We start from the raw sequence: 243793 nt of genomic DNA on the forward strand, positions 1-243793 counted from the left end.
CTGCAGGTCTAGCTGCTGGATTAAACATCAGCAGGATGCAGGAATGAATCACGACAAAATGCCTTATTAAAAGCTGATAATATGCAGGTTCTACTCCTCCAATAACTTGCTACAAGTGGAAGATTGTGGTTCTTCATCCGTCAAACTGGCAACTCTTGAGTTTCCAATTAAGTAAATGCTTAATTGAAACCAATTTTTTCTCAAGCTACTTAAACACCTTCATGTGTTTTTATAATCAGATCCCCCTGGAGCCTTTGAGCAACACACACTTATCGTTTACGCTTGAAAAGAATGAATCTAATGAGGTAAAAGATGTTAGTGCCTCCTTACTGTGTTAATGGTCAGTAAGGTCACATAGTTTCCTTCAATTGTTAAACTGAGGGAATTCAATAATTTAAAAACACAGCAGCCTTCAGGAGGAATACTCAACTTTCATTGTTTGTTTGGTTGTCCCTTGATAAGTTGGGCTCCTCTTCAAAATTCCTGAAAATCAAGTCGGCAACGTTTTGGTGAAAAGTCATTTTATCTTCTTGACTCAGCTCTTTAAGTCATTATGACAGTCTACTCACCCTCATGGGTGGGATTATTTTCAGAGTAATCTGTTCTTTTTAGAGTTACAGTGGTCCCTTGTTTACTGCGGGGGATACGTTTAAAAAAAACCCTCCAGAAATAGACGAAAACCGCAAAGTAATCCCCTTTATTTTTTTTACAATTATTATACATGTTTTAAGGCCGTAAAACCACTAACCACACACTTGTATCCACTTTTCTTAGACGGGCATTAATGTTTTCCTCACAATTCTCTTTTATTTAAAAACTCTCAAAGTTCAAACTTTCGCAGATTTAAAAAAACCAACAATATTAGTAAATAAACCAAAGATGAAAACCTGTTTTCAGGTTCTGTCCTTCATCACGTTACCTTGACCAGCCTTTCTGGCATCTCAACCTTACTTGGACCCGCTGGTTTTAAAAAAATGAACTATGAACAATCACAACAAACGTACGTGCACACGCCCCTGACTATGCAACGTCCACAACTCACAATACCACCTTATTCGGAACACTGGCTAGTAACACTAAGCCAATCAGGACGCCGAACTAAAGGCGCGTTAAAACTGAACATTGTAAAAAAAAATCATGCAAAATAACACCAAAAAAAATATAGATATAGCGAGTGATCACTGTATTGACAAAAATGTATGATCATTTGAGCGTATCCAGAGTGCATACAGTCTACTGTCTACAATGGAAGCGCTAGCGATATTTGGAATATTATTAATTTGAATTTTGGCTGAACTATCACTTTAGGTCTGAAGATGTTTGAACCAATCCGGTGATGTTTCACCACATTAGGCAGAAACTCAATGACTTCCTGGAGTAGGCTTGTTTTATTAACTATTATCTTTAAATCGGATGAGCTGTTAGTTAAAGTTAATTCCAAAAACAAAAATCTGATTTTATTGTTTTTCAAAGCAGCACATGATAAGATCTTCAATTGAAAATGTTTTCCATCATTTTTGAGATGGCTCATTTTGACTCTGTAGCGCCCCCTAGCTTTACTTTAGATGGTTTCGATGATGCCGTGGCAAGTTTCCACCCGACCACCTTGGTAATGAGTTGGAGAATTCAATTTATTTCCATCATGAAAGCACCAACACTACACATTCTCCTAGATCTGTCGCTGATCACCAGATCCTGCTGAGGAGACTGTGGGATGAAGTGGGAGTGTCAGGGTCTGTGTTTCTCGTCATACCTTTCTGTCGGCAGTTTCAATGTTTCTGCCAATCAAATAAGCTCATTTTCTTCAACTGAGGAAAATCTCTAAATTTAGGAAAATTGTGTCACAATACGATCTGGAGCATGTAATCCATGTGTTTGTGTTTTCTTGCTTGGACTATTGTAACAGTTTATTTTCCTGTCTAAACAAGAAGGATCGTCTGCAGTTAATACAAAACTCTGCAGGGAGAATTCTGACCTGCTCTAGTAGAAGAACTCACATTTCCCTGATCCTCAAAACTCTTCACTGGCTTCCAGTTTCTTTCAGGATCAAGTTTAAAATTCTGTTTCTTACTTTCAGATCTATTCATGGTCAGACTCCTCCTTACATCAGTGATCTGATCCAGCCTTACACCCCAGCTCGGGCTCTGAGGTCTGTGGATCAGAATCTACTGATGGTTCCTGAACATGCTTCAGGACCAGACGAGAGAAATCCTTCCAGACTGTTGCTCCTAAGCTTTGGAATGATCTTCCTCTCCCTTTGTGTTTGATGGATCTACTGACTCCTTCAAGAAACATCTTAAGACATTTTTATTTTTATTTTTCTTAATTATTTTGGGGATGTTGTGTTTGTCTCTATATTGCCTTTAAATCATGTATTTTTAAATGTGTATTGTTTTTAATCGTTAAAGCGCTTTGTGACCCTGGTCTGAGAAAGGCGCTTTAAGAATAATAATTACTTACCTACTTACATTACATTAAACAGACACTCTACAAAGAGACTGTGGGTTCGGGGCTGGAGACCCTTCAGTTTTCATTACCTGTGCGAGCAATGGTGGGCAGAGCGTGAGCGAATGTTTTTGATGATTCTGATGATTTTAATTCCCATTTAGTTTACGACTGAGACAATCAGGTGAGTGCGGCACAATTTTGGCAGTCACGTATATATCTATAGATATTTCATGAATAATCCGAAGATCGAAGCCAATTACTGTAATTGAATGTATGAATAATAGAGATAATAACAGTAAAACCGTATATGTAACACAATTCATTGCGTGAAATATGTGCTTCTTTTTTTGCATTTTAGAACGCAACTCAAGCATATTTATTTTCTCCTCCCGACCATTTGGTAATTGAATGCTACATCAACCGTCTGTTTTTTAACGTAAGATGGCTGTATTTCTACGTCTCTCCGACACTTACCTTGTATATTTACTATAAAGATCTCAACTGCAGTGTTCGCTGTGGAACTGAATGTGCACATTAATTGGGCTCATCAGTCTTCTGTGGTTTGCATCTGCTATGTATAATTCATCAAGTAACTCTCTGTTGATATCTGCATATAAATGAACTTGCTCATTGTGCAGCTCATGAATCTCTAACTTTATGTACACAGTGGTATCCCAGATCTTGCATCTACTTCCCCACAGAAAAAGAAACATTTTCTGGTGTGTTTTGAAAATGTGGATCATGGTGGCCAAGATTTCCTAATGAGTCCTAAAAACTTCATGGATATGAGAATTCATAAGGGCGGTAATCTGCAGGATCGGAAAATGATTAAATGTGTGGAAAACAATGGATTTTTTTGAATTGCAGAGAAGTTGAATAATAGTTTATAGTTGCCATATTTTTGCTAAAATACTCTTTAAAACTTAAATCGCCCTTAGACTAAAAGATTGAATATAACAGATCATCATGTATAGTAAATATATTTATTTATTGACTTTGTTGTCGGGCTCTTATGTTTTCAGTGCAATGTTTTATAACAACTTTAATGAAGATGAATACCCAAGCGCAAAGTCATTTTTTATTAATCGTTTCAGTGTTGAGGCTCTTTGTTGCGAATGTATGAGACTTACAACAGTGAGAAAACCAAAAAAAAAGCTCAGAATTAATGATGAATTTATGAAGAAGATGGTTGTGAGACTTGTTTACATTTTGAACCAGCATGATTCATCCAAGAAGAAATGTTTACGTGAGGTTACGTTTAAAATTCTATTTTAATAATGATAAGAGAAAAAAACCCATTTAGTTTATTTTATTGGTTTGCAAAATCAATTTGGAAAGAAACTAGCAAGACAATCATAAGAAACTATTAAATGTTTATCATTTGAAGAGTTATTTGCTGTGCCATCTGTCCTTTCACTTTAATTTTGTTTCTCAATTTTCCTGAGAAAAGGTTTGTTTAGAATCCTAAAGGAATGCTCTCATTATCCATTTCAACATGGCAAGACTCAAGACAAGATGCCCCTCACTGTTGTTTCGGACCAATTAAACTCGCAGGCTGCCCATTCAGGATTTGTGCCAGGGATTTAGAAAGACTTAGACTATTGAAGAGAAAGACACATGAAAGGATGGGAGAGAAAGCCCAAATCTATTACATCCAAATGCCCTTCTGTGTGATTTTAATTTCTTCTCTTGTTAGAATAAAACGAAGAGGGAGAAGAAGCATATTTCCTTTAGTAATCCCTTCATTTCCCATTCCCATGTCCTCCATAGACTGTTAGATACTGGGCTTATTTTTTAGTGCCACTGCAATTCCTTTTAGTTTCTAAATCATATTGGAAAGAAAAATATTTCGGATTTTTACAGCAACAGAAATTCTTGCAAATACTTTTCCAAACTCCTGTTAAAGTTTTATGTATCATTGATTCGACAACTAGCGTAACGTGAATCATACCCTGAGGTGTCAGATTTCTTTTATCTTCTTGTTGCCTGAAGCAGAAACTATTTTTAGCCATTTCAAGTCATTACATCACCTTTCCAAGTACGTACTTTTAAACGGTTAACCCCCGTCCTACACATTTAGCAGCGCGAGCGACGACACTTTCTTTAAAGTGACTTCAAATGTGTGACGACGAAGCGATGTTTCTTTCAGCAAAAAAAACCTAATGTGATGGTTCTGTCCTCTTGAGATCTGCCTCTAGAGGGAAAATAATCCAGCTCAAGATCAAAGCAGTATTATGTTCTGAAAACAATTGAAAACATTCCTCTTACTGAAAAATAGGTATTGTTTTGTAAACTTATGACCCCTTTCCCATGAAAAATCATAAAGCAGTTGCACGTGCACGTGCACACCGCCAACAAACACTATGCCCAGAAATGTTGATGTCAATGAATAATGTATGAACGAGTGCTTGTTGTATTTTACCGCTACCTCAGGCTCTTTATTTCAATACCTACTCTGGTTTTTCAAACAAAGCAGCATGGTTATTTTTATATTCCCCCTCGTCGGGTGAAGCTGGGATAGCCACGTCTAATAAAAAGATCCATGATGACGGCAGGAGTTCACCAGAGCTTCCACCGGGGGAGACCTGCCACCCTCCGCCTCTCGCCCAGCGGTGGACATTCTTTTGCAGCGAAGACAACCTCACGCTGAGTCTCGCTCAATCCCTCAAAAAACACCTTTTCTACTGGGGGAGGGTTTTCGTTCAAGGCGCTTCTTAATGTGGTTTGTTTTGTAGAAGTAAAGGTCAGCGGGTGAATTTCTTTTTCAAAAGTTCAGGTGGTGAGAAACCAGGGTAACAAATCATGAGTCACACTGGCTTCTAAGGCAGGGTTCTCATGATGGGCCCGGTGAAGGATTGGTATAATGGGCAGCGGCGGGGATTATGTGAGGTGAATATCAAAGAAGAGCAAAAAGATTCTGATTCCGTTTGATCAATGATACAGTAAAGGGACTGCCGCTGCTTGAAAACACAACCTATGGATGACCTCAATTATATGTTAGAAACGAAGAGATGCGTAGGAACGCGAAAGACATATCTCATTATCTCAGGCCTAGTCGGGGAGGAACAAATCTGTCATTAGAATGGAATCATCATGACCTCCGGGAGGGAAAATATGATTTTGTAATTTAATAGAAGCGGCCGTACCTCCAGGGGAGCGATGATGGTGACCTCGGACTGCTTACATCTTCAAAGCATTTTTGTCTTCAGAGTGAAGGACTGTGATGTGTCATTGCGAAATAATGATTCAGGTAAGTTTGAGTCATTATCATTAAGGAGAACAATGACTAGACGGAAAATGAATTCAGGTCAACCTTACAGTACTTGACTCGAGATGAGTTCGATGAAGACGCTCCAGGCAAGGATGAGCAAGACTTTAGTCACAATGTAGATGTAAACGAACCCTGCTAGGGTGGTCACAAGAATCGATACTTTGGTACCAGCAGGCAAAAGACATTTTTATTTGATAACGAAAGTATCAAATGCATGTATTCTTGGCTGAACCAACGGGGGGCAGTATACACATGTGCGCACTGTGAGTGCAGAAGAAGAACCTTTGCCGTCTTCAATACAATAAGAAAACAAGACGACTCGTATTATAGATTTTATTTGAAATAGTACTTTTCTTAATAGTATCAGATCATTAGCAATAGAAACTGCAGCATAGAATGATATTAATAATATGCCTTTTTTTCATTAAGGAAAAGTAAATGCATATTTTTTTTTTAAATCGAAGGCTGATCATCACCACTTTTTGGCAGTGATGGTCTGATGAAGCTTCATGAAGCAGTGTCATTATTTTCAGAGCCCACTAGATGGCGGTCTCTGCACTATTTCCCTTTGTTTTTAACTACTATCCATTTTCAAATATATGGCGACACCTACTGACCTCTAAACAACATGACACTGTTTCATTAAGCTTCATCAGCCCATCACTACTGTTTGGATTAATATTGGTTTCATTATTTATTTAGACACTTAAAAGACAAAAAATATCTTTTTGACTTCTGCCTGTTTGAATGTGAAAGTTGTTGATTTTCTCACTTATTTCATTATATCATTTTGTAGACAAATGTTTCGGTTTGTTATTATAGTTGAAGGCTGCTCAACACCGTTTGAATGTAATATATTTTAAGGTATTGTAAATTATTGCACATTTATAAGACAAACGTTTGAAGAAGGTTTTTTCTTTCTCAACTATATAATAGTTGTAGGTAAAGTTTTGCATCCATAAGGAAAACAAAGTAAAAGTTGTGTACTTCAAAGTTAGTCTTCTCACCCATTGTGTTGAGAAGTATTGAAGTATCGATAATATTTACTGGTAAAAGTATAAACTACTGAAATTTTTGGTATCGTGACAACCCTAATCTTTATATTGCAATCAAAAGATTGACCCAAATTGTTTCTTGTAACTCGATGTCTGTCTTTGTTTGATTTCCAAATCGTCCGCTATATCTTCTCCACTGTCTCCATCTGAATACCTACACTGTCGGGGGGGCTCCTCCAAGCCAAGAGGTTAACGACTAGCCGAGGTCCCATATGTCTCCTGCAGCACCAGCCAATACTAATCACTTCCCTGAGGGACGGAGATAGAGAACGAAAAAAAAGCAAATCCTGAATGTTTTTTAACGAGGATGGAATGGTGGGGATTGTGGTTGACGCAGCGCATCCCAAAGTCACATTGTAAGGAAGAGTCTTTGATTATGTGTGTGCTCGGAGAGTGCTCGGGGTTTATTGTGTCTTGGTTTTTTTTTTTCTCCAAAAACTCTTGTTTCTTGGATTTGTTTCGAAAAGCGTCAAGAATAGAGTGAAAGTGACCCGTTATTTTACTTGCACGGGATCTTGTTGTGTGTCTTTCCCAGTCGCACTCTCTCTGCATTCATACATCCAGGCAGCCTGACCATCTGCCTCAAGGCTGTTTGGCCTGTGAAAAAGGGGCACAGCTCTCAATTGTTTTGCTCTGTGATTCAGTTATTACACACGGATTAGCCGAGTGGAACGCGTCTGTGACACCCAAGGGCGTTGGACCCAAAAAAGATTCACCGTTAAACGGCTTTATTGCTCGCTTTCATCCTCGCTTCTGAGCTTTATTTTCCTCACTTATTCACTTCTAATTTGCTGTGACAGACATGGCCGTTTTGAGCCGTTCTCGTGAATTAGTTTGTGTCAGATTTTTAAACACACGTTCAAGAAGATCAACCAGACATTTAATGTTAATTAACATTCACACCAGATGTTCATATGCTCAGAATATAGTGTTATAGAGTGATTAAGATTATCTTGTTAGACTTTATTTGACGCCCTTGATCTTCATCCATCAGGTATTAAAAGTATGTTCCTGTCTGAAAATGAGCTCATAGCGATGTATGTAACTATTCGACTACTCGTAAATGATCATAATGCTTTATAACAATAATCCAAAAACACTATAAAGCATTTATAACGGCAAGGTAAAGTATTATAATTCCTGATGATTGCTCGTCATTTAATTGACACCTATCTCTAACTAATTATATTTAAAAAGAGTTGTAATGATAAAGGTTTAGATTATTTAATGACTATAGTTATAAATGAGCATGATGCTTTATGACAGGCGTGGGAAAAGTGTGTCCAGAGGGACACATGCAGCCCTTGACCTCTTAAAGAATTTGTTCTGATAGCTTACAAAAAAATAGTATTTCTAATGTATTTATAAACGTATAACAACACCAACATTTGTTGTTTGTTTTTTGGCCTCTTTCCTCATTTTCCCTTCTTTTTTTTCAACATTATCGTGGGTATTCGTTTTATCTCCTAAAAAATGTTGACATCATTTAAAGAAATGTTTTGAAAACATTAATTTCATATTTTATTATCTTATTCAGCTTTGATACTAAACATATGGTTATAATGAGATCTGCTTGAATCTATTATGGTCACGGTATGTGTGAACACTATAACACATTTTATTATAACACGCGTCAGACTCACACTTTTCAGCGACCTGTGATGGTTTTTTCTCGACTAGACTGGTGCTACGTAACAAGGCTGATCTATATTTATTTGTGTGAGTTTCCTTGTCATTGTTAACACATTTTAACAAGTGATCATTAAATGCCTGATCATGGTCATTGACAAACATTAACCAGTGGTTGCTCGTCCGTATACTTACAATGTACAAACTCACACAAGCGCAGAGCTATAAGAAAGAACATATTAAACATATATATTTATGTAACATTAAACTATAATGTGCTGCAACTCAACACATAAGTAGAATTATTTCATTATTATTATTTTCACGATAGTTTTTATCAAAAGTCCTAAAGAACCTCAGTCATCTCACTGAATCTGTGAAGATAAAAATTCACTTTCTGAACCAGAGTTTCTTTAACATTTTTTGGTTTGCCCTGTGACCGACCCCACCACCCCCCTTAGCTTCACTGAACTGGAAAACCTTCAAAGAAAAGTGACTTTTTATCTGTCAGGAACAAGCGGCTTTACTCCAAGTCCCTGGAGGTTAACTTTGCTTCATATATGTTTCCATCAATCTGATCCAAAAAGAAACATGCTGATATAGAAAATATTAGTATTCAATGTCTTTAAGTCACCATGGGTGTGTAGATTTGTTTTGATTGATACAAAACCCTGACACGCATCAATCTAAGCAACAGAGTGACTTTTGAAGGGCATCTTTCTCTTCAGCTGATGATGGAATTAATGGGGGACTGGACGAGGAGGACCCGGAAGAGTATGATTACGATGATGACGATGATGATGATGGCTTATAGGGGGTGAACGGCAGGAGGTAGCACAGGTGGAGACGAAGATTCTTGGATGGAGCGGCGTCCTGGAAGCTTTCAACGAAGACCAGGTTGACGATTTTAACGGCTGCGAGAGGCACTGTTGTCGGGGCCGCTGGTCATGTGAGAGAAGTTTTCTTGTCAACAATTTGACGAAACCAAACCAAGACTTGACTCGGTTCAAGATATCACAAGAGTGGTCACGGTCTGATGCGGCCAACCGGGCCATGTCATCCGCATAAAGAAGTGACCCAATCCCAAAGCCACCACACCGGACCCACTCAAAGCTCCGGCTACACCTAGAAAGTCTGTCCATTAAAGTAATGAACAGACAAAGAACAGTGACTAAGGCTCCCTGAGTCCAACCCTCACTGGAAATAAGTCTGACTTAACACCGGCTCTGCGGACCAAGCTCTGACTCTGTTCTTACAGAGAGCCCTGAACAGGATATTCGATACCACATATTCCCGGAGCACCCCCTACAGGTGTTCATTAATTCACGTGTTGAGCTTTGTGTGGAGCACTGTTAAAAACAAGAACACCGTGTAAACAAATCAGAACATTGAGTAACGTCTTTGATTTGCATTACACTACAAACATTTTCCACCAGAGCGGGAACGTTCTCCGCACAGATGATAATGAGTGAGAACAATTGATGGAAGACGAAGGCCTGATAACAAAAACACAAATGAGCTGAGACAGGAAAGAAAGAGATTAAAAGGAATTTGTGAAGGAGAGACAAGTGACTTGAGTCAACGCATAGACGACATTATGCAAGTAGAAAAAAAAAAGAAAGGTGACAGAGGCAGCAGGGTCCCAGTGGGATCGATCCCACTTTGACAGATGTGTGGCTCCTCAGCACGATCAAACGAAACCAGCAGGAACACTTTGCGCTTCGAGCAGCTGCTGGAGCCTCATAATAACTTCCAGGTCTGTGTGTGGTATGCTGTATCTTGCGCTCTGTGTGTATGTGGATTCACATGTTGTGTTACCTTCATTTTAATGCCCACTATGCGCCTAGTTAACAAACCTTAACAAGCTGAGTTCAACACGGAATCAATCACAACGCAAGTCCTGGTCAGCATGTTGACTTCTCCTGCGTAATCCATGATGATGAATGCACCGCGTGGCTTAACGCCGTCTTGCTGACTTTCATGGAAGTGCACCCATTTGCATCCATGTTACTCCCCAGTGCTCGCGAAAGACGAGCCATGTCACGGACTAAGTCATCTGTATGCAGAAAAGGTCATTTTGATCAAAGATCTTCAATGTTTCAAAACATGTTTTCTCTCCTTAAAGTAGCCTTTATGTGATGTTGTCAACAAAATGCTGACATTTTCATAGTCAACAACGAGTTAATCACAGCGTGACAATCGTGAGGAAAAACCTTTAGAAGGCAGAATCCTCGAGCAGAACCAGAATTGGTGTTTATGGCCTCCTGCTTAGACTGGCTGGGTGGGTGGCGGTGAATGTGTAGACGGATAGATGGAGAAAAGCATGAGGGAGGATACAGTGAGAGAAAAGAGGAGAGTAAAGAGTAGGAAATCTGAGTCCAGGGAAGTTGGCGTGAGAAAGACGTTTGATTTTATTCTAATTAGATGAACCTTTACTTATTGTTACCTCTGTTCTACTTATTCTTTCCATCTTTGTTGCATTGAAATTCATTCATTATTTCATCATCACTAAATGTTTTTATTATTTATATGTCATTTTTTACCTAAGATGTAAACAATATTAAATACAAGTCTGCTAGCAAACAGTCTTTGTAACATTGTCTGTTTATGTTTTACTCGATGGCTGACATGACATTTACATTATACATCTGAGGAGAGCACGTTTTAATGTGTGTTTATATCACTGAAAATGTTTATCCACTATTTTATTCTACTCACCTCCACATCACCGCCAAGACTCTAACTCTCATCTGTCAATAAAGCAAGCTTCAACCCTGAAAGTTGCTGTTGATGCAGCTTAAAACTGGAATCATTACCAAAACTGCAGGCGAGCCTTTTTATGATAACAATGTTTGTATCCCTGCCTCTCATTTCTATCGTTTCTTCTTTGCCAAGTGTCTGTCCTGCACTTACTTTTATATATTTGTTCTGTCCTCCTCCGTTCAGCTCATTTGGAAGAGTGACCTGTCAGTTTTCATCTCCCTCTCTCCAAGTAGCTGGCCTACTTATCGAAAAGTGGTGGGAGGGGGGGCTGGTGTCAATGTTATGTGGATTTGGTGAGGGGGGCTGGGGGGGGGGGTCTTTGCAATGAAAATGGAACAGAAACAGAGGAGAGTATACCGTTTTCAATTTCTTTAACTAAAAACGACAAAAAACAAAACTTCAGTTATAAGTACTTAAATATTAACCACTTAAATTGTCCCTCAAGTATTGGTAGGGTAACCTCATGGAAGATTATACATCAAACATGTAAAATAAATATATTTGGCAAGTTAATGTCAGGACAACGCAAAAGACAATTCAACGTGGTATGAGCTTAACAGCAGACACGTTTCAGCACCAGGGTCAGCTCCCTGATCCCACGGTTCTCATAACAATAGCAGAGTTTTACTGTGTACTTTTTTCATACACGTGTTTATTTTTATCTTGAAGAACAAGCAACCATCATTTCTTAAATCACTAAAAACAAGCACAGTGCTAATATTTGTATTTTCTCAAGATGGTTCCGACTTGAAGAAAAAAGTTCAGAAGGAACCATTTTGAGAAAAAATTCCATCAGATCAGAAATACAATTTAGCCTCCAAATTATTCTGCCCTTATTATAACAGCATTGGTATTGTAGAATTGCACCAAAATAATGCGTACAATAAGCAGACGAAAGTGTATTACCACATAATTGTATTCAAGTGTTTGGACACATTTAGCGTTTGTTTTTTACTGCTCTGTTTAAGCAACGTTTTCAGAAGTACATGTTTGGCAGCGATATCTGATTTTTCTTACTATTGTTTTTGTGAATTTGCCAAAATTGGAATTTGCAAATTGGCTGAAAAAATAGATGTTGAAGCTGAATCAGTGCAGATTATAAAAAACAACCTATAATACAAGCAACGATGATGCAAAAGTAGAGTTAGCTCTTTTTTTAACCTGCAGATGAAAGCTTTACTTTAAAAACAAACAAACAAGGAATGTGTGATTTATTTTGAACATTAAATAATCACATTTCGATAAATAACAAAATGTATTTATTTGAGTCCTGACATTTTAAGAAAAAAAAAAGAAGCTAGTAGCTAATAATGACAGCTCTTCTCTCTCTGCATAATTTGTACAAGTTTCTTTTTCCCCCCAAGGTGTTTCCATTTGCCTGACTTGTGCTCAAATAATTGGAATTATACTGCATAAGTCCATTGGTGGCGCCGAAGCTTGAGAGAAAGTTAGAATAGTTTTGACTTCTCTGACTGTTGGATAAAGAAAAATATTTCTGACTTTATATGCCAGTGGTTTCTTGTGGCCTGTCTTCAGAACCTCTGCCCAATCTAGGTCAACCATCTTTCTCTGCTTCTCTGCCGCCTGACTGTGTCTGCGCTTCAGGCAACAACACCATGAAATATATCTGTTTGTTAGTTTTTTTTTCTACGACGACAAATCAATTTGGTATTAACTTTTGCTGTGTTTTGCATCTCATAATTGGTGTACGTTGAGTAAATGTGATTGAGTGTATCGTAAAAAAATTTGCTACAGCATCCCGTGGAAGTATTGATTGAAGCAGTCGATGAAGGGCGTCTCTGCCGACTGGTTCCACCGGGGCGCTGTGAAGCGAGCTGAACAAGCCGCAGGCAACAGATCATAGTTGTCTGTGACCAGCCTCTTAAATCAGCAAGATCCATGGAAGCATAAGCCGGCGCTCCTCTAGCCTGCCTCATGGTCTGTGTGTGCATCGTGTGAGGCGGTCCTGGTTTGTTGTGTCCTCCTGAGGACACAGAACTTTGACAGGCATGACGTTTTAAGAAGTATAAGTAGGAATAAATATAGTTGGGGAAGAAAGGTGGACGTCAGTCATGCTTGGTTTTCCACTGTCTGTGTGATTTACGTATTTATTGCTCTGCATGTGTGTTCAGTCGGAGCGCGTCGGTTTTGCGACTCAAAGACTTTCCCTGCTGAATGGAAAATATACCCTTACTGTGAATAATAGACTTGAAGTTTGAATATTTCATTGTTTTACTACAGACAACGATGTGTCTTTAAGTAGTATTTCTTTAATGCTTTTACATTCAAACCTTATAAATGACTACATTTATGGTTCAGGGTTTTCTTTATGTTTTTTTTTTTATCATTCTGAATCCCGATGACATTTTTGTTAAAGTGATAGTTCACCCAAAATTCTAACTTCACTGATTTTCTACTCACCCTCATGTCGACTAAAGGTTGGGATTATTTTCAGAGTAGTCTGTACATTTTTAGAGTTACAGACAAAATGTACTTTCATTTTAATGTAGCGACTGGAGCTCAGTTGTCTTCACCTTCACCTTCGTCCAAAAAGACACTTAAAAACATCCAAATACTTCTACGCTGCTCGTCTGTAACGTCCAACTTATGTTGAAGCCTTGATATTGATCAAGAAAAAATTAAACAAGTCTATATTTTACTCTCGTTCATGGCAGACGTTGAAACACTAACAGCACTATAAACCAGAAGTACTCCGGGTAAATAAAGATATGTAACCAAAGTACTTCATGTCTTTATGGCTTGTTATTATTGAAACATCTGCCACAAAGGAGCTCAAAATAACGACTTGTTTGATTTTTTCCGGATCAATGTTGAGGCTTCAACACAAGATGGACGTTCACATGAGCAGTAAGGAGGTATTTGGATGTTTGTAAGTGTCTTTTTGGGGGAAGTTTGTCCACCTGCCTCCAGTCGCTACGTTAAAATGAACAAACATTTTTGTCTATAACTCTAAAAAGGAACAGATTACTCTGAAAATAATCCCAACCCTAATCTACTCACCCTAATCGACATTAGGGTGAGTAGAAAATAGGTGAATTTTTGGCGGAACCATCACTTGAAGAATAAAAAAATAAAATATTCATTGATAAAAATAAAATAAAAAATAAAAATGAAATGCAATACTCCCTTTAAGTTTCTGTTTTCATCGCATGTTTCGTCTTGGAGGGTTTTATGTGAGTTTGATGAGGATGTATTGTTAGTTCACTGATTTATTCACACTTTACTTTTCTGGAAGAACTTGAATATTAAATAATGAAATTTACATACACCTCAAACAACATCCATTCAGGAACTATACAAATTCTGATTCCTTTTAAAAAACATTTTTAGTGAAGCTGGTTAGTAGCTCTTCATCAACTTTACTGAGAGTATTGGCCACAAAAGAAGCATGAAACTTCTCTTGTTTTTAGCTATTCATAAATTTTTAATCATAGTTTTGTTTCCCGGTAGATGTGTCAAATATTCCAGTGCTCTTTCACACCCTTACACTGAGAAATTGGGGCAAGAAAAGCAATTTCAAAACTGAATCTGCAACTTTTCGTCGCATTTTTTTGATGAAGTCATCACAGTGTATGTGTGAATCAAACTTTAACCGTTCTTACGCGGCGTTTATTATTGCAATCTTATCGATGTGTGTTGAGAGACCCATGAGAAAATTGTTTATTTAAAGCCGCATCTTTTATCATCTTAATGTGTTTGTCTACATGATCGCCCTGAATCCCTCTCTGCACACTCTACGCCCTCTCTCAGCTGTTGCCAAGTGAATTCCACATTATTCACAGATGAATACCCGACTTTACCGGGGAGTCAATTGAAGCCATCAATCATCTGTGGCATAGATGTCTGTTAGACTTTGGAAATAATTGCTGAACGGTGGTTAAATCTGCACGGGGGGTCAGTGGCTGATGATTACAATGGTCGTTCCTTAGTTCCGTTGTTATTTTGGCTATCATGGATGTAGGTCCTCCTGAATTAAAGAAAGAAAAATATTCCCAAATGAGACACATTAGGGTGAGCTGTTGTAAAACGGGGGACATGGATTGTCAAGATGAGTTTTCTGTGGCGTGAGGGAGGAGTTTAAGGGCCTAAATAGATGCTAGTGATGACTCACGATTCGATTTTGATCACAAGTAGATTTATGGATTTCCTATTAACTAATTGATGCCAAATGATGGGAATCTTTTAAAGGACACAATACTTTTAAAAATTAACTTAAATTATTATTATTTTTAAGTCATTCTAATATATTTAATGATAAAAACGTGTTTTAATGTACTACACTTTGTCAGTGTTGTGTTGAGCTGGAACTATGTGTGCACGAGACAGCATGCACGAGGGATTAAACCTGGCCAGTCCAGTTTTGGGGAGCAATCCTGTGACTCGATGACTATATTTTTGGATAGATGCCACTTGCTTTAGACGGAACAGTTGACGCCAGATGAAGTATCTTCAAGTTGCCATCACGCTTTGATTGGCAGAAACCAATTCCACTAAACTTTACTGAAAAATGTACCTACAATCGAGGAGTCAAGTGTTTACCAGCTGGATAAACCATCTGCTATTGTTGTTATTTTTACTATACACTGTGCAGAAGCCAATCAATAACACCATGGGAATTTGTAAAAAGTGTGTTAAAAACTTAAAGATTTTAGAAGTTAATAAATCCACAACATTCGATGACAACAGTTCTGATTTATATATATTTTTGTCCACCCCTAGTAGGCGCTGTGTTCAGTTCTTGTGATGTTCAGACAGATTAGATTATGGAGACAAGATAGTTAAACATGCAGAGAAGAGAGTCGTATGAAAGTAAATACAGCAGATAACACAGAAAAAAAAGGAGACAATTGTGGTTTCGTGACTTTGGAATACCATTTTCTTGGCCATAACGAAAAATAAATAAATAAAGATAGTTTTTTTCACTATTATGGAAACTAGTTTAAGCACCAGATGAACAAAACCTTGTTCACAGATGCTGTGCACAACGATCTGAGAGAGATGTTCAGTGTATTAAACCTTACCTTCAGAACTGTTTTTGTTGTTGTCGTTTGTCATCCAACATCATTCTTTTTTAATTAATTTGTCAAACCTTTTATTTTGCCTCCCGCTCATCTCATATTGTCCCTTTGCCCTTTTCCTCTGTTCATCCGTGAGGCTGCGTCACTGAATTCATTTGTTGTTGTATAAATAATTGAATGACATCTCTTCATTTAAAGGGAGGAAGCACATTGTTAATTGTGCTCCTGCGCTCCGGCTATAGAGGGATTTTTAAAAGACCTCTGGCATTAAATCAGTACAACGAACACAAAAACAAGAGGCAGAGTTTAAAGTGGTGTTATTGGAAAGTATGGGGAAAGCAACATTTCTCAATTTTTCTGCTGCTCAAGCACCTGCATCGATTTATATTCTGAACCGAAAGGCAGATCAACTACCGGATATAGTAGCTGTATCTGTCTTCTGATATTTAAATGTCTATGGTGATATAAAGCACATGTAAAGCCAGCAAACCCTTTTAGGGCAACTAAAACCCAACTTTCCTGACTCACTCACATGTTTGAAATGTTGAAGTCTTCCTCTCTAGTAAGTCTCTCATCATAACCATGTTTTTAACTTATTACTTTATAAAGTTCTCTTCCGTCTTAAATCTCAGCGAACGAGAGGTTACGAGAGCGGAGTCTATTATGAGGTAAATATGGCTTCACTCCTCCTCCAGCCAGTTGAAATCACGCCCCACTTTGTTTATACAATGACTTCCTTGGAGGTGGAGACCTCCTGGATTGATGACGCTCCATGACAAGCCTTGATGTTTGACCAATCACAGCAGAGTGGGTGTGGTTAAAGGAAACAGTATTTTGGCTTGAACAAAGTGTTTTTAGTGGGCGCAGCTTAAGATCATTTTCTAATGTCAATATTTTAATGAAAAGAGAGTTTTGTACAAACAGACACATACTGATGAGAACAATAGAGTCCAACATCTATTTAAGAAACACTTTAGTTGCACTTTAATGTAAAAAATCCTCAATTCAATCCTCACAACAGACTGGCGTTATTTCAGCTTCCGTTGTTTGCCCCTGAACCAGTCAGAAGAATGACTTTGTAATTTTCTTACCTGGTGATGACGAATGGTGTGTGTCGGGTCATGATCAATGTTTGCAATCATAGGCATTATAATAGGAGAAAAAGGCAATTTTGTCCGCATGGAATCTTTCCCGTTGATCAAAAGCTCGATAATAATCACAAATGTGTGTCATTTGGAAAATAGATTGTGGTTTTTTTTTTTTTTCTCCCTCCTCTTATTAAATATTGCAACACGAGTCTGCAGGGTAATGGTGCTTATCTGATGAGTCAGTGCAAATATTCACTCAGTCAATGCACAACTGTCACGCTTAAGCAAATAAACAATTTTTATAAAATCCCCCAACAGCTTCTCATTGCAAATAATTTCTAAATGCGTTCACTGTGTAACTAATAAACGCTGCGTGATTCACGTGTGCCAGAGTTTCCCTTTTGCGCAAACTAGCACAGAGGCAAGGATTACTCGTCGAAAGGGACCCGAGCCACCTGTAATGAGATTAGCTACCTGTGATCCTGCTCGATATTCGGTGTTTTTAAGTAATATAAACTGCCTTAAGCTGCGATCTGAACAATAGTGAAACATTTTTTGTTCATGTATATATAAATGTATGTTTATTTTAATAAAGCAACTGATGCTCAGGTTCATCTTCGTCCAAAAAGACAAACTTAAAAACATCTGCATCAGCATGTCCCGTATTAAAGCCTCGACAAGTGGATTGTTCCGGAAAAAAAGTCTATATTTTATGCTTGTTTGTGGCAGAAGATTCATAGATGGAGATTTCAAGGGATGACAAAATGCAAAAATCCGAGCGCCTTCAGTCTACTGTACGCTCGCCATATGTCCCACTTAATGTTTGTGTAGCATGTAAGTGTTGATGTAACTGAATGAGTTTTTTCGGGTGAACTATCCCTTTAACAGAAATCACATTATTTCTTGAACCTCAGCTTCACTGGGAAGTGACATTGGTGACATTTCCCAAAATAAGTTAAGAAGCTCTTACGTGCTACAATCTTTTTTGGAGAACGCTCTGAAAGAAGGATGTGTTTTCAAGAGTCATTTTAGAGCTTTCTCTTTGAAAGAAACGAAGGATAACCAACTCTTAACTGCCTTCTTGGTGTCAACTTCCACAAAGAAAAAACCCCCTGAAATTTTATGGAATTACTCGTTTAGGTTTTCCACATATATCTGCATATTTGAGTTTAAAGTACTACTTTGACTGAACCAGTAAACATAAAATAATCATCGTAAGTCTAATTTATCCGTGAAATATCAATAAACTCATGCTTTCACATTACAATACTGCAATAAACCCACATAAATGAATATAAAAGCGGAAGAAACATGCAACCTTTGCAGCATTGATTGACATATAAGAATTATGTATTCACGGGCGTAGAACGAAACGAGATAACACTAATGGTAAATGGTTTTCAATCCAATAAACCAATTAAACCATTAAATACATGGGCTTTTTAGTAAACACACATTAAAAAAACATGCAAAACCGTGTGGATTTTTAGTGATTTTAATGAAATAATGTGGTTGAAAACAGATGGGTTTCAACTTATGAAGGCCTTTCCAAAGCTCACTAAGTGCTTCTTACGAAACCTCTTCACAGTGTAGAAGGAAAAGTGTTTTTCAGAGAATATACAGCAATAAAAGAATCAACGATCATAAGCGTAGTGCTGTTCTAGGAAACATGTCATGCTTAAGAAATGTGTCGAACATTGTTGTAAGAAGGAAAACCATCAGAACAGTGGACAGCAATGAAGAATGACTTGGATTTGGTGTGAAGATTGTTTGTAAGCTGAACATTAACCAAAGTGTTCATGCTAATGGCCTGAAATTTTACTTTGAGTTATTTAAATTGTTGCTTCAACTTGGATATGTTTTTTATCTTAAGTTGAAAAAAAATAGTTATTTTAGGCTTTTCAAATATCTCCTGGATATTTATCCATATTTTTTTTCAGTTTGTTGTCTCGTAATTTCTTCGTCAGTTCCTCAGGATGCGATGGTGCGTTTAGGGTCACTGGGAAATCGACTTTACCAATGCATTTGCTGATGCAAAGAGGTTAGAGCCGACGCATTGTGAATTCACCAGCAAAGAAAATCCGATGCACCTTGAATCTACCGATGCAGCACATGCTTGTATCGATGCAACGACACGAATCTGTCAATCTCCACATCCCTATGTATGTTTTATATACTTGAATTGCTAAATAAATAATTTATAGAAATATACAGCATTTATTATAAACTTTGCTGGCTTTGCAGTAAGACAGGTGGTGAGGCACCGCCTCATCATGATCTGCTGACTCATCCTCGTGAGTCATCCGTTATATTTTCTATTGATCAGCTGCATACATGTACGCCTGAAAACGGCTCGGCCTGTGTTGTCATCTCATCTTGAAGTGCCTTTGTCTCTGTCACCGTCTCAGTGATGGATCTGGGTACATCGTGTCCTGAGGCCTGTGAAGAGACATAATCCCCGTGCTGGACCTCAATGTGCCCTACAGACTCTTCCCTGGGTGATGTCTTGACAGGATGACAAAGGTCCTCACCTCATATTTTATGAGACATCATCCGTCTCAGGAATTTATTTTATACCCGATACCTTTGGACCTTTTATATTATGGCTATAACTTCAGAAAAAACCTACCAGTATTGGCTTTTTCTAGTGCAGTGTTGGATATTATGTGGCACTTTGACATGTTTGTTTGTGTAAACTGTATATATATACTGTAATTTTCAAGTGTATTTATTTTAAAACAAACTACAGATTTCATTATTCTTAATCTTAAATACAGGTTCTATCAACCTCTTCTTTCATCTTTTAAATCTATACATCTTTCATGAATGTAAAATATATTTTTTTTAACTCTGCAGGCACATATTAGTCTTAAGTACAATTAATTAGTTATACCTTAAGAAACATGGTTTAGAGTTCAAGATATAGGCTAAAATTTTATTATAAGTCATCCTTATTGCTCTCATGAATAGTCAAACTCACACATGTTTGCCAAATCAATAATCTGAATGTTGAGTTAATCTATTAGAAGCAAAACAAATGTTTTAAGGAAAATATTAAGGTTCAAATTCATTTCTTTAAGATGTAGATGTCTAGAGCTGAATCTAGACTAGCTAAGGGAGGAGCTGTTCTACCTGTTCTTTTTCTGCCTCAAATTCTGATTTGTTATTTTATTTTCAATGTTTTGGTGTGATGTCACTTGAAAATTTGGCAATTTTCAATCAATTGTGTTTTTTTTCTTTGGGGGGTGGGGGGGGGGATCTGTTCCATCAAACTATTGATCGAAAATACTGACAATGATCGCTTCACCTCCATCCACGTTCCCTAAACAGTACATTTTTTTTAAACCAACACGTGGAATATATCTTAATTCATTTTCCCGCCCTCAATTTTCATTCTAAACTTTGTGAAAGAATAAGTAACAGTTTATTTTCGCGTTTTAACAAGAAGGAGCTGTCTCGCCTGCAGTTAATACAAAACTCTGCAGCGAGAATTCTGACCCGCTCTAGTAGAAGAACTCACATTTCCCAGATCCTAAAAAATTCTGGTTCTTACTTTCAGATCTATTTATGGTCAGGCTCCTCCTTACATCAGTGATCTGATCCAGCCTTACACCCCAGCTCGGGCTCTGAGGTCAGTGGATCAGAATCTACTGATGGTTCCTGATCACGAATCCGGACCAGAGGAGAGAAATCCTTCCTGTTGCTCCTAAGCTTTGGAACGATCTTCCTCTCCCTCTGTGTTTGATGATCTACTGACTCCTTCAAGAAACATCTTAAGACATTCTTATTTGTTCAGGCTTTTCCTTGATTTTCTGGGACTTCTGTGTTTGTCTTATGTGTCTTCTTTTTTAATATATATTTTAACAGTGAATTGTTTTTGATTGTTAATTGTGTTTAATTGTGACCCTGGTCTAGAAAGGCGCTTTAGTTCAGTTCAGTTCAGTTTACAAATAATCATTACTTACTTACTTACTAACAATAATTTCCATTGCAAAAAAACAAGTTTACAAGTGACAAACTCATCTTATATTCAATGCCTTTACTTCAGCGACTAGTTTTTCTTCAGAAAAACCCACACACAAGTAGATTCATAGAAGGTTGCAGTAAAGTGTTGTGAATGACATGATTGAAACTGATTCTATGAAAGGGTTTGACCTTCAAGAAGGTCATAGTGCAAATTAATTAAAGATTTAGTAAATAAATGTTTTTTTGTTTTAAGAAGAAGGTAGACAAGGTCATTTTGTCGAAGTGCGTCATCTATTGGTGAAACTGACGGCCTTAAAAATCCTATTTTTTCGAGCAACATTTGACGAGTCTTCTTAAATGTTCTTGCCTCGGCGCGTGTTGGGAGTTCTTCTCTTATAAATAAAATCCAGGACGTTCTGGATACCTATGTTTTCCTGTTTATTTTACCCTTCGACGAGTGTGGTCCTCGCAGGGGTTCTTGTTGCTCAGGCAGGAAGCGCTGGTGACTCATCTTCACTCAGGAGGGGACACAGAAGTGGTGTTTGAAAATAACCATCTGCCCGCCGTCTTGCTCACATCTTTTATTTACAGTCGCCAACCTGCCTCCCCTGCTGTCCGCCGCACCTCCTGATGGACCAATTGAATGTTTCACTCGCTGGATATCTGGTTGATCCTAAATGACTTCTTCAGCTGCTGGCCTTCTGACTGCTAACAGCCAGCTAAGTCTCTTACAGTGACACGTTTGTCAATCGATGTTTCACCCTGAAGAAACTTGCCGCCTTCGTCTGAAAGTAATTAGATCTTCACTACACTAAGTGTGAAGCGGACCAAGGATTTCCATCCCTGCACGCTCGGAGGAAAGAGCTGAGACAAGCAGGAAATTGGAGAGACTTTGTGATCAAATCAGCTCAGTCGCTTCATTATTTTTTGTATTTTACTGGCATCGTGCTGCTTTATTGACAAAATCCAGTCTCTGCGGTCCCGTTTCTCTAAAACTCACTTTGCTATTTCCGGATTTGAGGCTTCATGCTACTGTTGGGTTGAGGGTGTAGATTTGTGAATAATCATTCTGCTTCTTCTTGAATAGAGCACACATGGGGTTTATGTAGAAGGAATTTGGATTTGAAAGTCGATTTAAAAGCTTTGTTAGAGGTCAGTTCATCTTGGATCAATAACATGGTTTCCTCCCTGAACGCAGGATTATTGAATAAAGATTAAAACTAATGTGTGTCTGGCAACACACCAATCTCTTTAAAAGGAAACATCCTACTGGTCATTATCAATACGTAACTTTTAATTTTTTAATGTCTAAAGAGAAAAGTTTTTTTTTGCCTTTTTAAAAAAATCTTTTGTTTTGTTGCTTTTTAAATTCTTTTTACTTTTCCCTTTTGCTTTGCTTTGAAACTTATGCGCACCGTCTACAGTAGGAATGTATACGACCATTTTGTATTTTTGCACTGATGGAAATCTCTGAATCCTCCCATCCCTGCTCTAAATAGTAATAACACATTGCATTTTTTAATTTATGTTGAAGAAAAAATAATAATTATTAAACCAACTAAGTAACTAAGTAAGTTGTCTTAACAAGAAGGATCTGTCTCGCCTGAAGTTAATACAAAACTGCAGCAAAATGTTGCTGTTCTAGTAGAAGAACTCGCATTTCTTCTTAAAATTCTCCTTACATCACTGATCTGATCCAGCCTTACACCCCAGCTCAGGCTCTGAGGTCTGTGGATCAGAATCCACTGATGGTTCCTGCACACGGTTCCGGACCAGAGGAGAGAAATCTTTTTATGTTGTTGCTCCTAAGCTTTGGAACGATCTTCCTCTCCCTCTGTGTTTGATGATCTTCTGACTCCTTCAAGAAACATCTTAAGACATTTTTATTTGTGCAGGCTTTTCCCTAATTTTCGGGGACTGCTGTGTTTGTCTTATGTGTCTTGACCTTTTAAAGTATATATTTTAAATGTGTATTGTTTTTGATTGTTCAAGCGCTTTGTGACCCTGGTCTAGAAACATACTTTACAAATAACCTTTACTTACAAACTTACTTACTTACTTACCATAGTTACTAAGAAGTTTTAACTTTCATAGTGGGTGGGAGTGTGTGTGCACCTTTGAGAAACTACAAGGATTGAAAATAGTTTTCCAACATTTTCCCTCTAAAAAAACAACTTGAGCCTCTATTTTATTGTCCAGTAATTCACCTTTACACAGGATGGAAAAATGATAGAGGCTGTGTTGGGTAGGGAAGACATAGACTTTTGTTTTTTTTACAATAATAAATATGTATAGCATTTAGAAAAAAATATAAAAATATATCCAAATAAAGTCCATAACCGTGTAAATTGCTTCAATTTGAATTGACTGCTTTCCAGATCTCCCATTTTGGCTGCTGTTTTGGGTTCAGAAAATGATCTCACATGATTCTGGTCTCGTTATTGACACAACGTTTTCTCACAGTAGTGTTTCTCTGTGTGTGTTTAACAGCCATGCCTGTGCCGGATCAGCCTGCAGAGCAGGAAAAGGGGGCCATGGTGCCACCCGGGATGGCGTCCTCCAATGGAGAACGATCTGAATCAGAGACCACCTCGTCCATCCTGGCCTCGGTCAAGGAACAGGTAGGAACTGTCATCGATGAAAATAACCCGGGTTCTGAGAAGCTTGTGTGTGCGAATCATCGGTTGTCATGGTGTCATTGGTCAGGGGTGTAATTATGGGATATAGTAAAGTGAACCTTGTTAAACGCGGCCCATGAATAATTGAGCCATTTTCTGTTGTTTCAAACCCGTAAATAGAGATTTATTTGTTTCTCTTTCTCGGTTTGAGATTTTTTAAAATACTTTGTTTCATTCCTTGTCTCCCGTTTGGTCTGGTTATTACCAGACGTGTTGTATGGGTTTCACCCAATACTGGCGTCAAAACCAGTACTTTAGAAAACATTTTTTCAAAACAAATTACAATAAATCACTGTCATATATTACATTTTATCTGTTGAATGTTTCTAAAGAAATCACCTAAAATAAGGCAAGTATTAAAATATAACAGAATAAAAAAAGGACTAAAGAACCCTAAAATATACTAACTTAGTAAAATTTTAAAGACAACATCACATGAAGCCTTTTGAAAATATGTTTTTTAACCCTTTTGTTAGGTCAGGGTCAAGGTGACTCGAAGGCCAGAGAGCAAATGTGTTTGTGGTATCCCTTGAGTTATCTCAGAGTCTAGGTCACCCAAAGGCCTGAAAACAAATGAGTTTGTAGTATCCCTTGTGTTATCTCAGGGTCAAATGGACGTATCCCACATTTGTAAATGTTTTTCATGGGTCATGGTTTAATGTTCTTAAAAGCTATTCAAGCAATTGACACAGTTTTCTTGAAAAATTTCCAGAGCGTCAGCTGTGCTTCCCTCCAGTTACATGTTTCATAATAATGTGACGCACCACTAACCATGCAGAGATTCAAGCATCTTTTTTGGGGGGGCTTTTTCCAAGCGTTGCATCAATTTGTAACCACTCTCAAGAGAACTCCAGAGGCTCTTTTCGGCATCAGTGTTGAACTTAAAATCTTTCTTTTCCTTTTACCTAAGAACTGGTAAATGCTGGACTCAAACCGACTTCTGCGTCAGTTTATTTATCATTTAATTTTTTCATATTCAACATAAATAGAGTGAGAGTAATCTGAGTTTTATAACAGTTTAATTCTGAGGATTCAGGCTGAAGGCAGGATCTCTTACTGACACTAACCCACTGTTTTCTCTCGTACCTTTTTTCTAACCTTTGAGTTAGAACTTTGACAGGATATTTTAAGGCTGGACGCGGCAGTTCCAAGCGTTTTGTGCTTTTCACAACGTCCGCCAGCTTTTCTTGTGAGGGAAGTCTGGGCAGAAAATTGGGTTTTCTGCCGTGATTGACTGGCTGTGTCTCCTTTGTGTCCTTCAACATTTGTGTCTTTCACTGTGCCAGTGTGTGAACTGATCATTTAGCTTCTGGGCACACATGCCGCGCTCTGTTTTCTTTCCATCAAGCTCTTTGTGTACGTTGTCTGAACAAACTGTTCAGTTGTTACAGTGTATGTGCATCTGTGCTTCCTGTTTCCTGCACATGTTGCCGCGTAACCTCTGCGACTGCTCTGCTATTTCACCAGCTCAGCACTGTGCCAGTTTTATAAGCGGTTTAGTGTAACAGATATTCCCTCTGATGTTCACTTTCACGGCAGAAATTCATCTTAAACAAAGTCTAAAGTCATATGAAGGGATGAAGGAAGAGAGTTCAAGCAGGTTCACAGTTGAAATGTAAATGATGGAATTAAAAAGATTGTCAAACATGTTAAAGAGGGCAACTTGATGAACTAGAAAAATAGAATAAACTGGTTAAATTAAAGAGAATTTTAATGAAAGTAAAATAATGTAACATTTATTATTTTCAAAAATAACAATAAAAAGAAGGAAACATCAATATTAAATTAAAAAGAGTCTAATGGTGTTAAATTTCTAATATTGTGAATATGAGCTAAATGTGTTTTTAATTAATATAAATTAATAATTCATGTACCGTCTAAAATTAAATCTATTTTCGAATTATGTTGTTTTTGGTTAAAATGTATTTACAGTTTCATAATCAACATTTGATCCAGATAATACATTTTCATGGACATAAGGGACAATCTGAATTAATAATTATTTCATAATTAAAGATAGATTTTCTATTCAAATTTTTAATTTCAGCTCAAGTTTCAAATTATCTTTGGGTATAAACTTGACATTTTTAAACAACAAAATCATAAGTTAAATTTCAAACCCATTGTCATTTTGTACAGATTTTCTATTATTATTATTATTATTATTATTATTATTATTATTATATCAATATTATTAACTATTAAAATGATGGCTGTTTTTTTCCAGCCTTTAATAAAGGAAAAATTGCTTTGGGAAAAAAATTGATCTCTGTTAAAAAATAGATTTTCCATTAAAACTTTTAGCTTTAACAATATTCTTTTTAATATACGTTTGACATTTTTACACAACTTGACATGGAGAGCATTGAAAATCAAATTGAAAATAATTATAACATTGTTAAAAAATAAATGTGTATTATAATATTACTTGAAATTTTAGCAGCAGGTTTCTTTAAATATAAATTAGACATTATTACACAACAAAATATTGTTGAATTCTGACTGCATCGGGAGCAAATGTCAGACTTGTTACAAAGACACATGATGAACTTGGTTGTGCTGAACGCACACAACAGCTCTCAGTGTGGTCTGAAGTGAGCTGGACATGTCAATTAGGTGTGACACGAGTTCGGCCTTCTCAGTGTGCGACACTCGCAGGGTTGAGACGTAACTAGAGACTCGGACTGACAGTTCTGTTTCTGTATAATTTGTGGTTTTTGTCTGCCAGTGGTGCCGGAATGTTCCACTTCACAATCAATGTGAGTCGGCCAGCGCTCCCACAGAACTGTCAACGGCGTCATACGAGACATGTTTCTCTGCAGCTGTCGCGCTTTAGGCTGAAACCAGAGAGACGGGAACGTAGAGAATCACACGTCGGGAATCAAGGAAAATCGTGCGGTACGTGAAAGAAGATGAAGGACATTTGTCGGCTCATGAAGATGTCACAGCTTCTGATGAGCAGCTGATTGGTTCATTTGGCGGTCACATGACGGAATGAAAGTCTTGAAGGGAGCGAGACAAGAGAGAGAAAGCTCCAGTGGCAGCGATCCAACTCCCAAACCTCGGGGCTGCACCACACCGTCTCTGCCAGCCACTGTTTGAAGGTCAATGAGGAAACTACAATCACAGCAACACTGTTTGTACACACACAGATCCATGATCCTTCTAGAACTTCACTGCGGGGTTAAACACAAAAGCACAAAAAACAGTTTGTTAAACATGTCCTTTACTTAATTTAGTGCTGGGATGAGGAAGAACAGGCTTTTGTCACGACGTTCCATTGTCAAAGTCTTGACCTCTGAGAGAAAATCAATATATATTCTCAGTATTGACCGTGTTTACTGTGCTGACCAGTAGTTTGAATTAACAGTCACAGCACAAAACATTATAGAGGTAGTTCAAGTACCTGGATGATAGTTGTACTTGGACGATAGTTCATGGGATGACAGTTCAATTCTAAAACGATGATAGTTCATGGGACGGTAGTTCATGGGATGATAGTTCAATTCTAAAACGATGATAGTTCATGGGACGGTAGTTCATGGGATGATAGTTCATGGGACAATAGTTCATGGGACGGTAGTTCATGGGATGATAGTTCATTGGATTCGACGATAGTTCATGGGATGATATTTCATGGGATGATTTGTATTGGATTCAATGATAGTTCATGGGATGATAGTTCATTGGATTCGACGATAGTTCATTGGATGATATTTCATGGGATGATTTGTATTGGATTCAATGATAGTTCATGGGATGATAGTTCATGGGATGATAGTTCATTGGATTCAACGATAGTTCATTGGATTCGACGATAGTTCATGGGATGATAGTTCATGGGATGATAGTTTATTGGACGATAGTTTTATTGGACGATAGTTTTATTGGACGATAGTTTTATTGGACAGTAGTTTTATTGGACGATAGTTTTATTGGACGATAGTTTTATTGGACGATAGTTTTATTGGACAGTAGTTTTAGTGGACGATAGTTTTAATGGACCGTAGTTTTATTGGACGGTAGTTCATGGGACTATAGTTCATGGGACAATAGTTCATGTGACGTTAGTTCATTGGACGATACTTCATTGGGCGGTAGTTCATTGAGAGTTTATATGTTCATTATATGAAATGTTGATAGTTGATAAAATCAAATGCTAAATTTCAGTGGTACTACAAAAATGGCCATAATCTGTGATGTCTTTGTAAATTTTGGTTCACTCAAGTCAAATGGTAGTATATTAAAGCAATAACGATAACAATAACAAACAAACAATAGCAAACAATATGTCAAATTTTAACATTTCCATCAGGAAAATCAGGAACGTTTGACATTGCAGTTACAATTTCCAGGCACTAGGGGAAGCAGAAACGCTGTTTTATAACACTACGGATAGGGCCTTTATTTATATTCCATCAAAATACAATAATATGCATTTTAATACAAATTAAATGTAAATATGATTATATTCCTCCATTTCTTGAAGGTCTGTAGATTTAAAAAAAAAAAGGTATATTGTTGAAAATTAGGTTGAATAATCGTTTTAGAATTGAAAAATGAATAATTCATGAACATTATTAGTATTATTATTAAAAGAGAATCGTGCCAACATCACGGCTGTAGGTCTGACTCCATGTAACAAAGTGTTCTCAATTCACAGCGTGAGAGTTCTTCTTGTACTGACAGTTTTCAAGGATCATCTCGCAGCAGTTCTACGAAGCAGCATCTTGAGAAACTTGAGAAACAAGTGGAAAGTAGGTCAAATACCCAGAGTCTGTCGAGGTGTTTTCCCATGATGCTCAGTTCCTGCCGAGACTAAATATTAATACGGTCGTTCGTCATGTGTCTGCCATCCTTCGCCTTGAGTGATACTTCTTGGAACGGCGCAGAAACCTCTAGAACTCGCAGGAACAACCGCATTGTCAGACGCAAAGTGTAATGAGGCGTGAAATCAATATGTACAATCCTACCTCACCCGGGGCATGCTGGGTAATGGAGTGTCAGGAGTGCTTTGAAGCTGTTTTAATCACTGGGATCTTGGGATATCTACTGGTAAACAGGCTGGATAATGCCAGCGCAACATCTCTATCGTCATCTTCTTACCACTCGGTTGAACATCCATGTGCCTGTCGGAAGGAATATCACAAGGTCGCTTATCAAATCCTGTCGGCATCGTCGACGGAGGGTTAAACAATGTTACTATTAAATTATGTTCTTGTCGTATTATGGGAAAACAACGGCTCTTCTTTATAGAAGATATGATGTCTATGTGATGAAGGCAATCCATGAAGAATATTGAACCTCTTAATACTACAGTTTTTATCTGCGTTTCTACAATTCGAGAGAGATTCTGAATATCATAAATATATAACTTAGACTTTTTGGTTTGTACGAAAATGTCTTTATTGTATTTAAATAAAAAGAAAAGCGTATACTTGCGTTTCGAAAAATGCCTTTTGTTTACAATAATTATACTTGTTTAAATAGCCAACTTTATTTGACTTGCATAGACTGTCTTTGTTTTTTTTTTTTTGTTTGTTTTTTAGATATTATGATTTAATTATGCTATAACTTATCATTTAGAAGTGGCTGTAGAAGTCTTTTGCTGACATTTCTACAATGGGGTTTTCACTGAATTTCTTGTAAAGTTGTGGAATCATGACAATACTGTACTGGTATTTCCCATTAATATTAGTAATAGATAAAGGTTTTATGGTATTAAAAGGCAAATATGCATGTGGTCTCAGGAGGTTAAATCAGCAGGATTTTAAAGACATTTCTCTGTGGTATGATTATTTTGTGTCTACCTCAAATATATAGTCATGATATTTTCTGCAAAAGTAGTTTCATAATCAGTTTAAACATTGCCGTAATTCTCATTCTTAAATCCCTAATCTATTGGATTTTAAATAGTGTTTTTGGCGCCCTCTAGTGTTCAATTTTGCTGCTTTAACAACATTGTTATGTATGCATGTTATGTATGTTATTTAAAATCCTCAAGTGGTCAGTTATTTCACTCTTGATTGTCATATATGAAAATGAACTGCGTGAAATAAGTGACCCCGGTTAGCTTGGCCAGGTCATGACCCTGATGCTGATCATCATCCAACAATCACTCAACGATTCTGGTCACTGGTTGCGGATTTAACCGCAATCTTCTTCACTGTACTTTTATTCCCACTGATGTATTCAGTCTCCGTGGGATTTTACCAAATATGAACTTTTTTTCTCAACTTTCTCACCCACTTCCTCTTCAAATACAGGCTCTGCGCTAATGATTCGGTTTTATTTATATTCCTAAAACAAGCATCGTTCTTTTTTTAGACGCTCAGTCTTTTCAACTTTTGTCTGTGTAGTAGATTTCATAGATTGACTCGTTCTTTATACCAGCTGCCATTTAATCTGGTCCCGTAGACCGACTGACACGATTAGAAAACATGAGACAGCCCCGTGTGGTTAAGCTTTATCCCTATTTGAGAGGAAATGGGCCTTTCATTCTCCCTGAGTCCCGATCGATCTGAAAATGAGAAAATAGAAAGATTACTCCGTGATGGAAGGAGCGATTAAAGGGCTGGGGAGGCGAAGACAGCTGGAAATTCCAAAAGAGTGGAGGTTTTTTTCCCCACCTTTTTTTTCATCTGGTGGAGTATTAGAGTGTTTTGTCAACAGCGGGGTTATTACACAGTTGTTGGTAAGCTAGTGGCTGAAGAATGATATAGTTATATTACAGGTGAAATGTCTTTTATCTTCACTGCTTCAACCGTTTCTTTAGCTCGTGATGGGATTGAAAAGTCAGATTGATGAATGAGCCTCATTTTAAAGAATGATAGTTTTGATAATTTCGATTTAAATGCTGAAGCGTTTTTCCGTTCAAAGAAAAAAAGGGGTAACTTATTCACACCTAATTTGCCTGCATTTCTTAAAATGATGTATGAAATCTAACTTTCAAAAATAGTGTATATAGAAGAAAAAGTTTGGAGAAGGAGGTCAGACGTGGAGAGAAAGTCCAACGTTGAAGGAATATATCAAGTTTTCTGGGTATAAGAAAGAAGAGGAAGATAAATCAAGGAGGGTAATGGATGGAGGATAAAGAGAAAAAGAAAGAGGTCGGGTGTGTCTAAGGAAAGACGCACGAATTATTGTGTGGAAGCCGAGTTGCTATGACAACCCCTGATGATAAATGTTGAATGAAGAAAATAGAAGAAGAATCAGTTTTCATCTAATCTTGATCTGGTTGACGGTGGTTGGTAACACGAGCACACAGACATTTTACCTTCACATTTCAATAAAGATGAGATCTCTACTTTCTTTCTCTGGTTCATTAAAGGGGAATGTAGGATTTAAAAATAATATTTTCAGTATCAGAAGGGTGTGTCTTAAATGTCATGGATTCTCTGATGACAAATCTTTTGTCAACAATTTTCTATTTTGTACGAAACAAGTTGTGGATGTGTCACTTTCTTTCATTGTATGAAGGTGAATTTAAGTGGAATTAATTCTGTTTGTTTCAGAAAATATGATGGACAAACCACACTGATATTTTCAGAAGCGTCAAAGGGTGTTAAAGAGAAAATCACATGTGATTAATAATTATTTGGGGAACTTACATCTTGTATATTGTGACTAATGAAATTACTAACTTACTTACCTTTAATAGCCTAATAGTAATGAGACTTAATTACTAACTATTTACAGTAAATAAAGAAGTAATTAAATATTAACTTTAGTAAAAACTAACTTTACCCATTATTAGGAGTTGGTACCATGCGAGAAATAATTCAGTGTTTATAAATCTTTTAAAGCATAAAACGGAAAAATATACTTGTCTCAAAATAGGTATTTGTGATTGAACCTCTGTTGCTTCTCTCACCAAGCAGGGTTTCTGTTTAGAAATGTATCTCTTTCACATTTTTTCCTGATGACTTTTTTTTATTTTTTATTCTCGACAACACAGCAGGCTTCTCTCAATATAACTCGTAACAACCAACTCCTTCTACAGCTCATGTCTCCTTCACTCCTCAGTATTCTATAGTACAATCCCTGCAAATGTGTCCACCACAAATTACACGACAAACAAACATCTAGGCTTTAAAATCACAGTCAAATAAAGACTTTCCAGAACTAATTACATCCCTGCATTTCAGAAACTGCCTTTTGTACCTGTGATGTGAAGGACCTCTTGCCTTCGACTAATGCGATTAAAAAGGTCTAAATGTAATATTAGAGTGTTTTAATCGGCCATGGTTGATATAAATAATTAGTTATGTCCAGAGGGCTTGTTTTCACATCTTTCTCTTCCCTTTACTGCCATGGAAATCGATAAAAGTCGCAAATCAAATTCGTCAGTGAAGAGAAGGCAGAACTAAAGCGGCATCAGAATCATCCTCGGATGCTCTGTTGGACGACCTACAGAGAAATTGTTCTGAGAATTTCTGTCTGATTTGGAGGCCGGGACAAACATTTTCAAATGACGCATGAATATGGATTTATGAAATACTTAAAAAAAAAAATCAATGGATTGTCCCTCGTCTTTATATAAGAGCTCAGGGTAGAATGAACAAATTCTAATGAAAATATTTATGTTTTAAGTTTCTTTGGGGGGGCATTCATTCAAATAATTTTTTTTCAATATTGTCAGTTTAGACTTTTAGTAATATAAGTAAGTAAGTAATTTATATTTATAGAGTGCTTTAATGAGTCATAAATTTACTACTTATTTCACTACAATACTTTTCTAAGTAAAACCTTCTGCACATTTTCTATGGGTTTTTTATCTACGATATACTGTGACTGTTGTGAAATTAAAAGAATAATTCTCAATATCAGGATATATTTATATATAAATAATATTATTTATTTATTATTTATTATCCACAAGTACATTTTACATACATTATTGGTTAGGAATGTAGGTAGGGGTAGGGAGGTAGGTTGGTAGGTTAAGGGAGGAAGGTATTTAGGTAGATGGTAGGTAGGTAGGTAGGTAGGAATTTAGTTAGATAGTTAGGTAGGAAGGTTTTTAGGTAGATAGGTAGGTAGGGGGGAGGTAGGTAGGTAGGTAAGGATAGGGAGGTAGGTAGGTAGGTAGGAATTTAGTTAGATAGTTAGGTAGGAAGGTTTTTAGGTAGATAGGTAGGTAGGGGGGAGGTAGGTAGGTAGGTAAGGATAGGGAGGTAGGTAGGTAGGTATTTGGGTAGGTTCATGGAGGTAGGTACATAGGTAGGTCAGTCGGTCGGTCGTTAGATAAATAGACTTAATTAATCCCCCTGGAGATCTCCTTCGGGAAATTGCATTTCTTGTTCACAGGAGACGATAGTTTCATAGAAACAAGAACAAAGCGCAAATAAAAAGAACAAAGAGCAGGTGATGAAAAAGGGCGAATATAATTTATTTAATTTACTACAGCTATTTTTCTTAATTCAAGATTAATATGAAGGTGTATCAAACATTTTCCTACAAGGGTCCTTGACTTTAAAACAAAGGTAGACAACACAATTACTAGTACAAATATTATTAAAAATAAATGTATGATGAAAAAACAGACTTTTACACGATATATCGAGTCGGGAATTTATTTTCCCAAAAAAAAGGCATTAATTTCCAAAACTAAAACAATTTATTCAACACATAAAATGGGAAAGAGGAGGCAAAAGTAAGGAGCATAAAAAAGTATGATATGAAATGTCGTTTATTGCCATTGTGTTTAGCTGTCAGAAACATTTCCAGATGATCAGTTTTTTAGTTCCTCTCTCACTTCTCAAGGGCCACTTAAATACAGGCAAGGGGCCACAGTTTCCCAAGGTCAGCATTATGAGACTAAATACGTATTCTTGTATTTAAAAAATATTTATAATTCATGAAACAATCCGGTTTAATATTACATTTCTCATGTACTTTACTCAATACGTGCACAACGAACAGTTGTTTGTTCAATCTTTCATGTACAAAATTGTGAGTTTTTTTGTAAAGATGTGTAAAAACAACCCAATTAGTCTTCTTAGAAATTAAGTTTAAGTTTAAATTGATTTAACAAACTGGTTTTGAAAATGTAATGGCATCATTTTAATGAAGAACATGTGGAAGAAAACACACCTGCCTTTTGTTGGAACATTCTGTTTCATATGTGCCGCTCAAAGTGTGTTGCTCTTCCTCTCCAGTCAAATTAGCTGTGATATGTCATCGTAATGTGCGACGCAGCGCAGCAGGGAAGCTCAGCTGAGCGCCGTAGCCTTTTCCCCTCTTCTTTGGAAACGGATAAATTACGATCGCGCGTCTCTGCGGTTGTCTGGCCGCCAGGGTTGACATATACCCCATAGAGAGGCCGGGTGATGAAGAATGATTCTGTCATTGGGGTTGTCGTCAAAATAAGGCAGATCGCTCCGTCTTCTCCGCAAACTCTCTTTTTGCTTCCTCGGTCTTTCTTCTTCCTAATTTTCTTATTGCTCTATTGCCTCACATCAGTCTTTTCTTCACAGCTTTCTGTCAGGATGAAATAGATGAGTCTTGTGTTGGTGCAACATATGCAGCCTTCAACTCTCATACTGCCCAGAGTACTTTGCAGTATTCTTTGCTCTACTATTAACTATCCTAAATTAACTTTCTTGCTCTTTATGTTGTGTTGCTCGCAGGAATATGTGCAGCTGTTTATAAAAAAGATCAAAAGGAAAAACTGCCAGTCATACGTATGCAACGAGTTCTAAACTTTGTCTTGTATCAAACCGAACCGAGATGGAGATGTTTCATCGAACACTCAGAAGAGAGTCAGCTTGAAAGGGTCATATTTCAAGCTTTTGTTGTCGTTTTAGATCATTTTTAATGAAAAATATCACAGTTTTTTTTTCTGGGTTTCCGACGGAAGTCTTGGCTTGAATCTGATATGTTACGACTTGATATCTTGATACCTTTTCACTTTCTGTCCTAGTTTCCTCTCATTAAATCCCAGCCTTTTTCACACATCTTGACCTGAAGTGTTGGAAGAATTCCCCTTCGCACCCGCATTTTTGGACTCTGCTGTGAATATTTTAGTGGCTGTAGGGAGGGTAAAGGCTCATTTACTATTTTACTCCCATCACTTTGGGTTGGAAATGTCATTGTCAGTGGGATATGTCTGTGCAAGCAGTGGCTCAACCCAGGCTGGCCTAAATGTAAATGTCAGTGGAGATGTTCTAAAAATGTGCCTTCACGTCTCTCCGGTTTCATTTTTCCACCGCTCGTTTCCCTGCCCTCGTCTCGGCCGTCACTTTATCTTGAACTTTCTTTTCAAATCATTTTTTTACCCACTTCTCTTCTTCAACATCCCATCCTTCACTCATGCCATTTGCTCGTCTTCTTTGCCCTCGTTCTGAATCCCCCTGAACGCAAAACATTTCTTACTTGACCCTGTTATCTTCGCTTTTTTTTTTTCTTCATGTGGCATTTTTAGGTTTTGACATGAATTTCATCTCCCTATAGTTTGAGTGTGGAAATATTTTTAGATCGCGGTTCCAAGCTAGTATATAGAAGCCTAACCTCTAACCTAAGTAAGCAGCACAAATCTCTGCCGGTCAGTAAGAGATTTCTCCAAACACATGACCTTGAAACTCACCTCAGTTGACCTGCTGAAGAACTTGAAATCATACCTTACAGCCATTGTTTTCAACCTGTAGCATCGTTTTGCTCAACACTGAATTTGAACTCTCAACTTTTACGGTTGACGTGTTACTAAACTATTATTACATGTTGAGAACACTGATCAGATGAACAAGAAGTATGCTGTGATGGCAAACAATCATTCAAAATCTCCCCGGGGGAGTCGTCTTTTCTCCTGCACAGGATTTCTCTGATAACAAGCTTAAGCTTTTTATCTGCAGTCACTGTTGCAACTGTTCTAATAATGAAGAGCAGCCATACACTAGAGCTTCAGAATCACATTAATTTCAAATCAAACTCTCTGTATTTCTTCTATATCTCACATGTTCAATTAATGCATATTTTTTTTATTTATTGCACTCGTCTAATCTCAGATTTCACTTTTTCTAGTTACCTTTTTGTAAAATGTGTTTTTTTTTTGTGTTGGTCTTCTTGTGCTAGAGTCAGGAGCAAACAATGAAGTAGACATTGATCGTTCTGGTGAATTGTATATATATCTTTTGCACCTGATGTTCCACTTCTATTTCCTGATTCTTCAGACAACCCACATTTTTTGGACCGCAGACAGGTATAATCTATTATATTCAAGGTCAAACGTCCAGATAAAACATTGAAGAGAAAACGTATAATTTGTTTATAATGAATGTGTACTAGTTTGCAGGTTTGTATTCAGAGTCAACATGACTACAACTAGAATCTTGTTGTGTCAAGAATCATACGCCAATGTTACTTAATCCTCGTGTTATGTCAGGGTCAAGGTGACCCGGAGGCCCAAACACTAATTTGTTTGTCTCTGGATCATCGACCTCTACCACTGCACATGTATGTAATGTCTGGAAGTCGGGGAGGTTTTTCACCTTGACCCAGAGACAACACAAGAAAATACTTTTTTCAAAACAAACCACCATTTAGATTTTTTGTTTCCTGGCCTTTGGGTCACCTTGACCCTGAAATTACTCAAGGTCAAAGACTAGTCTCAAATAAAGCAGAATATAAATGACTATAAATGCACCAGTTCAAGTCTGTGGAAAACGATAACTAACTTTTTAAGGATACTTCTTTTTTTTGTATATTATTGTTCTGATTTGCCGAAAATTAAATTAAAAGCCTTTTGCTGATGTGGTCTTCTTGTTAGCCACTTGTCTCTTCAGTTCGCAACCAGGTGTAAAGCAGTGGTTTTTAAAATCAGCACCTTCAAATCCAGTCCTAAGTGGAGAATTTGAGAATTAAACAATTTCCCGAAGGAGACCTCCTGAGGGATCAATAGAGTTTTACCTTACCTTACCTTACCTTAGAAGTTAAAGTATCTCAGGTTATTGTTCACGAGTGAGGGAAGAATAGAGCATGAGATAATCAGGCGCATTGGTAAAAAAAAGTGAGCTAAGCCAAAAGGCAAAGTATCCCGGTTGATCAACGTCTCTACCTTTTTACTTTTGGTAATAAACGGTGGAAAGTGACCGATAAAATAAGATTGTGGTTACAAGAGGCTGAAATACGTTTTATTCAAGATTCAAAGTGTTTATTGTTTTGGGTACATGTACATGTGAGATCAAGTTCTCCGTATCATGAAACTCTTACTTTATTGCCCAAATAGAATGCATAGTATGAATATATATACATTTAAAATTGGAAAAGTAAAAACACAGCAACAAAACAGCTAAAAACAAAGTAATAGTACAATTTATGCAGAGTTAGTGCAAGTTTTCATTGGCATGAGGTAGATGGTGGATAAGCTGTTGAGAAGTCTGATGGCGGTTGGTAGAAAATAGTTTTTCAGTCTTGTTGTTTTGCACTTCGCACTCCTGTATCTTCGGCCTGAGGGCAGGAGTGTGAACATCCAGTGCTGGGGGTGGGTGGGATCCTTGAGAATGGAGGCAGCTCTACTGTGGACTCAGCGGTGGTATATACTCTGCAGAGAGGGCAGAGAAGTTCTGGTGATATTCTCAGCTGTCTTCATCACTCTCTGTTTGCGGTCCGCCACAGTAGTGCTGCCGTACCACATGGTGATGCAACTGGTCAAGATGCTTTCAACGATGTATCTGTAGGAGTTCCATAGGATCTTAGTTGACATGCCAAACTTTATTAGCCTCCTCAGGAAATACATTCGCTTTTGCGCCTTCTTGACCAGCTGTGTGGTATTAAGTGTCCAGGTAAGATCCTCAATGATGTGGACGCCCAGGTATTTAAAGCTGCTCACCTACTCCTTCCTCATGTCCACTATAATCTCCTTTGACTTGTCGGTGTTGAGGGTGAGGTTGTTGTCCTCACACCACGCCACCAGACTGACCACCTCCCTCCTGTTGACCGCCTCCTCCACGCCAGTGATACATCCTATCACTGCAGTGTCATCTGCAAATTTAAGGATGATGTAGTTGTAGTCGTAGTAGTAGTATTTGTTCATTCGGGCATGTCAGTTTAAATCGTCAGCATCACACTTCACCTTAGTTCAAATAATACAATACATATGTCCGAAGGGCAAGCGGGAGAAGCAAAAAGCTTATCTAGTCCCGCCTCCATTACCCTCAGAATTAAATCTTCCTAATTTTCTTTTAATTTTCAACAGCTAAATATTGTCCATAAATATCTTTGTACTGTCCATGAATAGCTTTATATTGACAATGAATAGATGAATATTGACAGTGAATAGATTTATATTGACAGTGAATAGATTTATATTGACAGTGAATAGATTTATATTGACAGTGAATAGATTTATATTGACAGTGAATAGATTTATATTGACAGTGAATAGATTTATATTGTCAATAAATAAGGCCACTTCTCCTCCACCTTTATTTCTCCACGTACAAGGTTATATCCATCCAGGAAAAAAAGCTGTGCCTTTTTCTCATTTAATCCATGTTCCTGACACCGCAATGATATTGAAGTGTCTTTTGAAGTGATGAAGGTATTCCTTGATATGGCTGAAGTTGTATAGACTCCTGCTTTAAAGTGAATTAGAGATAGTTTCCCATCCATCTCAATACTGGCGTTGAAAAGATCTTCCCTGCTTAAGCAGTGCAGTGCTTGTATTTTCTCTGGTTGAATCTCGGCACAACAGCTCGGGTACCTGACTCTCTCTTTCTGGGTAAGAGGAAACATACTTCAACATTGTGGAAATCCAGATCGATGCATCTGCCATTTAGGAACTCGGACACCTGCTTCGCCACAGATTTTATATCAGAGTTGTTGGGTCTCTGTGGCTGCAGCATAACTTGGAGGCCCGGATTTTTATTCCAGTCACAATTTCTTTGTTGATTTTTCTCTTGCTGGTCTAACTCCTCGACTCTGTTCCCCAAGTTTTTACAAGCAGATCTTTCTTTGCGTTGTCCTCCCGGAGCCGTTTGATTTCAGCCATTGCCTTTTGAAGAGGTTCTTTCAGTTCTCTCAGTTCGCTTTTCATTGCCTTCATCTCTTCTTTCATCGCCATCAGGGTTTGGTTCAATAAATCCCATTGTAACTTACTGTCGGAGCTCTCTTCTTGTCTTTGGTTGGTTTTGGATTGAACCATTTTTTCTCACCCGGTGCAATCACTCTAGTCTCAGATTAGCTGCAGCAAACAACTGAAGTTGTTGCCCCCGCGACCCGATTTCTAATAAAAATAAATAGAAAAATAAAGCATAAGAAGATGACAAAGCTTACTTCTTCAACTCTCATTATTCTATTTTACTGTAGTTTTTAAAGAACCTCAAACGGTCGGTTTTATAATCTCAAACTAAGTTGCGATATTAGGGTTACAAAGGCTAACACAACCTTCCCGACGTGGAGGATTTATTCACTCAACCTTTTGAAGCTCTCGATCAAGGTCCATTACAATCTGTAATCGGCATCTAAAAGGTGACCCCCACCTTCTCCGGTCACAGCTGCTCTTGGGCCTCCCAGATAGATGATGTGGCTTCGTCGTGGCTGCATTAAACATTCACAACTTGGACTGCAGATATCTCCAGGCAGAGCAACTGAGCTCACTATGTTCTTTGCAAAGTGACAAAAGGGCAGAATTTAAGACATGGAATGAACATGACTGCCTCAGCCAAGATGGGATGAAGAGAGAACAGCCTTTTTTATGTAGTGGTGCACCATGCACTACATAAAATCTGCCATAAGAAGCCAGAAATCAAATTAAATTGTCTGAAATTCACAAACAAGAAGTGCAAGGTTTAAATACAATTATTTCATATTAGGATAATTATAATATATGAAGAATGGTTTGCAATTATTAGTTCATTTTGTGTTTGTTATTTTAACAAGTTGTGGAACTGATCCAAAGAGACTCAGTCTTATCTAGGGTTTGTTTCGAATACCTCTTTATACTTTTAAATGTCTGGTTTTTTACTTGAGTGACAGGAAGATAAATCACCATAATTTAAGATCAATTATTGTTGCATCTATTCTACATGGATGAGCATAAATGACTGTTGACATTTGGTGACTGTCAATCACAGAGTCAAATTTCCAATTTCAAGAAAAAGCCAAACATAACTTGAATGTATTTATTCCGATAGACTTCACTCATTTTCTACTCACCCTCATGTCGACTAAGAGTTGGGATTATTTTCAGAGTAATCTGTTCATTTTGAGAGTTATAGACAAAAATGTTTGTTCCTTTTAATGTAGCAACCGGAGCTCAGGGGACGGAATTTCTCTAAAAACATCCGAATACCTCCATACTGCTCATTTGTTACATCCATCTTGTATTGAAGATTCTAACGAGAGGAACGGAAAAAAAAGTCTATATTTAACACTCGTCTGTGGCAGACGTTAAAAGACTTACAGCGTTATAAACCCAAAGTACTCAGAGTAAATATCGCGAGCGCTTCCAAAGCACATAGTCTACTGTGTACTCTGGAAGTGCTCGCTTACCCAGAGTTATTCCTTTCAGCATCGCTGATATTATTTAAATATATGCCCCAAACGAGCATTAAAATATAGACTTGTTTAATTATTTTTCTGGAACATTGTTTCTTGATGGACAGATGGGCAGTATTGAGGTATTTGGATGTTTTTACATGTATTTTTGGACCAAGATTAAGACGAAAACAACTGAGCTACATGCTACATTAAAATGAATAAAACATTTAGTCTATAACTCTAAAAAGGAACAAATTACTCTGAAAATAATCCCAACCCGTCGACATGAGGGTGAGTAGAAAATGAGTTTTAATTTTGGGTGAACTATCGCTTTAAAATCTCGAGACAAGCCGAGGATTGTCAGCGAGGGCTTGAGAACAGCACGGTAACACCTTGGCACAGTTTCGGCTTTTCTACTCCTCTCTTCCAGTCAACTCTCATCTTCTTTCTCACCTTTTCTCAGCTCGATGTCTTTCACAGTATTTGTCAACTCTTCTGTTGAGAGCTGTTGCATCCCCACGGAACAATTTTGCATCATTCGTCCCAAAAAACCATTTGGTAATGGAACTATAAATCCACTCGTTCATCCTACAGACATGACAGTGGAAAGATTTATTCACACATATATATATAAATATATATATATATATCGAATGCTATAAATTGTTCATGTTGTTGACAGCACCCCTAAAATCACGCTGTAGGTCTGCCGTGCAAAAAGAGATGGATGGTAGACCAAAAAAGCAAACCAATGGCAGCGTTACTCAGGAAGTAAGACAGATTGTCCGGACAGAGGTACATGCTGAATGTTTGCCCCGCGGGCCCGACTGGCCAAAGGTAAGTCAGCTGACAGCGCAGAGTGTCACTCCACATTCTGTCAACAAGCTAGCAGGCTATTTCTGGCAGAAGCTTCAGTCTTAGTAGCTCTGGATCGCATGTGTTTGTCGCTGGACTTTGTGCTCTGCATCCCCCCGTGATGCACTCGTCTCCCATAAGACCCCTCTGACATTTCTGCCTTCATATTCTGCACTGTGGGTTTGAAGATTCTTCTACGCGAGTTTGTGTTTCCGCCCACAGGAAATGATCTTGATGACAACTGGATGTGAGGGAGAAAATCTGTTGCATGTCAAACTCTCTTTTCACACCCCGATGAACACCCGCACACAATTATGAGAAATGCCTTTTCGGAACTCCATCTCTCTTCCCCTTCCTCTTGCTTCTTAATGGTTTTCACGAAACAATATGTTTTCCTGACATCAAGACGAAGACGAGATGTAATGATAAAGCTTTGTCATATTTTTATTTCAATTCACGGCAAGGCCAGTTGCTCTCATTTTGCATAATATGATTTGAAATAGCTTGTGAATTCTTTTTTTTAATTTTTTTTTATTCAATTTCCTCGCAAAATCATCACTCAATTATTTGGCAATTTGCATTAGACTGGTGGTTAAAAAAGTGTTCAAGTAAAGGCTGGGGAGCAAAAAGCTGTTTATTTAGTAAGAGAAAAAAAAAGTTTTCATTTCCCTTTTAATATTTTCCCATTAGTTTTACTCCATTTGCATAATAAGGGACTTGCTTGACTTGACTGGCAAGTGAGTGATTATGAGGCACAAGACTAAATGGCTCGTTCTCCACCTAAAGTCTGGCTCAACTGGGAAACTGCATTTCCAAGATGGCTACAACCCACAAGAACCTGTTCCATTAGCTCAAGGCGAACTTCACAGATTCATTTTTTAACCAGTACTTGTCATGAATGTAATTGAACTGAAGCAAAATAACATTTGTATGCAACAGTACACGCTAGCATATAGTGCAGGTCTAAAGTTCTGAATGTCTCTGGCCCCCCACTATACTTTAGGCCTGACATCAGGATGGAAAATGGCTTCTCGTCCAGAACAATAAACTCTCGTTACGTTTTTTTAGTCGCCTTTTTACTTGATTTTCTGGAACTCCTGTTGTGTTATCAGTTTTATCTTGCCCTTTAAAGTATATACTTTATTGAATATTGTTTTGATTGTTTAAGCGCTTTGTGACCCTGGTTTGGAAAAGCGCTATATAAATAAAATGTACTTACTTACTTACAAGCCTTCTAGGCGTCAGAACTTATAGAAGGCAAGAGTTTATATTTTTATCATGAAAGTCCTAATTTTAAAATGTAATTTTTATGCCTTATAGTGTCTTAACCCTTGTTTTGTCCATGGGTCAAGGTGACCCCGTGGCCCGAACCACCCTGGCTTCCATAAATACATATGTAGCGGTGGAGGTCATTCATCTTGACCCAGAGACGACACAAGGGATACCTCATACAAATTTGTTTTTAGGTCACCGGGTCACTTTGACCCAGAGACAACATAAGGGATACCATAAAACACATTTGTTTTTGGGCCACCGGGTCACGTTGACCCAGAGACAACACAAGTGATACCACAAACCCGTTTTCTTTCTGAGCGTCTGCAAGAGGAAAGTACTTTTTGAAAGTGTGTAGTTTTATATAACTACATGCAACAAGTCCCTGACTGTACAGCAATACTGCAGCCACCACAGCGTTTACTTTCTTTTGTCCGTTCACTCTCCCAGTATCTTTGCCTACAATTTACCAACACTTTTCTCCGCCATTGCTTGCACTCCAACCCTGTTGGTACTCCTGCTGAAAGCTAAAGTGTTTTCAATCACATCCTCCATTAGATTACAGGTTTCTGAAGGCTGCTGCTCTTTGCAATGAACGCCGGCGCGTAACATGAAATCAGTTAGTTAGAGTGAGACGAGTGGGGAAAGGTCAGAGGTAATCACATTTACTAATTCCTACTTACTCGTCTGGTCTTCACATTATCGTTCGGTTTATGGAAACCTATTTGAAGGATTATGATTAGGAAGATGGGAAACAGATGGCGACATCAGGCAGAATGCTAATGGTAGTCTTGGAAAAGGACGTGCGGATGAATTGCTTCTCAACAATCTTCTTTCATATGAAGGTCGTGCACTCGCTACTGCAGATGTCGACAATGATCTTAAAATGTAATTTCACTACTTGACTAAACGTGTCTGGAATCTACCGATGATCATCCACTGACACCTGCTGATGTTTCTTTCTGAATTCTCTTATAAATTTCTCTTTCCTTGTGTTATCTCAGGGTCAAGTTGACCCGAAAGCTTTCATCACTGCGTATGTATTTATGGAAGCCAAGGAGATCGTTCACCTTGACCCAGAGACAACACAAAGGGATACCTTAAACACATTTGTTTACGGGTCACTGTGAACCTGAAATAACACAAGGGATACATGTTCTACCTTTATGTACATTATAAGATTTATAAATTAATGTGATTGCACAGCACCAAAGAAAATCTAATAACATACTATCATTGTCAATTTTTCAACAGAATAAAAAAGATTTCTTCGCTGTTGAAGCATATTGCGTGAATCGTAACGCCTACATTTTTTAAAAAAGCCTACAGTTATTGTGTGCATGAGTTTTTTCCTAAACTGTTCATATTGGAAAATGTTTCAAAAGCTCAGTGGAAACACACTCACTCAACCCGGATGAAGAGCGACAGGATGATGTTACAACTGTTTATAGTGAAATATATTGTTTTTTTCCCAGTTTATATCTGAGATTTGTAGTTTTTCCTGCTGAATTTATTCGACTTTAACTCCTTCAGAGTAAACTTCAGGTACAAAACATAACTTTCGTCAGATCACATCTGACAAAACTGTGATTTCGAATTGAAGCTCTGTCATCGCAGCAGCTTGTTGAGGTGAGAGTACGTCTGGCTCACAGTGACATTTTAATAAAACCATCAGCGACTTGACTCGGGGAGCGTCTCCGTCACCTCCATATATCAGCTGGTTTCCCCTTTTGCAAAAGCAATAACCCGGCAAAGAGCACCAGAGTCAACCTTCCACGCCGAGTAAAACTGGTTTATCGTCGTGCATTTCTCATTGATATTGTTTCTGGAAGTGTGACAGAAGGTCAGTGACTCCCAGATCATGTTTGCTTGCTTTCATGCAGCGCTGTCACCTCAGAAAAGACGAAAGAAAAGGAGCTTGATTGAATCACGTCGGGCACCGACAAGTAAATCTTACCTGGTCAGATGCGTAAATATGTCATGTCGAGGCTCGCCCGGAGAAAAGCTTGTTTGAGTAGGAATAGTTTTCAAGAATCTTTGAATGTAGAGACGGACAAACTCAAGGCTGTAATATGTTGAAGGTTGGAGATAAAACCTCTTTTTAAGGTGAGGTCGGGAACCTGCGGCATTGTCAGATCTTCGTGAAGATTTCACCATAAAATAACAAGTACTTATTTAGTACAAGATCTTAAACAATGTTTCTGACACGATTATTGACTAACAGGGATTTATTTCGATGCCTAAACTCAAGGACGATCTAATTAATTTCTGTTTTTTTTGGTTGTTAAGGAGAAGCACACAAACTGCTCAACGCTTCAAGCTGGAATTAAACCTGCGACCTGCCTGTTAACCAAAAACAATTCAAATATTTAATCATCAAATATATTCCAGCCACTTAAAATACAAGAACATTTTGTTAACCCTCTCAAACAGCACATTTTTTTTAATTCATTAATTTGATTTTCAAAAGCCTATTGAAGTAACAGGAGATTTGCTAAATTAAATCAATCCATCTTTGCTCGTGAGCTGCTCTCACTGCCACACCGTGTATTCTGTGTAAACAACACACTTGAACCGTGTGCTTTAAATCTGCTTTTACAATGTTTATTGCCTCGTTTTAGTCAAGCTATTACATCTGCATGAATGAGGCATCCCAAATAAAAGCAAAGTGTTTAAGCCCTAAAAAAAATAATTAGAAGTAAACGGATATTTCTTATTGCCAGCGGCTGAAATTCAGGATTGTGTTGTTTGTGTCACATCTAAGTGAGACTGAGGTGAGCTTTAGCTTCACATGACAAACATTGAAGAATGAAAAAACATTCCCAGGTACATTTTTTTCAAGGTTTAAACCTTTTATTGTACTCATGAAGAATGTTTTCTAGTCGCACAAAATGATTATTTCAGGCAGTTTTGTGTCCAAGAACAGTTCAATTGTCGCTGAATTTATAATGGTTTTGTTCTGCCAGTAGTATTTTGGGGTGAATTTGTGTGTGTGTAAGAAGTGATCTTGATATATTTTAACTAGAAAAACTTTACTTTACTTGTTGACAATGTTTTTTTTTTTTTTTTTTCTAAAAGTGAAAGCCGACAAACTGTCTTAAATAGATGTTGGACTCTATTGAATCATCAGTTTGTGTCTGTTTGTACAAAACTCTCTTTTCATTTAAATATTTACATTAGAAAATAATCTTAAACCACGCCCACTGAAAACACTTTTATTTTCTGGAGATTTAATCTTGTTTACCACACCCACTCTGCTGTGATTGGCCATTCATCTATGTTTGTCACTGCGCATCATCAATCCCGGAAGTCTCCACCTCCAAGGGACTCGTTGTGTAAACAAAGCAGTCTTGATTACAGCTGGCTGGAGGAGGAGTGAAGCCATTTTTATGTCATTATGCTCTCGTAACCTCTCGTTTGCCCAGATTTCAGATGTAAAATAACTTCATTAAGTAATAAGTTAAAAACATGGTCATGATGAGGGACCTACTGCATTTTGGAGAGGAAGACTTCAACATTTGAAACATGTATGTGAGTCAGGAGAATTGGGTTTTTACATTAGTTGCCCTTTGAAAATTCTAAAATGGGAAAACAAGGAGTGATAAAAAGTAACGATGAGTAAGGAAAACTTTCATACTTTTTTCTGATTTTACAAAAACAGAAGTGTCTGCTGTTAGTTGGTGCTCTATATCTCTGGGGGAATCGCTCCACGGTTCCTACTTGCTCAAAGTGCTGACTGTGAAGGATGGTGTCAGATGACAAATCTAATGGACAAACAGCCTCTAAAGCAGTCATCCTTTATCATCTGTCCTTCACCCTCTCTTCACTCTCCGACAATCCATCCCTCCGTTCTCATCTTCTCTCTTCGTCGCCGGTCGTCTGAGGAGCCAAACATTTTCATAGTTTTGGCTCTTTTGAATGTTTTTGCTTCGCCTCGCGTCTTGGAAAACAAACTGACAATAGGCATCAAAAAAACGATGACAGTGACTCATCAACCCCCTAAGATTAGTGACGGAGCACTGCATCGTGGGTAACCTGCTCGCCGAACGACCTCCTCACTGGGTGACAGCAGCACAGACTCTGTTGTTATGTTTACATTCAGACCTGGAGCTGTGTCGTGATCAAGCATCTTCTCTCCATCATCCACAACAAGATGAATAAATCAAGACTGTGCTTTAGCTGAATGGTCTAATACTCAGGATCCAGTCAGTGTCTAGAAAACGCATTGTTTGGATTTAAACCAGTTATAAAAACTTGTTTTTAGAAAATAATCGCAAAGAAATGCTTCTGTTACTCTGTGACTTTGGAAGAAGAATGACGACTATTTACCTTCTAATGCAACCTTTGTCAGGACTGTCGCTTCATGCTCTCATCAAACAGACCTTCTTCATTATCGCATCATCACTTACAAAAATGTCATAATTGTTCAGCAGCAGCAGCTTTGCACGTCAACTGGTGACTTCAAAGTGACTTTTATCTTTCCTTGTAACCTGGCGTCTCCTCACCACACCCGCGAATATGTCAGCAACATAAAACACTGACACCAAAGGCTGTTCCTGCAATGAATTAAATGAGATGTATTTTCTCCGTTTGATGGGGGTGAGAGTGATACTCTTAACGTAATTGGTCTTCTTGAGGTAGTTTTAATGCTTTTATATTATCTAAAGATGTATATTTTACAATGAGCTTGATGTCAGTGAAAGTAACAGTCATGCACTTTCACATTTAGCCTCATATAAATGGTCCAATATTGAGGTAAATCAATTGGAATGACATGTGATTAATACTAATAATTGTGGGATATGTGATGGCATTTTTATTCAATATCCTGCAGACAATCTTTATCACAAGTAACATGGTTTATGTGGGTTTTTCTGTACTTTTCTTACCCTTTGGAATACACAAGGGTAAATGTAGAAAAGTAAAGCACTGAAACCAAGAAAACATCTGCCAAGGACCTGTTATAACTTGACTTTCTAACACAATATATATAAGTTTGTTTGCTCAAGGCCAAGAGCTACTAATCTAACTAGCAACCAAATCCAGGTGTAGAGAACAAACAATAATATCATTTTTTTCATTCATTTTTCTTTTGTGATGAGAATAGGGAACTTGAGCAGCAGTTAGAGGCCATACAAGAGACAAATGAACACTTAAGAACTTCAGAACTCTGCCAAATCACATGTTTCTTGCACAATTATCAACATTTTTTTTAAGTTCAAACGATGAGGATTTGCTAACGGTCAGAAAAAGGGATAAACGGCAACTTTAACCTCCTTGGCAAATGTAACAATGCAGATTCTCTAAGCATTAAACTGTTGTCGTCTAGACATCACATTGACTTAAAGCCACAGCAAATGCCCTAAAGACTTTTTTAATGGGAAGGCGAGGAATCTTCTTAACCATAAACACGTAGCAGAAGGACTTGTTTAATACACTCGTGCATAAGGGAAGATATTGACTTCCAGTAACGGTGTCGAATTGATCAGTCGAGATATCCGACTGTACAGATTTGCATTTAAATGAAAGCTGCAGCAAGATTTATACTTAATAAATGAAGTTTAATTGGTCTTGGTCGGAGACGTCGAGGTAGTTTTGGGAAACCAGCTGTTGCTCCGAGTTTAGATTCTCATTTCATTTGGTCAGACTTATTACATTCAATCAGGAACTGAATTGTGTGTTAGTCAGTCATGATTTACACTCTTCAGACAACAAAATTTTTTTTTTTTTTTATAAAATAAATTTTTATAAAAACATGACATTTTCCTTAGATATCATTTTGTTTCGTTCACGGACAAGGATACATTTGCATGGTCACGAAAAAAAAAACATAGAAGTGTTAAAATATACAAGTGCAAAAGTAAATGATCATATTTATTAGAATTTCTTAATATAAATGTTACAGTAATTATCTTTTTATACAGTGTAATTTGTGTTTATATAGCATATTTAAACTTTGAATGTATAACTTATATATTGGCTCTCTGAGTCTTCTTGTTTTTTGTATAACATTTCATTTTTGACTATAAATGTATTTATTATAATATTTTTTAATTTTAATTTTAATTTTTAATTTTTATTTATTTTTATGAATAATTGCTGTATTTCTGTGGCTAATTGGGAGAAAAAAAATTCCCCAAGGGGACCACCTGAGGGATTAATAAAGTTCTACCTAACCTAACCTAACCTAACCTAAATTCATTTTCAGGAGAAGAAAAAAAAAATAGATGAACAAAAACTTTAACTTTTTTGATTTATTGACTGCTCTGTATCATCAATTATTTAATTTTATTTTAAGTGAAGTGGACAAATACAATTGTTGCTTAACTGTAAATAAACACACTATATTGGAGAACTAAAGCATATTCAATCTAGTTTATTGGATTAACATGAAGTATATCTAATAGTTAACATACTTTAAATACATTCTAATGTATAAATATATTTAACGTTGGTTAAACTAATGTGAATCAATCACGATCATAGCAGTGAATCCTCTTCACTCCTTCACTCCTGTCTTCTTTTTTCAACCGTGGATGACTAACCTTCTACTCTGGCTGTCTTCTGCACATTTTCTTCCCATAAACCCTTGCTCTTGTTTTTTACCATTATTCGCTCCCTGTCAGCCTGCTTCCCCGCTCCTGCCTCAGCCATCAAACCTTCATCTTCTGACGTTGGGGTCTGGGTTCCATGTTCCTACCCTAATGACGCATTGCTGAGAGCAGGAGATTTTTCAGTCCTAACAACCCGCCTCTCCTTTCTCTCTTGGCATATACAGTATAAACAAACACAGACTTTGTGGAGTCAAACACAATATGGCTCTGCAGCAAAGTTTCTCAAACTTTTCTCGACACGTCATTCCTTCATCTGCTCAGTGTTTCCGGTTTTCTTTGCCTTTGGCACCACATTTTATTTTGTGTTTATTATTGTATAAACTATATGCTTTATATATAAAACTATATAAAACTTTCTTAATTTTTGATCCAGATTTTTCACTTTTTTTTGCACTTCAAATTAAATGCAGAAAATATTGACATCATATTAAGAATTTTTTTTGTTTCTTTTACACAAAAGGTTTATAAATAGTTTTTTGCCGTAGTAAGGGTTATTTTATATTAATATTTCTTTCTTAACTATTCCTACTTGCTTTGTTTTTTAAAGTTTTTCCATTATAATTTAGTTTTTAGATTGACGGCCCCTCACAACACTCACAGTATCTAATGTGGCCCCGGAGGAAAGTTAATGGCCCAACCTTGACTTAAACAGTAAGATGTATGTTTTAAGTACATTTTAAGAGTTTTTGTTAGAGTGTGTTGTATCAATTTCTCAATATAATGACAGTAAATCGTAGGCCATGTGTTTATTTCCCTTTCATCGGATGCCATTATTATTTATGCTGATTCTCTGAGCTTTAATTCTGGTTTATCTCCCGTGCTGCTTCTCCTCCGGTCCTCACCCTCGTCGCTCTCCTTCTAATGAGACGACAAGGCTTCGGTGTTTGTCTTCCACCCAGAGACAGTCTCTCTGTTGCCAATTAGCAAAGGAGTCGCCGGCTTTCTGTTTGCCTTTGGAGATTATATTATACGAGCCACAAATGAGACAATCCACTCGAAGGCCGGAGATCAAGTCAACAAATGCGCGAGGAGGAAATGTGTTTTTTTTTCCGTGTGTTAGCAAGTAGACGTATGGAGCAGATAACCGGCTTAGCCCCATATTTGTATGCCAGGATGCAATTTGAATCGTCTTTATTTCATCAAAACAATTATTTAGACTATTTATCAAAGGTGCGGCAGAACAGAAGAGGTTTTTTTTCTGCTGATATCTGGCTCTAAGAGTACCATCTCATCCACACCGATCACTGTGTTTTCAGCGAAAGAGTAGAGGTGGACCAAAAATGACTGTCCTTAGAGCAGAAATTACCGAAGACACTTTGGCTTCCACAGCAGCCAAATTATTGACTACCATGACGATGTGACTTGTTTAGGCAACTCAGCACTCGCTCACACTCCAGTAACACTTCCTGACGCTTTCTAAACCAGCCGTGTCAGAGTTTGTCTTTGGAATGAAGTTGCTCCAAATAATCTCTCTGTTCGATCTGCCGTTGCGCATGAGAATTGGTCAACTATCAAGTTTCAATTGATAGTAGTGTAATGTAGTGATGCGCTATATTGCCATATGTTGGGACAGCATGACTCTTCACGAAGTTATTCTGAAAACCCAAATATGTTTAAAAGCTGCGGGAATCAACTGTATCCTCTCATTCTCAGTCACTTGTGAGTTTGTCCTCAATTCGTGGATGATGTAAAGACTGCTGCCATCTAGCAGCTGGAACACAAAAACTAACAAATGCAGAGAAACAATGGCAAATAACAAAATAATATTCACACTCTTTTTCAATATAAACCACAAAATTAAATCTGATATGAAAACGAGAAATCAAATATGGAAAAAGTTGATAGAGTGCTCCTTGAAAAAAAAAAAACCTGCGATATATAAGTGTAGTGGTATTTTCTTACACCCTACACTTTAAACTAGTCAAAAAACATCCTTGTTTTTATTCATAGTTTTTCTATTTTGCTGTCCAACAATTCTGATATTACACTGAGCTCCAAACGCGGCTAAAGAGGATTCTTCCAAGGGCTCAGAAACCCTGGAGGCATTTGAGGCACTCGTGTGATTCAGTTTGAAATCCTCAATCCAGGACATTTTAAATAAGTTGTAGGAGATTCACCTTACAGTACTCTTGGAGAAAAATGTTGGATTATGTTATATTTTGGTTGCAAAGCTGTTTGACCATCATAACTTAAGCATAACTTTAGCTTCGGTGTTTTTTCTGTGAACATCATTCAAACTTGTTTACTCTGTGTTTAAAAAACGTTTTGCATTCTTGTTTTTTAATCGTCATAATATGAATAACTAACTTCATAGATTACAGCATTTCTACTGAGTCAGTAAAATCTCTCATAGTTTGCTTCCAATCTGTACTAGTAGGATTCCAGATCCTGATGGATTCCAATATGTACTTTGACATATATATATTTATATATACCAACACATAAAGTAATAAAGATGCATAGAAATATAGATTCGACATCTTAATTCTGTATTTATTTTTGTCAGCTTTGAAAAAAAAGACTTTTGTTCTTGTTGATGAAGACAAATCTGAGTTTGGAACATATATAAATCCATGTAATGGAATAAATGCGTCCCAGTGCTCCTCTTTGAAGCGTGAACCTCCGCCGATAATTGTTCTCGGTGTGCGTCTCGCCATCCATCGTGACGAGTCTTCCAGAGTTCATTATCAAAAGTTTCCGTCAGAACTTTTCCCCCCTCGCTCTGAGGCTCGTCTGAATTTGTTTAGCAACGGTTATAAATCTCCTTTTATATTTAATTTGTTTGATTTAGAGATGCATGGGGGAAGAACAGCCGGATTTATGAGTTCCTGCTCACGTGGTGTTGAATAGCAATCTGCTCGCCGCTGTTTCCCTGCAGTGAAATAATGTCCCTGATAGCAATAAATCATGAAGCCCCTCCTAATAGAGAGACTCAGTTCATCAAGTTTCACTCGTCTATTGCTGCATTTGGAGCGTTTGAGGCTGAAGATGCTTGAATTGATCTTCACTGAATAGGTTTCAATAATGTTGATACTAACTGTCGAGGTGTGTATTGGCAAGAATCTAGTGATACGATACATATACACAATACTTATACTTCATTTATTCATTCATTTGTTCATTTTCTGAGCCACTAAATCCCATATGGGGCCACTCCGCTTTCCTCCCACAGTCCAAAAACATACAGAGGTTGATTGGGAACTTGGGAAAATTGTAAGTAAGTGAGTAAGTAAGACTTCTTATTTGGGAAGCGCCTTTCGTAGACCAGGATCAGGTCGTAGGTATAAGTGTTTTTTCTGTCTTTGTCTTTATTTTGAAATCAAAAGATGTCCCAACACCAGCTTTAAAGGCTTCTGGAGGCGACGGTATCCTCTCGTCCTCAGTCAGCGCTGTGAACTTGCAGGATTTTAATTGTTCGGCCAGATGTTTAACTGCAACACGTAAAAAAACAACAAACATTGGTAATACTTTAAAACATGAACCATAGAAGAACGATGATAGAAAAACTAGGATGTCAAGCCAAAACAAACTTAAAACTGCTGTTGACTATCGATACTGGTGAGTTTGTCCTAAATTCGTGGATGATGTAAAGACTGCTGCCATCTAGCAGCTGGAAGATTAATTGCTACACAAAAACTAACAAATGCAGAGAAACAATGACAAATAAAAAAAAAAAAATTCAATATAAACCACAAAATTAAATCAGTATTTAAAAAAAAAAGCTGCAATATTTCAGTTTATTCATATTTTCTTCCACTCATATTGTAGACTACTGACCTCTTGCTGTCAGTCATCGGAGCATAAGTATGGAATTATTTCAGTCCCATAATTTATGGTTTGAATAATTGAATTCAATCATTTGAATATTGAAAGTTTGAATTTCCTTTAATAATAATTGGATTCAATAAAACGAGTATTTTAAAAATGAATTACATAATTTTTTATACAATCAATCTACATTTATTCGTCACATGATTGGCTCAAAGTACGATCAAGTAGATCGGTACTCGTTTGGTTTTGTTTGGTGGCACTGACCCTCATTTATGTTTGCAATTTTTTTTAGATTGAATTTAAAGGGTTATATTTTTTTTAATTTTAATTTAAAAGGCTTAAAGAAATGTAAGTATTGAATTTAAAGGGCTTTGAATTTGTTAATATTGAATTTAAAAAGGCTTCAACATTTTTTCAATAATGAATTTAAAAGGCTATGAATTTTAATAATTTTGAATCTATATATATTTTTTTAATAATTGAAATCAAAATATCAAACTGAATGTGTGAAAGTATGTAATTAAATTAAAGAAAGAATTTAAAATACATTACAATATTTAAAATGTTAAATTCAACCATTCTGATGGCACTGATATTCTTCCATACATGAGACTCCTCTCTAAAAAAAGTAGAATTTTGATGCAATTCAAACACTATGTATTACATCATATAATTTTTACAGAATTTCCGCTCAATTAGTTAAATATAAAGGGGGCGCAGAACACCGCCAAGAAGTCAAAAATGTCCAATTTCAATGAAATTTAAAACAGACTTGATACATATTTAGCATGATTTCCAAAATTTCAGATACTGTCTGCAACTTAAAGCCCATCCTGTCTCTCTTTATCATTATTGGGTATTTTTGGTTATGAAATGTACAGTATCAAGTATTTTTAAGGTTGTTTATATGTTTGTCATTTTAAAGTTGTTCCTTTTTAAACCTGGGCAATAATTATAATTATGTATAGAGATTCCTAATATCTTGCCATGTAGCCTCATGTATTCTCTTTATGATCTAACGTTTCTAAACCATTAAAGGAAAGAGAAAGAGCGAGAAGGAGGAGACGAGTGCGACTGGTTTGAAGTTTCCTATCGATGCTATAAATCGCAGTATCGGCACTATTAAGTAGAGTAACCTTTGTGTTGCCATCACACAGGAAGTGAAGATGACTCGTGTGGTGAAGGCTCAGGAGGATTAGAGCCTGATCTACGGTGACCTTTTTGTAGACACGGTTTTGACCGTTCCTCAAATAGCAGCGTTCTGAATGAAAATGCGTCTTTGACATTTTGCGGATGAACAACCAGAAACCGTAACCACCAAATGACTCTCCCGCGTCGAAGGAAGGCTCGCTCAGGATGATTAGAAAATCATCGTTTCCCAGCAGCGAGGGCCTCGTCCTCGAGCCGAATGTCTCCGTTTGTGTCGCACGCTCCCACTTGTGTGAGAATCTAACGAGCTTTATTCCAGCGGTGTGAATGAACTCTTAAGGAAAAAAAAAAAGAGCTGGCAGAAAAGCTTGTTAAGCCTTTTTAGGCGTCATAGAAATCGACGCTGCGGGGCCTGTCTGCGATTTTATCATTGTCATGCTTGTCGCTCCGGTTTAGACTGGGGAGACGAGCGTACTGTATCCGTCATGCACTCGCAGTCACGGTGGCTCAGAGCTCAGAGGTACGAGAAGACATATGCTCAGACTGGAGGTGCGTTCACAGGTCGCCTTACGCTCTTGTTCATCCGACTTACTCCGTCTTTGTTATTATTTATCACTCCATCCCGAGCAAATGTAATATGATTACACTTATTACACTTTTGTGATATATTCGCGCATTCATTTTTCTTTTAGAATATCACACCTTTAATAAATATTAAATAAAAAATATATATATAGTTAATATATGAACACTAATATAAATATAGAAGGTCTTCACCTCTTGAATATTGTTTGACTCTTACTATTTATTCATGTATTTCTTATACATTTTGTTAGAGTGACAAAGAGAAGAGATCTATGTGTACTGTATGTATATGTACACGTTGGTTTTTTTATCATTTGGATGCACCGTGACCATTCTTATGCTATTGAAAAGGAAGGACGATAAATTACAGTATAAATAAACGTATAATTGTGTAAATACACAATTCAATGTATAAATAAATGTCTGAATAAATATCAAAATGACAAAATAAATAAAGTACTTTGGATTTTATTTTTGTTGAAGATCAATGCTTTTCTGTATATATATATATATATATATATATATATATATATATATAAATACTTTTATTTATTTCGTAATTTCCTTGGCTGTATGCAAATTAAATGGGCGGGCCTAACGTCTTTCTGAAGCAGTGATTGGTTAGACAGGCAAACCAAATTTAGAAAAGTCAAAATGTATAAATAAATAAACGTATATATGTACAAAAAAAGCAACCAAAATAAAATAATTTCAGTCATTTATGTGTTTATTTTGACATTTTGATATTAATTTAAACATTTATGTATTTATTTATACATTCATTTTTGTATTTATACATTTATTTACAGTATTTATTTATACTTATGTCATTAATCCTCCTTCATAATTGAACGCACCACATTGTGTTTATACAATGTTAATGTCAATTTTATCAGTTATATATATATATATATATATATATATATATATATATGTTTTTTAAATACTACTTTTCAATCAATGCAGCTGCTGTTGGTGCATCAAGTGACAGAAAGAGAACAACGTATAAGAAAAATTAACCTTTCATTTCGATTATCCTGTTCATTATTATGGAATTTCGATTAACGGCTCAGTCCTACAAATTAAAATGTTGTTCTTCTTAAATTGAATTTAATTGTCATAATATCTCCATGATTAAAATACTATATGAATGAATCATACTTGATGTGGTTTGCAATATTTATTCAATATTTATTCTTCATATTGATTGTTTTTCCTTGTTTTAACTCGTGTCGAACGGCTCGTCCGAGACGTGCGAAAAGCTTAGCGTATCCTCGGGACGTCGGTGTACACGGGCGAGGATCTGCGTGAGCGTGGAACGGATAATCTATCAAAACAAGTGTTTGCGATTGCAAGTCGATGGATGACCTTTGGGCGGGTGTGGGGGGCGGGAGGGGAGGGGGGGGGGGCTCCCTGGAGTCCACTGTCACATGGTGTGTTGGGAGAGGTGGAGGAGAAAGAGCTGACGAGGAAGAGGGGGAAGACACTCGCCGGATGAAGAAGCGTGTGTGTGTGTGTGTGTTTTTAATCTGCGAAAAGGTGCAGTAGTTCTGCTGAGCGTGCATTTTTTACAGCCATGTGTCATATTTATGCACAGCCTCACCTGGCAGGAACCCAACACATCCAGACTTCCAATTCTCCACTGTGGCCAAGAAAATGCCCTGCTCAAGGGCACCCAGCCAGCACACATCCAGAGGAGCTGTTTGTGTAGCTGCTCCGTTGTTTTTTTTTTTTTTATTCCTAGACAATTTCTGTATCAGTCCGTCAGCTGTTGTGCAACAAAAACCTCAGGATTGGTCCCTCTCGTTTGCTTTACTTTTACGCTCTTTGCCAAAAAATTGTTGAGAGCTGGAATCCAAGATGTGAGCGGAAGCCAGATGTCGCTTCTCCCCGACCAAACAAGTGGAGATTCATCAGTGGAATTGGGGAAAGTCTGCGCCGTCGGTACATCAGCGGCAGACAAGGTGAGGCTGCCAACTCTGCAGATAGCTTGTCGACACACCGGGATGGGATGTTGGAGCTTCTACGCTCACACACACACACACACACAGAGCTGGACCCATACAGCTGCAGTGGCATTTAGGTAGTGACATTTTCGGGGTGACATTTTGTCTCCAGCAAACCCCCCCCGCCCGCCCGCCCGCCCTTCTACAGTCTTTCCATATGTAACACGCACATGTCGAGGCTGAAGTTACGATTTCTTAATTGGACTCAATCATTTTTATTGGTCGGTTATTAATAACTTTTCACTTAAAAATTAAAGCATCCTTTAATTGAGCTGTGAGGCTGGAAGAGAGGGAGTTGAACGCCATAACAAAGACTTTGACTCAATAAAGCCAAACTAATTGGGTGTGTTAAGGATGCCGGAGCAAACATTGTTAAATTAAATGACTCTGACCTCGCAGCCCGAAATATCAAAAGTAGAAGACTCCAATTATTCGACATGTCCTCTGAACTATCCAATTAAGTGCTTAGACCAACGGCTGTAATTGGCTCAAATATAACACTGTAATGACTCTGGGATTCAACCAGGAATTACTCAATTTAACACAAAGACGTTCCACTCAAATGTTCTTTTTTTTTTTTGAAAAAAAAACAATCTTTCGCTTATTATTTGTGTAAACAAACAACGGAAATTATAAACACAAGAAATGATCATGTAACCCTTGGAATCTAACAAAGTGGAAAAGAAGGAACATCCTAAGCTTTGGAACGATCTTCCTCTCTCTTTGCGCTTGATGGATCTACTGACTCCTTTAAGAAACATCTTAAGACGTTTCTATTTGTTCAGGCTTTTCCTTGATTTTCTGGAACTCCTGTGTTGTTCTCAGTATTATCTTGATCTTTAAAGTATGTACTTTTTTGAGTATTGTTTTGATTGTTTAAGCGCTTTGTGACCCTGGTCTGGAAAAGCGCTATATAAATAAATATACTTACTTACTTACTTACTTACATGTATTTCGTAGGTTGCAGAAACTTCTAACCCTTTAAAAAGTTTACACCCCATTGCCATGACAACCATACTTTTAGATATGCTGTTGTTAATGAATGATGGAAAATCAGTTGTAGAGCGGATACTGTTTTTCTTTTGTCAGTAAATGTCTTATTTTAAATATGAATTATGCAATTGCCAACCACGGTACAGACACACTTATGTATTTATAAAACCACTCACACATGTGGGACTGTGGAAGAGGATGGGCATTAAAAAAGAAAGATGATCATGATAGGTTCAGATTTGAAAAAGTTAATTGGCTTGTTTATGATCTCTAGTGCTAAAATACAAACAACAATATCATAGTTATCCAGTTTTATCACATTTTCAAATCAACACTTTAGAAAATAAAAAATAAAAACACCTTAATTTAGTTAAAACAATGATGACGGACCAAAAGTTTGGACACTTCTGGGCTCATTTCAACTTTTCGGACCGACTGATCTTAATTTATTACATTCTTTCGGGAAGAAAAAACTATTTCAGGTGATTTTATTTTCAAGGTCATCAAAATAATGCAAAAAAGTCTGCATAGCAGTCTTCGGAAAAAAGGTGGCTACTTTATAATAATTTTAATAAAAATAATGGGTTCATTTATAGTTTTGGAACATTCACTGAGAATCTTTTTGTAAACAAAGAAATAAAACATTGAGTGAGAAGCTGTGTCCAAACCTTTAGCTTGCAGTGTAATTTTTAAGATACTTTGTTTTATAAAAAAAATGTTTTCTCACAATAAACCTATATATGTATGTAAATATTTGAAATACTGTATATAAGCGTTGTCAACTGCTTGTTAAAATAACACATAATATAATTAAAGGACATTGGAAGGAGTGTCTGAAGGAAGGGAGTTGTTTTTTTTAGTTCAAAATATGGCTTGCTCAAACCTTTTTTCAAGATCACCTAACCCTCCTTGGAATTGTGCTTTATAGGACAGGAGATGGGGGACACCCTGGACACATCCCCAGTTAATTACCGGCTCATTCAGTAAGACAAACAGTCTGTCCTGCATATACTGAGAGACGATTCAAAGTCATGAATCTTTGGACTGTGGGAGGAAACCAGAGTGCCCAGAGGACACGCACACTGAGAAGGAGCCATGTTGCTCTACACCCAGTTGCCTCAGGATGGATTTAATCTTGCAACCTCTTGACATGAGCTCGGATTGTTTTCGTAAACTCTGTGAACTTTGACAAAGTTTTGACTGAACAAAACTTTTGATGACTCCGCAATTAGCGCGCTCCTATAAGGAAGTCCGTTCACGACGCCGCCACATGCTCCTCGCCTCGCACGCACTCAGCTCGGTAGTTAATTCAACATCACCCACATCGAGTCGACGTATACCAACATAATTCCACAGCCTCTTAATAAAACTCTCTATATGCACTTGGCATACGCAAACACACGGAGAGAATAAACACAGCACGGCAATGAAAGAAAGCAGTAAACATAATTTGGTCTCCACAGAGTTGAATTACAGTCTCTGTTTACAGATACGTTGGTAATTGATGGTGTGCTCATAAAAGTGGTTTGAACCGGGCCCCAGACCAACTTTTGTTCCGACGTTCACTTTGTCGGAAACATGTCAAGCAAGTAAATATTAAAGCGGTATACTATAGATTAAACAAATATTGAAAGCCCCTTTTCATTCACGCACAATAGTTCTTTTTAATATGGAAATACACAGTGAATCAGCGAGCCCAGAAAATTATTTTAATTAAATGCCTCATCCAGTCAGTCCTTTTTTTAATAGACGTTAAATCACAAATATGTCCAATATAAATCTTTTTTGTGTGATGACATGCTACTTTGTGTTTGTTTGTTTTCATTTCAGCGATAGGTTTCTCCTATATTCCATTACGGATTCAATAATAATAATCATAATAATGCATCAGCCCCCTTGAAGTAACAATACAATAAACAATAATGAATAATTTGTCTACATAGTAGGATCACTGTTCATCAGTCCGAGAGCAGTGGGGGAGAAGCTGTTCCTAATTCTGCTGGTCTTGATGCTCCTAAACCTGTTAGGGCCAAACCGTGCATGATAAAGGATCTAACAAGAAGATAACTGTCACATAATTGTATTAATATATTAAAGCAGCAATCAATTGTTTTGAATAGATTGTTTCTGGCTCCCCCTAGTGTCTAAAAGGGTTCTTGCAATGCCATAAACTCTTGGTTGTGCCATTGCCAAATACAGCATGTATTTCAAGATGAAGATGAAAGCTATTGTGTCAGTTTTTTAGTTTTATCTGGTAACCTCTTTTCTAGTGATGTGTTGATGAAGCTTCATGAAACGGGGTCAGTAGGTGGCGCCATCAGTTTAAAAATGATGTGATGTTTCTTTAGAACGTTGTTCAAAACAAAAGAACATAGTGCAGAGACCGCCATCTAGTGTAGAAAATAATGACACTGCTTCACGAAGCTTCATCATGAACCATCACCAGTCTTTTCAGTGCTTAAGTATTCAATCGCTGTCTCTGACCCGCCGATGATCCGTTCGATGATCCTGATAAAGTTCTGTAGTGAAGAACGTTGTTTAAATAATAGCCTGACTTCTATGGAGTCATGACTCTTAAACAATCAAAACAATAGCTAAGAGAGTATGGACCAAATTAATGTCAAAATGTAGCATATTGCTGCTATAATCTATGTAATTATATATAATTAAGTACTGCAATTATCCTTCAATTATCTCACTGCAGATCCTCAGGAGAGGAAACTCTTCCTTAAATGACTTCATATACACAATAATCCCTTTCTTTAATAATGTAAGTAATTGCACAGTCTCTATGTTTATTGTGGTATAGTTGACAGTTAGCATCTTCCTTTTGTTGCATGACTTTAATCGGTAGGAGACACAGAATTTAAGTAAGTAAGTAAGTAAGAAACACTACTTTATCGTGTTATTCTGTATACATATTTACAACAGCAAACAAATCATGCATTTCAATGCTTAAAATCTAAATTATACATGTATTTTACCAGATTATATGCAATTCTCTTAGAACGAGAGGAAGTAAAGAAAACAGCAGTTATCACTGAAGACTGGTTGTTGTGAGTGGATTCAGAAAATAAATGTTGGTTCCGTGTGTTCAGAACATTTTGACTGATAAAAGTGTGGAAAGACGGATAGTTTCATATATTCTTTTCAAAAGTAGAGAGAAAAAAAAGTTTCTCGGTACAAAGTTGTTCTATCCATAAGCTCTGACTAATGCTCATTGCTGATGCAGCTCTTGCACTTAAAATTCAGGTTTGCACCAACAATCTTTGTCTTCGTGACACCCATTTGCACCCATTCCAGACATCCCTAACTGTGAAAAGTACAGGATTAAGAAGATGATTCATTTAGAATCGCCGGGAATACTTCCTTTTTTTTGCAGAAATTCTGCAGTGCTTTGCATATTTAAAATTGCTCTCTTATCCTCCGACTATAGAAAGCGAGTCCTTGCTGTAACCGTAGCCGTTTAATGTGACGGTTAACACGTCATAACGGTCTTAAATCCAAACCTTTGAATTATTAGGACTCTTAAAATTAAAATATACAGACCATCGGGATTACCACGAGAGCTCCAGACATGGAGGAACCTTCAGAGAAAACTAATTTTAAAGGAATATAATAATATTATATGTATTGATAGATGCGGGCGGACGGTGGCGCATCGCCTCACAGCAAGAAGGTTGCTGGTTCGCTTCCAGGTCAGGAGGAAGTTTTCCCTGTGTGGGTTTACTCCGGTGACTCGGGTTTCCTCCCACGGTTTAGAAATTTGGGGAAATTGTCCGTAGGAATGAGTGTGTGTGTGAAGGATTTTTATTTATATATTTGTTTTGGTTATGGTTCCAGACTAGATATTCTAATCGAGCTGAAAGTGTTGCCACAACCAAGAAGAAATTGCTATGTTTGAAAATAGTCATTAAATTCTCTCCTGCTGTCTGACTGTGTTCAAAGTGTCAGTTTTTAGCAGCAAAATTATCTCCAGAATTTAACCCACGTCATCAAGTGAATCATCCATGATAGAATGGCTTTTTACTCACAGTTACTAAGTTTCTTTCTGAGTTTTAGAATGGAGAAACTCTGAGGAGAAAAACCCTTCTTTCATTTGTCCTGTGTGGGTTTAACATGAGGATCAGGTGTCGTCCTCTGGCTGGCTATCAGTCGGCGTGACTTCCATCAGAGGAGACACTTTCCACTTCCTGTCCTGCAGCACTCGCCTCCCGCCCGGCTGCTCCCCGCCTGACTCCTGCTTGACTTTTCTTTCTCATTAAAGTGACCGATAAAAAGAGGAGCAGGAGTGAACCTGCAGCTACACCAGCCGTGCTTGTAAGCTGAGAGAAAAAAGGAACACGGTGACGGTGTGAGTTCAATATGCGTGACAGGAGAGAGGACGGTGACCTTTATCACCGGCTCCTATTCACACTCGCCTCTTTCGCCGCTTCCTCTTCTCTCTGCCGAGTGCGGGGAGAAGAATGAGAGAGAAATAAAGACTTTGAACCTAAAAAGAAGGTCGTAGCAGGGTTTGATAGCCTTTTGTCTTCCATCCAAAAAACAGGCCCGTTAATAGCTGCCCGCGGGCCACTTTATAATGATTGAGCCTTATCTGGAGACGCTCGCAGACAGTCACGCACAGGCGGCACACACTGTCTTCATGCTGGCAAAGCGGCACAATTTAGCTAAATGGAGAAAGAAATACGGCCTGGAGTTCATTCTTAGGCCGTGATCCGACAAAAAATGTTTTTTTTTAGCCTCAGAGTAAGTTGAATTGTGGTTCAAATCCATGAATTCAAACATTATGTGTTAACAGAGGACGAGTAGAAAGAACTGTGTTGATCTATTTGGAAAATTCCTTTTTGGAAAATGTTTGTTCTATATGAGCCATGAGCAAAGTGTCGCCCAGGGGCCACATACGGCCCCGTAACTGTATTCTTGCGGCCCTAATGATGGTCAGAGTAGAACATGTAACAATTTATTTTATTAGATTGGATAGACTTTATTAAACTCTCTGGAGATCTCCTCAGGAAATGAGATTTCCAGTACGTAGCAGACGATAGAAGGTACAGCAAGTTTCATCAAAGCAAGACGAAGAACAAATGCAAGTAAAAAAACAACGTTTAAAGAGATAACAAAGTGCAAATATGAAGCATAAATCAAAGGAAAAAACATAAATATCTTAAAAATGATCATGATTTATATCACTTTCTACTGTACAAAAGGTTTATAAATATTGTAAATGTCATTATCCCTTGTGTTATCTTAGAGTCAAGGTCACCCGAAGGCCTTAAAACAAATGTGTTTGTGGTGTCCCTTATTTTGTCTCTGGGTCAAGGTGAACGACCTCCCGGGTTTCTATAAACACATATGCTGTTGTTGAGGTTGTTACCATGCTTTGTGTCACTTCATCAAGAGCCTTTTTCATATTAAGGTTTGTTTTATATTGATCTTTTTTTTTCCAATTTTTCAATAATGTTTTTTTATTACTTACAGGCCCCTCACAACAGTCCTAGTATAAAACGTGGCCCCTGGATAACTTATATTGCTCACCCCTGATCTATAGCCAGTTTTAAAACACACAACACTTGTTATTGGCTTTTATGTGAGTCTGTAATATCTTACACCATTATTGAAATATTAGTGTGATTTTAAGAAGCTAATTGAGGGTTACATTAATGAAGACATTCTAAGTCATTTGCTGCGATAATAGTTCAATGTGTTTTTTTACTCTTCTCAGACATTTAGTAATTGTCAACGGCCATATTATTATAGATATATAGACTTTATTTATCCCTCTGGAGATTAAAACGATTTAAATGCTTCTTAAGACTCTGTGGTCTAGTGGTGGAACATGCGCACCCAAAAAGTCATTAAATTGAATACATTTCTTTAGTTTTTTGTATATTTAAACAAAAATTAATAATCATTAAAGACACTGTAGGAAACTGCAGTCCACCATATTTCCAATGGAAATTTTCCAAAGGGATTAATAAAGTTATATCTAATATCTAATATAATCTAAATGTGTCATGACCCACATGACTTGTTGAGGGGTTAGCTTTGAGGTTAACGTAAGAATATAAATATATTTTTGGTTATGAAATCCTCATAATTAATTAATTTCTTCCACTATAACTGTGTTTGCTTTGTTGATGTGTTGGCTCCTCACTAAAGGCTCGCTCTTTGGGAAAAAGAATTTGCCTCGTGGCCATACATGACTCACATGCACACTTATGGATGAGGTTAAAACTGTTGATCCATCATGAAGTAAAAAAACAATCTTCTCGACCAGAGTTTAATTACATTTTGAGCCGTTTCCTAATGAATGCTCCATTATAATGTGTCTAATTTCAACAAGGTCATATTTCTAATCTTGCCATGAGAGAGTTTCATCTATTTACAGCTATTTATAAGTGAATTATTGGATATTCGAGCTTTGATTGTTCACAAAAGACAGGAAATCGGGCTTCCTTTTGAAAAAGTTTTAAAGACCCAGAATCTGAAGTTTTTAGCCTTTTGTTTATTTTTGAACAAAGAAAGCTTCTCTAAGAGAAGTTTTCTGTTGTCTCTCGCATTCCTCAACTGGGAATCACAATTCCCAGTCGCACCGAACGGATGGTGGGATGAGAGACTATTAGCCCAGATGAAAGGCGGAGAAGAAGATTCTGACGAAACTATGTATGCATATTTATGTTGTGTGATTTTGTAAATCACAACTTTGAGGGGGGAAATGCTGAGAAAGGAAACGAGTGGAGCTTCAAGTGTTAATGTCAGACATATTCATCAAGTCAGTAGTGCTGATCTATCGCACACTTGTTTTATGATATCATTCCTCTTGGTGTCATTCCCACTGCAGCTGCGCGTTGATATCAATTCAAAAAAGCATCTGTTGACTGTTGATGTTGGTTGTGCAGATGCTGTTTCACATTAATTGTCCAATAAAATGTTGGCGATCATAAAATAAGGAGAAATAACCATCAAGAAAGAGATGGAGTGATGTGTACACAACACTTGAGCAAGACTGTTTTTCCATATTCTCGTGTTTTATTTCATTTTGATTTGATCTGCCCCAACGATGTTTTAACTTGAAATTGTTTCTTTGTGGATGTAAAGCAACATATTTGATTGGTAGACACTTTGATAAGTGATTTGGTAGTTACAGTGCATTATGGGACTTTTAGTATCAGTTTTTATGGTGGCTCATAAAAAAAACAACAGAAACTTTGGTTAATTGGGTTTTGTAGAACTTGAATGCAACAGAACAAAATGCAAAACTAGGAAAACTTTGATTGTACTTGTAGGTATCATGAGCGAACATGTAACCGACAGGTATATCTCCACCGTTGATTCGATAGGTATCTCGATTTGGAGCAATATGATGCGATACACTAAAATCCTCTGACGATACCTTTGTGATACACCGAAGATATGTTGGGATACACTAAAATCACCTGATGATACATTGAGATACACTAAAATCCCCTGAAAAAACATTGCGATACACTGAAAACCCCTGATTATATGTTGTGAAACACTGAAAACCCCTGATGATATGTTGTGATACACTGAAAACCCCTAATGATATGTCGTGATACACTGAAAACCCCTAATGATATGTTGTGATACACTGAAAACTCCTGATGATACGTTTCGATTCGCTGAAAACCCCCGATGATACGTTGTGATACACTGAAAACCCCTGATGATACTTTGCAATTCACTAAAATCCCCAAAGATAAGTGAGAATACACTAAAGCCCTGGCAATACATTGAGATACTCGGAAATCCTATGATTATACATTGAGATACACTCAAAACCCCTGGGGATACTTTGTGATACCCTGACAATGAGTCGTGATTCGTGGGTGTCCCCTGACGATACGTCGCAATACACTTAAATCCCCTGATGATACATTACGATAAGCTGAAATCCCCTGACAATAAGTCTTGATACACTGAAACCCCTGACGATACGTCGCTATACACTGAAACCCCTGACGATACGTCGCGATACACTGAAATCTCCTGACAATATGTCGGTATACACTGAAATCTCCGTAGCAATACACTGTAATCGCCTGACGATACGTCGCGATACACTGAAATCTCCTAAAGATATGTCGGGATACACTGAAACCCCTGACGATATGTCGCGATACACTGAAATCTCCTAAAGATATGTCGCGATACACTGAAATCTCCTAAAGATATGTCCGGATGCACTGAAACCCCTGACGATATGTCGCGATACACTGAAATCTCCTAAAGATATGTCGGGATACACTGAAACCCCTGACGATACGTCGCGATACACTGAAATCTCCTAAAGATATGTCGGGATGCACTGAAACCCCTGACGATATGTCGCGATACACTGAAATCTCCTAAAGATATGTCGGGATACACTGAAACCCCTGACGATATGTCGCGATACACTGAAATCTCCTAAAGATATGTCGGGATACACTGAAATCTCCTAAAGATATGTCGGGATACACTGAAATCTCCTGACGATACGTCGCGATACACTGAAATCTCCTGACGATATGTCGTGATACACTGAAATCTCCTAAAGATATGTCGGGATACACTGAAATCCCTGTAGCGATACACAGTAATCCCCTGACGATACGTTACGATTCATTGCGATGATACAATTTGCTCATGATATGACTTAATTATTTATTAAGAGAATTAGTTTGAGATGTGATCATTTGCTCAACCAGTTAGGGGTTCAAGAAAGTCTTGCTTCTTGCCCCAAAAGCCCGATTCTCATTAACTCTCTGTAAGAATTTGAGGGATGTATTCACTTTTCCCTCAACAGCTGTTTTCAATTGAGCAAAACAAATAAAAATATATCTCCACATCCCGAGTACTAGTTGAGTGCTCGCAGTTGTAAATCATGATGAGGGTTGTTTTGTTTTTTCATCGGCGAAAGGAATGTGATTTCGGATCAGTAGCTTTCCAAAAGATTACATTTGCATGACATGTCAACCCCTTTGGTCTTCCTCAGAGAATATTCAGCAGACGTTGACATGACTAAAGGTTATGCATAATTTCAGCCTGAATCTAAAACAGCTTCCTCATCTGCATCATTCCGGCCTCACCGTGTCACCTTAGAAAGCACTAGGGTCTCATTGACTTTTGAACCATTATTCATCATGAATTCGCGTGAATCCACTTTGTGAATGTGTACCTTGCAGATCGTAAACAGTTGCCGTTGTGGCAAAAGAGTGAACAAAGAGACGGTCTGCAGGGAGTGTGAGTGTCTAGCATGCCGGCTCCGTGTGAAACAAAGGTGTAATTTAAAATTACAGGTCCAAGGGATTTGATAGACTTTGTTCACCTTACCCGCCTCACCCCACTTTGCAAATCACTGGGGTGGCTGAACCTGGTACTATTGTTTGTTACCCGGGAGATTCATCTTGTTGCCGCTGGTTGAGAGATAATCCAGCGGGAGCCGTTTGTGTCGGGCACATGACGCATTCTTATATACCGTCGCGCTTTTTGGTGATTTGTCAAAGATATAACATCATTTCCCACAGTGAGATCAATGAACACTGCTGCTGTGAGAGTGTGTTGACGTGGAAGAAGAAAAAAAAAAAAGGGAGTTTGAGGGAAAGAAAGAGAGTGAGAATATTCAGTGAGTGTGCATGAAAAAAGGGTTGCCGAGTAAAAGAGATGAATCACATTGTGCTCTTCGGAGCTCTGTGGAAGAGAGGGGATTTGGTGGGCTGGAGATAGCTGTCGGGGATCAACTCATTCAGAGCTTCAAATGGCTTTGAGAAAACCAATCAAAACCAGCAGACACTCCTTCTACACGCCGCACACGGGTCTCCCACTCGTGCATGTGTGGTAATATCTCGCCCGCTGCTCTATTGATCTGCTACCAAGGATATTTGTACTCCCTCAGACACAGAAACATGCACATGTGTGAGCAAACCCTCCGCCTTTCTGGAGTCTCACGATCCTGGCGAGAGAAGAGATTACTGATAAAGTTCAGTAAAGCACTAAAGCATGCAGGATCCATGATGCCGTCAGCTGCTCCTGCTCACCCGGGCTAAATATGCAGCTCTGAGATATTAAAGTTTGTGTGGAATGAGCTCAAACATGAATCATATCATGCAGTGGCTGCTCCTTAAGCACAGTATAGGTTGTGATGTAGAAAAGTTCTTTACTCTAGTGAACTGAAGGAAAAACACGGGTTCCTGAGCCAGAGTTTGTGGTAGAAGTTTAAAGAATAAAGAGTGATACAGACAGGAAGTTCTCCAAAATGGAAATTGAAATGTCGCGAGCGCTTCCAGTGTGGACAGTAGACTGTATTACAGACGAGCAGTATGGAGGTATTTGGATGTTTTTAAGTGTCTTTTTGGACGAAGATGAAGACGAAGACAGCTGAGCTCCAGTAGCTACATTGAAATGAACAAACATTTTTTTCTATAACTCTAAAAAAGGAACAGTTTACTCTGAAAATACAACACTTAGTCAACATGAGGGTGAGTAGAAAATGTGTGAAGTCTGAATTTAGGGTGAACTATTACTTTAATCACAGATAATTACTTATAGCATCTTTCTTATTGTGTTCCATAGGTTATTTTGAACTCAATAACAGATGTTTTAGCATAATATATTAATTCATTGTAAACAAAAAAATGCGCTTAAATGAAATAAGATAACATGTTTACGATGAACTGACTTGTCTTATTACTTTTAAAGATCTAAATGAATGATCATATTGGACAAATATTCATTCATCTGTTCTATGAATAGGAGATAATTCTCTGTAGACTTTGTGGACCACGTTATTTGTAAATGATTACAAAGTTTACACACAATTATTGATTTTTACTTTTGTCTACATTTTGACTCAGTTAAATGAAAACACCATCATAATATAAACAAGAAAAAAAAACAGCTCATGAGTTTATAACCAAGTGTTTACACTAGAGCAGATCTTTGAGATGATTGTCTCGCTTCATCAATGGAATTGATTCTGACTCTCAACCTATGGAAGCATTTGATTATCTTATCTTACTAGGTCTAGACAAGGTTCTTGGAGAGCAGACAAAGAGTCTCCCCCTGCCTGCCCAGGATCCTCCTCCAGCTCTCCCAGGAGAACTCAGAGGTGTTTCCAGGGCAACTGAGATCATTAATGTCTCCAGTGAGTCTGGAATAGCACCAAATCACACATTTGAATATTATGACTTTGTAGCTTCTGTGTGTTTACTTTACAAAGGCTCCGCGCGACAATGGTTTAATCTCATTTAAAAGTAACCAGTGTACTAAAAAATAGGTTAAAAATAATCATTCATATCATTATTTTTGCATTTTAGATGGATTTATTTTGCTCCAACTGCTGTTTCACTGTGTGTTTTCAGGAGCTTCAGTTTGAGCGTCTAACCAGGGAACTGGAAGCAGAGCGTCAGATCGTCGCCACACAGTTGGAGAGATGCAAACTGGGATCTGAGGCGGGAAGCATGAGCAGCATCAGGTAACACGCCAGCCCCCCCATGTGTCTGCATGGATCTTTGTGTGTGTGTTTCTGCAGTCTGGTGCATCCTTTAAAAAAATTCATCAATATCATGGTGCATGAGATCTTTTTTTTTTTTTTTTTTGAGCTGTGTTTGGGTGTGTGGTTCAATTCTCGCACATGCTCTCTTTCCCTTCTCTTGGGGGAGGATGGATAGTATTGTGTGTCCTTCGTGACACTGTTGCTGACTGCACCAAGATGAACCTCCCCCACTGCACATGCGACTAGAACCCCCTCCTTATCCTGCTCCTCATGATCCGATACTTAATGTTGGAAATAAACATCTGTCTGTTTTTTCTCTGGATATCACGTGCTTAGATCAGGAAGTCTGTTAGATCACATGACACACCAGCAAATAAATCGATGCTGTTAGGGACAAAAGTACATAATCTATATGAGTTTGTGTCTTCTCGTTTGGACTATTCTAACAGTTTATTTTTTCGTGTCTAAACAAGAAGGAGCTGTCTCCTTCAATTATAAGGTTCTGACCCGCTCTAGTAGAAGAACTCACATTTTCCAAATCCTTAAAACACTTCACTGTCTGCCAGTTTCTTTCAGGATCATTTTTAAAATGATGGTTCTTACTCTCAGAACTATTCATGGTCAGGCTCCACCTTACATAAATCATCTGATCCAGCCTTACACCCCAGCTCGGGCTCTGAGGTCTGTGGATCAGAATCTACTGATGGTTCCTGAACACACTTCCGGACCAGAGGAGAGAAATCCTTGGCTTTGGAACAATCTTCCTCTCCCTCTGTGTTTGATGGATCTACTGACTCCTTCAAGAAACATCTTAAGACATTCTTATATGTGCAGGATTTTCCCTGATTTTCCAGGACTTCTGTGTTTGTCTTATGTGTCTTGATCTTTTAAAGTATATATTTTAACTGTATATTGTTTTTGTTAAAGCACTTTGTGACCCTGGTCTAGAAAGGCGCTTTACTAATGACTATTACTTACTTACTTACTTACATGTTAACACACATAAACTGCACTTTGTAATGTCCAGGAATACAGTTGACTCATTCATTAAACACATAAGCAGTTGCCAGGAAATCTTCTAAGACTACTTCACTATGCATAATGCACTCTGATTAAAGCCTGACGCTCTAAACACCTGACATATATATATATATATACCTGATGATAATGCAGATTAATTATATATTATATATTTCATACTTTGCATATTATATCTGACGACAAGTGTGACTATTGACTGTATTGATTTGACACTCATGACATAAAAAGATGATGTCGAAACTTTGTTTTGTTTGTTTGTTTATTCATATTGTTCATTATTATTTTCTTAATATGAGTATCAGAATTTTTTTCAAGGACATTTGGAAGTATTTAATTCTCTAAAGTATTCAGTGCTATCTTATAGAATATGATAAGAATTTTAGCATTGAGCAATTTTGCTTCATTTGATCAATTCATGTTCTATTTTTTTTATTTTTTTTTATGTTTACCTGAGAATGGCTCCACACAGGAAGTGAAAGCATCAAGTCAGTGTAGCAGCTAGTTTAATTACTTGATGCTTTCACTTCCTGTGTGGAGCTATTCTCAGGTAAACATAAAAAAAAATCAAAAAAATAGAACATGACTTGATGTGAATGAAACATATTAGTTAATAATAATAATAGTGTTTTTTATCAGATTTAAAAAAAAGTTATATAAAGAAAAAAGATAATTTTAGTATACTTCACTTGATTTTATTCCTTAATTTTATACTTTTCCCTCCTTAGTTTTATGTAGTAGACCCTGATATAACATGTGGCCCCTGTGGAAAAAGTGTTTTTGCAAATTTGATATTATATTCAACGACATGCAAGTATTTAAAAGTCTTATTTCTTTATATATCCAGCAAAGCTTAAGAAACTGATTGACATGTTCCTTTTGTCTCCTGTCATCCGTCTCATGTTGTCGTCAATCAAATTCGATACATGGAATGATCTTTGTCGCCCTTGAGTGCGATTAGAAAAGTGAAAAGAAAAACAAAACGTTTTTTTTGTTTTTTTTGGCGTCTCATAATTGTAAGCCGGCCCTTTTGTGTTTTCCTTTTCATCTGGGCCATGATTGGCACCATCCTTTATGCATAGCGAGACACATTTCCTCATCCAAGTATTAATAAAAGTGTCGGCGATGTACCTGTGAATGATCAAAGCCTCGCTGACGCAATTCAACGAGACGCCACTAACCTTTTCCTCATGGTCTCCAGCTTCAACGCTCTGCTCATCAGGGTCCCCGTGACAAGGAGCGACTAAATATAGATGAGATCCATTGGTCAGGAAATGGAGGAGTGTTACTGTAATGCAGAGGAATAATGGAGAAGAAAAGGAGAGAGGGGAATCACGAAAGGTGTAACTGCTCCATCAAGAAGCTCTTACCATTGTCCCCGGAATATATATATATATATATATATATATATATATATATATATATGCATATATATATATATATATATATACATATATATCACTCAGCGGGTGCGTGTCGTCAGATGTGATCGCTGTCGTCGCTCCTCGTGCTTTGCTCTAAATTTAAACTTAAGTTATTAATCAAGTGCTTAAAAATGGAAAAAAACAAGTGAGGAATCCCTGTTTTTTAGTGAGTAAGCTCTGGTCCTCCATTGATTTGATATATTAACTGTGACACACCAAAACAATAGAAAAATAGAACATTTTTTTTAATTTTTAAACAGTCAATAATGTATCCATGTTGTAACATGAAATATTAAGTCAGAATGTTAGTACACTGAAACATTTAAAACATGTTTATTAAATACATAAACAAAATTGGAACATTACCAGTAACACGGCAGTAACACAACAACAACAACAACAAAAAAAATCGGCAGTACACAGCTGGCTTTACTCTAATTTTGACTTGCCTAAGAAAGGAGGAGTAAAAAGGAAGGAGGAAATAGGGAAGTAAAAAGGACATTTTTACATCTCACCACAATTCCAATTAGTTCAGTACAAGTGCAACATGCCCCCCCCCCCACCCCCCATTAAAAAAAATGCATTTTAAGAGTTGTTCAAACGTACTTGAAAAGAACCTGCAAAATGTCTATCTGTGGTATCGAAAAATCAGGTACTCTGTGCTTTACCCTTGTGTTATCTGAGGTCAAGGTGACCAAGAGACAACACAAGGGATACCACAAACACATTTGTTCTCAGTGTCACCTTGACCCTAAGATAACAAAAGTTCTAATGGGAATTGCTAAAAAAAATAAAGGGCAATGTCTCTGGTTTTTCATTTCAATCTGGAAACACAATGGATGTTTTTCAAGTGAATAAATGAAAAAAAATGACAATGAAGCTTTCACAAAAAGGTTGATTTGTATGGACCTGCGGATTGACAGAAAAGACACAACGTTCTCTCAGGAAATCACTTCCTCATCACCTTAATCTTGAACTCAGCCAAGTTTATATTTGCACAGATTTCTTTCTTCCTCAGTTGAGATAGTAGATCTGAAAGCAAGAAAAAATAATAATCTTAATTCAAAATCAGTTGAATGATGAAGATTGTACATAGAAAAGTAATGATGCCGTTTGTGTTCATAGCAGGATATTTTCACGTGGTCCCGCAGTGTCCGCTGGGATCACCTTGTGATCGATGACCCATGTTTGTCGGGTGAATGAGCCGGCAGTAATAGACGTATCGTGAGTTGATGTTCGCCCTCATATTTAACTTGAGTCAGACCAGGTGAGCGTTGTCGCCCCAGATTCATTGGTCTATTAAACCATGTTTGAGGAGTTCCATGTTTGCATGCGGCTCGGTGTTTTTCCTGGCAGCCACTGTGAGACCGGGTGTCCCCGGTTGAGTTCCGCTCGATAAAGCAATTTGGAGGCTTCTCCGTGGACTCCTACTCAGAGCCCAGGACCCTAGAAGATGACTGTGATGCAGGAACCCAAGGCATAACTGACTAACATCTGCTCCTGCTGAGAACCGTTGGCATGCAACACAAGTCCTGCACAGTCTCGCACACACGTCGACACACAAACATGTCAGACTGAACCACCTACTTCATCATTTTGCAGGATTGGTTCAAGTGGCGAACCAGTCAGAAACTTCTCGTTCCTGCTGTTGTTTGTGCTCGACCGGCTGTGCAGCTGAAGGGCCACAAAGCTTTAGTGGAACACAACCCAGAGACGCACTATGACGGAAGTAGAAATGCCTTGTTATTTCAATATTTGTAAATTAAAGGTATCGATTGTACTTGATTTTCTTTCAAACCAGACCCTTTGACTGTATCAATGTGGCCCTCAGGAGCTCAAACATCATGTGGAAATGATTATTTCGTACTATTCGTATATTTCTTTAATTTATTACTAGTCTATAAATAGGACAATACTTTTAGGACTTTGTCCAGCTTTGTCATTTTTGTAACATTTATTGCCCCACGAAACTATTTAGTTATAAAAAAAATCTAATCAAATAATAATTCAAGCATATTTAGCTTTGCTTTATGACTTGATTTTACACTTTTCGCTCATTTATTAATGTTTTATAAATGCTTACGTGATAACTATTCCACAAAGGGAGTGAAAGCATTAAGTAAGATCTATTCATCTGTCATTTGCAGTACTGTAGCTAGTAGCAAGCTAGCTAAACTGTTTTGAAAATAAAATAGTTTTGTTGTCCCCAGTGACATACATTCAAAAAATACATTATAAACAGAAACTACTTTTGTTGATTGTTAGTTTTGTATATAATTATCCCTTAAATAGATCAATATTTATCTTTAAAAACCAAAGTTAACGACGTTAGCTCCATCTGACTACTTTAACCTCGCCAACCAGTTACATATATCTACTACATTTAGCCTGTATGTATTTCGATTATTAGAATGAAAAAGATTTGATTTTACATGAAGAATTATTTGAATAATTTAAAGAATAATTTATAAAATTTAACATAAAAATCATAACCATATTACTTGATTTTATATATATATTTTTCAATTTTTACTTTACAGCAACTAAGGAATTTGATTTGCCCACTCCTGCTCCCTTTGGTACATTTAGACCTACATAAGAATTTTGCTTAAAGTTTGGTTTTCAACACCACTGAACTTTTTTTAATGTGTAAAAAAGGGATAACACCTGCCGTCTGTGTGAATAAATCATCTGCCTGTCAGCCCCATTTCCTTGCCAATAGAGGTAGGTTGTCAACTACTTTTAAAGTGGACTTCATTCACAAGTTTTCGTCTCGCCTACTCCTCTTTCGTAGTTTCTCATCCTCCCCTTACCTCCCTGGATTATATTTGGATCATTGTTGAGAAAACATAACTGTAATTTTTCAACTAAATAATGAATAAATGTGAATTATTTCATTATTATCATTAAAAAATGACTTATAAAAGTCCTTCTCCGGAAGTCCAACCCATCATACAAGCTTTATTTTTGTTTTTGTTTTATTTCTTGGACGTGAGTCTGCCGGTGCGACGTCTCTTGAAGCGTCAGACAACATCGGAGAACGTGTTTCACGAGAGCCTCGCAGGTGTCGCTGCTGCTCAGCACAATATCAAACTGCACATTACAGTTCCTTGACAGATTCAGATCATTGAAGCCCCTCCGGCTCCGGTTTGCCTTGAAGTGCCCTTGCTCGTGTGATGCATGCATGTTGCTGTGAGGCTGTGAACTGTAATGTGAGGAAAGATTCAGGCCTAGCGAGGGATGGAAGAGAGACTTCACATATTGATTGTTAAATGAGAAAAATGGGAAAAAAGAGAAATTATTTTAGGTGTTTTTTAGAACTGGGAATACATTATTTATAGAAGAAAATAATTGGCAGATTTTTCTTCATTTGAACCCCAAAATAATAATGGAAACGACTGGAAATACCAAACATTTAAATAAAGAATAAACATTTTGTTATATAACCCAACATGACAATAATTTACAAAATGCAAAGTTAAAAAACAAAAGAGAAATCTAAATCAAATCAATATTTGTTGTTACTACCCTTTGCCTTCAAACCAGCATCAATTCTTAAAGGTACATTTGTCAGAGGTTTTGTAGGATTCTAGTGACGTGTATGATCAACCAATTATACCAAAGGAATGCTAATGATCATCCATTTCAAGTAATTTGAAACACAGTCATGAAGTGAAAAAGATACAGCAGACATTTCCCTTCGAAATCCGAAGATGTCCAGCTGTGCCGTCACCTCAGAACTGGAAGAAACCAGTGGGACCCAGGTACACCATCTACTGTCTGGAGAAGTCTGGCCAGAAGTGTCTTCATGGAAGAGAAAAAGCCATTCCTCCGACATGGAAACAAGGACAAGTGACTCAACTATGAAAGCATAGGAACTGAGGTGCAGAAAAATGGCAGCAGGTGCTCTGGACTGATGAATCAAAATTTGAAATACTGTAGCAGAAGGCAGTGAGTTTGTTGAAGGGCTGGAGAGCAGTACAATAATGAGTGTCTACAGGCAACAGTAAAACATGGTGGAGGTTCTTGCAAGTTTGGGGGTGCATTCCTGCAAATGAAGTTGTAGATTTGGTCAGGATTAATGGTATCCTTAATGCTGAGACATCCAATGTCATTAAGAAACATCTTCAGCGTAAAGAAGAAGTCCTGGAAGTGATGGTATGACCCCCACAGAGCCCTGATCTCAACATCATGGAGTGTGTCTGGGATTACATGAAGACATGAAGGATTTGAGAAACCTCTACAGAAGATCTGTGGTTAGTTCTCCAAGACATTTGGAACAACCTACCAGCCGAGTTCCTTAAAAAACTGTGTGCAGGAGTGCCTAGAAGAATTGATGCTGTTTTGAAGGCAAAGGGTGGTCACACCTAATATTGATTTGATTGACATTTCTCTGCTGTTCATTCACTGCATTTTGTTTATTGATGAAAATAAACTATTAAGACTTCCATTTTTGAAAGCATTCTTAGTTTACAGCATTTTTTCACACCTGCCTAAAACTTTTGCACAGTACTGTGTATATATATATATATGTATATATATATATAGGTGCTTTTGTATTACAATTGTCTTTCAATAAAGGTTATATGGAATACAATAAATAATTTATTTAGAATTACATTTAGCTTGATTTTATACTTTATTTTTTCTTGATGGCAGCTCACTCACATCAGCCACCTCATAAAATGTGGCCCCTAACATATTTGAACCGTACTGCTCTAAAATCATGCAGAGAAATTAGGTTTTTGCCAAATGTGTCGCGGAAAAACAAACAAAATGTATTCCAGTTTTTAATCTGAATGTATTAAACCATTATTTTATAACGTATAACTGCTATTGGAGCTTCAACTGTTGCAGTGTATAATAGGACTTTTTGCCAAAGTGGTGCTTTCAGAAAAGAGATCATGAAAAGGTGCTGCAGGGAATTAAAACGATCGTTCGGGTGAATTAAGTTGACCCTCAATGTTCTGTAAAACAAGCTACAAATAAATCTCAAATCTCAATTCTGACACGGAGGATTCAATCAGGGCTGAGAAGTAAGAGCAAAAAAACCTCTTGAAGTCCATTGGAATTCGTCTGAGGTTGTATCTGCTAAAGGTCAGGGCAGAGGAAGCCGAGGCGAGGCGGCCCAGGGTTGGTATGCAGATGAAGAGGCACGATGAGCTAAACAAGTGTGTGACCCTTAAATGAGTGTTTTGTTGGGCTTAATGGAATTGTTAGCATTTAGTAAAGAGAGATGGCGGTATTGATGCTGAAGGCGGCGAGGGACACTCTGATATGGCGGGAGAGAGATAGATGGAGAGAACAGAGAGAGAGAAAGCTAATAAATAGCTTTCATTACCCTTTGGCAGCCACTGAATAGGTTCATTGATTTATTATTTTTTCCTTTTTTTTTCCAGCTTTTTCTTGCCTTGTTTCTGTATTTTTGTTGCTGTATTACTCGCTGGATCTCCAAATATTTTATTAAAAGAAAAAACATGATCATGATATTAACCCTTGCAGTATCTCCGGGTCAAGGTGATCCGAAGGCCCGAAAACAAATGTGTTTGTGATATCCCTTGTGTTGTCTTTGGGTCAAGGGGATTGACCACCTGCATATGCACTTATGGAAGCCAGAGAGGTCGTTCACCTTGACCAAGAGGCAACACAAGGGATACCACAAACACATTTGTTTATTAGCCTTCGTATATAATAAAGGATGAAAAACATTTTTTTCAAAAAAATCAACTGAAATATTTGGATACATTTTTAAAGATTTATTAAACTCTTAAAAAGGAAATTAAGGACCACATATACACTGTATATGAAAATAAGGTAGTTTTCATTTGTTAACTGAAAAAAGGTAAAACAAAGCGCATACATACATACATGATTTTATATTTTTCCTTTATCAAACATTTTGTGTTTTATCTTTCATATTTAATTGATTTAGTTATTTATCTGAGATATAAGTAAATAAGAGTATTTGTAAATAAAGGATTTTACCAATTACCATTTGGAACAATTAACATATTGAATCATCAGCTCATAGGTTTTTATGTCATAGTTATATTCTCATCTTGTTCTTAATCCAACAGCAAACGGAACTAAACGTCATGGTTCTGCACAACTCGGGGATATAATCCAGTCCACAGCAGGGATCCGAGCGTGTTCTCTGACTCATTGCTTCGCTCTCACTCTCTCGCTGTCTGTCACACACTCACTCTCGGCTTCACCGCCGTCAGACTTACCCTCGGGGTCCTTGGGCAGATGTCGGAGTCACTACAATGTTATCAGAAAGCTGTTATCGCCCCTGGACATGAACTTTTACACCCGTCTCTCCGCTCGCTGTCATGTACTCACACTTGGAGCAACTTTATTGTCCGATTAAACTGAAATAAGAAATGATATATTAGAACAAAGAGTCATTTCTTAAATCTTTAATAACATATAATAATAGTTTCGTTTGATTTTAATTTATTGAAGAAGTGACACGATGCACTGAAGTACAAACTCAGAAATTGTTCGTACAAATGGTAACAAATATAATAACAACATAAAAAATACTATACTGCAATACTTGTATAAAGATATACCTGAATAAAATTAATAAAAATGATAGGATGGGTGGAGAGATGGACTAAAACATTCATGCGACGACATATTTTATATTTATATTATATCATATAATAATAGCATATAATTGATTATATTGTATATATAATATGAGTCTAAGAGAGTTTAGAGAAATTAAAAACAAGAAACTTTGTCACTTTGTCACAAAAAATACATATTTCTGATTATTGTATGTTAAATTTTGTCTTATTTACCAATGATCTAATAACAGATTGTGATAATTATTATGTTGTGTGCATGCCTGAGAGAAAATTACTAACACACTTTGAAAAAAAAAGGAATTGAAAAAAAAACCACCTAAGATTGAACATGTTTGTTTCTGCCTCCCCCTGGTGTTAAAACAGTGTAACTAACAATCCAATTTTATTTCCCGGAAACATCAAAAGTCCTGTAAGTACTCATATACCCCAGGCTAGCAGTTTCGTGGATATGTGGGTAACTTGGTGTCTTACCAAGTAAAAGAAGAGCTCTGTTGAAAATATAGTTTTCACGGCAGTTGAAAATTTAAAACAATCAAGAGGAAAAAAGCAGCTTTTTGGGTAACAAAAATGGAGTAGGATGTAGATGGTTTAAATCCCAGTGAGGTGACACAACCCTTTTTTTTCAGTATTTCTCTCCAACTTGTAACAATGTAGCTCCTGGATAAAGCAACACTGAAGATCTACAGTTGCGGTCAGACAAGGACTCATCACCTGCGGACACGGACTCATGGCTAATGATACCGTCAGGTTCTTCATCTTAACGGCTCCGTGTAGTGATGCAGCGTGATTTTTAAATCACATAAATTTATTCATTTCTCATTCCGTCTCACCTCAGTAATGCTATTCACACATTTATTGAACTCGATGTTTATTGATCACCTTCAAACTCGGCATGTGTTCAGATGCAGCCGCGTCTAGTTAAAGTCGTTTCCAAATATATAACAAGAGCAAACATCGTGTCAGCGCCGACAATAAATAATTAATCTTCCGTATGAAAGTAGATCAGCGCCGTCAGAATGTCTAATGGTTGAATTTATATTATCACATTATTGAAATGTTGATGTAAATTGACACTCTAGGGGTTCTATGTCGTGATAGTAGCGTCGCTCATGCTCTTTTGGTTTTTCTCCTATGGTAGTGTTATACAAACATTTTTACATTCCATTTAGCGGGCTTTGTATTACAGAATATTGAATTGAATAAGGATATCAATTAAAGCATATTACATTTAGAAAATTGTAGTTTTATTTTTGGAATTAGAATATCAAACTATGCATTTATTTTGAAAACTATGCATTTATTTGAAAATATAGGTATTTAATTAAAAGAATTGCAACTTTTCAATACTCAAACTTTTGAATAAATAAAAAACAAATTGAACCTTTCCATGTTAACAATAGTAAATTAAATTATTAAAGATGTTTTTTTAAAACATTTTTCAATATTAGGACGGCACTGATCTACCTCCATACATCCTACTGTAATAAACAATAGTCTTATGGCACTGATCTACCTCCATACATCCTACTGTAATAAACAATAGTCTAATGGCACTGATCTACCTCCATACATCCTACTGTAATAAACAATAGTCTAATGGCATTGATCCACTTCCATACATCCTACTATCATCAACAATAAGCACATTTTCTGTGAAATATTTCATCTTTGTTTTGTTGCGGAACATGTTTTTGATCTTCTAAATGTTCTCCGACTGTCCCTGACCACCTTCCTGTTGTGTCCACAGTTAAAATACAATCTAATTAGCTTCTTTTATCTCTGGATGGCCGACTCTTCTCTCCTGCGTACGGTGATAATAGAGGGATCCATCACACCATTAGCTGCAGGCGCTTTTATATGCTCAGCAAAAAGCGGCATAGAGAGACCTGAAATTATATTCCGCTGCATTAAAACCTAAAATATTCCTCCGTGTGTGTGTGTGTGTGTGTGTAGTGATGTCCATGTGAATAATGACACCAGGAGTCATGCTTCTCTCTAATGACTGATGATGCATTTTTAAGAGCGCAGGAGAAAAATGGTGGCAGGTGAGAACATATCTCACGTCGCCGCCGCTCTGTCTCTCTGCCACGGTGTGTTGTTTTTATCTCCGGCCCACATCTATCCGTCTCCTCCTGCTCTTGAGTTATGTCTGGGCTTTGTTCTAGAGTATTCCCTAGACAGGGGTGTTTAGGGCCGTGAGTGAGTCTCTTGGCTTCCAATTAAAATCATCCGATTCAACTCCATCTGTTATTATTATTGTAATTATTACTGGTTTACCGTAAACTGGTGCCATTTTATCCATTAAAAATCATTGAAGTTTGCATTAATTGGACAAAAAAAATCTCTCAAAGTGATATTAGAAATAAAAGATCATTAAATTCATGTTTAAATATACAAAAAGTTAGATAATATTAGACTATATATATATGAACAAGCAATGTCATAATGTTTACGACAATAGACATGAATCAACGGAATACATTTGATTTTAAAATAATAAAAATATGAAGGAAATAATTGTTCTAATTCTACGTCTGAATTCAAACGTATCCCTTAAAATGATTTTATTGTTTTATTTATTTTATTCACAATGTCACTAAAACATGAAGCAAGATTTTTTATAATACAATAAAAACACACATTTTTCTCATGAAACTGAAAAAGAATAATGCAATTATAATTATTATTAATAAAAATATAATTAGTGTTAGTCAAGCCAGTTAAATAATAATAATAAATAAAAAAAAACAACTGATCATGATACTAACCCATGTATTACCTCAGGGTCAAGGTGACCTGAAGGCTTGAAAACAAAAGTTTTCGTGTTATCCCTTGTGTTTTCTCTGGGTCAATTAGTAACGACCGCTGCATATGTATTTATGGAGGCCAGGGAGGTTGTTTATCTGACTAACAACACAAGGGATACCACAAACACATTTGTTTTGAGAGCTGTGGCTCACCTTGACCCTGAGATAACACAAGTGTTACATATCACCTATTGAAAATACAAATCAATTGTTAGTTTCTGTATGATCTTTGACCTCTTGAGGGCCACGTTAATAAAGTCAAAGGGCCGCTCGTCGTCTGCCCAGGTCTGATCTAAAACATCATCTATTTCTTTGACCGAAGAAAGTTCAGAACTTCAGACCAAAGTGTCGGTAAAAAAGTTGTTCCTCCCGGTGTCAGTCTAGGTGCGACACTTCATGTCAGCTCAGGTAGGAGTGGGCAGGTGGTGACTTCATGTCAACAGCAAGAGGACACACACTAAACAACAGCATCCTCATCACTCTGTGTGTGTGTGTGTGTGTGTGTGTGTGTGTGTGTGTGTGTGTGTGTGTGTGTGTGTGTGTGTGTGTGTGTGTGTGTGTGTGTGTGTGTGTGTGTGTGTGTGTGTGTGTGTGTGTGTGTGTGTGTGTGTGTGTGTGTGTTTGTATCATCTCGCTGAGGGGAATCTGGGATGTTTGGTTCATTAAACATGCAAATGCATGCTTATCTTCCCACAGCACCAGATAGTGGCGAGAATAGATAAGAACCAACCAAACCAAACCAGAGACTTGCAGAGAGTGTGTGTTACGTTAAGAGTGAGACAAACACTGGAAGAAAAAAGAAACACAGACGGTGAGAGATAAGACACTGAGAAATATATCAATTCTCATCACAAAGTCAAGGCGGAGGTAAAAAGGTAATTACGCTCTCTTCTGCCGGAGAATAGAGAGTGTTGGAAAACCTGCTGGTGGTTTGACCTTCACCGTCTTGGATATTAATACATCACACTTTGTTCAGCTAATGGAGTTGTGTTTGTAGCCTTGATACGTTTGTCTCCCGCCGGGATTTGGGATTTATTTTGTCATCAAAATTCCCTTGTTTATTATTAGAAAACGTTTGCTTCAGAAGGACACATTTTAAAGCAACATTGTTCCAAAGAAATTACCTTAAAGATGGCGACACATTTCTGGTTTCTAACCCCCTTTTGACAGTGTTTACCCTGAAGCCGGGCCACCAGAACTGTGGGCCATTGATTATCTGACTTCTTCTCATTTAACGGTTAAAAAAAATCATGATGCATTAACATATGATTTAGTTCATGGGTTTTATTACAAGTTGGTTCAGAGGTGGGCTATACAACTTTGTAATGGTTTATACATTATGTGACTGTTGTCAGGGTCCTATAAATTAAAACAAAACAATGGACACTAAAACTTTAAAATATAAATACAATATAAAAGGTTAACATAGATTGGTTGGCTAAACTTGCCAAAGAATATTATAAATAATTAAACATTTAATTATTTTTGTATATATAAATCTTGAATTAATCAAAGAAAAAAAATGTCTGTCTGTCTGACTATGTGTTCGCCTGAGCTTAATGTCTAATCAACTCCCAAATATCTTGACAAAATAATATCTATTTCTCAGTGGAGTTTATAGGGGCGAGGTCAAATCCATGAAAATTAAATTTGTTGAATTTAGAGGAATTTTAAACCATTAATATTCTGTTTTACATTACCAATATTTTCAATCTTTTATCTGGTCATTTTTAGGGAGTCGTAGACCCAAATTAAAATGAAATTCATAAATTCAAACCATTTAATTATATATAAATAGATGTAGAATAAATCAATTGTTCTTTTTTTTGTATGTGTCGTCTCACTCCTTTTGAGTTTGAAACATCTTTTAACTATTTTCTTTATTTAAGTTTTAGCCTTTAGTTAGTGAGTTAGTTTTATAAACCTGACAGAAAGCAAATTCAAGTAATAAACGTTTTCAACGTTTTTAATTAGAAAAAATTGACTTTTTTAATATAATAAACATTTTTTAATACCCAGGCAGGGTATGATATAAAAAGACTTTAAAGTATATTTCTATTTTTTATTGAATTATTTTGACGGACATAAAAAAAACAAAAAACATGTAAATGATAAATGATAAAAGGTAAAAGAAAACCAGAAAAACATCAGGTCCTAAAATAATCATTTAAAGGGTTGTATCTGTTGTTTCACTGGTTTTGAATGGAACAGCTGATACAGGAGGGGGTGGGTCAAATGTCAATTAAGTTTGATTGACAAATCATCATACAATTTGATGGGTCAGCTAAAATGACTGGACAGTTTTTTTGTAATTCCATTTTAGCTTTAAAGCATTTATTGCAATTGGGCTGTAAAAAAAGGATATTAAAATATCTTCATCACCTTCAATATCTCACCCGATTCAACTCAGAAAGCTTGATGGTGCTACATATAACGCGTCTGCTTGCTCATTAAAAATCTATTTCTATGTCTGTTTAATAAAAACATGTTTGCGATGCTAAAGAGTGTGTTTTGTGTGCTCTAACTGGATGGATTTGTTATTCAGCTCCGACATATTGTCCCGCATATATAAATGACCATCTGGTACTTTGACATTTCAGATTAAATTTTTATATTTTCTAAAGAGCGGAGTCTTTAATGAATGGATCACAAGGGCCACACTTGGGTCAAAATGGCAGCTCGTTAGAGCCATTTCAATGCTAGAGGGAGTCCATGTGATTCCCTTTTATGTACAGAAGAATTCTAATGCATTTGGAACTCGGAACTTTCATTTTGTTGAAGAATATAATTGACTATGTTCGCTGTTACAGTTGGGGAGGTTCGGAGATTCTAGGGCTGCTGTGAAGGGTTATTTGGGATCATGCTTGATGGTCGAAATCTGATCAAAAGGTTTCGCCCCAAATAGCGTCCACCTTAAGTTCAGAGGAGGGGATTTTTGGGGTGAAGTAAATCTTCACAAGAGACAGAAAAAAGAACCTCGGAAGGTACACAAGGACAGAGAAATACTGGAGGAGATTCACATCATCAAAACTATTAGCATTCAAGAATGATCGTTCTTTCATGTTCTTCGTGGGCGTGTCCTCTGAAGAGTCGAGACATTAGATCTTGCGAAAGTAAGAGCCAAAGAAAAAGAGTACAAGAGTTTGCTCTCAGGGGAATTTGTGCCCCGGAGGCAAAAGATTGAACGCCTGAAGCAGTGTGAAGTATGGATGTGCTTCCCTGAGACAAGTGGCAAAGTATGGAGAGGTTTACTTGGTGAAAGAATCTTTTTTTTTTTTAAATGAAACGTTGAAAATTGATCACCATGATCTTATAGTCTATAGGATACTGAGCTGCAGATAAGATAGATGAGTAGAAATATTTAGATGGAAAAGTATAGATTTTTTATCATTTTTATTAAGAATGAGAATCAGAAAACATATAAAAATATTTATAGATATAAATAATGAATAAAAATAAAAGAAGCGTAGAAGCTAAAAAAAGAATTTTCCAGAAAAATTAAATTTCTTCATAAGTCGCTGAACTTTAAGATCAAATGTTTAACCTTGAGCAGCAGATGACGTCCAACCGTTCGGCACATTGGGTGTGAACAAAATCCCTCGACTCCTTTTCTCAAGCACTTAAATGGCTACTTCTGTTCTTTTTTTTTTTAACCTAGAATTCAAATCAATCGTTGAGGGAATTGGTTGAAGGATAGATGACAATGGATGGATCCACTTTGACTTCTTTTATGACACAGCTGGCCGGGTAAAAAGGACAAGTTAAGGTCACAGATTAAGCCGTAATTCTCAAGTCTGTAGCAGATTTTGTTAAAGGGCAACTAACGTGTTGATTTAAGTGTTTCTTAAATAGATCTTGAACTCTATTGTACTCATCAGTATGTGTCTGTTTTCATTGACATATTTACATTATAACATTACAAAATTATATTAAGCCCCGCCCTCTGAACACACTTTCTTTTTTCTGGAGATGAAATCTTGTTAACCAAAACCACGCCCACTCTCATTGAGGTTAGTCACCATGCGTCATCAATCCCGTAAGTCTCCACTTTGACGGGACTCATTGTATAAACAAAGTGGGCCGTGATTACAGCTCGCTGGAGGAGAAGTGAAGCTATTATCAACTAATAATGGACGCTGCTCTCATAACTTCTCATTCGCCCAGATTTTAGACAGGGGAGAAGTTTATAAAGTAATATCTTCGAATCATCTTCGTGATTTGAATACATATCAGTGAGTCAGGGAAGTTTGGTTTGGATTAGTTAAGCTAAATCTATATCACCACCTATTAACGATCCAATATCTCTACTTCTAATTCTCAACTTATAACCATCTCCCACGTCTGACTTTCATCATCCAATATATGTAGAATCATTCGAGTCAGTTTCAAGTGGGACCTCGGTTTCTCCTCGCCACAGTCTCCTCTGTATCAGAAAATCACTCTCTGTTGCTGTCGGACCAGAATTGAAAAGACACACACAAAAAAAGCTTCTATTCTGTGATTCAAACATGACCCGGTGCATGTGTTCCGTCTGACTCAAGGCCCGATACTCCCACTACGACTTGATAAAGGATTTAGATCAACACAATAAAGCAGGCAGGTTTATTTCCTCGGGGCTTCCAGGGGTCTGATGTGGGGGCCGAGTCACCCCGAGGGCCGTAACTGGCTGCTGTGATTACACTTCTCATCTTGACTTTTATTACCTGCTGTGGATGCACCCAAATCGATTTCTGTTTTAACCCAATGAGTCAGACGGCGTGATGCGTCGTGAAAGTCTCCCCTGATTTAGAATTTACATAATAAAAAGGATTTTCACTGGTAATTTACAGTCGGTGTGTTTATGCTGCCATGTGAGTAATGCCGAGTCGGCATAATGTTCAACATCGAGTCCCGGCGCGGATTCCATTATTTAAGCAGCATTAAAATTAGCTTTTAAGAATGCAGTCATTCTTGGTTAGCACTCTTTGCGCTAATAAATAATATGACTGCTCCGTAAATGTGATGAACATTCAATATTGAGAACGTTTTACGGATTACAAACCCTTTATGTGACAGGCCTTTACTTCGCATCAATGTACGAAGATAAACGACTTTTAAGGGGAGAGTTAAAAACATCCAAATACTTCCATACTGCTCTTCTATAATGTCCATTTTTTATTCAAGCATCGAATTGTTGTTCCGAAAAAACCTGAATAAGTCTATATTTTAAGCTTGTCTTCAACACAAGATAGACGTTACAGACCAGCAGCATGGAGGTATTTGGATGTTTTTTAGTGTCATTTTGGACGAAGATGAAGACGAAGACAACTGAGCTCCAGTCGCGTCATTAAAATTAACAAACATTTTTGCTTATAACTCTAAAAAGGAACAGATTACTCTAATCCCAACCCTTAGTCGACATGAGGGTGAAAATTTGTAAAATTTGAATTCTCGGTTTAATACACTCCAGGTGACTCGTGACCACAGTTTTACTCACAATTAAATCTTGAAGTTGATTCACTAGCTTTTCTTAAAGTTATCTTTATTGTTAACTATGGAATTTCACCTTAACTCAGTGATTCCAAAAGTGTTGCAGACGAAAAAGCATTGTGTATACTGTAAGAAAAATACTGCCAAAAATGTCCCTTGAACGTGGCATGTTACTTTCTCTCTGGGTTTCACGAGAATTGTCTAAACAAAAAAGTTTTTTTTATGACACACATTGTTTTTTGCAGCCAAGCAAAGCCACTGTTGATGTTCGTTGAACGATGTTCGTGCATTTAGAAGTCTTTTAGTAGTTTGTTTTTAAAAAATATTCGTACCTTACATGCTCCTTTTGTCTACACGGACAGTCCTAGATATCAAACGTACTGAGGATCATGACTCTGCCACGGCCAGACAAACATTGTTGTGCCTTCAGGCTAAATAAGAAGCTTTATTGACTTTATTGACTGCACTTTTATTTTGTCCTGAAAGATAAAGGAGAATGTTTTGTTCAAGGAAAAAAGTACTTGTTTCTTTCTTAAAATTGCGACCAAAGTTCTGAGGTTTATGTTTGTTAGGTTTGCAGCAAGTACATCTTAATCAGTTTGTATCCTCATCTGCTGGAAAAAACAAAAAAATAAATAATACAATTTTTGGGTCAGAGGAGAGGAGACCATACTAGACGTTTCAAGTCATCTATCATTTTATTTATGTAGTTAAAGAAAAAAAGTACGAGAACGACATAATACGATTACATTGCTTTCTGTTAGGGCTGTGTATTGGCAAGAATCTGGTCACACAATACATGTATGACAATACTCTAGGAACAAGATATAGTGTTTTTTTTAAATAATTGAATGAAGCATAGTAAACATTAAATGCTATTACATGCTTAACATCAGCCACATATAGATGTACAGAGAAAGATTATTAACTCTGACAGATTGTCCTGGAGGAAGACAAGCTGGTCCGCAGCCCAGATTTCATACTGCAGATCACATGGCGCTTATCGACATCGCCACCGTCTTGTTTTGCTTTAAAGCCTTTGTTTTTTACTCATTGCTGCCATTTCGCCAGTTTTGTTGTTATCTTGGCACGGAGGAAATTATAAATGTTGCCAACTAGTGGTTTGAGGTTTAACTGCAACACACAAATTAATAAACACTATGAATATTTCAGTGTTAATTGTAAAAAATAAAAAACATTGAATTATTGTCTTTTATATTTACACTATTAAAATATAAACTATATAATAAGTGAATGTGATTTTGAAGGAAAAAATATATATATATATATATTGATACAGTGCTATTGAATATCGACATAGTATGAGGGAAAAAAATGGGATATAATGTTATGTCGATATAACATACATCCCTAGTTTCTGTTTAATTCTTTAAACAATTGCTTAGATGAAACACCCTTTAATGTTTGAATTGTGAGGTTCAGGAAAATAACCTGCATTGGCCATTATATAGCCTAGACTTTTTATTAAATAATTACAATTGTGTAAGATGTAGTTTTGATATCAAGTCAGCGTACCCAGGCTTTAATTGCAGATCAGCTAAATCTTCTTCTCTCAAAAGGAGGAATTGCTAACATTACCACGTCATGTTTTGTAACGCCACGATGGTGTCCTTTCAAGTATTCTAGAGTCGTCTTTAATTTGAATTGTATGAAAAGAGTTTGTTCCAAGAAGTGACAGAAGAGTCTTGACCTGTCAAGACACTAGTTTCAGTAAAGTTTACAAAAAAATACTTTGAAATAAGTGAAAATGAGTAAAATAGAAACTCTGTATGGACCATCTTGTTGCAGAGAAACCAGTCCAGAACTCCTGAGGATGAGGTTAAAAAAAGGTTTTGGATTTCTGTTCTAGAGTAACTTTAATTGTGATTAAAAGGAAAAGTTCACGTGTTCATGTGTTTGCAGGTCAAGTCTCTCTGAGGGAATATTTGAAAGGAGTATTCCTCCGTAGAAAAGAGAGGTGGCTAAGGCTTCTAGTGGAAATGTTACGGCTTGCTGGCTTTTGAAGGTGGCAGTGAGACCAATTTTACATTTTATATGGTTTAGTACCTCTTGCTGGTTATGAAAGAACACGCTAGGCATGTGCTCATATGTTTTCTAGCTGAGCATGCAGTGTATTCAAGGCCCAGAGAGCAAAGTTGATCAATAAAAATGTATGCTCTTTCAGGTTGTGTCTTAGAAAAGAAGATTGCATTGAAGATTACATTTATTGCAGGATAAATGCAGGAATTAGGCTGAAGGGTCCATTTCTTAATTTTCATCACCTGTTACCTCTCCTAATTTTTTCTTTTATTGTTTAATGAAAAATGCGGACACCTCTTTAACTGCTTTTTATAGTCCTAGCAGTCCCACTCCTGGCTGGAATTGATCTGCTGAAATCCAGACTTAGGAGGGGACAAGTTAGGAAGGTCAATTCTAGATAGACAGGAGTTGGTTATACAAATTTCTATCATCCACACATGGCTACATTCGGACAAGTCTACGACCCTCTCTGGAGCGTGTGTTTTGGGCATCAGTAATTATAAAACAAATTAATGTGTGGCAGAAAAACGAATTTTGTGTAATTGTTTTTCTCCATCCAGCAGATAAAAGGTTCCAGGGTGTGGGAAAAAAAGTAATATATTCACATTCAGAACTGCTGCGTGAGTGAAGTGAAGGAAATTGTTGAATTAAAGCCAAACGATAGTGTGACAATTACAGTGAGGAACAACAAGTGATTCATAATAAGCATGACGGAACAAAGGCTGTTGAATCAATGTAAGGTCTCGTAAGACATGTTATGAACTTGGTACATCAACAAGTCACTGTATTACCTCACACAAATACATTGTCTGTGTTCATCCTCTTAAGTTAAAGGAAACCTGTATTCATTGGCTTCTCGTCTGTCAAACTAATGTAACAATGTTCCAGTTTTCTCTTTCATCAGTTTCAGTTTCCTGTTGTATATTTAAACTGAAATATTTCTGATTTGATTTACTTTCTTGTTTACCATTATTCCAGTTTAATAGATAAACTTTAAGCCCTCTACGGAAAAAATATATGTAAATTATGTAATGCATACATTTTTATTAACTATTTTATAATCAAAAACGTTTCTTTTTAATGACTTTATATGTATATATTTTTTTAAAAACAACAAATACATTTTCCCATTTTAGTTAAACACCCTCAAATCACAAGTGCCAGAATGTGAGCCCATTAGAAATTAAAATTGTCGACTCCAGATCTCACTTCTGTTTTAATGATCCATCAAAAACTACAATAAATGTTGCATCTACTTGTTTTAATGGACACACGGATCTGCCTATCAAATACAATTTTCATATGACATTCCTAAGGCTACTCATCGTCAAAAACTGGAGTAGAAATGACAATTTTTTTTTGTGCGACATGTCTTATTAGTAGCCACTTCAACACTGTGTCAGAGAAGTAAATACACAACCGGCAATACATGGAAATCCAACACAAACTAAGGCGACATTAGAAACTTAATTAGGATAATTGAATTCCCCTGTTTTTTGGTTGGGCTAGCGTACACACAGAATTTTGAAACAGCAGGCGAAAAAAAAGTGACAGTAGAATCACTCATTTTTCACCAGACTGTGTTGATGTTTGTGTTTCTATGTTTGGATAGTAATGTTGTCAAGTCAACGCCGGGACTCGTACTACTAAATTGAAGCCACAGCGCTGAAACATGCCAAATTAAATCATCACCATCAATCATCATTTACGCTGTCCATAGCATGCACGCTATAGTAGCCGCCTCACTAAGCTACACCCATCCACCTACACCGTCATCACAGCACCCGCCACTGCAACATTAACTGTCAACCATTATTTACAGTAGAGGAACAGATGAATGATGGCGCTGGTGTTCAATCTCTATCAACTATATGAGATGAGCCTGTTATTGCATTTACCTTTAGCAGGACTGAGAGAAAAAAACAACACATTTACCCGAACAAGATCGTTACAGCGTATAATATGTCCTATTGTAGCTTCTAATATTCCACATTTTAGTCCATCAATCTTATTTTACATTTGCTGTCATGATCATTGTGAATTTAAATCGGACCACATCTGTTCCGTGTCTCGAATCACGCACTTCTGTAAGTGCACTGCTATACAGTACACTGTAAGACAGTGCAGTACTTGTGCAGTGCTCAAATTTCGACAGGGTAGTGCTGTCTCAAATCAAACACTCCATTTTGTTATTACTGTTGTTGTCTTATTTGTGGTAACATTTCTGTTTTCCTGAGACATTTACGCCAGTATCTGCTCCGAAGAAGCGTCGTCAGTGACGTCGCTTCCGTTTAGCCGTTAAGGGTTGAAAGTGTCCATCGATCCACACTCAATTTTCTGGCCATTTGAGTGTGCATTGTGCACTACATTGTCGCCCACTGCTCATCGGTACGCACTTAAAAAAAATCATTTCCTGATTACATTTCTTATTAGGCTAACATGGCTATTGATTCTTAGCTTACATCTGTATATGATCTAGAAACTTTTATGGATGGATGGATGGAACTGTATTGATCCCTTTTGAAAATCCCTTTGGGAAATTAAGATTCCAGTCACCACACAGCAGCCAACAGAAGGACAAGGTGCACACTTGGTTAGATGTTATAGATGACGTGGGAACATTCACTGTGTGTCGAGGGAGCCGATTGTTATGCCTGTTAAGTTCAGTCAATAATACCATTGTTGCTGACTTGACCAAATGTATGTACTGAGTTTGTTCTCATATTTCTAAAGGAAGAAAAGGTTGGTAGCTCCAAGAGACAAGTAGCTGCCGATCAGGACTGTAGACAAGTAGCTTCTGACTTGGATGGTAGATGATGAAAGTCTACATGTATTACTCAATTATTAAAGAAATTGATTATAGTTTTCAGATACATTTGAGGCTGGGATACTTAAAAAAAAACTGGCAACTTCAAGTTGTTGCCTTTGCCGGGGAATTTTCGATTGATGTTTCAATTGATAAATAGAAACAGGTGCGGGCCAATTATCATACCCAGAGTTTTCTCTCTCAGTAGTTTATGATATAAAACTTTTGTATCTTCATCTGAAGTTTTTTACTTCTTCTACGACAAACGGACTTCATCACTGTTTAGCATCAAGACTTTGCAGCTTCACTTTGTGAAAACCAAACATTTTCAAGTCAAATTATAACGCCCCATTTTTAAAAATGTTGTGTAATTTACATCATCCGATGGAATAGAACACGTCTTATTGGCCACGCTAAATATTTTCCAAGGGGGCAACAAATATCCCCCCAACTTGCAACTATGTGTTTAAAATTATGAAACTAAACACTTCAACATTCAGACATAAACCGGTTTCTTTCTGAACATTTGTATAAAATGCATGAGCCTTTTGATTGGTATCTGCTGTAGAAGTCTTTCGCTGACATGCTTGCCATTATCTTTTCATTTAAAAAGATGTGATGCTGTGATGTGAGTACAATATTGTACAAATAGTCCCTCAATGTGACTGTTGAACAAAGTACATCCATAGAATTTAAGACTAAAGGAGCTGCTTAGCATTGATGTAGGTGTTTGACAGTGTAACTGTTCTCTCCACCCTGTCATGAATACTGACTGCATGGCAGCATGTCAAGCTACGCTGCTGATCACACACTCAAGCTGTGACAATGCCCATGTGGTGTCAGATGACAAGTGTGTGTGTGTGTGTGCAGTGCCATAGTGTAATTGGTCTCCAGGGAGTGCCACAGGAAGAGACAAAGTGAGGAGTATAACCTTGGCCAAGGAACAAGTGCATGCACATTAATACATATTTCTCTACATGAGGCAAATCTGCTTTCAGTCACCCAGTGTCTCCTTCTTAATCCTGAGGTGGATCTCCCTGGGAACCCGTGATTGAGGCGCCCGCTCCGGACGACCTTAAATCCCTGAGGTGTTCTCACCACTGAGTGTGTGTGTGTGTGGGGCTTGATTTAAAGCTCAGTTTCCCTGCTAAATGAGGTTGATTGAAGCACATCATACCAACGGTTTCATGACATCCTTAAGATTTGTCACTTTCTAGCCCAGAAAATGGAGCAAGTTCAAATCCAGAATTTGGTCGATTATACTCCTGGAAGGCTGTCCTGTATGTGTCGGCTCAACTGGACTTCAATCCGCCGCAATTCTACCACGGGAATTCACTACTTCTACTCTACTTTCTAGTGTCTGAAAGAAGCTTTAAGATCATCATTATTGACTCTTTGATGGAAAATGTACTCCCTGGTCCTCCCATCTTGGCTCCTCTTTTTTGTCGTTTCATTGATCAAATTCGTGGTAGTTTCGCTCTCAGATTTTGGAATTATATCCTAATGAACATTTTGATATCAGAAAATCTCCAGTTACGGCCTAAAAAACTACTTTTTACTACTGAAATTATAAACCTTTTTTATTTTCCGACTAGGTGTGTGCTTATTTTTATCGCATTCAGGTCTATGCGCCCATTAGCAAAGTTGTCTATCAAAAAACCTGCAGTTGTCAGAGTCCCTACACAAGCGACTCACCCGGAAAGAGAGTGTTTATGAGGTTACACAACACTTTCACAGAGTCACAGACAGAAGTGTCAGACATATGGGGACTTTTCAACTGTTTCTTCTCACAACATAATCTGTTTGTGTTTGCTCTTCATGAATCATCTGCTGCTGTCAGAGCACAGAGAACAAAACTCGTCTGCTGGCTTCAGACGAACCCTGTGAAACACCAATGGATGCCCCCCCCCCCTTTTACTTTGTCATTCATCGTCAATCGAGAATAGTTGATGTAAAAAAATTCACTGGGGATTCTAGCCGAGAGCCTGTTTCTGGCCCCTTGTTGAAAATGTATTTGAAGAGTCCCCACAACACACTCCAGAAAGAACCATCAATAATTGAATATTCCTCATAGCGTTCAGGACAAGACGAAGAACAAATGACTGATTGACTAAGAACTATTTTTTTTCCTCCAAGCACAGTTTTTGATTCAGTGTTTATTTGGATGATTAAAACCCCTCTTCATGTCAGATTGAGACCTGAAGGGGCACTTATAGAGAAAAGGGGAACTCAAAACATTACTGTTTTGTAACTTATTTTTTAACAACAAATTCCAACTGTTAAACTCGATGAATGGTTGCCAAGTATGTGTTAAAATAAAGACCAAAATTAACTGTCTTTATCCCAGTGGCCAAAAGTGTCCCTTTAACTTTATTTATGAGGAGCTCATGAGGTCAAAATGAAAATATGAAAATGATCAACAGTTTTTTTTTCCATCCTTCTTTTAGTTTCTTTTTGTGTATTTTTACCCCACAAAATAAAAATTTAGATAATTTTGTTCAACTCCTATGAATGATTTGTACTTAAATAAGATGAATGTATGCACCAAAAAAATATATTTTTTTATAATATCATAACAACATTTCACATGTTGATATTATTATAATTAATATTTATAGGTTTCCTTTGTATTTTTATAATGTAATGCAATGTGTTGTGTTGTTTTTATCCATATTTTCTGGCTAAGCTGCCCCTCAAGACAGTCCTGGTCAACAATGTGGCCCCTGAGAAATGTAACGCTCTCTCCAATCATTAACCTGTACAGGGATTAAATTAATACAAATGTCCCAACCCCAACATGTTTTCCCTTTTTTCTGAAGAAATAGTATTTCATATCCTTGTGGAAGAAATATGAGCTGTGTGTGCGTGTGTGAGTGTGTGTTGGGGTGTGTGTGTGTGTGTGTGTGTGTGTGAGTGTGTGTTGGGGTGTGTTTGTGTGTGTGTGTGTGTGTGTGTGTGTGTGTGTGTGTGTGTGTGTGTGTGTGTGTGTGTGTGTGTGTGTGTGTGTGTGTGTGTGTGTGTGTGTGTGTGTGTGTGTGTGTGTGTGTGTGTGTGTGTGTGTGTGTGTGTGTGTGTGTCACATGTCATGCCAGACTTCCCCGGTGAGTCATGTATTCTGACATTATCTATGCGAGTGCATGGAGCTGATAGCTCGACCTACCGTAATAACTGTAATAGCTGCGTGATTTACACGCACATTTAGAGCCGGCGCAGATGTTGTGGGGCAGAAATGGTTTAATCAGCAGGTGGATTCTGACACATTTATACACACGACTGCACACACGAGTAAGTGATGTGAATATATGGTCGCAGACACAGGGGCTCATGTATTAAGAACTAACCTTGTGCATATGTGATTATGAAGTTAATTAACATGGAGGTTTTTAAAGTGTGTTTTAGGTTTTACTGGTTTAGACAGCAATGGAAGATTATGTTCTATGTGTATTAAGTTAATTAGCGTATATTTGCATTATTGCTTTATAAACTTTTTTAAAACTGTTTATTTTCATGTTTAAACAAAAAATAGCTGTGCAGTTAATACAAAACTCTGCAGCAAGAATTCTGACCCGCTCTAGTCGATCCTTAAAACTCTTCACTGGCTGCCAGTTTCTTTCAGGATCAACTTTAAAATTCTGGTTCATACTTTCAGAGCTATTTGTGGTCAGACTCCTCCTTACATCAGTGATCTGATCCAGCCTTACACCCCAGCTCGGGCTCTGAGGTCTGTGGATCAGAATCTAATGATGGTTCCTGAACATGCTTCCGGACCAGAGGAGAGAAATTCTTCCAGGCTGTTGCTCCTAAGCTTTGGAACGATCTTCGTCTCCCTCTGTGTTTGATGATCTACTGACTCCTTCAAGAAACATTTTAAGAACTTCATATTTGTGTAGGGTTTCTCTTAATTATCTTGAGGCTGTTGTGTTTGTCTTATGTTGTCTTGACCTTTTAAAGTATATATTTTAACCTTGTATTGTTTTAAATTGTTAAATGATAATACTTACCGACTATAGTTACTAAGAAATCCAATGTCTTATTGAATCAGGTTTCTGTTGAAGACCCACTTCTTGTGGCTCACACAGTTGAGGCATTTTAAGAGAGCTAGTTAAACACCAACGTTTGACTTTGTCAAACAACTAAGAGAGATGCAGAGAAAATGGCCGCCAAAAAAGATTCCCACTGACATTTTCCGCAGCACTCTGCATTGTTCCCTCTTTGTGTGTGAAAATATGGGGTGTTTGTCGCAGCCGTCAGTAGTCGCATTAGAAGTCATTTCAGACTTTCAGCCGCACTGTTGAACTGCCACTCAGCTGTCACATCCACAAAAGTTTGTTCTCCTTTGTTTCATGCACAATCGGCTCTCCCTGAATAAAGTATTAGAGAGTGCGAGAACAACTGCAAACACACACAGCCAGAGCAAGAAAGAGACGCTGCAATAATAAAGAATCAAACAAAGACGCTTTTAAGCATTGACGTACGAAATTTCTCTTCAGTCGATATGCTCTTTTGAAAGTGAACAATGGGGAAACCAGACGGACAAAGGTCCTGTCTGGATTATATGTTGAGGTTATGCAAGTATGAATGCTAACACAAGCTAACCAATGATCCCCTCCTACTGATCTTCCTGTCCATTATCTGTCCCCTGATTGTTCCTTTGCCAATAATTGACTCGGGGAGGGTCAATCTATAGGTCAGGAGAGGTCCATGAAGGTCCGGCACTGAGGGAAATCTGCATGCTCGCGGAATTAATTAGAAACCGCCGCACTCCGGTAATTACAGCTTAATGTGAGGAAGAACTTTTTCAAGACAGAATAAGTGTATTTCCAGTAAAGTATTGTAGTATCAATAGTACTATTGCTCCTTAAACATTAATAAACATCCATTAATAATCAAATCCAGTTGTTTTTTCCTAGAACGTACATTTATTTCCAAGTTCTAGAACCAGGTTCCGATCTGGTACTTCCTGCTTCACACCGCGGACCTAAATGACTGGCTACATGTGCCGCTCAGGTTTATTTTATCGCTGATGGATGGCGGCCTCGCTGACATCTGTCACTGCACACAGGTTGTGTTAAGGGCGTGAGTGTATCATGAAGGTGGATCAACCCTGAGCTTGATAACACGGGTTCAAGCTGCCAAGTCCCGAGTCGTCCATCCTGCTTTTATTCAGCCATGCTGGTGTTTGACACAGAAACTCCTGCTCCCAGCTCTGCTGACCATGACCTCCGACCTCTGCACCAGAGGATAAATGAATGTCCGCGGGGCGAAGATGCTTTTCTACAGCCGCCTCCGTGGTAACTCTGAGCTTCTTCACGCTTTCATTTCTAGCATGAAGCATTTTTTTTTGGTGAATATGAAATATTATGTTTTCAAAACTTTCTTGACCTCCTTTTCTGTCCATCATTCAGATTCTCTCTTAAAATTAGCTACAATATGAATAGAATATATTGTTCTCATTAAACATGACTCTTGTGTTTTATTTAATTTGGCTTAAGGTCGAAGCAGATATTGGAACTCAGGCATATAAATATATTAAGACAGACATTATTGACAGACATTGGCATTTTGTGGGAACTTCTTTATTATTTATGTTCCATAACATTCAAATTTGATTCTTTTTTTTGTTGTTTTTTTATAGTTGTATTTTTGCTTGTACTTCTATGTTTACTTCTTATACCTTTTGGTATGGGTATTGGTAATTGGTATTGGTATTTGGTATTTGATTTTGTTATTGGTATTGGTTTTTATATTTGATATTTGATATTTTAATTTTGGTATTTGGTATTTGGTATTTGGCTATTGGTATTGGTATTGGTGTTGGCATTTGTTGTTGGTATTTGTTATTGGTAATTGGTAATTGGTATTTGGTGTTTGTATTGGTATTTGGTGTTTGTATTGGTATTTGGTATTGCTATTTGGTATTTGGTTTTGGTTTTGGTATTTGGCTATTGGTATTGGTGTTGGCTTTTTTTGTTGGCATTTGTTATTGGTAATTGGTATTGGTAATAGTATTTTGTCTTTGTATTGGTATTCGATATTGGTGTTTGGTGTTTGAGTTGGATTTTGGTATTGGAATTGGGTATTTGGTGTTTGTATTGGTATTTGGTGTTTGCATTGGTATTCTGTATTGGTTGATTGTAAGCAGGGACACATGAATGAAAACTATAACAGTTATTATTGGCTGTAGAATGGTAATGTAATTGCAAATTAACTAATGTGTTTTTTGTAATATCATGGTATCATATTCAATATGCTCCACTTTTGGTTTCGAATGTAGCTGCTTTGCAACTTGTGAGACCTCTCAGTTGTTTGACTCATTTTCATGGATTTGGTTTATTGAACGTAGACCATGAAGACCTGAAACAAAAAGTGCCTTAAATCATCTAAGTAATGCCTGCACAGGACACACACAGGGGCTAAAAAAACAGCTTTTACAGAGGTGAAATAAAAAACCCGCACACATACAAGTAGTTACGTACTGTTTCTGTATCTATTGTTTAATGTCAACACAACACGTTTCCTACAAATACCTGTTTTCCTTTTAGCAAACAGTGTTAAAGGCTGTTTTCCAGACTGCATCGTGCGAGAAAGCCGGTGTCTGTGTTTGGTTGCAGATTAAATATACACATAAACACAGTCTTATCGGGACGGACAAGTGTTTTTAAGTGCTGCTATCTGTGAAAGGAGGCAGCTGGAGGATTTAAGCAGAACCTAGCGTGGCAGTGTGTGTTACTCTCTGGGAGTAATGCGCTCAAGCTGAGGACTAATGACGCGTAAAAGATGGTGGCCACAGAGATTCCTGCAGATGTTTCATGATTTTACCTCCAACACATTAACACTCTTTTATGTATGAGTAATTAAAACTGTAATTGTGCAGTGAAAACACTTTATTCCACCACAAAAAAGTCTTTAAACACAGAGGTGATAATAGCAGATCGAGTGAAGCATGAAATTCTTTCCCTTTTTTTTCGGACTTGCTCCTTGTATTTGGGTGAATTAAAACACATTTGGATGTTACATGTTGCAGCTGTGACCTTCGCTTCTTCACAGACCGATAGTTTTGACTTGCTTTTAACAGTTTTTTTATTCTATTTTATATTGTACGTTGGATTATTTGAATTGTAAAACATGAATAAGCTCAGCTGAAATGGAAGTCCATGATTTAGTTTTTTAGTAATTGCAAGTAATTGCTAGCCTTGCTGAAGGTCACGACCTAAGTGTCCTTTGTCTCATAATTGTGTGCACTCTTCACTCGTTCCTAATAAAAGTGATTTTCAGAGTCTTTCAAAGGGCAAATGTGCACCACTTTTGGTGCAATTATTTTGCAATTTGTGACATTAACTCATTACCATAACCATTGTATTTGAAGGAGAGACTCAAGGTTAATGCATACTTTCTTTGAACGTTTAATTTTAGTCTTTATATAGGATTTCCTTACAGTTATTTTATAAACTTTGTTTATGTTTAGTTGTGCACAGTAAGTGTAGTGAGTTGTTACGTTGGAGTTGAGACTTTTATTTAAACTGAGTATTTCATTCTTTCCTAAGAATATATAAGGAAAAAAATAAATGAAAAATATATGAACGTTGTTATTTTTGCTGAAACTGGTTAACTAGTTTTGAATTAGGAAGTCAAAGAGATGTTTCATGTGGATGGATTAGTTTAAAGGACATGAAACATGAAGAAAAAGTAGGTTTTTTTTATAACAAGAGGACCCATTTCAGGAAATAAAATGGAAAAATGGAAATAACAGCCACAGTCAGTGGATACAATAGAGAGAAAAGATGAATACCTGTCAATGATATTGTGTTGTTCCATCATAATTTTAACGACTTTTATTATTTTAAATGTTTTTTTCATATTATTAAAGAAAAAGAGCCCTACCTCTTTCATAATTTGTATTTCAATTACCTGTAGCGGTTGTATTTTCATCCACTTTTAATCAATTTCCATTTTACCATGTGTTCATTTTCTTAATGATTTGATATTCTTATCAAATGTTTTTTTGTCTTTTGGATTTTTTTTTAGCATTCTTATTTTATGGTTGGTAAATGAATATAAATGTGAAAAAAAAGAAAGATTTATCATAATTTAATTTACATTTAACATTAAAATATTCGCAGCGTTTGTTTATTATTGTGTTGCTATAAAATTTCCAGTCGCTAGATGGCAGAAGTCATTACGCCCCAGCTCAAGAAACAATAAAATCCAGCAGAATCCGAGGTATGACTGAGGACAAGAGGATACAGTCGATTCCAGAACCTTTTGAAGCTGATGTTTGGACATTTTTTTATTTAGAAACAAATGAAAGCAGTTACGACTTTGAGAAGAGTGATGTGGTCTGTAAATTATGTAACACCAGAGTCAAGTACTCGACAATACTACACATATACTGTATCTTTGTTCCTATAGTATCTTAATATATGGTATTGTTGCACCGGGATCCTGATACGTATTGTTATCGCCAGATTCTTGCTAAAACACAACCCTATGTAACATATGTTTCTAATGTGATAAAATGATGACACCTTCACCTAGAAACGCACGACTAGAAGTGAGAGTCAGCGGCTGGTGGGATCAATCGAAGCATCCAACCGTAGTGTCGGATGCCGACCTCTGCAAGGACAGCGGCTGGATGAATCCTGAATCAGAATCCTGCACATTTAAAATCTTCCCAAAATCGTCATTAAGTAAAATCCTGAGCATCTTTAACATTGTTACTTTTTAAAAAGACAATTCTGTCTTCTTATGTGTTAAAATAGCAAAAAAAAAATCTTTTTGAACATAAGTAACTAAATAAAATATTTCATAATATAAAAATCACTTTTTTAGTTTCTGCTTAAGTGCCCCAAACTTTTTTGCACCTTGGACCACTTTAATGTGGGCATTATATTCACACACCAACCTTCATATAAAAAGATATTTAACTAGTAAACAGGTTTCTTTTTTGAGTAAACTTGACTAAAACGAGCATCTTGACATGTCAAGAGTCACAGGCTTATGTTACTTTAGAGAAAATACACATCTGTTTTCAAAATTAAACACATTGAAGACGGTAATAATCAATAGTACAGCAATTATATACGTTACATTTTCTTTCTGTACGGCCCGGTATTGGTTCAGAGCCCACTCTACTAACTGACACTTTCGTTATTTACCGACAACCACACACACACACACACACACACACACACACACACACACACACACACACACACACACACACGCACACACACAGGATCACAAAGTGTGGTCGAAACAATACTGAAGACTTATAACGACACTCACTTTGCCCGCCAACATCCCAGGACGACTCGCAGCAGAGACGAGGCGAGACGTATCAGTCACTCCGTCTGTGTTTGCATCCATCACACAGCAGTCGCTCAATATTCCGATATTTCCCTTCTCTCGCGTTGTCTTCTTCTCCCACTTTTCAACGCATTAATTAAAGATCAATTCCGCCGTCAAGGGAGCGCGGAGAAAGTTTCGCCGTGTTCGTGTTTACTTGTGTTTGTGCAGAGGCCCATCAGTTTATAATTAATTAGTAATGGCTGAAAGTGAAATGTCATTTAAGGATGAGTGTTACTTCATTTTCTCTCATCATTAACGCAAGGCCATGTCTCATTACTTCTTCTGACAAAGTTGAAGTCTAGAGCGAGAAAAAGACCGGGTCAGACTTTTCTTTACGGGTGATCTGTTGGTTCCGACTGCTCCGGTTTTGTGCGAGCTCTCGGGGTCACGCACCCCTGATTATAACATCTGCTAAAGTTGTGAAATTAATACATTCATGTTTGTCTCTGCTTCTTTATCTCTGAATAAATCACTATTTATGTTTTGGTTTTCACGTGTCATTTTAATAGAGCAAACTCATTTGTCTTTATCACCCTGTAATAGAAAAGATTCACTTGATTTTACCCTTCTTTTTAAAAAGTTTCCCTGTTGTAAAAAATAATAAATTCCATAATTTTAAAAATATTCAGGTTAGTAGTTGTAAGCTCTGTTGTCAACTAGCTACGTATGCTAGCAATTATAATAATAACTTCCTACATGTTCACCTAACTAAGGACGTGTTGGGTGGTAGGAGAATCAATCCTAATACCAATGAAACAAATAAGTACGAGACCTGTTTATCATCTACTGTCACTTTAAAAATACCAGTGTCTTTGTAATAGACAACAATCAAAATATTACTTGGGGAGGAACATACATTTTATAAAATGTTTTTAAATAGTTATTTTCTATTTCTAAGGGTGTTATTGAAATTAAATGAATAGAAATTGAATTAATAAATAATCATTTTAAGTTCATATTAAGGGTTAATTCTAAGTTGATGGAAAAACTGATACAAAAGATTTATGCACTTTAATGACTTGCTCTTCCTTTTGGATTATTTGTTTTTGCATATTTGAGAGCTAATATATTATATTACAAAAGACAAAATGCACCGCTTTCTTAGATAGAAAAATCTTTGCGGTATGAGAAGTGTTCATGTGTGAAGGACGGAGGTAAAAAGAATCACTTTACAGCTGAAATTTGTGAAGAAAAAAAAGATCACAAGTTGTCGTATAAATACACAAAAAACACTTTTGAAATAACATTTTAATCTTTTACCATACTTTAGCTACCATCTTCTACACAGGTGGGCAATTAAAATTCCGTAAGGGCCACATTGAATTCTGTGACTGTTATAAGTCAATTAATTTGCCATCAAGTCAATAAAATAAAATAAAATAAAATAGAAACTTTAAAAAAGGAAAAAATAGAGTCATTGGTTATCAGTATTAAATAAAATAAGCTTCAATAATTTCTTTAATATAAAATAAAATATGAGGAAAGACCTTCTTTTTCCAAAATATTGATTTACTTAACTTTACTTCAGAAAAAGAGGACAAAAAGGACAAAAAAATGAAGTAAAATGTGTTGTTGTAATTTTTATTTTAAATTAATAATACATTCAAAATGCATTTGTTAGTGAGCTTTTAGGCGCATCTCTACCAAATGAGTGATTCAGTAGTTATTTCTATTTTATACTTTTGTGTCTTTTAGTTTATTATCATAATCCTTACCCTGGATCCTATTGTATCTGCAACGAAGATGCAGGCGTTGCTCCATTATTTTAGATGTGTCGGGTCAAAAGCGTGGGACTTTAATCCTCTTGCCAAAGGTCTCGAATCTTAATTCATATTCAGAATACACTCTGCATTGTTGATGGTGTTGCTCGCTCTGCTGGTTCTGATTTCCATTTTTTTTTTTTCAAGTAAAAAAAAAACACTCTTTATCTTCCTGATTTCAATCTCACGGTTATTTTTCTTCTCTTGCAGTTCAACAGATGAGCAGTTTCGTTGGAATGCACAAGGTAAACATGTTCATGAATGCGATTCCTGCATGCCGACGAGTCTGATTTCTTATCCTTTCCCTCTGACATGCTTTTCCAAAGCGCAGAGTCGTCCAAATCAACCATATGTGCCGAAACATAATGTGTCAAAAGACTGCACTATATGCGCGAATGCTAGAAGTCATGTTTTAACAAGTTGGAATAGAAATCTTCTGCCCACGCGTGATGCCAGTTCATGCAGTACATTATATATTCTGATGTGGGTTCTCTGGCAGTACCAGCCCGTTTGTTGTTTAGATACTGCAGCCAATTGTATTCTCACCCATGTTGCAATGTTATTACGGCTTCGCGAACTGCAGTTTATGAACGTCCCTGCATCGCAGCACTTCCTGGCAAATTCTAATTAGGTCTTTTTACAGCTGATAATCAAAGTGCCCCGCTGCTCATAACCGCGTCGTAAAGTGAGGTTTTACAGACTGTAAGTGCAGGCTGAGGTTGAGAGGGAAACTCGTCTCATTTGTCGCCTAATGCTCCCTCCTGTCTCGCCCTCCAGCAGATGGACAGAAGGACATCGAGGATGAGTTGACCACCGGCTTGGAGTTGGTGGACTCCTGCATCCGCTCCCTCCAGGAATCTGGGATTCTGGATAGTGGTGATCGTGAGTGAGACTGTTGTTGATATGGCTGTTGTTAAATCCTAATCACTCCTTCAGAACCAAAGCACCAAATAAACCGCATCACTTACAACAACAACTCATTTGACCTCTCATTAGCTTCGTTTTCCTCAGGATTTATGGGAATAATTGAAGGGAATAGTTTCCCTGAATCAAGGTCCAGATATTTATAAGTCCATCAGTTCTTCTCCTCAAGTGTTTCATTTTTGTTTTATTGAATAATACGGTTAACCTGTGCAGGTGTTATTTCAGCATTTGTTTAATATCCTACAAAACTGGAAATTCATTTCTCTGAAGTAAAGATGGATAGATTCATAGACTACTGGATGGATAGATAGATCCATAGATACTTTATTGATCCTCTAAAGAAGAAGTGATGAAGTCCAGCAGCAATAACACATACATCCATACAAACATCCATAAATACATGTAAAACAATCAAATTAACACATTGAAAAAATACATTAATAAATCATTCAAAAGTTGCCAACAGAGTATAAAAGTAAAAGTGCATTTTAAGCATGAGAGAGAGATCTGTTGTAATACACCATAATAATACATATAATATTATAATACACTTTTTACGAGTTCTAATTATTGTTTCCAATGGAAACCCATCTCTGCCTGGTGAAATGAAAAGCTATCCCAAAAAAGCATGTGTTGAGCATGACCTTTTTTTCAGGAAAGAAAATGGGGAGAATTTTTGTAACATGTGGTTTTGATGATTTGTCTTGGTGACAGTTTACATGATTTAATCCACAAACACATATGTTTCCGGGTTCTTTCGGGTCACCTTGACCCTGAGATAACAAAGGGTTGAAGGTCAAAGCATCACACAAAAAGAAACAAAAAGTTGGAAAAATGACAATTTTTACCGATGCTTCATTATTATCATAATTAGAAAGGTTTTATCTATCAATAAAATAATTTTAAATCTCGAGGTTAAAATACAGATGAAAAAAAAAGGGCTTTAAATGCAAACATGCAAAACTGGCGTAAGAATAGATTAACAAGCTAGGACTGATGTTTGGACAGATGGAAACATCGAAAACCTCCAACACCATGACGATGATCTTTTGTTTCTTCCCTCTCATGGAAAATAGGAGAGTTTGAAGAGATGGATTTTGGGGATTGGGATTTAAAGTGCGGCAGGGAATCAGCCGAGCGAGGGGGGGGGGGGGTTCCTTGGTCTTGGTGGGGAGGCAGAGGGGGATGTGACAAGAGGGAGCACACGAGGACACGAGCAGGGGAAGAGCAGACGGAAGATGATCTGGGGACAACTTGACGTGAAGAGCAGCTCGGTAGGTGGGAAACTTGTCTAGTGTAAAAAAAAAAGAAGAGAGGAAGTTGAGAGTGGACCAGAGGTTGGAAGTAAAGAACAACATATACAAAGTTTCCCTATTTTTCTCCCTTTAAAATTGAGCATGATAAGTATATGATATCTTAAATAAACACAGTATTAAATGTCTTGTGTTGATTCCGGAGGCTGTTCAACTAGTTTGTACCTGTTGGTTCTGATTATCTCCAAACAATGGTTGTTTGTTGGCCTTATTTAAACTATTATATACATTTTTCCAAATGTGTTTTCGGCACTTTTTCCACACACCTCATTGTGAGAAATGGCTCCATCTCCCTGTACCTTGAAATAGATCAGACTTTCAATGTGGGCGATTCATCATCCGCCGGGTTCCCCACTATCGCAAATGGACCAAAAGCCTCACAATGCGTAGGCGGGTACAACAAAACTTCCGGAGAGACCGTGCTTTTGTTCCTCATAATGGAGCTGTATATAGATAAGTGGACAAATTGCCAAAGAGCGGCTCGTCCTTAGAAAAACAGGATATTTTTGTGCATTTTGTAGTTGAAGTGTCTTACAAACAGTTCTGCACAGAAATAAACTTGTTCCTTTATAGTCCAAGCTGTTGGGATTTGTAAACAAAAACAAATTACTTCCTTTTTTCTCCTTTTGAACCGTTTACCTGACGCCAACTAAAGACAAGAGATAATTTGACTGAAGCTGTTTTTTGTCCATTAAATATATAGTGTTTTTTTCAAGCGCAATTATTTCTGTCAGTAAAAGTCTGGGTTGAAATTGTTTGCTGAAGCATATTAAAAACATCCTCGGGCTTTGAGCTCTGGTCTTGTTGTGGCACTTCTTTTGGTTTTTCATTGAATTTATGCTTTAAAAGTCAAATCAATTGTAAAATTAAATCACTTTTGTGACTAACTTTATTTGTAATTCCGCCATTTCAGGGAGTTATACAAACAGAGCTGGAGAGTTTGGTTCTAAAAATAAAGATAAATAGACAGAGTTTATAAGAAAGACAGTTTAATCAGTAAACTATTTAATATACAGTAATTATTCAACATCAAAACCTCCCGGCCTTTTCGAAACAACAGTCCATTCTAGCTGCTCTATGATAGAAATATTCTTATTCAACTATTTATAATACTGTAATTGGATGATGTTCTCAAATCTGATAGTGGATTCTGATAATTCTAGCTTCTATTTCTTCCTGATTAAAACCTTTTTATTAACTCAATGACCACTAAACCTGTATGTGTAGCCATTAGCCACAGTGCTATTAAATCAGTTGTCTGAAATCAAGTTCGAGATAAGAAACAGTGTTTTTTCCTTCTTGTCTTCACTAGAATTTGAACTCTGAGGCTCATAGATTTGCCAACAAAAAAAATACAACACCAGGTACTAAAAATTAAATTCTATTTAAAAAATATTTGTATTTGATTTTCACAAAATCCATTTCTGTTTGCAAGGAGGATTCTTTTGGAACAAGGCCTGTTAAGATTCAACTTGAGTCTATATCTTAGCTCATGTGTCAATTAAATGTCCATTCTTTTGTTGCATTATTGTTGCATGTTTTCTAAAGTATTAAGTTTTGTTATAATGTTTCAAATCATTATAAACAGGTTGTTGGATTCATGATCTGTTCCGTCACACAAATACAATGATATTCTTTAAAAGTCATTATTTTATCTGTGACAACTCTCACAATAATAGGATTTTACATCATTCATGTTAAAGTATGTCATACGCTGAAATATTTATATATTGAAATGAGAGATTTCCCATGAAAATGGTGAACTATTTGAGTCTCAGTGGAATTATCATTATCCTAAATCATCTCTTACTCGTGTCGAAAATCATACATTGAAATCCTCTCGTCGTTACAGCCTTTTCACACGTTTGACTTTGCGTGTGAAACAAACGGTAACTATGGCTGATGACGAGCTTGAGAGCTCACACTAAGTGCTCTTTAATAATTCATTAAAGCGAGTGATGGATTGAGATGAGGAGAAAAGTCTTTTGTAAGGCAAGAGGCTATGGAGTGGATCTTGGTAACAGGGAGAAGGACTCTAGATAGGAGGGTTTATAGAAGAATATTATAGAATGATGAATATAATTCATGTTATTAACGTCCAATCTTTAGTCGTTCAGGCTAAAAGAATGTGCATTGTTTGGCTCTAAACATAATTATGGCCAACACGTCTTCCATAGAACAATGTTTAAGGGACAATTATCTTCCTTTCATGAGGATCGAGTAGTTTATTTTTTTCAATATAATATTGTCATTAACATTGATTTTAGTGCATCTTTGAGTTCTATCAACCAACATTTAAGCTACAATTTAAAATCTTTACCTGAAGTAAACCATAAATCCAGAATTCAAAGATTTTTCAATCTGAATTCAAACTATTTTTACAGCAAAACAAGTTGTAATTGAACTTCATTTAAGTTCCAGCTGATCGGACATGTATTTATCAAGATATAAAAGGATCTGAGAGAATAAGTTATTTATCATTTATTTATTTATTATTTCTGCAACTTTCTTATACCTCTCTATTTTACTGAACAATATCTTTACTTTGTACGTGCACTCATTGCATAATTCATTGTTTGTAAGAAATAATCCTGTGTTGACTTTTGTCTTGTGATAAATCATGCGATCACTATACGTATATGTCATGTTTTTGTTATCTCTGCCCATTTTTCATAGTTTTCTATTTCACTGAACGTAATCTTTACTTCATACTTGCATTCATGTTATTTTGTTTATTGATTTTTTATGTCAAATCAATTATTAATCTAATCTGATCATTAGATATGCCATATTCATAAAACTGTTTATTAACGTAATGTTAGAATGTTGTGTGTATTAAGGACTTGGGACTTGGGACATGGGTGTCATGTTGGCATTATATTTCCAAATTAATGATCTTTATCGTCATTTATACTTCTACTTAACAATGGATAAAGATTAAAACTCTTGAGTCAGACAACTTAAGTGATCCTAACGGGCACTTTAAAGTGACCAAACATACATTTGTCAGCCACAATAAATAGTTCTGTTGACCGTTAATGATCACTGGCAGTTCAACCAACTCCCATTTATTCTTGACCCATAATTGGAGTGCATTTGCTGCATTCATGTCCACAAATATATATAACATTTATAATTCAGTGAATACCCAATAATAATACTCATACTTATATGCAAACTATAACATAAAAACTAGTTGGTTGTCAGCCTGTGTCAGCAGTCCTGGTTTTCTTTATTAACAACATATTAACAAACCTTAAAAAGGGCATTTAATCACGCACATCTGAACTTACACCTAATACTCTGAGTGCACAAGTGCGTCCGATGTTATTAAAATAGAGTTTTGTACAAACAGACACTGATGTTACAATAGAGGTCCAAGATCAATTTGAGACACACTTTAATCAACACATTAGTTGAAATTTAGGTTCATGAAACAATGCAGAGGACAGTTTGGAAACAGTTCTCCAACGTTGAACACATGTAATGGATCATCTTGCAAGAGGTGTCGATGAAGTTATGTACCATAAAGTTACTAAAGAGGATTTTTGATTGAAGACATTTGTTAAGTAAATTTGTCTGATCTTTTCACTACAGTTTTCATGAATCCTTTGCATATTCATAAGAGGTTTAATGACAATTCTTAGGCAAGAAAAAATAATAAAAAATGTTGAAACCTTGAATAAAAAATGTAATTATATATAATTTATATTCAAATATATATAAATATATATATTATATAATTTCCTTTTCCTTTTAGTCAATATCCCAAATGCAACAGATCTAATTAAATATATTTAATTGTGATTATCATATTATAACAAATTGATTATTCTGATGAAATATCATCATGTTTTAAGAGTATATATATGTATATATATATATATGTTATGATTTCTTGATTCACGATTTAGAGTAATTACATGTCTTTATTTTCCCTCGGAGTTGAGGCTAGAAGACCTGAAAATGGCTTCTTTATAAAACCTTAATGCTGCATGAGAGCATTGGTCATGGACCTAACTGCTGGCACCAGTCAACACATTTACTCATAACCCACTTAGACGCACACACAGTTTTATTGAGCACCGTCTCAGTCGCAGCTCATCCCCGCGTTTACTTTTTCTCAATCCTAGATTCAGCGCGTTATGATATTCCGAGTCAACAAGACGTGTGCCCAGCATGGGAATGGCGGAGATGAGATGATTATTTGATGATGCTGCCGCGGCTGCAGGTGGTTGGGACGTGTCTTGGGGCGTGGCACAGAAAAGTGCGTGCTGTTCTGCTCTCGCCTCGGAGTTCCACTAATGCAGGTTTTATTCAAGAGATGTTTCACTTCCTGGCGTGCAGCGGGCGTTTCATGGCGGCTCTGTTAAAGACAGGCTGCCAAACACGGATGGCAATACTTCAGCCCGAAACTATGAACTGGGGGTTAAACTTTAGCACTGAAAGCTAGTTTTTGAGGGGAATTTAGTGTCAACACCTCTATTGTTACTTCTAAGTTAAACTTGAGAAAGAAAAACTAAAGCATTTCGAACAAAAAGTTAGCAAAATTATCACTAAATTAAGAATGATCAACCCAATAATTCAAGTACTTTTGCTTGTGTTATTTATTATTATTTGTGAAATAAAAAAAATAGAAAATTCACATTAACTATATACTCTTTTGCTAATCCACAGTAAATGTAGCAGACGAAAGTAAATTGAAAGATGAAAATATGTATTTTAATGTTTTCTTCCCTATATTTAATGATTTTAAATACTGTTACATTTATCTTGTGTTGTAAAAAAAATGAGGTTAGGGAGGAGTCTTTTTTAACATTGTGATTTGCAAAGATAAAATGGAGGAGTTGGAGGACAAGAGTTGGAGAAGGAGATGAGAGGAAGGAAAGTCAGTAGAAGGAAGACTACATGCAAGTCAGAAGGAGGGGAAATAAAGCTGCAGGCAGGCGAAGAGGAGAGTGAGAGCAGGGTGGAACAGGTGGTGATGACCAACAGTGTTTATAAGTAGCAGTGAGTGTGGAGGGGAAGCTCGATAAAACATCATTAAGACTTGTTAAGTTGTAGAAACTCATAACAAAAACAAGAAGCTAAAGTATTTTTTTGGAGTTAATCTGGACTTTTCCTCAACACCTGGTCAAGTCTGTTCGAACGCAAGTCGATTTAAACTCTAATCTAAAGTTTTGTTTTCTGAGATATAGCAGTAAGATAAGGTATGTGTCTTTTAATTATATATTTATATTTTTTACCTCAAACTGTCTCTGATTTGTACCATGAACCTCTTCCCTTGTGATGTTCATTGTTATGAGGTCACGAGACAGTCATGAATAACGATAAGAAAAAATAAATTCATATCTTGAGTGCGAAGGAACATGAAGACATGTCTATGGAACCACCTTTAAATGAGTCTGGTGAGTCGTGGGTCCAGTGTTTCCAACTTTTCTTTTTAGACTTCCTCCTCCTATCTTTTGCTCTCCCTGCTCCTCCTCTTCACATCTCCCCGATCCTCTGTTTCTCCTTCCCTCCGCTAATAAATTATGTATGCCAACTCCAACTCACGGAGTGCTGCACTGCTGCACTATCTGCTCTAAATTGCTGCTCTCTCTCTTTCTCTCCTCCTCTTCTCGTCTCATTCTTTGCCTCTCAATCTCTCCCCTTCACGCTGCCTCTCTGCCTTTCTCTCAATCTTAATCTCACTCCTCCTCCCTCTTTTCCCATTACCCCCCACCCCCCATCATACACCGCTCTCTGTCGGAATAGGACCGGCTCTCCTTTCCCAGAGTTCCTTGCAGCTCAACTCCACCCCGGAGGCTTCGCTCCAGTACTCTGCCAGCTACCATAGCAACCAGACCCTCGCCCTTAGCGACAGCATCTCCGCAGCAGCTCCTCAGCGCAGCGGGCAGGTCGGCGGCGCCGTGCACAGCTACAACCAGGTAGGAGTCACCTGTGCAGAAGTTCTGAACATTCACGCGGGTCGCCTCTCGAGTTGAAACATACTTTCATTGCATCATGAAGTGGGGTTTTTTTTGTCTGAAGCTTTGACATCATTTTGCGTCTGTGGCTTTATTAGTTCCTCTTTTGTCAGTAAAAAGTGAGTTCATCATTACTTTAATCCCCCCTCGGCTGCTCCCACCATGAACTTTATTTCTATATACTTCCCCCCCTGTAGCTACCGCTCTTCTTCCCCTCGTGCTTCGTTTCTTATTTGTCTCCACTGAATCCGTTCATTAAGTACATGAGTTTTCTGGGGAAGTGGTTGCACAACTTAAGCCTCCTCAGCGATCCTTTTGTTTCATGGGAATGATCCGAGAAGGTAATGCTGGATCTCTAAAATTAGACGAGCACTCACGGAGGTATGTGTGCGAGGGCTGTGAGAAGGCTGCTGATGAATATAGGTCAAACATTTGTCAGTACTGTTTTTGAATCTGCAGACAATATCTGTTGTTAATCTGATTCAGATGTGATGATTACCCCGGATATCACAGTGTAGTTTGCATGTAAGCAACGACACACCTGATGGTGTATTCTGCCTGGCTTAACCATGGATTGCAAGTGATTTACTAAGAGCCTGTGTACAAATTAAACTAATTGAAAGTGTTGCAAAATATGTGTTTGATTAAAAGATGTAAGTAATGATGTCGAGAATGACTTTCATGGAACTTTTAAGCCCCTTGAAAATCTCTAAACTAATGGAAATTGTCTGGAGCTTATAATTCATGCATTTGTGTCTTTTTGTTTGGACTAATGTAAGAGTTTATTATCGTGTCTAAACAAGAAGGATCTGTCTCGCCTGCAGTTAATACAAAACTCTGCAGCCAGAATTCTGAGCCGCTCTAGTAGAAGAACTTACATTTCTAAGATCCTTAAAACTCTACATTGGCTGCCAGTTTCTTTTAGGATCCATAAAATTCTGAGGTCTGTGGATCAGAATCTACTGATGGTCCATAAATACGCTTCCAGAAAAGAGGAGAGAAATCCTTCTGTTGCTCCTAATCTTTGGAACGATCTTCCTCTCCCTCTGCCTTTAAAGGAGTCTACTGACTCCTTCAAGAAACATCTTAAGACCTTTTATTTGTGTAGACTTTTTCTTAATTATCTTGGGGTTCTTGTGTTGTCACTGTGTTGCCTATACTTTTTTAAGTTTTTTAATTTGTATGTCTTTTTTACTGTTTAATGTTTTGTTAAGCGTTTTGGGACCCTGGTCTGTGAAAGGCGCTGTACAATTAAAGCTTACTTTCTACTAAAAAAAAAAATGCAGTAATAAATAAAGGTTTCATAATCTCAAACACTACTGCTGGGTTCTAGTTAGTTACGCAGTCAGACAGACATTCCAGACCTGTCGATTCAGTCTGCCAGTGAATGTTTGTACCACTACACGCTCTCCACATCTGGCAGCGCCAACAACATCTACTCACTCCCTTACAACTACTATCACATCCTAGATAAAGTCCGAAATAACTTTCATCGTTTTGTCCTTAAAGAAAGAAGTTGAATAACAAAAATCACATTCAACACATTATTTTCTTTCATCTTTGCCTTATTCTTACAATGCCTGCAGACATCTGTGCACAATTATGCATACACACTGTTTGCACCTTGATATACTAGTAAAATAAACAAACGTTTTATTCTCAAAATGGCGTCCCTGATAAATCAAACCGCAAACTACTAATACATTAAAATATTCCTCCCAGTATACACTTATTTTCGTGTGGAAACTTTTAAGTATAAGAACAAATATTCTGGGTAATGTAAGCTAATTTGCAACTGTGTGAATGACACCAATTATTGTAGACAATACTTTTGTAAAGGTGTTTTGAAGGGGTATTTTTACGCTAAAAATATTTAAATAAGATAGATTGACATTATTGACAAAAATAATTACTTTATTATTCATGTTCGACTTTTTTTCAATTAAAGATTTGCATTTAGAATCCACTTTATAGTTTATACTTATTTCTTACCATTGCAACCAAATATGGACACAGTCTTGTTTTCGTCGATATTAAATAAGTGTTCTCTATCAACCATCAACACGTGGAAGCAAATTCAAATGATGAATAAATAATGTTGTTATTTAAAATAAATATAATTGCATATCCGTATTAGTGTCACACCGGTAAAATATGGCGCTAATTAAATTTGTCATAAAGTCGAGTGGAAACGCGAGAGTAAACCAATTAAAGGACCCACCAGGGACACACGGTAGCGGTGGGCAACTATGCAAGCACTTGTGTAACTGCTGAAAAAATCAATTCACACAAACACACAGGTCTGCACTGCTGGTGCTCAACTCTATCATTTTGTCAATAAATTATAGTCGTACGAACCATAATTTATGTATTTCTCTTCACATTTTTATGTTTAAGAAAGAGATTTTTGAGTCATTGTGTGAAAGCATTTAGCTAGTTAGCCTAACAAACCAGATTTTAAATCCCTGAAGATGAACTTCTCTAAGAAACTCTTGTGGAATGTAAGATCTAATGCAGTGTACTGTTGAAAATGGACTCTTCTCTTTAACTTAACAGCTTGATATTTTCCCTACGGTCGCTGTATAAAGGTTCATCACATCTCTTATCTCATCTAGTCTTACAACCCTGAAGCGTTTTAAACATTATTACTGTCTTCATATCCCTCCGTCCTCTCAGTGGAACCCGCTCAAGTTCTGTAAGTCCATATTTTTGGTCACTTATTCCTCAACTTTTGCTTTAAGAAGTGCCACCTCGAGGGGGAAGCCACCTCTTATAGTGAATTTCTAACTTCTTTTTTACCCAAATCAAGATTGAAATTGTTGAATTAATGCTATAAATCACAGGATAATGGATTCGTAGTTTATTGTTCTTAATGAAAGAGAAAGTGAACAGAGCTGGAATGAAGTCTTTGTTTGGCTGAATTAAGGTCGTTCGATGCATTATTGTAATTTAAATGTAGATAACGTTTCCACTCGGTACACTTTTCTATCCTCTCTTTTTCCCCCCTCCTATTTCCTTCCCTGTCCTGTTAGCTCAGCGTCTTTGTCCGTGGGAGCATGGCTCTGTGTTTGTGCCCTCGTCTCTGGGTGTTTGGTCTTGTCAGTGTAATGGGGCCAGCGTTGTCAGCAAGACTCATGAATAGCTTTACTATAGGAGTAGATGCTCAGGTGAACTTTCACGTCCATGTGCATGTTTACCTTTTTGCTTGAGTAGCAGTTAGGTCCGAGCCATTGACGGACAGAGGCTTATAGACCAGGTTATATACGTCATGCATGCAGAGAAAGTGTGTTTACTAAAACATTGAACAAGTCAGTTCGCCTCCAATGGGGTGAGCGTGAAAGCAAAAGGCCTGGTAAGTTAGTGCTCTTCTTCCTGGTATTTATAACCCTGAGAGGCTCGGCTTTAATAATAAATGTCGACATGGCACCTCAAATATCGCTGTGTTTGACCGAAGAAGCCCTTCAGAGCGGAGACGCATCAGAAGCATTTTTTTTTCTTCTCCGTCCGACTGCTGTCTTTGAGTTTCATCATTGCATAGATCTAGAAACTACCGTTGGTCAAAGCAAAACTGAGCATAAATAGAGGGATTAATAAAGATTATCTATCCATTCATCTCTCTATCTATGTTCCTGTTGCAGTTTATAAACAGTCCAGCATCATGATTGTTCAATGATCAGTTTTAGGTCTTCGTTATTTATTATCTTGTGTGTCTTTATTCTCAACTAAAGATCCTTTGATTTATCCTTATACTGTAATTTTGATTGATTTGTATGTTTAACTATTGCTACTTCTAAACAATTGCTTCTCCCTAATATATATATATATATTTATATGTATATACTGTATTTATTAGGGAAAAGGAATGATTTAAAAAATACATATATATTTATAAATATAAAAATATAAATGTTGAAACAAAAGTATTGAATACAAAGAATAAAGATATTGTTAGGGGTCCATTCTTTGTGCTGATGTATATTCCAGGAAAATTTAACATGTTTAATATTAATGTATTTCCCTCATATTATATACTTGTTTTCATATAATAATAATTTATGCATTAATTCTATGCATAGGGCATAATTTTCACATGAACGTGTTCTAAAAAAAAGTATAATTCAATTCTTTTTTTTTAAATACATTTAAAATAGAGTCAAAAGTGAGACACACTCTCCCCTGATATACTTTCTTACACCTGGTGGTCGAGCAGTTTTTTGGCCTCGTTAGATCCTTCTTTTAATTTGTCACACAGTTGGTCATTAATCATGTGGAAGAAAAGAAGCCTTAGCTGGTCCTGATGTCTCCGCCAGACTAGCTCTGTCTCCAAGCGAAGCAGAAAAAAAAAAACCCTGCCCAGACGACATATGTCGCTATATTTATCCAGGGAAGTTTTGCTGAGCAGCCAAGCTCATTTTCCCCACTTTTACTCTTCCTGCACAAATGTTCAGCTGCAAATATTCACACTGAAGCTCACTGAAGTGTACCATTGCATAACCGCTGGTAGTCGATGTAGGTCACTTGCTATGTTATTCTTTTAGGGTTTTAGTATCTTTCGCTGTGGCTGTCGACGTGTACTCCAGACTGGCTGTCAAAGTGTCAATCAACAGAGATGACAATTGAACAATGTGCTAACACTTGAACCTCCCTTTTTAGTGTTGGTTGTTGATCCAGTAGTTGCATGAAGATCCCAGGTTGGTCAATGACTTTCATGGCAATTTCAGTAGCTGTTACAGTTGCCTCTGTGGTAAACGGTTCCTGGACGACCCGGATCAGTCTGAAAAGGATCGGAAAGTGAAGCTACATTTTTATTTAGACGTTTTTGTGTCGTTCTGCTGAAGAATCGCTGCAGCTTTCCGCTCTTTATTGAATTCCATCTCTCGCTGACACATACCAGAGTGAACACTTGGATGGGTGATGAAATCATATTTGTTCATGTTTTGCTACGTTTACCTGAGGAATGATTGACATCTCTAAATGCGTCAACATGAAGATTTATGTAGCTTTTAAGGAACCCCAACCCACCCCACCCGCCCACACACACACTGCTGTCTCTGTAGGACAGTGAGATTTGACATGGGATCTAAGGTTTCGCCGCGTTGCCTTTTCCACTGACATTTCCTGAATAATAAATGCATTGGACTCATAGCTGCAGGTAGCCAGACAGCAGGTGTTCCTTTACAAGGTTTGAGGTGTTCAAAGAAGATTTATTACTGCCTCCACTGCCGGGTCACAGAAGGGACTTTCTGTTTAGTGGTCATTTTTGGCCAGATGGACGTGAGCGACCTACGTGGAACATCTGATGCTCACTTTGTGTAGTTGTGCTATCGGGCCAGACAAGTACGGTGGGACAAAAATAGGGCGCACAGCCACGTGAGCAAAGTAAGGACACTTTCTCTAGTGCAGCGTTACCTTGAAATATAGTTAAGAAAGTTAATCTTGAATATTGCCCCTGTTCTTCTTCGTCTATATTTAGATTGCACTTTGACTTACGGGCGCAACCAAGCAATTGTTAGTCCGCCTACTCTGTGCATGGTAGACGTTCTGTAGGCACCGCTGTAGGAGAATCAAGTCACGGTCAATATGCAGGAAAAGTTTTGTTTAATGATCCACAGTTACCTTCTGGCAAATTGTAGAGGAGCCATGAAATAATGTTGCCTTCAACTTGTTTTCTGTATATTATTATTAAAATTGTTATTGTCACAATCCTTGTTGGTAAACAAATTATATAAATACAAATATGTATATATTTATTTAAACTGCTTAAAGTTGTTTTTTATGCGTTTATTATCAGATTTAAAAAAAAATGAATAAGAAGAAAAATGTTCATGTAAATAAGGGGTCCCTAAACTTTTCCCTGTGAGGGCCACGTAGCTTTTTCCTCCTGTGATGGGGGGTCGGTTTCAGTTTGTAACAGAAAAAGTGTGACGACCGCAGAGATGCCTAGACCTAAAAATGTTTTTTTTTTCCCACACATTACCAAATAATCTCCCTGGGTTCTTCAACGAAATCAATACAACTATTTGTAAAATAAACAGTAATATATGAAAACGTGATATATATAACTTTAGTCGTAGAATACAACCATGGTCTGCAAAAGGTGTTTACAAATATAAATGACTTACTTACTAAAAAAATATAGTCGTGATTTTTATTTAGCTTTTTTACAACAAAAATATGGGTGGCCCTATTTTTTTGTCACTCACTGTATGTGTAAAAAACTGAAAATTTGGTATCGTTGAAATGAAAACGTAACTGATTATAGAATAAATATTGAATATTAAAAAATTATTTTCCCCTTTTGATATCCGATGGACTTTGCCCAGGTCCCGGGTAATAAAAGTCTTAAGTTGCTGATAGTCTGCAGAGCAGTTGTCAATCAAAATCTGTCTTCATGTCCCATTTAACTAAAATAGGCTCCGGAACCTCAACGGCCCAACAAGCAGCAGATCATGACTTCAATAGTGAAGCCTAAGATTTGACAGAGGCGATTGAAATGTGAACGTCTTCAGTCAGCAGTGACTCATAACTGAGGTTGGTCTTAACATTATAGCGGGGGAACAAAAAAACAAAACTGTGAAGATTTGCATTTGAAAAGGAACCAAATGTACTTAACCCACACAACTTCTGCATCACTAAGTCAAGAAATAGAATGCCCACGTTGTAGAACCTCCCACTTTCCCAAAGAAAATCCATAAGACATTCTTCCAGAAAACATTTCAAATCAGTTCATCTCCTTATGATACAGGTGATATTTTATTGTAATTTTACTCAAATATGCCAAAGTCTATGGTAACTGTTCCCTTTATCTCTGAGTAGGAAGTGTAAGAAAGCTCTGTGTGATGCTTTCAGTGAGCAGAGTTCTGAGGACTTCCCGAGTCTCAAAGTCTCTTTGAATCATTTCCCAATGTTCTTTGGGGATTTCATTACTTGGTTCATCCTCGACTTCTCAAAGGCACTAGTGAACTCATTGTGCGTAACGTTTTTGATGGCCGCCATTCTCTATTCTCTTTAATTCTCTTCTCCTTCTACAGTCTTCCCCCTTCACTCATGTTTGTTTCATTTGACCAATTTAAGCATCTATTGACACCTCTTTAAAAATTCTCTCTCATTTTCTCAACTTCTTCTCTGCTCAGGTGACATCGAGTCGTGCAGCCCAGCAGCAGCAGAGCAGCACTGGTCCAGGTACGACATATTTTCTCCGTCATTTATGTGATGATTACTTTTTTATAAACACGCTCTCAAAAGAGAATTTGATTTAACAGTTGTGTTTTTGTTCTAACTATACTTTTTCCATGATTCTTGAAGTATTATCTAAAAAACAAAGCTTGGTAATATCACTTTTATTTTAAGTTTCTTTTTAATTCTTTTAATAGAAAAAATAAATTTATATCATAAATATCATAAATACCAAATTATTTTGAAATTGAAATATATTTGATGTCTGTGGTGTCTGAACCCATAATACTTCATCAGAAATGTATTGTAAATTCATTTAACTTTCTTCTACCTTTTTTTTATTTTTAATTTGACCAAAAATAATACCTGTTCTTTAAATACTTCAAATGCTTTTTTGATGATTAACGCTGTGTTGTGTATGTAGTTAAAACATTAAAATCAAAAGGGCTATCAATATTTTTAAATACAACAAATGAATCGCGATTAATTGCAATTAAAAGTTGTTTTTTTCACGTGACTAAATCCGCTTACAATATGTTGTTTTTAAAGTGAGCCAGCCAAGAGTAAGGTCTTTTTTTTTTAAATATATATACATTTTTTGCCGGAAATAAACTTTTTAAAACCACAAATTAAACTGCTTCATAATAACATAGCATAAGTATAAAGTGTGCAAAACAAAGGAGATTATCCAGTGAAAAGTCGACTCTATATTTACCGTACGACACGCCGTGTTGTATGTTTTTGCCGTTCATAAACAGAATAAATGCTTCTCTGAATAAATGTTTGTTTGTTGTTGGCTCATGATTAGTATTCATATTTCTCGCTGCCAGTAAGATCATCGCACATTCCGTGGCGGCTGATGATCTATTTTATTGTTGAAGCGCTCTTGTGCGTTCTCTATATTCTATTACCTCGCTCTGATCTCCAGCTGTTTTTGTTTTCCTTCCATTGTTGTGTTCATCTCCCGTAAACCCACAGAATAATGTCATCCACGAGCTGCTTGATGATGTGTTTCCATCGCTGCTCGCTCTCGCCCAGGTATCTACTACTCTAGCTCCACCCTGCCGTCCCAGCGCGTCAGCTCTCCGTTAACCGGAGGGTCCGGGTCGCCTGGGAAGCTGCAGCGTCTGGGGTCGTCGTCCGACTCTCCGGGGTACTCCACCACGCAGCGCTTGCCCTCCTCCGCCTCCCCGTCCTCCTCCCCCAACAAGCAGCCGTCGTCTAACCGTCTGGCCAAGTCGTTCAGGTGAGCGACCGACGATCGTCCGTCCATGCGGGCGAATACTTCCGGAACTTTATTTAAAAAACGTAATTACAAAACTAGAGTCAGGAGAGAAGAAAGAAACAAAGTTAATCCGGCACACGTATACTTCAGTAAGCCGACGTAAAAACAGAGACATATGGGTTTTAACAGTGAATTACTTCCCTTCACTGTCTTGCAGCACCACCACTGCCGTGACAACAGGAGGGTCTCCACTGAGGGTTGCATCCCCGCCCAGCTCCACAGCAGGGGGAGGTGGAAGCTCATCTTCCCCTCTTCACCAGGTGAGCTTCTTGTCGTGTGACTTTTCAAGCGTTTAGTGTGTGAAGTTTATATGATTTAGTTTTATTCTCTACCAAAAATAACACTGACGGAACAAACACATTTAAAGCTACATTGGCTTTGAATGTGTTTGTTCTGTCAGTGTGACTATAGGTTCTCAATGAATAGTTAATAAAAATGACCAGTGCCTTTAAAACCACATCAATGAAAGGTTGTGATTTATTTGACTAGAGATGCAAAAGTGAATTTATTTAGTTAATGGTTTAAACTTAATATTTGAGGGTTTTTCGTTCAAAATCAGAGTTTTCAATGCAGTTGGAAAAACAAACCTATTGTTTGTTTCTTACCTTAAATCAAGTTACATATCTGTGGAAACTAAATCATATGTATATCAATAAACTAACAGAACAATGTTGTGATTTTTTTTTTTTACAGGAAATGTTATTGGTAATTTAGTGTTATTTTTCTACTGGCATATATTTATATTAGTGATAAGGTTTCACGAAACGGCTAATAAGGTTTGATTGGAAACTCATGCAAACAGGTGATGAGGTTTTAATGATGCAATGTCCTTATTTTCAAAGAACACCAGAAGTGACTCTGTGCTCTATAAGATTTGACTGTAAACCGCTGTCTTAATATAAAAAAAAACATTATGAAATGAGAGCGCCACCTACTGAAAATGTCTTAAACCCTGTCTACCCATCAGGAATATCTAGCATGTTAGCAGCTGGTTTATTCGTCGTGTGAGTTCAGACTCTTGAGTTTCTCTCCTTCTGCTTTCAGATGAGTTCAGGAATCGGCAGTTATGCCACTCTGTCTCCCAAACGCCTGGCAGCTCACCACGCCTCAGACCAGTACAAGATCGCTCACGAACTCTACGCCACAGCAACATTGCAGAGACCTGGAAGTCTGGCTGGTAGGTCATGAAACACTGTTGCACACACACCGGAGTGAGTGAAATGCTTCTAATCCTTATGAAGTCTAAATGCTAATATTGGCTTTTTGGTGAACACATAGAGCAAAGGAAGTTGCCATCTAACCTCCCATTTGTCCATCCCTGGTTGTTTCCACGTCCGCTGGTCTCAGTTAGTCTCTTGGTGATCCTTGTCCTTCATCATCTGTTCACCTTTCTTCTTCAAGTCTTGTCTTTCTTGTCTTTTAACTGTTTGATCGTAGATTCATTTAAATTTCCTGTGACGGATCATCCTGAACATTCCTTCCACAGACTCTTTAGATGTCTTCATGTATGTTCGAGGGGATTAAAAAAAAAAAAACCAAAAAAACACATGAAATATTAAGTCAGAATATGTTCATCAATTGATCGTCTTCAACCAAAACTTTCCGGCTGTCGCCACATTTGTTTTATTTGATCGTGTCGTTTCTAATTTAAAATAGCCCATCTGTTGCAGACCCGCTATTCATTTAAGTTACCGGTTTGTTGTGCAATTCTATTACTCGCCACGATAGTCTCATCCAATTTGTCACAAATCCTCCTTTTGAAAGGAGTGAATGGCTCTTTGCATTTCATAAAGTGCTATTCAATTTAAGCTGCGTTGCTTATCTTAAGCAAAGGGTTTTTTTTTTGTTAGCAAGGGCAACACCATTTGATAACACACTCTGGAGGCGTAATACAATCGTATATATCAGTGTGTGAGACACTTCAGAGTAGATGGATGGATGGATATATAGATAGATGGATAGATGGATGGATGGATGGATGGATGGATGGATGGATGGATGGATGGATGGATGGATGGTTTAGGTATAAAGTGAGTGAACATTCATAGACTCAGATGTAAAATGACCTCACAATGTTAAAGAGTCCATACTTCCAATTATCAACTTTTACTGAACCTTTAGTTGAAATCCATTCTGTTAATTTCAAGGCATTTTTCCAACATAGAATCCTGGTGCAGGTGATAAATGGCACTTTTTAATTATGACTCCAGATGAATGTTCACTGGCTTTTTCTCATTACATTTATCAGAAACTGTCAACCATCTGAAACTAAAATAGTGAACCTTAACAACAAGGTAAAACATTTCCAGTTTTTACCGGTTCATTATAGGAGAGCGTTGACAGTACCTATTATGTAATCCAAGCATCATTCAGTCGACAGGCTTGAGAAAGATATTAAAAAGCTGAAGAGAAAAAAAAAACTTCCCTCCGAGAGGTTTGCTTATTTCCAGTGGGAGACATTCATCCTGGAAAAAAATAAAGCTTAGTGGAGTTGATCTGAGTAGCGGGTTTGGAGAGCCACTTAGCAACTCTACAGCACCTCCTCTACAGCAGAACTCATCTGCCGAGAACACAGTTTATCATAAAAAAAAGTAAATCCAGTGTATGTTTTAAGTTGTTGAGAACAAAATGGAGGCGGCTCCAGCATGAGGGGTGCACTATACAGCCTGGGAAACATTTTGTATTCACCCAAGTTTCTTTTTTGACCACAAAATGCTAGAACACCAAACTTAATATTCTTGAGTAACAACATATAAAACAACATGTTTACCCTTTATATGCTTCAGAGAACTATTTGTTTTTGTTCATATTTAATATAATTATAGAACAAAGTATATTCTACGGAGCCCCACACATGACATGGTAAAAAATAATAATAATTCTACGACTTCCTATTTAGTGGAAATTGGATTCTTTAATGTATGAATAACAAAATACACTGTAATACCTCTTTTTTCGTCTAACAAATCGGAAAAAAACTAACTTCAGAATAAACTCTCTGGTGTGAATTATTTGAGAATATAAATGCCGTTTAAACTTAAATAAATAGTAACCAATTTTTCAAGGTTAAGTTATTCATCAAAACAATGTATTTTATTGTGGCTAAAACCAAAATATATAAATATATAGTAGCTCCATTGCAAAAAAGATTTTTCAAACTATCAAGTAGAAATGACAAAAACTAGTCGGGGGTTGGACCAGGTGCCATGAGCTGTACGAATTTTATGACGTGAAAGGGTGATAAATTAAACGGTCCAAATGATCACATAATTATTATAAGTTACTCTCTTTAAAAACCTACAAAATGCCATCTTAAGAGTGGAGTTTTTGTGCAAACAAATTCAGATTTATCGGCAAATATAGGCACAGAATATGTGTAGATCAATAGTTAAGCTTGGCTGATTCACTATAGACAATTATGAATGAATTATTGCAGTTTTACAAAAGAAATAAAAGTTTCCAAGTTGTAAATGTAGTTCATTTGATCAGGTAGAGAAGGTATTGATGGTCAGACATCTAATTCAGGCCAAGACTCTTTTCTCTAAGTTTTTCTTCTATTTAAAAAATTATTTACTGCCTAAAAATGGGTGGTCCTATATATTTTTGTCTGAAAAAATAAATCAAAATGTGTAATAGGTATTGTTCAGGGGTCCAGGCAATAATCATGTTTTTACCAGATCAACTAAAAATCCTGCTTAAACAGGACACTCTCAACACATCAATCAGTTCCTCATCCCCACGACAGAATCTTCACTGTTTGTTTTTGTCAATTCGTATTTTTTTCCGTTTTTCCGTGCCGTCACTGTACAAACAGGAGGGGATCATCGGGGGACTGAAGCTGGATTTAAATCTCCTCCTGTATCCCTCCTCTTCCCCAAATATGTTATTGAATTAAACATCACGACGGGGATTCTCTCGTGACTTCTCATGTGAAAGAAGGAGGTCAGTGTTTGCATGAGCAGGCCCCAGCGCGTCCAATAATGAACGAGTAAAGAAATAAAACCGCCTCGACCAGGACTTCAAAGACGATGGAGATGTGAGACAGAGAGCTGAGATGAGTCATGCTGTTAATGGGTGTGTCCACCGCGATAATTAGCGCTTCTTCATGAATATTCTGACCAGCTTCCTCGCTCTCTCTCTCTCGCTCCTTCGCTCTCAGATGAAATTTACAATGAAGTTGATGGATGTTTACATTCCAGAAAGTGAATCCTTTCTTTATTTAATTCGTTATCCGTCTCCTTTCTCTGTTTACTTCTCTTATCCGGCAGAAGCGCTGAGAAAGTAGGAAGTGACAGGAAGCACTCTCGCGTTGTTATTGGACGTGAAAATTTGACAATTGAATGCACAAGCTCGATATCAGCAAAACAAATAGGAAAATGTATTCTGATGTCTTTTCGGCTCACAGTGTCTGCGCTTTATTCTATTTATCTGTTCTGAGCCTATTGTGGCTTCCACGTGTCACAATATTGAAACGATTCATCCTCGATTAATGATGTCTCCACTCGCATCTCAACTGTCAGCAGAGCAGCGGCAGACGCTGGGAATACAAACTGTAATGATGGAAGTGATCTCTCGGTTTAAAGATAATAATATAAAGTAAAGTAATTTTGGTTGATTTACAAAACTACCATAAGTTTAAGCAAAATTAATTCGCACTGTTGATTAAAACAACCTGCTTCTTCCAGCCAAATAAGAAAGAAAACCAATTGAAAATAAGGTACAACAACATTATTCAAAACCAGAGAATTTGACAAGAGATATATTACTCTTAACTGTTTTCGTTTTCCTGGACACAGACTTGTGTCGTGGTAATGATAACCAAAATAGAAGATTTGGATCATCAAATTAAAATCTCTGGTCCTTTTTGACCACACATTTTAAGGTTAAACTAGTCAAATCCAAGTATTGCTAAAAGGTGGTCCCCGACCCACCGGTCCAGGGACAAGTCCTGTTCCGTGCGGCATTTGTTACCAGGCCTCATAGAAATAAAAAATATATAATTAGTAGAATTTCTGTTCTTTTTCATTATTACTCTCTTAAAGTTGTTTTGTTTTAAAAAAAAAGATGGTATTTTCTCTTAAGTAACATCAGTCTATGACTCTTGACACGTCAAGACGCTCGTTTCAGTCAAGTTCACTCAAAAAATAAATCTATAAAGAAGTAGGAACATGTATTTATATGAAAGTCGGTCCGTGAATACATATTAAACAGGTCGGCGGTGCAAAAAAGGTTCGGCTTAAAAGACAAGTAATGTGAAAACCCAACTTTCCTGACTTACTCTTATGGTTTAAATATCAAGTCTTCCTCTCCAAGAAGTCCCTCATCATATTTTGAATTTATTACTTTATAAAGTTCTCCCCTTGTCGGAAATCTGTACGAACGAGAGGTTACGAGAGCGGAGTCAATTATGTCGTAATAATGGTTTCACTCCTTGTGTCCCTTGGAGGTGGAGACTTCCAGGATTGATGATGCTCAGTGACAAACCTTGATGCTTTACCGGTCACAGCAGAGTGGGTGTGATAATGAGATTTAATCTCCAGAAAATCATGTTTTCAGTGGGCGGGGCTTAGGTAAATATTTCAAAGAAAAGAGAGTTTTGTACAAACAGACATACTGATAAGTACACTAGAGGTCAAACATATATTTAATTTATTTCCTTTAAGCCACAGATAAAGCAGAAAATGTTACTTGTCTTTTTTTCTTCGATACTGGATTTTCAGATCTTTTGTTCTTCCTAGTCCTGCTTTGATCCATTTCAATATATACTTTAAATCTGATAATGTAAAGTATTTTCTCATCATGCATTTATATTTCCAATCTAATTTTTGAATAGAGCGGCAGGTACGTCTACGACTCAACGTGACTTGTTTTGAACCTGAATGAACTATAATGTGTTTCATCACATTTTATTCAATCTTTCACCCTGAAACAAACGTGAGAGAGAATCTATAGCTCAACAGAGACTGTCGCAAATGGGCAATTTTTCAATGTTCTGCTCTCCATCTAGCGTTCGGCGACACATTATTCATGCGAGGCAGGAAAGCCAACGCGCAGTCCTCGAGATTTCTTAAGTACTATAGTCCTGACCGCAACCCCCCGCGGCTAGGACGCCTGCGTCCATGAGAAAAATGTGGTTGTGGTTCACGTGTAAAGATAAAAATCAGTGCTTAATATTTCAGTGATGTTCATTTATTCAAGTAAGGTTAAAAGGTTCTGATGCCCACGGTTATTGGATAAAAATCCTCGCTGTGTGGAATCACAGACTTTTGGACTATTGCGCTCCTCATCCTGGCTGGGATGCCTTCCAACACGAGACCCGGCATCGACTGAGAATAACGCGACCTGATAGGTCTACTGGACCGTCGTTCTTCACACCCTAAGAGCTAGTGTGTGTGTGTGTTTGTGTGTGTCTGTGATTACAGCCGCACACTTCGTCTTTGCTGTCTTCCACTTCCAACTTTTCATATTCTCCTATTCTGTTCCTTCCTAATTTAATTTCTGCTCTCCATGTTTGCAGAGGGAGACCCCTGCCTTACATTTGTTCTTCTGTTTAATGAACAAATGGCTGCTGTCAATGTCTTGGCTTTTGTGTGTGGAAATCCTGCCAAACACTGAGCAAGAGAAGGACACTGCATCTCATTATTGTACCGCGGACAAGCAGCAATGTGTTCTGCACAGATTAAAAACCTCAACATCCCCTCCTGTTTTGGTTCACTTTCCCTCAGAATCGTTTTCTTTTTTTATTTATTATTTCTCTCTCCGTAAAAGTTCCCTTCCACATCAACCCTCGTTGCTGTTTGGCTTCTTTTTGACTTCACATTCTCCCTGAAATCATAATCTCACATAATCCACAGTCAATATCTGATGTGGTTTTTGTTTAGCTAGTCAAAAAAAAAAAAAAAGAGCGTGTACAGATGTGTTTGTTCGTCTACTTGGCAGGATCTCGCGGCTCCTACAGTAGTCAGCACAATCAGGAACCGCTTCGGCCTTTGGGGTCACCAGAGCACCATATAGATCCCATCTATGAAGAGCGTGTCTACCACAACAAGGGCCCCATGAGGAGCCTTAGCCAGAACCAAGGGCCAGACAGCGGCCCCTATCGCAACAACACCGGTAAGACATTTACCAGGGGAACCACGGGGTGTTTACTTTGACTGATTTAAAGCAGACTTATTTACGTCGTTGAGAGATTCTGTACAATTTAATGGTTTGACACATGATGAGAGAATTACAAACATGAACATAATCATTAAAATAAATATATATATCGACATCTGGTCACTCTTGGCAAATGACAATCAAAAATATGGCTGTCAATCATCTATCAACACTATAACAAATGTCTCTGTGGATAAATGTTCAAGCAACCGTGAACCAGGACACACACCAGAGACCATCATGCACTTTTCCAGTGTGTTCTGTTGGTGATGTGACATTTTTTTTCCCCTAACATTATTGTCCCTCATTTATTTTATAAATAAAATGCAATATCTTTTTCAGCATTTTAAATATAATTGATTGCAACTCACTCATTGTCAAAGCAGGTGGCAATTGTTATTTTGAGACCGTGAGATAAAACCATAAACAACCATTTATCAGGCGAGATTTTCTCTGTGACTTGAAGGAAAACTTGCTTGTGATACATTCTGTTGCTTATACTGCCTCTCTTCCTTGTCCCATGAAAATGTCATTTAAATATTTATATCTCTTTCTGAGTTAATTTTCTGAAAGAATAAAATTTACATTAAACCATACAGCTTTTTTTTCACCAACAGTCTTCCCTTATCTGGAGACATCCGTTCATTCTCCTCTCCTGTTTTAGCTCCGACCTCTCCTCTCGGAGCGCCACTCTCTGCAGGATGTGCTGTCTCATTACCTCAGGGACCGAAATAATGTCTGGTCACACTTAAATGTCAGAAGGCATTTTCTTTCGCCTCTCCTGGTCCAGTGACACCACCTGGTCCTGGTCTCAGCCACAGCTGGCAGACAAACACGGCGGGAATTTATATATATATATATTTAGCTTATACTTAAAGTATTTTCTCTCTCTGGATGTTTTTTATATCTGTACAGCTTTCGCAGTAAGAATGTTATTAGTATTTATAAAGCGCTTTTCAAGACCAGGGGCACAAAGAACTTCAACAATCAGAAAAAAAAACAACAACAATAAAATAAGTACTTAAAAGGTCAAGACAACACACAGACAAACACAAGAGTCTCATAAAATCAAGGAAACGCCTACACAAATAAAAATGTCTTAAGATGTTCCTTGAAGGAGTCAGTAGATCATCAAACACAGAGGGAGAGGAAGATCTTTCCAAAGCTTAGGAGCAACAGTCTGGAAGGATTTCTCTCTTCTGGTCCGGAAGCATATTCAGGAACCATCAGTAGATTCTGATCCACAGACCTCAGAGCCCGAGCTTGGGTGTAAGGCTGGATCATATCACTGATGTAAGGAGGAGCCTGACCATGAATAGATCTAAAAGTAAAAAACTGAATTTTAAAGTTGATCCTGATACTGAAACTGGCAGCTGGTAAAGAGATTTAAGGATCAGAGAAATGTGAGTTCTTCTACTAGAGCGGGTCAGAATTCTGGCTACGTTACAGTGGTTTCTGCTGTATTCTCTGCTTTATTCCCATAGATGTGGTTTAAAGCAACTGTTGGAAATAGTTTTCAAGCTAAATACTGCACTCATTTTATTCTATTTTCTTATTTTTGTCTTGAAATTGCCATATGGAGGACTTACAAAGCAGTTGAGAAATGACATCGAAGACAGAAAATATCACTCAAACCCTTCCAGGAGATGTGGTCTTAAACAGGCAATGGTCCAATTGAAAATGTGATGCAATATTTATTTATTTTTGGCTAGCACGTTAGCTAACCTCAAACTCTGCAAAATATTGTAATTATTTTTTATTTTATTTTCTCCTGTATTGTTGTAAATTGAAATGGTGTAATAGAAGTAAAATTTATCTTAGATCAGGGTTCAGCAACTAAACACTTCGTATACCGTCACTGTTGTAAGGGGCCATAAAGCCAAACAAGAGGAGCGAAGACCCAATGAACATGAAATAAACCTAAATATGACTAAATATATTCATATATATTTTTTACTCAAAATATTTGGTGACATATTTAGAAAAAGAACATCTGGGCCACAATCGGAATGATAACATTACTCGCGGATGGATAAAAATTGATATATTTCTAATAAAGTACTGGTTTTATAGCATCACACCACAGTATCCATCACTGAAACTAATTAAATAATTAAATGTTTAAATTCTTCTGCTGCTTCTTAATTACACTCCTTCTCTATGTATTATATATTTTTTCTTGAGAAAACAAGCTGTAAACGTTCTGACTAGCTCTCACCTGCTGATTCTATTCCCTTCATTGTCGAGCGTGATTCATTTTTAATAGCGTCTCAGTGAGCTTATCTGAATGTGGGTTTAGGTACGCTGTGTTAATCCCATTAACGTATCTTACCCCACATGAAAAACCCCAGTCAGTCATGCTACGTTCAGAGCTCCCTTGATGTCATTAGCCGTCCCTTCTCTTAATAGCTATCATTAGCATTTTGGGTCAGAATCACCGAGGTAAACACGCTGCTGTAGACGATCGTTCCACTCGATCAGTTTGACTTACTGAAGAAAGATCGTTGTCTTCAAGCCCAGAGTGCACTTGAGCAAAAAAAAAAAAAAAAGTTGGATCTTCTCTTGGTTTTTATCCATGGAGTACTACAGTGTGTGCACAGTGATAGGATTGTCTCTCCAGGCAGCTATTAATTAAATAAGTGCACTTTGGATGTGTGCAGAAAGAATCCACTGTTATCTATAATTTATTGCTCTTTGTATAGTTTCAATAGACACTGGAGGACAATGTAGCTGCAGCTGCGAGAATCAACAGGGTTTAAGTAAAGTTAATTTCAATTGTCACTGTTTAAAATCGGTACATTGTACATGTACGGTACATGCTGTATGTTCTTGGAATAAGTCTTTTTTTTAACATAATTCACAGCTCTTTTTTTTTTAATAAAGAAGAGGCAGAAACCCAGGCCACAAATAAGAATAAATGTGGTTCTTTTAAATATAGTTTTTAGTTAAGACAACATTCATGTTATCCAACACAGCGGCATAAGTGAACCTACTGTTGTTAGTGTTGATAATGTTAGACTAGATAAAGATAAAGATAAAGATACTGTTAAGACTTCTGATTGAGGGACCTCTACCTACATTCTAATGGCCAGCACTTGTTTTTATTAAATCAAATGTGGCCCTTCTGTTTGAAACTGATGGTGTCAATTAAACCAGTCAAAAATATGTCATTTTATTTATTTTTTTCAATGGGGAAATTTTGCTTCTGGATAATTGAGAGGGCAATTCTACAGTTTTGCAAATTGGATGTTTAAATTCCTGTTGAGAAACATAAACAAATCGAATTCATTCAGCAGAGAAAAGATATTCGAACGATAGACCAGATTTTCTCTTAAGTAAGAGTGTGTATCTTAGCAACGACGGCTCTGCATAGCTCAAGCTGGAAGCAAATAAAGAATGTAACAAATTATTGATGGTCAGTCTCACGGATGCTAGAATATTAATAAGTTATATCAATCTATAGTGTACATACACCAGTGGCAGGTTGTCGGGGCCAGCAAGGAATTCTCTGAGAAAGTACTCAGAAAAGTACATGTATTTATTGTGTCATATTATATCCATTTGGCTGCGCTGTTTCCAGTGTCCAATATGATGTTTGAGCTTTGTCCAATGTTTAGCTAGTGATGAAACTGACATTTGCCTGTAATGTTTCAGCTAACTAGTGATGTCACTGACGTTTAGCTAAAAATATATAAACTGAAATATAATATAAATAATGATAATAGGGGGAAACAAGAAGGGAGAGAGAGGATTTCTTATCTCTATAAAAAGCACTCGACTTGCACATTACTCTGCCAAGGGGCTTTTTTTAAATCATAAAACACAGAATGCAATCAAGTCAATAACAACTTATGATTAAAGATCCATAAATTGTTGTATCCTGCATAACTCATGTAGCAGAACGTTCTAGATTATTTTCTTTTTTATAATCAGATATTTTTACAATAGAATAATGATAACAGGGAAAAAGAGGGAAAGAGAAATAAAAAATGAATCAAAAGGGGTTTTTAAGTAAACAAAAGGAAAAATAATGAATTATAATAAAAAAATAAATTTAAAAAAAAGTTTCAAGAAATACAAGCAATACAGGCAGGAAGTATTCCAGATAAATATCGCGAGCACTTCAAGTGTAGACTATAGACTGTGTGCACTCTGCGATATTAAAATCTAGACTTATTTAAGTTTTTTTCAGAAAAGTTCCTCTTGTCGAGGCTTCAATAAAGATTGACGTTACAGACAAGCACTATGGAGGTATTTGGATGTTTTTAAGTGTTTTTTTGGACGAAGATGAAGACGAATATAACTGAGCTCCAGTCACTACATTAAAATGAACAAACATTTTGTCTATAACTCTGAAAATGAACAGATTACTCTGAAAATAATCCCTTAGCTGAGTAGAAAATTAGTGAAGTTAGGTTTTTTGGGTGAACTATTACTTTAACTGACTTAAGTCTGCGTCCCTATATGTGACCATCAACCTTTAGTTTATTTTTATTATATATTTAAAAGACATGGATTATATTAACTTTTAGGGGAACATGTCTACAAGCTCAGCTTACTTTTAACGTGTCAGGATAAAAGAACCCAACAGATTAAAAGTTGCACATAAAATGAAGCTTCACATTCTATCGTGATGTTTGTCAGTGCTCTGTAATCATCTCATCATTGAATTGACAATACGTCCTGAATCCTAGTTTGAAGACGGCAGAACAAATGTGGCATGAGTTGGAAAAACTGTTTGCCGTACTAACCAACCTAATAGATGCTTATCTAATTACACAGCGCTGCATCAAATGTCACTCATCCATCAGCGTTCATGCCAGCGTTTGAACCAGCAGCTTCATCAACTCCGCAGAAGCCATCACAACAGTGTGCGCTCTGACTAGAAGGTTGTCTGATACCACTTCATAATGCACCAGTGATACCAAGTAATGAACTGATAACGACTGTGCTGACGTGGTAGGCACTAAGTCATTTATTATTTCTCAGCGGTTTCTTGGCAGCGGCAGGCTCGCGGTGTTGCTTCATTAGGTCGGCATGAATCAGCGTAATTAAAGCCATAAGTCACCCGCTTTGCTGGAAAGGAAACATTTACTTCGGATTTGTAAAAGTACTGTTTAGTGGGAGCGAGGTGTGTATTGACCGGCCTGCTCAACATTAAGATGCGGTCGTCAAACAATGTTTTTTCATTGTGAGACAAACATCAATTCACTGCAGTATATAATCATTTAGTTGATGCTTATTTATTGACTTGCTTCTGATTGGCATTTGAATGTAGATATGTAGATGTAAACTTATAGCTACAGTGAAAGCTATGCTTTTGATTGGCAAAGGGTTTCTCAACATCACTGGGATTGCACATAACTCTGCCAAGGAGCTTTTTCTGGGCCATCATTATCTTATCTAAGTCCTAAGCTTTGGAACAATCTTCCTCTCTCTTTGCGCTTGATGGAGTCTACTGACTCCTTTAAGAAACATCTTAAGACGTTTCTATTTGTGCAGGCTTTTCCTTGAATTTCTCAAACTCCTGTGTTGTTCTCGGTGTTGTCTTGATCTTTGAAGTATGTACTGTTTTGAGTATTGTTTTGATTGTTAAAGCGCTTTGTGACCCTGGTCTCGAAAAGCGCTATATAAATATATATTACTTACTTACTTACTTACTTATCACTGGGCTTGCACAAGACGATACTGAAGAGCACAAGTCGGAATTGAACCCATTTAGCTGTTTCTCAACGTGTAAATCTACTGGTTAAAAGCCATTTAACCCTTGTGCAAATGTGTTTGAGCTATCCCTTGTGTTGTCTCTGGATGAAAATGACCCACCTGGACCCAGAGGCAAACCTCCGGGTCACCTTGACCGTGAGATAACACAAGTGATACCACAAACACATTTGTTTTCGGGCCTCCAGGTCACCTTGACCCTGCGATAACACAAGGTTTGAGTAAGTGCCAAATCCTTCAAAACCATCCTCGATTTTTTACCTCTGCTAACATTAAATCAGCTAGTCAGGGATATTGTGAAGATACCTTTAAAAATGATACATTTTTTAACGCCACATAAATAAAGATGATCGTACAACCTCCTTGGCAGAGGTAATCATGGCACAATCTCTGAAGTTAGATTCGAGTTTGTTATTATAGATATCATCGTATATGGTCGAGCTGTTTCCATGAGTCGGTGCAGACGCTAATTTATATTTATAATCACTTCTAGAATATATTAGTTTTTCAAATATGACACTCTATCAAACTCATCTTTAAGACGCTGATGAGTAACTGAGAGCATTAGTTGGAACGCATGTGCGCTTGTGCTTGTGTGTTTTAAAATTGATTTTGATCCGTTTTAGTGATTTTGTTGAAGGAACTTTCTGATGATGATTCTTCTATGTTCTGTCCGAGGAACCTCTCCTCGGTTCCTGACAGTTATGATGGTATTACAAGCAAAGGAAGGGACTGATTTGAATAAGGTATCCAAGTATGCTAATGTCAGGAAAAGGTAGAGGTGATAACATGATGTTGGTGTTGACGATATGCGTCACTCTCTGTGGTGCCGCACAAGCTCTTGTATTTGCTTGTGCCTTCTATGTTGCAGTCCAAGCCGCTGCTGTCACAGTGAGCACATTTCAAACGCTAAAAAAGGTGTTAAATATTTAAAATATTTTGAAAGCATTTACGATTTGGGTGGAAATTAAATACTCTACAAGTGACTGCACTCTCTTCTTTTGTTGTAAAAAAAAAACAACCTAAATAACTGTTCACTCTCAAGACCAAAAAACAAAAATGTTTCTCTTAAAATGGATCAGAAATTTTTGGAGGATGGTACGTTACCAATATGGACATTTACAAAATAGATAACAAGTCACTTACTCACTTTTCAAGCTGATTTAAATTAACCAAATCCATCAAAGCGATAAGTTGTGCCTTGGACTGTATCTTACTATTGTCTTAATGTGTGTAGAGTTGTGTAGCACCTTTGTGCAGGCAGTAATTTGGTGTGCGTTCTGGAATGAAACCAGGTCAGTACTCCAGAGGACTGCAGGTTAATAATGCCCATTATAAGTGATTATTCCTGCGTAGACACACACACACACTCTCTCTCACACACAACCCCACACACATACACACACACACACGCGCACACACACTTCCTTGCACTTTCTGATGACTCCAAACCACTAAAAGGTTATTAGGGTTTACATTTTGTGGGTTCTTTAAACATGTCTTTTTTACAAGCTATCCAAAATAGTCACCGTTTTTTTCTTTTCTTTGTCCTTTTTATTTTAGTAAAATGTTTTAAGGGGAAAAGAAGAACTTTTACTGGTTTAGCTGTTTCAATATATGTATATATACATATTTATATTTTTTAATGGTATTTTCTGTGCCGAAGAAAATTCATCAGCTGCTGTTTAAAAATGCTAAAGAATACATAGTAAGTAAGTAAGTAAGTCATTTTTATTTATATAGCGCTTTTCCAGACCAGGGTCACAAAGCGCTTAAACAATCAAAACAATACTCAATAAAGTATATACTTTAAAGGTCAATATAAAACTGAAAACACAGCAGGAGTTCCAGAAAATCAAGGAAAAGCACATGTTATGAGATTCATTAGTACAAGGTATATGTATATATATTATTAAAAAACAAGGTGGATTTCTTCTGATAAAGTATATCAAAACACAGAGTCTGTCTTAATAAACCATATGGAAGTTTTAAAAATCAAAAAACAAATTCACCAAAATCAATCTTGTTTTAATGTATTTTGTCAAAATTGAGACACAATTAAAAGGGCAACAAGATATTGAAAAAAAAAAAGAGCTCTCGTTTTTCTTGAGCTCCTTCGACTCTCTTGTTCCTACCTTGGTACCCTCTTAAACGTGTCATGAAATACATCCGTCTTCCTATTAATGACTCTGACCACCGGGAATAACTGCGGGACTGAATGGATGTGGCACATTTTCTCTTTAATAGCTGAACACCAGCACGTAGCTCAAGTAGAGAATGAGCTGATTCATGGCTCAGACATTCCTCAGCTGGAACTTGTTGTCTAGGAATCATTTTTTTCCGACGGTGATTAAAGGGTGTGATGACGAGGATATTCTTTTCAGCAATTAGAAGCTTTAGTTGAGAATAATATATACTTAGCAAACTAGTAATTACCCATCACAGCATTTACATTTGTCTGCAATGATGCCGGCTCCTTCAATGATATGCATGGAAACGTTGCAACACCTGCTCACATTGACAAAAACAAAACAATACATTATCATATTTGGTTAAAAAAAAAACACAAATCAACAGTTCACATCAACACAAGCGAGTTCAGGAGCGTGGGACAAAATGACTGAAAAACAAACATTAAGTCTCAACTACTACGAAACTCAACTAAAGAAGATAATTAACAACAGAACACAGTTTCTAATAGATAACTTAAGAAATTCCACAATTAAATTGAAAGATTAACATTTATTGTGCTTGATTTGCCCCGTTTAGGTGAAGACTAAATGTTACTTTGAGTTAAACTAAATGAGACTATAACTACAATGACTTAACTGCCCAAAGAAACCTTTGTGGAGTTCTATTTTCTTAGTCCATCTGGAATAGCCCTGGTCACTATCCTTCTTACGTCTTGGTCTTGACAACAAATTAAATTGGAAACAAAACGTCATACAACAGCCACCAATTGGCTAAGCTTCAGCTCTGACTTAAACTGCTCTATTAATAGACATAAACTCTGAGCTAGAATTGTCTCTTTTTTTTGTCTTTCTTTTGGTCACACTTTTCCTCCCCCCCACATTAATGTTGTCCAGCTCTTCCCTGGAGACCGGGAGGAATTCCCAGGCCAGCTGAGTGACATAGTATCTCCACCACAGATCGAAGTAGGGTCAAGTGCTTACTTTGTTGTTCTCACACTCAATTCTTATCTTACTTCTGTCTAACAAGAAGGATCTGTCTCGCCTGCAGTTAATACAAAACTCTGCTGCGAGAATTCTGACCCGCTCTGGTAGAAGAACTCACATTTCCCCGATCCATAAAACTCTGCATTGGCTAACTGTTTCTTTCAGGATCCGTTTTTAAATTCTGGTTCTTACTTTCAGAACTATTCATGGTCAGAATCCTCCTTAGATCAGTGATCTGATTCAGCCTTACACCCCATCTCGGGCTCTGAGGTCTGTGGATCAGAATCTGGAGGAGACCAGAGGAGAGAAATCCTTCCAGACTGTTGCTCCTAAGCTTTGGAACGATCTTCCTCTCCCTCTGTGTTTGATGATCTACTGACTCCTTCAAGAAGCATTTTAAGACATTTTTATTTGTGCAGGCTTTTTCCTAATTTGCTGGTGTTGTTTGTCTTATGTGTCTTGACCTTTTAAAGTATATATTTTAACTGTGTATTGTTTTGATTGTTAAAAGTGTTTTGTGACCCTGGTCTAGAAAGGCGCTCTAGAAGTAACCATTACTTTTCTTACTTTACTTGTGAACAAGACCCCTAGTTATTTGATACCCATATCCCCACTTATAAAATTTTCAACGAAAATGCCCCAAATAAATGTGTGAATAATGAAGTCGTCCTTTAGAGCAGTGGCAACACAACACACTCTCTCACCCACGAGCGGCTACAGATGCAAAGTGCCGCAGCCAGATATTAGCGCGATTAAAGCTGCTTCGCGTCAAACCATTAGACCAATCTTCTGTCCTCCTTTAAATGGACTATGTTCTGGCTGTAATGAGATCTGACAAGCTAATGAGGAGGACAGAGAGGAGACTGATGGAGACGAGAGATCAGAGAAGCCAGGAGTGATCGCGGAGAGAGAGGCATGACTGCGGCGACCGTTGCTTCTGACCAAGAGTCGTTGTGACGTGGATCCATCGCTTGCAGTGTGACGGATGAGAACACAGTTTACACTGTAACAAGTGCAAACATCGATTACCTTTGTACAGAGATTGTGGTAAATGATTCGACTCAGAAAAAAAAGATACATCCATTGTTAGACAAAAATGGTATTTTTAATAAAGCATCATTTCGTTCAGCTTTCAGAGCAGGGGTCCTCAACCTTTTTTTTGTAGCATGGATTGGTAACTGTCAGGATTATATCCACGGACCAATCTTGAGATAGAAAAATAATTAAAAATACAATAGCATGACCTTCAAAAAAATGTAGTAAAAACATAAAAAAACATCTTTGTATAACAGAAAGAGCTCTTGACTGGTTAAAACAAGCTGTTTGTGTATTTGCATCATTGTATGTTTAATGGTATGTCGATGATGGTGTTCTGTATGTGTGAGTCTCCTAGCTTTAAGAGACTTTGTGCCAATGTGTGAGTTTATGTTCTAGAAGTATTTATTTGGAATGAAAACTCTAAGAATTAAGTTTAGTTTATAAACAGAGTTTTCACTAGTCGAGAGTCACTAGTTACATATTAAAAATAAAAAACCTTTCTGGCAGTATTTACCATTCCACACCATACCACCATATTTAACAAATTATATCAGGTCCTCGGACCTAGCGTTTCAAGGCACTATCTCAAGCTGGTTTTGCACCAGTATCAGATTAAAAACCATCCCTATACTCAAAGGAAGCTATAGTCGATCCACATTGTATCTTTTAAATGAGACTATAGATTTGGTATGATGATGAAAAGAGAAAAAAACAGAAAAGAAAACATAATTTAAAATCTTTTTAATCTAGCTGGTATTTGAAAACTTGTGGAAAAAAAACCTGTGTACTTTTTGATGTAACTCTTAATATGAAATTGAAAATATCATCCTAGATACGACGTATGTAATGTTATTGAAGCCTAAGGTTAAGTTGAGTTGTTGCACATTAACAAAGACATCTGAGTCATTAAAGTTCAAGGCTGTTGAGGTGCGATGTGCACCTGAATGTTCACAGGTTCTCTCCTGCATTCATGGAATCTTTTGATGTGCGAGCGTCTCACTATTCATGAATCACTAATGCAACACATACAAGCTTTTGAACCGTCATCAAATAAGCGAGATGGGATCCTCTTTTGTCCACAGGACACTCGTTTATTGCAAACACAAGAACTTCAAATGTTGATTCATCTGGCCAAAGAGCATAGCTCTCTGCCTCGGAGGAATTTAAAATGAGCCACGCACACATGCACTTGTACACAGAGAAACACACAAACACACACTGAAGCACTTATTAAATAGATTTCAATATTTATGGATGTTTGCCTTATCGTAGTGTCAGAGGATATACATTGTACTTTAACTGACACCATTTAACTACCAGTTTGAAAATGTATCACATTATTGTTTGGGAACTTCCCTGCTTCAGACCCTGGCTCCTGCAAGGTTCCGTGTTTCTTAACAGGGAGAACATTGAATACAATGTATTAGCCAGGTAATGTGAGTGTACATTAAGGAACAATATTCTTGAGTTTTTAACTTTTCTTGTTATTTTTTCAATGTAGTAAATGGGCTATTTTCGGTGATCCACTTGCTTTTTTAGACACTCTTCTTCCACCATGTAATGTTTGGTGAATTTTCATGGCAGTAGCTAAAGTAAATATTTATTTTAGCATTTAAAAGCAAACATTACACGAAGATAACCGGGATAAAAATAGAGATTATTCTTCTTCAAAGGTTCATTGATTACTGAAAATATTTTATTTCCTTCTGTAATTTCCGATCAAGCTGCTAGGAATTGTACTTTTTGGACAACCTGGGTGTGTATTTAGATCCATAAACACTGTGCTTACATACAACATATGGGGGAGCGTGCAATGGGGGTGACTTTTACTAAATTATCCTCAAACTCGGTTCACAAAGAAGAACCATATGTCTGCATCGGGGAGCTGCGTTTGTGCTGATGTGGCTGGTCTAGTCACTGAGTGGACTGTGGTAATTAAACGTAGTGAAACTTCAGCAATAATAAATGAAACACTTTGAAGACTACACACACAGAAGAATACACACATGTGCATGTTAGCAGACATTTTTCCACCTCATGGACTGTTTTGAGAAGTAGTCCTCATACTAAATGTGTACACAACGATGTTTTTTTTGCCAACCACCATCAGAACTAGGATTGCCACTTCACAATTCAGGATTCTCTTTATAATTCTCTACAATGGTTCATTATGGTTTTTATTGTCTCTTACACTCTCAAAATCGGTGACATTTCCTGCTTTAGCAGATACTTGAGCTTTCGAGACTTGTGTGTATCAAACCTCCACTGCGTTTTATTTTCCTTTTTTTCCTGAAGCAACTTAAATACCCTAAAAAAAAAATTACTATTTTTTAAACTTGATCAAACAAACTTGTTAACTTGCCCAACTTGAACCAATGCAACTGAATGATGCTTTATAAGAAATACAAAAACCTTTAAAGTAAAAATATATTTTATCTTATGTTACAGCCTTTTTTCCAATATGGATAACATTGATTTTTTTTCTTTACAATTCTACACTCAACATCCCAAGAGACAATTTGGAAAACATTTTTTTTTATTGCCAAATTTATTTAAGATAAAAAAAAGAGAAATTATACAAATATAAGTATTCACAGCCCTTGCTCTATACTTTGTTGGGATTGATAACAGACATTGCAAAACTTAAAGTGTTAAATCAAATGAATAAAAACTAAAATAAATAATTGCAGGAGACAGCAAACTCATTAAACTAATTGTGTCTAAAATATCCTCCGGTCTTGAATCCCCCATAGCGTGACAAGGAGGTGCAGAGAAAGTTTACAGACATCTTGTTTTTTCCAGGATGATGTCAGAAATGTGCATTTCAGGGCAGATAAAAAAAAAAAAGACTGCTGTGCGGCAGGTTCGCTCATCAATTCCCGCACTTTCTGACAGCGTAGTTGTGTTTTTACCGAACTAGAAAGTGTGTCTCGATGCACTCAAACTAACATGACAGCCACGGTCGAGAGGGCAGCAGAACTGCTGTAAGAAAAACACTAAAAGACTTTTATATACACTCGTCAAGACTTAGAATTAGTCCTTGATCTACCAGTAGATCGCGATCACCCCTGGTTTACGAGACATTATGATGTTCACATTCTGACTGTTAAGGTATTTTTTTAACTTTAAAGTAAAACTCCAAGATACAATTTAATATAAACAAACATTTCCAAATATATAAAACAAACATTACTTAAACAAATGCCACAAGAATGGCAAAAATGGTATATTTCATTATTAGCTAATAGCCACCAACCATGCGAAAAGCTCAAACTAACATTATTAATCTAATATTTAGCTGAACGTCAGGTCTGTCCCTGACCCTTTCCTTATAATGCAAGAGTTTAAATATAAAAATAGGAGTAAAATGATTTTGCTTAAGATGACTAGTGAAGACCGAGGTTGCTGTAAATCACGAAAACGATCCTGGAACTCAAACATCAATTTATAATGTGATTGACGTTAGATTTCTCTTATTTAATTCATCATTATTACGCTCGTCCTTCCTCGGCGCAGGCGTTTCGTGGCCTCAAGGCCTCCCAATGTCGACGTGACGTGTTCTATGAGAAATATGGCAGCTTGATGATCAGTTTCCTGCGCTGTCAAGCGCTCCGTGTTTGATGCTGAAAGTGCAAAAGCATGTATTCGTCTCTGTCTCACGCTAACCCAGGAGTGTGTGTTTGCGTGCACGCTTGCCCTCCAGTGTTTCCAGGCTCAGGAACATCAAGAGCTGTGCTCCAGCCAGGAGGCTCTCCCAGGGATAAACAGGAACTAATCCGTCCTCTCGGTCACATCCAAGTGTGTCCGTGGACTCTTGTTAGCAGGGTTGTGCGTGCTTTTGCGTGACCTTACAGCGTCAAAAAAAAGTGTTACAGACGTACGAGGTTTTGTCATTGTCAGTCCGTGCATATTCAGAAAACTATATGTTTGAAGAAAGAGAACCAGTGTTGAGCTTCTTTTTTTTTGGTTGCAATCGTGCTGTGCAGCGAAGCGTGTCCAGAGAAAAGGACGTGTCCTCAGCTCTGATCACAGCCGACTACAGCCACAATAGAGGGAGTTAGAGTGAGACAGAAGAGGGTGAGAAGAAAGAGGGGAAGACATGAAATGATTGGAGCATTTTGAGGGGATGACGGGCCAAAAAGCTAGAATTGTGTGAGTGACACTCGGCAGAAAGAAAAGGAGCGGGAATGTTTCAAAGGAGTGGACGAGGGACAAAAAGGATAGATAGCAATAGATCCGATATGCGGCATCAGAAAGAGAGAGAGAGAGGGGGAATAGGGCGTGATAAAGTACAAACAGTGTCAGAGACGGAGTGAGACTGAGAGAAATAAGGCCAAGATGAAAGTGTCGAACGGGGGATGAAAATGAAAGCTGTGTGTATAGGTTTGATCTAACAAGGTTTTCTTCCACCGCTCGTACAACCGGCGTAGACGTGAGCATCTCTCAGCAGCCAACCCCCCGAAAAAAAACGTCACCCTCGCTCAGGGCGAGCGGCCCGTCAGACGCTCGACTAATTGCAGAGGAGTCACTGTGTCAAATGACTAATAGAGTTTCACTCGCCGTCACTAATCTGCCAGCAGAAGCAGGATTTGTTTACTTGTTGATTCAGTGGGAGAAACTCCTCGATGTTCAGAGTAGTTTCATGCTTTTTAAGGCTTTGTTGCCCAACTAATGCCCATTAGTTCCACATTCCAACGACATGTTTATGTTCACCAAAGATTTGTTTCAGTCATTTTGACTCTGAACCATTAAAAAAATGTGAAGAAGTATTTATTTCTATAAACACGCTTCTGCGGCTCGTCACAGCGTATTGCTAAATCTTTATGTTTCAGAGGATCATGGGAACAGTTTGGAGTGGAAAGACATCATGGGGTTGTTGTGTTTCCTCAGCTAAACAACTGTTTTGTAACTAAACGACAATTAATATTCAAATGAAAACAATTTTATCGGCGTAGTAAATTAAGCTATGTGGGCGTTCAGCGTGTTTACTGTCCAGCTGTTGCACATTTGATCTGAGATCAGTGAGAACTTAAAATTATAATAAACATAACAAGTTGAAAAAGAAGGGTTTTTTTTTACAAGCAACAGATCTGCTGGTTGTTGCATGAAGACTCGATTAAGAGCAACGGAAAGTGTCTGTCAAGTTTTTTTTCTTGAAAATATTACACTATTTTTTTTTTGATGAATGCTTCCATCACATTTGTGCCATTTGTGCTACTTCTCTTTCCACGGAAAGGTTTCTGAGGCTGAAGTGATGTTGGAGTTCGAAGTGGGAAGCTGACGACCCTTTATTGTCCTCTGCTCATCAAATAAAATACCAAATACATCACAGTACAATAGATGGTGAAGATGATAAAAGCAAAGAGAACATGCATGAACCTTTTTCTTCATATAGTATAAACAATTTGATTAAAATAACTTTTAATCACTGATAAGTCATATAGTTGAACAATGTAGTGACAAATGTGCCTCTGAATACTGAACATATTTCTCTCTTCCCCTTTTCTCCAAAGTCATCTTCCTAGTGGTCTCGGCGTCGGGTCTGTAGAAACTCTGACAGGCATTTCTCTTCTTGTTCCACTGGCCTCCTGCTGCCTTCATGGCTCTGAGGTTCATCTTATTTTAGTGTCAAGGCTCCAGGAGAGGGCACGTCGACACTGGTGCTGTTAGCCTAAAGGCCTGGCTGCTAATGAGATGTTCAGAGAGACAGACACTATTTAAAGAGAACAGAAAAGATGAGGATTTTCCTCTGATGGGTCCGACTCTGCTTCATTACCCCCCAGACATCCCATGTTCGACTCTGACTTACTGTCATTCCCTCCATTGCACCCGCACTACTTGCCTGCTCCCCTTTGGTTTAACTTTTTCTACTGCAGATCCCATTTCTGCTACTCATCAGGCTTCTCACAGTGTTTCTCCCCCACTGGCTGTATATAGTTTAACTACAAAAAAATGATCTGAAAAGTATTTGTATTCACCAGATGCAGGCCAATATAATGTGTCTACAAAGAACATACAGTCACACTATTAAATTCTACTCCATGTTTACTAGTAAATGTGTTATATAGACTTGCAGTATTCATGAATTAATGGATTCTTATGGCCTGTGGAAAACATAAAATAATCTCTAAATTGGAAAGTTAAAAAGTTTTCTACATTCAAGTCAGAGTCATCACAAAATAATCCCATTAAAGTCAGTATTCTCAACTCAATATCAACATTTTAACCTTAAAGTCAGAATCCTCAATTAAATCTCTCACTTTAAAGTTGAATTTTGTTTCTTAAATCACAAAATTGTCACTTCAAAGTCAGGATTCTCACTTGCTATCTCTTCTTCTTACTAATATGTGTATTCAATCTATATTTTAATTAAATTTTGTGATTAAATGTCTCACTCTAAAGTAAAACTCTAAGACATTTTTGATATATACAATTTAATATAGTAAAACAAATATATACAACAAGTAATACTAAAAAATAAATTCATAAGAATTGCAGCAAAGTCTCGTCTTAATGTCCGAGTCCACTTCTCAAATAATCAAACAAATGAGGAAGTCCAAATAGCGACGCGATCCATTTAAAAAAAATTTGACTGAAAGTCAAACAATGAAAAACACAGAAAAAAGTCCCAGGGAAAACGAGATAATAAGAGTAATCACAAAGCCAAATAGATGAACGAGGAAGTGTAGCAGTTAAACAGGCAGAGATATAAGACGAGCTGACGCCAGTTGGTAGAATGTAAGGCGTAAATTAACAGCAGGTAGATTTCAGGTCGCCTGCATTTCCTGCATACAATTGGGAAAAACGTCACAGAACAGGAAGTTTTCATACAGCAATTATTTTAATATTATAATTAATATTTGAAGGGGATCTCAAGAGGTATTAATAAAGTCTATCTAATCTAATATAATCTAAAATTTAAAAAAATTGCCTAATCTTTTTTAAAGGGCCTTCTATATCTGAGCCAACATTTCTCCGTAACATGCGGTTTATTGAATGTATATTCAAAAGCGTCATATTATCTGTGAGTGCCCTTTTACGCCAAATCATTGAAGGCAGCTAAACAGATGAGTGTGTTTGAAAACTGGAGATAAGAGGGGCGTGAAGGTCAAGCAAATGTCACCACTGAGAGCCGCGCTAAAGAGCAAGTTTGTTGTTCACATAACAATGAGACGCTAAACACATGAATGTTTATGTGTCCATTGGTTAATGTGTTCCAGCCTCTCTGAGCAGATTCACGGGGCTCTCCTGTCGCCCTTGTGCGCAATGTTGTTTTTCCTGACCACGGACTCGCTTTTAAAGGCTAATTCGCTTTAAAAGACGAGCTTCATTGGCCCACTTTAAAGATGCAGTCCATCACACGGTCGCGTATCGATTACACGGCTCGGTGATTTATCACATACCTCTCTCAGAATGCATTTGTAGTGTTTTGCATGTGTGTAAACATATAAACCAGGACTGTAGTGACAGATGAGATGCCCCCTACATCCCCCCGCGTCGTCTGTCTCTGTGTTTTTCCAGCGTCGGAGCACGAGGCCCCCCGGTCTCACATTAACACCTTGATATATCACCGCGTCTCCACGGCGACTCGACAGGGAGGGAAGGTGACAGCTAGTGTTCCCAGTGCTCGATTTCAAGCCCACTCTAAAGAGAGAGCCGGCAAGATTTTTTTTTTTGTCAAAATCGTTATTGCAGGATTCATTTTCTGCAGGAAAAAAAGAAAGTTTTCTCCATTTTTTTTTAGAGTTTGCCAAGTTCTCTGTTCACTACACGGAACTCATTGCAAAATGACTCATTTGGGTAAACAACTTCATTTTGCTGAAAACTCTAGTTATAAATTGTAACTACTTTTAAAATGTCTCTATTTTTTAATCCAATCCCCAACCTTTTTTCGTACAGTGGGCCGGTTAAATCTGAGAATTTTATTCGAGGACCAACGTACGTACAGTATGAACTGCAAAAAAACGAATAACATGAAAAAACATCTCACCACACAACACGATGTTTGTGTATTTGCATCTATGTGTGTTTGATTGTATGCAAACAATGGTGTTCTGTGTGTGTTTGTCTCCTAGCTCTTAGAGACTATGTGCCATAAGGACTTTTTTACTCATTTTTACTAGTCACGCAGTCTTAAGAGTCACGCACTAATGTTGTTTTCTTTTTCTACAATGACAAATTGAATATAATAATATATATTATAAAACAATAACATGAAAAAACATCTCAGCATGACATTAAATAGATATAGTTAATTAATATAAGAGTTCTGGACTCCTTAGAACACGATGTTTGTGTATTTGCATCTATGTGTGTTTTATTGTATGCTGATGATGGTGTTGTGTCTCCTAGGTCTTAGAGACTATGTGCCAATGAGGAATTATTTTTACTAATTTTTACTAGTCAAGAGTCATGTCCTACTGTTGTTTTCTTTTTCTACACAAAATACCTTTTAGGTTTTCATAATAGTTTTTTTTTAATTCCCTGGTGTTAGGTACCTGTGATTTTATTGTCTGTTGATAAATGTATCTGATCTGTTTTCTTTGTGTTTCCCTCCTTCGTACTCTCCTCTAAAGACCTGACCCAACGTGCCCATGACCACGTGTTAAGTTATGTCCTCTGTCCCTACTTTCCCCACGTAGCTCCTTCCTCCCCTGGTGTCGACTCCGCCCCATTGCAGCGCAGCGGAACCGGGAACTACAGCCGCGGGGGGAACAATAACTATGCCACGGTGGGTCCCGGCTACACTTCCAGCGGAGGCGGAGACATGTACGGCTCGGACCCCTACGTGGCCGACCCTTACCGCACCCTCCAGTACTGCCCCTCGGTGGTGGAATCCCCTTACAGCAAGTCGGGACCCGCTCTTCCCCCCGAAGGGAGCCTGCAGCGATCACCGTCCATCGACTCCATCCAGAAAGACCCGAGGTAAGATGAAAGCCGTTTGTGTTTGTTTGCGTGCGAACATACCTGCGAGTGCTTCCTTCCACGGGGTCGATCGGGTCGACAGATGCTCTTTGAAGAGACTTGGAAAAGGCCAATCGTGAGTTTGCGACTGGATTTAATGAGTGTTTTTACTGAGATTCACAGGTGGTCAAAACTTTTCGTTTGTTGTATTTACAGTTGTTCATAAAGTTGTGTTGGATGTGAGATATACTGATACTCTTTTTACTTAGCAAGCAGAGAAGAAAACTTAATCCATTCATTACAACACTTTTCTGCAGATGGTCTTGGTTTCTGTTATGACTTTTTTGTTTATGTTTTTCCAAACTTATTTGTTCAGTATTTGGCTGATTTGGGCTTTAGAATCGTTTTAATTGACAAAAGAAATTATTTAAAAAACAGTTTAATTTCCTGTTTTAAAAAATACTTTTGAAAAACTTTGAATAAGTAATTTATATGCAATGTTCATTCTTTTTAATTTTGTTGCTAGAGTTTGAAAACGGTTCCTTAACTTAAACTTGAAATATAGTATTCAAAATTAAATGACTCTCTGACTTGTTTTCTAACTCACTAAACACTCTCTGCTCCAACAATACCTTCTTCCTCTCACTCCCTCTCCATGACCTCATCGCCAACCTTTGAATTATAAATATCATGAAGCTTGTGTATGTTGTTCATAATCTGGAAAGCATTCTCTTTTTTTTTTTATTGCTGATCGTTTATGAGTAATTGTGGTGAGAAGTTTAGATTGAGGTCTGTGTTTGTTCGCCTTTGTGCAGAATTGTTGGGGACTGTGGTTATTACACGTGTATTACAGTGCATAGCCTCTGCTTTCAGAAGATGTTTGAATATTCTAGATCAGATGAACGTCAATTAAAAATCCACGTCAAATCTTTTAAGTTGTCACAAGATAGTCAACAGGTTTCAATGGTAGATATATTTCAAACTTCATATTTAATGTTTGTCACGGACACACACAAGTAACCTTTAAATGTCTTCATGTCTTTATCCAGTCCCGCTGAAATCACCAGTGTCTCCAATTAACAATGAAGGATGAGTTTGTGCTACGTTGGGTCTTGTCTGGAGGTTAAATGGCCCCCCGCTCTTCCTCAAGCGCGCTCGTTTTAATTGGATCGAGCCCAGCTAACATGAAGTGCTAAATGAGTTAGCAGCTATTAAACTAGAGGTTCAGCGAGAGCGAGGCCAGAGGTTCCCATTGTGAGTGTGTGTGTGTGTGTGTTATTTATATGTCTGTGTGTGTCTTTTTAATCCATTCGCCTGCTTCTTTCTGTGCCCAGAGTGTGGGTTATTGAGTCATTTGCGCAGGGTGGTAAGACAGGATGGGTGGCTAGAGCTGATAGAAGTGAGAAGCCTTGCACAAAGAATACCTCAGTAATAACCGTGGATAGAAGTGAGGAAATGAGCAAGGAGGAAGATTAAGGAGGGAAGAAGAAGCTCATAAGACTGAGCCACAGGGTGTCCTTTAGTCAAACAGTGAGGCGCGGGAGGGAGGCGCGCTACAGTATGTTTGGGTAGGATGCTGCTTTTGCTGATGGCTTTTCTGGTTGGATTAAAATATATTACTTTTTTTTTTACAGTTTTATCATGAGAACATATTACACAATTACTGTATGTGCGATTGTATTTATTTTTCAATCTTATTTCATCATCTATAGCAGGGATCCCCAATTTTGTTTTTGAACCACGGACCATTGCAATGTGAGGATTATATTCACCAACTGATTTAGAAAAAAGTAAAAATACAAATGCATGATGTGCAAAAAAAACTACACTTTCATGAAAATCTTAGCAACAAGAGTACAGGACTGGTTAAAACACGATGTTTGTGTAGCTGCATCTATGTATGTTTGATTGTATGCAGACGATAATGTTCTGTATGTGTGTGTCTTTTAGCTTTTAAAGACTTTGTGCCAATGTTATATGTTACATTTTTATTCGTGCACCGACCACTGATTTATAAGGTAGTAGAATATCAAACCAGAGTATGTATTATTGTATTAGTAATGTGTAGAACATACGTATCAGTGTAACAAACAATGTAAGGATAATAACTGTAACTAAGGTTTATTTTTTTTAAAAACATGGAGAGGAGAAAACCAACTAGGATTTAAGAAGTAAAATATACTGAACACTTCTTAACATCATGTCTTGTAGAAGAAATATTACTTAATATTAACCCATTAATGACAAGTCTACAGGTGGTCTCAGAAGAAGGAACAAGTAAAAGGTTTATACCTTTTTTAAAGGGACTAATAATTTAGACCAACATAACACTAACCATTTATTTTCTAAATAAATATATATAACAGACGATCATGAACTTTGCATTGCCACTCTCTTGATGGTGTTGTGGAAGTTTGGCTGAAAAGTAGTTCTGCTGTTTTTAAATCTGGAATGGAACATTGTGAGCATGCGCTGTGAGCTCATATCTCCTGTTTAGATGATTGGTAAACACTTGAGGGCGAGGTTTCAAATCCAAGAAATTCCCACGTTTGCCAGTGTGAAAAAGGAGAAAATACGTAAATATGGAGAAGACCAGTTGCTAATAGGGTTTTTAGTTAGTTATACTTGTTTTGTAAATCCAGAACAATAATTATTATTTCCATACACATTTATTTGTCTATTTATTTACCCAAAGCCTTGTACATTAGTTTATTGATATCCATTCACATATATTTAAATATATATATTTCCTTTTTTATCTTGTCTATGTGTCTACTTCCAATCCATTTTCTTGATTACCAAATGATGGCACTCTTGAGATTCCATACCACACAAATCAATAAGAGTATCAAAATGAAACAGGCATGAAATAAAAGCCTTGGTCTCCATATATTCAGATGATTAAACTTTGAAATAAATTGATACACAGCCTGCACATGATTACACACTTGAATCATACATGTGCTCCTCCCCCCCCTCATGCAGCAGATAGACCCTGAATGTGGACACAGTTATCGTCACGCTCAGTCGCTGAATCTTTTATTGGCAAATCCACACGATATTTTGTACATGACGCAAAGATTGAGAATATTCCTGCAATATTATCTCATCTCGCACATTGCTGACCCTTGCTCACCAATCAGTTTTCATTCATTTATGAATGGAATCATGTACGTGCACGTTTCCTCGTCGACAAAAATACAGTGAATATGATCATCATTTAAAAAGACCTGAATCTGAGGCTGCAGAAAACAACATCTGCTCGCAACCACGTTATTTAGAGAAGCAACGTTTGATTCTATCTGGTATGTTTTCTTTTTGCTCTGCAGAGTATTATTTATGGGAAAAATAGCATTTGCATGGTGTAACAAACATATACTTTAACATAAACCTCTATAGAGTGTTTTATTTGATGATTTTCTCTTTAACATCACTGAAGTCATTTAAAACTTGCAGCAAGAACGTGCTTTTATGTTGATGCATTATTTATTAATGTGATTTGGATATTTATGCAAAAATAATCCTGCAGCAAACAGAGCGTATTAGGATTGTAATAATCACAACAGTTCCCGTTCTCACAGCATGCTTCTGACAGCAGCTCTTGCAGACTGTTGCGGGTGTGTCTGTTTGTCACAAGCGTTGTTGTTTTGTTTTTTTCATAACTGGGACTCAAAAATAAAATATAATCCCTCTTTAACTTGAACACTACACTGTTACCCAAACTCTCCCTCTCTACTTCTGCAAATCACAAACACTTACTTCTGGATTTTTGTGCGTTCTTATTTTCATTTATGCTATAAACGGCAACATTAATGATGTGCTGTGTATTGAGCGACGCAGCTCTGCATATGATGGAACTATTATTCCCTCTCTTGCCTTCTCTTGTTTTCCAAAAAACAGCGCTGCTGCTCCCAGCATAATATTGGGAAGCGATGAGTGCAACAGAAATGAAATGATCATTAAGTAGATGCATTGTGTTCGGAATGGTGGCTCCTTAATTTTTGATGTTTAAAATAAGCTGAATTCAGCGATATAGAAAGAAAGACGTCGTGCTATAAGAAGACCCCAAAGGCTCTTGTGTCTTTTAGGTTTGGGCAATATTAGAACACTATTGTTTCGTTTTTGTTTTTTTACTTTGCACGGTGTTCTCTTTTTGTTTGACTAAAAACAAGCTGTCAAACAAAATGTCTCATTTATTTATTAAAGGGTAGTGAAAACAATGTCCAGACTATGAGCAGCTACTTCTTTCCACATGATTTGAAACTTGCGGCCTATACCACGATGTGGCAAATCTGTGGATTTAGAAAAAGTACATGAAAAGCGGGTGTGAGCCATTAAACAACAGGAAGAAAACAATGGATAGACAGAAGGAAAAAGAGATGCCACGAGTAGGCATGGCAACAATGGATAGACGGCGTAGAGATGGCAGGGAAATCTGACTGAATAGAATAATATGACAAAAGCTTCCAGAGGAAATATAAGCGAATGGCTGATTTTTCTTTTTTTTTCTTTTCTTTTCTAGCCATTTTAACGTCATGTTACAAGCACTGCTTGATGTATTTTATGAAAATTATTAAATAAATAACTCAGTGTACCATATGTAATAGAAAAAATGTTACAACACGCACACTTATGGCTAATGGACAGGTAAACAACAACTAATGTGTTTAAGTGTGTCTTAAATAGATGTTGGACTCTATTGTATAAACTCTCTTTTTAATTCAAAATTTACATTAGAAAATGTTCCTACTTCGCCCACATAGAGTCATCAATGGAGGAAGTCTTCACCTCCAAGGGACTCTTTGTATAAACAACGCTGGGTGTTAATACAGCTGGCATTATATGTCGTACTGGACTTAAATTATGACATAATTATGACAGTTTCTGGCAGCATTTTAAAACATTTAAGTGAGTCGGGAAAGTTGCGTTTTCACATGAGTTGCATTTAAAATTTAGTTAGTGGCTTATATTCAGGTCTCTATCTAACTTCGAAGACGATTCTACGTTTTATGATTAAAGTACATCTACCTTGATAAATTGCTTGTATTCATTAAAACCTTTTAAGCTGTTGAATTTTAATTCAAATTATAAAAACGCTAATTAATGACCCATGAATTGAAGGTGATGGAAAGACGGGCAGTCTTTACAGACAGTAAATAAATAGTAAATACAGACAGTACAGACAGATTTTGTTTAATACAAGTCAATTCATTAAAATAAACGTTTCTTAATATGTGTTGTTCTCAGTATTATCTTGATCCTTAAAGTATGTACTTTTTTGAGTATTGTTTTGATTATTTAAGCGCTTTGTGACCCTGGTCTCGAAAAGCGTTATATAAATAAATATTACTTACTTACTTACTTACTTAATAATCGCCAATATTTCAGCACCATGGACAGCTCCTTGTGCTGAAGCGCTGACGGCAGTTCAGCACCAAGGACAGAGAGAAAATGCTGTTTTCTTTGAAGATTATCAGATTTTGAATCTACATGGTTCACCACTGGATTTACTTTATTGTATTTGAAGTCTTATAAACATGTCAACTAATACCACTGCTTTCGAATTAGTCTGATCGATGAGATTTTCTTCCTCAAAGCTGATGTGAACAATTTGGCTTGTTGCAGTGAGTTGCATCTTTGAACTTCTCTGAGGAGCGTTTACTTTGTAGTGTTGCTCAGGACTGTGTTGATTTTCTGGCTCATTCCACAGTCAAGGACAATTTCTGCTGTGAAATTAGAGAAAAAATGATCAACTAAATCAACATTTCCCTAGTTTTTAGTTATGTTTTCATCAGTACCTCAAATGAAAATTGGTTCAATAGCTCCGCCGCGTGCCGTTCCTCTCCCCGATCACGGTTTGTAGCTTCAGAAATTAAACTGAAACGATTCACCAGGTTGATTTATTGTTTGTTTTTTTTTACTTTCCTGATGAGCATCCAAACTAGTTTTTGAGCGAGAATAAAAAAAAAGGAACAACTTTAAATATTAACCTCATGATGAAAGTCAGTCATTACACAATTGTAAGAAACTGTTTGTGAATTTAAACATACGAGTGAGAGATTATTTAAAAAGAACCTTTCAGTAAAAGCTTTGACTCAGAATCAACTTGCAGTCGAACAAAACAGAAGAAAGGATGGATTGAAAAATTCTGAGCGCCTATCGCGAAAAATAAAAATAAAATGCAGATTATTTTTCTTTTTTTTTAAAGATATTTATCAAGAAATTTGTCATCAGCTCTTCAGGCCTCATCAGGACTACTCAGAGATCTGTCTGATGATCAAGTGATGCTCAGAGATGGTCATATTTTCACCATTTTTCATTTTTCAAATCTTTATTTTTGACCCAATAGCCATTACAACCATCTTGTTGTGAGGTCAACACTGATTTTAGAAAAACAAAACATGTCAGGAATGTCAATAAAAGACTGTTGATACATTCTCTCAAAATTCTAATGAAAAAAAACTACTTTTAATCCCCAGAGAAATTTTTAAAAAATCCAGCTTTCAAGTCTCTAGAGGTTCATTTTGGAAGCCTTCAGGTCAAGCTTCAAAGGTCATCTGTGTGCGTTTTCTCTGGTCCTTGATACACCCTGGTGTTGGTGTTTCAAATCTTCTGAATGGCTTGCACTCAAACGTCCCCACAGTGACGTCTTCTTCCAAGGTCGTGTACGGAACGACCTCCTTCAATCATCATCGCCTCAGATATTTATAGGCGTGTGCCAATCATCCACTCACAACATCATGAGTTGATGTCCTAAGCTTGCGTTTGACCTCAGTATGAGGAGGTCAGAGGAAAGGTCCATAGTCCTTGGCAAGGTCACTCCAGGGATTAAGATAGGTGTAGTCTGGTGGAAGACCTTCAAAGAACATGCCTCTTCTGTGGGTAACAGAAGATCTTAAAATGAGAACCTACAATGTAAAGGACAGCAGGGTGGTGTGTTGGTTATTGCCTCAGCCTCGCAGCAAGACACCGTTAAAGAGAACCTGCGTGTGTCCTTCTTGAGCGCCGTTCTTCTGTCTTTGGATCCACAGTAAACATTTGTCAAAATGGGTCAATACGAGTCTTAACGGTGTGAAGGTGTGTTTGTTTGAGTCATGCTGACCTCAGTCTGCGCCCAGATTAAAGTGCAGCCAGAGAGATGAAGACGTTAAGTCGGTCAGCGGATGAGTCAAGGCGAGCGACGGTGGACAATGAAGGTGCGAATCCCAGGGTGACTGAGAGGTCTACACTAGGGGACAGGATGGGGGAGAGACGGATGGGGGAGTGAGGATACACTCTATTGGTTCTCGGCGCGGCCGAGGGGTAATTTCCACTCCACATGAGAAATGCATGCTGGGATGTGGAATCACCTCCAAGGGAGGGTAATGATGCATCGCCGGAACCTTGGCCCTGAGGCACAGATGTGTGGGTGTGTATGCTTGTGCACACGAGGATGCTGGGAGAATTGGTGGCCCGGCCGTCATCCCCGCCTGTTCTGGCTAAATTGCCCATTGTAGTTATTTTTTCCTTTTTGGGGTGGGGGGGGTCGTTTTGTGTGTGTGACCTTGGGATGGTCACAGTCGTCTTCTACTGATCTTGATCCTGGATCTGAGAAACCTCAATCACATTTGGAAATATTCGTTGTGTATCGTTGTGAGGATGTAGACACATGTCCAGAGTCATGAAATAAACTTGAATAATAGAATATAAAGATATGTATTATATACAGTGGTAAAGATCATTAGTGAGGTTGGACTCTTTCCCTGTTTCTAGGCTGATTTTTTTATTCAGAAAATGTAAAAGAAATGTAAAAAGAAAACTTGCATTTTATAAAATAAATATGAAAAGTAAAATGCTGAATAACAAGATAAAGCTTTAAGACATTTTTTTGATCAAGAAAAGATGAGTTGACATCTTAACAATTGCGACGTAGCTGAAGAAATTTAACTTAATTATTGTTTTAATTATTTGAATCCTATGTTTTTAGTTAACATATCTCAAATTAATATTTGGGTTTTGTTTTTTTTTAAATAAAAATATGTTGCACACTCGTATTTGACTTGAGTTGAGTCTTCTTAAAAGCAGAAAAAACTTTAAAGATAAATAAGTAATTTAAAATAAAATGATTAAAACAAAGAGAAATAAAAACAAGATGACTTCAAGGTGACTTTGGGTCACCTTGACCCAGAGAGAACACAAGGATAACCTCAAACACATTTGTTTTCGGGTCACCTTGACCCAGAGACAACACAAGGGATACCTCAAACACATTTATTTTCGGGTCACCTTGAACCAGAGACAACACAACGGATACAATTAACACATTTGTTTTGGGGCCTTTGGGTCACCTTGACCCAGAGATAACACAAGGATTAATAACACATCCAGTGACAGGCAGTTCTGTTGAGTCGAGTCAAATAGTGAGGAACGTTCTTGTGGACGAGTCGAGTGAAAGGAAAATCGCTGGATTTCTAGCATCATCTATTCAAGCTCTGTTTTATAAAGAAAGGGAACAATGTCGACACGGACCGATAAGGGTTCATTCTCAGCACCAAGACATTCTTTTTATTGTCTTTTCACGCCTGTAATCCGAGGTGTGTCGTAGCCAACGATCCTTCTTTTGATGCGATCACGCTAATCACCGTCTCGTGCATTCTTTGATTAGCATCAATTCAAACCCGCTAACAACACGAGGGCTAATGCGCTCATTCAACACCACGATCTAATCCGTGCGGCGGGAGAAGAAAAAAAGGTTATTGTATAGTGTTTTATCAGCAACACAGTCCACGAAAAATATATTCACAATATCCTCCTTGGACCCGCGCGGCCGCCTCGAAGCCATCGGGAGGGATTATGGGAAAATGTCAGAGCGGCAGAATTACTGTATTTATCCACTTGTCTGTTGTTCAACCCTGTGGAACAACAGACGACCTCTGAGGGATGCAACCAGTCACATGATCGTCCCTTTACTCACCGATATTTTCACTGCTTTTCTCTCACCGTCGTCATCACTAATCGCCGATGATGGCTCATGAATTCATTTCGGTTTCAATTACGCCCACAAACCTGTCGCGTTCTTCCACATTTACATAATTTAACTGCAACTTACCATTATTTTATTAGTCATGGGTTGTTTTAATTGGCTGTATCACAAAGGATGGTTTGTTTAGAAAGCATTTCTCTTCATGATCGTGCACTAATGTACTCGGGAATTAAATTGTGTATTTAATTACCATAAATGTTTAGTAGATTTGGAACATTGACAGGTTAAATTACATATATTATTTTTGGGAAATAAATTATTGAGATAATCTCTATTTATTTTTGGTGTATGGTAACTACATAAACCATGAGATGTCCATTAACCCATTAAATTAAAACAAATGTATTCTAGTACTGCTTCACCTACTTCTACTACTAGTACTTCTACTACTTCTATTGCCACCAGTGCTACTACTTGTACAACTGTTTATAATATAACTGTGTCTAAACATATCTTCTAAACTCCCTCTTGAGTACTAATACTTTTTGTGTACTCGCGCATAGTAAACCAAAATTGAGTAACTATGGTTTCTCCTAAAAAAAATGTTAACCAATCAGGGAGAGGAATTGGACTACTACTACTTATATTACTATAACTACTTATATTACCTCTAGTGCTTCTACTTTTTCAACTGTTAGTACTACTATGTAAAGTTCTTCGTATATAATATCCGTAATATCAACAATCTTTAAACTCTACTAGAACTAATACTCAACTAATACTCAATGATTACTCTTTTTTTTGGCCTGCTTGTACTACTAGTAAACTAAATACATTTTCACCAGTGCTACTAGCAAGCCTTCTTTTCTAATAAGGGGGCAGTGGAAAAGGGATTATGCTTTCCTATTGGCTCTTGAAAATATCTTAACCAATCAGGGAGAGGAATCAGGCTTTAATCTCGGCCCTTGTTTTGCATTATGTCAACCAGCACAACGAGTAACAAGCTTTTGTTTATTATATACTGAAAGTACGCTAGTTCTGTTAGTGAACATGTTTACCTTGCATAGTATTATTAGAAAACAAAAAACACGTTTGCTTCACTTGTAAAGGAAAATCATCTACTAGTAGATCATCATAATTTTTATTCTTACTGCAACTACTCATACTATTAATATTTGTATTACCATTACTACTCCTACTACTATTAGTATTACTTTTACTACTACTAATGTTAATATTACTATTACTACAACTATTAGTATTACGACTACTACAAAAACTTTTTCTTCTTATACTACTACTACTTCTACTACTATTACTATAACTACTACTACTAATATTATTACTACTACTACTATTACTACTAGTACTACTACTAATAATAATAATAATACTAATACTAATAATATTAATAATATTAATTATTATACTTCTACTACTACTTTAACTACTGCCACTACTAGTTACTACTAGTGATCAATTTTATCTCTTCTAGTATCAATTGATAACAAATATCAACGTAACTTCAATAGAAAAGAAAAATCACCTACTAGTTACAAATTCCATTATACCAACGATTTTAAGATTTACTACTACAATATCTCTAAGTACTATTAGCACTACTAGCAGGCTTTTCCTTGAATTTCTCGAACTCCTGTGTTGTTCTCGGTGTTGTCTTGATCTTTGAAGTATGTACTGTTTTGAGTATTGTTTTGATTGTTAAAGCGCTTTGTGACCCTGGTCTCGAAAAGCGCTATATAAATATATATTACTTACTTACTTACTTACTACTGCTAATTTAACTACCACAATGACCACTTTGTTAGTTGGCCATAACTTAACATCAAAACTGCTTTGCAGCCTTCCAATAAAAAGTTTCATGTCTACAGTTATTTTCATTTAAATTCAAGAAACCTTTAGATCTTTATTTCCGCAGCTTCTTCTTAGGACAACAGGTGAGCTTCCCTAGCTAGCTACATCTCAGTCCATCTCAGTGCACATTTAAACTGGTGTATGTTTTTGGAAGCGTCAGAAACACACAGAGTCATGGGAAGAGCAGAGGGCCCAGGGTTGCTTGACTCTAATGGTGGAGGTCTACATCACTAAAAGTTAGTGGATTAATCCACAAACAAGGCAGAACACAGAGCCAGTATTCCTCTGCTGTCAGAATGTCAATGGTTGGAAACTTGTGCTAATATTCTCATTGCGATCTCACTTATTTACACACACGTCTGCTGCTTAAAAATAGCTTCCAGGCTGTCTCATTATTTACCTCCGTGCTGTTTAGAAAGTCTACTCTTTTGAACGCAGACCAACTCCCTGTGAACGGCAAAGTCAATTCCACTATGAGTCATGAGTGAAAATAACTCTGATGCATCTTCAGGTAGTTGCGTCCGTCATGAGTCCATCGATCCGTGAGCATCATCAGGCAAGTGTGTGTACTGCAGTGTGTACAGTTAACTTTAACTAAAACATTATAAAAATCAATTTGTAACTGAACTCAAATCCAGATTCCTTTACCATTAGCTAAATGAACTCATGAGTGATTCATCATTTTCCACGTTATCAGATCAAGTCTCTGTAATTTGCCGCCGCCCGAGGCAAAGTAAGGGGGCGTGACCTTTTACGATGTGACGCTTCAAGATGACCACCCACATGCAAACATGTGAGGATAGATAGAGATTAGCATCACCAGTGTCTTTTTCAGCGTAAAAATAGCTCACTTGTCGTATTTGTCGTTGGGGATCCGGGGCACAGACATGATTGCAGTGCAGATGCTCAAATCAGTCGGGGAAAAAAACAAGGTCCTCGGGCATCGTGTGATTGGACGAGTGGACTTGATGGGATTTTATTATGAACTATTTTTGTCTTTTTCAGAGATAGTTTCACTGGTGATTAAGGGAGTATTGTATTTTGAACGTGAAAAAAATCTTTCTTTTAGTGACAAAAAATGTGCTTTTATGCGGTTATTTATGAAGACAAAAAAGTAACAAGAAATACAAATTAAAACATGTTATTAAAACATAGTTGCTTTATTATATTTTATTTTATTTTATATAGATATTATTCAAACATTGCCATGTATGAGGATTTTTAACAGATATTAATGTAATATAAATACAGTTTATTGCAAAATATCTTTGTATTTGTGGAGACAGGATAAAGAAATATTCCTATTTAAATATTCAAGAAGACATATAGATCGATGGATCGATAGATGGATAGATAAATGGATGGATGGATGGATGGATGGATGGATGGATGGATGGATGGATGGATGGATGGATGGATGGATGGATATATTTTGTCTATGGTCGGATGGTTCTATTGAAGGATCCTTTTTTATTTTTGATGCATATCCCTTTATATGAAATAATAATAATGTTTTTTCCTTTTTTAATCCAAACATTTTGTACAATAAGTAAAGAAGAAAATGTATATATATATTCATATATGTTAACTATATAAAATATATAAATAAATGCTTTTTGTTCTGTATTTACTGGACAAAAGTGAAAAGATGATGTTATTCTTTGCATTATTTCCTTTGATCTATATTTTTTTTATTTGCACTTTGCTCTTGTTTTTATGAAACTATCGTCTGCTGTGAACTGGAAACCCAATTTCCCGAAGGAGATCTCCAGAGGGATTAATAAAGTCTATCTAATCTAAAACAAAAAGCGGACTTAAAAAAAAAAAAAAGGGTTGGATATTTTATACAAATATAGACAGACGGACATGATCAATCGATCTTTTAATGTTTTACTCAATAAACCAATTTTGGATTATTGTTGACAGATCCTTATCAGCCAACGTGTTCTTTTGGTTTCATCTCCTTTTTTTTCTTATTTTTTAATCCAGCTCACCAACTGAGCCTCACAGGCAGATGAGTTTGGAGAGAAATGATTGGCAATTTTTCTTATCATAAATCTTTCATGATTAATTATAGTTGCAGACTCTAGGGCAGCAAACAAAAAAAAACAACATTCTGGATGGATCTCCAAACACGATTTATAGCATTTAAATAATTAACCTCAATTAGATTGTGGTTTAATTTCCTGGCCAAGTGCTGGTGCGCGACAGTGCCCCCTCTGGACCACTAGCTGCATGTTTACACAGCATGTTATTGATAAGACTGTTGGACGTTTTTGTTGCATGTCGTTCTAGGTTGTGTGTCTCTAAATCTTCAGCACTTTTCAGAGAGTGACCTCATGACATGTAACGGCTCCAATCCTCGTATCTGCAGCCATGACCGAATCATTTTTTTTAATCCCATTGACCTAATGAGGCTAGCATGAAGTGCTACACCGCTCCTTTCTAATGAGGCTGCTTTTCCGCGTCCAAGGTCATGGCAGCCTCGCCTGGCCTCGTCTAATGAATGTTTGACTGAGCGCAGACTTGTTGTTGTTGTTCGCCTCAGTTAACATCCTATAATTGCAGCCCTGGAATGGAAACTACCACTAAGATATTGTTTACTGATCAGCCACTGTGGGATATCATTAGCGCCAACATTCACCTGTTCACAGGCGTTTGTGTGCATAAATAAAGCACCTGTCTATGAGCTCTAATGCCTTCTTCGATTAGGCCTTGGGTGCTGTGTGTTCAGCTAATTGTAAGGACGAGCGCTCGTGTTGTACATCTCGTGAAGTAAAAATCACTCGCGTCCATCTTCTTGACACCAGCTCACACGCTTCTGTTCGCTGTTGCTGTGTCTCAAATCGTGCACTTCTCGAAGTGCACCGCCTTACAGTACACTGTAAGACAATGTACTTCGTTGCGGAGTGCTCACATTTCGACAGGGTAGTACTGTCTTACCGGAAAGGACTCGAGAGCTTCTTCTTCTACTACTTTTAAACGCTGATTGCAAGCGGCCGTTCAAGCACTATCGCTTTTTGCCAATTAAAACAAGTTATTAAGTTGTGTTTCATTGTGTTATTATTATTGTTGTTTTATGGTAAAATTGTTTTTTTTACGCCGGGATCGCGGCGTCAGTGACATAGCTTCTGTTAACAACGTAGCTCTCAATGTAGCATTAGCTATGTCACCAGGTGCGTGTCCCAAACGGCTCTCTTCTGCACTTACACTTATTATTTTGAATACAGAAGTCTGTTCACACTTAGAAGTGTGTCAAAATGTAGTGCACAACATGCACTCAAACGGCCAGAAAATGGAGTATAGATCTATAGACACTTTCCATCCTCAATGGACGCCATCTTAGTGACGTAGATGAAACTAAACGGAAAATACGTCACTGACGACGCGTCTTCGGAGCAGATACGGGCGTAAATGTCTCTAGGAAACACTAATTTTACCACAAACCAACGCAACAACAATAATAACACAATGAAACACAACTTAATAACTTATTTCAATTAGAGAAAAGGAACGTAAAGTGTTGATGATAGTGTTCCAACAGCAGGTTGCAATCATTGTTAAAAAGTAGTAGAAGAAGAAGTTGTCGAGTCATTTCCGGTAAGTGTGTAGCAGTAGTGTTTGATTTGAGACATTACTGCCCTTTCGAAATTTGAGCACTGTAACGCAGTGCGATTTGAGACACAGCATAAGATGGCGGCCGTTGAGGGTGGAAAGTGCCCATTGAACTGCACTCAATTTTCTGGCCATTTGAGTGCACGTAGCGTACTACAATTTCGCACACTGCTCAGTGTTAACGTACTTGCGTAGTCAAAATATTAAATGTAAGTGCAGAATTGCACTATTTGGGACACACCATGTGTTTCCATACAAAAATAAATACTTCATGGTTAACTAAGAAGTAATAATATTTCAAGTCATGTTACATGGCCCAACAGATGGTATGGTCCAAATCAAAGTATATGAAAGTACCTTTAAAGGTGTCAGTGTTTAAGAACTGAGATTATGGGTTTTAAGATTTATACCTTTTTATTGTTTTTTGTCAATAATATGCTGTTGATCATCTACGTGAGACCACCTGCCTGTATTTATGCGGCCCTTGTGAGGTAAAAAGAACCCCAAAAAAAAAGACTGATCGTGATGAAGTATTAGCTTTAAATAGTACATTATATTGATAATATTAGCACTTTTTCGTAAATATAAGTTTCTGCTTTTGTTTATAATGTTAAATTAAGTAATAAATTTGCCCATAACTCGACAAAAAATGTTTAACAGCAAGAATCGCTTGGTTATATAACAATTGCTTATTTTTATTGTCCATCCTTCTGCTTGAAAACAATCACAGTGGAACATGTGGACATTAAATTACCACTTTAACCCCTTTATATGTGAATAAATCAGTAGTTTCACGTGCATGATAAGAGAAAACAGGATAAACCCAAGAAGACGATCAAGATATAACCTGAAGTGGTTCATTGGTTTTACGCTAATACCCAATTTCAAGCCTCATAATCCGATAAATTATATTTTCGTATTCGTTTAAGGCGGGGAAAGATGAGGGAACTAGGATTTTATATGTGTCCATCAGCTTCTTCCTCAATCACTCTCTTCTTCTTTTGTTAGACTCGTTCCTACATTTCATTTATTCCATGCAGTCTTTTTTTGGTTCAACCTCCTGAGACTCTCCCAACGATGAAGATTCTGGTGACAAAATTGATTTTTATCCTTTTTTTTTTTTTTTTGTCTGGGCAATGGTTGCAAATAATAAAAAATCGAGTTAGAGAAATGAGAGAGAGTAAAAGGGGACGTTTGTCTGAGCAGAAAACGAGCGAAATGGATGAAGAATCTTTTATATTGACTGGATTTATGAAGCAGGCGAATTGTCCTCTTTTCTTCTTAACGGTTAGCAATCAAAAGTTCATTATCACCTCTCGAGTCATCAATGTTTGTTTGTTGCAGGTGTAGCAGCTTCATTGTTTCCTTTCTTCAATTCTGCGTTCACAACTGAAAGTCTCCGGTTAATTTTCCCAGAATATTGGTTTAATCTATCAAGTCCCCACGAGACCAGTGCTGGGTCCCAAATCACGCACTTCTGCACTTAAACTTAGTATTTTGAGTGCACAAGTAAGTAAGTAAGTAAGTAATATTTATTTATATAGCGCTTTTCGAGAACAGGGTCACAAAGCGCTTAAACAATCAAAACAATACTCAAAAAAGTACATACTTTAAAGATCAAGATAATACTGAGAACACAACAGGAGTTCGAGAAATTCAAGGAAAAGCCTGAACAAATAGAAACGTCTTAAGATGTTTCTTCAAGCGCACAAGTGCGTTCACGTTGAGCAGTGTGCGAAAATGTAGTGTGCAATGAGCACTCAGTTGGTGCACTCAAATGGCCAGCAAATTGAGTTTGGACACTTTCCACACTTAACAACGGCCGCCATCTTAGTGATGTAGATGACGCTAAACTGTGTACTCAATGTGTACTATAAACCAGTGCACTTGGAGAAGTGCGAGATTTGGGACACCGCTCAGATTGTAGGTACAGGCCCCTCCCCTATCTGTCCAATCCAGGATACGGTGCGCAGTTAAGGACATTTTCAGGTCTCTGGTTTGAGGGAAACTGAAACATTTGTTAGTCCAAACTGACTCAGACAAATTAATCCAAATGAAATTGACTCAGATAAACCTTTGTCTGATCCAACGCCCTCGGGCTTCAAAATAAAAACCAATCAATTTTTACTGATCAGTTCAAATTATTTAATTTATTTTTAATTATTTAATCTGTTACGATTTACTTCTGTTTTGTTTCAAGTCGGTCAATACGAGATTAGTTTATAATGATGACAGTCCAGGATTTTAAAAAAAGGTAAAATTAAATTTACAATGAAAGTCAAAATGAAAACAATAAAATAAAAGACATTTAACCAGAGTAAATGGGTTTACTGAAGACAAAAATAAGCCTGGACAAGTACAAAAATACTTAAGATATAAAATTGACTGACATACGTGTACTTAGTTGAATTGTATATGATTATGAAAAAATTCAATTAGTATTATATTAAATGTAAAGTAAGAATACTCAACCTTTTTTATATCACCGACCGATCAACTCGAACCCTGGCCCGTATTTAGTAGTTTTTTTTACTCCTTTAAACTTGTTTACAGGTTAATTTTTTCAGTAAACCTGACGGAAACAGGCGTCTTGAGAGGTTAACAGTGACTGGCTCATGTTGTTTCAGCTAATTAGAAAATTAAACAAGAAAACAACATTGTTATAATAACACAGTAATAATAAATTCAACAGAAATTAAGTTGTTTTCTTTCTGCACGACCCTTTAACAACACGACAGATACCTGGCCCCGGCCCCTGGAGGATGATCTGTGTTGATTATCTTTTCATGAACTCACATTGACACAGTCATATTTATAGATCGTCCAGGTTTATTCGTGCCCATTTCATTTTCTATTGATTCTTTTCTTTGTTTATTGAGGGAGTTAACTTCCTTGTATCCCACTGCCCTTCAGAAGAACTGGTCCACCTCACTGCTAAAAGTTCTACTGTGTTGTGGCTCCAGGTTTAGACTCAAACTTTACGTTAAAACCGTCATCACTATTTTTACCATTTCATTTGTATTTCTATTTCGATGTTCATTTCTCCTGCCTGTTATTTCGTGTTAACACAAGTATGCACCTCGTGCTGACATTATTAGAGAATTAAAGTGTGTGTGTATAGCATTAAAAAGGCCTTAAATGTCAGCATATAATACCAGCAATCCTGTTAGTCATGAACTTCAGACATTCCCCCTGAACTTTGCGGATTGCTGATCATGCAATATTTGTCGGACAGGCGTGACGAATCACAGAGCAGCTCTTGGTGTTTCATATTTATGACGAATGGCGGCTCTGACCCACATTAACTGGCCAAGAAGATAGGAAAAATCACTGACCAGCGAGATAGGAGGAGGAGAAAAAAAAAGGACATCTGCAAAACAGATGGTTTGATGAGCAACAGTGAATCTCACAGTCTAATAGCTTAGTGTGATTTTTTTTTTTTCTTTCTCTGAAATCATTTCATCACAGCAGTGGTGTGTTCGCATATTAGAAGGTCCAAATATCTTTTTTTGTTCTTGTGAATTTTGGATCGTATACGTGAAAAATAAAAAAAAATAACCATATGTAAAAGTATATATATATATACTGCATATGTATATATAGGCCGTTATTACCGCACCTCACTTATGGTGCCAACAAAACAATGAACACCTATGCTGCCGTTCTATATAGAATTTAAATTCTACATCCGATCTTTAGCTGTGATTGGTTGGCTGGGCGGCAAAGCCTCATGGGAGCTGTACAGGTCACTGTTACCAAGAGGGTTGTTGAGAGGGATGGCACCTGCAATGCAATGTTGGGTTCCCAAGTTAAAATTGTCAATTTAAAGAAATACACATTTAAGCGGTACTAAATAAATAAGGTACTACAGTATATGTATACTCACTTGACATGCAAAGAATTTTACTTTAATTTTAAACCACAAGTGTACAAAGGTTCCTTCAAAGCAAAGGACTATTGTTTGCAAAGGAGAGAAGGATGGATTCACTTTTCTTTCAATCATAATGAAACTTCCCGAGGATCAGGATCAAGGTTTATTTTTGCTCATATCGCGGAGGATTAATTGAACTCCGTGTTAAGGACACAGAAGCTGTTATGAACGCGGAGGAATGTTGAAGTGTGAACGACCGTCGTCACAAGGTTAAGAATGCTCAATGACGCAAACACTGAAATGTGTAAATGTCTTTTTTTTTTCCATGAAGTTGAACGGATGTGAACTTGGTCGCTTTAATTCCTGTCCTTCACTGGAGCATTTTTCTCAGCCTTGGCAGTTTTCCCAGATAGAATTCTAATTATATTTGCACTTTTAATTAAACAAACAGACCTGGCACTGAACCTGGAGTCAATGACTGTCCATTACTTTGACTCTTTATCTGTGGAATTGCAAAAGACCTTTCTTTCCTTTTCACCCGCACTTAATGACTGTAGGTCGATGAAGAGGAAAGCTTTCGCTTCAAACACGAGAGACCTATGAAAGTCAAATGTTGCTGATTTTTTGGTCTTTTTACTTAAGCATATAGTTCCTAAAAATGCAAGCACATAAAAACACGATACTGTAGGCTGCTGGGATTATCTAATGGCTCTCCAGCGTGTCCAACTCTGTCTGTTCTCCTTCAAAGGGGCGAGAGAGGTTGATGCATGTGTCTCGCAAATTGCCTAAATTGTTCTGTCTTCCTATTCAGTGACCTCTTTCTCTTCTTTCGCTCTTCACTTTCTGGCTGTCTCCCTCCATCGTAGCACAGAATCAAGATTGATGTCTCAGTCCTAATGAGCATCTGCTTTAGTATGCACGCTGCCAGTCTGTCCTTCCCGCATCCTCCAATCAGTGAGTGCACATGACAGGCCTGGTCCAATCAGATTAAAGAGGGACTGGCTGATCCTGTCACTCCAGGTCCACGGGGCGCTATTAAGAGACTAAGGGTGTGATTTGTCAGGATTCTAAATATAACTTAAAATGTAGATTATAGATTCATGTTTTCTTCATTAAAAACGTTTAATACTAAAATGAAAAATCGAGGTTTCATGTAATTGTAACACAATATATTGATATATATTCAATATTGTTATGTATAATTGTAACGGGTCAAATTTGGACTTGGACGTATATTTCAGTGCATTATTTGGATGGTTCACATTTTGAAACAGTTCTATTAATCTTGTCCTAATTGAATCACATTATGATCTTTTTTTTCTGGTTATTTTTCTCTATTTTGTGGATATTGTGTTCTTCCATTATAATTTGACAGAGATTTTTTGTGTTGCTTTTAATGTGTTATGTACAGTTTTTAAGATTTTACGTAGTTATGTTTTGCTTTTCTTCTCACAATTAATGATTGATGTACTTTGATCCGGATTAAGGAACATTTTAAAGGTTCACTCGAATAGGTTTTAACAGCTGCTTTGCCACAAAATACTCATTACTACTACTACCAGAGGAGATACATCTTTTCAGGCTGTTGCTCCTAAGCTTTGGAACAATCTTCCTCTCTCTTTGCGCTTGATGGATCTACTGACTCCTTTAAGAAACATCTTAAGACGTTTCTATTTGTTCAGGCTTTTCCTTGATTTTCTGGAACTCCTGTGTTGTTCTCAGTATTATCTTGATCTTTAAAGTATATACTTTATTGAGTATTGTTTTGATTGTTTAAGCGCTTTGTGACCCTGGTCTGGAAAAGCGCTATATAAATAAATATTACTTACTTAACTACTTACTTACTAATAATAATAAACTAACTATTGTTTGACTGTTGTGACAAAAGTGTTCAATCGAGAGCATCTATGGAGGTATTTTTCAAGATGTTGTTCTTGTTTTTTTGTCAAGTGTTGCCACTTGAATTTGTTTATTGATTTTATTGTGTTTTGTGGCTCTAAACAGTCATGTGAGCTGAGCTCCTTGGCAGACGTATGCGCTGCGTGAGCGATGTTTAACTGGGTTCACTCGTCTTCTCCTCACCGTCTTGTCCACCAGACATTTTCTTCCGTTATCTTTACGAACAGATTTAAACTTCAAAGCGCCGTGTTTAAGGTTTGTTTGGATGTTTGAAGATGTGTTCTCGTGTGAAGCTTCACACACACGGAGAATAACAATGATTTGAAACCTTCTTTTCCCCTCAGTCATAGAATATTAAGCTCGTCTGTGTCATAGATCACAATTCGATCACACATTCTAACAGTCCTCCCACAAGACCGCGACATGTCTGAGGAAGAGTGAGATACTCCTGTTTGAAAAAGAATGAACCTTTGATGAATCTTTACTCGTCATGTGTAGCACTTTTTTTGCCTCCTGACACCAGTGTGTGTTTGTGAATCAAAGCGCAATACAGCCTTCACCTTTGTCGCAGTTCTGCCTGTGCCCCCGCCTCCCTGCCCACGCCAAACCCCTGCCTTTATTTCCAATATGTCAGAGTGCTCTTGTGCCATTCAAAGTCTCTCTGTGCGTCACACCTCTGCTTTCCTCGAGAAAATGTCAGCGAAACCTGTCCAACTCCAAACAGACGACATCGAGCCAAAGTTGCGTCTTCCTTACTGAAAATATCACTGATGTGTCAGAAAAATTGATAAAGGTTCAGTGACGAAGCAGACGGGCAGACTAAACCAAAGCCAGTGTCTTTGAGAACAACAAGAGGAAACGTGAACGTAAGAGCAAACAGGTTTGTTGTAAAAGGAAAACAATGTTTGATAACCCGTCACTTGGAGTCCATGATAGTAATAGCTAAGATATAGGTTTACATTTTAGTGTTATTTAAAGTAAGACAAGAGAGTTTTTCGTATTGTGTGTACACTGTAAAAACATCACAGCCCCATTTATTTATGTGTGCGGTTAGGAATCTGAAAAAGTAATTAAACAAAGTGTAACATTGTCCACACTCGTCCACTTCCTGCTGACTAATGTTCAATTTGTTAATAAAAGGTTCATCTTTAGAGAGAACGTTGCTCTGTGAGCTCATAGTCGTCCGTGTTAAAGTGACGAACCTCAAAACAGTGGCTTCAGATGAATCCACAGTTCCCAGACAAGTTCAATCCATCTCCCTGCTCCTCCCAACCACATCCACAGGTGACCGTAAACTCTCCTCTTTTATCTCTCCCTCCATCCTCCATCTCCCTACCAGGGGTTTTTAATTAATGGCAGGGCCATGATGCTTATCTTATCAGCACATCGCTCTGCTTTCTATTAAGTATACTGCCGGAGCCGCGAGGCCGCGGGCGATGGATGACTCTCGCATGCAGTCATACATATTAACTCACGCATTGATGTGTACATGTGACTATACTGTGTAAACAAACATGGAAATGGAGGATCGTCGCCACGTATGCATAAACACGCCGCCTCGACGGTATCTGTTTGATTCAAGGCGTTTTGTTTGAGGGTCTCTCCGACTTAAATCCCCCTAAATGCCTTGGGAATTCCTCTCACTCTCTCTCTCTCTCTCTCTCTCTCTTCCATCTCAATTTCTCCTCCACCTCCCTCCTCATCCTTGCTTCCTGGCTGAATGAACACTTATCATTCGCCTGATAAAGAGCCGTCCACGCTGGAGCTCACTTTATCTTGGAGAGCCATGTTTGCTCCGTGTGAACAGTCTGCTTTTCGCAGATATTTCATAAACTCTGCTCTCTTGATCCGCCAGAGATGAGAGCGCCACGCGTGAAGGCTTCATTTCCCGTTCCACCAACATTATATGCATGTTAACATGCAGATTTTTAGGGTCGCCCTGTCGTTGTGAGAAATGAAACAATCTTTTTTTTTTAAATAAGGTCATGTCAATACTGTACAAATAGTAGTGAGCTTGACTTTTTCATACAGACGGGATTTTACAGGGTAATTCCGAATGCCTATAGTTCCTTAAAACTTAAAAATATACATCTTCTGTCATTACTGTAGCGACAGAGTAGAGGTGTGCAGTTTATATTTCTAAGATACCACATAATATAACTGTTGTGTGGGGCCGTGCAGCTAAAAGAAAGAAGATACATTACAGCAGGAATTGCAAAAATATACTCAAAGTGTACAAAATAGCACAAAAATATAAATTCTATTACAAATAAAATGAATATTTAAGAATATAAACATATGTTTTCTTTTTTTTACAAATTTTATTTTCATTTCAGACAAAAAAGACAGTACAGAGTAACAAACGAACAAAAAATATATATATATATATATATATATATATATAGTAAATTATATATATATATATAGTAAATTATATTATATATGTAAAAGACAGAACAAATAAAACCAACAGGACAATAAGAAACATCAAAACAAGAAAAACCAAGTGCCAGACCACAAAAGAAAAAAAATAAGTTAACATTTTCAATGCTGCAGAAAAAAAAATGTATTTACAAGGAGGTCAGAGAGTTCACAAAACTCCCTCTAGAGGAACAGCAACAATAGGTGGCATATGCTTCATTGTCATTAAACATGTTTTCTTTGTAGACTATTTACTTGAATGCACATAATATTCAAATATAAACCACAAAACAAAATAAACGTTTTTTATTTAATTTAAATGTTTTTTGAGGAGTAAAACAAATTGAAACAAATTGGGAAATTTATTTGAGTAAAAGAACCCTTAATCAAGAATGATACTTTTTAAAAAGAACCAAATGCATTTTTTCTAAAATATGTGTAAAATATTTCTACATGATCAGTTTCAAAGTTATACTTTGACCCAATGAGGGCCACAACAATACGTACTTTGCCTTGGTCTGCCCTACAGACATTCAGCAATAGGATCGTCAAATCACAAGAGGGAGCAAGACTGGGAGAGATTGTTGCAAAAAGCACATTTTGAGTATGGGAGAGGAAGATCGTTCCAAAGCTTAGGAGCAACAGTCTGAAAGGATTTCTCTCCTCTGGTCCTGAGCCGTGTTCAGGAACCATAAGTAGATTCTGATCCACAGACCTCAGAGCCCGAGCTGGGGTGTAAGGCTGGATCAGATCAGTGATGTAAGGAGGAGCCTGACCATGAATAGATCTGAAAGTAAGAACCAGAATTTTAAAGTTGATCCTGAAAGAAACTGGAAGCCAATGTACTTAATAAGTAACTAATGTACTTTTAGAACCACAAAATACAACGAAGCAGCAAGTGCCTCAGCCCGTTTTGTTTTTGACATTCTAGTATCCAGACAGGAACAAATAAACACTGTTTCTGGAGTAAATTCAATGTATAACATATGATTATTAGAGAGGACTGTGAGTGACTTCCATTTAGAGTGATTTTTTTCCGTCTGGGTTGCCTGGTAAGTTGTGAGTCTGCGACAATCTTTTCGGGATAGTTGTCTTTCAGCTCAGAAAGTGGTAGAAATGGTGGGTAGTTTGACGGGAAGGGTGTTCAGTGATGGTGTCAGACATGTGCGATGGATCAGCACATCGGAGCTGAACGCTAGAAAAGAGCATGTTTTCCTGCGAGGAGAGAGAGTGCGATTAAAAAGAAAACCAAAGCTAGATTACATGAGCAACGGAGAAGTAAAATCCCGAGGTCGGCAACTTTTGAGCTTCATTGGAAAATAGGTCCAATTTGTAATTTGATTTTTAAAATGAAAAACAGAGTTTGGCATTTGATTCATTCCCTTCCAATAGCCAAAATGACTGTGAATACAAGGTAAATATGGCATCAGATGGATTATTGCAGCTCATTATGAAGTTGAAATTGAATTCAAATGTTGGTTCTGCATACAGACACAGTTTCCTCACCTGCTGGCCTCGTCTCCACTCTCTCTTCTGCCGTTAAAAAGACATAATATTGTTTTGGTAAAGCAGATTTCTTATTTGTATTTTTTTCAAACCAGCATGGTGCCTAATCGTCGAAGCTGCGCAGTGTTTATTTGACCACGTTGACATTTTAATCTGCTGAAATATAGTCATTTCCTGAATCGACTTTGCTCATCCTTCTACGCAATCGCGCCTCTGTGTTTGTTGCTGTGATCTCGAGGTTTGTGTTGTTAACACCGCTGCCACTTGTGTGTCCACAGAGAGTTTGGTTGGAGGGATCCGGAGCTGCCAGAGGTGATCCAGATGTTGCAGCACCAGTTCCCATCAGTTCAGTCCAACGCGGCGGCGTATCTGCAGCACCTCTGCTTTGGAGATAACAAGATCAAAGCCGAGGTTTGTGTACGAGTGTGTGTGGAGGCATGTGTGTGGGTTTTTGCTCGTTGCAAGGAGAGTAAGTAAGTAAGTAAGTAAGTAATATTTATTTATATAGCGCTTTTCCAGACCAGGGTCACAAAGCGCTTAGACAATCAAAACAATACTCAAAAAAGTACATACTTAGAGGTGTCTGTAAAGTTGGTCTGCGGCTATCTGAACTTGTGGTCAGTTGGGTGTGTGAAAAAAGAAGGAGATTCTCTGTTGCATGTTTTCAAAATGACCTTTTCCAACAAGATCTCTGTGGAAGTGGATCTAAATAGAGCGTCTGCAGCAGAACCCTTCGATTGGTATACATTTGTTGAAGCTCAGAACCTCGCGGTGTTGCCGACATAGCATATTAGTTGTGTGTTTTTTGTTCTTTTTCTACTCTCGTGCTAATAAAGTGTCTTCCTCAGGCTGTTTTTTTAGACTGAGGTTCACCTGGAAGGGCAATGAAGTTCAATTATTTCCAAAGTCATTGCTGAGTCTCAGCAAAGCAATTTCAAAGGGAAAGCCCCTCCAGGGGGGCAATTTAATAACTCCTTTAATAATGCTTAAACAACGACAAAAGCATAACCAGTCCACTGATACAACACAAGGGTACACACCTGAACACAAACACACGGTAACATCCCGTGTTGTTGTGGTTCAGTAATCACTTTAACGGAGCCTGCTGTGAAATCATCGTTTCAGCCATTCGTCTTTGATTAAATGAATTTCACGAGGGTTGTGAGCTGATTATTAGAAATGCCATGAATCCATCAGGGAGCACAGTGTAATGACAGAAATGAAGGTTACACGTGTGTTATTGTTAAAGTGATAGTTCGACCAAAATTCATACTTCACTCATTTTCTACTCACCATCATGTCGACTAAGGGTTGGGATAATTTTCAGAGTAATCTGATGGCTCATGTGTTGGTCTTGGTTTTTGCAACTTGAATTTGTTTATTGATTTTATTGTGTTTATTGGTTTTAAACGGTAATATGAACTGAGCTCCTTGGCAGACGTATGCGCTGCGTGAGTGATGTTTAACTGGGTTCACTCGTCTTCTCCTTCACCGTCTTGTCCACCAAACATTTTCTTCCATTATCTTTATGAACAGATTTAATCTGTTCCTTTTTAGAGTTATAGACAAAAAAGTTTGTAAGGTAAGGTAAGGTAAAACTTTATTCATTTTAATGTAGCGACTGGAGCTCAGTGGACGCAACTTTTTTTTCAAAACAACGCCTAAAAACATCAAAATACCTCCAAAATGCTCGTATTGAAACCTCAACTACAATAATTGTTCCAGAAATAAAATTAAATAAAGTCTATATTTTAAGCTTGTTTGTAGAAGACATTTTAAAAATAACCAGCGATATACACCGGAGCTACACTGGCAAATATGGTGATCGCTTCCAAAGCACACACAGCCTACTGTATGTAATGTAATAAAGTTTATCTAAACTAATCTAATCTAAAAGGAAACAGATTACTCTGAAAATAATCCCAAACCCTTAGTCGACATGAGGGAGAGTAGAAAATGAGTGAATTTGGAATTTGGAACTATCGCTTTAGTACAATCATTAAAATATACTCGACCAATAAACTTTACCACCGATTGTATCCGAGTGAACCAACGTGGTGAAGGAGGTCTGAGATTCTTCTTTCCACCACTGGTGACACCGGCGCCGAAGCTCTGTCACTCCCTCAACAAACAGTACATCCTCATAAAAACGAAGCAGAACTTTGACTCCAAGACTGCTCGTGTTAACGGTTATTTTACTACCGGCTCCAATGCAACCGGCAGTAAAAATTCATTGTGCAGAGCATCAATAATTAAACGTGACTTATGTGTAAACAAACGCCACAAGGACTCGCTTTTCCATTCACTTCTCCACCCACATGAAGGTTCAATAATAGTCACTCTCAGACAAAGAGGATTCACAAACGACTTCCTACGTCCATACATCCTCAGATCCTACGCTTGTGAGATTGTGAGGATTCGATTTTCATGGACACTCTACTAACTTATTACTTCCTGTTTGGGTGAATAGGACATACACATGCTTAAAATGACAGCGTGTAACATTATTTCACATTTTTCCACATGTTCCCTAATCATTTATTTAATTTTGAAAAATCAATAAGTTGTCTTGACAACCTGCCTGGAGAGTCTGTGAGTGACCACAACAGCACTCTGAGTACTTCCTATAAAGTCCTGAGAGATATTATGATGAAAAAAAAACACAGGAAATTGATTGTAACACTAGAGGGAGCCAAAAACACTATTTTAAAAACTATGAATAGGGCCTTTATGTTTCTTTTCTTAACAGTTTATAGATATAAAGTTGATGCTGAGGCACTATCATTTTAAAGCTCCCCCACTTTTCATTTTGTCTCATTGTTCAGTTTCTTTTACACATTTGTTTGACATATTTAAATCTGAGCAAATAGAAGAAACCTGAACGACAATCAGCTGACGGACAACATAGTACTTTAAATGTGTGTAGACCTTCCAGTTTATTAGAACATTACTCACAACATTAAAGCAGCTTAATGAAGGCTTTGAGTGCAATAATACAGGCTCAACAATGAAAGAAAACCCTTTCCATAATTTGCCAGTCAATATTTAAAGGCTTAAAAGAGAGTCCAAGTGGTTCTTTGATATTTTTTTTGTTTGTTTCCAGATACATGTGTCTTCAAACTGTGTGTGTCATTTCAGAAGAAAAAGCTGCTTTCAAATATAAAATGGATTAAATGTCTAAACAGGCTTTGATTTCCCCCGTGAGCAAAGGCAGAAATTTGAATTAATATTTCATGCGGAACAATAAAATTGGGTATCAAGGTTTTTTTTTGGTTTTTTTTTACCACACTATGATGCAAATGTAGCAAAATAAAAATCTGTATATTGAATTTTTAATGAGTCAGACGATGACAAACAAGACTTTCATTTGTAATATTTTGTTGACCCCTTTTGGTTTCATCGTCCTTTCAGTCGGCCTAGAGACAAAGATCAGGACGAAATCATCCCTAGAAATGTAAAACCGAGGAAATGTCAGAAATGATTCATGGAGAAGTGACAGTTTGTTGTTGACTCTCCACGAGCAGCTTGTCTTCAGCTGTGACTGATGACCTGAAGCATCGCCCTTCTGTTCCCCAGCTGCGTCCTACTGTGAAAACTCCCAACTTCTGAGGGTCACTGACAGTGAAGTTTATCTACTACTGTACAAGGTGCCCAAACTATGGCCTCTAGGCCATTAGTATATACATATATAGAAATTAAAACATGAAAAAATCTCTTATTTTCCCAAATTTAACTTATCTTAAGGTGTAGGACCCCTGTATATATATATATATATATATAGTCTATCTATTGGGAGATAAATCTGACTTGTACATCTCATGACAGAGATGCCAGTCACACTAATACATGCTGCTGACTAGATCCACAGGAATGACTGGGCAGCCAAAAAATAGGAAAGAACATTTTAAAGAATGAAGGGATTTTGTCTTTTCGTTATTTCCTCAGATGCATCATTTTGAAAGTATAGAAAATGACCGTGTAGTAATTCACAGTAATCTCTCTGTTTATCTAGTGAGTGCTGTATTTCAAATGAACATAAAAATGTAAAATCACGGGTATGTGTGTCTGTTTAATGGTTGTGTGTGCATACTTTGTGTGTGTTTTTTTGGCTGGTAGAGCGCAGTATTGGCTCAGATAATATTTGACCACAAAGACAGCACATTCATCGCCGGCATCCTTTTTTAATCCTCCAGACAAACATATAGGCAACACATGCATATTGACATCTTGGCTGCTTCATACAAAACACTGAGCGTCATCACACAAGCCCACACTGTGTAACCCTAATTTTAGACCTGTCCGTCATATCATCCGTGCAGCGGTCTTGTCAATATTCATTCATTGGATTGAGCAGTTAAAGGGCGAGAACGAGCTCTGGCTATTTATCTGCCTCACAATTGCTCTCTCGCTCCTCACCAGCATCCATTTTAGTTATTGAACAGCATCATAAATAATATCTTCACGACGATTTCAGAATCTATTGCTTCGATCTGTACCATCCCTCTTAATTATGAGCTGAACTGACCATAACTCTTCCTGTCTGTGTGTGGATGTGTGTCTGTGTCTGTGTGTGTGTGTGTGTGTTTTGTGTGTGTATCTATCTATCCATCTGTCTGTCTGTCTGTCTGTCTGTCTGTCTGTCTGTCTGTCTGTCTGTCTGTCTGTCTGTCTGTCTGTCTGTCTGTCTGTCTGCCTGCCTGTGTCTTTGTGTCTGTCTGTCTTTGTGTTTGTGTGTGATTGTCTGTCTGTCTATCTGTCTGTCTGTGTCTTTGTGTGTGTGTGTGTCTGTCTGTCTGTCTGTATGTCTGTCTTTGTCTCTGTCTCTTTCTGTATGTCTTTGTGTGTGGTTATCTGTCTGTCTGTCTGTGTCTTTGTGTGTGTGTGTGTGTGTGTGTGTGTCTGTCTTTCTGTATGTCTGTCTTAGTGTCTGTCTGTCTGTCTTTGTGTTTGTGTGTGGTTTTCTGTCTGTCTGTCTATCTGTCTTTGTGTGTGTGTGTCTGTCTGTCTGTCTGCCTTTGTGTCTGTCTGTCTGTCTTTGTGTTTGTGTGTGGTTGTCTGTCTGTCTGTCTGTCTGTCTATCTATCTGTCTTTGTGTGTGTGTGTCTCTCTGTCTGTCTTTGTGTCTGTCTGTCTGTCTTTGTGTTTGTGTGTGGTTGTCTGTCTGTCTGTCTGTCCGTCTGTCTGCCCATCTGTCTGTCCATATGTCCGTCTTTCTGTCTGCCTGTGTCTGTCTGTCTTTGTCTCTGTGTGTGTGTGTCTGTCTGTATGTCGGTCTTTGTGTCTGTCTTTGTGTTTGTTTGTCTGTCTGTCTGTCTGTCCGTCAATTTGATATATTTCTACACTAAAAGTATGTGTTTATGTAGCTAAAATGGATTATTGGCACAGGTTCTGAAATGAATAATGCACACACAGTTGAATAAAAGTCAACATAAAACTGTTAGAATGAAAACGTATTCAAAGATTGTTGATATTTTATAAATGTTAATTATTTATGTTCTTAACTAAGTTTGGCCCCAGAATAAACCTAATTCATGCACATCCTCAGTAAAGAGGCTGAGATAACATAGTATTTATTATAAGGTAAAGGTGCAGTCAAATTAAACGTTAAAGTATTTTTCATGTTTGTATCCTTATATAAGATTAGTAAACGGTGCTAAATGTTTCTAAATCTGCATTAATGAACCAGAATATATGTCTCACCAAAGATTCAACTGCTTCATCTACATCTAGCATATGTTCTTAAACATCCCAGGAACATGACATGTCTGTTACATTGCACAACATTGTCCTTAACAGGGATCCCAACCTTTTTTCAAGCAGAGCAGTTTAATGTAGGCGTTAAAAATGACATTATGTGGAAGATTTTAATTGGTTTCTATGCAACAAGATAGAGTCACCGACAGAAGCTTCGGAAGAATTCTATGCTGACCATCCAATGAGCGCTATCAAAATGAAGGCATTAACATCAATTCAGTCCCAATGTATGTATTATTTATTTGAGTTATATTATAGTTGTAAAGACAATAAAATGACTCTTGGATAATGTAAAACATATGTAGCTGGATGTAAATGGTTCACAGTTAATGTAGATAAAGGTTATAATTTTCTTGACATGAACTGTTGATTGTATTAAATGAAAGTTATTTCTTAAATCAGCTTTTTTCTCAAAGCTGAATAAAACAGATTAAAAGTCATGCTTTTTTATATGTGATGAATCAAAATGAATCACAATCACTATGTGATTAAACTTATAAGAATGTGTTAAGCCTCACAGTTTGTAATGTGTGACCTTTACATGCCTACTAACTTGTTTTGATATGGTATATCTAAGCGCACTTATTTATATTATATAGTGTGATATTGTTGACAGTATATCTTTATTAAGGGTTTGCTAGAGTAAAAAACAGTCTGGAAACAGCTCAGTTAAATACCTCTTTATGTGTGACCTGCATGAGCCGACTTCCTGCCTACGTTTCAGTCTCAGTTGCAGTTGCTTTCAAGTTGTTGAATAATTCCAACTCATGAGAAATGTATTTTCTCTCAATCTGTCGCTCTGCTGCCAAACCATCTTCAACCTTTCATTTGGTTTGTAGACGTATCGTTTAACAAAGCCTTTATGAATTGTAATCTAACATTATTTTAACATTGATGGTGGTTAAATAACAAATTTTGACTAATGAGTCATTGTCATTTAAGACGGCCTTTTTCTTCAGGGCTTTGAAAGTTTTCCTCAAGTGAACCTCCTCTAATTTTCATATGTCCTTTTACATGTTTAAAAAATTCTATACAAAAACGTTTTAGCTGCCACCTAAATTTTTAGTCAAATATATCCCATCTGAGGCAATAACTTCTTCTCTCTGCCGTGTGAGATTAACGCTCATGCTGCTTATTCCCTGGTGCGAAAGCTTTATATGTGTCGCTCCAGCATACTCTTCAAATAAGCGAGTAAGCCCGGGAGTGGATTTGTCACGGTAGATTGTTGGCTCTATCATTACACGTGATAATGGAGAGAGAAATATCTGCTGCCTCCGAACATGATTAGTCCACCATAGGTCAATGTCATATTTGGCTGAGTCCAGAATGGCCCGAAGGGAAATATTAGTCGAAGGAGAGGAACTAAATTAGCTGTAGGTTAGAAGGCTCCGGAATGAAGTTTGCTTGGCTAAATTGTGAGGTTAAAGAAACCGAGAGGGCTTGCTATGTCACGCGGGGAGCATTCACGGAACCTTCAATACAAATGTAACGTTTAGTGAAAAACTGAATCTGTGACTTCAGAAGGTACATCTAAGTAAATGTAAAGCATGCAAAGTGAATTATCATCTTAGAAGGGGCCAATATTGTTTGTGTTCCAATTAGTATTTTTCTGCAATTTAATCTTATGAAGTAAACATTTTAAATAGCTGATCTGAATTATTTTGTTTTTGCACTTAAAATATACACCTTAATCCTGCATTCCAAAAGTACCTGCGAACAGTTTGTATATTTGCCAAATGTCAGGTTGGAAACTAAATTAGAACTGAGAGAACAGATATCAAATTATAATTGGTTTAAAGTCGCAGCAATTTTACTTGTACAAGGAGAGATAAATTGCATAACTTTCTCATAGAATTTCCGATTTCACTTTGAAGCAAGGGCTGCATCTTTAAGTTATTGATTATCCGAGAGACAAAAACAAAGTTCCCAGCCGGAAAAAGAGTGGATAAATTAAAATTACGGTTCACAAAACACAGTTCATCGTTGTGCACTGCTGGGTGTCTTCATAGCATTGTGTATCTCCAGAACTTTCACTCCACAAGCAAGTAAAGTTCTGTTTAAAATTGTATTTGTGTAATTCTGACACAGACAGTCACTGTGCCCTTTCATCTGGATTTGACTCACAAATAATGAACTGAAATGATTGTGATTTCATTATGTCAGTATGACACACACACATTTATGGTGGAATACTTTAAAGCAGGAAAAAGTTCTTGTTAGTCTATATTACTTTTGAAGATAACACATCACACATCGAGTTGCTGTCTTCTGCTGATTAGTGATAATGTTGTATATGTCAGGACTCAGACTTAGTTCAACCTCACATGCCACCTTCCCAGGTATGTGTCACTCCAGTTTCCGTCTGCCAATGTCTAACAGCAGACTTTCTTACTCTCCCTGTTGTCACCTCTGCTAAATGTTTTCCCCGTTATGCTGTCTCCATGGGTTACCCATTTTCACTCCCGCCAAAGAACAGCAGGAGACAAAGACGAATCAATCTGTGCTTCTAATGTTCCTTACATAGAATAAAGAAAGCAAAAAGAGGTGTGAGCAGGCCTGGTTAGACTTTCAAAGGGATACGGCGAAGCAATCGAACTTCTGTTTAAAAAACATTTGACTCAGTGAAGCGATTAGTAGGAGGTAAGTTAAGGAGGTTTGCATTGAGGTCAAAACGAGGGCAGCTAAGAAATGTTGTGGGCAATGTAACGGCAATCTTATGTAAAACCCCTTAATCCGCTTTAATTAAGTAGATAAGCAAAGTCCATTCTTTGCTGAGTCCTGAAAAGCCTCTTTCTTCTTATATCTGGTTGATATGTTTTCCTTGGAAAATCAAATGTGCACACAAAGCTAAAATTAGTTCATCTCCATTTCCATGCTCTTATATGTCCATAGCATGATTCTTATTGTTAGTTTCATGACACACTGAAAATACTATTTAATTAATTCTCTCTGCATCTTTGTTTATTGTTTTTAGTTTTCTCTTTCTGTTTATCCTTGTGATTTTGTCAGACAAGAAAAATGAAGTCTGTTTGTATCAGGTAAAAAGTCGCGTTAAGACTATTGTAACAGTTTATTTTGGTGTCTAAACAAGAAGGAGCTGTCTCGCCTGCAGTTAATACAAAACTCTGAAGCAAGAATTCAGACCCGCTCAGTAGAAGAACTCACATTTCAACGATCCTTAAAACTCTGAATTGGCTGCGAGTTTCTTTCAGGATCAATTTTAAAATTCTGGTTCTTACTCTCAGAGCTAATCATGGTCAGGCCTTACATCAGTGATCTGATCCAGCCTTACACCCCGGCTCGGGCTCTTAGGTCTGAGGATCAGAATCTACTGATGGTTCCTGAACACGCTTCAGGACCAGAGGAGAGAAATCCGTCCAGGCTGTTGCTCCTAAGCTTTGGAACGAGCTTCCTCTCCCTCTGTGTTTGATGATCTACTGACTTCTTGGAGAAACATCTTAAAACATATTTACATTTTTTTTTTCCTTCATTATTCTATCGTCTTGACCATTTAACGTTTTTTTTTTTATTTGTATGTATTTTTCACTTTGTATTGTTCTGTTGTTTAAGCACCTTGCGGCTCTGGTCTGTGAAAGGAGCAAAGTAACATAAAGGCCATAAGACCAGTTGAAGGTCATCCTTAACTTTATGGATAGAAAATAGAAGTGAAAGTATTTTTGTTGTGGGGTGTTGCATCTTGCTGTGAAAACATTCTTTTATCTGGAAAAATTGTATTGATCTTTTTTGTATTAAGCACATATAATAAGAAGTATAGCAGTAAGGCGCTTTTATAATTTTGCATCTATGAGCTTTTATGTTAGTTAGCATGTGTATAGAAATAGTTTGTTCCATATATGTTATGATGAAACCAAAATGAAAGGAAAAGGAAGACAGGATAAATCAAAAAATGTAAACGTATCCTCATGTGTTCACCGTCGGCCGTTCTCTCCTCAGATCCGGAGACAGGGAGGAATTCAGTTGCTGGTGGATCTACTGGATCACAGGATGTGCGAGGTCCACCGCAGTGCCTGCGGGGCCCTCAGGAACCTGGTCTACGGCAAGGCCAATGATGAGAACAAAGTGGCTCTGAAAAACTGCGGCGGGATCCCAGCGCTAGTCCGTCTGCTCAGGAAAACTGCAGATGTGGAAATCAGGGAGCTTGTCACAGGTAAGACTGAAACAACTTGTATTTACATATATGTATATGTTTAACGGTTGCTGTTTTTCTGTTGCTGTTTGCATCAAGCTAATCTGACAAACTTCAGTCCACGTGTTGAACTTCAACATAAAGACACACTTCTGCTAATGCGACCAACTCAAAATTGACTTTATAAAATGCCATAAACTATAAAATCATTAAAATAAATCAACTTGCACCTGACTAAGGTGACAAGGTTATATGGTTTAAACTTACATAGAACTTTATCTGGTTTTCTGCACTCAAAGCACTTTACACTAAGTCACCCATTCACACACACAGACTGATGGGAGTAGGCTGCAACGCAGCGCGCCAGCTCGCTATCATGAACAATCAGGGTTAAATGTCAGGGACACAACAACACAATTATATCTGGAGCTGGGATTGAACCCACAACTTCTTAGACACAATCCAACCACTCTACAGTCTGTGCTATGTTTGGGGCCTAGTGGTGAAGTAAAGATACTGCACTTTCACGCAATCATCACAAGTTTAATTACCACCAGTTGCTGTGAGTCAACACAATTGTTAACTGGATGTCATTTTGTTTACTTCAGTTTATGTCTTTTTCTTTACACAACAAGGGGCAAAATGAGCTCCTTGGCAGATGTATAGGTGCTTAATTATTATTGAAAAATGATTTTTCAATCGAGTTTCACCAAGGTTTATATCCTAAACACATTGAATTCAATCATTTTTGATGCCGTGTCCTAGTGAATGAGTTGAATTAGTCGATGATAAAACCGATAGTCAAGATTGTCCATGAATGCGGTAATAAATGTGGTGCCAAGTGAGAGATCTGGTGCCAGCTTAGAGTCAATCAATTTCAAGCAGAAATATTTGTGTTTCAAGTTTAAAGAATCAAGGGAAATATTTTCCTTTCATTGAAATTCTTTGTGTGACGTCAAACGCTGCTCTTCACGTTACCTTGACACAGCCTCGCTTTGTTTTCGTTCATTTCATATTCTTTTTAAAAAAGATGGTTTGAATTCATCCTGAACTAACCAAGGCTGCTCTTGTTTGGCTCTATTTTGGAATCCACAGTTGCATTCCATCTGAATGATGCTCAGTCTTCACTCACGGCTCTTATCTTTTGACGAGTATCACACCAACGCACGACTTATGAAAGGAAAGTAGAGGCAGCAAGTCCAAAATGTATTTACCTCCTAACAGCTCTTTCTGTCTCTTTTACATTGAAAGGTGTTTGTGTTCTTGTGAAACACCGATTAAATTATGCTCTTAACCATTCTAGCAAGATATGTATTCTTTGTTTCGAGAGAAAAAAACGCTAAAAACGTATGTTTGTAACGCAGGCAAAGTACTTTGACTATATTTATTTAGGCCTGATGGATTCAAACAGTAGTTCATGTTTGAACGACCTAAATCAAAATGTAACGAAAAGTAACGAATGAAAGTTATTATAGTAGCAGCAGTAATAACACAACTTAAACAGACAGCTCATGTGACCCCACAATTATTCACACAACAATAAGGATAACAACAACATTTTAGTTGTTTACAAACATTTATTTTTATTTATCAGGACCATAACTTTCAATATTTGTACATCCATCCATTCTACCGCTTATATCCATTCCCTTATGAGGGTCGCGGGGGGCTGGGACCTATCCCAGCTTCTTCAGTGGAGGGACACTGAACGGGGGACACCCTGGACAGACACACAACCATTCACACACACACTCATACCTATGGACAATTTCCCCAAGTTCCCAATCCACCTCTGTATGTGTTTGGACCTGTGAGAGGAAACCGGAGTGCCCGGAGTAAACACACGCAACACGGGGAGAACATACAAACTCCACACTTAAAGGTCGTGAGTTGCCTCTTTCCAGACCTGGAAGCGTTCCACAGTGTGCTGCAATTTTTGTTATAAATCCAAAATATGTTGATTCGACAGAGTTTCATAGCGACAATTAACATTTTGAGAAAACTTGTCTCAGGTGCATCATAGGACGCCTACGGGCAAAACATCCTGACCACAGTCGTAGAGAACATACTTTGTACTTGTCTGTCATTAGCATAACATTAGAAATATAACATTGAAATGTTATATTTAAAGTCTTCATTTCTTTCTTTGCAATTGAATTGATTCATTTGACTTTTTTGTGTGGACAAATGTTCATTTTTTGCATGTGTTTGACAGAGGTATGACCTACTTGAGAACTTTAGTTCGAGCGAAGCAGTTACTAGTGAAGTGTGTGGTGGCTCGTTGAGAGCGAAGAACCCTGGTGACACTTTTATCATGATCTCTTGTATGGCCTCACCTCGCTTCTCTTGTTTATCTGCAAACAAACGGGTCCTCCATGCCATCAACATATTGACCAGTACCCTGGACTATCTGAACATCTCTTCCATTGCTCCCATCTCTTCTTCTCAGAAGATCCACGTTGTAGCTGCAGGACCTCAGATAAGCGGAACATGTGCAGGCTCATTCCAGGTCTAGACATTTCCCAAGATAAAGGCCAATCACATTCAGACAGAGAGAGTCAGACAAAGAGCCTGTGATGCTCCGAATACAAAGATAAAGATCCACTGGTGTGTAGTTTGACCTCTGACCACAATTGTTCCACCGTGGCATGACACTATCTTCTCAAATAAAACATCATCTGCAGACTCATCCATGTGGGTCACTAGATCTCTGTGATGATCGCCGGAGTATTATCAAGAGCCGCACGAGGAGCTGTGCAGGGGAATGAAAGCAAGATTGACGAATTAACTTTGTGAAAGAGAACTTTTCAATTCCATATTGCTTTCTGAAAGCCATCTTTGTAGGGTTATTCGGAATCCATTCATAAAGTCGGTATGAGTCACATATGAGGTTTAACTTGTTGTGGTTCTCTTGGTTAGATTTATCTGGTGAATGTATAGTAACCAGGAGGAGATTAAGGTTGTTGCCTGCATAAGTCAAGGTCAGATCAGCAGCAGATTATGAACCCCATACATGCTGACTGCACACTACTGAAAATAAATGATATTCAAGGTCACAGTTTGAATCAGTGATGGTCTGATGAAGCTTCACGAAGCAGTGACATCATCTTCAGAGTCCGATAGATGGCGGTCTCTGCACTATTTTTTCTTTGTACTGAACAACTGTTCTAAAGAAACATTATCTCATTTTTGAACTGATGGCGCCACCTACTGACCTCTAAACAACATGACACTGTTTCATGAAGCTTCATCAGCACATCACTAGTTTGAATGTATTTCATCAGAGAAGGTAGTCGTACTTTTTTGAATTTCCGTCTGCTTTTTTTTTAATTTTCTTTCTATTTTTCAAAATAATTAAAAAACGGAATAAGCTGATAAAATATTCAATAGGAGAAACAGAACAAGTTATCATCTGGGTCCACAAACTATTTGAAGGTGCATCTCAAACTACCGTCAAATGCCGTCTAATGTATCTATCAAAGACAGACAAAGGTATCTAATTATATAGATAAAACCGTAGATTAGATCAATTTAAAGGGGGACATGTCGAGTTAAAATTCAAGAGCAGCTTTATTTGCTAGTACATATTGGTTTATACACATGGAATAATCTGTGGCTATCTATGTCTTCAGAATTAGTTGGTACAAAAATTAGAAGAGGATAAAAGATAAACATATATACATATATATACATACATATATAAAAAATATTCTAAAAAATCTAAATAAAATCATCTTAACAGAGGTTTTGGTGGTGATCATGAAGATATTGTAATTGAATTTTATATTTTTAAGTTTCCTGATTGTGTCTTTTTCAATCGCATCCTATTGTTCAACGTTTGCTGTGAATTAACTTTGGGTCGACTAGATCATTCTGTAAAGTCTTTTCAATGAAGAAATAAAAAAAAGCTTTTTATTTTGAATGTTTGTTGTTTTCTCTTTTTATTTATCATTTAACTCTGTTATCACAAACTCATGAGCCACCAGAGAAGACACATTAGTGAACACCATCTCATTTCTTATAACATTATAACAATTATATCTGATATAATTTGACTCGAATGTTTGGTTCTATGTTGCTGAAAATATCTGGACACTTGTTAAAATCATACATTTTCAGAATAAAACACCACTTCTGTCTCAATGTGGCCTCATCCTTCTACTAGTTTGTGTTTCCTTAAAAAGAGCCTCCCAGCCAAAATATGTTTTCATGATGCATATATAACTCTCGGTATTTAACTCTCTGTCTGGCCGGAGATTTCGTAGCTTGTTGCTAACGACTGAGCCTGTGAGAGGAAGGTCTGTTTAATAAAACATGCCCCCTTGAGGCCTAACAGGCCTCACCCTCCCCTTACAACTCATACTCTCATTTATTCATGAATTCATGCAATCATCTCCACATTTCCCCAGACCACCCGCCTACTCGGAAACTGTCCGTCAAGTGTCTGAAGGGAATCGGTTGCAATAAGGAGAGAGAGAGAGAGAGAGAGAGAGAGAGAGAGCAGGAGGTGGAAATCCGAGGCAGGAAGACACGTCTGTGGAAGAGTATGATGTCATTTTTTTTTTTTTTTTTTGGTCACCTGACTGGTTTTCCCATAAGGATGCTGTGTCTGCTGGAGCGTTACAGATCTATGTTTCTAGAGCAGGTAGGTGTGTCCGGCGAAGTGTGACTGTCTTGAATTTGGCAATTTGACTCACCAGATGACACGTTGTCCTTGCCCCATAAAATGTTGTTATGAATCTCACGGAATTAGAAATTGACGGTGGAGATAAATACATGGACTGTGGGAGCTGATATACACAGCCTGGCCAAAGAAGAGAAATAAAAAGCCACTTTATTTATAACTTTAAACCCAACACTCTTGACTCACATGTTTTTAAATGTTGAATGCAGTAAGTCCCTCAACTTGACCATGTTTTGAAGATTTTACTTTATAAAGTTCTCCTCTGTCTGAAATCTGGGCGAACGAGAGGTTACGAGAGCATAGTCCATTATGACGTAATAATGGCTTCACTCCTCCCCCCCCCCAACTGTAATCACGCCCCACTTGTTTATACAACAAGTCCCTGAAGGTGAAGACTTCCAGGATTGAGGACAAGCTGTGACTAATCTTGATGTTTGGCCAATCACAGCAGAGTAGGTGTAGTTATAGTTAAAAAGATTTAATCTCCAGAAAAACAAAGTGTATTCAGTGTTTTGTACAAACAGATACATACTGATGATACAATAGAGTCCAACATATATTTAAGATGCACTTAAATCAACACATTGGTTGACAAGTTGACTTTACTGTGTTAAAGACTTGTTGAGTTTATGCCCAATCTTGTATGTTTAACTTAAATCCCCAAAAACTTCACTAATTTTCTACTCACCCTAATGTCGACTAAGGGTTGGGATTATTTTCAGTGTAATGTGTTTTTTTTTTTTTTAGAATTATAGACAAAAATGTTTGTTCATTTTAATGTAGCGACAGGGGCTCAGTGGACAAACTTTTTTCAAAAAGACAGAAGCAACAGCCTGAAAAGATTTCTCTCCTCTGGTCCTGAATCGTGTGCGAGGAACCATCAGTAGATTCTGATCCACAGACCTCAGAGCCCGAGCTGGGGTGTAAGGCTGGATCAGATGTGTGATGTAAGGTCTGACCATGAATAGATCTGAAAGTAAGAACCAGAATTTTAAAGTTGATCCTGAAGGAAACTGGAAGCCAGTGAAGAGTTTTAAGGATCGGAGAAATGTGAGTTCTTCTACTAGAGCGGGTCAGCGGAATCAACTGCAGGCGAGACAGCTCCTTCTTGTTAAGACATGAAAACAAACTGTTGTAATAGTCCAGACGAGAAGACACAAACGCATGGATTACAAGCTCCAGATCATGTTCCGACAACATTTGACTACAGTTGAAGGAAACAGTTTCTGGTCAGTTTTCTGCAGTCTTGAACAAGAGACATGACTTTATCAAATACAACACCCAGGTTTCTCAGGCTCAGTTTGACAGACTGATTTAATTCACCCAAGTACTGACTCAACCCTGGAACCTTATCATCAGGAGCAATCACCAGAGTTTCAGTTTTGTCCACATTTAGCTGCAAAGTGTTTTCAGCCATTGTTTGATTTCTAGCAAACAATTGACTAAGCTGTTCAGCCTCTGGGGCTCAGTTGGATCAAAAGAGCAGTAGAGCTGGATGTCATCAGCAAAAATGTGATAAGAAACATCAGGAAATCTCTGAATGAATTTACAGAGGGGAATCAAGTACAGCAAAAACAATAAAGATAAATAAGGAATTGTTCCGGAAAAAAATAAGATTATATTTTACGCTTCTTTGTGGCAGACGTTTAAAGAAAAATGCGCAAGTACACTATATTTACCATGAGTATTTCCTGTTAATATTGTTAATGCGTCCACTGAGCTCCAGTCACTACATTAAAAGGAACAAATATTTTTTTCCATTACTATAAAAGAACAGATTACTCTAAAAATAATCCCAACCCTTATTCCAAGGTCAAGGTGACCAGAAGGCCTGGAAACAAATCAAGGTGAACGACCCCCACCACTGCATATGTATCTATGGGAGGTTGTTTGTTTGCAGCCACCGGGTCACTTTGACCCAGAGGCAACACAAAGTATAGAAATGGTAAAATCCTAGAAAGACCCCCCTGAAGGGGACGAGGTCCAGTGGGTAGATCTGAGATGGAACTTTCTAAAAATGGGTTGCAATCTCCATCAGCAAACACAGGCAGCAGAAGAAAGAAGTGAAGTGGTTCGTCACGTGTGGCGAGTTTGCCGGTGCGATTATCTGGATGTGTGCGCTTGTGAAGATTCCAGCTCGTGAAAAGAGTGGGTGAGAGGCGGGAGGTGGAGATGAAAGAAAGAGGACTTGTGAAACAAGTGGCTGATTAGAAAAAGTGAAAGCAAATGTTGCCAAGTCAACACACAACACACACACATGTGTTCACACACACATTCACACAGCACTTTAGCAGTTGATTGCTGCCAAACACCAAGAAGGTCATCGCCTTATTAACAACCTCCTCTACCAATTGTCCTCTCGAGCTCTGCCTCAGACGAATGCACTCATCCTTGTTCTCTCTCTCGCGTCCTCACTCTTAAGAAGCCTTTCTTTCGTTTAAACTCAAGGAATTCAATTGCATTTCCTCATGAAAAACTTGGCGAAAGAGTGAATAGTTGAGAGCTTACTAATGTCACAATTTGCTTCGTGATTTACAAGAAAATAAAGTGAAGTTTAGTGTCAGATCGGAGCTGTAACCGCCCGCACATGAACACCCATGACTCTGAACTGATTTTTAGATGATATTTTGTACTGCACAGATGAGTGAGGTCAGATTTAAAAACATCTATGTTCATATTTTGTGATGTAGAGTCAACGCTCACAATAAAAATCACCTTGACTCACACTATATTTATGTGATTTTTTTTTAAATATGGCTGGTACTTTTCAGATAACATTTATGTGCCAGAAACTTTTCCTTAACATTCTAGGGGAACAGAAGGTCAACCTCGCACAAAGAGAAGATTTACGCTATTAAACAGTAATTCATACTTTCCTGCTCACACTAGAGTGACAGGGTTACACACTGACGGATCTTTTGTGTTGATTTGTAAGCAATGTAACACAGAATATAAAGCTGTGGAAAAAAGTAGCATGTCGGTAGAAAGTGTGAGCTTCATCATTTAATATTTATTTTTAGTTACAGTTTTGTACATTTATTGTTATTAATATTGTTATTCAACTTTATTTGAAATTATTGATTCAATATTCCAGTATATTTTATATATGATTTAAGTGGAACATCTTATCTTCATTTAAATAGGAATTAAAAGAAAGGAGACAAATACAATTAACAAAAAATGAATAAAAAAAATACATACAAATACTTATAATACATTCAATGACTGAGAGAGTAAATTAAAATGCATTTGCAGATTTACAGTACAATGTACTGTTTTATTCAGTAGTATAATGCAAACATTTTATAATTGTACTTTATTTATTTAAAACTAAAATGGAAGTTGTATTAGTACATTTTGAATCTGTGTTTATTAAAACAAATCATAAATTAAATAAAATGCTGCCTGGAAAAAGTTTCTGATTGTTACTGAATTAACGGATTTAAGAGAAAATAAAAAGTATCAACTTATGTGTGGTGAACGTGGTTTTCACACTGATGGAATTTATCTGGACTAATTCAATCCTTTGGTTACGTTGACAGTGACGAGAAAAACTTTGGTGGTTCTATGAATAACAATGAGCCAGTTGTTAAATACAAATCTGGATTAGGTAATCTGTTTTACTTTTATGGCGTTTAAAAATACATTTGCATTGGATTGTATCACCCTGATCACCAAATCTAGATAATAAGTGTTCGGAATGGATCATGATATGACAATTTTGGCTTCCAGAAATGTAAAGATCAACATATTGTGGTGTCACTTTTGGTTTCTTTTGTATCGTTTTTTCGACAAAACGCAAAAAAAAAACATAAAAATCGACTCTTCTCTTTATATTGTATGACCTGTAATGAGAACCTACGTAGACTCTTGATTTATAAACATTTATCTGAGGAACCAACAAGTAAAGAAATGACATTTTAAAAAATGGCAACATTTCAAAACAAAATAATGAATGTTATAAACTATTTCAAAAATGTATATTATACAGTAATGCAGGTCAGAAATATTTAGTATATACTTTGTATTTGCTATGAAATAACTTCACTATACTGCAATATTTGGCAACCTTTGTCTACTTTATCTACTTCATTAATGTAACATTTTTTTAAATCAAAATTTGATTGAAGGTTTATACATAACAGCAATTCAAATCGATGCTGATTATTAACAAAACAAACTGAAGGTTTGATCCCGATTAAAACTGGGATAACATTACATGATCAAATCTGATATCAGAACCGCCTTTTATTTAAAGAAAATATAACAGGATCACCTTTTGAACAATTAGCAACACGATTGATGATCGTAAAACTGTTAAAAGAACACATTTAAGTGTTTCTTAAAATCTGATCGTGAGTGCAGGATGTGATGTCATTATTAAGCGGCAGGTTGGACTCATAGCCTAAAGATGGCGAAGGTAGTCGTGGATGAAATGTCAATAAAAACATCTATTTTTTTTTTTTTTAGAGGTACCCAAGAGAGCTCCTCACAGCCAGCTGTGAAAATCATATTTAAAATCTACTTTTGGATTTGACATGATTTTATTTTTAGGTGAATGTATCTGTAACCCCTTTGGGAAAAGAGTCCATCGTGTTTCCATTATGTAACTTATTGAGGAGACGATGCAGAATTAATTCCAGGTGTTTTGTCGGCATCTTGTTCTGTGAAAGTTTGTAAGAGGCGAAAAGAAAGATGTGAAGAGTGTCTTGAAATAAAAATGAGGGTAAATCTTAGCCACGAAGCAGCGAGTCTTTGCATCAGATGGTGTTGCACTGACAACACAAAGCTGTTGCGTGAGAAAGAAAGAATAAGAATCATCTGTAAATGTTGCCGCGAGGGAGACTTATTTCCAATTTACAGAGTGCGGGAACTTCTAAATCCATATTTTTATTTATTCTGAACCCCTACAGGGCTCTGTGTACCCACGTCCCCAAGGTTTGGTAAACAATCTCACATCAGGTACAAGCCTTTTTTCAAAGGTTGGATTCCCTCGCTAACCAAGACACGAGCTTGTTCACCCGTCTATTTCTGACACACAAACCCAAGGGATTTCCTGTTGTTTGACGGGGTTGATACATATGAGCAATATAGATTTTCATCTTCACTTCATGTGAAGTTATTATAATTGAATTCGGTGCTAGAGTCACACAAGACAATGAGTCACATATGTTGCGTGACTCTCGCTGAGTCTCCGTCAATCACCACCTTTAGCTTTTTTCCTTCCCGCCAGATTTCTAGTCTAGGACTTTTAATTTTCACCTTTTCTCTTTCATTTCATCACTTTTACAGTCATTAAACATCATGTGCGTGTGATATCACAGCTGACACAAGTTTGATGTTGAACGTGTGTTATTACTGTGTATAATAAGCTGTTGTATATATAATATATATATATATATATAATAAGTTGTCTAGCGAGCGCCCGTTGCTGTTTTGCGATCTGCGTTGTCTCGGGAAATTTGGCAGATGTAACAAAACAAAAGCAAATAATAACTTTCAATTATCACTGAGGTTTTCTCCTGTCTTATCAACTGTGATCAAACACAAACATTCAACATGTGGCCGTAGAATTGTTGTCTCTCTCATGCTTGACATGCACTTGTAACTTTTTGTTGGAAACTTTAGAATCATTTATTCATGTCTTTCTGTATGTATTTATTGCATTGATGTATGTATTTGATTTTATTTACGTTTTTATTCCATCCATCCATCCTTTCATCCGTCCATCCATCTATCCATCAGTCCATCAAACCATCTATCCATCAATCCATCCATCAATCCATCTATCCATCTTTCCATCCATCCATCTTTCTTTAAATCTATCCATCTTTACATCTATCCATCTTTACATCTATACATCTTTACATCCATCCATCCATCCATCCATCCATCCATCCATCCATCCATCCATCCATCCATCCATCTTTCCATCCATCCATCTTTCCATCAATCCATCCATCTTTTCATCCATCCATCCATCTATCTTTCCATTAATCCATCCATCTATCTTTCCATCCATCCATCCATCTTTCCATCCATCCATCCATCCATCTTTCCATCAATCCATCTATTTTTCCATCCATCCATCCATCTATCTTTCCATCAATCCATCCATCTATCTTTCCATCCATCCATCCATCTTTCCATCCATCCATCCATCATCCATCATCCATCTATCCATTTAACCGTCCATCCATCTGACCATCAATCCATCCATCCATCTTTCCATCTATCCATCCATCCATCTTTCCATCTATCATCCATCTTTCCATCCATACATCCATCTATCATCTATCCATCTTTCCATCTTTCCATCCATCCATCCATCCATCCATCCATCCATCCATCCATCCATCCATCCATCCATCCATCCATCCATCCATCCATCCATCCATCCATCCATCCATCCATCCATCCATCCATCCAAAGGTAAAAGAAAAATAAAACCTGCAAAATAAATATATGATCCAATGATTTAAGTAAATGGTTCAAATGACAATTTGATTTAAACACATTTGAATGTATTTCTTTAGGACTAAATATCCAAACATGTGAAAATGAGTTCATGAGGAAAATGACAAAATGTATGACTAATTTGCTCCTAATCGTTCCTAATACGATTGAAACTCGTATTACGTAACTCACAACACTTTGTTTAGTAGTTTTGACATGTTTTCTTATCATTTTCAAGTTTCAAATAACCCTTAAAATAAATAAATTGGGGTAAATTAGGTCCATGTTTATTTCTGTTGTGTTTGTGTCGCAGGTGTGCTGTGGAATCTCTCCTCATGCGACGCTCTGAAGATGCCGATCATCCAGGACGCCCTCGCTGTCCTGACCAACAGCGTCATCATTCCTCACTCCAACTGGGACTCCTCCCCCAATCACCATGACGACCGCAAGCTACACCTCCACACTTCCCAGGTGCTGCGCAACGCCACCGGTTGCCTGAGGTAACTTCTCTCGCCAAAGTCTACCTCGGTTGAACTTGTTAATTTGTTACTTCAATACATGTATTTGTTAAACATGTTCCTCTTTTAAGCAAAAACTGTAACACAAAACACTAAAACACTTTTTTTTTTAACAGTTTAGCTGTTTATTTTATCTAAATACAGTGAGATATATTTACAAGTAATATTATAAATTATGTAAACAGAAAGTAATACATTAGTATATTATAGTCTAGACTTGATAATTATTCTCTAAAACTGAATTTTAAATATTACACAATGTATGTGTAGTTAAAAAACAAGTTTAAAGGCTATTTAAAAGTGCAATATTTACTTGTTTTTTTTAAGCAGTTAGAACTGTTTGGTGTGGTTTGATGGTACGACAATAATAACAACAATATTTATCTTAAATACGTTTAATAACGTTTACTTAAAGCTATTGCACTTCAATATTGCAACAAAATTCACCTTTTAGTAGCAGGTTATGTATGTTTTTTCTGTGTATAGTTGATAAATAAGAGACGCTACTTCATGTTTTCCTAGAATAATGTTGTTTTTTTCCCAACAACATCATTAATCAAGGGAGCAGTGAAGAAAGTTCTGAGGTTAAAAGGAAACAGACTGAATAAGATTCAATATATATATAAAAATAAAATTTAGATCAATAAAGTTTAACCTTACCTTATAAAAATAAAAGTGTTTGGTAGAGGGAAAATAAGAAAACAAACCTGATTTTAAGTGTTTTAAATATGTCGCTTAAGTGAAAAGCCATTTTATGATTTTAATTTATTGATAAACAATAACTATAAAGTTGTTTTTGTAGCTAAGTGGAACTAAACCTCACATTTAGGCTCATTGAACAACACTGCGAAGTTAAATCCACTTGTTAGCAAACAATGATTTATGGACTCGTCGGATTAACAAGAGGTCGACATGGTTAGTGGGAGAAAGAAAACGTCCACCTCGTGTGTGCTCTCAACACACCGGTGAATTAAACTCGTACCCTGCTCTCCTTTAGCAAAAGCTCTTTTCATGTTGTTTACCGTTGCATATCTTTGACTATTGAGCGTTTCCACAAAAGAAATCCAAGGCTATTAGAATATTCCCCAAACAGGTTTTGTACACATGCTCAGCAATTTTATGTGTGAGGTGTTTAGAGGGAAAAAGTCCCGACAAAAGACAGATTGTTGTGGCGTTCAGGAGTCATTTAAATGAGAATGCCAGCTGCTGATTGGACTTCTTTAAAATATCAAAGGTGGCGAAAATATGTTCTGGTCGGAAACTAAAGTTATTCAGGAAATAACTCTCTCTCTCCCTCCCTCTCTCTCTCTCTCTCTCTCTCTCTCTCTCTCTCTCTTTTATTCTCTCCTTCACTCTCTGTCTTACAGATTTACTGTGGCAAACCTAATTAAATATAACTATGACTAATTTTGATGTATTTTTAACACATTTATTTTGCATTACCAAACAGATTGAAGAGAGAATATATTGTTGCACATGTTTTAATGAGACTACAAATACTTTTATGTCACTTGGATTTTTTTTTTACAATTGTGTATAGACATTACCATATAAGTCCAATTAATTAATGATTGTGAATTAAAAACGGAAGTGCTGCCGGTACTGATCCCTGAGGCATTTGGCAACAGCAAAGCACACAAACACACAAAGTCAAAATGATATTTATCTTTTTTTTATTATTATTAATGTCTAAAAAGTGTTTAGAAAAAAAGGTGCAATTTTTTCTGAAGTAACATAAGTCTGTGACTCTTGACACGTCAAGACAAGCGTTTCAGTAAAGTTCACTCAAAAATAAACCTGTAAACTAGAGAAAGAAATACTAAAACACAAACTTTATTTTTATTTTTACTGTTTTTAATCTAAATTATTGCCCCTGAGTAGAATGCTGAGAAACCGGTCCGCGGTGCAAAAAAAAGGTCTGGGACCCCTGTTCTAAGTAACCAGACTTAGAAATTTTAAATTTTAGATTAAAAAGATTTGTTTATTGAACCAATACAGCACTGCCTAGGTCAAGGTGACCCGAGGACCGAAAACAAATGTGTTTGAGGTATCCCTTGTGTTGTCTCTAAATCAAGGTGGACGACCTCCCTGGTTACTAGAAACATGTATGCAGTGGTGGAGGTTGTTCACCTTGACCCAGAGACAACACAAGGGATACCACAAATACATGCGTTTTCGGGCCTCAGGGTCACCTTGACCCTGAGATAACACTTGGGTTAAAAAGTCTTGAAAGCCATTATTTTAATGCATCTAAAATTAGGCTTTAATTGTCATTATATCATGTCTTAAATCAAAGGTCTTAAAGTGAGAGGATTTATGAGATAAGGCAAAGGGTTAAAAAACAGCTTCTTGATAATAAATGGAAATAAAAAGGCAAGAATCAGGATGATGAGAAAGGTGGTCATAATGTTATCCCTGATTTATTTGTTTAACTAAATGCCTCCATATAATTTTTCCGATTTAAATAAATTGTGTGACCAAAGGTACTCGGGTACAACAGCCTTTATTGTTGAAAAGAGTAATCATCTGCTTTAAGGTCGACTCTGAGAGAAACTAAAATACTGAAATAGAACGGATATCTAAAAAAGCTGTGTGAGGCAGCAGACATTGTGCCTTAATTAATTCCCTTGTTCACAGTTTTTGGTAATAATCGTGGGAAATAGAAAATCCTACAGTTGGGAATTTTACTACATTATTATCCAAGATGTTTCTCAATCCGCCTGGACTGGAGTACAAACCATATCCAAACATATATATATATACAGTATATATATATATATATATCGATACTTGATGTGTATCTTCAGATGCTCATCTAATTATGTTTCTTCTTTTTTACCACAGTTCCCCTGCTTCATTCTTCCCTTTTCCCATTTGTTGTCGCCAATGACTCCCAATTGTGTTTTGCATTGCGCTCTATGTGTGGTTTCTTGAAAAGTTTGCTGCAACTTTACCAATCAAGGTTAATGGTTACCATTATTTTGTTCGGCTTCCTAAAAAGTTATGGAGATACTGCTTTTACATTTTGGAAGAAATTAAATCCATTTTGTAAGATTTTCAAGGAGATGTCCATCTTAACAGATTCACCATGATTTAGCAGCGTATTGAAATAGTAACAGCGAAGTCTTTCGTCGTGTTGAACTTAAGCGTAGACATCGTGATACATAAAGCACATGGGAATTTCTTCAACCTCACATCACTTTGAGTGGGTGGTGATGCACAATCTTTACTAGAGTTTCTCAGTTTACCATAAAATGCAACCTATGCCGGAAAATTGACACTTCGTAACTCGTTTCTTCTCGGTCGATTCTTCACACTGACTTGAGAGGGAACTCTGTCTCTGCTTAGTGTGTTTTTCATTGAGTTTATTTTTGTCCATTAGCATTCAGGGCCTGAGACTATGACTTGACCTTTCCCGTGATGCAGAGAGCGCCGTGTCGTTTTCCCGATTCCTCCCGTCGTTATCTGACTTTTGCTTTCCTTTTCATAATAAAGATTGATCTCATAAAAGCAGCGTACAAGTCTTGAAAGACTCTCTTTCACACTTTCACTCACCTTCACGTGAGTCTTCCTTCACAAACTCGACGTATAAAGAAACTCTATACAAACCTCAGCTTCATGGCCATGTATTCACTCAAATCAATTTCATGACTGAAGATTCCCGTTTTAGATACCGTCACCTTTAACCCGTCTGTGCTCAAGTCATACAGCTCACACAATGAAGCACCACTAGTCACTATTAATTACTGTAAACACATCATAGCTTAAACAAAAAAAAATGTAGTCAATACTAGAGCTCATGTTGACTCTTAAGTCTTTGGCATAGCAAACCTGTATTGTGGTATTATTTACCAAAATAACGACCAATTTATATGCAGGATCGATGCAGAGCACTATTGTAGCTCGACATTTAGGGTCAGAAATTGCTACATGCTAAACGTTTCCGGTGACCGATATTTACGTATGAAGAGTGAAAGTTCCTCAACAAACAAAGTGTTTCCAGAAATCATCGCCATCAAGCTGAGGCAAGGATCTGATAAGCCCAGAAACCACAATAATTATTTTATTTATTTGAATCGCACATAAACATTACTTAACCCTTGTGATATCCCAGGGTCAAGATGAAGCTCATAAACAAACGTCTTTGTGGTATCCCTTGTGTTGTGTCTGGGTCAAGGTAAACAACCTCCACCACTGCATATGTATTTATGGAAGCCAGGGAGGTCGTTTGTATTAAGCCGACGGGTCACCATGACCAAGAGGCAACGCATTTTAACTTTTGCACTAACCTAAGACTTCTCACCTAGCAAAACTTTATAGAAACAAATTAAATTTCAGCATTGATATCTGGTATTGAAGCCAACATTGAAAGTCTCAAATGTCCCCTCTCCCATCATGCATTTGTCAATCAACATGACAAGTTATATTAATATCGACTGACTTATTTTTTAAAGAACATTTTGTCCAAAAAAGTCAACACATTTTCTCCTGAAAAGCAACATTTTTCTCCTCTCTGAAACCCCAAATAAAACCCAAACCAAATACAACATACGTCACATTCTGCTTCTTTCTCCACCAACAAACTGCTCATAGCCTCTACTTTCCGTCCAGGTCTTGACTCATGCTGAGAGCATTAATTTCAAGTGCCAGAAGTATTTTATAAATTGACAGCAAGATTTACATGTAAGTGGCGGTTTTCATGTGAAGTGCATTGAAATGACTTAAAGGATCATTTAGTCTATTAAGCTACAGCTTCAACCTCCACCGCGCTTCATTACGATTCAACAGCTCTGGGGCTTTAATGGCAAACGCTAAAAAGAATAAAACAATATTGTCAAATATCCATTAGGAGTGTGTCAGTGGAGTTCAGAACTGTCTGCTTTTTCCTTAGTTTTTTTCTTTTTTTTTAGGTTGGGGAGGGGGTTTTTCACTTTGGATTCAAGTCAAGTGCTTCAAATTGAAGCGAGGCTTCTGGGCATGGATTGAGCTGTATCCAGAATTTAAATTCTCCCCTCTTTCAATTGTTTAGCTTAAGGAGAGCTGCCAAGTTTCCTGGTGTGTGTCTTTTTCCTGCGTTTCCCTCTTCCCCGACACTTCCCTTCCCTCAACTGACTACTATGTGTGTGTGTGTGTGTGTGTTTTTCTTCCAGGAACGTGAGCTCAGCAGGTGAGGAGGCGAGACGACGGATGAGGGAGTGCGACGGCCTGACAGATGCTCTTCTTTACGTCATCCAAACCTCTCTGGGCAGCAATGAAATTGACAGCAAGGTGTGTGTGTGCGGCGCTTGTTATGGCTGTGTGTGTTTATATAATGTCCATGTGTCGGAAAACAGCGTGTTCTGACACACTATTGGAAAAATCATGTTTTCTCATGGAAATCCGATTATGCCATAAAACATTTTTTTTACTTTTCATGAAGTTGTTACCGCTGCGAAAAAATTCTGTTGGTATATTTAACAAATGGAATGATGAATTCCTAGTTTAAGATTCCATAGCTCGAGTTTTTGAGCTTTAAAGGAGCTAGCAGTGGATCATGAAAAGTACTTAAAGCACACTTGAATGCTGGTCCTGGAAACTAACTCACCAGGCGGGGGAGCTGGATGAACCAGCTGTAATACAGTGGGAGGACAAGTGGTCACTTAACTGTCAAATCCTAACAAAACCCACTAGACGTTTCATATAGTACTATACAAGGGAAGAGATAAACAGATCCCAGCCAATCACAGCGAGCGACAGTGGCGAGGAAAAGCTGAAACCTCGAGCAGAACCAGACTTGTCAATGACACCCAGATGAGTTTTCTGTTTACTCGACCAATGAAACGACTAACAAAGTAAAGAATACTGTCCTTTTCGTGGACATTTATAGGTGTTTAAGTACAGTTTAGTTTGGTTTTACTTTGGTTTTTTAAGTATTTATTATTTAAAGAGTGATATTTAAGTAGGTAAGTAAGTAATATTTATTTATATAGCGCTTTTCGAGACCAGGGTCACAAAGCGCTTAGACAATCAAAACAATACTCAAAAAAGTACATACTTTAAAGATCACGATAATACTGAGAACAACACAGGAGTTCGAGAAATTCAAGGAAAAGCCTGAACAAATAGAAACGTCTTAAGATGTTTCTTAAAGGAGTCAGTAGATCCATCAAGCGCAAAGAGAGAGGAAGATCGTTCCAAAGCTTAGGAGCAACAGCCTGAAAAGATTTCTCTCCTCTGGTCCTGAACCGTGTGTGTGGAACCATAAGTAGATTCTGATCCACAGACCTCAGAGCCCGAGCTGGGGTGTAAGGCTGGATCATATCAGTGATGTAAGGAGGAGCCTGACCATGAATAGCTCTGAAAGTAAGAACCAGAATTTTAAAGTTGATCCTGAAAGAAACTGGAAGCCAGTGAAGAGTTTTAAGGATCGGAGAAATGTGAGTTCTTCTACTTGAGCGGGTCAGAATTCTCGCTGCAAAGTTCTGAATCAACTGCAGACGAGACAGCTCCTTCTTGTTAAGACATGAAAACAAACTGTTGCAATAGTCCAGACGAGAAGAAACAAACGCATGGATTACAATTAAATTGAAGTCCTTGCAAAGTCTGTTCGATTATTTCTCAGTATTTTCCCGCGGTGAGGTCGTCTTCCTTTCTTAAAGAATGGACGACGCAGCAGCGTGCGAGTGTGGAACAGTTGATGCCACACAAACAATGTCGTGGGTGGCTGACTTCTCAAGGTCTCACATCTGCCCAGATTTTTCTTTCTGGCTTCCTTTAATCACTTTTTATCCGCCCACCTCAATTCTGTATGTGGGAGCGCACAAAGGACTTTCATACCTTGATTACACGGCCGATTAAAAAGGTGAACAGAAGAAGTGTCGCAAACATTAGTGTTAATGATCGTATAGTCCCAACATGACTCCACATATATTGATGCAACAGCACTTTCTGTCATCGCAGTTTATGCTGTGTGTGATACTTTTCCATGGATAACATTGAGTTTGTATATCGGATAAGGAAACTAAAGATTGTTGTGTTCTTAAAAGTCATTTAATGAAACAAACTTTTATTCAGTTGTATTATTCGTTTAATGTGATTTTAAAAAACTAAAGGAAGAAAAAAAAACATAAGTAACAATTTTGAAGAATTTGATGAAGATACAAACAAATATTTTTTTTGCAATGACGTCTATAAAAAAAATGTATATATACATTTTTTATGTTACTTTATTTAAAGGGTATGTTTATTAAATCCTTAAACAACCAGAGGTGATACATATACACATGATTGTAATGCACTGTATAAAAAAATCAGTTTTACTTATCAAAGAAAACTTTGGTAATATATATATTTTATTTTTTAATTATTATTATTTATCTTTGAAGTTAAATAATATCATTTGTATATGTATTTCCTATAGTTGTTTTAGATTTTTTAGGGTTTAATAAACATGCTCTTTAAATAAACTAAGATAAGGAAAAAGAAAACAATTATGTCTAGAAGAATACAGACATATGGTTAATATGTTTATATAGTTAAAGTTACATTTTGACATAAGTAAGTAAGTAAGTAATATTTATTTATATAGCGCTTTTCGAGACCAGGGTCACAAAGCGCTTAGACAATCAAAACAACATAATTCATATAATAGAAAACAGATGTTCTGTCATTTTTTTGTCATGCTTGTTGTGAGGTTAGGACTAGAGCTGGACCCAAGTGCTGATGCAAACAACCAGACAACAGACCAAAAGAAATCACAATAGTTAAATTTAAAAAATAAAAACAAAGTTCAAGTGTCCATATCACAGTCCAGGGGAAACTAAAAGCACACCATGTCGGGCGGAGAACAAAGCTCGAGTGGACAGGGAGTGACGCTTATAATCTGACGCCTGTTGCTGCAGGAGAGCTGGCTTTAATCTCTGCTGCCGAGGTGGTGATTAGCTGTTTAGCCGCAGCCGCTGCGAGCAACAGGCGTCGTGGAACTCAGGGAACAGGATATGCAAACACAAGTTGCAAAATAAAACCATGAGATGAGACATGACATTTGTCTTTTGTTAACATTTGAATCCTTTAAAATAAGTAATTTTGCAAAGTTGATTGATTGCTATGCAGTAAAGTTGTCGACAATGACATATATTTAACACAGAATCTTCTGACTTGATACCTTTCTCTTTTTCCACCACACAAATCGATTAACTGCATTGACTTGAGTCATAATGTATCAAGATGGAATGTGAGTTAATTGTATCATAATCCATGTTTCAAAATTTGCATAGTATCTACATTCAAGATATATATATACTGATATAGATATAGATATACAGTAGTATATATAGATTTTAATATACCGTCTAATGTTAATTACGTTTTGTAGAATACAACATTTAAATAATCATTGTGTTTTATTCCAAACCAGCACAACTAAGAAATTGTCAAGAACAGTTTGATCAAGAACATTATAAGTAATACTGAACAAATACTAGTTATCGTATATCTAGTCATAACGGTAATATTTAGTGCAACAACATAAAAACAATGAGCATCTGAGCCACAGCTCTACACGGGGATGATGGAGAGAATTGTCTGCGATCGCCTTCAGCTTCCATCTCATTCTCCTCTTTGTTTCGACCTCGACACTGTCCAGCTGCGCCCCCGACACACAACCAGCTTCTGTCAACAGCTCCTCCACTTTCTCTGCGATGCCCGAAGAGAAACAAGGATATTAACATCCGACATGAGCGAAACGAATAACGTCAGCGGCACCTTCTGTGTCTCCGCGAAGGACAACATGTGAACACAGAAGAATTGTCTCCGTAAAAGTTAACGTCTTCGATGTAGAGAGGCTTTTTTCTTCTCATTTTCACAAGGAATGTGATGTGTGTGTTATTCACAAAGCATCATCCAGACAGACGATTGAAAGGGCGATGAAAGGGAAAGTCAGGATAAAGAAAAGCTGAGGACAAATGAACTCATCTTTTTTTTGAGGATGTAAAGAAATGAGTTTTTAGTTTGTCATTTAAATAGCTTGTAAATCATTCACAGCGTCAAATTAATCTCCACCATTGAAAAAATTTGACATGCCAATAATCTTTGCGTTATCTCAGGGTCAAGGTGACCCGATGTAATTGTTTTATCCCTTGTGTTGCCTCTGGTCCTTCGGGTCACCTTGACCCTGAGATAACACAAGGATTAACGCACCCCGGAACACAAGTTATGTTTTTATAATATAGTAAATATTGTACAAAATATGTTTAATTGTTGATGACTATTTATGACATCACACTATATGTTTTTTTATAATATAAAAAGATCTAGAAAGGTCATAATAAATAAATAAAACGGGTAAATGTGATTTGGTTAAAGGAGAAATACTGGAACTTTACAAAAATAAAACCAGTTTAAGACAATTATCACCACAGCTCATTAAAGGAACAAAGCAACAGGTTTTAAACATTATATATTATATTATTATTATTAAGTAAACGATCAGGAGTGAAAAATAATGTGTCGCACATTGAAATGTATTTTGAAGAACTTGCTCTCATGAAGCACTTTATATCAAGTTTAAATGTTTCAAATAGTTAAATAAATTAAATATTTAAAACCTGTTTAAAATATGTAAATTATAATCAATGGTTTTAAGCATCATTGGTGAAAAACCACTTCACTGCATCAAATGCATAAATTAAATAATGGACCAAATTGGCGTCGAGTCATGTGGTGGCATTTTACCTAAAAGCCTCCCAATTGTAAAGTGCTTGTTTTGCAGCTGACCTCTGACCTCACTGCGCAGGCACGTAAACTATGGTTCTATTAAAACCCTCGATTAGTCTCTGAACCGTGAGGGGTGGTGGGGGAAGAAGCAATGTACCACAGAGAAATAACAGATCGAAAGTCTGAAATGTCAGATGAAATTGGAAATCATATGTAAGTTCTCCTGCCCGTAATGGAATGGAAATCCTGACGCGACCGCGGCTCGTCGGAGTGAAACCTTGTTTTTGTTTGTTGCGTCTCGAGAGGCTGTTCAATTACAGTCCTGACTCGTTCTTGTGTAAACCAGCGGTCAGACAAAAGGAAGATTGATGATTTGTCTTTGTTAATTTCCACTCGGTTGCTCCGATCACTCCCTTTAGTCTGAGATATAAACACACAAGCATTATCACGGATTCACACACACGGTGGTTGTGCTTGTTTCTCTGAGCTCGGTGTCTAATGGGGTGTGATCCGATATATTTGGCATGTCATCATTTCTCATTTACCCAAGTTTCTTTTGATCTAATTTCAAAGTCAAAGACAACAAAACCCAGATCGAGGCAGAGACTCTCCCCTGACTGAACGGATGAATGTATAAAAAGCAACATTATAGGCCTTTTTTATTAACAATCCTTTACTTTCATGTTGTTCTTTCTCTTCAGTGGTTTAATAGAAACACTTTGAACGATTCCCCAGCGTCGTTTCAAACTGATGTAAACCCTTGCTTTTTGTTTTCCAGACGGTGGAGAACTGCGTTTGTATCTTGCGGAACTTGTCGTACCGCCTGGCCGCAGAGACGTCGCACGGCCAGCAGGTGGGGCTGGAGGAGCTGGACGGCTTGCTCTGCGACGCCAATGGACACGACGGAGAGAGTTCGGGATGCTGGGGAAAGAAGAAGAAGAAAAAGAAGGGAGCTGACCAGGTACAGGTTGAACTGTGGTAACAAATATAAACATTATATTTCACATTTTAAAAAAAGTGTTACAGGTTTTGAAATTTCACACAGAAATATAATCATGAACTAGCTTAGCCTAGCTTTATATTTATACTATTTACTGTGTTTAGCTTGAGCACGAACCAACGTAGCTTAACCAAAATGTTTTTACCGCCGTTTTTGGCACGTAAAACATGTGTTTCATTCTAAGCAAGAAATACTTTTGAATTTTCATACAATTTCTTTAATTGAAACATCGTGAAGTAACAATGTTAACGTTGACGACTGGCCTATAGAGGGCGCTGGGGCGCTGTCCTCCCGCCGCTTTTGCTGTGTTTTTTATTTCTTCTTCTTTTTATATTTGAATTTTTCTTCCTTATTTATTATTTTTTTAGTTTGAAAATGATGGTCAACAGTGATGATTTTTTTCTGTAGAACTCTTTCCACTGATAAACTATATTTGCATTGATTCACGTTTTGATTCTTAAGTCTCTTGACATTTTAACTTTACTTGAATTTTTTTTTTTTTACCGTGTATTTGTGATAAGTGGGTTAAAGTATCTCTGATGTTCTGGTGCAGAGGACAGGTTGTTTTCCTTTATGTTTTTAAATATTTTTGTCTATTCTGTACCATGTATGTCACGGTATAATTAAAATGTGTTTTAATTTGTATCTAAATAATGAGCACAATACACATTAATATTCATCATTGACTTTCAAAGTCTTGATTTCTACATGTTATTTAAGTTACAATTTTCCACTGATTCTATCAATGGTATACGCAAGAAAATGTACTATGTTAAGTGTGAATAACAACCGTGTTGCGTTCAAAGACACCTCGCAAATAGGGAACAAATAAGGATCTATTTGAAATATGGAAATTTAAAAGACATGATAGTCCTGTTGAAATTGAAGTTTAGTTTTAATGGAAATTCTCTAAAAATAAAAAATGATTTGATTTGAGTTTGACGATGTGATTAATTTATAGTAGATGTTTGCAGAGGAAAGAAAGATATGGTCGCTGCACCGAGCTCTGAAAACCAAATTCAAATGGTACATCATTGCAGTTTTGATGAAAAATGGCGCTCGACTATGTATAATACGTCTCCTCAGGGCTTCTCACTATGGATCACTGATGCATAATTTACGTTCCTGGCAATGTCATAAGTACAGCTGCGACTGAACTACCTGTTCCGACTCTCTGTAGATTTTTCCGGGAGTGTCTTGAACTCTGTACCAGGCTTGTTAAGATGGATGTTCCCTAAAAATGAATCCACCTTCAAGTGTCTGCTTCTGGATCAGAGTGAAATATCTTCTGAAAGTATTGAATCTAGGGAGAATTATGAACTGGCAAATGAACATTACACATTCTTATTTATGGAGGCTGTCTCCAGGCAACAGGAAGGGTTTCTCTCCTTTCACTTCCTCGGCACTCTTGGAAATATAGGAAGGCTTTGATTTTTGCGATCAGAGATGCTATCTATAGACAAAAAAAAAGAGACTCTGAAAATATGCGGTTTAATCTATGCTGTACTTGATTTAAATTTTAGGTCGAAAGAAACTTTTACTTTAAAAACAAAAATGAATTTGAGTTTGGATTTGCAATACGTGTATATAAAGCAAATTCTAATTCTAAATAAATAAGTATAATAGAAGATAAGGTTTTTAGTTTTTTTTTAGGTTTCAATCAAAAGCCATTCATTAATTATAAGTAAAGAAATAAACATGTGACATAAATGAGCATAAAATGTAAATATTTGGGATTTTTGATGATGTTTTCTAATATAATTCTTTTATTCCCAGATTTATACATAAAAGAAATGGCTTTTTACTCATTCTATGACTGAACTAGATTTTATTTTTATATATTTTCTTTAATGAAATTAAAAAAAAAAAGTGTTACACAGGTTATGCACTTTTAACACAAACACTTTTTTCTTCCATTCTTTAATCCACATTTGTATCTATATATCTACATTCAAAAAAAGAAGATAATAGCAAAAATATTATTTATAAACAAAATGAAAATAACCGTTCCTTTTACTTTCTGAAGAATCTCCTTTAGCTGATTATGTGACAATGAAAATGTGTCTCAAAGTAATGAGATGTGACTGAAATAAACCACAAACACCAGCTTTAAACGAGACATCCCTGAAGGGTGATAATGAAAACTGAAGCTGGAGAGTCAAGTGCAAAAGAGGGGAAAAGGTAATAAAACAACGACCCGAGGAGAGAAACCTTCACGGTGCTACGTGGGCATGGGTTCGCGCTCCATGTCTGGTGGAAGTTTTTTGGGGACGTCACTCAAAGGTTTAAGCATCAAGGGATTTTGTTTTAGCGAGAAATAAAAGGGTAAGAAAGGCCTCCAGCTTTATTGCTCAAAGCAGAAGACGGAGTGAAATGCTCTCTCCGCCTCCCCTTTTTTTTCAGACTTTCTGCCCTTTTCCTCCACGTGCAAAATATTCTCTCCTGCGTCAGAGCAAGAGGGAGATTTACTCAATATATCGTGGAGTTTTTCTAATAAGTCGGGTTGTTTCTCAGAGGTGGAAAGACAGTTTTCTGTGATTTCTGTGATTTAAAAAGGAAAATATAGACTTTGGTTATTAATTAGATTTATTTGTTGACTTTAATCATGAAATAGTATTTTGTATTATTACCATTGTTTTGTTTTTTCAATCGTGAAGGGCGGACTCTTGTATTTGGACTAACTTAGAAATGAATAAAACACATAATGAGTATAACAAAAATCAGGTTGAAAGAAGCACAAAATGTTTTGTCCGCAATTAATTTACACAAATGAAAAATACATTTTGAGTTTCATTTTTTAGTCGCCTCAGAAGAAATGGGCTCATCTCAAGCAGGCTACCAAACGCTTTTTTTAACCCTTGTGTTATCTCAGGGTCAAGGTGACCCCAAGGCAAGAAAACAAATGTGTTTGAGGTATCCCTTGTGTTGTCTCTTAACGACCTCCACCACTGCTTATGTATTTATGGAAACCAAGGAGGTCGTTCAGCTTGACCCCGAGGTAACACAAGGGATACCACAAACCCTTTTTTTTCAGAGCTTCGGGGTCACTTTGACCCTGAGATAAAACAAGGGTTAAGGTTGATGTAGAATTATAGTGGATCAGTCACTTTAACTAACGTTTACCTATATACACATCTTTTTAAAGGTCCAGATTTCAAATGTTTAAGAAAAAGGAGACACTTTTTAACACGTTTCTGCTTCATCTTGTTTAGTGGGACGGCGTGGGTCCTTTCCCAGACACGGCCGAGCCCCCAAAAGGGGTTCAAATGCTCTGGCACCCCACCATCGTCAAGCCCTACCTGACCCTGCTGTCGGAGTGCTCCAACTCCGACACCCTGGAGGGAGCCGCCGGAGCTCTGCAGAACCTGGCGGCCGGCAGCTGGAAGGTAAGCCTGCAAAGTCATATTGTGGGAAAAACACATACTATAACCTTTTTTTTTATCTTCAATGCAATATGTTAATTTATGGTTTTCATTTCCAAATAATGGCACTTCTGCGCAGCGTCGGCTCATAACGACTGTCCATGATGAGTATTTATGATGTTCTTTGTTCTATGAATTAAAACTTCCACATTTTCCTTCCTTTTATTTTGGTAAATGCATTTAGAAATTGTAGGAAAATATTGTGTTTACAGGGTAAAGTGTTTCATTTATCAATGTTTTTTTAAAACGTTTTATTTACGCAGCAATTATTTAAATTAGATGGAGGAAGAATGTGATGAATGTGGCTTCTTGTGTTGAATTTCATGGTGGTTGTTCACAAAAGGGGTTTTCGAACAATACAAGTACAACAATCTTGTCATTATTTTCTCTTTCTGCGGAATTTGAATGAAACTATTACTTGTGGCATGTTTAAGAACAAAAACACAACCCACAAGAACACATTGTTCTTATGTTAGAAAGTTTTTTATGTATTTATATCAACTCAACAGTCTGGCCTTGTATGAATATCCGTAGGTAAGGATTCACTCTAGTGCAGCAGCATGAACCGAATATTATTTGCATCTTCTTTTCTTTTGGTTTATAAGAAATATTCTGCTCTAAAGTAAAGGAACAAATAGAAACACAGCCTCTGACTCTTTAAATAACTGAAGAATTACAGCCTGTTTCCAAGTTAACATGAGCAAATTGGATGAAGAGCAGATTTGAAAGTGTTTTTCAAAAATGAATTCTAGGAAAACAGTCATGAATATATCAGGGCTGCTGCAGTACAGTAAGAATTGTATACAACATATATCAGCAGTTTTCCACAGAATTAAAGAAAATTGTCTTTTGGAGAAAAAGGAACATGTGGAAATATGGCCGAAATACAAATATATTAGAAAGATGAATTAAAGTGTCTGGAATAAATATCAAAAGCAATATTTGTTGCTCAATTATGAGCGATTGGTATCTACGCATGTACAAATAAATCTGTCAACAACAAGATCTGGAGCTTCTAATCCGTGCGTTTGTGTCTTGTTTGGACTGTTGTAACAGTTTATTTTGGTGTCTTAACAAGAAGTAGGTGTCTCGCCTGCAGTTAATATTTAAGCCTCTTTGTGTTATTTAAATGCACACAGTGATGGGTGATGTATTCACTCAAGCTTTAATTATGATGAATAGAAAAGAACAAGTGAGTTCTACTTAAATAAATTATTTCACATTTTAAGCCAGTAAATTATTAATATCTAAAAGAAAAAATCTTAATTGTATTTCTATTAAAGGAACCCCATTGCTAGGATGTTATACAACAACAATGTCACATAGCAATGATTTATTTGACAAAAATAAATGGAAAAATCAGCAAATAAAGTTTCAGAAATAGACAAATTAAGTGTATGTATGTTACATATTCATTTGCATTAATAGTTGTATATATTTTTTATTGCTGCCAGTTTACATTAAAAGAAGGGAAGAGGTTCTTTTATAACAAAAGACACGTTATCGCCCTGTTATCATCAAATCAATGTTTTCTATTTAAGAAATGTATGGAAAAAAAGATGATATTCTACATAGTATGGGATGTTATATGGTGACAAAGGCAAACATTGAAAGAGGAGTCTTTCATCCAACATGTGAAATGAAAGAAAGCGATGAAATCGAGAGATGACAAAGGAGGGGAAAGTTGAAGGAATGGGCATCAGGTGGTTTTTTGAAAATCTCATTTTCTATTATGAAGCTTAACTGCATTGTTTGAGCCTGTGTCTGTGTGTGCTGCCTGGTGTACTAGCTGGTGAAGATAAATGATCATTTCTTCATCACAGAAATCCTCTTGCCAAATGTAGCCGTCCCCATTTCTCTAAATTGGTGCAGTTTTTTTTGTAATTTATAACGCTATCGTTCAAACAAATGGAATAAAAGAACATTTGTTATTACTTGAATCAGTTGTTGTTGGACATTTCCGGACTCTGAGCATTATCTGTTGGAAGAGTCCATTTAAGTGGATCGTGATAGCTGTTGAGGGATGTCGGAGTGGTCTCTGAGCTCAGACCTGCGCTCTCCAGTTCATATAACAGCTCTGAAATGCTTCATCCACTTTTATTTTTGACCCTGGACAACTCCCTCGTCACCTCTGAATTTGACCGAAACCACCCATGTGCAGGTGGAAAAATATAAAAAAGAAGAACCTGTTGATGAAGCTGTAGCATTTGATGTATCAGGTGAACTCACTGCTCCTCTCTTCCAGTGGTCGGTGTATATCCGGGCGGCCGTGCGTAAAGAGAAAGGCCTTCCCATCCTGGTGGAGTTGCTGAGGATAGACAACGACAAGGTGGTCTGTGCAGTGGCTACTGCCCTCCGAAACATGGCGCTGGACATCAGGAACAAAGAGCTCATCGGTGAGTTAAGGCTACAATTCGCTGCTTATTATCACGTTTATTATCGTGAGGTGAAATGGGGATCGGGTGTTTTGGGAAGTAGACCGGCCGTCACGGAGTTCAATGGTGTTGGAGATCTGTTACAGTTGGTTTGTGACTATAAATCATAGTTGTTTATTTGATTTATTATGCTTTTTTTGTAGCTTCAACACATTAAATAAGCATTGTTGCTATTCATTCTGAATATTCTAGTTCAGTTTTGTCATGTTTAAATGTATCTTTATCTTTAGACTTAGATTGTATCATCTTGTTCTTTCTCTTTATTTCTCTTTGTTCTTGTTCTTATTTTATTTTGATTTTTTTTTTTTATGAAAAATTGCTGTATTTGCTGTGGCTATTGGAAAAAAACAATTTCCCTCAGGAGACCTCCTGAGGGATCAATAAAGTTCTACCTTACCTAACCTTATCCAAGTGGTCAGTGAAAGAAAAGAAACATATCATTTACATTTTAAAGACTGTCAGCAATCAGAGACTGAATTTGGAAAATTGAATTAAATCCTAAAATCTACAATCTACATGCAACACTAATTGAATGATTCATTCTATACACTAGCAGTGAACCAAAACTATTTTTGCTAGTAACATATAACATTTGACTATAATAATATGAATTATCCTAATAACAATAATAGATAATAATGACTATAATTATAATGTTTCTGTGAGTCAGTGAATGGCAGCACATCCGTTGGAGTTTTTTCAAGCGAAGGCATGTCAGACATATGGAAGAGGCGGCCCTTGACACGGCTGAGAGACGCGCTAAAAATAACTGTGTTCAGGATTTGTTTTTCTCAAACTTTGCCAGCAAAACTTCCCATATTCCTGTGTGCAAGTTTGAGGATAATGATGATTATTTATATACAACTTCATCTATAGATGCATGGATATGTTCACAGTTTATATGAAGGTGTATAATATATATACAGTATATTTATTAGTCATTGCTATAGAATCTTGATACATGGATTATTATACAATGAACTCGTAATAGGAAAGAATGTGTGTGTACGTGGTTGTCTGTCTTAGTGTGTCTTGCGACTGACTGGCATCCTGTCCAGGGTGTCCCCCGCTTCTCGCACCAAAGAAACTGGTACAGGCTCCACCCCCCCGTCACACCCATAAGAGATCAAAGGGCACAGAAAATTAATAAATGAACATTACGAGTCCATGCAAATGCAGTGGATCTGCTGTATTTGTGTGTTGGAAAAGAAGAAAGAGAAATGCATCAATTCAGAACATTCTTTGTTAATATTTCAATCTGGCAACTTCAGCGCATAGCAATCCATCAACTTTGCAAAATTATTTCGCTATTTAAAACTATTCAATGTGTATTTCATCTTTTATTTTTACTAATCACATTGTTCAGTGTCCTGGAAGCTGACTGGCTTAGTGAAGTTGAACCAATAACCTATTGCAACATTCTCATACCACTCGTCTGCATCTCATCTACATAGTCTTGCTCTGCAGTCTGGTTTATTCAAGGTGTTTTCTGTTGAAATGTGAATTTATTTTAAGCTCTACCATAACAAGCCCAGTTTCTCTGCCATCTTCTCCTGTTTGTTTGAAACTTGGAGTAAAAAGATGCACAGAGAGAGAGAGAAAATAGATTAGTACTCAAGCATAATCACGTAGAATCTGTACGTTGTTGTGTCAACTCGTGAGGGTTGAGATGAAAACATGAGTTGATGTGCCGCGCTTTCCTTGATGTAAATGCTTTAAATTAAACATATACTATTGCGATGGTTCAGGCACTGTCTGTTAAATTATTTAATCAAATGTGTTTATATGTTGCCTGAGATAATAAGGGCTGAGTGAGTTCACGTCTCTGTGGTGGTTTCTTATGCTAAATAATGAGGGCAGGGTGTTAGTTTTTTTTTTAGGAGAGAGTGCTGCTGAAATCTGCGGAAGCTCAAAACAAAATAAACCTTTGCAAAGATCAGTAAGATCCAGAGATTTCAGATGAACACACGTGAAACTATTTTGCTTTGTGTGTGAAGCATGATGTCACATCTTTTCTATCATGGTTATCTCTAATTATCGCAGCTTCTCATGGGCTCTCTGGTTGCTATGGGAACCATGAATCCCTCACGCCGAGGAAGGGTTTTCTGGTTCTTTCTCTTTGTTTCGCTGCTTTTTTGTGTTCATTGGAATCAACTGATTTTCGTCGGAATTTGGTACGTTAGGAATTGTTTAATAGGTAAATGGTTTGGTAACTTGTTAAAGATCTGGTTCTAGGACTCTATTTATTATATACTTTAATTTTCCCATCAGATCATTAATTTAATCCCTCGAAATAAATTGAAATAAAATAAAGGCTTTATTGTTTTGTTACTAATGTTAAAAAACAACGTATTATTTATGTATTGATTTTATCTTTAATCCACAATATACCATGCTACCATATTCCTTTGTGTATTTTTATTTTGGCTGGACGGCCACCAAAAGCAGTCACTGTGTATCTTGCGGCCCCTAGGGAGTATAAATTGCCCAGGTTTGTTATGTGTTCTCATCCCAATAAGCTTTTCCAGCATTATAAGGATTCATTGAAATAAATCTAATCAAATTATTGATCATTTTAATCATTTACATTGCCGTATATACCAGTTTAAATCAATTGTTTTTGTTTAACTATACACGTGCGTTTCATGACAATTTGGAAAAGCTGAAGTGAAAGCACGAAAAAGAGACGCTGGCTGATTAATTAAAGTAATTACCTAGAAATGTAACTGGAAAAAATTAATGGTGAATTTGTTTTCCATTCTCAATTGACTTCATGCTTGACTTATTCGTTTAATTTGCTTTCAATGTGATTAGGCCTCTTTGTGTTATTTAAAATGCAGACAGTGATGGGTGATGTGTGTGAGTGGAGACAGACATTTTTAACACTGAATGTTCAACAATTAGGGTTTTCTGAGCCTTTTATTTCCCATAATCCTTTTTAAATTAGTTAATTCTATATCATTTTTATTTTTCATAAGAGGGATGAAGTTTAAAGTATTTTCGTTGTGCTAAATATCTGTCAAATTATATGACCAGAACATCAATGACACTAGATCTTGTTTTTTCAGCACAGAGGTTTGTATAAAAGCCTGTTCTGATGATGGATAACGAAGGAGCCTCAAGAAAATGTGATAATGGATTGAAGATTAGAGTAAAAAAAAAGGAAATGTATAGATGGTTGATGGCTGGATGGATAGCAAGATGGATGTGTGACGGATGATGGGCCTTTTGTGCCTGAATGTATCGAGAAAGACAACAATGACGATAGGTGTTACCAGAGAGGATAAGTGAGGAGAGGGAAGGTGTAGGACTGGATGAGATGCTGTTGCAACCTCTGATGATAAATGCAGAATGACACAGAAGAAATGATGAATGTGTTGAATGCATAGACTGGTCACACATGTAAGACGATGGTATGATATTGTGTTTGTAAGTGGATTGATAGTTGGATGTATAGATCAATATTTGGATAAATGGACGCATGGATGGATACATCGATGGATAGATGTATGGATGGATGCTTGGGATCGAAAATTGGATGGATTGATAGATGCAAAGATGTATGGATGCTTGGATTGATGAATGGATGGATCAATACATGGATGGATGGATGCTTAGATGGACGGATGCTTGAATGGATGGATGTATGCGTGGTTCGATAAATGAATGGATCTATAGATGCATGGGTCGATATAGGCCTGGATCAATATATAGATGGCTGGACACTTAGATGGATAGATGGATGCTAGGATCAATAAATGAATGGATGCATGGATTGATACAGGCATGGATCAATAGATAGATGGCTGGATACTTAGATGGATGGATGGATGCTTGGAACGATAAATGAATGGATGCAGGGATCAATAAATGGATGGACTGATAAATGCATGGATGGATGCTTGGATCGATAAATGAATGGATGCAGGGATCAATAAATGGATGGACTGATAAATGCATGGATGGATGCTTGGATCGATAAATGAATGGATGTATGTATTGGATGGACTGATAAATTAATGAATTGATACATGGATGGACTGATAAATGGATGGATCCATAGATGCATAGATCGATATAGGCATGGATCAATAGAAAGATGGATGGATACTTAGATGGATGGATGGAGGCTAGGATCGATAAATGAATGGATGCATGGATCAATACATGGATGGACTGATAAGTGGATGGATCCATAGATGCATGGATCGATATAGGCATGGATCAATAGATAGATGGCTGGATACTTAGATGGATGGATGCTAGGATCGATAAATGAATGGAAGCTTGGATCAATACATGGATGGACTGATAAATGCATGAATTGATACATGGATGGATGCTTGGATCGATAAATGTATGGATCGATGGAGGCATGGATCGATACATGGATGCTTAGATGAATGGATGGATGCTAGGATCAATAGATGGATGGATGCTTAGATGGATAGATGGCCGTTGGATCGATAAATAGATACATGGATGGATGAATGGATCTTATCTTTTAAATCTTAGAGGTGGATCGAAAGCTAGAAATTATCTTTGTTTCAGTGTTTGGTTTGATAATCCTCGCCTGGTAAGAACTATAGTGGTTGTTTTACTAGTGGATAAAAGGTAAATTAAAAATACTTGTTCTCAGTTATTTTACAAAACTGCAATAAAGAACCAAAGATGGAGGGACAGAGGAGTCCAGAGGAGTGGTCCAATATACCAGCCAGAGAAGCTCCTGGCGTGAGTAGATTTGAGCTGACAGCGGAAAGATAGACGCCAGACACTCCGAGGGGAGAAGCTTCATTTGGCACTTGTTCACTAGTTTGATCCAGCACAGTGACTTCACCTCTGAGGCCAAAACATTTCTCCTTCAAAGAGGCGATGGAGTGCAGTTTGTGATTCGGCGTCTACTCTTGTGTAAACAAGCTTTCTGTCTTTCTGTTCGGGGACAGAGAGAGAGCCCAGGTGTGGTTGTTGGTGGGTCGGCTAAAAGTCGCTTCACGTCCACCACCTAAAGCTTAAATCGTTCCTCCACCATCTCTGAACCTCCACTGAAAGATCTCCCTCCTTCTTATCCCAGCTTGTAGCCTCTTGAGTCCGGTCGCTCCTCCTGTAGATCGAAACAACGCAGCGATGACTTTCAAAACTGGCTGCTCACGGGATACAACAGCAGACTAAGAAGAAAATGCAGCTATAAAGAGTGTCAGCCACGACGACATGTTTTTCTTGCCACCTCTTAAGTGTGATTTCATGGCCTGTATCACTGTCACCTACAATCATTCTCCTCATCTGACATCTCTTTGTCTCCCCCCTATTTTTTTTACCTCCCTCCCAGTTATTGATTTGCATAATACACTGTAAGCCGGTGTAGCCATAAATGAATCCTGTTCACGGCTGCGGCTTCTGTCTGCACCATTCTCCTTCCCTGCTTTGCTTACCGGGGGTAATTTGACACACATGAATCGGGAGCAGCCCATGAATGCCGGAGACGCACAATGTTATTTTAAAGGCAGCGGCTGTTTACCGTGAGTGTGATGAACCCAAACCGCGCTGGCAAACCGAAGTTTAATCCCTTTTAGTTGAACAAAAAAATGGATTCGTGCAAATTTAACAGTCAAATGAGTCATTTCATTTACATGGAAATGATTGGCACAATAGTTATTTTAAAATATTGAATTCACGTTTTATACTCAGACCTGCAGCGATGTGTGGCCCTGTGACTGTATCTGTACAGACTTAAACCCTTGTGTTATTTCAGGGTCCCGAAGGCCCGAAAACAAATGCATTTGTGGTATCCCTTGTGTTGTCTCTGGGTCAAGGTGAACAGCCTTTGTGGCTTCAATAAATACATAAGCTGTGGCTGAGGAGACCCCGAGATAACACAAGGGTTTGTATTATATAATTATAAAAGTTACTCTTTTAATTCAAAATGTCTTTGTTTTTGGAATTTATTTAAGCAACATACTCGCCAATTGAACGGAAAATCTCCACATATAACATTTTAAAACATATTTAATAGTGGATATTTATTTATATATATATATACATATACTGTATATATATATATATATATTTTTTTTTTTTTGTTCATTATAGCTTAAGGGTTGTTGATCTTAGATCTCTGTTGTATCATCAGTATGTGTCTGTAATGAAAAAAACTCTCTTTTAATTGAAATATTTACATTAGAAAATTATTTTAAGCCCCGCCCACTGAAAACATTTAGTTTTTTGGGAGATTAAATCTTGTTTACCATAACCACACCCACTCTGCTGTGATTGGTCAAGCATCCAGGTTTGTCACTGCGCGTCATCCACCCAGGAAGTCCCTACCTACGAAGGACTCGTTGTATAAACAAAGCGGAACGTGATTACATAATGGGATGGGAATGGGATTCACTCTCGTAATCTCTCGTTCGCCCAGATTTCAGACGGGGGAGAACTTTATAAAGTAAGAAAATTAAAAAGGGGAGAGGAAAACTTCAACATTTGAAACATGTGAATCAGGAGAGTTGAAGTTTTACATTAGTTGCCCTTTAAGAAGTGGTTAATTTTTAATTATTTGATTTAGTCTCTGCTTTCAGTTTGTTTTCTGATTATGTATTTTGACAGTATTTCATTAATATTGAGTCTTGGTGTGACGCTAATCATTTTCTAACTGATAAAAAAATCAGGCATAAAAAAGCACTTCACAACTGAAGCCAAGACTCGGTTGACATGCCAGAAATATAATCAATCAGAGCGACAGTGAATCAAATGTGCAATATAACCGTCAACATCTGTCCCAAAATCTTTCATCAATCAAAAAAAACACTTCCTTTTGTCTTTAGCCTCCCTGTCAATCCTTCCCTCTTCACCATTAGTCCTGGCCCTACAATTACTTCCCTGCTAGCGCTCCTCTCTTCCCGACATGACCTCATACTTGGAACATCTCTGCGTGACTGCTGTTGATGGCATCGGTGCAGGGGAGTGTTGCCGCGGCAACCACCGAGTGCTCCGCAGGGATCTTGTTAAATTGTTTGATTGCAAACTCATTGTGAGGATTTGAGGTCAGATTTTGAGGTTAAAAAAAAAAAAAAGATGCAAACTTGCTTTTCTGTGGAACATTTAGTGGAAGAATGGAAGAAGTCAAAAACATAGACAACCAACTGTGTGAGCAAACTGCATTTATAAGTGTATAACTGTCGACCCATGACACTGTCATTTTCCAAGCAGGATAGTTAGCAGTGATGGGTGATCATGTTGCGTCGCCCTTTTGTGCCCCTTCCTGTGAGGCCACTTTTTAGTGGACCCGTTTATCTCAGGAGGGAAGCATAGCTTGCCACGGGGTGTCTTGTGAATATAGCAGACGTATCTCTGAGAGAGGGATAGGTGTATGAAAAAAATATATGAAGGTAAAGAAAATGTAATTCACTTCAATGTTATATATTTTAAATGAATATTTTAAATGATTCTCAACTATATTAAATAATTTAACTCTACTACTACTAATTACCACTGTATCTATTTTAAATTTGATTGCAAATATTTTATTATGCATTACCATAGTTATTCACGGTTTATAGTTCAATAGTGTGCGTGTTAAATAAAGTAATTCTATCTTTTGTCATCATTGGAATATTCACGCCGTTCGTTTATTTGTCTCTTGCAATTGCAACTTAACGGCCGCTAGATGGCAGCAGTTATTACGTCCTCCGCAGCTAAACGAACATGGTAATGCTGCGAAATCCCGGCGGCGACTGAGGACGAGAGGATACGGTCGACTCCAGCAGCTTTTAAAGTTGATGTTTGGTTTAAAAAAAAGTTACGACTCCATCGAGAGTCATGTGGTCTGTAAATTCTACAACACCAGAGTCAAGTACTCGACAATACTACACTATTGTAACAGATTCTTGCCAATACACAGCCATACTACTAATACAACTATTACTACTCATAATAAATAATAATACCAATAATAATGATCACGGTAAAATCTTTAAAGAAGACTTGAATTGTATTGATCTCTGCCAAACTGGCCCTTTTGCACGGTTTTTATTTTGCTCAACATAATTGGCATATCAGTGATAGCGATGGGTTTCTTTTGCAACATATTGCAAGATATGTGGATCCAAAAAACACATTTTATCATCTGTTTCTATGTATATTTACTTTAAATTGAACTGTCTGCCACCAAAATAACTCATAAATGAATGGACAGAATTCTAATGTTGACAGTGGGAATAAGCATATATATGTATATATAATAGAGTACAATTACAGACTAACAAACTGTTGATGAGTAATCTTTTCATTGTGACTTCATTAGCAGAGCTGGCACTGGTTGTGACGATGTCTCTGAAACGTTCCATAAGCATTGACTGGTGAGTCATTCGACAACATGGTGAGATTTTACTGCAAATACTTATACGCTACTTTTCTAGTAGTGTGCAGTGTTATATTCCAATGTTGTATTACAACACAACTACTTAACTGAGTAAAATATATTTGTTACCTCTTCTTCCACTAGGCAGCATCCAGAAGAAATATTTTCCTTTAAAGGAAGTTTTATTTATACCTTAAGATGATGTCAGTTCTTGTTTGAAACAAATGAGAGTTAATTCACTTGATGTTTTCCGTTTATTAAGTCGCTAAGCCTGCATTGTAAGCTACACCTTTTCTTCTGTAAGCCCACAGAAGGGTTTTTTGACGCATTAAGAAGCTTTTGATAATAGAGAGCGTTCGGCAGCCGACCACAGGGACCCGGTCTAGGTAACTGCGTCTTAAGTGTTCTTTATTCTCTGACTGTCCGACACCAACACCAATCAAGCAGTCTAATCTTTCCTCAAGATCTCCCCGAGACAATTATCTCCAATTTTACTTCAATAACATTCTCTCCCTCCCATCAGTAAACAATCAGATCAGTCCGTGGTTGAGGGTAATTGGATCTTTTTAAATCAAATCAGCCATTATGGTTCTGATGAAGCTTGGCCTGCACTGAGGGACGCACTGATACACGAGTTTATTACAATCTTTGCCTCCCAGGTGAAGATGCCAGAGTCTGAGAAGGCTTGTGTTGGAGCGGTTTATTACACTCGGCAACTTGTCTTGTGACTGCAGGTCATGTCACACGCTGCGTTCAGGGACACCCGACATAGGGCGATGAATAGAACTTAAGGGTCTTCGGGGTTATTTGGTTCTTCCTCTGAGATCACTGGCTTCACTGGCCGGAGGAGGTGAGGTCTGGACCAGTCAGGAACTTGACATCTTAGTACAGATGTTAAGTAAAAAAACGCAGACCTCAACCTGCTGCAATTCTCAGATTAGCATCAAGCTATGCAACATGAGCCTTAATCCTCTTAAAACCAGATCTGACCATCTTGAATTATCCTCTGTTTTTCTCACCATACAACAACAAACTTTTTTACACCAAAGTTAATTCTGTAAATAGAATTGTGTGTTGTCTTGTGAAACGGCTAAATACTAGTGATGTGCTGGTGAAGCTTCATCAAGCAGTGTCATGTTGTTTAGAGGTCAGTAGGTGGCGCCTTTAGTTTAAAAATGATGTGATGTTTCATTTGAACAGTTGTTCAAAACAAAGGAAAATGGTGCAGAGATGCCATCTAGTGGACTCTGAACATAATGACACTGCTTCATGAAGCTTCATCAGACCATTAATGCTAAATACCTCTTTAACCTTTTGATGGCCACAACAACAAACCGGTTTAACTATAAAGAAAAAATGTTCTAATTTTTCTATAATAGCAGTTAAAAAAAATAGGAAACACAAGTCAGGTTTTCAACATTTTCCCATGTTTTCTGAAATAACGTAAATAAGAAAATTTATATTTTAATATAATTTTGTGAAAACATTTTTTTTTCTACACAGTTTAGCTGGTGTTGACTTGAAACATTAACAATTGATAAATTTTTCCAACCAGTCTTCTCTCCTGAAGAGTCTCTTCGTCTCACTCCCTCTCAGTGAACTCATTACTGCAGATTGAAGAGTGTTGGGTGATTAGAATGGACTGAATTGTTAATATTTGACACAAAACCTTGACTTTGTTAGAGTAGTGAAAACTTTTGAATGGGGAGCGACCAAACTCTGCGGTTTGCTCTGAAACTGTCGTCAGCAGAGTCAAAATTAATTGCATTATAAGACGTTTTTGACATGTTGTGGAGGGAGTGTAAAGCAAGATAAACAATACATGCACTTCAGTAAAACATAGATGTGATGGTAGCGACGAGGATGGAAATATACGTGGAGATGGATACAGAAGGAATCTAGTCAAGAAAATAGATCACAACAGAAAATACTGAAGTGTCTGTCTTCCTGCCGAGTTTACCTGTCTAATGCCTGGAGACAGATGCTGAAAAATTTGGATAATGAGCTGTCTCCATACTCTTACTGTCACTTCTAACAAGGCATGTTTAAGTCAAACTTTTGGGAAATAACTGATAACAGATAAGAATCTGTTGATACTCAGTTTTTTAGTAGAATTATAACATTGTATTTATACATTTTTGAAACCACCTGAGGAATTCACACACTAATGCAACAAACAAGACGATATGAATGTGCTTGATTTGTCTTCAATATTAACTTTATTTCTTTGGTTATCTCGTGACAATCAGGTTTTTAAAACTGAAGTTATTAAGTGAATGAATCAACCATTCAACAACATGTCAGTCATTTGGAAAGCTCTCAGGTCTGTGTGTAAATGAAGGTCAGTCTCTAAACTAAGCCATCAAGAATTATCACGTCAGTAACACTGTCAATCCTCACTCAGGCTGAAGACGTGACTTAGTGAAGAATGGGTTAGGAAACTCAAATAAGCGCAAAGCTCATATATACCGTATTTATTTCCTTACCCAATAGTAGTTCCATGACATACAGTCAATTGTATCCATATAATTCCATGCAGCAGTGTGAGGTAACGTTACGAAACTTGATGTATTACATGAAACAGGCCAATCTGCAATGGATGCCAGAACACCACTGATTTAAAGAGCAACTAATGTGAAAAACCCAACTCTCCTGACTCACTCACATGTTCCAGATGTTGAAGTCATCCTCTCCAGTAAGTCTCTCATCATGACCATGTTTTGAGCTTATTACTCAGAAAGTTCTCCCCCGTCTGAAATCTGGGCGAACTAGAGGTTACAAGAGTGGAGTCCATTATGACGTAATAATGGCTTCACTCCTCCTCCAGCAAGATGTAATCACACCCGCTTTGTTTATACAACGAGTCCTTTAGAGGCGGAGACTCCCGGCATTTATGAAGCGCGATGACAAACCCTGATTTTTGACCAATCACAGCAGAGTGGGTGTGGTTATATTAAATTTCATCTCCAGAAAAAAAGTGTTTTTAGTGGGCGGGGCTTAAGATCATTTTCTGATGTCAATATTTCAACGAAAATATAGTTTTGTACAAACAGACATACTTATGAGTAAGATAGAGGTCAAGGATCAATTTAAGACACACTTGAATCAACACATTGAAATCTTTATTGAATTATTTTTTGGTTTTACGAATGAAGCTGATTTTATTCTACATTTGTGGAAAATAAATTGCATGACTTTAGTCTGTATGTGTTCCACTACAATACATCTGCTTTTACTTATTTAGTACAAGCTCCTACTACTGTTTGAAGTTACGTTTAGTTAGTTGTCCAGGGTCACTAGTGATGATCTGATCCAGTCATTTGGCATAAGATAGAACTATGAAACTCAGACATTCAATCAGGTCGATTTTCAATCTCCTCCCAGTCCAGACGAGCCTTTGTAAATCGTTTTATCACCAGGGTACATTATTCAACCATCACCTGGAGACGAACAAAAAACACCTCACCTTAAACATGACTCGTGGGGTTTTTCCCTGGAAGACCAGATGGTTTAAGTATAATTGACAGTACTTGATGGTGGAGACTCTTCTTGCCCCCTCGACTGCTGCTCATGATTCATGAATCTCCCTGACAAGAAACCTGTGTCAGCACAATTTGCTGCTTTTTATCTGTTCTTTTCTCAATCTGTCTTCAGCCCCCTCGATTCATCATCTTTTTATTGTTTGATTTCGCTGATCTCATTGAAGTCTGGCCCTTTTCTGACTCTGTGTGTTTTTGAACCGGGCCTGTCAGCGATGATTTAAAGCTGCTTAAGAAGGCTACATTATCTTGAGCGAGTGGTTGAATGTACCACCCCCGACACCAGTTCACTGCTGCATCTTAACCCTTATCTTAGGGTCAAAGTGAAGAGAGGCCTGAAAACAAATGTGTTTGTGGTATCCCTTGTGTTGTCTCTGGGTCAAGGTTAATGACATCCACCACTGCATTTGTATTTATGAAAGCCAGGGAGGTCGTTCACCTCGAACATGAGACAACACAAGGGATACCACAAACACGTTTGTTTCTTGATCCTTCGGGTGCCCTTGACCCAGAGACAACACAAGGGATCGCTGCAGAAATCTGGAGACCTGCTAGACGAAGATGAACGAAGATAATGTGACGTTCCCAGACACCAGAATGAACGGAAGCGTCCATCAGGCATTAATGAACTACATTCAGTTCACGTTCATTTAAATATGAACTAGTTCATGAACTGGCACGACACTTGACACCCCACTCTTGATGTCATTCTTGGATTTGCCACAAGATGGCACTCTGCATGTTAATATTTGGTTCTGATCTACAAACCCATTGAAACGTGGCATTACTCTTAAACCAAGAGTTGTTCTATGTAACTGTGACTAAAATTTAAACTGGATTTTTTTTCTTCCAAATAATAAAATAATAAGAACTGTAAAATGACATGAATAAGCAAACTGAGATGATAAACATTTTGATAAATCCTTATGAACTTGCTGCTGAATCTGCTCTGTGTTTGAGTGTTCCTACTGCAGAGGTTTTTGGGGGGCCTGATATAAAGTGAAAGCTGAACCTGGTGGGGACAACGATGGTTTGACCATTGTCAACATTAGTCAACATTTATCCACAATGATTGAATATTACGATATAAACCACAGAAAATTGTTTGGTTTCCTCCTTCGTCAATGCAAATATTTTAAGTGCTGAAAATAAAATAGTATAGAGCATCAGAATTTATAGTATATTTATTCACATCCATTCAACAGTCAAATTATAATGAATTTCATATAGTCATAGTGTAATGTCCCATTATTATTTTTGTTTGTTGCAAAAATGCTGTGTTTTCAAAAGATAAAATCGTTAAAAAATAAATGTGATGCCAACAATTAAATTAATATGGTTGAGCTCTCACATTGACTTCAGCATCTCTCCTCACACTGAGTTCAGAATAACTCTCTCTTGTGTTTTATTTTTTTCACGCTGAACTCCTCATGTGTGACACAGACAATTCCTGCTCGACAGATAATTTGCTCCCTCGTGTCTCCCTGTGTTCGGGTTTGGTAGTTGTTGCTGTCTCCCGTTCACTTGTCAGGAATTAATTTCCTTTGTGGCATTGAAGCATTTTTTTTTTTTCTTTTCTTTGACAATCAAATCCCGCCGGTGGAAGTCAACCCCACAACTGCTGTTATGACTCCGAGGTGTTGTAAACAAACTAGAAGGATTCGTATTAAGTAGACAGTAAATTGAATAAAAGCCATTTAAATTAGGTAGTTAATGGTTTTAAAGGCATTTTATTTGATGTTTTCCAAGTCAAATTCTACTATAAGGTTCATTTTATTTAGTCCGATATCATGCATCTGCATATCAGATGCTTAAACAAATCTTTGCATCATCACATTATAATTTTGCAATCCCTGCATTTATTCTAATCTCCATGATTAATCCGGTCTTCAAATAAGATTCATTTATTCTCTCTGTTCTCTCCAGGTAAATATGCAATGAGGGATCTGATCCACCGGTTACCAGGCAGCAGCAGCAGCAACAACAACGCCACCAGCAGTGGGAACACCGGACCACCCAGCAAGGCCATGTCTGATGATACGGTCACCGCCATTTGCTGCGCTCTTCACGAAGTTATCACCAAGAACATGGAAAACGCCAAAGCTCTCCGTGACGCCGGCGGCATCGAAAAACTCATCGGGATTGCTCGCAGCAAAGGAGACAAGTGAGTGGGCTCAAATCCTGGAACAGAAAATCAATTGTGGGTGAAATTGTGTAAAGCGTTTGAACAATACTGCCCCTGTTTTTCAATCCCCTCTTTTTTATGGATTTAACGTGACTTGGAATGGTGAGGAATAGCAGAATAATAACACAATGATTTTGCGGACACCTTGTGGTGAAGGCGTTTTATGGTCTGAGGTCTAATAAGTCAGTCATTAGACATCTAATAACATTATGCTACTGTCTGAGTGAATCTACTTCAAGTGTCTACGAGAGGATCCTCGCTCTATATTGAAGACTTCAGCCACTTGATCATGGAAACCGTCTCAGTCCTTTAAGTGTCCCTAAAGGCCATCGGTGTGCTGGGAATCTGAAATCAATAATGAATGGAGAGCTTTAGCTTCTGGCTCAGCTTTCTTTTTTATTTTTTTTACTAGTGCAAAATCATTCTTGCTGCTGGTGCTGGGATGCTTTGATTTACTCACGAGTGTCCCCCTTTCGAATTTATCCACTAGACGTTTTCCCTCCTTAAAAAGAAATCTGTCCTTAAAATGAGTAACAAGGCCTCGAGATGTAAACCTATCATTTTCTTTTTGACCCTAGCTGTGTCTCAAATAGCATACTCGCATACTTAAACTTAGTATTTTTAGTGCATAAATGCCTCTCATTTCTTAGTATGCAAAATGTAGTTTGCCATGCACACTAAATTGACTTGCAAAACGTGCTACCAGCAGGTGTCGATAGTGTTCCTACAGCTGGTTGCAACCATTGTTAAATAGTAGTAGAAGAAGAAGCTGTCGCATAATTTCCAGTTAGTGCAACGCGGCAGTGTTTGATTTGAGAAATACTATCTGTGGAGAATTTGCGTACTAGTTAGTACGAAAATGATTATGGTGCATAGTAACTAAGAGAAGTATGCGATTTGAGACACAGAACCTGACTTTATGTAAAATGTTATTTTCGTTTGATTTAAATTCACTTACTTTTTACCATTTCAAGAAAAGAAATAATTTCATTATCAAAAAATCCATCCATCTATCGATCCATCCTCCAATCCTTCCATCCATCCTTCTATCCATCCATCCTACTATCCATCCATCCATCCCTCTATCCATCCATCCATCCTACTATCCATCCATCCATCCTTCTATCCATCCATCCATCCTTCTATCCATCCATCCTTCTATCCATCCATTCATCCTACTTTCCATCCATCCAATCTTCTATACATCCATCCTTCTATCCATCCATCCTACTATCTATCCATCCATCCTTCTATCCATCCATCCTTATATCCTACTATCCATCCAACCATCCTTCTATCCATCCATCCATCCTACTATCATCAATCCAAACTTCTATACATCCATCCTTCTATCCATCCATCCTTCTATCCTACTATCCATCCTACTATCAATCCATCCATCCTTCTATCCTACTATCCATCCTACTATCAATCCATCCATCCTTCTATCCATCCATCCATCCACTCAACAGGATAAAAAAAATAACTTCATGCCATTTTTAATCATATGCCAATAATAAAACGAGTACTTGTTGACTATCGTCCGTACACCGCGATAACATGTATTTTAATTTTCATGGAATTTTTCCACCCCTTTACAATTAACAAAATAAGTTGGAATTCTGGAAATCTGCTTTTCATATGATGACATCAAATGGTTTTTATTTAGTTGAAATTGGACATTTACAAAACTTAATGGGGGGCATTTTTACCTCCCTTGGGCCCGCTTTCCCTCCACCTGATTGACTTACCCTCTCAACTAAAACCTTTATTGAAAGGTCAGTAGTCCATAAACTGATTTTTAAGCCGTTTCGTTGAGCGCTTTCCTTTACATTTTCACCATATTGCGTTTAGCCTTTTTTTCTGAATCTTGTCAGGTTTGGATTGACTGTATTAGCGATTGCAGCCTCAACTAAATAGCCATTGTTTAATCTGCCAATCATAATCTAACCTGCCTGGAACCTTTTTTTCCCATGATTGGCTTTAAACTGTGGTTCAGTAAAATAATGGTAACTTCACAGATCAAATCTCCATAAGTTACCTACCATATTCTTTAGTCTTCTGTTGGTGTAAATAAAATCCAGTAGGACAGTTCACGATGAGAGACACAGCACAGGACATCCAGGAAACTCAAGACACGTCGTGATCAATGAAGACACAACTATGAACTATGCGGCGATCTCACACTCTTTTGTGAACCAGACCCCAAAACTAGGCCGCTCAAAACCCTTTTAAAAAGAGATCAGGTTCTGTGTCAGCGTCTCCTCCCGGGAGCCATGCTAACAAGTAGGTGAGAGGCTACTGATTTGCCATCAAGCCGAGGTTAAAAGCTTGAGATCTCAGAAATCTTGTCTGTTTTTTCGAGGGTGTTGTCTGGGAAGGTGAGAAATCGCTGTACGTTAAAATATGACGGTTAGTGATGAGTATCTTCATCTTCTGTGCTCAGTGGATAAATGCTCCTTATCAGCAGGTGCATCTGGCGCTACAATCAAACAATTACGCTCTTCTGTGATTGGAAAATGCCTCTTATCATGCCGGTAGAGAAGACGCATCTGGCTCTTGAATCACATATAATCCATTGTTAACATCCAAATGTCATAAAATCCTGCAGATTTTTTTCCAGCGATTACTATGCTTGCTGCGAGTTTTGTATTTAAAAATATTTCATAGACTAACAGTTGTATCAATATTGGTACTACGGAAATACTGCATTTTTCACAATAAAAATAGCTTCTACTCATTATTTTTGAACAAGCAACCACTCGCCTGCTGAGAGGCTGCTTGGCTGCCTCTCGAATCTCCTTCATTAGCACGATGATGTATACAAAATAATTATTCTAGTAACGATAGAAAAGAGATTTTCATTTTTTCTTAATGCCTAAGTGTCAAGTCACATACATACTAATAAAATGACAATTACTAGCATTTGACATGTCCACAGGGTATTAAAGCAGAGTCGACACAGGTGTCGTTTTTGTTGTGTTTACTCTACAATGATTTAATGATGTTAGTAGTGCTATGTCTTGCTGGGCTGTATATATATGAGTTCTCGTCCCTGAGGCTTCAGCGGACAGCGCTCTAAGAAACCAATTATTTTGCATATATCTCTAACCTGAAAATAAAGGTTTTTATTAACCCTTTTTGTGACTAACACACACAAGGCAAATATTATCTTTATTTATATAGCACTTCTCACACACACAAGGTGTTTTAAATAACTCTTATCTAAAATGAGCATTGCCTTGATTTGATAAAACAACTAAGAACAAAAACTTGCACAACATCGCCAACTTCAAATACTGTAAAAAAAAAAAAAAAAAATCAAAACATTTGGGGAAAAAATGGCATTTTCAAACTACATTAAAGTCTTTATTGTGTAAATATCCTCCTCAGTAGATCTCAAGAGAGTCCTTGGTCTGGGATTTTTTTAATTGCAAAGAAAAGAGTGTAACTGCTCTGTTGTGTTAAAATAAATACATCAGTATCCCTTGTGTTGTCTTCGGTGTCCATAAATACATATGCAGTGGTGGACGTCCTTTACACAAGGGATACCACAAACACTTTGGTTTTCTGGCTTTCAAGTCACCTCGACCCTGAGATAACACAATGGTTTAGACAAGTAATGGCCTGATGAAGCTTCATGAAGCAGTGTCATGTTGTTTAGAGGTCAGTAGGTGGTGCCATTAGTATAAAAATGATGTGATGTTTCATGAGAAAAGTTGTTCACAACAATGAAAACTAGTGCAGACACTGCTTCATGAAGCTTCATCAGAAAGTCACTAGTAAAGACATTATTCACTGAAACTTTGAAAACTTAAATGTATCGAATTAGAATCACTGAAAATTCAGAGCAGATCTCCACATGGACGGTCATATAATGGCAGTCAAAAACACCAAAAGTTTCCAATCAAAGGAAAAATTTGCTTAGAAGGGATATTAATAAAAATCAATTTGCTGCTTGAATTTTTGTTTTTAAACAAATAATTATTTCACAACAACGTGTGTATAACATGCACAGTCTAGACCAGGCTTTTAAATGAACATATATCTTGAACAGCTTTATCCTGTGGAGCAGATGATGAATATGCATCTGCTCGGCTTCCAATTTTAGCCGTGAAAAGATCAGGACCTATAAAGCGACTCCTGCGAGAGTCGTTTTTCTTCCAAGTGGCGGGGGACGCAGGAGTTTTGCATGGCAGAGTGGCTCTTCACTGCAGCACCGCGGTACTGTGAGAGGAAAACTATTCTTCGCTGCAGAGACAAATGGCTCTTCTAGCCATAAAGTCATCTCAAGTGTGTGTGGTCAACTCTCACAGCTGTGGAAGACAGCCTGTCGAGAAATAACCGCCTCTGTGCTTCCCTGCAGACACTCAGCTAAAGTGGTGAAAGCTGCATCTCAGGTCCTCAGCAGCATGTGGCAGTACAGAGACCTGCGCTCCCTCTACAAGAAGGTACGAACACACCCTTCAGCTTTAAACTTGAAAACATGATCAATCGGTGCTTCATTCTGTACAAACTGTGTTTTTTAATAGTTTTGGTCATGGAAAAAAGTTCTGAATCACAATGTATCATGTGTTGACTTTGGGGGGGTTTATATGGTTTTAAAATATGTTTGAGCTAAAAGTGATTCTGTACCTGACAAAATCACCTCAGAACTTCTGTATTTTGATTTGAATTTCGTTTAAGAGAGATGCGAAATCAAGGTCAAATGAGCTGCCAGCAGCAGAAGCTGAACCCAACTGCTGCACTCTTTTCAACCCTTTTTTTTAATGCTTTTCTTGCACCTGCTGTACTCTTTAGTGTGCTCTCCTGCAGAAGTGTTGCCATGGTGATGTGTGTGAATGTATGCATGTTATTAAGATTTTTTTTTTTTTTTTTACTTTGGGGTGGTTTTAACTGCGTACTATATGCGTTGACACGCCGTAGCAACGGTCCTTTCATTGGCAATCACACATTTAAGTTCAACTACTGTGTTGATTTAAGAGTGTCTTGAATAGATATGTTGTGCTCATCTGTAGGTGTCTGTTTGAACAAAACTCTTTTCATTGAAATATTTAATGAAAACACTGCGGTGGTTAGTCAAGAATCAAGGTTTGTCACTGCATATCATCAATCCAGGAAGTCTCAACCTCCAAGAGACTCGTAACCTGTTTACAGACCAACTTTATACAAGACAAAAACCTCAAAACATGGTCATGAAGATGGACTTACTGCATCTTGGAGAGTAAGACTTAATAATTAAGCAATAATACATCCATCCATACAAACATCCATGAATACATGTAAAAACAATCAAATAAATAGATAAATACAATCAAATAATTACACAATTACAATTAATACATACAGAACATATAAAAAGACTAATGATTCATTCAAAAGTTGCCAACAAAAAGTGTTTGATTTACATTTAAAATTTTGGCTCACAAATTATATTTTGTGTGTTACCATCCCTTTTTTATATTATATTATACTGTATATTATATATATTATTAATATGCAAATATTCACAACGTTTGTTTCATTTTTCTGTTGAGATTAAACTTCCGGCCGCTAGATGGCAGCAGTCATTATGTCCTCTGCAGCTAAATGAACATTGAAATCCCGCGAGATCCTGGCGAAGACTGAGGTTAAGAGGATACAGTTGACTCCAGCAGCTTTTAAAGCTGATGTTTGGACATATTTCTGTTTTAAAACAGCAGTTACAACTTTATCTCGAGTCATGCGTTCTGTAAATTCTGTACTCTGGCCATACTACAAATACACTGTATATATAGGACATATATATCGAAATACAAAAAAAAACCCTGCGTTAAATAAAATCTACGGAAAAGTGACTGTTTAGTTTTTTCAATACTCAAATACATGTTAAGGCCTCAAAATCCTTCCTTGCACTCTTTATAACCCTTTCCCAAACTGTCTATAAAATCCCTTTATCATTTTAATAACATGAAGTTGTTGATGTATATTCCCACCGTGAAGTACATTACAGCTCCTCTGATCACGCTGTGTCCCCACCCTCTTCCTTTTTTATATATTAACAACCTGAAGAAAGAAAATTGGATATGCAAATTTCCTTGTTCATTCTAACATGTTTTATGTGTGTTTATTTCTCCTTTGTCATATAAATAATTGTATTTTTATCACTTTAATCATATCTCAATCCAATTGATTTTTTAAATACTTATGTCACTCCTGGCTTTCCATTCAGAATCACACACACACACACACACACACACACATTACTAAACTATTGTGTGTCTGACCGACATGAGGCTCTAGCCGGTTAATGATGGCTTGTTCCCAGCTCACAAAGAATTCCCTCGACAAAAGGTAAAAACCTTGTAAAGGCACTTCTACAACTTCTACCTACTGCTTTACTCAAACCAACACAATTTCTCTTTCGCTCTATTGTTTCTTTTCAAATCCGCCACATTCAGACTCGGAAAAAAGTTGGATGCCAAGGTTTTCCTTCTCTTCACCTTGATAGAACTTTAAAAGCTTTTAATGTAGAGGGTTAATATAAATTCTATTCATTGTTTTGGTTACGTAGCGATGACAGTGACTGACATTCAAAGTATCAAACTCCACTTGAATCCTTTTCTATATACTGGAGAAAACCTTAGACATATGTGTTTGTACAAAAAAAAAAGATTGAAAATGGAGCTATTGTTAAGAAAGTCTGTCGATATTTATCGATTACATCTCTTTGCTTACTTTCTTTGCTGTGTAGGTTTTTTAATATCCTCCTACTCGAGTTCCTAATCGCTTTAACTGGTCGATGCTAAAAAGAAATACAACAAACGATATATCATATTAACTGCAAAGATGAGCGTGACCAATTCCATGACTCCCGGCAGAACTTTAATTAGGTTTGTATGAAATCACAGAGGAATCTTCTCAGGTTCTTGTTCAAAATTAAAGCATTCAGACTTTCAGACATGTTTTCTGACCACAGTGGAGTCGGTGGTTTCAACAACCCACGCATGGGATCGAGCCAAATTAGCGGGAGTGAGACTGTTTTTTCTATACTTTCATCCATGATTTTCTACATTTTCTCTCTATCGTAGGTGTCTGTCTGTTAGAAAAGAACATACAACAAATAGTTTAAACTGATTTAAAATACATTTAAGGTTCATTTTAAGTTAAGTTAGTTCATTTAAGCTAAAAATAATTTTTACACATTACTTTTGCTGAATATTTGTTTATATGTAATGAAGCGATTTGGATAAATTGTATACTTAATACAGTCAGAATAATTAAAATAATCATTTAATCATTCTGTTACATAATCACACTTTACATTAATATTCTACATGAAGAGGTTTTTGTCTTTTATTATGTCTCTCATCGTTTTTACTACAATCATATTTTCTTCTTTTTTTTTTAATGTTTATAGTTATTTTTATTTCTTTTTACATTGTGTAAAATCTCTTGGAATATACTTAAGGTATTTGTATAGCTACCCAGTATGTATAAATCTAAATACATTTGTGTAGTGCCTACTGGGCCCGAATGATTCTTAGCAAAGTGCCATAAACTTTTTATATATATATATATATATATATATATATATATATATATATATATATATGTATGTAAAGCTTCCGTCTTGGTTAAAGTAGATGCTCCTGTCAAACACAGATACCAGTTGTTTTTGGTTTTGTGTCTGATTAGATCTCAAGTTTTTCTGGTGTTGAGGCCACGTCAGGACAGGGGTTCCCCCTTCGGCAGCAGAGTGTCCCCCCACTCCTCATTCATCCTCTTAGCTTCAGTCGCACAGAGAAAAAAAAAAGGAGGATCTTTGAGTCACAAGTCTGTAATCATCGCTTCTGGATAGTATTAATCTGTCTGGCAAAAATTCAAATGTACTTCATTGGTTAGCATCAAAGAAGAATCTTCTGTGCATTACTGAATGTTAAGTTGTTCTTTTTCATTTAATCAATGGATGGTTTTTCCGTCTTCAATTCTATAAAGAATTCTGATATTCATAGTTTTTAGTGCTGTTTCCAACTCAATGTCCACCTATTCTTTTTTTGAAGTTGGAAAAAATATCTTCAAAGCAGACTAGGAAACACCCCAAAACAAAGTTGGGGACATAGTGACCAAAGATAAAAACTCACATCCTTTAATCGGATAATATTCTGCTCATAAAATGAACTGTCAATCGTTGAAATCGTCCATTCTTTTAAAGCAGCTCTGGGTAGTTTTAGGTATCTTAAAATTTTTGTACTAAAATATTTTCATAAAACTTGTGATGACACGTCTACTTAAAACTAGTTTATTTTTACTGTAAAAGTTATTGTAGATGGTGTGAACATGCTACATATCGAGCTAGTTGTGGTGGGGGGTGGAGGGGCGGCGAATTACGGTACAAAAACAAAGTTAAAGTTATGTTATTTACAAAGCCGTCATAACGCATATCATATTTCATTATCCACAATCTGATTCATTACCGCATCGGTATCCATCCTTCGTTCAGACAATGGAAGTCTGGAAACAGAAAATTCATCCAACTGCTGCAAACCGGGAGTGCTCATGGGAAATGTGGTCTTCCATCGGGCTAAACACTACCACTGTAGTCCACTGGCGTCGCTCGACTAAAAATCACATAGAATCACTTTAAAACTTTAAATTTTAGTTTTGCTGAGATAGTTGTCCAACTATCTTTACCCTTGTGTTAATGCATGGTCAAGATGACCAGAAGGATCGATAACAAATGTGTTTATGGTATCCCTTGTGTTGTCTCTGGGTCAAAGTTAACCAGTGAGGTCGTTTATCTTGACCCAGAGACGACACAACGGTTAAGAATTCTGATATTCATTGTTTTAGTATCGTTCCCACCTCAATATCCACCTATTCTTTTTTTGTGTGTTTTCGAAAAAAATCTTTAAAACAGACTATGAAACACAGAAACAAAAAGGTTGTGGATTTAGTGACCAAAGATAAAAACTCACATACATTAGTCTGATAATATTATGCTCACAATAGGAACTATCAACCATTCAAATTCTCTAAAAACTGTTTTTGTTTTTGGTGAGATAGTTTTCAGGACCAGACTTTTTAGGACGAGGCTCATTAATCAAATTGAAAGTTTGGAATTCAATTTATTGACAGTATAAGTGCAACCTCTTCTTCTCTGCTATTTCAGTTGTATTTTAAACTTTCTGGGTGTCGTAAACCTTTACAGATGTGAAATGTCAGATGCAACAGGCTTGTAACAAGCTTCTTGACGTCAAACAGAAACAACAAAAGCAGCAGTGAGAGTGAAAGGGGTGAAAGCAAAGTTTTATGTTGTAAGTAGGTGTGGAGTAGAAGTGCAAGGTTGACGATGAATTGATTTCCCAGTTGAAAAGATTCCCTCGGTGAATGAGAGCGTTGTGAAACACACTCAGAGATGTTTTGTGCAACTTTCACCGTGTCAAGGAGAGCTAATCACATCCAATACATTTGCCGGAAGAAAAAAAATCCACGGTTAAACTCTTTGCTTGTTTTCCTGAATGCACCATAAAGCAAGAACAATACAAGTTAAAGGCACAAGGATGAAACAGAAGCTTTATGAAAATCACATTTGAGATGATGAAAGATCAGTGATGCTGGAGTCAGAAATAAACCAAAATATGTGTAGCTCAGTGAGAAAACCTGACGGCATGTATTTAGTCATACATACTTGGATCAGAATCTGGACCTGAACTATTGCACGAAACATTAAAGTAGATCAGTTTGATAAACGTCAGAATGATGTCCAGGTATCTAGTTATTGCACTCACAGCTCCAGTCTAGCTTGAGGCAGCCATCGATTTGGTGAAACCAAGAGCTGTGGTTTGTGACCTGAAGCAAACTTCACTTTGAAAAAGTTGTACTTGTGATAAATATTAATACTTGAATTGATGCCAAGTGTGCAGATCATGTTTAAAGTCCAGCTGTCTTTGTTAATTAAAACAGAAAACATGTATTTCTACCATGAAATATGATACCTTTTAATATTTTACTTCATATTGTAACGACGCTAAACATTTTAATCTCCAGCACCCATAATACATAATGAATTAGGTCATTTCGAAATATCTGATTTTCAATTTCCATCCATTACATTGTTCCAATTTGAAAATTAATGGCTCCTGTTTAATTTGAGATTGACATCTTCTTTTTTTTTACCTCTAAAATATACCAAACTAATCTCGGAAGACTTGAGTTTTACACCTTTAACAGCAAGTTAAGCTAGCAAGTATATTATCTATATCAGGGGTCATAAAAGCCCCAGAGACACCGAAAGAATAGCCCATGGACCTTTTCAAAAGAATTACTACTTTTTTTTTTTATTAAAAATAAACATAAACATGTACCCATAATTATACAAATTGAATTCATAGAAATGTTCAATAATCCTGCTAAATGATAATTATATGGGCTTCTTTTCCAAAACATAAAAAATGAGAAATTTGTTGATTAAAAATGACCATAAAAATGTAGATCTGTATTTAGATAACATGGAAATGTTAATTAAAAACCCTTAAATGTACAAGTTGTTGTCATTTTATTTTCCGTTAATGGATGCTCATAAAATTTACCAGGATATAAAGTCAGCATCTACCATCTCATGCTTACAACAATGAATTTTACTGATGAATGAACAATTTATTTTTACAAATAACTACAGGTACAGTCAATGTGACCTTAGAAGCACAATCAGATTGAAAAACCTGAATGTACCGTCGACTTCTTTGGTTAAGAATTTCCACTTATTTTTCCTTTCCCGCAACCATCGGTAAAAGTTAACTGCCGTGACCATCTTTTCCGTCGACTGCCAGCTGACCTCGAGCTGTGTTAGAAAAGCGGAGTCAGAGAGACAACAGTCTGATGCGGAGGCTTCGTTTGTAGTCTGCTGTGTTTATGTCTCTTTTGTGCAGGATAACCGACAATCCTTCGTCCCAAAATTAAACCAAGATGCAATTTTCACAACGACTAACAAGCAAATAAGCAAACCCCAGGGAAAAAAAATTCATTGATGATTCAGTCTTCACTCAATTTCCATATCAGTATTCAAAAGGTGAAAATAACCAGCAAATTTTGTCCTTTTTTGCCACTTTTTACTTTCATCGAAGTGGCTTCAGAAATACCCAACGTTATAAACCAGAGTCTGAGGGGAGAACTCTATAAAGTTATCATTTCAAAACATGGTCATTAAGAAGGACTTACTGCATCTTGGAGAGTTTTTTTATATTAGTTAGTTAGTAATAGTGAGAACTATTCTTTGAGCTAATAGCTCTCAACAATGTTTCAAATGCTAAAATTAATTAGAAGTAAAATGTAGATAAATGATATATTGGTAAAGAACAATATCTCAACAAGGGTGGAAATGAGTAGCTTGGGGCAGGTTTGCACTATCTTGGGGGCTTTTCTGGTTGAATTAAGGATTTCATTATCAACTTAATGTGTTGGTAGGGCTTCTATTTTTAAGCTTTCAGAACCCTCAACCACTGGGCTGGTAGTGACATTGAAAAACAAGAAAAGAAAACGCACTGAACTGGAATGGAGACGTGGGGTGTGATACCTGACATGGGAAAAACTAATGAGGATCTTCTGCAAACACCTTCAATCCTGTAAATACTCTAAGGCAGACGCTGGTCGGTTCTTTGGACAAAATAATGAATGTGGTCTATGTAGTTGTACACCTTGTAGTGATGTAACCTGGACACTTCGTCTGTGATGTTCCTGGGTTCCTCGGGTGTTTAAGGTCTTACATCAGTCACCCCGGTTCCTAGCCGGGGATAACAGGCCCCCATATGTGTCCAGGTAGCGCTCTACGCCATGGTTTCCCCCCAACAAGAGCAACCTTGAAGCACTCTCAGCAGCCTACAAGATGTTCTTAATGGCTCTTGGCCTGTGCAGTCCTCAAATCTCCATGAGTCCTGTAGGGACTTGTCTGCGAAGCCCCTGCAGCCCACTCTAACTGGCTTATGGTGAGCCCTTCACCCATTCCTTCGACACTCGGCTACCAGATCAGCGTACATGGCGCTCCTCCTTGCCTCTGGTTCCTCCGTTCGATCTTCCCAGGGGACAGTTAGTTCGAGTAACACCACCTGCTTGCTCGCCACGGACATCAAGACCATGTCCAGGAATCTCAATTGTCTCCTATCCCCACAGTCTGCTGTGACAGCAAAGCTGTTTCTGTATTCAGTTGTTCAGTGAGATTATGTTTTTAAGTGCGTGAGTGTGTGTAGTAAGAGTGGATGGCTTTTTTTTTACACAGAAAATTGATGATGAGCTTGACGTGTGTCAAATGTCGACTTCCCATGAAAGACACTGTTAGTCTTCATCTTTCATTAACCAGTCTCACCTAGAAAGCGATGATTTTCTTGGATATTTATGCCTCCAGCACAGCTGCTTCGCGCTTGGATTCCCAAATAATGATTTGTCAGAAAAACTCATTAAAGTAATTACTCAAAGGTTTGATTCCTGTATATTTAAACATTGAAATACATCACATTATTACCCTGCTGATTCCAAGGCAGACTATTTAAAAGGAATATATAAAAAAAATCTTCTTGATTACCACATATTTATGGGAAAAGTATATATGGAACTGAAATGCATTACTAACATGGATAGTCTTATTCTATTTTTTAAAGTATGGTTTCAAAATATCTTAGTTAAAATAATTTATAGAGATTTAAGCTCAATAGTTACAATGCGCTGTTTTCTTGTTAAAATGCTCCTCCGTCGTAAATCTGGGCGAACGAGAGGTTACGAGAGCGGAGTCCATTATGATGTAATAATGGCTTCACTCCTCCTCCAGCCGGTTGTAATCACACCCGTTTTGTTTATACAATGAGTCCCTTGGAGGTGGAGACTTCTGGGATTGATGACGCACCGAGACAAACCTTGATGTTTGACCAATAACAGCAGAGTGGGTGTGGTTATGGTAAACAAGATTTCATTGCCAGAAAAAAGCGTTTTCAGTAGACGGAGCACATTTTCTAATGTAAATATTTTTATTAAATGAGAGTTTTTTGATTAACTTAAGAGACAATCAAATCATCACATTAGTTGCAGAGAGCAAAATTGAAATAGGATCTACGTTGAACCTTAAATTTAACATTTATAAATGAGAAAATACTGAGACTAATAAAAGTCTTACTCTGTCATCATAAGACCCAGAAACAATTCCAAACAAAACCACTGTTGTACGGAAGAGTTAACACTAAGACCCAATGAAGCTTTTTTTCAGCCCAACATGTCAAAAAAGAAAAAAAATACGCTGAATATGAAGGAAATGTAAACAAACTGGTAACACTGTATACATATATAAACAATTTGTGGCTATATCCTAATATTTTAGTTGTTTTTTTTGGTTTATATGTTAGCGTGTCATCAGCATAGAGTAACGTGGATTCTTGCCTCTTTGTTCCAGGATGGCTACGCTCAGTATCACTTTGTTGGGTCTGCATCAACCATAGAGCGAGACAGACAGAGACCCTACTCGTCCTCGCGAACGCCCTCCGTCTCACCAGTCAGGACATCGCCAAATAATCGCTCAGGTAAGACAAATCAAATCAAATCTGCACTCAATATTCACTGCATTTAACTCAACAGCCGCTGGAACTAACCAATACATTTGAAATCCTCAAATTGTTGAATCCTTTTCTTAGCTGGCAACAGTAGTTTAGGAGACATCTTTGTCCTTGATGACTCAAAGGTAGAGTAAGTATATTTAAAAAAAAAAAAATTCTCCAAACACTTCAAATGTCTATATGTGCAATTCCTGTTGTTATGGCAATGCCTGAGACAGGTTTTATGTTGCCTAATGTGGCGTTTGCTATTCATTTTTAATGACATTTTGAAAAGCTTTTTCTTCCTTAGAGGTTACACTTAGTTTGCCAGACATGGAAAGTTCATCAGCCTTAATGTGTGGTGTCCCCCAAGGGTTAAATTAAGGCCCTTTCCCTAATCAACTGCTTGCATAGTTGTCGATGAGTACATGTTCCTCAGAGTAGTTTCAGACTTTCATTGCTCTTCATTTCCTTACAAGGGTATTTTACATTCACATTAGCATACGTTAGAAACCCCCCCATTGAGTGTCACGCCGGATCTATCGTTATCTTTGTCCCGGGGCTGTCACCCCCTGGCCTTCAAGCTTAGCAAAGGTTACATTAGCATTAGCTGTTAGCATCAGTCGTTGAAGAGCCTTTAGCTGTTCTTTCTCCACACTGAGCTTAGCAGGCTGATGAGGCAGAAAAGTACTTTTCCTTGCTGCCGGCTTAGTGCAGTCTTCAAGGACCTTGGTGTGTGTGTGTGTGTGTGTGTGTGTGTGTGTGTGTGTGTGTGTGTGTGTGTGTGTGTGTGTGTGTGTGTGTGTGTGTGTGTGTGTGTGTGTGTGTGTGTGTGTGTGTGTGTGTGTGTGTGTGTGTGTGTGTGTGTGTGTGTGTGTGTGTGTGTGTGTGTGTGTGTGTGTGTGTGTGAGTGTGTGTGAGTGTGTGTGTGTGTGTGCGTGTGTGCGTGTGGGCGTGTGTAAGTGCCTGTGAGTGTGAGCGTGGGTTTGTGTGCACCTGTGTGTGTGTGTGTGTGGAGGGGACAAATAAAGAGAGGGATGAAACAAACGGAGAGAGAGATACCGAGGTGACGAGAGAAATTGAGGAGGCACAAAGAATTAGGGATTGGAAGGTGTTAAATGCAGCGGAGAGGCAGGATTTGGATTTAACTTTGACCAGTGACATTGAAAATGTACAGTTTACAGACACATTATTCTGAGGATGTGTTGAAATAAACCAACTCCACTTGTCGCTAAGTTACGTTTATATCTACTTGAAGATAGTATTTTCGACCTTTCCTTTAGACATTTTTAGAAAGATTTACCCTTTTTTCACAATAAATGCGTATTTTTTTCAATATAACATTTTCAATTTTGTTTTTATGTTCTTTAATAATAATGTAATTGGATATTTATTTCCCACTTTTTGCTTTCAAATGTATAATAATTTTGATGGATATTCATAGTTATTTGTAGTAGTCATTGTCAAAATCAGACTTTTTCCAATGTGGTCCTTATTTAAATTCAGTATTTTAACATGTCATACATACATCAATGCATCCAGCAGCTACAAGTCCAATCCCCACGGTAACCGAAACCAGAAGTGGCGGCTGTGTCACAATGGGTGTTTGACAGATCTGAGCATCCATTTTAATCATTTCTCCGGGCAAGCTGTCAGGCGTTAGAAATGAGATATCAAATGTCAAACGTGTGAAGTAGAGATTTTCTTCCATCAGCGGAACATTACGTGTACTTTTGCACCAATCAATCCCTACTTAGCTGAGCCTGAAGTCGACAATAGAGCGACAGTTTATCTCTTTGCACTGTCACAGTTTCATGTCTAGCTCTCCTCTGCTGAGCTCACTCGGGGTGTTGTCTCTCTGTTTGCTCATGAAACCGTGCACTGCAAACCAACCTACTTTTTAAATAAATAACTTCTCCTCCTAGTCAACATCAGCCACTTAATACCTTAAATATTTTTTTGGCTTATAGTATCTTGTCTTTTTTCAAGATTCTGCCGATACAATACATACCACTATACGATACAGTATATATCGAAGGGGTTTAAAATCAAATGGAATTTGTAGAGTCCTAGTAAAGACAGAAGTTTCTTCAGTCACAAGAAGTTTTGTTCAGGAACTCTTCCATGAGAGGTGAAACTCCATTCATATTTGTTCATTGCTGATGGCAGCTAATGGCAAGACATTTACCTTTTGTGACGGCAGTAGGAGCACAACTTCACATTCAGCTCTCAAAATAACTGTGCAGCCGGCGTACAGTTGCGCCGGATGCTTAGGTTGAAAGGATTTTGAGAATTCAGTATGTCAAGATAAGAGAAACTGAGTAAGCACTTTAGCTCTGCTGTGAGGGTATTACATTAAGACATGGTGAGGGGGGATGTGGAGGACTGGAAGATTTTGATGTAGAAACTGCTGAGAATCAAGTGTAAAACATTGTACAGTCTCAAGAGTAACTTTCTTAATAATAATCATTTTCAAGAATTCATTGGACAACATTTAACCTGTTAGTGGTTGAAAATTATTCTGAACTAGAGCCTTTTAATAGATGTACTCAATTTTATTAATTTGGTATCAATGCTTTGGTCTTTACTTCAGTAAATGTAACTAAAGTGTTTTTCAGTTGAATAATACTTTTGTGAAACCGTTTTAGATAATTGAAGAAAGATTGACCACATTTCAATACAATTTAAATTACAGTTATATATGTATATTTATATTTAAGTATATTATATTAATGTTGATTAATAAATAAATTCCATATTATCAATTAAATTATGTTTTATTGCTCGGATCGATCGCATTTCATCTACTAAATAAAGGCTTTTGTTTAATATTCAACGATTAAAAGTGTTTAAATCCTAGTTTCAAAACAGTGGATGAAGCCATGAAGCTGTGACTATAGAGGTTGTTCTAAGGAGGCTAATGTTAAGGAGGGAAACACTGATGAAAAACCGAAAAAGACAAAAAAAAAAAGATTAAAATCAAGTTATTTCGTTTTTAATCTTCCGGTGAAAAAGATCGAAATATATTGTTGGTTTAAAATCCCGCTAAATTTTGTCTTTGATTCAGTGTTGACTAGAACAGCAAATATAATTTGGAAAGATCAGTTGATTCAACCGAGCTCGCCTCATTTGAAAGAAATATTCCGAGAAGAAACGAATGTCTTATTTGCAGAGAAGCCTTTGAAACTAGTTATGAGTTTGTATGCTGACAAGCAAATCAGGAATAATGACTCTGCACCATGGAAGACTCACTCACACAAACACACACACACACACACACAGCTTCACACACATCGCCCTGATTATTTTGGTACATCTTTTTTTCGTAGCGAGCGCCCCAGCTTCTCCCCGTGAGATGATGAGTCTAAAGGAACGCAAGATAGACTATGATTCCACGGCAACCAACGCTGGTTTCCATAGCAACAAAGGAGAGCACACATCCCGAAAAGACGGCATGGCAGGTTTGTGTGACAACAGATAGTTAGGAATTAAATGATTATACTTGTCCTTTTCATCTCTGCGCTTCTATTTTCCCGATACTTGATCCTTCTCTTTCATCTCCATCTCCTTCTGTTCTCTCTTCCATTGATTCCTCGCTTGACTCTTGTTTCTTCGGGGCGCCGACTGAAAAGCTAATCACCAGACCTCCAATAAAACTAGATTAGGTTGGGCTTGATTTGTGTGTTTCTCAACTAGTTGCTCGTGTTCTTTGTTGTGTGAAATACCAATCGATCACCTTGTTTAAATCGCCTTAACCTAGAGACACGCCCACACGTTTGTTTTGCTAGTCCGTGTTTTAACTCCGTGTGTTTGTCAATGCAGTTCAAGTTTCCTGTGGGACTTCCACGTTATTCCGAAATTCTTACATGACTGCCAGTGATGAGCTGAAGCCAAATCAGGTGAGTTATGGACACACATACAGTTGGTTTTTTAAGGCATTGTTTAGTATTTTTTAAATAGTTTTATTCAATAATTTCTATATTAAATATATATACAAAATATATATATATATATATAAAATTTCAAAATGAATGACGAAGAAGGAATATCTTTTCTAGATTCAATATCTTTAGTTTGGTATACTTTTTACATTATTACAAAATATAAAATGGTGGCACTATTATACCAGCATGCATATAATGAATAATAATAATAATAATAATCTCTATTTATATAGCGCCTTTCTAGACCAGGGTCACAAAGCGCTTTGACAGCCATTCACACATACTGAATACCACAAAGACTTGTATTAATATATATATAAGAAGAAGAAGAAGAACTCAGAATATCAAAATATATGTGAAAATAAAAATAATTCAATATAAAAGCTTTTTAAATAAATTGTTTTAAAAGAGATGCTTAGAAACATGTCAACCAAAAGTTTTAACATTTGAAATCTTAAATTCAATATATGATTGCACTGTTAAACTTCAATAATACTCTCACAGTCGGATATCATATCTTTCATCATCATCATGATCGTGGGGGCGGCAGTTACTGAACACATCCAAGATTCAATTAGAACATTTAGAGACTTGTTTCGCTTCATGGATATGGATTATAACTTCAATGACTTGTGTTCCATCTTCTAAACATGCATGTGTTAAAGTGTTAAATGCATGATGCCTTATTATTCAAATATTCTGTGGCTGCACGATGAGGCCCTGAAATGTGCCCTTACTAGCTGGGACAAGAGCTTTATTGATGTTTAATGCTGGACAATAATGTAAATTGTGGTAACTTGTCAAAAAATCCTATTTTTTACAACTTTATCTAAATATATTTTCTAACATTTATTAAAATACTGATAATTATGTAGAAAATGTCAAATTTTCTGAACTGCATGACCCTGTTCACCCCAAATGTGCTAGCATCTCACAATATTCTCCCCTGTGACCCCCTTCACCTGTCACTCACCCCCTTGTCCTTCACATCCATCCCACCACTTTATCATCACTCCCTTCACCTCCTTGACCCCCCCAGGCTCCAGTCCAGCCTTGTATCGTGCCCCCTCAGCCTCAGCAGGACATCCCATCCACAGCGATTCTAAAAGACTACGACCCCTATCCCCCGCCCCCTTCCTTTCCCCAGCCACTGCCCCCACAGCCGCCACCTCACAGCCAGAGCCGGAGCTTCGACGATGTCTACTACGAGGACCAGGGACCCCCGCCGCCTCCGTCTCAGCCTCAGCCGCAGGTCCAGGCCCAACCTCAGGCCCAACCACAGCAGCCTCCGAGCACAACCGGACCACCGCGGGACCCCCGAGAAGACCTGCGCATGCACCTGGGTCTCAAATCCACAGGCAACTACGTGGACTTTTACTCAGCATCGAGGCCATACAGTGAACTCAACTACGAGACCAGCCACTACCCGGCCTCGCCCGACTCCTGGGTTTAATCGGACTACTCTGACTGGGGAGGGGTCTTTGTGTGTGCAGAATTGTTTAGTAACCAACCAACATCAGACCGACCAGGTGACTTGATATTTAAGGTGTCTTCAAATCACATGGCAGGATCATTCGTGTTGTTCCGGGACCTGGTCCACGTCTCAATTCGGTCCAGATTTTAAAATTTGTCTTGGAGCCGCCCAGAGGTGAGGTGTGTGTGTGTGTGTGTAGACTTTTTGGTCCTTTTAGAATGCTTTAGGGGTGATCAGCATCAGATCATGGTCTTACGTTCCCTCTTAACGATTATCTGAAATATCAATCATGTTTCTCAGATCCGAGACCCACAGAAGAAGTTGAGCACAAGCATTCCTTTGGAACTCTACTTTTTTTTATTGATACTATAGAATCCTTGATTAATGAAATATTCCACACGGCTAGAGATATTCATGTATGTAAATAGTGATATTATTTATTAGTCGACAGCTTTATACCATGGAACAGCAGGAGTGCCATCATTTGGAAGTAAAGTGGAGAATAAATAAGGGGAAAAAAGAGGATATACATTGTGGTTTAGCAGGAAGTATTGATAATCACTTCAATTTCCCTGTATTCCATCTACTTTTATCTCTAAGTTGTGACACTCCTGGTCATCCCTAAATCGCTCCTTGGTAGATGAAGAGAAAAGTTTGGGTGAGTCCCTTTGCACATGCAAACTGAGCGAGACGAGGATTTTAAAAACCCAGCGGAGACGGTGCATGTGCATGCCGACATTTTCTTTCTCTTTAGCGCCGTATCATTCTCAGCTTCGTTGCAGCGGTGAAAGGTAGGAAGCACAAGGGACTCGACAAGAGAAATTAAAAGAGAGAGAGAGAGAGAGAGAGATAAGAGAGTGGCGAGATCAAGGAATGGCGAGGAAGTGGAAGAGCGAGAGCTCTTGAATCTGAAGCCGGGGTAAGTGACCTGACCTTTAGTTGGAGAAAGTGAGACAAAGATGGCTTGACAGTTCTGGAGAGGGAGAGAGCAAAAGCACAGTGGAAGATGAAAGCACATCAAGTTGATCTTTTTTTACCGTTTCACCTAAAAACGTAGCACCGCTTCGATAACCTCGCCCCCTTTTTGTAAGTCGCTGCCTGTAGTCGTTTTTTTCCGAGGAATGTCATCAGAGACTGGCGTCATTTTTTTGCATCACTTTTATTTTTTTACTTTTTCTAAAACCTAAAAAAAGAACTCATTGTTATTTTTCTGTACACTGTTTAAAGGAGATTACGCTGATTGTGTATATTACACTTGTGATTGTTTCTCACCAACTGACTTACTGGGACGAAAAAACAAAGCAACAAAATGTGGGAGACGCAACAGCCAACAGCACCAGGATGAATTTTAGTGAACGTTCTTCCCACTTCCCTCATTTTGAAAGAATTTTTTTGATGGGGTTTTTTTCTTGTGAATATTGTGAAAAGCATTTCCCGATTGATGCTGCAGCACCACCATCACCACCATCATCATCATCATCACTGCCTGAAGAACACATCTGTTCAAAGCACACACTGGTGGAGTTCTTCAAGATGGTTCACCTTTATCCTACAAGGGTTTCTCAGTTCTTGTGAAGACCAGAAATGAACATCTGAAAAAAATACAGGGCCAAACAGTAAATGGATACTTTAGCGTCTTGTTAAAGTTGCCAGGAGAAGGAGAAACGATTCATCACAGGATATATTTATAACTAAATATCTGCATTTGTTGGTTTTTTTCATGAGTCAGCAAGTCAGCGTGAGATATGTAGTTGAAGTAGCCAGTGAGTATTTGTCTTGAAAATCATCTTCTCATAGACAAAGAAGGAGATTTAGCTAATGCAACACTTCTTACTGGAGCACCCTTAATCCCCACCACACCTCTTTGGCAAGCAATTAATAAAATGCTACACAAAAATGATTATTTACCAACAAATAACCTGCGAAAAGTCCAAAAACCATCAACCTAAATACATGTTTATTTTCTGCTATTTCTCTTTACAAAAATATGTTTTGTGTTGAACTTTTCCACACCTAGTTAAAGCCTGAACTGATTGAAACCCTGCTGGAGAGAAGGTGAGACATCTTGGAGAGCTTGAATAAAAATAAGAGACAACTATTCAAGACACGGTGACCTGGACGACTGACGTATAATGAGAAAACAAGCAGCAGGAGTCGAGCGAATATTCAACAAGTGCGGAAGTGAAACCGATTCCAATCAAAGACTTTGTGCCAAACTTTGACTGTACCAGTCCTGGAGGACGATTAAGGGACGTTCTGTCAAAGTTTACAGACCACATGACTCCCTCAGCTGTTTGTAACTTTGATTTAAAATCAGTTCTGGTTAGATTAATGGGGATTATGGGTAAAATTGCCTCCCATAGATGTACAGTACTGACCTGCCTGTCCTGTGTAGGCTGGCGTAGTGTGTGTGAGTGTGTGTGTGAGAGCGTGTGCGTGAACATAATTGTGAGCGAATGTATTTATGCATGCATGTGTGTAGTAGTGTGCGTATGCCTCCGTTGTGTGTATGTGTGGGTCTGCGTTCCTGTATAAATCGATGTCCAGTCATGGCATTCCTACTGACGAGAATTTTAACAAAGATAAAACTAACTAGACTGAATTGTTGATATAGGATGACAAATCTATAAATATATGAATATAAATATATATAATTTTTATGTGCAGATGTCAATGTCACTAAACGCAAGCAGAGACAACGTGCTGAGCGACAACAGGACTCTTGTTTACTTGATTTCAATGTGGAAACTGCTGATCGGGCCCCCCCCCCCTCACTCTGACCACCCAATTAAAGATAAAAATCCACCCGCAGATGCTCAGGCTCTAGTGTGAGTTGTGTGTAATTGTGTGTCCATGCTTCTTAGATGACCCTGCTGAGAGAGGACCGTACTTGAACACAAGAAAAATAAAAAGACTCTTTGCAATCATACACTGTCTTTTTTTTTCTGCTACAGTTGACCCAACCAGGAGACGTGTGGGTCAACTCATACACAAGAGCACAAACACTGTTACACTTTTCTTACATTAAGAATTATCTTATTGTGTTGTATTATATTCCTGCTTTGTTTTATTTTTGGTTTTCTCTCCCATTTCTACTATATTTTAATATAAATTGTACTTCCTTCTGTTTTTGACATTCAGCAGAAAGTAACCTCGTAGTCATAACCTAAGGGTAACAAACCAGGGAGGGAACATTTAAACACGAAGTAAAGTTGCCTTAAACTGAATTAAAGCCTGCGCCCCTGGCTTGCTGAATCACTTATAAATTCTCTACTATGCTGCGGTGTAGTATTCAAAACAGTCTTGTCGCACAGCTGCATTATGAGGCCCCTCCACCCGCTCTGTCAAGCCCTTTCCTGCCGCTCTAGCAAGCCCCT

General features: G+C 37.3%; 1 protein-coding gene across 1 annotated transcript; it reads left to right on the forward strand.

The window, feature by feature from the left end:
- Window positions 1-6967: 6967 nt before the first annotated feature.
- On the forward strand, window positions 6968-243343 carry ctnnd2a (catenin (cadherin-associated protein), delta 2a). The gene is made up of 25 exons (XM_087789092.1): window positions 6968-7130; window positions 23750-23880; window positions 69028-69140; window positions 102660-102694; window positions 103227-103331; window positions 110444-110616; window positions 117789-117837; window positions 118870-119077; window positions 119274-119376; window positions 120161-120293; window positions 126056-126229; window positions 144852-145134; window positions 169538-169670; window positions 178968-179181; window positions 190614-190800; window positions 195969-196086; window positions 201290-201472; window positions 204724-204897; window positions 207179-207329; window positions 221187-221424; window positions 225812-225896; window positions 234860-234986; window positions 238328-238459; window positions 238821-238897; window positions 239982-243343. Exons 1-25 carry the CDS (start codon window positions 7082-7084, stop codon window positions 240393-240395), a joined length of 3789 nt encoding a protein of 1262 aa, XP_087645218.1. The 5' UTR covers window positions 6968-7081; the 3' UTR covers window positions 240396-243343.
- The last annotated feature ends 450 nt before the right edge of the window (window positions 243344-243793 follow it).

Source organism: Callionymus lyra, chromosome 4, assembly GCF_982586985.1.
Source record: "Callionymus lyra chromosome 4, fCalLyr1.hap1.1, whole genome shotgun sequence".
Lineage (NCBI taxonomy): Eukaryota > Metazoa > Chordata > Actinopteri > Syngnathiformes > Callionymidae > Callionymus > Callionymus lyra.

Coding starts and splice junctions, on each gene's coding strand:
- ctnnd2a (XM_087789092.1), top strand. CDS start 7,082: ATGGAATGGTGGGGATTGTGGTTGACGCAGCGCATCCCAAAGTCACAT. Junction 110,617..117,788: donor CCGTGCACAGCTACAACCAG/GTAGGAGTCACC, acceptor TTCTCTGCTCAG/GTGACATCGAGTCGTGCAGC. Junction 119,078..119,273: donor CGTCTGGCCAAGTCGTTCAG/GTGAGCGACCGA, acceptor ACTGTCTTGCAG/CACCACCACTGCCGTGACAA.